Source organism: Cydia strobilella, chromosome 3 (genome assembly GCF_947568885.1).
Source record: "Cydia strobilella chromosome 3, ilCydStro3.1, whole genome shotgun sequence".
Lineage (NCBI taxonomy): Eukaryota > Metazoa > Arthropoda > Insecta > Lepidoptera > Tortricidae > Cydia > Cydia strobilella.
In genome coordinates this window covers 9,172,775-9,402,953 of record NC_086043.1, presented here as the reverse complement: position 1 = coordinate 9,402,953, position 230,179 = coordinate 9,172,775, and the positions used below count along the sequence as shown (strand labels likewise).

Sequence of the window (230,179 nt, the reverse complement as noted above, 5' to 3'; positions counted from 1 at the left end):
ATATACTTATATATTTCGGTGCTCCGGTTCATACTAGTGCTGGCTGCAGGGGAGGATTCTGTCGCGACTGATGTCATACACTTACAGTCATAGTCTCGGCAGAGCTTCCAATGTAGGTAGTGCTGGTGTGTTCTAAGGGTGCCGATCCACTGATAGACACGGAATAGGGCGATTTACTCTATACCACCGGGCTTGCGAGCTTGTATAGGGGGGAATCACATAACACTGGCCGATAAGTTACTATATCTCAGGGTCGCCTCCTGAACTGTACAGAGAGTTAGGGATACACTTGCGTACATGTCAAAGCACTAGGCCTATGGTAAGTACGGATTGTGCTTTGAGTGTACTAGCTAGGGCTCCAGGTAGGTGTAGGGTAGAATCACACACTATTTATCGAAATCTAATCTGGTTGGTATATATTTCTCTATTAAAGACTTTTAATATGGCTTCATTATCCTAAAAAGCGTACGTGTAATAGGCAAGGGGTTTAATTGCCTAGATATTCCTATTTTATAATGTATCTGCGTAAAAAGGTATTGTTGTATATAAAATCTTATACTATTTGTTTTATTTTGCTAAAGTTTCTAGTGTTCTGATGTAAAAACGAGGTACTGAATATTTCATTCTGGTTTCCAAGGTATATACAAAACAAATTCTTAAAATATCAAGCTGGGTTTAGGTATACATACCGTTCTGGAATAGAAGAATGGTTTGTTTTAGGGAACCCTTTGGCAGGCAAGAGCAGTCCAATGGGAGGAGTCAGAGTGGAATAATGCTCGACTTGATATTTCTGTCTCATAAAATATAGTAAATAATCTTAGTACTTCGTTTGTACGTCTAAAGACTAGAAATACAGTCTATTCTTTTAGTTTTGGGGATTGGGAAAAAGGGATCAGTATCCCTAGCTTTTGAACCTAAAAAAAATAAGTAAATTTGATTGATTGATGATACTTGGCGCTTCTTTCATCAAATCATCTAGGAATGCATAGGATTGCGAAGCGTTGGTCATAGCCCGTCTGGCTACAATGTTAGGATAGGTGACCCGAATGATGTTTTGAAACGGGCTAAGAGTTTTCTGACCCGCATCGAGCATGCGAAGCAGTACGTGTGGACTCACACATCGTTTAGAAGGTGATAGTATAATTATAACTTTCCTAAAAAGCTAGGGTGTAAATGGGCTCATCCCAGGAGTACTGCTTTGTATGTTATCCCGAAGACTTAATAGGCGTAGCGGGACTTCACCAAAAACATTTTTAAACTCATTTTTCCAACAACATTTTTAACCTCATATTAACCATATATGCTGCAATTACCTAAATAACATCATATGTAGTAAACCTTCATCCGCATTTACTTTATACGAATAGATTTAATAAAAATGTAAAATTATTTACGTCACTACGCTCGAGATTCCATTTTAGAAATCATCACTACGCTCAGCATTCAATTATGGAATCCTTCGCTTTGTTCAGGATTCTATGTACGCCCTCGCCGTCAATACGTCATCTTGCTTCCTTGTGACAAAGTATACTATTTCTACTCTTGTAACTATTAAAATATTCCTTAGCATCATAATAAAATATATCTTCAATACCATAAATATTTATTCCTTAAAATTTAGGTAATAGTAGTAATAGAATCAGAGTCCAAAACTTAGCTGATACTCATTAAAGAATCTAGGGTACCGCGGTACACTTCGAGGGGTCCTAACTATTACCTAGACGATCACATGGCCAAATTATTTAAGTAAGTAAGTAAGTAAAGGGTTTATATAAGTATATATGTATTTATTTATAGTTTATTTAGAGGGTTAGTAGAGGTGTATGTATGGGGAGGGTTACAACGGTTATCAGCTGGTCGAACAGTCTGCGCGTTGCTAGTGCGTTGTATCCTAGCGTGCCCTGCAAGTAAGCTGTCGGATACATGAAAGGATAGTACCCGTACAGTTTCTTGAAGAGAGTACGCAGAAAACATTTCTGAACCTTCTCTAGCATTAACATGTAGGTTGTCTCGTATGGACTCCACACGCACGAGCTTGCTTCCAGTTTGGATCGCACCAGAGCAGAGTATAGAACTTTAATGACACCTACATGCGTAAAGTCTTTGCAGATACGTGTAACAAACCCCAAGCGTTTAAACCCTTCTTTAACCAGCGACCGTACATGGTCATGAAATGTAAGACCTGGATCAAAGAGCACCCCCAGGTCCTTCATAGAATGAGTGCGGGATAGAGACTCGCAATCAATGAGGTAGTTCGAGAAAATTCCTTGCCTAGCCCGGGTGAAACTCATGACATGGCACTTGGCCACATTAAGGGAAAGGCGGTTTTTAACACTCCAATAATGTCAGCGGTATATTCATTAAAATGTAACCTCATCTTCCATGGCTGATGTCTGGAAGTTTCTGAAGTCTCTAGGTTTGGGCAAACCTGTAAGTCAATTTCATGGTACCTCTTTGTTCCTTTCTGACCTTAACAAGCATTTCTCGTCTGCCCTCTCCGTTGATGACAATGTCAAGATTAACATTCTTTTTGAGGTTTTGGCCCTACCTTCGATTGGCGCTGTCTCTTTCTATTTCTCACTCACTACCCAATCCGAGGTTAAGGCCATTATTGAGTCAATTCAATCCAAGGCAGATAAGACCTTTAATTAACATATATACCAAATTTCATTACTGTCCAAGAGGTTTCGCAGTTTGTCCTATTCCGATTGTGCTATTTATACGTGTACCATTATGTGAGTGGCAATAAATCATTATTCTATTCTATTTTATTTATATTCTATGTAGTCTATAAGTTTGTTCTTTATAATTTTTTTAGGATTCCGTACCTACCTCAAAAGGAAAACCGGAACTCACTTTGTTGTTTAAGTACCTAACTAATTACTTAACTTGAAAAAAATTCGAAAACCTAATCAAGATTGCTCCATTATAATATGTTGTCCCCCAAGCCAATTTTTTACATTTTGTAATAAAATTCACCCGTTAGGACCATGCCTAAATTTGTAGTCAATGTTTTGGATCTAAATGAATATTTTAACTCATTAGTATAAATACAAAAGTATAGGCATTTATTTAGCTTGTTACGGAATTTGATAACAACTCGCCTGAGCTACCGCTATCTAAACTGGGCGGAATAAATTTGCTTGTAGAAATTCGGTTTAACAAATTGTCAGCGTGTGCTTGCCTGAGTTTATCTAGTGACGCCAAATTGTTATAGTTATTTGTTATACAAGGGTGCAAAGTTGTATTTTACCCGCGAGTGTTTAAACACACGAGAAGTAAATTACATTTGCACCCGTGTGTAACACAAAACTTTTCCCCTCACTATAGCGAGGAAAGTGCAACATCCACAGGCGTTAGATCATCTTCATCACTGGAATCACTCATTTTTTTACGATATTATAACAGAAAACTCTGGAAGTTGTTTATTTTTACGCGAGTCGGTGAGAAAAGTTTTTAAGTAAAAAACTCATAAAAAACTTGTTGACAATGTTGACATTTCTGACGTATAAAATGTCAACGATGCGTTTTGAAATTGCATCGACTCAACTTGTCCTTTCAGAATTATATTTAACATAATTATAAAAAAAAACAAACGTTTCTTATGGAATTTTAAGGTTTATGACTTAAAATCATTAAATAAAGCTAAATTTGGTATTTTTTATTAGATTCTCAAACCATTTATTTAATGATATTTAATATCGAACGAACCATTATCATGAGCATTTTACGTTTTGTTATCTGTCAAGCTACTTAAACACGCTCCGTCCAAGGTCAAATTACTTTCCACACTAGTGGATAAAACACGTTTTTCCCCGCTTGTTTTAAAGGATAAAAGACAACTTTCCGAGCTAGTGAGGGGAAAAATAAATTATATCGAGATAAGAACCTTTCTCCTTTATATGGGTCGTCTTATCCTAAAAGTTTTTGCATTTTTAATGCAAACTACTTGTACAGGTATGCAAACTACTGTAACTACCTTATCCCGTGAGGAATTGTTAAGGATAACTCACGTTAGACCGGGCCGCGTCCGGGCCGGTGCTTCCGGCGCTTCGTTTTCTATGGAAGGCATCACGTGATCACCTGTCATGTCATAGAAAAGTAAGCGCCGGAAGCTCCGGCCCGGACACGGCCCGGTCTAACGTGAGTCATCCTTTAGTGTACAAAAAGGTTTGTTTTGTAGGTCCCACGATAGCCAAATATGAATTGTAACTACATAACCCAGTTTCGAAATTCTTATGAATGCAGATCTCTTTTTTTTCGCTAACGAGTAATAGTAAAACATATAAATTGTTATTTTATACAATCAATGTTTTGTACATACGTACTTAAGTTTCGAAAAACTTATTGTAAACAGGGGTTCAATCCCACAATCTGCGGTCAGCTCGGAATCGCTATGGAGCTACTGTGAAAATAAAACTCCCACTGCTTTATATGACTTCATAAAGGAAAGCGATTTTTTTTATCTTTGCGCTAATGCATCTGATATGAAAGGAAGTCGTCAGTCGGCCGGCGCGGAAATTGTGTCGCATTAGGGAGACATTAGCACTATAATAACAGGGACACCTTGCCCGCTCGCCTCAGAGCAAGATCCTTGCTGAGATATTAAAATTGTGGGAAGAGTGTCTCTGTGGCTATTTTTAACATTTAATCCCGTCAGAAACCGGTCTATTAATATGAAATTCTTAGCGACTTTTGTCATAAAGCTTTTCTTTGAAACTATAAAGGCAACAAACCTAACTCGTATTGCATCGAAGTCGATTTATTGTATATTCTATGTAATGTTATATGCTCAAACTAACAGGACCAAACAAAAAAAACCTGATTAAAGTTAAATAAATCATCATCTTCCTCGCGTTATCCCGGCATTTTGCCACGGCTCATGGGAGCCTCGGGTCCGCTTGACAACTAATCCTAAGAATTAAAGTTAAATAAATACTGACTGGTAATTCTGTAAATGTCCTTCTTGGAAAAAATTTCGTTAGCGTTTCGTTTCATCCATCTCGGAACCGCTGGGTAGTAAATATGATCTTACGGCTAACTTACAGAATAAAAATCATATGTGATTTCATTAAATCGAGCAATGTTCATTACTTAGAATAAGGTCATGAAAGCGCTGCACAATCTTTTGTTGGACGTGACAAGATAGATTAACCTTGCCCATTCAGCTGGAACCCTATTCTCGGATGTGCATTTGACGTCTCTAAATGTCTGCGTGCGCGTTTCTAGCCAAAGCACAATTAGATATGTGCGAGAATGAACCGCTGATGCTAATTTAGAACTGGTATTATATTCGGTTTGAATATTCGTTTCTGAATACAGCCCTTTAGGGTATTAAGTTTGGTAGTTTATTATAACCTTCCAACTGTCCACACCTATACAAAACGTTTAAAAGGCGAGTCGGGATAGGAGATGACTTTGTATTTTACTCGTCCGTGACCTAAAACCAAGACAAATTGAGACTATTCGAGACACCGTACAAAAAATGGTTTGTTTGAAGTTCTCATGGTTTTCTTATTTTACTTAACTGTTAAATCTTAAGAAAAACGTTCTTTCATATTTTGGTCCCACTCGCCTGCCCGTAACAGGTGTGGGTGTTTTACTTTGTTTTTCATGTGGTTTACCGGATGGAGCTAGGGAATGTCGTAATCATCATTAGATATCATCGTATGCGTTGCATTGCATGTACTGATATTCTAAAAGTAGCACTGTTATTTGCAATCAGCCATGTCTGCTATATCCCTATTCACATTAATAAACTTGACTATCACTCTCATATCGCCATTCTACGCTAAAATAACCAAAATCCTATGAGAAATACACGGAACCATCATTAACAGATTACAAAAAAGGCATTAAGTTTAATTAAATCGACTCAGTTACTATTTTTTTTACTTTTGTGGTTCTTTGTTTAAATACAGAGCTAACTATGTAAGTTGTTGGTAAAATTAAAATTCCGTATGCCAATAAAAGAGTGCCGTAAGATCACCCAAGTATAAATAGTCCATAATCTCCCAACTATGGCCCAAAACTAACTCGAATATCTTGATTAAAAAGTGTTTTTTTTTTTTATAAAAGTGGCAAAATATTTTCAAAAAGGTACAAAAATCCTGAACATACTAAGTATTGAACTTATTTATGTACCATTTGTTTGTAGTACTGGACTATACTCGTAGTTGGATGGTTTTACGATACCTTTTTTTATTCTAACTATAACTACCTAGCACGTCTAATTCTAATTGAGATAAGTAGAAATAGGTTCTTTTAAAACAATTTTAGCAAAATACCTCAGCTAGCGTGTACCTAATTCAGAACATTCCGTTATCAGCACTCGTAAAGTGGATTGGTTAGGGTTATCGAATTCGCGGATCCTTGCTCAAGTGTATTGGCACATTGACCTAATAAATAAAAATGGGACGCGTCTCGTATAAGTTGATTGGAATGTTTATTCAACACACGTCCCATGTGTTTTACTGAATCTCTCAATAAAATAGAGGGCTCCGAATTTAAAATTATGCTTATTTTCGAAATGCATTTAAATTTAAACGCAAGAACTTGAAAGTGATGTGAAAATTCCGTTATTACATATCCATACCAATACACCAATTTACTAATATTTTAAAGTTGTTGAACTAAATTGATGTTAACAAAACAAACAAAACACAAGCATATGTAAGAGCTAATTGATACCGTCGTTACTCAACATAAATGGATGTGTCGGTAAGTAATCATTTGCGCTTTTTGCCGCATTTTTTCTTCAATTTGCAGCTATTATAGGGGTAAATTTATGACTATTGCATTCCGAGGTAGCAGTGCATATCACGGTGTGATCACATGCGCGCGAAATTTACCTACATGAATACGCGGGCCGTTCCGGCACTGTCGGCAAAAAATTACTGAATTTTCGATATTTTTAGTGATTTAATGGGGTTGGCAACTGTCAAAGGTTTGCATAGATGGCGCCATCATAGCTTGCCCCTTTTTCTATGAGATTTGGTTTAAAGGGCTGGCATCCAGGGCATTAAAAAAACAAAAATTTGACACAATTCTAGGGATTGACAGGGCAAGCTATGCTGGCGCCATCTGCTAAATACTTCGACCGGCCAACCCCATTGTGATGAGTCCATACAGTGTTTTGGTTCTTAAGCTTAATATATTATGACTGAGTGTAAGGCCGAGTGGACGCTCGAAGCGGAGCGTTCGGCGGGGCATGCAGCGTGGCGTCGGGCTCACAGGTGATTTGAGCAGCGTGCACTAAGGCGTCTTCTATACGTTTGCATTTGTTTAACATGCACGCCGGACGCCCCGCCCCGCTGCACGCCCAACTCGAGCGTCCACTCAGGCCTTACGTTGACTGATTTGCATGAAAAAGCATGTATATAAGTAGGTACATTTTTTATTTTGTTTCATACCAAATGTTTAAATGTATGTGTCATTGTCGTTTCACCTGTGGCTTTTTCTTCGAATTAGATTGGTCTTGACGAAGCTTTTCATCCCTAATAGACATGGGATCGATTGGCATAAAAACTGATTTTCGACAAAATTCAAAAGCTCAAAAGCAAGTAGGTAGGTATTATATGTATTAGTACATTGTTATATAAATAAAAATACCTTCCGTGATATGACCTTTCACAAACGCAAACTGGCGTAGGTAATATTAATGATAACACCTCACCAGGAAAATCTTTAAGTAAGTATTCATTTAACTGCATGAAAGCTGTCATTAATAAAATAAATGTGGCTTGTTTCGCGGAACCTCAGCTGCGTAATCATTTTGTCATAAAATGTTGAAGATTTCCGGGCGAAAGCATTTATTTAAACGATTTAATATTTCTTCATCAGTGCACTTCTAATAAAACAAGCTCTTACCTTTGCGTTTCAAGTGAGAGGTTCTCCTCGTTGGTAATTTAATTAAAAAAGAGTCTTTTTAGAGCACTTTTGATTATTCTGACAATTTGTCCACTGCGTTGCGGTGCCATAAATTAGACGCATAATAACATAACATTATACAATTTTTTGTTGTTATTGATCGCATAATTAATTGTTTTATTTAAAATGCAAAAAATATTGGGTAGGTACTATACTATTTATGCATATGAGCGATATAGGTATTGTATTCTTTGATAGGGCATAAGAAAACTAAAGAGAGACGTATATGTATACCTAATGTGACAATAAAAACATTTAAACAAATTTACAAAAAAATATATATAATAATTACATGTGTATTGAATTGTTTACCTCTTGCATTCTTAATTTCTAGTAACATAGATAATAAACAGAGCCTTAACTGTTAATATAAGTTATTATGCTCCAATTAAAAAAAAAGGACTTAACGTCTACGAGTAATATATTCAAACATAATATTTCTATAGGTATTATTATTTATATACTCAAATAAACGAAATAGTATACAATTTGGAATTGCTACGTTAGTCATAAAATTAATCTCTTTTTTTTGGCGGGGCCTATTAATTTGGCGTAAAATGGGGTAACTTCGCACCCCTAAGTAAACGGATCTATATCGGAATCCCTAAAAAATTTTATCCTATTTTTGCATTCCCTAATATTAACAAGTTTGAGAACAAATCAAATTATTTTATTAAATATTTTGATTTGTGTTTTTTAAAGTAGTCACACTACTATATATAAATTAAAAACTGTAATAGATGTCATATATTAAAGAAAAAGTGACGAAGCCCTCCAGTGGTGAAGGCCGGATTCGAACCGGCGTCTTTAGCTATCGCGGCTAACGCCATGAACCCCTAGGCCACCCCGCCACCCTAATATTGTTTGTCGTAATGATCATTTGTCCTAACACTCATATGCCCTAATTTCGGTTTCCCTAATATTGTATGGATGATTTTTTTGCCCTAATATTTAATTTCCTAACGTCACTTGCAATATTGATTATTTATCCTAATATCATGTTCCATAATTGTTAGTTGTCATAATTATTATTAGCTAAAGATCTAAAGATCATATGTCCTAAACATTATTTTACCTACCTCAACGTTCGCAGCTCTAACCTAACCTACTTTTCTGGCAGCGGTTCGTTTTTGCGAGGGTCACAGTTCTTTATGCATACCCACACCCTCGGGGGAGAAAGTGTGGGTTATGTGGGACTCGGCAAAAGGCCCCACTGCCCACTAAAAAACCAACGGTATGCCTGCGCGCCGCCAATGGCCGTGGCCACGGGTTCTCTTAAGTATACGCAACCGTGACCACGCCGGCGCCGCCCGCCACTACCACATGCAACGAGCCCTTCTATGGGCGCAGTTCTAACCTAACCTAACCAAATTTTCTGGCAGCGGTTTGTTTTCGCAAGTTGATTGTTAGGACAAACAACCATTAGGAAAAAAAAGTTAGGGCAAGTGATATGAGGACAAACGTTGTTAGGGATTGCGACGATTATGGAAAAAACATTAGGAATATTGATCTTTATGGTAAAAATGCTTAGGTAAAAAACTCATTTGTGTTTTAGGACAGCCATTACATCATGGAAAACAATTGTTATGACAATTGATCGTTAGGGCTAGTGCCCATTAGGACAAAACAGTTAGGGCAAGTGACTTTAGGGCAAACGTTGTTAGGGATTCCGGAGGAGACCCAAGTAAACTATAGGTAGGAGCAAAAATACCCCACACAATGGGTATCTTGTGCTCCTTATTCATAACTTAGTTTTGTATAAAACAACTTTTCATAAAGTTGATTTACCGATAAAATATGTTACATAAGATGTTCTTCTTAATATTCAATTCGTTTGAATATTTAATAATGAACAGTTTAAAAATATATTCAAAATTTCTTTAAAATGTAGCAAAGTAGAACCATTTTACGGTAAGCTTAAGGTACAATTTACAAGGTAATGAACACTCGTCGAATTCTCGTTTCATCATTTTTGTAATTTGATACATATATTGTGATCCATTACTATACATATATACCTATTGTACAGTTCACTGAAATAAGTAAATAATGTGTGATGGCAATCTTATTCAATTAGGTAAAAACGCATCAAGCGTAGGAGTTCATTTTCATTACATAAAGGGGCACGATCCTCGGCTGAGCACTTTACCTATTAAAATTTGTTTCCTCGTACACGTAGCCCTTGGGGCCCAGCCCTTGCGAAAGGAACCTTTAAGATAAATACAAATATTCCGAACGTAAACTAGGTATAAACGAGTTTAATTAAATCGACATACACTCTTTGCTGTTTACTGGCATGTGTACCCGTATAGAAATGAAGTCTGCACAAATTTTAATAATGTAAAGTTTTTGTTGCGATACCTGGCCTTAAAGTTGTCTGTTAAGGCGGTTCCCTGAGCCAGAAGGCGAAAAATCTCCTTAATTATATGTTCATGTTTTTCTTAGAGGCGTTGATATTCGTAGACGTGGAAAAAATATATGTAGTTCTTGACTATATTATCTTTAACAACATAGCTTCCGATACACGAATTATGACACTTCGCTCGATACAATTAATTCCCAAAGTAACCTCTACCTCGGACTTTTAATCCTACTTTACTCGGTTATTTATTATGTGATACTATAAACAAAAAAAGAAGAAAAAACAATCTTAACATAAATAGTAATTTCATAGCTTTAGAATTTCGATATTGTAAGGTAACGTTTTTAAAATAAATAAAAACCGACAAAATTCGATCAAAATTGACACTTGGCACGTATGTTCTTTCCCGTTCTTTCTTGCGAAATGTGACAAAGACAGTGGCAAACCGATGGAACGGCCTTAATAGACGACACGGGATATTACGGAGATTAAATCACGGATGTTCAAGTATTATCGCTTCACCATATTACTAATAAATAAACCGGCATTTACACTTTCAGTGCCAAGCTTTTCATTTCCTATATAAAATTAGCTCGTCATGCCGATGCCGGTTCTAGGCACCGAAAGTGTTAAATACGTTTGGTTACAAAGTTAGGAGCTTATTTCTAACGGTCCCGATACTCGTACATGCTGACACAAAATACACAATTGAAGACACCTCCAAGACAATAAACTTAAAAAAATAATTGAACTCTTCATCAAAAAATAATGAGGTTTCAGTAGTTAAAATCTAAACGTTATCGTCACTGTAAGACTAACGATTTGTTGGAATACCTACGATTATACATAATTACATATATGTCTATATAATTTAAGCAGAAAAGAATGCTAGCATATGCTGAATATTTATGTAATACTCGTTTGCATACCAGCCTTATAATATCTCGCGTACTTCATCCATTTGATATTTTTTTGGGAGGCCTACCAGATTGTAGACTTTTTAATGCTATTACAATTTTTAGGCTGGACGATATTCAAGATTTAATCTCTTCGTGCTTCATATATTCTACGAGTGTTCTGCCCACAGCTACTTTTAGTAATAGCTGGAAATATATATTTTTATATATTTATTAAGAAAACTTATACTAAATTGCAATTAAGTGTACAAATACATAGCATACAATGGAGCAGGAATCCGTACTGATCGCGGGGGTCGAGAGTTGCGAAACGCTGCCTCTCACCGATGACCTGCTCATAATGTCACCAGCTATTGCCTAACCCGCGCCCTGGAACTATATCGATTACATGTCCGAGGATCTTCTAAAGAGCAACCTTCTTCTTAGCTAATCCGTTCATTCCCACGCGTTTGTGTAAGCATTTACCTAGTTTCAAATGTTTGTTTTGTTAATGAAAATAGGTACATAAATCGCTATATGTATGCCTGTATGATTTAAGGAGTTCTTTCAATTTTTCATAGATTGATGATATCATCAAAACTGGATTTTGACAAAAAAGGGACAAAATCTGGAGTTATATATTTTTAAACAAAAAAAATATGTTCCTACTGGTTCACAAATGTTGAAGTTCTGAGTTACCTAACTTGGTTTAAAAGTTAAGTGTAGTTTGTAAGTAAAGGCACGATACGATATTATCGCTATAGGAAAGAGATATCTTACAGAAAACCTTTAAAACTGAAAATTTGGTCTAAAATAGTACTTTAAATTTAAAATAAGAGGATAATTGAATAAAACATATTTGTAAAGCGAATTCAAAACAAATATCAAATGATATTTCATACACAAGTTTAGTTTTAGTTTTAGTTTATTTATTAACCATAACGTAATATGATCATTACATGGTAAGTCAACATTTCATACAATATTATACTTAAGTCCGGATACGAGTCCTGAGAAACTCATTGTTCACTCAGTTTGGAATCCTTACGCTTTGCTAAATAGCTATTAGGTAGTGTTTAAAAAAATAATTAATTGGTACTTTGAAGTAATTTTAAAGCAACGAAAATAAGTAGATATCTGATAGATAATTAGTTTTGTATAGTGCTCACTCTAAACATGGCTTTCCTTAATTTATAATTCTATTACTTATTAATAGGAGTTATGGTATACTAGCATACCTATGGTACCTAGGTATTCAGCTTAAATCTTTTGATAAATACCTGTTTTATTTACTGAACCATACAGGCACAAATTTTTAGTGCACCCTGTTTTAAAAACCTTCATTAACGACAAACGATAATACTTATTGCAAAATACAAAACCTATAAACGCTTTATAACTGCAATAATTGCTTCAAGTAGTCCATAAGTTGATGACCTTGTAAAATCCTTCCAAGTCTGATTTTATCCAATTGGAATATAAAACGTTAATGATCATCCTTGCACAATCAACCTTTTAACAAAGATACATGTAACTCCGTATAAGATAAGTAAACTCTAAGGAAAAGACGTGCCTCGGAAAATCAAGAAAAACTTATGCTCAAATAGATGGCGCAATACCTTTGGCCTATACTCGTGTAGATAACGTCACCGTTTGACATTTAACAATTTTAACACGTATCAGTGAAAGAACATGGATCAGTCATATGGCGTTCTAAAAAAAAAACATTTATTAATATATATACCTTTTCATTTTTAGTTTTAATCCTGTGTTCATAGATGGCAGTAAATTTACTCTGACTACAAAATTTACTATGACAACAACCCTCATAATTACACTCTATTCTCTTTGCTTTTACATACACAGTTTAATGTTTCATCGGATTATGTTTCATGGGTGTATTGATGTTTAAAGTACAAACGTACTCTAGTTATAAACTCAGTGGTTAATAATAAAAACCGGCCAAGTGCGAGCCCCAAATCAAGTGGGATTCATGGTGCTTGTGGTACATCACCAGTGATCGGAATAGGCAGTGTAAATGTTATACCAAGTGTAGGTATTTATACTCACAGTACATCACATATTTATTACGTTTTAATTTTTTTTAAAGATCGATCATGCTTGACATATTTTTATAAGGAGATAAGGGGTATTTTATAATATGTAATAAAAAAAATTGAAACAAGTCAAACGAGTTGTGGTTAGTATACATCAAATTTTGTAATATTATCTAGCTACTATTACGTACCTAATTTATATTTTTAAGTTTCTAATTCACTCTCTGATATTAAACAATTTTCGATTTAATTACGCTCGTACAAATTAATGTTGTTGAACGTGTCTCCTAATTTCATTGAAGCGAGTCAACGGTGCGTACCACTGACTGCAACTTCCGCTATTTGTCTATGATAGGTACCAAGTTGCAGCAACAGTTAATAAACCATAGTAAAAGCGTTTTGAAGCCAAGGACAAAATTAAAACAAGGGAACCTTTAAGGAAGACTCGCGCGAGAACGGTCCGGGTCCGGACAGAGGCGTCCGACACTTCGTTATCTATATACATATAGTAAGCATCACGTGATATAAATACGTGATTGATTACCCGTCATAGAAAACTAAGTGTCGGACGCTTCGGCCCGGACCCGGACCATTCTAGTGTGAGCCATCCTTTAATCGGTTATTAGAAAAAACCTTTAAGAATGTAAATTAACTAAAACAGAAAAGCTCAAATGCCTACGTCTAACCTCGTCTAACTGCCCGCTGAAGTCACCATAAACAGATGCAGTTTATTTCGAGATGTCCCTTTACTATTTTTATTTAACGACCAAAATGCCCACAGGAAGGTGTAATTAATGGAACAGCAGTAACAGATCGTTTTAGCGTTAAGAACGGAAGCGAAAATATCATAACACGTATTATTTATACCTTTAATTCATTTTTATCATGGTGTCGATATATCTTTCAGATATAGGGCAGATGCTTTATATAAATATTTAGAACGACATAATTTGTAACTATTTGTATATATGAACTTATATAATTATAATACGTTTGTTAGGAGTTAGGAGGCTAACATTTTTATATAAAATATCAAACGTGCAATAAAAATTATATTCCCGAGCGAAAAACTTAAATGCTTAACTGATTTCCGGAGACTTAGTAAGTAATAAATGATTACAGTCCACCGCTCGTTACTAAAATCGTAAAGCTTTAGAGCTAGACTATCAAATTAAAGAAATAGTTTAGTAATTAAAGAAATTCAAATTGTCTAAATAAATACACAGAACATTGCATATGACACAAAAGTATATATTACAGATCGTAAATCCTAAATGTTAATTTAAAAAGCAAAAAGTGAGTTTTTTACGTATTTGAAAATTTAGGATCTGAATTATTTAATCTGACTTACCAACAGGCAGGTGATTATTGAATTAAAGGTGTAAGGTAAATATAAGTAAAAAGGCATTTTGCACTAAGTAACAATAAAAAGATGTTTTTTTTACCGGTTATAACTGAAACTAGGCGAATTCTTAAAAAGTTTATAGGACAATAGTTAGTCTTTAAATATGATCAGGAATATACTCTATCTCTCGGGTTCCTCGTGTGAACGTTGTATACTTAATGTATTATATACAGAGAATACAAAATTATATCGAATATCCACGGACTACATGTGAGTATGATTGCAATAATATTTACTAGATTGATATGTGCAAAATTGTCGTGTAATATTTGTTTAATTTATTATTAAGTGTAGTTATTACATATTTAAATAATAATGTACTCAGTCATCAATAGTATAGTAAATAGTATTCTTATTGTTTCTAAGTCCAATATCCATAAACACTACAATGGGTCACTGGAAGATAGTGAAACAACAATAAACAGCGCAATGCCGGAAAACAAGGGCTACGAATAGATGATAGTACCTACCTATTTAATTAGTTTAATTACACAAGGCCCGGCGCAATTTTAACCGATCTAGGAGGTAGTGCTAAATCAGTAGGCTACAATTTTTGAGCTCGACACGCTTTGGCTATCGAACCAAACTTTGTGACACTGATAACTTAAATACCTTAAATTATTTATTCATAGTCGGATACAGGCAGCCAATATCGGACGTCGAGACATCATGGTAAAGGCAACATTGCTGTTGCAGCTTTATTGCTACAGTGTTGACGTGGGCAAGGTCTATGTCAATTTCCTAAATATCTTTGCCGTATTGGTGTCGCGATTATCACATTATATTCGTCACTTATTTTATTAAGGACATTAACACTGACAGTGACATCGCCCGCGTGTATATACGTTGCAGCAATAACGCTGTAAAATCAACCAATCCAGGGAAACATAACTAATTTTATATAGGTATTACATGTCTCAGTGTCATGTCTAATAATCGAAATCGTATCGTCCAAGTTGAACGGACACTTACTGTTATAACAATTGAAACTAATTGAAGTTACGGTTTATGATTTGATAAACAATTGATCAATATAAAACTGACTAAGACTTGCGCCTTACAATATTTACGGCCACATTCGAGTCATAGTTAAAATAACTCACCAAGAGGTGAGAACTAAGAAATGCTAGTTGCACCAACCTCACTTGACAGACTGATCAACATCAGTCGCCGCGGTTTAGAAACTTTGCATACTTACAATAAAATTTAGAGGACGCTTTAAAGGATGACTCACGTTAGACCGGGCCGTGTCCGGGCCGGAGCTTCCGGCGCTTACTTTTCTATGACATGACAGGTGATCACGTGATGCTTTCCATAGAAAATGAAGCGCCGGAAGCTCCGGCCCGGACACGGCCCGGTCTAACGTGAGTCATCCTTAATACGGCAGGAGGCAGACGGTTTGGTGCAACCCACTTTTAATCATTATTTTGACAGGTTAGTACATTACGAGTATGTATTTTCAAAGCAGTCGGCGATTAGATATATACGTGTTTCTAGTATCACTTAAATCAATATAGGCATAACTGCATAAGAAAAAAAAATAACTTGTAATTGTATAAATTTTTGCGTACAGCCCTTTTACTTACCTATTTAACCACTTACAATGTGAATCACGTTGAAAACATCGCAGAAGATAAATAAAAGTATGCAATCCGTTGCTGTTATTCTATATGTTCCCCTTAACTTTCTGAACACGTTTGGTTCCCTGAGCATATAAAAATGCTAAGTAGAAAATGTAGGCAAGTGCCGAATGCAAATTTTATATATTTTTTTTTTTTTTTTTATCTCTCTTTTGGTAACTACTTTGTATTTCAGTTTCATTTCATTTGCAAACGCCAATGTTTTCCCAGTTTTCTAAACATTCCGACCATCCCGTTTTAAAGAAACGGGAAAATGTAATTTGTTTTTAAACTTGCTAATTAATGATAAGTACTTAATTATATTTGTATGGTTATTTTTTTTTATCATCTAGCTCAATTTCAAGTCATCAAAAAAAGACCTTCAGTAATTATATCAGTTTAGATGCGACTATTTCTTAAATAAGCTCGTCTTATGGAACATATTTTCATAATTAAGAAAATCGCATACAAAATAAAAATTTATATCGATAATTAATGATAAGTTTATGATCTTATAAAAGTGTAAGCTATTAGGCTTACCCAAACTACTTATAGTTTTTATGAACTATTTTTGGGATGTTTCAAGGTATTTTAAGAAAACCCGCTGGTACAGTAGTATCTGGGCAACCTGTCAACGTTTCCCTCTGGTTCGTGTTATTGACAATCTGCCTTCTGCAATTTTGCCTAGTTCGTGCTAATAATAGGTAGATACTTTCATTTCATTTCATTTATTGCAGAACCATGGTTACATTAAGGTGTTAACATGTATTAAGTGCATGCATGGTTACCCTGTTAGGGCATAGCAACACAATTCTAAAAACTAATTAGGTACTAAGATAAATAAATAGTTAAACATAAAATTTCATTCAAGTAAAAGCTAGGAATTAATTACATTTAAAAGCTAGGAATTACTTATTGGTAAACAACAGCGTTTATGAACAAATATAGAGCAATAAAGTTAAGTAAGTAGTTAACAGCATTAAATTACATACAAATAAAAGATGCTACCGTTGATAACCTATGATAACAAATTAATACACAGATTTATAACTTATTATTAACGACGTGTTTAAAAAGACCTCACTATTTTTCTAATCATTTGTTAAAACGTTCGATTCGACACTTTTTACAGACATTCGAGTATGTTAATAGTGCGCTCACTGCTCTATTACGTTGATACCTATATGTACAAAATTCTAGGTAGGTAATTGTGTAGCTTGCTGTGCCTATTCCCTATGGCCCACGTCCATTAGGGCGTGATTAGGGCTGTAGGTAAATTTTTAATTATAACTATGCGTACATTTCCCTCTTAAAACACTCGTAGTAAAAAGTCTACGTCTACCAAAGATATATATAACTCCGTAATATATGGATACAGTCTAAGGAAAAAACGTGCCTCGAAAATCACGAAAATTTGTTTCTCGATCAGAGGGCACTACTAGCTTTGGCCTACTGTCGTATAGATGGCGTTGACGGTTTCGTTTGTTATTTAACAATTTTAACGCATATCAGTGAAAGAACATGGGTCAAAAATTCAAAATCATAAAAATAATTAATGCAAATAAAAATAATAATTTATACATTTTATCTTATTTTTATAAATCTTCATTTTTAGTTTTAAGGTGTGTCGATAGATGGCAGTGAATTTACTGGGGTTACAAAATTTACTATGACAGTACCGCTCTATCTTATTATATCCTCTTTGCGTCTACCTATAGAACATTTGTGTTTAAGTATAACTCAGGACCATTGTCTTTTTTGACATGGAACGCATAGAGATAATTGATAAGTAATTGTTTTTTGCCGCAACCCGATTCCGAGTCCATATCGGAATGTTCGAGATCGTGAAATGCCACCCGACATCGCCCCGACATCGACAGGCTACTTATTTATAAACAGTTTTACACTACAACTGTACTATTGTACTGAGTGGTTTGGTACAAGGACAGTACCATGTATACATTTAAACGTTGTGAACCGCCTTTTTTGGTCGATTTGTAAATAAATAAAGAACCGTTCTCACGCACCGACACACCCAACTTCAGCTTGTCAATTACTTGAACAACAGCACCATAAAAAAACCGACTTCAAAAAGGGTAAAATAAAATATTATTCCATAAGCGCTATAAATTGATTTGTTTGAAGTCGGTGCCAAGTCTTAGGACCTTCATAAATTTAAGAGCCCATATAATATGATAATAAGAATTTTCAATAACCTCCCAAAATAAATACCGGGAGAGCTAAAATACGATAAATTGGCCGCTGGGAAACTTATTTAACAAGTAGTTGACTATTCTATACAAGAATATTTTGATGTTAATAAATACCATAAATTGGCATAACTATGTACTCATATTTTTGTGTATTCTGTTGACATGATCTATCTGTTAAAAATAATCCCACCTAAAACATTTTCATGTAAAATGTTGCCAAGACGAAACTATAAGGCTCGCACTGTCAAAAAGTTATCATAACTTTTAGAGCCTAGCTTTTAACTCTACAAGCCCTAACTTTATAAAAACTACACCTTAGTCAAAATATGTGGCTTGGCCGTTTCGCTACCGTCACATGGACGTAAGGTGAAAAATTGATTCACTATTCATTATTTTGTATTTTACAATAGTCTTGTAGTAACGAAACGGCCAAGCAACATAATTTGACTAAGGTGTAGAGTACGTGAAGTTAGGGCTTGTAGAGTTAAAAGCTTGGCTCTACAAGAGATCTGATAACTTTTTGACAGTGCGAGCCTCGTGGTTTCATCTTGGTAACATTTTACATAAAAATGTTTTTGGTGGGATTTCGCTTCTTTTTGTAAGTTGCTTATGACAAACTTCCATCCCTAATTTAAAGGGTTGGGGGTAATTTACTATTAAAAATCCTGAAATACGTATCCGGAGGCCTCTTTTATACACAATCTGCTTTTTACTGATTCCTCATACAAACTTCAACCCCCTTTTTCCCCTAACGCTCTTTTCCACCCCCTTACGGGGTGATTTTGGGGTTGAAAACTATTCTATATCCTTCCCCATAACAAAAATTATCCACATACCAAATTTCAACTAAATCGGTTCAGCTGTTATTAATTTCCCATACAAAATTCCACCCCACATTTTCACCCCCCTAGGGGCCAAAAATTTCAAGTTTTTGAATTTTTCTGTTATTTGTGTACTAAGACTATCTTACATACCAAATTTCAGCTTCCTAGGATTTCAGGAAATACCCTAAAGGTTTTGATGATCATCAGTGAGTGAGTGAGTGAGTGACGAAATTGAAGTTTTTTAGATATGAATAAAATCTAAAGTATAAGCTATGCAATTGAACATTTTTATGCTTAATAAGTCCACTAATGACATCATATCCCGAGAATTTTGTTTATTGATTGCGCTTCGCTTTGCTCGTCTTGGCGGGGGCACTGCCGTGCCTTCAGATATGGAGGTAAATTATAGAACGACATACAAAGTAGCTTTCTAAGCTGTTATGATTATTCATACTTGGTACTTACTCATAGTGAATGACTGACGTGAAAAGATTATTCACAATCTACCTACCTTCCCTACCTATCCCGAACGCAGGCTTAAGTTAGTATCTGTGGTTAAGTACCTGTGATATGTATTGGCATAAATCGGCTTAGTGTTCTAGCCGCTAAGAATCGGCGCCACGCTACTCCTGCAGCTCCTGTTGGGGTTTTTCGAGGCATATCTGAAATAGCAGTGCGGATGATGAACTCCTGAGTGAGTCGTTTTGCATTCTGCATCTATTTTAGTCGCGCCGGCCGCATGCCCAGTGACGCGTCAAACTATGTGCGTGCAAAATTTAATAAAAAGTGCAAATTATTTTGCATTCTTTATTGACATTAACTTATGGCCGACAAAACTGAGGTAACATTTATAAATTATTAAGATTTACTTCGCTAACATCGCCTGCGGCATTTCTCCGCTTCTGTGTAAACATTGACTTACGCTCGAAACCGGACATTGAGAGCACTATTTATACTATATTACTTCACCGGAAATCTCCAATTAACTATCCCTTTTACGTTCCACTATTCTACTATACGCACGGTCAAAATCAGGTGAAGGGTGGAAAGTTTATTGCTCACATTTTACCGCCGATAGATAGTACTTACGAGTAAATGAACAGCTGCTCCTGATGCTTTATAACTCCTTAGTCAGCGACTACATAATACCCATGAATAAGCAATTGGTAATGCCATGGGGACTTGTGCTACATTTGCATCGGGTTACATGCATTACATACCTACTATATAAATATATGCAGTTTTAATCATTTTTAAATACACTTGTCTTTCCCGTTAAACGAAAATAGAGCTATAAAAGCTGCCTCTGGGTACGAAACCCTAATTACTTTATGCATTATTATTATATCACTTAAGCGACTTTGTTATTATGGCCCGTGTGAGTTTATGTGTAAGTTCATAACGATTTCTTGATATTGCTTTGAAATGTATTATTGGCAATTTTCGGTACTTTAGTCCGAAGCCATTTCAGGCCTTATTAGGAACATCAAAAACTTATACCTATTTGACAGCCGACTGTCAACTATTCGACATAACATGTCGAGCAATAAAGGTTTACCTTAAAACTTCGACGACGTTACAAATTGCCATAACATCTATTGAATTCCTTTTAGATTATTTTAGGCACATGCTACAAACAGCAGAAACTAGATGATAGCCAAACAACATACATAACAGATGCTATATCTGTCTTAATTCTATCTAAGAACGAATAAGTCAACGTATTTTTTAATAGGTACATAAATCATGTCATGTTTTCAGAGACTGTTTGATTTTTTTAGCTGACACACGGCTCGCTTCCTGTCTCCGGCGATGGTTTTTTCCTCTTATTGTAGCTAAATCCAGAAACATAAATTTCCTGGACATTTCCTCAACATCCACTCCGCTATGCAAAATTATGTTAACAATGCCTTTCTCCAAAAAATATAGCCAGTAATTTTTCTTTGCGCTTTGAACTACTTACTTTGTTTTTATAATATTTAACTTCTGAGTCTTTTGTTGAGGTTGATTTTATTATACGAATTCAGATATTTTAGGGATTTGTAATAAAGATGAAAGCGACTGCTTGCTGAGAGGGCTATTATAAAACACTAGTCACTAGCTAATGTTTAATAGGTATTTATACCTGTAAGTTAGAATAGTTAAGCCAAACAAATTAAACGCGTTAAAGTTTATCTACAAGCATCCTGCACGAACACGACCATCGCAGCTACTTACGATCATAGCTCCAATATTTGCGTTACAGCCACGTATTGGCATCTAGTTAATCAGATTATATTAAAGCGACCAGTTAGACAGGATTGGCTCCGTGGCTCCGTGAGGTGTAATTACATCCTCGGACAAACAAATAAATAAACCTCTTGCTAAGCGATGACAGGATAGTGGCCATGATGAGTCCCACTCGAATTATGCCGACTGCTTACTTTGTCATCCTCATATCTTAGGTATATGTTTCAATGCAAAACCAGCCTTATACCGTTTAAAATGTGGATTATATTTTGAACTGATTTTGAATAAGTATAAGAGGTCATGGAAATAAACAGTGGGTTTGCGGGTGCGAGAAACGTGATCAGAAACTATGATCCGTCATGCGAGCTGGTTTTAATTGCCAGACGACGCTCGAATTCGATTCTAGGGACGTTGTATTTTAATGCTAACTATCTAAAGCCTTATCTGTATGTTCCTTAGTTTCATGTTAATAGATATTTATTAGGTTAGTTATGTAGGATGTAAGTATAATATACACTTCGTGAGACATTGTGCATTGTTTTTTTTAACACATATTTACAACAAATTAGTGAAGCCGCTAAACTTAACAGAGCTTATTTGCGCGTGATAATAATATTTATTGCTTTTACTGAATTTAATAAAAAACTAAAAAAAATAAAGTACTTACTAAGTAGTTTACAACATTGCTAGTTAAGTAAATTAGGTACTCCATTTTTAACATACATTTAATGTTTACATGTAAAGGCTTTTTATCTTCTTAATTCTCGATGTCTAATTATAACAATCCTTGCGCTTATAACAATACGTTGGATCTACACACAAATAAAGGCTAATAGTTAAGTTCAACGAACTTAATCAACTAAGCCTATAAATACCTCTAACTTTTTGTTTGCCTTTACCTCCTCTTAATGTTGTTAAGGTAAACAATATGATAAGCTAGGCCAAAGTACAGTCGTGTAGTGTTACTGTAATCAAAGGTAGATATAACTCCGTAATAGATGGATACAGTCTAAGGAAAAAACGTGCCTCGAAAATCACGAAAATTTGATTATCGAACAGATGGCGCCATTACCTTTGGCCTACTCTCGTATAGAGGGCGCTGACGGTTTCGTTTGTTATTTAACAATTTTAACGCATATCAGTGAAAGAACATGGGTCAAAATCATAAAAATTTCAGTGATTTTATCGTATGTTTATAAATCTTAATTTTTAGTTTTAAAGTGTGTCGATAGATGGCAGTGAATTTACTGTGGTTACAAAATTTACTATGACAGTACTGCTCTATCTTATTATATCCTCTTTGCTGTAATCAAAGAGCTTTGCTTAGTTAATTTTAGCCTTAATACCCGCGGCGCTTTTAGTATTTTGATTTTTGACGCTAAAGTTTTCTGTTTGGCTGCAAAGTATCGAATTAAATTACATCCAGGAGATCTATCCAAATCTTATAAATCTGAGTTTAGTCTATTTTTAATACCTACATTACGATCGCACCTATATAGTAGTATAGTAAGTGCGAATGAAATCTAGATAAAACAGATAAAAGGTTTTTAGCGCTAAAAGTAGTTGAGGAATGTGTTGTGTTATGGACAAGGTTATTGACGACTTTAGATAGATAGATAATATCCTTATTCATACATGCCCACAACATACATGGCATTAACAACACACATGGCATTGAAAAGTACAAGATAAGAACATGCAAAACAACTTAATTACTAAAAACTATTAAATGAAATGAACTTTATGAAGCCATGTGCCGTGGCTCAGAAAAGGCGCTGGCTCAGCATTGTGATGCGGCAAGCCACATCGCTGGTATTCTGCCAGTACCTTACATAAAAATATGCAACGCTTTATTTACTAAATCGTACTAACACAAAACAATCGTGATAAAGGGGAGCCATAACTAGAAAACGAAAATAATTGTAACCCATTTCTCCGGGCCTTATTTTAATACAGGTACCATCTTTTTATTGACCGAGCGATCGAAGCGCCTCCGCTTCAGCTTGAGGAGAAATGCTTTTATATGTCAGGCTGGTTCTCCTCTACAGGTCGCATATCTAAATCTTTATACTCGTGAAATCATAATCGTATTCGTATCCGTTTAAGCAGATTCGATAATTATTATGTTTTCTTATTTTTTATAATTGTTTGTTTAATTTTTTTAAATGGTGTCGACAGCTCACAGAGCCACTAAAGTAATATTTTCGATTTTTGGTACATTCTCTTTCAGGGAGAGGACGTGAAGGACGGAGTACACCACACAGCCGCGGCGCGAGCGGCCCGCTGCGTCGCGCCGGATCGATCCCTGCCGCCGCAATATCTGTCTGCTACGTTCACCAAACATTCTGTTTTGACTGTAACCTCGCCCCTAGCGTAGCTGGAACTCAATATCGGATTGGAAATCCTTGTTTTTATTTGTATTGATTTTACTAGGACTTAATTGAAATCGGTGACGCACTGCCAGAAAGGGGCTTTTATTTTTGCTACGGCAGTCTAATCTAGCAATTTAACCTTTGTGCACAAAAAATTATATGTTTATCATGTCCGTTTTGATTAAATCTCACCCAAAAACCCATGATCTGTAATAAACTATTCGCAATCGGATATACCTAACACTGGTCCGCTTAATTCGATACGCCCCGTAAACTTACTGAATAACCCTGCTGCCGCCCGAAGATATGACGCCCTTTACTTTATTGGGGCGACCACACTTGAATATTAAATGCATACTATGACCATAGAATTTCCGTCCCTTCCGGATGCCGGAAGCCGTATTATAAGCGGTAAAATCTGCAGATAATCACCAATCTAGGTACTAAGAACGACACCTGTGCGCATACTCATCCCTACTATACATAATGATGTACACGAAATACGAAATATATACGAAAGTAGATAACTTTGTATGTCTGTCTGTCTGTTACCTTTTCAAGTCTTCAGATTTAGACAAAATTTGGAATGGAGATAGTTTGAGGTCCAGGAAGGACATAGGGTAGTTTTCACTCATCGTTCCACGCAGACGAAGTCGCGGACAGAAGCTAGTTGTAATATATAAGTAAATGTAAACTTCTCTAAAATAAATACTGATAATTTTCCATAAACAAAATGCTTTGGAAAATATTGACAAAATAAAATATGTCATGATAATATTGCTCCCATTGTGTAATATAACACCCATTTACGAGTAGCTATGAAATTGACAGTTGGTTTGACAAATATTAAATTAAAATCAAAATACTGGTCTGTCTAGATTGCTCACCCTTTTAATGCCTATTAGATATTTGTTATCTTCACATGTAAGCACACATAAGCTTTCAAACAATGTAACCTTTTTACAACTTTCCTATCTCGTTTGAATCCAAAAGCTCTCAGTAAAAAAAACTAAATTCAATCGGAAACAATCTCAAGACAGAGAGGATAAACCCCTCTTTTTTACCCTTTACAAGTTTATATCGCAGACTTTCTGCGCTGTAAGTAAACAGGGGACGGGAATGAACGCTAAATGAGGGATCAGGTGGCATCAACTGCTGCGTGGCGTAAAGACGGTCATTGATCTTTATTTTGTTTGCCCCGTTTGCCCCCCACTCGGTCCCGTCGTCGGCTAGACTTAGCTGATAATCAGTATATTGACTGTGAACTTAAGTTCAGCAAATAATTAACTAAGCACATACTATGTACAACATTTATAAAATGCGAATTATAAAAACAACATCCGCAATGACTAGTATTTTTTTAAATTCACATTTCACATAAAAGCAACGAAAGCATTGACATGCTTTTTTTGTACAACTTCTTTATAAAGTTACCCGTTTTCGTTGCTTTTGAATATGACAATATTTTAATAAAATCTATACAATTTTATTACTGCTGTTTTTTTCTTATTTTTTTGTAATTAAACCATCTGTTTTAATTACCTTCACTGCAAACAAATTACTGGCAGGCGGATATGTGTCACAGAAGAAAAAATAATCACGTGTAGACTCTATGTGGAGAGAGAAGAGTATTGGGCCCCATACATTCCACGACTCTTCTCTTTCCGCACAAGCTACATGTAACTATATTTCTCTCGACAAATTCTTACAGTTGCTGTTAATAATACTCTAATCATCAACAATAACAGCTTTTGAACCATTACTGGTAGTGTCGACATGCAATTTCAAATTTCTGGTGTGAAGTTAAGATACTGATTAGTGATTACTTCACTAACTATGCTTCGTCTACTAGACGTCGAGTCTCATTTATTTGCCTTACCTTCCCTGAAGATAACTTAGTAGTGTTTTAAGGTGTTTACACTAACAATTTATAAAGGACTAACACACCTCGTGTAACATAATTCCACATGTTGTTACTCATATTCTTGCTTTTGGTTCTGAATTAATTAGTGATTTTAATGCACCATTACTCGCCAACTACCTGGTTATTTAAGAAAAAGATTTCTTGTCTGCATGTTATATAGCCAATTTTTTTTTTCTTCTCTCGTATTTAAAAACAACTGAATATCGTAGTCATCAATAAAAAAAAATACACTAGTGCGTGTAATAAGGAGTTTGCTTCCATCGGCTTCACTACATCTTAAACTACGTTATTTTACTATATACGTTAAATTGTCCATCTGATAAAAAACAGTCTGACCAGCCACAAGGCGTTTGCCATCTGTGTTCCCCACTACGATCATATGGCTATCTACATACATTCGTACATGTATTATTATGTAGCGGAATGTATTGGAATACATTCCGCTGAAGTGAACCAAGCCAAGGTGACAATCGCTATCGCTTCGCCATCGAATCGCTTTGTGTCTCTATCGCTCTTCCATATTAGTGTGACAGTGACAGTTGCGTTTCGTTCGCTACGGAGCGTTAGCGATTGGCATGTTATCTACGGAGCCATCTGATAGATAGAAATGAGCTTTGTGTGGAGCAGATTGAAACATCAACTACATGGCTCCGTCTGAGTCGATACTCACGGAAACTGGCGGGATCATGTTCGGGTTACACAATTAGGCCAGGAAATAAATGCCCAAAAAAAGGTATAGAGGGAAAAACCCTTTTGCTGGGGGGGAGGGGGGTTTGAAGGTTCCGATTTTCGGTTTTTCGATTATATCTCGGAAACTATGCGTCTGAGCCACTTGGCCACTTATACAAAATGAAAAGAGATTTAATTTGTTACAAGTTTTATTCAGTCAAGTTTTTCGATATCTTGTATAGTTTATAAGATATCCGCTCTTGAAGGTTTATTTAGGGCTCTCATTTTTATCTTGATTATCTACATCAGTAAAGCTGCTAGGCCTGGTTTGATAACGTTTTCGTATAAATCGGGGGCGCTGAGTTCATTTGTGGTATCCATGTGGTAGCCAAGTGGCTCAGACGCATAGTTTCCGAGATATAATCGAAAAACCGAAAAAAATAACCTTCAAACCCCCCTCTCCCCCTTAGTACCTGGGTTACGGTCGGGGAATTTTGCTATGTTCATCTCCTAACTAGTCCAAACAAAGCTACGAAGTTAAAAATTGTTTTCCTAGCATTTCCCTGCATTGCTTGGCCTAAATGTGGTTTGTTTATTTCACATTCTACACTAACTAAATGGTTGTATCTACACCTAGTCTAAGTATATTTTTACAACTCGAACGAACGATTAAATAAGGTTCATTATTTAAAAACCGTATATACAAGATTCCCAGACAAAAATAAAAACTATCAACATTATTCATGCCAAATCAGAACTGGGTCGAGCAAAACGACTATCGGATATTTGGCACATGTTCACACAAGGCGAGTTGAATCGACGCGTCGCAAAAAGGCAAAATGTCTGAGGAAGGAAGTAACCGAACGTGATTTCCGGAGTCGACAGTACGAGACACGTCAAGCTTCGCAACTCGATCGGATATATGTCTCGGCAGGGCTTCTTTATACAGTTGATAGTCATCAATTGGTAGGTGGGAGTAATCAAGAATAGATTAACAATAGAAACTATTGAACACAATGTGAATTAATTAGCTCTGTATTGTTCATTAATATTTCTTCTGCATTTTTAGCTGATTCAGACAAAAGACGTTTTTCAAAAACATTTAGTCGCCTATATTTGCCTGTATTATGCCTGTATTATGTTAAAAACTATATGATACATATTATGTATCTGTCATACAAAATACTACGTACTACCATTATGGGAAAAATATATTGTGGAAATAAAGGCTAGGTTTCAGACAACGTACTTATTCCAATATAAAAATTTAAGTACGTACCATTTTTATGAACATACAACGTATTTGAAGTTTTTATAATTTAGCGTACCTAGTATTTTTAAGTTAACTCAAATATAACTTATAATATATAAATTATAGTTTACCTTTTAACGTCAACAACAACAACAAAAACATTTACAGTATAATAATATTTTCTTGTACTTATGTACCTATTATTAAAGGTTAAGGTCACCTCCTTGTGAATGGCGAGGCTTTTTACAATGCAATGGCCCAAAGCAATATTATAAATTCATAATTTAATTGTATACCTAAAGTCCCTCAAGATTGCTAAAAGAACGAAAAATATTCAAATATTTTATTTTTATCCCAATTGAGTAAAACAAATGAAGGCACTTTTAGCGCCACGTAATTGAGTGGAGGGAAGGCATGCTGGCGTTTCTCGCGGCTGGATGTAATAACTACATGTACTTTATTTTACACATCTCGCGCCAAATTGCAATTACATATTAACTTTTTTTACTTCAAATTTTGAATTAAGATTTTCATGTTTGCTTGTCAGGCTCAGGCATAAAACTAAATAAGCTCAACTTATAACACCAAAGAAAAAAAAGTTAATGCATTGACGTTATAAACAGTAGATATCTAGACCCCATTTGATGGAAGACACAGAGCACCATAAAGGAACCGATGAGGTAAGTAAAGCGGCACTATAGTATACGACCTAGGTAGTTGTCTCTTTCTAACAGTAATCTAATAGCGATTACAACAGCAAACCTACCAACAAGTACTCAATGAAAATATTTAAGACAGCCAATTTTCAATTTTGATTCGTCTCAAGGGACACCGAGACAAAAAACCTTTGAGTATTTCTTTTTAACTACTATAAAAAAAAGTTTTTAGAAATTGCAACATGTAGAGTCGCATTCAGATATATCGCGGCGGCCTAAGATTCTATGATTTCTTTTATATTATGTAATATCTCGTTTGTGTTGTGGTTACGAATAAAATTTTATTCTATTCTATTCTAGGTGTTCACAAATATTTGAACAAAGACTATTATTAAGACGTTTAACTGCAGTGTGTCTAGACTAGATATACCTATTTAAACACTTTGGGCACTCCGATATATCTTGTGGCGATTGTACATAAATAGTTAAATATTCCAGGATGAATTTTTCGATACCTAATATGCAGGAATAAAAATGTTATACTACATACTCGTACGCATATCGCCAGAATAATATGAATCGTAACGTAAATCATAAATGTAATGTTGAATGACGAGTCAAATTGTGAACAAGATATTTTAATTGATCACACGAGTGATTATAATTCTTGCAACTTCCATTCTCGAGCCCTGAGAATGTTGACTCACATTTTTTGCGAGCACATACATTATAATTGGCAATGTTAATTATTTTTATAATGTTTATTAACAACCAGCACTTTTTGAAGACTGGATTCTCAAGCAGTATTAACGGAAAACCAGTAATGCGCGCTCGGTTTTAAATGGTTCAGAATATAAAATGAAATATATTAATGCCTCGATGAGAAGAGTCAAAATGGATAGGTAGTTAGCGTTATTTTATTATTAGAAGTATAATGCGCATAACCAAAAGGTGACAGTGAGTTTTCATAAAAGTTTTCAATGCGCACAGACGGCCTGGCGCCCACGGTTGGGAACGAAGCACTGCGATCATTTATCAAAGTGAACCTCGCATTGGCACAGCTCGCAAACAGAATGGCGCCGACACGGAGGAGGCTCGACAACTTCCTAAACCTCCCACGTAATACAAAACCACTGTGACATAAAGATAACGCATTCCAGCGATCAACGTTCACCATAATGGAATCTCCTTAGCAGTCACGCCAATCAAAATTTAACGAGTATGAATACTTGTATTGACGTTTTATAACTGCCAATCGCGAAACCGGCTAAAAATAATCCTTAATGAACAAAAAGCCTTACATAATGTTGGACGAAAATATCAAATGCAGAATCGGTTTGTCATTCTCGTCATTAGCATGAGTTTGCTTTCACAGAGATGGAATTTCGTTTCGATAATAAAATTAATGAACGCTTGATACTCGAGTGCCATTCCTTTTGGCCGGGTACATTGTAGGTATATGAAATCTAAATGATTTTGTTATTCCACTGGCCTTTGCCCGCGACTACGTCTGCGTGGAATTAGTAATTTGGGTACCTTAATTTTCTACATCCTACATCCTTTTTTCACCCCCAAATTGGTCCACTTTAAATTTCCACCCCATTTTTGACACCCTTAAGGAATGATTTCGGGGATAAAAATTATTCTATATTCTTCCCCACAGCTCAAACTATCCCCATACCAAGTTTCGTCTAAATCGGTTCAGCGGTTAATGACTCCCCTTTTTACCTCCTTGAGGGGTGAGTTCGGGGATAAAAAGTATTACATGTCCTTCCTCGGGACTCAAACTATCTGTTTACCAAATTTCAACTAAATCGGTTCAGCATATTAGTGCGATAATAATTATAGAACATACTGAGTATACCTATATACTCACATACCTATTACGACGTTTGATGCATACGAGTAGTGAGCCGTAGAAAAGTTGATTAACTTCATGATTCAAGTTTCGAGGAAAGCTTTGGACTGTCTTAACAGATACAACTACTATAAAAAGTAAAAGTAACATAATTATTTAGGGTTCCGTACCCAAAGGGTAAAAACGGGACCCTATTACTAAGACTCCTCTGTCCGTCTGTCCGTCTATCCGTCTGTCTGTTACCAGGCTGTATCTCATCAACCGTGAAATTTTCACAAATGATGTATTTACGTTGTCGCTATAACAACAAATACTAAAAAGTACGGAACCCTCGGTGGGTGAGTCCGACTCGCACTTGGCCGATTTATTTTTTCGAAAGCAAACAGAAATAAGTAAGTGAGCAGCAGATGTTTACAAACACACACTAAGAACATTCACTTATTTCCTTAACGGCTCTCACTAAAACATGTCTAACAGAAATATAATTAATACACTTAAGGCTCGGCCAAACACAAGGCGTCCGCGCGGCGTTCGCGCGCGCGATGCGGGCCTCTTGAGAGCGCGAGGCCGGCGCGATCCACGCGCGACTAGTTTGAACAGGCATCACGCGGCGCTGACGCGCCGCTGCGTCACGCCGTGTGTTTGGCCGAGCCTTTAAACTACTCTTAAGCTAAATACAATTATTAATTTACTAACACTTGACTAGACGCTAAGCTCATCAAACAGAATGATGATTACTGAGAGAGAAAAACTAAAAACAGTAATGACTAACAAAACTACTGTACTGTGTGTAAATATTTTTTGATATGTAATTTAAGGAAACTATAGGTCTATTTACTGCTGCTTAATTTACAGATTAATGTTAAAGAATTACTGTTTGTTTCTTAATTAAAGAAAAAAAAATGTAGGTACTATCCCTATGTCAACTTATGCATTTAAAGTATGTAGGTAGATCACTTATCAACTATCCGTTGCCAATTTCAGTACTTTTTTCTTGAATTGCAGTTTACTGTTATTATATACTAAGTAGTAAAAAAAGGTTAAAAAGGTCATAATGTAAAAGCGCAAGCTCACCTCGTCGCCTAGGCCGGTAATGTTGTGCTAAATTCCATTGCCACCGTCTTTCACTAAGACTGAAATTCGACATTTTGCGATTCCACTATACCAATAAAAAAAGCCTAATTTCGTACATTGACAAAAACTGCGTACTCGCCTAGCAATAGGTATCACTTTGTATGACAATGACGACTCGAGGACTGCTGACTATGGAAAAGTTCCGGGAACTTTGCAGAAGCGACTTTGAATATCAAGTAATGTAACGTTGGCCGTCCTTCCGATGTGTCCTTACGTGGCTGCTGTCGAATATAAATATAATTCTAGGTACATCAATGTGTTACACTAAAGGTAAATAAACTAAACGTATTTTAGTTTCTATATAATATGCGTTGCACGCCGAATATAATTATATTAAATATTTTTTAATGAACAATATGTATATTGGAGAAGTTATATACATGATGCACATACCTTATCTTGATCGATTCGCGATATTACTATGGTAGCCAGTGGACTAATAGTGAAGTACACTACCGCTTATAACTATTTAGGCACTCGTAATTTTTTCCATACAATTGTATACAAAATCGACTTTCAGAATTATAATAAGTCCCAGTCGGGTAACAGTTTTTTGTGCAGTTCACTTTATTAAGTTAACAGACATATCGAGCTTCAAAATGATGTGCAGAATATTCGTGTACATTGCCTATTTACCAAATGGCAAGCGTAAAAAAATCCATAAATCGTTTTCCACTACAAAATCGTTTTATTTTGTATGAACCAGTACATAAGGGTTTTTTTAAATCGTTGCATAAGTAAACTCGAAATTTTAAAGGATGTCTTTGGCAACAATTTGAGGCTCAATATATTTACCTAAATAAAAATTAAATCGAACATGTAAGAGAGTAATTTGCCTGCGATCGAACAGTATGATTTTAAAACTATAGTTGGTCAAACCAGTTTGTCAGTCAGTAACAACCAGGAAAATTATACTCATCCCTTTCTTTTGGGCGCTAGTACTAGTGTAAGACAAAGATAGTATGATTCTCTCTGTCTTTGTTTGAAATGAGACAGTCCTTTGACAAACTATATATTGAAATTCGATAACTCTTCTGTGGAGTAGAATTAAATTCGTTTGTAAAATCAAATAAAACTAAAACTTTTAGGTCTTCTCCGTTAGCATCGCTTAGGCCTCAGGCCTCTGCATAAAAAATGAAGCAAACTTTTTGGCTTTAAAGTATATCCTCATATTGTCCTCCAAACGTACTCTTATCCTGTACCGGAACCGGTATTTAGTGCTCCCATATCCTGCACTGTCGGCAACAGGAAAGATAAATTAGAAGCCATATACAGCTTTAACCCTTATAGAAACAACGATGATCTTCAAACTATAGTTGGTCTAGCAAATCTTGTCAGTAAATAGGAACAAAAATACTATACTCATCCTTATCTTTTGGGTGCTAGTACTAGTATAGTATGATTCTCTCTGTCTATGTTTGAAATGAGACAGTCCTTTGACAAACTATTTTCAACAACTAGCAGGTAACAAAGAAAAGTAAACAGACTGTATTTGTTTATGAATGAATGCATTTGTTTTTATTTGTATTTGGGCTGTACCTACTTAAAAACAATCGCGTGCATCTTGTGAAGTATCGTCACGAAGCAAGTTCACGAGCTCGTTTACAATGTTCATCACACACTGCTTTAATTAACGCTTATGACCACTGTATAAGCAATTAGTACGACGTGTATTTTAATCTGTAAACCGCTCTTTGTACAATAGTTAAATAGATTTGTAGGTAATAAGTAAGAGTTAGGCCAAGAAAAGTCGGCAACGATTTTGATAGCCCACGCAGTAGGTACAATTGTGTTATTTATAAATATGTACGTCATAGTTTCATAGAAGTTTGACGTTTAAAATAACGCACTGCGTGAGCTATCAAAATTGTTGCAGGCTTGTCTTGGTGTAACTAGATAAAAAGTGCATCAATTAAAAATCGATTTTCAATTCATAATTCAAATAACATTAATTTTATAAGTTTTTGGTGTACCGATCCAGATTTTAATGACATGAATGAGTTTCTCATATCATATATATATATACTTAATCTACCAATAATTACACCAAGGTCATTGAAAGTCGACTCAAAATAAAGCCTGACGTCCTTAGTCGTAATCGCTAATTGAGTGACAACTAAGATTAATGATTAAATAATTCGGTGATTTATTGTATCATTGAATTTTATACATAGATAGGTACTCGTACATGTCGAAAAAATATAATAAAAACCATTGACATTAAGTAACAGTTATATACATTAGTTAGCCTCTGGTGTTGTGGGTGTCCATGGCCGGCGGTAATCGCTTACCATCAGGTGATCCGTCTGCTCGTTTGCCTCCTATTTCATTAAAAAAAAATGCATGATATAGTTATTCTTTTAAATGAATGAGGATTTTCAAGCAGCACTGTTTTTAGTGATTTAAAGCAAATCAATTCAAAATGAATATTTATAAATATTTGTCATTGTACATCATTATTTAAAAGTCAGTTCTACTAGCTCAAAATTTTCATTTGATTACTTTGCCCCACATGTGGATAAAATGCAACTTTCTCATCGGTTTTTGAACACTCAAGAGAGCCTTTACCAGCTGGGGCAGGTGGTGTGGTGAAAAAATAATTTTAGGCGTCGCCTTTTTTCAGGCTGATTTCCGTTAGATGGGCTACTTACAATTAAATTGAATTATAAAGTATGTATTGCATAATTATACCAAGAAAATAAGTTCGCCGGAATAAATATAAACTAAAACGGAATCCGACAAAACTCCACGGGGTAGACGCTTAGAAAACGTTCTCGGGCTATATTCCATGCTCATGCACGCTAGCGAGTCCGACTAGTCCGAAGTTCTGGGTATCCACTTTAGCGCGCTCTTCGACGACACATAGATGTTATGAATCTTAAGGTTGTAGCTACTGTTTACCCTGTACCAACTACTCTCGGTAAGCTACGGCAACACAGAGCCTGGCCCATTTTCAGTGCCCCGACCCGCGCTATTCGGCCAAATAAATGGCGCACGAAAAATTTACGTCGTCAACGTTTCCTTTATGTAGCCCTGATTTCGCCCGGCATACCAAAGTAGTTCAGCTTGTTTCGATATTTTATTTCACTTCTTATATCTTGTGTCAAGTACAGTCTTCCCAATATTCATTAAGAACAGTTACAACAGTATACTGGGGTAAATACTTGGAACAGTAACATAAATATTTCATTTGTATTTTCATATACAAGAAGAATATGTATGTATGCGATGTTATACTTATTTATCCTAAAAGAAGATTAAATTAAAACTGAGATTTGTTGAGATTGAATACTCGAAACGAGGCTTTGCTTAAACTATAGTTACGGGAGTTACTCAGATAGAAATTCCTATTATTAAAATTGTTACATTTAAGCCATTTTCGAAGACCAAATTACAAATATTATTCAGTACACTTCCTGGATTTATATCAAAGAGATTTGGTAATAAAAATGAGTTCAAATAAGCGTCATGTTATGTATGTCGTTGTCGCTGCTGAGTCAATATTAGAGTAGAAACATAACGCGGCTGTTGTACAAACACGTTGTCCCGGCCTAATTTATATCTCCACGTGCACACGAGCCGAGGTACTTCTTAGAGTACACTCGGAGTAATATGTAGTTATTTGGATGTTTTACCCTAAGGGTGACAATAGATAGTAAAATGTTCGCCCGTCCGTTGAACATTTATCGTTATACAAAAAACCTTTTTTTTGCGATTATGTCGTTTAGTGGGCTCTACTCGTATACATTTTCGATTATGTCGTTTAGTGGGCTCTACTTGTATACATTTTAGGTTATGTCTTTTAGTGGGCTCTAATCGTATGCATTTTAGATTATGTCGTTTAGTGGGCTCTACTCGTATAAATTTTCGATTATGTCGTTCAGTGGGCTCTACTTGTATACATTTTAGATTATGTCGTTCAGTGGGCTCTACTCGTATACATTTTAGATTATGTCGTTTAGTGGGCTCTACTCGTATACATTTTGTATACATTTTGATTTGATATCCGTAATCGACAGTTTTAAATTTTTAATATACGCAGCATAAGTATAAGTATTTCTATTGCATGCGCAACAGTAAATATGTAACACAATGTTTTGTATTTTTTTTTATTCCAAAGGAGTATATGTATAAGAAATTTATCAACAATTATTTTTTGATATAAATATATACATTTTTATAACAAACGGTTGGACACAAATGTCAATATATTCTATATTGTTAAATTATTTTAAACGTTGTTCATTAAATTAACAAACCAACTTCATAATATGAAGAGGAGCGTGGCATCACGTCAAAGGATTTTAAACGGTTTGTTTGTTATCTGTGCTATCATAGGACGAGGTGCGTGCACGCATGTTTACCCGTTGCTTTTAATTATCCATGCATCGTAAATCTCAAGGCGCAACATTACCTTAATGCACGTACACACACGTCATAAATACTCTTACGGGGAACCATATGCTAACAAATGTGTAAACAAAAATACTGCAGCATGGCAGTTCGTTTTACTAAAACAGACCTATATTTTTAGACTGGGACGGACGGCTACACAACTATACCTCATTTAATATTGACGTGCAGCGAACGGTCCAAAATAGTTGTGCGTTTTATCTCGACTGATAACCGGCTAAAGAGGGACATCTGGTACAGACAATCTCGAGTGTTGAAACAGATGGGGCTTAAAAACAAACCATTGAACTAAAAAAAACCTCATTCCATTCCTGCAATAATGTAGGTAGTCTTTTATTTAGTAATTTGAGTGTATTAATAACATTTTTGTTAAGTATATTAACCACTCGCGTAATAAGGGGCTCAGGTAATACAATAAATAAAATTTGTAGGTAGGTATAATACTGAATGCAACGCCGTGGGTGGCACGAGCATAAGTGGCGAAATATGACTCACGATCCGCCGTAACGTAAGTAAATATCGGCCGGTCAACACACACTACTCATCTTGAGCTTTTTGGCTCCTGAAATGCTACCAAATTAGGCGGAGGGGAGTTGTACTTGTAGAGGTCGTCGCTCGCCGCTGGCGTTTCGCCAACTCTGTTCCTAGTGTTCCTACTCTTCTATTATTTGAACAATTTACACTACCTTATTCGGGCTCCACTACATCCCCAAGGAGCCATTACTATAATCAGTGTCAGCACATTTTAATTTTAATTTTGGGGCATTATTGTGAAATTTGTATAACATAGACCCCTGCCTAACTGTTAGCAATTGTTTTTAAAATTCCTAGCGGGTCAGAATACAACAACATACGAAAATATATTAGACTAGCTTTTGCCCGCGACTTCGTCTGCGTGGACTTAGTAACGGCAGCTAGAGTAAGAATAGCGCCTGGATAAAGTCTAATAGCAATCATTCAATTTGAGCATATCCTTAATTGTTTACACATTTTATCAGGCATTTCATTAATTATCTCAATTCCACCCCACTTTTGAACCTCTTAAGGGATGATTTTCAGGACAAAAACTATCCTATGTCCCTCTCCGGGACTCAAGCTATCTCTATACCAGATTTTAACTAAATCGGTTCAGCGGTTTAAGCGTGAATAGGTAACATACAGACAGACAGACTACAGACACTTTCGCATTTATAATATTATATAATTATAAGTATGGATTTTAATTATGTACATATAAATTTTCTTGATTTATGATGTATCCCAGCATAACACCTTAACTGCAATAAGTACCTAATGTAATTTAATGTAAGTATGTATACGAAGTTTCACATGAGGAAAACTGAATGACAGCATCCACATAAAATTGTGGTGTTAGGAGTAAAGGCAACCAGAAAATTGTAAATGCTTTAAAGTTTTAAAGAAGACTTAAATATTTCATGAGCTAACGTGACTTTAAAATAAAATATTAGTACCAACAAGTAATTTTTACTTTAAATTAGGTGGTTACGGTGGAAACGCGAAAATACGAGCACTTAAACCGTACAAAATATAACTCGTCAGCTGTGGAGCATGCGTTCAATAAAATAAGATCATGATGTCGACCGCATTATCCAATCTGCGTTCATTGCGGAGTGCATGCGGCTGCACATTAAACATAATACTTTGCTCATGAGTCGATGAAAGCACAACGACCGCATACTTTCGCAAACTCCTATCTAACTTCCTTTTTAAATAGTAAAACCAAGCTTGCGAGGTGGATATTACAGTTAGTTTTCCAAAGGCATAATAAAAACAAAAAGGTTTTTGAAAAGTCACAAGGTGATAATTGAAACTCGAGATCCTGATTAGCGCGAATGAACGAGCGAGCCCTCCCTGTCGACAGCCCATACTTGTGTCTAATTTTTAATAAAGTTATTTTCCCCTCACTAGCTCGGAAAGCCGTCTTTTACCTTTAAAACAAGCGGGGAAAAACGCATTTTATCCACTAGTAGGGAAAGTAATTTGACCTTGGATGGAGCGTGTTTAAGTAGCTTTTGACAGATAACAAAACGCAAAACGCTCATAATAATGGTTCGTTCGATATTAATTATCATATATAAATGGTTTGAGAATTAAATAAAAAATAAGAAATTTAGATTTGTTGCTTTGCATTTTAATAATAAATTTTGTTAAATAAATTGATGATTCAGAATATCTGCCAAGTTAAACCAGTTTGACAGCACTGGCTTCCCTCGAATGCGGCTGACCCGCATTTAATGATTTTAAGTCATAAACCTTAAATTCCATAAGAAACATTTGTTTTTTTAAATGATGTTTACCTAATTTAATTCTGAACGCACAAGTTGAGTCGATGCAATTTCAAAACGCATCGTCAGAAATGTCAACATTGTCAACAAAATTTTTCTCACCGACTCCGACACGTAAAAATACACAACTTCCAGAGTTTTCTGTTATAATATCGTATTATCGTAAAAAAATTAGAGACTCCAGTGATGAAGATGATCTAACATTTGCACCCGTGTGTAACACAAAACTTTTCGCCTCACTGTAGCGAGGAAAGTGCAATATCCACAGGCGTTAGATCATCTTCATCACTGGGATCACTCATTTTTTTTTACGATATTATTAGAGAAAACCCTGGAAGATTTGTATTTTTACGTGAGTCGGAGTCGGTGAGACCTTTTAAAGTAAATTTTTTGTTGACACTTGACAATGTTGACATTTCTGACGATGCGTTTTGAAATTGCATCGACTCAACTTATGCGTTCATTTATATGCAACATCATTATAAAAAAACAAATATTTCTTATGGAATTTTAAGGTTTATGACTTAAAATCATTAAATAAAACTACATTTGATAGTTTTTATTAAATTCTCAAACCATTTATTTGATCGTTATTAATATCGAACGAACCATTATTATGAACTTTTTATGTTTTGTTATCTGTCAAAAGCTACTTAAACACGCTATCCAAGGTCAAATTACTTTCCCCACTAGTGGATAAAATGCGTTTATCTCCGCTTGTTTCAAAGGATAAATGACGGCTTTCCGAGCTAGTGAGGGGAAAATAACTATTTCACTTTGTCACGATTCCTGAATTAATTTAGTCTTTACCACTTTCTTTCCATAGCGTTCACAAATTAATTAGGTTTTATTTGGATGTGTTTCTTGCTTAAATAGCGGCCTATCATAAAAGACATAATGATTATATACATGTAACCTATACCTACATATAGGTTGTTTTGAAAAAGTTCTGGATTTGTTTTATCTAGTTTTTATATCAACTAAATTTTAGCAAAGTAACATAGACGAATATAATATAACGTGTATGTAAAAACAAGTGAAATCCTGAACTTTCATTACATCCCAAGCGAACTAAAACTTGGCACCCATATAGATATCAAATCTTTTTCTGGCGAACTCAACAACGACGCATATCCTTAATATTGAACTTGGCTCTCATTTCACATTTGTTTTTGATGGGATTTCCTTTTCATTAAAAATAATATATTTAATGTGACTGATATTCATTAGTGCTTGTAGTGTTCAATAGTAGTGGGCAGAACACGAGTAGGATCATGGGCCTTAGCAGCTGCTAGGTAGTAAAATAACGTAATGTCGTTCACTCTTTATATTAGCAGTTTATCCCAGTCAGTGTGTCCAGTAGGTATGTTGTGTCTTTGACTAGTAATCGTTTACATAATGTAGATGGGTAAAATGATATGGCATAAAACCAGGTTAATAGAGTGGTATTGGAGGGCTGTTATCTCGACTGACTGCACTAGGGAGATGAGCGAATGACGACACCGAACATACAATATTTACTTACCACTAGTACAGTTTTTTTGCATTGCGGGAACTTTTCAATAATATGGAATAGAGAGTTCAAATCCTACTAATCTCTATATATTTTCTGGGACTTCAGCAGTGTCCCTGATCAAAAAACATCTTAAGTAACTCCTACTTACTTACATTGTAAAGAATACTATAGACGGACATAGAATTCAGCGTAAATAAATATATTAAAGTCTGAATGCAATGGACAGTTAGAATTGAAAACCTGAGACCCCATAAATGCTTACCGTTAGGTATTTAATAGCAATTTGTTTATAAATAATGTAAATATGGAATATGTAGATATATAGCGCCCAGCCTAGAATATCTTTAGTACCCTAAAGGGGCCCACTGACTATCAGTCCGCTGGACGATATCAGCCTGTCAGTTAGAACAAAAAATTGACAGTTCCTAACAACTGACAGGCCAATATCGTCCGGCGGACTGATAGTAAGTGGGCCCCTTAAGAGCGTTTTCACATTGTCCGATCCGATATCGGATGTCAGAAGGAAGCAAAATATAAGATTTCTCTGTATTTATTTATGGATTTAATAAATCATTATTACTTAAAAATTGGCCAAGTGCGAGTCGGGCTCGCGCACGAAGGGTTCCGTACCATTGCGTAAAAAAACGGCAAAAAAATCCCTTTTTTTGTATGGGAGCCCCACTTAAATATTTATTTTATTCTGTTTTTAGTGTTTTTTGTTATCGGCAACAGAAATACATCATCTGTGAAAATTTCAACTGTCTAGCTATCACGGTTCATGAGATACAGCCTGATGACAGACGGACAGACAGACAGACATCTATTGAGATATTTATCATGGAAGTCTTAATTACCATTAAGGAGATTTTATCGCCCCTCACTGGGAGACTTGAACAAGTGCTCCAAATATGTTGGCCACATAGTATACTGATTTTCACCATATAGGGTTTGAGGATTTCGAAAATCTTGTATTCAAGAATTAAGGAAAAAATATAAGGTAAAGCGTAAGGTTTTTAATGGCCACGCTTGATTAGGCTACTTAATTTTTAGGAATGTGATGTGGTCTCTTATAAAAATAAAGTGGCCAGAATTTTAATGTATCAAATGTAGGTATGTAAATATGAGTTTGCAGATTTAATCTGTCAGAAATAAGATATTTCCACGCTATTGACAAGATGCCTATATAGCCGCAGTATAGACGCCAGAAGGCCTAGCAAAGATGACAATTAATCGTTGATAAGAAACGCCAATTAAATAATAGGTAAAAGTTAAATAATGTAGGGAAATTGTCACGTCACTATTCGTAGCACCTGTCACCCTGATATATTTTTTCTTTTCGTTTGGCGATTGTCGATGTACGGTTGTCATTTTGCTAGGCCCCCAGCAGGCAGCGGGGCGACGAGAGCGGGAGTTCAATACATTTATTTAATCGAGTTCAAACAACGCCCGCTTATCGCCTCGCTGCTCGTTGGCATCCACAACACGGCTACAACGCGATGCTATGTAATAGGACCTGCCTTATTAACGCGGATGACTTGCGCCTATTGACTCATTCCACGACCGTGCCTAGACAAATATCTTCCATACAATATTATGTTTGTAACGTGGTTGAAACAGGACTGTAAATGATATTTTGTGACCATTACGCCATATCTTGTTGAAATTAGAGATGCAAAGTTCCTATTTGTATAAATTAGAAAATATTAATAATCATCTCTTAAAATTATTCAATCAGATGATCTGCGGCTTGAGTTTACAGAGGACTAGGACTACCTATCATCTACATTTACAAAGTATACCTATGTAATAATAAGTATGTAAAGCTACCTATGTAATAATAGGTATGGATGCGTGGCATAAACAGGTGCATTTTTTTATTTTGACAAAAATTCAAATTCTGATCGATCGAGGCCTTGTAAACATTTTTAGTTCTACAGTAAAACAGTGCCCTGCCAAGTGAATCGATAATCGCAAGTTGGCCGATCATTATGATGCTATTTGCCACTCACGTCTCAGTTCAGAGCATACTTACTCTTTCTTTGATTCCTTAAAAGGTTCCCTATTCTCATACATAAACGTTCTTTCGTTAACCTCTAATATTTAGGTTATGGTTTCATCTTTATTTTGATTCGTTAGAATAACAATGTTATGCTGCAACAGGCATAATACATACATCCATACATACATATAATCACGCCTATTTCCCGGAGGGGTAGGCAGAGACCACGGATTTCCACTTGCTACGATCCTGACATACCTCTTTCGCTTCCTTCACTTTCATAACATTCCTCACACACACACGCACACACACACACACACACACACACACGCATTCATACACAATCGCCGGTTTAGGGTGCTTTTGACCTGGCCTTTCTTCAGGATTTCCCCGATCTGATCAGAGAAAGTCCGCCGAGGTCTGCCCCTTCCAACTCCCGTTTCTACCTCTCCCTTATACACTCACAGGCATAATAGTAATGAAAATAATGCTTAAATTATTACATTAACAAGTAAAAGGTTTAAAGAATTAACCCAGCTACGGCTCATTTCTCATGTCAAATTATATTCAGAAACCTTAGGTCCACTTGTACCATTCCACTAACCCGGGGTTAACCGATTAAACCTGGAATTACCATGGTTACCAGTACAATTTGACACTGGATTAACGGTTTAACCGCTTAACACCGGGTTTAGTGGGAGTGGTGCAAGTGGGCCTTAGTTGGATTATTTTATAAATTACCTTTTATATAACATTCAGTTCATTTTGATACCCCACTCGAAATTTTTAGGAGCTATAGGTACCTAATTACGGCACCTTGCGAGTCCACGAGAAATGCATATTTAGTTTTAATCACACAAGCTGCATCAACTCACTCAGTCATACCACAGTGTAAAAAGTAACAGTGGACCGACGCCTTTGATATTTGCGCAAATGCCGACACCGCATAAGAACACAGTAGGGTTGTCACAGACTTTCACACAACTGTCCCGAAAACTGCACATTTCAAATAAGACACGCTAGCCCTGTAAGTAGTACCGAGCTACTAACAATGGTGATGTATGCAGCTCGGGTGCGCGGCTGCGCGCGATTCACTCCTCGCCCCTCGCACCCCGCACGATTGCCCTGTCTAGACGGCTTCGTCGAATGACTGTATTGTTTTATAGACTATGGTCATACCATTACAAACATTACTAACTTACTCGATGTCCCGTCTTTATGATGATGTACATATGTACATACGTCTACAGTACGTCTTAAACGTGAAAGACCCAGACAAAAGAACGTCATCTTTGTAATATGACATAGGTCGTCAAGAAGTTACATGAATATTCAACAAAAGCTGTGCATTTAATTTCAAATGAGCGCTACTTACCTCAAAAGACTGACATATTTAAATAGTAATGCAAACAAATATTGATCGTCGTTAAAGACGAGACGAGCGTTCACCACAAACGTAGAACAAAGGCCTCGCCACGCTCCTGTTAATTCCTCAACACTTTCTCATTGCAGCTGTTAAAAAGGAAGTCACGGCCCAAGGTTCGTTGCTCCACGAACCTTAATAACACCTTAATGCTCAATTTTAAGATATATGAAACCGAAAGTGGATAAAAGAAAGTAACGTATATTAGTTAAGCGGTAAGTCTGTGGAAAGCTGCAAATATCAAAATGTGTTCATTTTTACATTGTTTTACTACGACTCAGATGTAACATATAGATATGCAAATAAAATTTACGTACTTCGTAATTAATGAAGAAACGTTTCTTCCAATTCCTCCATAATTACACCAGTAATAGTACTATATTTCAACGGAAATTCACAGTTATACTGCCAAGTTACAAGAGTTTCTATTGTTATTTATAAGACAATACATTATAGGGCTTAATAAAAACGGTAAATGAGGCAAAGGTCTTAATTTTTATAATTAGCAATTTATGTCACATTAAAGTCGTATTACCAGGGCGTCTGCTGACCGGGAGCAAACTCTTTACTATCGCCAATTTGCGTTATGTGACTATTTAATAGTTAATGTTATTTTAGCTTGGTAAAATTCATTAGAAATCTTTAATTTAGAAAAGATTAGAAATGTTTATTTTAGGAAAGTTCTCTAAGTGTTTTGTTGTTTTGTATACAGGTATTGTTGATATTATATTCCAAGTTTCGTGTTCCTGGTTATGTATTCTACCAACTAACTACATGAATAACTAATTCTATATAATCACTGTGTACCCAACGTATTACTTTTGATAAGTTTACATTTCTGAACAAAAGATCCTCGAATGACAATTATGTAGTTATTAGGGTAGTTTCGTTAGTTTCAGCTATGGCTTCAGTAAGTTTATGTTATTGGCATTCCTACACGCACCATGGGATTATATACACATAAATCAATATAACGTAGAGGCACCAATAATCGACACTTTTTTTTACCTAAGATAATAAGAGTAGGAAACAGATCTTAATTTTGCAACATTGTACACAAGACAGCACACTGTTGACTGGCACCCATTGAAATTTGAGCGAAATCCGTCTTTTTGTTTGAAAATGTCAGCGTGAAAATCCAGTGCAGCTAGAGATCAGGTGAAAATAACAGAATTTCTTATAGAAATTCTTAAGGAAGTATGTGCATTTTTTTGTTAATAATTCCAATGTGATGTGATTTACTCAAATTTGATGTTTTTCACGTGTTAGTATAAGAACTATGGGATTTATTTTTGTTATATCGAAAGTATGAAGTCAAATAGAAATAGAAATTGAAATTGAATTGATTGATAGAAATTGTTGGTGTCGATTACTGGTTTTCACAAACGTGACGGTTCCAATAATCGACACGTCTCGATAATATATTTTTTTTAATTTTCATTTGACAAGCTAATATGATTCTTTTTGCTTTGCCTGATTGTTACATATTTGAAATATATTAATCAAAGTAGAGGTACCAGAGGGCCTACCGAGAACACCGAAGTTCGCAAGTTTGCGGAAAGAGAAGAGTCAGAGAATATTTTGGTTCCCTTTTAATCCACGACTGTTCCCTTTAACGCACAGACCCTATTATACTTATTATGTGTGTATATTTGTACAATTAATACACTTTAGCACGAATGTTTCTATATAATGGGTACTGTAGACAATAAATGAATACTTATTGAATAGTTAATTTTATTTAATTACCGACGACTAAAGTATCATGGTATCATATTGTGGTGATCTGGCAGATGCACATTACGGGTAATTATTAATAGTCGATAACTGGGTGTCGGTAACTGGTAATGTCGATATATAACTGGGTGTTGGTTACTGAAGATTCAGTGTCGATGATTGGAGATTTATACCCTTTTTTCTTTTTCTGTATTTCCTTCTAGCCTGTGTATAGTTAATAAAATAATACACCTTAGATAAGTCTCAAGAATATACCTTAATATACTCAATCGTTACTTTTGGCTTACTGATGTCTAAATAACTCCTAATTTTATAGAGAACCCCACTATCTCCTAAAAGTGTCGATCATTAGTGGCACTACGCTAGAAACTTTGTGTTTGTGAATTAAGTACATCAAAACGGAAATGAATTACATGTACTTACTGATTGGGTAAATAGACATACTTGGTTTACCGATACGAGCAAATACTGACAGACAAGATAATATAATACGTCTTTTACTTTCCCTGTCATAAAATTGACTGTCGATCACAGTAGAGATAAACATTTATGAATAATAAAATCAGCGGGTTGTTACGGATCATTTTGTGAAACTTTTATTGCCCTTGATGTGGTATAAACAAACAGGGGTGTTTTATGGTACCTATTATAACGGCAATAAAAATACATTTGTAAAGTAATTCATTTCAAGGGTCACTTTTTTTTCTTAAATTATTTATTTATTTAAACTTTGTTGCACAAATTTACACACAAAGAGTTCAAATGGCGGACTTAACGCCTTGAGGCATTCTCTACCAGTCAACCATTGGACTAAACAGAGACAGTTAGTTTGGTGTAGGATTGTAAAGATTGGATATGAAAAAGATCCAAGTCGAGACTACTATGATACTATACTTACACAAATATACATTTTAAAATATACCTACATACATATATATACAAATTCAATATATATAAACAAACATACATATATTTGATAATTATGTACCTAATAGTGTGAGATATCACGTAGACATTTAGTCGCGAATGTTTTCAAATAAGTGCTTACGTAACTTGCTTTTGAATGTAAGCTTGCTCTGAGCTTGTTTGATAGGCAGAGAGGGAGAGCATTCCACAGCCGAACTGCTTGGCAGGTGAATGAGTTGGACAAGAATCCAGTCCGATGAGGAAGGACAGCCAGCTTCAACACAACCAGGACGGGCTGTTATAAACTCAAATTTAGATCTGAGATAATTGGGTGCAGCTGGGTCAAACAAAATTGAATACAGAGTACATAAAATTCGCAATCAGCTGCGTTCACGAATTGGGAGCCATTGGAGTTTACGGCGAAAAGCAGAGACATGGTCATATTTGCGGAGGTTAAAAATGACTGATGCAATTGTTAAAGAGACGATCAGGTTTGGAAGCGAGGTTTGTGTAATGTTAGTGCCACAGACATCAGCGTAGTCAATGACTGGTAATATTAGGGTAGTACTGAAGAAGAAAAACTTTAGTGCTTGCCGGTAAAACGTTTTTGTCTTTAAAGTCTTAATTATACGTTACGTCAAATTAAAATACCAGAGTGGTGTTAGATCACGATGGCCCCAAGGCAGATAACATAACCAAAAAAACAGTTTTTTTAAATATTTTGCGCAAAGGAAGGATTTGAAACAAAACAAAACTTCCTGTTTACGTCCAAAACAAGCTGAAACTGTTGCCAAAGATAAGTGGGGCAACGTGCAGTTTATGTTTTATTTTATTCTCGCTTGCAAGAGCAAAAACCTTTTTAATATGACGAACTTTTTTTAAATTAACATACCTATATCGTCCTTTACATTCACACAAACTATTATGAACTATAATAATATAGTTGTGACCAGTTCTAAAGTACTTACCTATCTAACTTATGTGTAGGTATATATATATATACCTATTACAATCGAGTAGGTATCATAAATTGAAAGCAATAATTTAATAATGACTGCAATAAAAGGGCATAACAACTTTAATATTACTGTGTGGAAAGTGACTTTAATGGATATTTTGTTGCGATTATAAAAAGGCAACTTTGCAAAGTTGCCTTTTTATTGAAGTAATATTCTGAATTTTATAGTTTAAGTTTAATATAGATTAATAGTAATATAAACTTACAACTTACACATTCAGAGAAATTTATTATGTAGGTAGGTATTTCTTGTAGTCTGATGAAACTAGTTACCAGAAATTGGATTTTTATACAGTGTTATTGTTTTTATAAATAAAGTAATAAATTTTACTTGAGTAATGCCATCGATACTCAACATTTATATAGCTAAACAGCTTAATGATATCACATAGTTAGACGAAGATAGCTTACGTTAATAGTGGCTATTAATCTACATCCTAGTAACATCAAAAACATGTCAACTCATAAATAAAATATAAAAGCACATCATCAACCCCCTACTTTATCCACCCTCTTATTCCAAGAAGCGGACTCTGAACAGCTACTCGTCTTATTTTGTACACTACAAATACCTAAAGAAATCTTGTAAGGTCTTCATTAATTAACTCCGCTAACATAGCTTCTCCAATCCATTTAAGCATATAAGTAGAGCTACCTTCAAACATGTGAAGAGTAACTGTAAACCGATCAGTCTGGTTCTGATCCTTGGCTCCATGCAGGTCCATGTATTAGTGGCAACTTTTTCAACACCGGTGACAATTAACTGGAAGGGTGTTCTCGTCACTTACCGAGCCCAAGCGGGTCATACAATTAAAAAGCAAACCAGCGTATCTGGGAGCATGAGATCTATAACAGCTAGCTAATCTAGTTATGCAATATTAAGGGAAAAAATAGAATACTACCGCCTCGAGCGACATTCAAACTCGAGATAGCTAGTTAAGCCGTTGCTTAGGCGGTGGAGTGGTTAGGCCTGTGTTCCAAAAGAACTGAAGTTAAACATGCATGCACGAGGCGGTGAATTTTCCGTTTTTCCTTTAAGTTATTTTTTATGATATCGTTAGCACACGATTTTGCTTATTGTTAGTTCCTACTTCCTACAAAATAACTAATTGTAATCTTAGAGCTATGATTGAGCATTCTACTCGCGTCTGCTCTGCAAGCGATTGCAATCATAACCTTTGGTAAAGCACGAGTCGCCACCGGGGGCTCGAGGTTTATATGGCGCGCCGGACAACAACGCTGCGTTTTACGTAAGCGAACACTCGCGAACGCGAAGCGAAGCGGCGCGGCGCGGCGCGGTGGACCAAGGCGTTCGCGTTCGCAACGAGATCGCCCACGTAGGACACTTCTATAGGCATCAATGGATTGATTCACGCCGCGCCGCGCCGCTTCGCGTTCGCATGTTGTTCGCCTACGTAGTACGCTGCGTAACGATTATTGTACGATCATAATTATCTTGTTTATATTAAAAAAGAGAATAAAATTCTATGATTAGTATCCTTGTACCATTTTAATATCCTTACTCATATTATAAATGCGAAAGTAACTGTCTGTAACCTCTTCACGCTTAATCTGCTGAACCGATTTAGAGGAAATGTGGTATGGAGATGGTTTGATACCAGAGGAAGGACATATAATAGTTTTTATCAATCGTCATCATCATCCCATGCAGACGAAGACGCAGGCAGTAGCTAGATAATTTATAAGTAGTAAGTATTTGGCATTTTTACATTTCATATTTGAACTGACATTTGAAGAAGACATGACAAACTTAAAAATTGAAATGATTATACCTAAAGCATCATAATTCATATGTTTAAAAATCTGAGTAAATAAAAAAAAACAATTTTGTATAAATACATCCACAATTCCACACACACAAACTGGTACACAAAACCGTTTCAGTCCGTTTTTTGAAAATAACGACACTCGTCGTTCCTGCATTCACCATAAAATAAGGGGTACCTAGTAAGAGACATCTCGGATATCCCAACGTCCGCAACCGCGCTTCTGCTAAACCAGTACCCATTAGTGCGCCCTAGCCGCAAAAACAACAGGGAACGAATCGGGAATGCGCCCTCGATCGGCTCCTGCCTGGGTTGCTAGACGCAATATTTTATCCTTTATCCGCGGTCATTTTCGCTATCAAAAACAAATTAAATTTTCTTGTTTATAGTATCTAATTATGATGCGATCCTAATTGGAAATATGTCTTGCTTGATAGACTGACTTGCTTTTATATGCTGAACATATGTAGGTAGAATCTATCCACCAAACTGGCGACCGGTTTGTATAATTTGCCTTTTACATACGAATTGTCGTAGCATGGGTAGGACGTATATAATATTTTTCAATTCAATATACATTATGTAATTTTTTTATTACCTACTGTTCAGAATGTTTAGTTTACATGCATGTCAATATTTGCGACCTTTACTTTCAATAATTAATAATGAGGATTGATGTCTAACTATCACATGTCCTTCCTCGGGCCTCAAACTATCTCCATAATCTCCATACCAAATAATATCTAAATATTCTAAATCGGTTCAGCGATTTAAGCGTGAAGAGGTAACAGACAGACAGACAGACAGGCACAGTTACTTTAACATTTATAATATTAGTAGGGATTTCATTTTTTTTTGTTATTAAACCAAACAAAATATTATACATCATATTAATACCCATTTCCCGAATACCAAACAAAAAAAAAACAGTTCTTAATTCTGGCAGTACCAGTATAAATGCTAGGTGTAGTAAAATACCGAGTCTCTTTCCAAGGACCCTATTTACGATGAATAGCCGATGTGGAGCCGGTTCTACGGTTTAATTACGCGATCGTGGCGAGTATTGTCTCTGCGCTATACACAAATTGCTCGAGATACTCCGGGGCCGGCCAGAATGTGGTTCGGAATTTGATTCGCCTAGCTTTCAAACGGGTAATTCGTTAATTGGATGTATCTTAGCTGCCTTCAGTTATGGCTAAAGAATCCCTTGGCGAATATGGTCATGTGTAATATGAAATTATACATCACATCGCCGCTGTTACTTAAAATATACATAAATTTAAAGATTTTTCTTTTTGTTACCTTCCGGATAGGTATAACATTACTTGCTTAAAAAATGATCCTAAAAAATATAGTACGAAAATGTTGAGTACAGAACAAATCTCGTACCAGCTCGTATGAATCTATTTGTACCTGATTACTAGATAAATAAGTTACATCAAAAAGGAGATTTAATAAGCAGCTTCCTGCCGTTCTCTCTATTAATAAAACTGTCATAACTCTCTGTATCAAAGTCTTAAGTTCAGAATCATTTGAATCACTCCTTATATAAAAAATATGTGCCTACAAAATGCAGTCATTCTAAGTTATATTCAACATATTTTAATTTATTAAATATTACATCTTGGTAGCTCAGCTGCACAAGCTTTTAAAGTCGTAGAAAATGAATCGAAAAGATTTGCTTCTACTAAAGTCATCACTACATAGTATAAAACAAAGTCGCTTTCCGCTGTCTGTCCGTCCGTCTGTCCCTATACGGATGTTGATGCGTTTTTTTTATACATAGATAGTGATTCAAGAGGAAGGTTTATATGTACAATTTGTAAAGGTTTTGTGTAAATTAGTTGAACTACGACGAAGCCGGGGCGGTTGGGTTTTCTAAGTGGTAGCAAATAGAAAACACATTGGTGTAAATTACATCCATATTAGTAAATCAAGATAGTCCGGAAACGTTCAGGTTCGCACGTCGCCGCCGGGACTGCCTGGACAATGAAATAGAGGAAATGTAACGCCGCGTCTTGCCTGAGCCCATAAGCCTTACCCTGCTCCTAAAATAACTCGCCGGCCTTTGCCGAGCCTTGGAAGATTATTTCAAACGGCCTTCTTTAGTAGCCACTTGAATGGGGTAAAGTTTTAAGCCTTCAGTCAGATAAAGTAAGCATCGAAGTTGGAAATTGCATAATAATACCCGTTATCTTATAAAATTACTTTAATTTAGGAATCTTAGATACGAAAAGTGTCCTAACTTCGTATTTAAAAGGTACCACGGCCTTTATTAAATTGAAAGTATTTTTGATGGTATCAACTTAAAATGAAAGAATTAATCTAAACTCACTAACACATCCGGTGATACGTGTGACTGTATATCCCATTTCCCATTGATTTGACCACTGTGCTTCTTTATTTGATTCGATATCTAGTTGACGAAAGATTATATACCTAAATAATCGATTAGCCATACGAGTTGCTCGTGATATTAGACGCAAATTGTATCTCGCCTCTATATAAATAATTGACGATCATTGAACACTTAAGGCCATTCCATCGGCTTGCCGCTGTCACTGTCACATTTCGCAAGAAAGAACGGGAAAGATCATGCGCGCTAAGTGTCAATTTTCATCGAATTTTGTCGATTTTTATTTATTATAAAAAACGTTACCTTACAATATCGAAATTCGAAAGCTATGAAATTACTATTTAAGTTAAGATAGTTTTTTCTTCTTTTTTTGTTTATAGTATCACATAATAAATAACCGAGTAAAGTTTGATTAAAAGTCCGAGTTAGAGGTTAATTTGGGAATTAATTCTATCGAGCGAAGTGTCATAATTCGTGTATCGGAAGCTATGTTATTAAAGATAATATAGTCAAGAACTACATTTATTTTTTCCACGTCTACGAATATCAACTCCTCTTAGAAAAACATGATCATATAAGGAGATATTTCGCCTTCTGGCTCAGGGAACCGCCTTAAATAATCTGATATTTTATGTCAATAGTGATGAACTACTACTGACTACGTATAGGATGTACATAATTATAAAACGTACCTACTATTCATATCAAGATAATTCAATATGAGAACGTATTTGTATTTAGATTCCCGGATTAGTGTGAACCAAGCATTAGATCGAATTAAGTCGACGTTTCCCATAGTTCGTGAGACCGCTCAGGGAAGCGGCGACCAATTACGAGTATATCCGAGGGCGGATGCGCCGGCGACTCTGGTAATCTACAAGCGCCATTACCTTTACGTGCCATCACAGATCGGCTCCTACGTAATTCACGTAATACAGTGGGACCTGCTTAAATGGCACCCGGTAAAAAAAACCTGTAATCAGTTGACCAGTATATTTTATTTGCGCAACAAATCACTGTAGGTATCTTTATAGTCGCTAAGGCTACCATTTGAATAGAAATTATACATTCATTTATAATGATTATAATGAATGTAATTGAAACAAATGATTATTATTAACCACTAACACTAAAAATATTATGATAAATAATTTGCACGTCAGTTAGTGAAATTAGACAAGTTCTACAACTGCTTTCAGTTGAGTTTTTTCGTAAAAAACCAAACATGAGTTTAATGTTAGATATTTTGGAAAACATTCCAAGTGAATTAATTCGACTGTCCCTTGGGATAAATACTATTAATTCCATTAATCCAGGTTTCACTGCAGACGCAATCTGTTGACACTAGCGCGCACTGGCTACCTTGATCCCGCCACAAATTGTCTATATCTGACCAATCGAGGCAGCCGCGAGCTGCGAGAAAGTAAAAAACAATCCCCCATTAGGGCCTTATTAAGTGTCGTTTGTATAAATCGTTCTCTTTGTTTAGTGCTGTTAGCGACTATTATAGAAAAACAGCGTTAATTCCGAAGCTGGACATGGACATTATTTCTCGAGTTGTGAAATGCCGTAATAGAGGCATTAGATTTGTAGAGCCCCCGCAGCCTGGCCTTGATTTGCTAGTTTAAAGGATGTGGAAGTCATTGGCACTGACTCAGTAATTGCGTAATTTGTGTTATTCTTTCTCTGTATGTTATTTTTGCGATAAATGCCCTTTTTTAACTGTTTCTCTACTTGTATATGTATAATATAAAATTTTGTGTTTTTTAAAAGTTAGTCGCTTCTAAACTATTATCTATTGTATTTTATTGCTAACTACACAAAATCTTTTGCTCTAATCATTAATTTGCTAATTCGAGGCCTGATTCTAACAATGCTTATAAGAAGTCACAGCGGTACAATATCTGTCAGTGTTAAATTAAAAGTGGCATTTCTTCAACCTAAAAACGGCACTTTAGTATATTCATAAAATTACAGTTACTAATTACACTTATCAGGTGTATTTGTTTGCTAATGAAGAGATTGCTCGGCTATGGTTATAGCGCGGTGGCCGGTGCCCGGTGCAACTAGAACGACCTCGAAGGCCGGCGCGCTTTGTACCCACGCGCTTGCGCGATATCCGCATAGTTCGCGCGTTCGCGCCCGTTTGCCCCCGCGTGGCTTAAACCACCCAAAATGTTGTAGTAACAAAACAACATTGCGTTTATTGAGGATGAACTGCTTTTTCCTAATTGTAGAAAAAAAACGTTTTTCCTTAGAATATACAGGACGGCATTAACGAGTCCCACAGGCGTTTCTTTTGCGCTATAACATGAAGTTCTTCAAGAATCGATTATCCTAGATTCCCTTTATAATATTTGTCTATGAGCGATGATGACCGCTCCCCATCAACCGACCGGATTCTGTCAACGTGTGGCAAACGAGCCGCCCGTTTGCTACACGTTGACAGAATCCTAGACTGAGGACGTAATCGAGTTTGATAACTTACCAACTAGCATTCGTACTTAGTAGTACGAATGCTAGTATACAGTAGTCAAACTCTATGCATAATATGTTATATATATGCACCTACATAAAATCTGAAGATAAGATAGTTAAATATACTTTGTCTAAATAAATATTAATAAGTAAAAGTTAGGTAAGGAATCCATGATAAACTACAAAGGTATGAGCTGATTAAAAAATTTATACTCTTATCGAGTTCGGATGTTTACCACGGATGCTGCACTAAATTCACCTATTTTTAGGGTTCCGTACCCAAAGGGTAAAAACGGGACCCTATTACTAAGACTCCGCTGTCCGTCTGTCCGTCCATCTGTCTGTCTGTCCGTCCATCTGTCTGTCTGTCTCATGAACCGTGATAGCTAGACAGTTGAAATTTTCACAGATGATGTATTTCTGTTGCCGCTATAACAACAAATACTAAAAACAGAATAATATAAATATTTAAATGAGGCTCCCATACAACAAACGTGATTTTTTTTGCTGTTTTTTCCGTAATGGTACGGAACCCTTCGTGCGCGAGTCCGACTCGCACTTGGCCGGTTTTTTTCCTTTACATCCTTGTCCGATCTGATATAAACAAAATATACCTACTTCCGTTAAAAAATATGTATTCGACAGTATAAATTGATAAAATACCATAAACTTTATTCATATTTACGGCATTTTTATATAAGCTTTAAAACGAATCGGTAAGTAATGAATGAAATGCCTAACATTGCATGTGAGTGTGTATATTTAACGCCGGAATATGGACAAACATTATAATAACAAATAAACCTTAGAAAAAGGAAACCTCCAAAAACAGTTTAAAAAATAATGTATATAGGTACGAATAAGAATTACCAATCCCTTATTTTGCTATATCATATCATATGCATACAAATAAGTGAAAGCTCATATCGTATCACAAATGCCACCGCAACAATACACAAACTGAATACGTTTTCTACTAAGTAGAAATGTTAGAAATTTTACTACGCAAAAGTCATAGTCACTGATAGGATTGTGTAACTGGTGGCTTAGATAAATTCGAAAACGGCACGACTGCTATTAATGTTTTTTTCTTAACCTAGCATTAACCTTGTGTTTTTTCAAGGGTCACGGCGCTCAAGGACATTGTCATCGCAAAAAAATATACCTACCTACCTAGTCCGTTTTAGCTATCTGTACTGTACTGTACTGTAGTGTGGAGGTGCCATTGTAATTCTCATAAGACTGAAGTTTATTTATGGTGACATTTCCACGTTTTATCTGCAAAGTCTGTACAAAAATAGCTTGGTCCAGCTCTATGTCTTTGACTCCGATTACCGATTAATTTTATTTAAATAATGAAATCACGCCGAATCATTTCTCGCTGTTTTTTCCCATTTGAAAATGGAAGTGTATGTATGTACCATCAGCCGTAAAAGAGCATCGCGACTTTATGAATGAATTCCTTCATAATTTCACCATGAAATTGCATGTTTTTAAAGAATCAAGACCGTGCAATACAATATGCCTTGGGTAGGACTTACATTTATTAAACCAGTGATGTAGTTAAAAAGCAGTTTCGCTAATGTAGATTATATACTTTGAAACTCATCTCAAACAACTGTTACTATGATTCTGTTTAAAACAAAATTCATAATAGCTACCAAAACATGTGACGAATGTGACGTACTCTACCTAAATCTGATTAAGCCCCGCGCCGTAGTGGCAATTAGCCTGATCTGCGTGATGGAGTTTAGTGAATGGGGAACGAGGGCGGAACCGCGGTTTACGGCAATAAAACTACACAAAATCGCATGATTCGTAACAAGAGTAAGTGTGTCGCGTGCACAGACAAAGATGCTCTCAACCCGCCAATCATTCCGTTAATTGGAGAGAATCATCGTTGTAGAAAGTCCACGGCCGTCGTCGGGGCACGTCAATAATATCGAGTGCAATGCGGTGTCAACGGACAACGCGGCCGGGAGTGCAACAAACTATGCCGGCCGGTCGTTCACGCGAACTTTTAGTACCATACTTACACAATAATGCCACACGTCCAATACCCATGGGGGACAACAATAATCGAATTTGTGAGGGGTCAATTATATACAGTCTTGATGCGGTATCGTGGTTTCAATTTTGCAAACATCAGCCTTGACTCTTCAGTACCAATCGTAAGGCATTGTCGACGAAAGAAATCAAGAAATGTTAATGGTTAGATGGCAATCGTAATCATTCGTAAAGGTGTGTCTGCGCCAATTAGATGCAACTTAAAAAACACGTATAGGTATTATTGCCAGTGAAAAAGGTCGTGCCATGCAAGAAAAAGTCAAAGGATAGAAATGACTGGCGATTGCTTTACCGATTGTGAGACAAGGAGTTAAAGAAATGGTCTTATCATTTCAAAAACAAACCACACAGTCTTTAAAAAACAACAGCCATAGAAGGCAAACTATGAATACAAATCGATAGTCAATTATTACGTCAGTGTTACTCATTATCGTGAAAGGGCAGGTGCTAGTGTGGGTAGTTGGAAGGTACAATAGCGCATAAGGTCGCTGAGTCAGTGGCCTCTTCCTGCGCTCGCGCCATTTTTGGAAGCGTTACGTGAGCGTCAGGACGCGCCGAACACTCCAATGACAGTTTATGTCATTGAATTGAAACTAAATGCTTATGAATTAGTTATGATTAGTACCTTGCACATTGATTTAAAGAAGCTACACCTAATGCCGAATGTTAATTAATTAATGAAGATATTGGCAGTTCTGTATAAAATTCTGCCTCCTTTGAATCGACTTGTTCCTTTTGTATCTAATATTCATTTAGATACTACCCAATTCGTTATATAGGACTAGTACCAATATACCCACATCTCAGATAACTAAAACCACATTATTCTTCCTCCTTATATTGTACCTCCTTGTATTTAAAATAATAATAATAGTTGGAACTATAACTACCTCGAAACAAGACTACATGAAAAAAAATTCCATGAAGATGATCAAAGTAAGAAATAATCATGACATAATTATAATGCTAATCATGTCATCTAGAAGCACAAATATGTAATAAGCAATGTAAACAAAGAATTCCATTCAGTCGCGTTGTATTTGTGTCAATAAAGATATTGATGCGTGATCGTTTCTTACGTGCCCAGTCTGTGTGTAAACAATCCTGTATTATATTATGTGAAGTTGTTGACCCAGTAGTGGCAGAAATATATTGCAGTACAATCAATAATCGACTCTAATCCACCATCACAGAGTTCAATCGATTAAGCGACATAAAAATACCCTGTGATAAAGTTGGAAAATGTCAGCTTTCGTTGACATCACAAACATGACCCTTCATTTGGGGTGACAATTTTGACGACACATTCGGATTGCAAAACTTTTTTGACACAGTTTTCGTCACGCAAACAAAAACTAATTATGAATGGGTGTGAGTTTCGAAACGTCCTATAACAGAACTGCTCTTACAAGTAAGTGAATTCGAACATATAACATCCTGATACTCTTGCATTTTATTTTCATTATTGTTGTTATTGTTTTTGTTCTTGTTTGCACAAATAGCTCTGTTTTACTCTGTAGAAACTTTATTAAACATGATGTTAAAATATTTTCATTAAGGAAACTGTAAGTCTAGCTTTAAGAAAATTTCCAGTGTTATGTATAACTATAGAAGACTGTTTGTTTCTTAAATAAATAAATAAATGACCTGCTTGTTTTCGTTTATAATAAGTCGATCTAAATAATAGTAAATTCACAATGTCATATAGGTTTGCTAAGTCTTCTAGTTTTTATCTCCAAGCAAGCAGTGTTCAGAAAGGTAATGATCTCTTGTAATGATGTTCAATTCCGCGAACCTCGCCTACTCGCATCAGTTATAGCTACTATGATTTTCTAATTCGTGCTGCATAATATAATCGAAGCGTCAAAGGACTGGTTGTCGTAATGCGTTCGCCACTCGATTTGTCAACGTCACGGGACATCAACGCGCCTGCCAACGACATAATAAAGAAAATAGATCGCAATGAAAAGGGAAAGAAATGACGGCACGAGAGCCTGCTGAAATGTAATTTTACAAGAAACCCTAACAAATAATAATTTGTTTTGTATATTTTTTAATTGAGTTAAAGAACCACTGAAAAACTTTAACATATTCAATGTCAGACGAGACCGATTTTACTCAAAATTTCAATGTAGTATTTAGAACACCATAATCATGTTTTCATAGAACGCTTTATTGATTCAGGTGTTCAAAGATCCATTTGATATGCTAAAATGGTTTTATTAGATCTAATTCTGCCAATGTTCTCGTGATCGTCCCTTGTTTCATCTAACAACGACAAATAAATTGCCGGAGCGAGCGGTGTCAGCCGCAACCCATGTGTCAATTTGTACCTAAATGATAAGATATTGAATGGGGCTAGTTTATATGACACGATTTGTAAAGCCAAAGATTGAGACTGCTTTGTCGCGAAATATAGGGGAAGATAGGCACCTTCGTAGTAGCTAGAGGGGACCATTCAGAAAACATCAAAATAGTGATCAAATATCGTTTTGATTGGCCATGAAAATAGTAATGATATAATAAATTACTACCTCCTACTGTCCTCTTTAGTATATTAACTCGTTCTGCCCGCCTTCACTCACTATTATTGCATGACGTAGCGTCAAAGGGCATTTATTATTCATATCAAATTTGGGATTACATTCCTGATGGGGAAAATTGTGGACTGCCGATTATATGTATAAGTGTTAATTTGAAGTTACCGCGAACATCGAAATTTATTAGATGGTCTATCCTATATGCACATCTCTATCGCTCTTCATTTTTTTTTTATTCAGTAATTCGAGTGACAGAGAGGCACACTGCAGATAGATTACTATTCATACACAGGAAACTGATTAGAACGACGTAGTAGTATTTATTGACTTTCCGGCCACGGCTCGGTCTAACGTGAGTCATCCTTTATGCTTCCCTATCATTTTTGGAAATTTTGATAATTAAGGTACATTCGTACAGTTTGTTTGTAATAGGAATGTGATGTGCCCCTATATTATTTACTTTAAGGGTGCAAAAATACATTATTTTCTCTCATGTCGCTTGCGACGGCTGCGTTGGCGGCTAACTTCGTGGACACCTGACTCTTGCCAATGGCTACTTCTACACGCAAAGCTGTAATAAATACGCTGTTCTGATATGCTGTAAGAGTGACTGTATGAAGCTACCCCGTGTATGAATGGTGCCTACCCCTACAGCGATAGGAAAGGAGCGATAAATAAAGGAAGCCTTCGTGCTGTGAGGGTACTTCTATGTAGGTGCTTTATATGTGTGACCGCGAAAAGGTAGTAACGATAGTAAAGTATTAGTATTTAAATCAAAAAAGCTACATTTCTGTTTATAATTTAAGCTGTTTCAAAGCGCAAATAGCATACAAAATATCTTATTGTAAAACGCGTCATCGTAATGTCTGTTAGATATATAAAAAACATACTTGGTGTTGATGTTGATCGGATATGAAGGAATATTTCTATTTCGAGTGTTTCTTTTTATAAGATGTACATTGTAGAATACTTAAAACGGTACATAGTGGTTAGATGGGCATATTTTTTCTTTATACGCCGAGCGACATTTTTCAGCTGGTTTAATTGAGGAGTGGTTCCCATACGTAAACCCTAGTTTTTTGACGGACACCACAGGAATCCCGCTGACATTCGAGCACCTGTCTCGGCTTCCCATACTCTTATTGTAGGCGAACATTCCTTTTGAGCCAATAAAATAACATTCACGTATAAAACTAAGCACAATTACATTTATGCAGTCAGTTCTGAACATTAATTAAGTACTTAATTGTTAGTTTTAATTGCATAACCTTCACATATTGACAATGTTTTAACAGTTGACTGGAAATACGCGGATGTGTTGTAACTATATCTATGGTTGTAACTGTTGATTTGATACGAGTTTGCTGTCCAAAAAGTCAATTTTAACATGCAAATTGCAATATAAAGGATAGCTACGCGTCTACAAATTAACCTAAGTTTTAAGTATGATTCCATTGTGTTAATAAAAAACCGGCCAAGTGCGAGTCGGACTCGCGCACCGAGGGTTCCGTGCTTTTTAGTATTTGTTGTTATAGCGGCAACAGAAATACATCATCTGTCTAGCTATCACGGTTCATGAGATATAGCCTGGTGACAGACAGACAGACGGACGGACAGACGGACAGCGGAGTCTTAGTAATAGGGTCCCGTTTTTACCCTTTGGGTACGGAACCCTAAAAATTGTATTTTATATTGTCAACTATGTTTTGAGTAACTCTTGTTTCAACTATTAGATATAAAAAAATGCGATCTTTATGATTTGTACTACCTACTGAACAATATGTTATCCGTCTGATCATTACGCGTTACTGAATGAATATCATAACATAACAGCAGAATGCAGCAATCATTGGCCACACGCATAAGATTATAAAACATGAAATGTAGTAGTTAATATAATAATAAGCATATGCATAGGTTCTGCATATGCTGATAACGATGGCATATAGCTATTTATTACATTATCTTATTTGTAGCTATAATTTTAAGTACCTAAGAATAAGAAAATATTGTAAATTAACTTTATTGATTATTTAGAACTATTAATGCTAAAAAATTTATGTTTTTATTGCTACTTGAAGGCTAGGTGAAGGAGATTGCTGTTCATATTTTTGGCAACCGTATTATGATTTAAGAAAGCGCTTTTCACAAACTCTGCTGGCTAAACTTTTCTTAATTTCTCTCATCAATACAGGCAATTAATGAAAACTATTTAATAAACATATGTTTAATTCCTTTCACATCTATTGGAACATAGCCATGACTCATTAGAAAACATGGACGGGGAGATTTGTCTTTTAATTATGCTAGTGTACTATGGACCCAAAAAACAAGGAGGTTATTTGTTTTATTTTCATTCTACTGGTACGTACTGTTTTACCTTTGACTAGTCAGTAGTCCGAATATAAAATAATGATTTTTGTATCACCCAAAATATGCGTAACCTACAAGTAGGTAACAATATATCGTCGCTGCGCGTACAAAAGTCGCTATGTGATTTTTAACGATTTTTAGGTTTTAATGCCATTTTGAACCTTATTTCTATACGCATATGCTCCAAAAACAGCGAGACGCTTATTTCAATATTTAAGGATTTATCAAATGTAGGTATGTGATGCCCTTACAATGAATGCTCTTCCTATAATCGCTAACTGGAATAAATCACATAACTACATTAGCTTATTTGAACAGCAATTACAGACGTGTGCTCGCTATGTGATGATTGACACATAGTGATATTTTCTACAAGTTTATTGAAAAATGATTAGATGCGCTTGCTCCCGATATGTAGTTTCTCGCACATAGCCATATTTTTATACTAGTTGCAGTCGATGTTATGTTTCTAGACTGTGCATTTTACGACACATAGCGGGATTTTCTTATAACAATCGAGTCTACCGTGTATTAAACTTTTATCTACCCTCACGATGTATACAGGTACCTACTAAACATGATTATTTCACGTGAAGCGCTGGTGGCCTAGCTGTGAGCGTGCGACTTTCAATCCGGAGGTCGCGAGTTCAAACCCCGGTTCGTACCAATAATGAGTTTTTCGGAACTTATGTACGAAATATCATTTGATATTTACCAGTTGCTTTTCGGTGAAGGAAAACATCTTGAGGAAACCGGACTAATCCCAATAAGGCCTAGTTTCCCCTCTGGGTTGGAAGGTCAGATGTCAGTCGCTTTCGTAAAAACTAGCCTACGTCAATTTCGTTAATTGATAGGTAATTCGGAAATTATTTAAAACTCAACTTTTTGAAATTCCTTAATAATCTTTTTTTTTTGTTGGCAAAGGCAACAATGGCTTGGGGAGCCATTTGGGGGATATGTAGGACTTCCTCCTGCAACCATCCTCTCCTAGTGAGAGGAGAAAAGCAGATATACCCACTAAAAGCCACTCCGGCGCTCACCCTTCTGGCTGTTTTCAAGGAGCTGCGGGATGCCTGAGATTCTACTCCTTCCGGCGGCCCTGGCTTATCTTACTTCGGAGTACCCAGACCGCTGGAAAGAAGAGTCAGAGACGCTTGACCCACCGCCAATTGTGTAGCGCCGTGTAGTGCGGGCCCCCACAGCCCGCTGGCCTTGCTAGGGGTTTAGGCGGACAGCAAATCTTCTTCACCGCCATCTGCGTCGGTTCGGGTGCGCGTCGTCAGATCCTACTCTCACGCTCCCTTTCCCCGGTCTCCTTCTGTGAAATGACGGTTTCGCAGAAGAAGGCAACTGCTTTCCATTTCCTTTTGCTACTCAACATAGTCGTTACGATGTTGCGCAGTGAAACGTTCCCTAATCCAAGAGCCGCCGTCATGGTGCGACACTCTACGACCCAACGATTGCATTCTTGACTGCAGTGTGCTTCTATGGTATGAGATCCATTGCGGCAGTCCTCCAGGTCTTCCTTCTAGCTTTGCTGCATCCGTTTGAGCGCTTGTTGACGCGTCCTCGGCAGTTCTTCGGGTGCAGGGAATTCATTTAGGGCCCTGCACCTGAGCCTCTAACTCCCACAGCAACGCCCCGTCGCATAGCCCCGAATCATTCGGTTCACAAAAATTTGATCCAACCAAATTTAATAATTTAAAAACTCGGGAACAAGATATGCATCGTGATTATCACCCATTTTTTGATAGCTTGAATCATGAAAACAACCTAACTTCACCGTGATTACTTACTTAATAAAGGAATGCAGGGAAAACCAATGACAGTCCATTACACGACTGTCATCTGATATTTGACTATTGAATAATTATATAAGGGGAAGTTTGAAAGTAGCACCGGTAACGGATAAGATAAGGAGTAGTAGGTTAGCGTGGTATGGGCATGTAATGAGGAGGGATGAATGTCACATAGGCAAAACAATGATAGGGATGAATGCTGATGGACGGAGAGCGGATGGTAGACCCAAAAAACAAACTATGAATGGATTGTGTGAAAGAGGATATGAGAAAGAAAGGAGTAAGTGCTGAGGTGACCAAACATAGAGGAGAATGGAATAGAAAAACATGTTGTGCCGACCCCACATACCGTAGGATAAGGGCAGGAAAACGAGAGTACTTAAAGAGAATAAAGAGATGCGACTTTTTACATTGCAAGATTTTAAAGGTAACATTTTGATTACAAAACTAGAAAAAATAGGTATGCTTCGTATGTATGTATATTATTTGATTACTTATTGCTTATTGGGCTGGTAAATAATTATTAAACTAATTTATATGAGTTCTATTAGGTAAACATATTTAGTTCAAAGATATTGACTGAAACAAATTGATCATAAATGGGTTTAAAGTAATAGTTATACTAAAAAAGTACGTAGATTACTAACTCACGATTAAAATTCAATTATATTGACTTAAACAGCATTTAGTTCTGTTTTGTTGAACGTTCACATCATATTATTAAACAGCCAAGTGACAATAAAGAACAAAAAATGTATAAGGTCCTTAACAATTAAATCTAACCATGTAATGGTAAGACACTTAGAGGTTATTTAGGACCCAAACATAACTCGCTATGTAACATATTTTTGAAAAAGTTTTTTTTTTTCATATTATTAAAACCAAAATGTCTTTTCATGTAATGCCTTAATGTATGTTAAAGTGCAAATACTTTTGTCATAAAAATATTGATTTATTTATCTCCAATAATTATCGAAATAAACAGTTTTTTGTGTCTCCTGAAAAGTAGGTTAAAAACACATGGCGACTTTTGTACGCGCAGCGACGATATATCAGTCACACTCTACTGCTCAATTGCCTAATACGAACTTGCAGTTATCTAATTAAGCCATCTGATGTTCGTACATAATTTGAGTTTGTTACTGAAATGCGTGCATAGTAAATTGAATTCAATTAATATTAACAAGCAGGCGAATAGTTAGCAAGTATGAGGAAACCACATTTGATCTGAGCAAACATTTACTGCCGCGCGGTTAATTTGCTTAGTTCTGGTTAACTGTTATAGCTTCCTCTAGAAATACGAGCTTAGATATAATCAATAACAACTTTAAGTTAAAGCGTAGGTCATGTTTACCTATTTTGGAGACCCTGAGGCTGTTAGTAAGTACGTACGTACGTACGTTAGGTAGTTGATCAGACTTGTCTTAAAAATCTATTACCTACCTACACTGTTATCTGAAACTGGATAGAATTAACTGATTATTACGGTTGTGTATTTGATTAATTTACAATTTCATTGTTTGGATTGGATCCACACTAAGTACTGGGTCAAAAAAAACCTATCGATGTATTATTTTTCCAAAAAACGACAGCGGAAACCTAACGCAATCACGTAGCATGCGTGTTTTTATTAAGAACATTTGAGCATGCATCCCATAATAAACTAAGATTAGGATTGTAGGTCGCAGGATATCATAGTGTTGCAAGTACACCGCCCACAGTGCCCCAGTGCGGACACTTGCCTCATAAGAATGGAAGCCTCTACGCAAAATCATGCCTATGAGTCGCGCAGGGCAAGCGATTATATTCTTTACATCAATAAGTTAAGAACTTCGAAAAGATTAAGATTTTAACGTTTAACAACATCAAAAATAATATTGATTTACAAGCTGATATGTTTCTAATTATACCTTTAACAAACTGTTTGATGCGGCGTTTTCGAACCGATTTCGATTTTCATTGCAATGTTTTAGCTAGAAATGAAGTTAGCGCAACTAAATGGTATCTTTACATGTTCCAGTGTATGTTGTAATCTAACAAACACAGAAACTTTCATAAACAAATCAGTTACGAAAATAAGGCTATCAAAGTTAAATGCGGACCGAAAACCCAGTCCTGGTGCCTGGTACTAAAATTCCTTGAAAATGGTTCCCGATCCCGAACTAGGTCAGTAAGAAAAACTAAACAAGAACAAGAATAATTTTATGACCATATCTGTTATTGCGATAAGCAACATTTGCAAACAATCGAATCGTTTAACAATGACTACCTAGTTATACATATTATTCCTATTGGCCTAATTAACTTTAATTTTAAACAAAAATACCTAGGTACTTTGAACTGGAGTTTTCGTTCGAACCGTTATTCACATCATATTGCGCACTCTAATTATTTTCGGCAAACTCAAAATTTTTAGCAATTAAACAAACTAAAATCACAAGTGTAGCACTGAATAATACATGAGCGAGTAACGGTTAGGTAATTCTAGTTAAAAATCATCTTTATGTGCTGATTGCTATCTAATTTGACACCTCACACGTGCTTCCGTACTGTTATGAATACTTTTAAACCACGTAAAAATCATTTTGCATTGATAAATGTTAAATAAGTAGTACATTGCATTACCACTACTTAGTTCAAACAAAAATGATACCGACAAACTGTTGATTTTCAAGGTACATGCACAAATAAAGTACAGTAATAGATGATTCAGAATAGTGATTACCTATTTGTCTGGTAAGGCGTTATGTACCTATTAAAAACTTTTAATACGTATTCCGCGAAAAATTATATGAGTCAGGTGAGATAAATACAGTATGGCCAAAAATTAAGTGCATTCCTGTTGCCAAGGAGGTTTTAGGTTTATACTGAGCAACTTTTCTATGGGACCAATCACGAAATCGCGAAAAAAAATTACCTTCCCATAGAAAATGGACCAGCCAATATGTATGAAACAGCCAAAATTTTTTTCGTGATTTCGTAGTTGGTGCCATAGTAAAAGTTGCTCAGTATAATCCCAAAACCTCCCTGGCAACGAGAATGCACTTATTTTATGGCCACCGTGTAAAATATAACACGGATAAAAATAAGACTAAGTTTATAACACTCAAAAACTTATTATATTTCATTCCTATTCCATTTAAAAAGAAGTACACACAAGACTTCTTTCAGTTTTTGAGTATTAAAAACTTTGTCTTATTTTTACCCGTGTCTTATATTTACCCCACCTGACCCGATATAAATATAAAAATGTACTTGTAATTAAAAATCTATATTTATATCGGCAAAAAAAGCGCTGGTAGCCCAGCGATAAGAGCGTGCGACTTGCAATCCGGAGGTCGTGGGTTCAATTCAAACCCCCTGCTCGTACCAATGAGTTTTTCGGAACTTATGTACGAAATATCATTTGATATTTACCAGTCACTTTTCGCTGAAGGATCTTTGTGAGGAAACCGGACTAATCCCAATAAGGCCTAGTTTACCCTCTGGGTTGGAAGGTCAGATGGCAGTCGCTTTCGTAAAAACTAGTGCTAATTCTTGGGATTTGTTGCCAAGCGGACCCCAAGGCTCCCATGAGCCATGGCAAAATGCCGGGACAACGCGAGGAAGATTAAGATTAAAAAAGATTGTAATTAAAAAATACGTTAAAATATTGACATCATCTAAGGATGATTATAAAATGCCGGTCAGGATCTTATTAACTGAATGCTGACCGGCATTTCAAGTTCCAGAAATGTGAAATAACAACAACCACATGCATTCCTTGTCCAAAACAAGTGTAGGCGACGTTCGTTATCAGCCAGTGTGCTCGCGCACGTGTTCGCGGCGCGAAACGTGCACACGCCGCGACAGTCAACTGCCGCCAATGCCATTATCTAGTAGGTACATATTTGCCTTATCGATACCGAAATTGCCTAATGTAAGTACATTCCAGCTCTCCCGCAAACACTCGTATTATCGTGTGATCAATGTAGGCACTAAGATTGACCTGTAGTTAGTTTTGAAATACTCTTTTACACATTTTCGGTCCAGCTCAGTCCTACGGCTCGCAGCTCGTTCTCTACGCTCCGCCTCCAGGTGTATAAGGGGGGCGTTTGCGGGCTCGCTTTCCGTCCTGAGGCCGCCACTCAAACGAGATACTGGCGTTGTTCGCAGCTCCTCTTCGAAGGGTACGTCCGATCCATCTCCATTTCCGCAGCACTACTTCATGGGCTAAAATATATGGTACCCATATTTTTATTAAGGGTTTCAAAATACAGGTATAATACAGGTAGTGGCCCTACCTACGAAGCAGGATGTCCCGGGTTGGAATCCTGGTAAGGTTTTATTTGTGTGTTTATCAGTTATCATTATCACAAATATTTGTTCCCGAGTTATGGGTGCTTTCTATGTATACAAGTATTGACCACACAAGCCTTATTGAACTTACTATGGGACTACTTATAATTAGGTCGATTTGTATAACAATGTCTCATAATGTTTTTTTATTTATTTACAATGCCAATATAGAAGTCCCCCGCGGGTATCTATTGTTTCCCATAAAGTTTCAAGTCATAATGTATTGTTTGTCCGCATTTGCGTTAGTCATTGGTTTTGTCAGAAACGAGTAACTTTTCAGGATTGCCATAAAACAAACGTAACCTAACCGATCTATAGGATAACCTTAGGGAAATCCTGAAAAGTTAACGGTATCAGAATTATGAGTACTTGTGATAATCTGACAATCATTACATTATGACTTTCAATAAGTCCCCCGCTCGCACTCATTGATTGGTGCATGATGGATGCACTATGATTAGTAATGAGTAATGATATTTCATGGTATCTTCATTTTGAAATTTGATTGTGATTATGCATTGCTAAACACACAATGCAATCCATCTACTTTAAAGCAAAATATTATGTGCAAAAGTTTCTCTTAGTTTTAGTTAGATACTCTAACGGAAGTAGGTACTTGATCTTAAAAAGGATACGTTTTGCTGGCATTCTGTAGTTTTAATCGACAATATTAACTTTGACGACCTAACATGTGAATCTTCGCGACGCTTAAAAAAATCTGTTTTGCCTTAAAACCAGTCTTAATTTCGTAAGGTTTGCCGTAGCGACGTTTGATTTTGAAATGACCCTGATTCCGCCGAGCGGACGCATTGGAAATCATAATTATAAACGATAAGTAGTCATTTGCATTATAATGCAACTGGGTAATTTGGACCGCTCCCGATTAACAAATACCTTTTATTTTGGAGTAATGTAACTGTATGGTATGGTGGGTGCTCATCGTTTCGGAAGACGCTGTACACTTTTATACCATATCGCCACGCCACGGTAGGTTGAATATTGTAATTTCAGTTAGAACATTGGAATTGATGAGATAACATACATAGGTGAACAGTAAGGGAAGATACCTAACAAGAAAACTATTGTGGCCAAGCGAAATAGACGGAGAGCTGGTAGACATTTTGGAGTAGGTCCTTGAGGCAAGTTGAAAATTTGCCCGATAGTTCTCCGCTGCAGGATAGCGGGTGTAAATGAACCCTTACATTTTTAAAGATTTTTTTTGACATACCTACCGTAACTTTCTAGATCGTCTGGCAGGTAGAAAGTCCCGACCAAATTGTCTGGCTTATTTTTTAATGACTATTTCGATACTTAACCTTAACCTTTTTTTTTTTTTTGCCCAGGAAAAATCTTCGAAAGATTCCCCAGCGCCAGGGGGAGGCACTGAGGATATGTGAGATTTCTACTCACTAAAAAACCTGGGGTGTTCGTCTCTCTGCCTTTGGGATGGAGTCACGGGCACGCGGCGTCACTCATCCGCAACTACTTAACCTTAACCTGTAAAAATTACAGATTGTCTCAAGAAACTTTATTTTTTATTTTTTTGAAAAATTATTTTCACGCGTGGCAAGATTAAGGACCCGGCCAAATCGTCTGGCATAGTTTTTATGACTATTCAGATATTCAATTTTCACTTGTAGAAATTACAGATTGCCTCAAGAACATTTTTTGGGCACCAAAAAAAAGACGTATCAGGCAAGGCAAGACGTTTCAGCTTGCCTCAAGGACCTACTCTAAAATGTCTACCAGCTCTAGGACCATATAGCTACCCACCATCCAGCAGACATCCCAACTTGGCCACGCTGTACAGGCTGAATAAAATTAGTTTTAAATAATTATACTAAAAGGTAAGGCCTTACATAATCTAAATTTAACACGAGTTTTTAAACTGTGCCTATTCTGTAAATGTGAAAAGTGCAAATGAATCACTTTGTCTTGTAGTTGTGGTATGAGTAATTATCCAGACAATTAATTTGTAATAGGCTGGCATTAAATACAAGGAACTCAGATTTGTCAGGTTTGAATTCAAGGTTTGTTACCAAACATGCAAGAGCAATTAATTAATTTAATACCATACTCGGGATCCTATTTTCCTGATTAACGTTGTCTTCTTTACATTTTTAAGTTCCTTATCAGTAACAATTTGCTGTTAAGTATATGAGGAGTTTCCGTATCTTTAAAGTAACTATCTATTAGAGATTATAAAAATGACCGAGAATTGATGCGATAAGTTCTGTAATTATAGATTTATTTTATTTGTAAGTGTTCTTTCCGTTGGTTGCTTTGTTTTGGGAATATTAAAATAATCCTATTTAATATATTACCTACCATTCTTTTGACTTCAGGTACAATATTTAATATTACGTAGTACTTACATATCAGATTACACGTTTCGTATCACTCTCCTTCCATGTGTGTAAGTATTTTTAATTTTTAACTATGTATTTAGATAACATCGACAATGAGTTTAATTAAATATGTATGTGAAGACACATCAACTTGATCAACCGCATTAATTGATGCAGCACATCTGTCGCAGCTAGCGCCACTTAACATGTTCTAGTTAATTTAACTCTTAATTAAAAATTTAAGAGCTTAAGTTTCCTTTATGTACACTAGGTAAACTGTTTGGAAACTTTCAAAAACAACATAAAAATTGAGAGCTAAATGCGTTTACAAAAATTTTACTGACCAAAAAAGTATGCGCCTGTTTGGGGCTTAGCAGCTAAGTAAAGCTCAAGATTCTTATCACAACAATATCGGCAATAGGTAGTTACCTAATGAAATGAATGAGATGCGTTTATCTCGGTATGCAGTGTTATCACGGGAGTCGGCAGACTCGCGCGGCGCTGCGGCGGCCGCAGCCCGCAGTCGCGTCGCGCGCACCGTGGCCTCCGCTCCTCTCGCGCCTCCTCCTAAACCTCTTATCAAAACGTTCAGCCGCCGCTCGGGATCGATCCGCGAACGCGCTTGATAACGTGACTGTGACTCTAGTGATACAGTGTTGTTGTGAAACATGTGATTGTCAGTTGGGTGCCTTGGAATACTGGAGAATATTTGACAGCTGACACTTGACTATTTTAAAGCTCGTATGTAAGTTAAGTTTACGCTTTTAACGTGTATCTGCTTAAATGTCGTTTGTAATTGGGAGTTTCCTTGATTAGAATTTACTTTCAAAAATAAAAGCATGTAAATATCAACGTGGAGTAGATTTACCCTGAACCCACAACGATCCTATGTATTTGTAACTGCCTTAACCCTTATCTTGGCAAGGCTCAAAATATTTTAAATTTTAATATTTTTTAGTTTTTTGTCACCTAAAATATAATAGTCTGTTAAAAAATAATGAAAAAATACAGGATTTTCCAGTTTCGGAAAATCATGTGTATCATATTTAATACAATGCCAATCCCTTGACAAACTACTTACTACTTTTAAGAAGAAAAGTAAATAATTATAATAGTAAAAAAAAAACTTTTTTTAACAGGGGGCATTTTTTGCCATAAATAAAATTTGCCGCGCTACGGCCTACGGCGTAGCAATAAGGCTACAGCGTATGAATATACAGTTTAAATAATATCTATTACTTTAAAAAAATCAAAGTTCACTAACTAAATAGTATGATAACCAATGTGGCATAGTTTAAACATGTTTTAGAACTTCCTACGAGTAAAATTTTTTATGAACACCTATTTTAAAGACAACTTGGCAACTTTAATACACATGTACTTTTATGAGTTCTTGGCAATGTATCAAATATGATACATAACAGTTTAATGAGAATATTCTGTGTGTTAAATGTTTTTAAATGCGACCACTATGTGAATCCTAATACACTAACAGATAGCAAGTGCATTAAAATGCTGATTATGCAAAAATATATACTAATCTAAGAAATAAGTGAAAAACTTACAGTAAGAATGTTGTTTCCGCTGCGCCATGTTGATTATTACTAATTAATTTACAATGACACTTGTGTGCACTATTTTTTACTATAACAAAGGAGGGTAGATCGACATATTTATAGCAGTATTTTTTTTTAAGTAATTAAGTGAACCTGCTAGATTTTTTATTGTTCCATGTATCACGGGTGTTACAATGCCAAGATAAGGGTTAAACAAAGCCAAAGAGGATATAATAAGATAGAGCGGTACTGTCATAGTAAATTTTGTAACCACAGTAAATTCACTGCCATCTATCGACACACCTTAAAGCTAAAAATGAAGATTTATAAAAATACGATAAAATTTATTTAAATATGGATAAATGATTTTTTTTTTTTTGCATTAATTATTTTTATGATTTTGACCCATGTTCTTACACTGATATGCGTTAAAATTGTTAAATAACAAACGAAACCGTCAACGCCATCTATACGACAGTAAGCCAAAGCTAGTAGCGCCCTCTGAACGAGAATCAAATTTTCTTGATTTTCGAGGCACGTTTTTTCCTTAGACTGTATCCATCTATTACGGAGTTATATCTATCTTTGACAAAGCATATTGTTTACAGAAACATACTACTTACAGTACTTACGCCTACGTAAAATCATCTAGAGAAAGGATCTAATGTAGGTATTTAACTTTAATTAACGACCTAAGTCATAACAATTTCTAACATTATAATGGTGTTTATGCTAAGTACTCGGAGTTAAACATATTGAATTAAAAACATGTGTCCGGTTTTGTATAAATAACCGTCGCACTTAGCCGTTACGTCTAATAATAGATCACGAGTAAGGCAAAACAGATTTTAACATTGACGGAGTGTAAAACAGACATATTCTAAGTCGATAGAGCGTCAAAAGGCGCGTGTATTTTTACTCTCGCGCCCGTTCGAGCGTCAAAGAGTTGCCGGAACACAAGAATATCTCCGGTCGTTTAATTAAACAAAAATAAGTTGAACTGTACTTTTATTAGTAATCTAACTTCACTAACCTACGTATATTAACAATAAAGTATTCAATAACAAAAGTTACAGTACACGCATAACGCACAAGTGCACAATAGTATTTACCGTACAATAATACAATACAGCTCGTATACTTAAAAGTTGTTAAATACTAGGTATATTGAGCCTTGACTACGAGCCAAGTCGGGAGCTAGCAAATTTTAATATCACTACATAGTATAAAACAAAGGCGCTTTCCGCTCTGTATGTATGTCTGTCCCTATGTATGCTTAGATCTTTAAAACTAGGCAACGGATTCTGATGCGGTATTTTTTTTTAATAGATAGTGATTCAATAGGAAGGTATATGTATAATTTGTAAAGGTTTTGTGTAAATTAGTTGAACTACCCGTGCGAAGTAGTCATACTTGTTATGAACAAAATGCTGCACTTCATGATAAAAGCAAGCCGCTTTGCACAGTGATAGTAGGGACCAAACTGAGCGATTTGACCCGCAGCAGCGGCAGTTTCACCCCTTAAGAACAGAGATGGCGCCACTTCTTTAAAAAATATTTCAAAAAATTCTACAAGCTAAACCAATAAACCGATTTAAATGTTTAATATCTCAAATGAAAGCGCATTATTTACATTACTTTTAAAAAAATACTCAAAAAATATATACTCAATACTTTTGATAAAAACGGGAATTTTAAGTTTGTTTTTTTTCTCATTTGATAGTTTTTACTTGATTTCTCAAAAAAATTGTATGGAATATGAATAGTTTAATGCATGTATATATTACTAAATAAATATCAAGTATTATAAAAAAACCCCGACACCGATATCTCTCATACTTCTCGAAATATGAAGGTTTAAATGTGAGTGTAAATTTCTTCAAGATATATTCCAAATAATTATACAAGCTAAACTATTCGACCGATTTTAATGTTTAATATCTCAAATAAAAGCTCATTATATATACTACTTATAAAAAATATTCAAAAAACATATACTGAATACTTTTGGCAAAAAATGGCATCTTAAGTTTTTTTTCTTACTCGATTGATAGTTTTTACTTGATTTCATAAAAAAAAATTATGGAACATGAATAGTTTAATAAATATATATATATAGTACTGAGTATATAAAAGTATTACAAAAAAACCCGACACCCATACCTTTCATTCTTCACGAAATATTTAAGTTCAATTATGCACGTTCTTACAAATAAATTCTTTAAAAGAAATCTTCAACCGCAGTAAGTGGACTGATTTTAATATGAAATGTGTCATATGAAAATAAATCACCCAATTTATTTTAATAAATAAAAAATTAGTAAATAAAAACTGAATAAAGTTTTTTCCTGGTGCTGAATTACAAAAAAATATAACAAATCTAAAATTAGGAATTATTTTTATTTAAAGTGAGTACATTTGTAAACAAAAAACTTAAATGTCCTCTTCGGGTTCACCGGTAGATGTAGAACTGAAAAAAAAGTCGTTTTGAGAAGTACTCGTACCATTTCAATACTACAAAATCACCGATCATACATGAACTGGTTGCTGTAGATTTACTGTTGAATTATTTTTGTGCCTAGTTGATTACCATTAAACCTATAATTTTGTGCCAGACCTATAATCAGTGGTCAGCATGCAAAATAACTCTGGATTGAAAATTACATTAACTTACTTTTGATTTGTACAGCCACCTTTGCATGATTTACGCTGGGCTGTGCATGGTAAGCTGACGCGACGACACTCACAACGCATAGTTTCGCAGCCAGATTTGCAGCCACAATGGTCCAAGAGGCTTAATTGCGACCAAATCGCTGTAACTGCCGACCATTCCGGAGTCCAACTCTCTTTTTCCTCAGTCCATCCCCAAGAAGATGGACATGGTATGGAAACTTCTGGTTTCATAGCGTTTCCCCATATATGGCCCGCTTGGTAAGCCGCTCGAAGTGCATGTTTATAGAGAGCAGCTGATGTAGGTAGGATGTAGGCAGGCTTGACACAAGCTTGTTTTTTGAAGCAAACAAATATTTGTGAACTTCATTTACGTTTATGTGTTCCGTTTGGCCAAACAATAACACAAATCTAGGGTTACTTTATACTAAAATTAAAATATGTAGTTACACACCTGACAACTGACAAAATCAAAAACTTAAAAGTTGACATACTCCTATTTTCCCGTCTTTTTATAGTGGCCAGAGAAAGGCAGCTTGATCTGAACGAATTCTTCCAGTACGAAAACCAAATTTGTCCACCTTCGTTGTCAGTCAATGGAGGGCGTCGTTCAGGGAACAAATCTGATTTGGCTGAGAAATTAGAACCTGCCAACCCTGCCACCTACATCAGCTGCTCTCTATAAACATGCACTTCGAGCAGCTTACCAAGAGGGCCATATATGGGGAAACGCTCTGAAACCAGAGTTGAGAGAAAAAGAGAGTTGGACTCCGGAATGGTCAGCATTTACAGCGATTTGGTCTCAATTAAGCCTCTTGGACCATTGTGGCTGCAAATCTGGCTGCTAAACTATGCATTGTGGGTGGCGTCGCGTCAGCTAGCCATGCACAGCCCAGTGTAAATCATGCAAATGTGGCTGTACAAATCAAAAGTAAGTTAATGTAATTTTCAATCCAGGGTTATTTTGCATGCTGACCACTAATTATAGGTCTGGCACAAAATTATAGGTTTATCAACTAGGCACAAAAATAATTCAACAGTAATCTACAGCAACCAGTTCATGTAAGATCAGTGATTTTGTAGTATTGGAATGGTATGAGTACTTAACCAAACGACTTTTCTTTTTCAGTTTTACATCTACCGGTGAACCATATAATTTGACATCACCTAGTAATAATTAGTTGCCCGTTTATTTTTGTATTTAATACACTGACAATTATCTGATTCAATTCGGCTTATATGTATAAAAACTACTAAATTGACCTACTTTTATATTATACACATAGATTTAAGATTAGATTCTAAGTATGCATGTAATATTGCTATGCCCCCACGGGGTCCATGTGGAACTACCAAGAATTTGTAATACCTATAAAACCATGGTTGCAATAAATAAATATGAAATATGAACCCGAAGAGGACATTTAAGTTTTTTGTTTACAAATGTAGTCACTTTAAATAAAAATAATTCCTAATTTTAGATTTGTTATATTTTTTTGTAATTCACCACCAGGAAAAAACTTTATTCAGTTTTTATTTATAATTTTTTTATTTATTAAAATAAATTGGGTGATTTCTTTTCATATGACACATTTCATATTAAAACCAGTGCACTTACTGCGGTAGAAGATTTCTTTTAAAGGATTTATTTGTAAGAACGTGCATAATTGAACTTAAATATTTCGTGAAGAATGAAAGGTATGGGTGTCGGGTTTTTTTGTAATACTTTTATATACTCAGTACTATATATATATTTATTAAACTATTCATGTTCCATAATATTTTTTTTAAGAAATCAAGTAAAAACTATCAATCGAGTAAAAAAAAAACTTAAGATGCCGTTTTTTGCCAAAAGGGTTCAGTATATGTTTTATGAGTATTTTTTTGTAAGTAATGTATATAATGAGCTTTTATTTGAGATATTAAACATTGAAATCGGTCAAATAGTTAAGCTTGTAGAATTTTTTGAAATATATTTTGAAGAAATTTACACTCACATTCAAACTTTTATATTTCGTGAAGTATGAGAGGTATCGGAGTCGGTTTTTTTTTATAATACTTGTTATTTATTCAGTAATATATACATGCATTAAGCTATTCATGTTCCATACATTTTTTTTGAGAAACCAAGTAAAAACTATCAATCGAGTAAAAAAAAAACTTAAGATGCCGTTTTTTGTCGAAAGTAATCAGTATATATTTTTTGAGTATTTTTTCAAAGTAATGTATATAATGAGCTTTCATTTGAGATATTAAACATTTAAATCGGTTCATTGGTTTAGCTTGTAGAATTTTTTGAAATATTTTTTAAAGAAGTGGCGCCATCTCTGTTCCTAAGGGGTGAAACTTGCGCTGCTGCGGGTCAAATCACTCAGTTTGGTCCCTACTAGCACTGTGCAAAGCGGCTTGCTTTTATCATGAAGTGCAGCATCCGGGCAAAAAATGGCCATAACAAGTATGACTAAAGTGCGAAGCCGAGGCGGGTCGCTAGTACACTATGTTTTATGCGACATCTCGTAGATAGAGCCACTTCATCGACGAAAGGTTCCAATGAATAATAAAAGGCAAGTATATTTTAAAGTTTTAAGAGCTGGCGAGAAATTGTATTAAAATTAAATTGTTCACAAACTTTTCAGAAGTATTAATTATGTATTGAGACGGAATTATGAAGCATTGTTACATCGACAAAGTTCTGTCCTGTTTCATTTCCCTAAACATTTCGCCCTATTCTTATTTCGCTTTTGCATGTTTAAGCAAATAAATAAGTGTCTTATCTTATCTTATCTAGTTTATTTGTGTAAGTAATGTTTACAACAAAGTTTAATTACCTACCTATAATAATAAATACTAAACAATAAGTGGTAGTGAAATCTACGTGTATGTATATTTAATGAGCCACGAGTAAGTAAACGATATCGTGAGCGCATCAGTGATTGCTGTAATACTCACTAGAGTAGCACTCCACGAGGAGCCCTAAGCTACTGCTTCCATGATAAACACGGTAATGCCAGTGATTATCGTAGAAAGCCGCGAGTGCACTCAATGTGCGGGTTTTTTACATAACCATAGGTGCGTCCGCATGAAGAAGATGCAAATGATGGATGCGCTCCCGTTACGAAATAATGTAGATTTTATTTTCGATAGCAAACTCATCGATGGAAACAACAATTAAGTGTGTATTTATAAAATAACTAGTTTACTTAATATATGTATTATTATAATTTACATACATGCAATCGCTGTCGCTCTAACAAATCATTTACGACCGTAGGAAATCCTGCAGGAAGTGGAAATTTCCTAAACTCATTCAGATTTCGAATTTGTTAGGCTTCCCTTATCTATGCGAGTTTAATTACTGTATCCGACATTTCCATTATTAATACATTTATGGAACGCAATACTTACTATGTTTGAGTTATCCGCACATTACGATGTTGAGATAGGATCTCATTGAGGGGAGCCCGATCAGTTCGCATACGGTTGATATTCTGATCGTTTAACGAGCACTTGCCTCCGAGAAACCATTATAAGTAAAACGTGTGTTATATTTTCAAATTTCGTGATCACTTAAAGTGGATAGCGTAAGACAAATGTTGGGTAAGTTATGGGAATATGTCTGTAGCGCACACGCATATGTGACCTGAATGCGGCGCGATCCTCGGCCCATGAATTAATCTGGACAATTCATCAACGCGGCCTGCTTAATTAAACTGAGTCGGGTCATTCTCCCGCGTTCATCCCGCAGCGCCTTAACGACAAAAACGACGCTACTTTAGTACTTACTTTCATGCCAACAGGACAAATTAAACTTAAAAACCCGTTACGAGTCCATAAACTACCTGTGTTTTGATACCGCACGTAGGTTTTTCAATAATGAGTACAAATAACCCGAAATATAATTATATATAGACCAATTAAAGTTGATAACCTTGTTTGTTTAGAAAATTGCATATTAGTAGTGTTACCGGCAAACTGCCAACGCTGTTTGAAATAAGGTTAGGTAATACTTATACATTATGCAAATTAAAGCAGTCATTATAGTGTGGAAAACAAGTTATATGACAGAAACGAGAATAGCGACTAGGTATAACATAGGTTGCAAGATACCATCTTATAAAATCAATAACATGTCAAAAAACTATGTAAGGCTGTCATCACACCATCAATGTCATAACCGCCCATTTGCGCTTCAAACGTTCAGGTGTATTTACCTATATAAATATTATAGTTTCATTACAGAAACTCACTCTTTCTGACCATTACAGCTACCTACTTATAGATGTTTACTTACATAAAAAAGGAGACATTTCGAAGTTAAATAATTATCGCCCCATAAGCCTACTTTCTCACACGTACAAACTATTTGCAAAAATTCTGTGTAATCGTCTAACTCGTATCCTTGACGAATGCCAACCTCCCGAGCAGGCTGGTTTCCGGAGTGGTTTTTCTACTATCGACCATATCCATGCAGTAAAGCAGCTGATGGAGAAGAGTCACGAGTACAACCGGCCCCTGTGCATGGACTTCATAGATTACGAGAAGGCCTTCGACAGTGTCGAACATTGGGCCGTGTTTGACTCTCTCCATCGCTGTTCAGTTGATACTCGCTATGTGGATGTCCTCCGGGACCTATATAGCTCGGCAACAATGCAAGTTCGGCTTCACAAACTAAGTAACCCAATATCCATCCAAAGGGGAGTGCGTCAAGGGGATACCATTTCACCCAAGCTTTTTACGGCGGTACTTGAAGACGTCATAAAAACGCTTGCATGGGACAAAACTGGTATAAATATCCATGGTGTCTTCTTGTCGCACCTGAGATTTGCCGACGACATTGTTTTATTTGCCGAGACCCTGGAACATCTTCAAAGCATGATTGAAAGCCTATACCATGCTTCTTTGAAGATAGGTCTTAAGATGAATATGTCCAAGACTAAGGTTATGACGAACATCCCCGGTAATTTGATTCCAATCATTAAGGTTGGGAACGAAATGCTAGAGATGGTCGAGCAATACTTGTATCTTGGACATATTCTATCATTTGACAAAGCACAGCAGCAGAAGGAGATCTCCAGGAGAATCCAGCTGGGTTGGGCGGCATTTAATAAATTAGCGGACATCCTGAAACCTGTTAACATTCCACAATGCCTGAAAACTCGCCTCTTCAACCAATGTGTCCTGCCCACCATGACATACGGTACCGAGACATAGACGCTCACTAAGGAGGCTGTGCATAAAATCCGCGTAGCACAGAGAGCCATGGAGCGCGCCATGCTCGGTATCAAGCTTCAAGATCGAGTAAGGAATGTCGAGATCCGTCGACGCACCAAGGTGCAAGACGTTGGTTTCGCCATTACCAAACTAAAATGGAGTTGGGCGGGACATGTTGCTAGGCAGAGTGATGGCAGGTGGACTAAAATGTTAACGGAATGGTGGCCGCTTTCGAATGAAAGAAGCCCCTGGCGTCCATCGGCTCGTTGGGTGGACGACATCCGGAAGGTTGCGGGTCACTTCTGGATGAGGTTAGCTCAGGACCGGGACAAGTGGCGTACTGGCAGAGAGGCCTATGCTCAGCAGTGGGCGATAAAGGGCTGATATGATGATGATGACTTATAGATGTGACTAACGTATCTGGTCAGCTCATTCGTAATTATTTCTTTTGCTATTAACATAACAGTATGGGTACAGATAAGGCTGTATTATTTAATAACTTACCATTAACGCCTACCAGTAGTCCACACGCACAAGCTAATTTGCATTGCTAGGTATACTTTGCACGTATACGTTATTCTTGTAAATATTCTGATGCAAGGCACAAGGGAGAAACGATATTGCTGACCAATCCACAAGTTAGTATAGTTATGTAAAGTAGCATTTTTTTTTAAATGTAGTCATATTTAGTCATATATTTATATAATATTCTAAATATTACATGTCAATTTAATTAGGCATTAGGTATTATGTTGTTATATAATATTCAAATTAATTAAATGATCAGCTTAAATAAAATATCAGGATAGGCACAATAACAATGTCGATTATTAAATTTGTATATACAAATATAGTTGTGACTATAATATATATAACATTCACACAACGATGACAAATCTCACATCTCAAACGAAAAATGAAACCCTACCACAGATTATGATGTAGGACGTATAATTATATTAATGACATTATTTATATAATCGAGCAAACTGATTTGTGATCCACCATAGAACGTTTTCACAGTGTCATAATAATTTTACTTTTTAATCAATGTAATGCCAATGATGTAGACCGGTACCTGGTAAATGTGAAAAGGTTTCATAGTGGGTCAGAAATCCAGTTTTCGATAGTACCTAAATGTTGGTTAGAAATGGTATTGAAAAGTGCTTAGGTTAGGTACCTATGTTTAAAGCGTTTGTGTATTTTCATGTAAAATTAGTATTCCGTGTTTATATTTTATCAAACATGATTTTAACATTTAATAGGTTATTAACATATGCAAAATTATCACTTCCAACAAACGAGTCGTTAGAAAGAACTTCCTGCTACTCGTATCGTAATGTAAGCTAATTTTATAATATTAGGCCCCGAGCCTCGTTTGATGATAATATTTATTGAAATGGATTCAGACTAAGAAGTCAGTCGTTTCCTGAGTCCGCTATTTACGCAATAAGTGACGATTCGTGGAGATATCTTAGGATGAAATCAAAAAAATACAAATTGTGGGTGTCGGACTGGTTTGGCGTAACTCCGGAAGCGGACAGGTTTTACTGAGGCGAGATGCAAGTCTATTTATCGCCTTTTTAATTTTCGTTAAGGCCGGTGATATTACGAGTATAACATTATGGTTGTTTCACAAGAGCGGAGGACGATTGAGCGCCAGGTTAGTCGCTCAATCCTATCCGTTGGTTATTTTTATCTCCATAATTGACAAAATTAAATCAATCATAATCATAATCATTTATTATGGAGATAAAAATAAATAAGTATTATTGTGTTTATCATTTGTGATTTAAATTTCTCCCTACGTATTTTGCCAATCTATTTGTGTCTATCAATCTACTTAGATGAGCCTTCTCTACAAGCAATCGATAACATTCCTGACGTGATACAGCATAAATATATTACAATCACGTTTTCATCGATACAAACGCTCTTATAAATCGATATAGCAGTGCTTCTACATCGTCACTAACGTTTTTAGTTAATACAGTCAGCATGAAAGGAACGGATTAAGCTAGGCGGAAAAAGTATCTACTACATTCTCTAATAACTTAAGAAAAGGAGATTAGATTTTAATACATAGATACTTTTGAACGCATACTGTAGAGATATATATGTTACGGGCAATTTGATAAGTCCGGTCACTATGAATAATGATCGGTATGTATGCATAATGCACGCATCAAGTGGGCAATGTAATTAAAACTGCATGATTAATCACTTTGACCGGTCATTATAAATAATGACCACACTACCTTGGGCAATGTAATGATGAGCTGTAGTGTAGGTTTAGGTTAGGTTAGAACTGCAATCCCATACAGAAAAAAACTGTTTACAGAAAAGTAGGTTTAGGTTAGGTTAGAACTGCAACCCCCCCCCCCCCCCCCCCCACAGAAAAGAATTGTTTATAGAAAAGTAGGTTTGGGTTAGGTTACAATTGAATCCCCCCACAGAAAAGAACTGTTTTTAGGAAAGTAGGTTTAGGTTAGGTTAGAATTGCAACCCCCACAGAAATTAAACTGCTTCTACTACGGCGCGATCGAATTTATCACATTGCCCGGCTAGAAGTAGGGAAGTATTCATACTGCCCGGTCCAAGTGATAAATTCAAGCTTGATTATAAAATGGGCCACGGGCCATCGGGCATTATTAATATCGACCGGCCAAAGTAATAAATTTATCGCTATGCCCGACGCTTTTGGGCATTATTCATAATGACCGGTCATTATTGATACTGCCCGGTTAATCAAGTTGGCCGTAACATATATATGTTTATTTGGAAAAGTATTCCATGGTCGCAAATACTTTTCATCCCCCACTATTGATGCTCACCGTACAAGTGATATGACAGACAATAATACAATATGTCATTTATGTATTAAATAATTTAAGAGTTCCTTGAAAATAAAGGGTAGTACATGGTGTACCTACTTTGTAACGCTATTAGATTGCCGCAGAAAGTCACTGATTGGTCAATTGATCAATTTAGAGCCCTTTAGCGCCGGCTATTAATATATTACATCGATTAAGTAACCTGCTTTCACTAAGTACGTACAAATTATCTTAGCTCTAATATTACAACTACTGAAATATCACGCAACGCTGAGGTAACTAGATTAATTCATCACTAATAGAGTTTCGATTCATTGGGTTTTGTTGAACACCGCTAGTACTTACTGTAACCACAAGTTGCGTTATGTGTCTAAACTCTAATGTAATATTTTAAGTGTACGTTGTAAATGACTTTAGATCATTCTGGGTTGTACAGAGATTTAGGTGCTAGTTTATTTTTCTTAACTTTCAGGAAAAAAAGTCATGTAAGGTAAATACTTGAAGATAATCCATTAATAAAAGGTGCGTTGGAGTAATTCCCAAAAATATCTCACAAACATATTTATGATTCACGCTTTATTTTAAATTGCCTAAGCACCTCAGTAAACTTTGTAACGAAGCACCTTACATCCTTATATATAATAAACGTATGATGCTCAACAATTTAAAACAGGCAAAATGATGGAATTGATGAGTCTAACTATATAAATACAACATGTTATTATTTATAGAATATAGATTCAATTAAAATAAAATGTTGGTATTAGTAGGTATCGCGTAGGTACATTGCCAATGAATAGGTTGTTCGCCCCAGGCTTTAGCCACAGAACATCTATGTTCACAGCATATTAAGTTTTTACAAAAGTTATGTCTATTCCGTGACCATGAAGCATGAGCATGACCAATATTGTGCGTTAAAGACGCTTAATTGATGAATTCTACAAGTCACACGTGAATTGAAATAATCAAAATAACATAAGTCCATGTTTTAAATTTTAAGGCAGGGTAAAATTAAAAATATTACAGTTAGGTAGAGGCACCTACCTCTTTCGTAAAAATCAAGTTTCATTTCCGAGTCTTAATTATAAAACGTGTTTACAAAAATAAAGTAAACACAATAATACAAAACATTTATATTATTGTATTGTGTAACGATACCTACATACAAAAAGTAGGTATCATTTGATAATGGACAGTGTAGTTTTATTAACAAATCACAGAAATTACCTATTGGGTGGGTGTTTATTTCACGACAACACAGACACCTTATTGTACTGCTCCCCTCGCGTCACATTGCTGAGGGTCGTGTTTATTGTACTTACCGAGAGTTAATCAAAGGAAGAAAGGGCTTAATTTTTTTCCTATACTGATCCTGTCAGTCACAGGCCGAAAGCTGATGTGGGATTTACATACCTATGAAATTAATACAGGTTTTAAAGGTTTTTTTGTATTAAATTTTCCGACAGGAAACAATCACAACGACGGTTGGGTTTATTTTATTACGGCCATTACTATATCTTAGCTTGACGCGTGTGATTTGTGGTCGTCTGGTCGAGAAGCAAAGCGTTCACTTCCGACACCATACAGCGGTATAACTCGCCTTATCAGCTAATCAGTCCCTATCACACGGGTGAATTCCTCCGTTCCACCGTTAATTATTATTGCTTTAATTAGCATCGAGAAGGATTCGAAAAATATAAGAGGCATTAATGCGTATTTACTAATTGAACTGACAAATGATAACTTAATTATATAATGTTATATGGTACAATCGCCTACACTAAATTGTCCATCGGTGGACGTTATGCCTTTTGTAGTAAGGTCCACCAAAGAAATCCATAGAAAGTGCACGGAGTAGAGCCGCCGCGGACATTCGTGCCTGAGGAAGGACTCCCGAAGAGTCCTAAACATGTCGTCAAAAGCGACTAAAAATAATAGTTAGTGAAACCGTAGCGATCTAAATATTTTTAAATATGTCTCACGATAGTTTAATTTCTAGTAAATCCATAGAAGGTTGGTGACGGTATAGTACCCTTAAAAGTTCCTATCCAAAGAGAGATTATAATTTATAACCTTCGAAGTTAGAATGTTCACAAGCATGTTATATTATCAGACTTATCTTGCCTGTCTTTTGTTATTTTGTTTAAAACTTAACACCACGAAACCAAACAAAGAAATTAGTTTAATCTTGCTTACAGACAATCAGATCTTTTACAATGAACCATATTGTTTACAAACCGCTTCTACTCCGTATCCGGCGTAGAAATTGTACGTACCATTGTTCGATTTTTTAAAAGCATTATGTTGTAGAGTTGTTAAATTTTTATTAATGTTTAGTGGGGTACCGTAAAACACCCGTGTAGGACGGTACAATCACAAACAATAAAACGAGAGCGGTTAAATTAAGGTAATGATCTAATACCGTCCATCCAGGCCCATCCGAGTGTAGGTATACACTAACACCAGAATGACATCTAAATGATGTCATTAATTCATCGTAGGTAGTACATTGCGCTCATACGTCCGTATATTTATTGGCACAAGCGAGACGCACGATAACTAAACTACATCATTCAGATATCATTCCGATGTCAGTGTGTGTTCGAATCGGCCTGTGAGTTGGTTATTCCTGCCGACTGTACCTGTGCATCTCCATTGAGTGGTGCTCGCCCACGGCGCGCGCGCCGCCCGCCCACATGGATATAAATTGTTGCGCTAACTGTACCCAGAACAAATTGCCCATGTAGAACATAAGTGATAGACCCTAACTTTTAATTTGGACATTCATTTGTGTGAAGGTGTTTTATGAAAGGAACAAATTTATAGGCACTTTAAGAGGAAGTAATTACATTAAATATAAGCACGAATGTACCTTTTGTGTGCCGCACGTAGTATTACTATAATTAGTAGTATTTAAAAAAAAATTACGTAATGTCAATATTTTTTGTAGAAAACTCTTAATTCAACACAACAAGCAACTTCCAATTTTAGTAAAAAATTTTTTTACAAAAACAACTGTTTGGATATATGTACTTAGTACTTCCTGATTGTCACACTTGATAACGAACACTAATATGTGCATTATTAACATAAACGTAAATATCCTTTATTGTTTGTTTGTTTATTATCCATACAACAATTTGAAGGTTCTTTTTACCGGGATCGGAAGTGTTGACGATTTAGAGAGAAAAAAAGGCTATCGTACATCTAAAATAACACTTATTATACAGGCTGATATGGAAATAAAATAGGTACTACACATACCAGTGATAGATGTCATTCGTGAATCAACCGAAATTTGGAGTAGCATACTTACTCGTAGGTATGCTATTCCAAACAAACACCAACACTCAATAGTAGCATTTACGACTTTGCCAAACTTGAATTATCAGAACTACAAAACAACAAAAGCATTGAATATACCGCATATAATATCTTACTTTATTTATTTTTGCTTTCATATCTACCACTAAAAGTGTAGGTAGGGGAGATGCGGATAAGACGGGGACACGAGGTAAGACGGGGCCACCCACACATAGACGAAACTATACGTCACACTAACGCATCGTAATGGCCGACGGGACGCCCCTCCCGCGCGGCCATCAGTCCGATGTCGGCAGCGAGTGAGAGTGCGTGCGTTTGTTCAGTGCAGGTCAAAACGTGTTTACCGATTTCATCGCTCTATTATTTGGGAGCTCAATAACTTGTTATAAAACCGTAAGTAATAGAGCCTGATTAACGTGGATTTTTTAACGCATTTGAGATTGTATTAATTATCGTGTGGCGTAACTCAAAATGCTTGAAGTTTGGTGTGTTTTTTTTTACTAATATTTTTGGTAAACAATGGTGGCGAAGGCAAGACGGGGCAAATTATGCGAGGCATGATGGGGCTTAATAATTCCTACCTAAAATCGTCGGAAAACTGCGTTGGGTGTCAGCAGTGTGGACGATGGGCCCACACAGCTTGTGCTGGAGTCGACGACGAAGATTTGGAAGATGTCTTGATATGTATTTCTGTCAAGAGAATTAAGTCCCCATCTTACCCTTTGTCCCTATATTGTCCCTTTTTTTAGTATCCCGTCTTGTCCCACATGTGGGGTAAGATGGTGTATTTGCCATTTTTGTTAATTGATTTTTTTTTAATTTTGTATGATTAGTTAGCAAGTCCAAAGCTGTGCCAAATAAAACTATAATAAGTAATGAATGTTTGATTAATAAATAACTCAGATATTATTTTTAAATACCCTGATTTTTTACTTCTTTACCTTAGCGTCCCCGTCTTATCCGCATCTCCCCTACACAAATTACAATGAAAGTACGCAGCGCCTTTTTAGGACTGAAACACAATACTAATGAACTTGTCACAGAGAAGCAATAACATAACTTCGTATAATCCTAAAGGATATTCTAATGGGTAACGGGACGCTCTATACAAGATGTTTCTAACCATACTACACACAAACCCAGCGGAATATGTAGATTGTACTAAACAATACAAGGGCATAACTCCTAAATCTGAATATAATTGAAGTTCCACGAAAAACCGAATATAATCAGTCAAAAAACATGAAACATGCATTTTAGCTCAATCTCGAGATTGACCAAAAAATAACTCATACTGTTTGGTCCACCTACATCAGCTGACACCGAATGGCCGTGAAACAACCTATATATTGTGTACCTATTTAATAGTGAGAGATTTTAGTAGTTAATATGTTTGTGTACCTATGTAAATTACACACGATAATACCAATGCCAACAATGTTGCGCGACTTGCGCGAATGTTGCCATAGATTTCACGTATTTTACTCTGTTTAATACCTACTACTTTAGCATATTATTACCATAGACTTAAAGATTTAGAGAGTTTTATCTTTATTTTACTGCAGGACACATGTTATCAAAGTACAAATTCCTTTGGCACTCGTCCAGTAGGAATAAATGCATAATGTAGAATATTGGCAAGAACTTATGTTAGAATATATTTATACGATAACATTATTATTATTATGGTATTATTTTATTTGTGGTTAAACGATTAATAATTAATAAGCCATTTAGTTCTAGAGCTTTTTAAGATAGAGGTTATTAAGATACCTACCTGGTTTTATAATTGTAACTGTGTAGTTCTTATACTGCGTGCTTACTTAATGCATTCGTTATAACCAAGGCATCTATTTCCGCGTCTATTTCTCTTATACGCATCAATTACTTCTGACACATTTCCGCTACACAGTTATCTCATAAACATCAACTAAAGAGCATTTTCCTACTTTCCAATTAAAAATTACGCGACAGAGAAAGAGCACGGCTCTAGCTGAAAACGTTCCGTACCAGTTAGATATAAAACTACAAGCGAGTTAATTAAAACTATAACTACTTTTTACTACTCAAAATATGTATATTAAATACATATAGGTATTTTGATTTATAGAACTTTATGGCATACTTCATAAAACAAATAGATTTAATTTTGTATGAAGCATAAACCATCTTTTGCTTAGAAATAAGGGATCATCCGTTAATTACATCACACGTTTAGGAGGGGGTCTAGAAAATGTGACATGTTGTGACAAGGGGGAGGGGGAGTCACAAACTTTGTGACGTCATTTTAACTTATTTAAATCATTTTATTCGCTGTAACAGTTAAATAACAAGTTTTTGAAACGATAATCGTTTTTATTCGTTTTATTTACTTTCCTAATCAGTTTTGGGTTATAAAATTACTAATATTTCTTTTGTGAGAAATATTTTGATAAAATATTAATAATACTTAATTCGATTTGCCGATTTCGTTGAAAAAATGTGACGTCACACCGGGGGGAGGGGTTTGCCAAATGTGGGTCAAAATACCTAGAAATTCGTGTGACGTAATTAATGGATGAACCCTAAGGGAAAAGCGGACTCGAATGGGGTTGGCAACTGTCAAAGGTTTGCAGAGATGGCGCCATCATAGCTTGCCCCTTTTTCTATGAGATTTGGCTTAAAGGGCTGGCATCCAGGGCATTAAAAAAACAAAAATTTGACACAGTTCTAGGGATTGACAGGGAAAGCTATACTGGCGCCATCTGCTAATTATTTCGACCGGCCAACCCCATTCGCGACTCCGAGATACCAGTCCGCAGGTCTACCGAGAAATAAATAAATCAAAAAGGTTTGGTTTCTGGTGCCTTGCTGCAGGTAATATATTAAACGTAGGCACGTAATATATTTTGGGCTTCTCCTTGGCCTATGTTTAAGGTAGAAATAGCTTCTGTAGATATTGTTATCTGTAGATATTGCTATCAATATCACAGCATAGATGTGAAAATTACGTAACTTCTGCGTCTGGCGTCGTGGCTCGTGCCGTGTCCCGCCTAATGTCAACATCTGCGCTTAATTGCTGGCGGATGCCGGCCTCTGTCGTTTTTACCGTAAACGGTGTTTGTGTTAGAGTTAGCTCGACTCCTGGCCTAACAAACACACACCGATCACCGTGAAATTAGTTTGTTATTATCTGATAACTGGGCAACGCGTTTTGAAAAAGTTAATACCGGCGTTTCCTAATAAAAATAAGGTGTAAAAAATATTTAAAAATTAATTACAACTGAAATGAATTTTGTGGTATACGTCACATGTTAGACTCCACCATCGGGGGCCTATTTCACCACACCTGACACTGACAACTTCCTGCCCATTTCCGGGTCGATGAGTAGGGATAGTAGATAGTACCCAGAGTTCATATTTACTTGTTGGACCCGCAATGTACGACGAATCAATTGTTACTTTCAGGTGACAATTGTCACCGTTGTGAAACATGGGCTTAATGAGAATAATAATTGCAAAGTATTTAGTATTTTTACCACCTCAAACGCTAAAATCTATTTGGCTGTTTGTGCTTCTAACAAATTAATATTCAATTACTTACAAATAAACATTCCTACTTCCACTAGAAAAAAAAAACATTCTTGCTTCTACAGTGGAGTAATAAAGCTTTTTATTCAGACTTGTAAAAAAAAACATTTAAATTTTACTTGTTTGGAAACAAAATTATTTACAACGACAGGCTAATGTTTCGAGCCAGAAATAAACTCGACCTAGGAAAGATTACTCTTTACGATTCGCGAATATCGTTGCGCTTAAGAAGTTGTGTAGTATGTGTAGGTATAGCGAGCTATAAAACGCCATTTGCGGAAAGAAAAACCTAAGCCCTCCTACGTGTACACGTTCAACGCAGCTGGCCAACTTTATTGTCACGCGTGCAATAGAACATTTAAGAACAAGTTCGGCCTGGCCAGCCACATTAGGGCTCACGCTAGACAACGTCCATAATGTTTATGTTTATTTGGGGTCGCCGTCATCGAAAACGATGAGGAGGACTATATATATATAGCGAGCTACAAATTTGCAGATGGGGTACGATGATTTCATAATTTGTCTGTATGATTTATGCAATACTGTTGTTATATGACCTTAAGAGGGTAGTGGATGACAGCTCCCCCATAGAGTCGTAGTTCCTATTTTCCTCTCTGGAACTGACATTATACGAAATATTTTTACATAATTTGATGTATATTAAATTAATCATACCTATGCCATTTCAATTGCCTTTTTTCTATTGTTTAATTATTATAAGTTCAACTAGGGAACAAATCAAATTATTTTTATGAAATATTTTGATTTGTGTTTTTAAGTAGTCACACTACTATATATAAATTATAAACTGAAATAGATATAATACACTAAAGAAAAACGGACCAAGTCCACTGGTGGCCGAGGTGGGAATCGCACCCGCGTCTTCAGCTTACGCGGGTAACGTCCTGACCACTAGACCACCCGGCCACGGCGGTACCCGTCCCAAATTCTCTGGTGTATGTTATCTGGATTAGACGACGCTTTTCAAAATAACTACTAATGATAGCATCTCAGTATTGCATTATTATTATATTATATTATATATGACATATAATTCTTAATATTTATGGCTAGGGGCATCCCGTACAGTCAGAACTATTCAACTAATTAAACAAAAGAATATCTTAGCTTTAGGTTTGCCATACGCTACTAAAGTTATACTTATAACAGAGTAAATAGTCTACTTTCAAACAAATCAAATATAGCGGAGCGCATTCAAACAACACCCCGCTGCACGGCCACAGCTAGTCTGGATTAGCAGAGACATAGAGAAATATACCTAGGTAAGTAAGGAAGGAGTGGTAACTCCATCCATCAGTTTTCTTACCACAATGCGAGTTATTTCGTATTCGACATCTAGCGTCAAGTAGCGGAATTTATCAATACTGCTAGTTGACAATAGATGTCGCGACGAGCGAAAAGTCTAATGCGGAAACCGGAACTCTATTTTCAACTCCTTCTGCTTGTAAAGCCTGACCAGGAATATATGATCACGCGCCATGTTGCGGAATTTCACTAGAACAAATTTTTTCATACTATACTGAACTGTCACCCTATACATGAGAATGAACAGCGCCCTCTTGACAATGGTCATATATTACTGGTCAGGCTTTAATATTAACTTGTTTTAGCAGTACATTTTTCGTCAGTAGCGACACCTGTGACACCTGGTGTCAAGTAGCGTACTGACAACTCGCGTTTTGGTAAGGAAACTGATGTATGGAAGTTACCACACTTTCCTTGCTTATATTAAATTTGTCTATAGCAGAGATGAGCATCCGTGATTTAAACGTCAAACGTGTATTCCTAAATGCTCAAAGTTAATTTACTCATACTGTGTTTGTTTGTAGGTGCTTAAACCGAGTCATATAAAACCAAAGTTATTAAGAAAACACGTCTCGTAAATGTAAAGATCTATACTTATGTAGTTATTTGTTAGGAAACAAAATGCAATGTTTATGAAATTAAGGATGAAGTATACAAATTTATTAAACGCAAGAGAGGCTATAAATGTTTAATAGTAATACCTACGTAGGTGAACATTTATGCTCTATGTGGATGTTGTAAAGCTGGTAGTAACTCGATTCTTACGAATATAAAAAAAACTACAAAATTTTTACGAGACCCAAGGATAAAATAACTTTCAAGTCAATGATTAAGAACTAAAATCAAATCTTAAAATTGAGAACTGGAAAGTAAGCAACATGATACACACGCAATTCTAGTGCAAATACTCATAGTACTGGTTTATGAAACGTACATAGATATTTAATAGGTCCCTCACCATGTTTTCAATAAGTACTTTACTGCTAGGAATAAACATAATATATAAAAAGCAGTTCGTTGGCGTATCATTTCTAGTAGACTACGTATGTTTAGGCTTTATAGAGAGCATAACTACACGTTAGTATAATTTTTCCGTTATTTAGTATCTACACTAAGATCAGAATCAGAAAAATAATATTATTACAAACCCTTATAGGTAAAGTATTTATACACTCCAGAGTAAAAAATGATACTCATTTTCGTAGTTATGTATGTGTAATTACAACTCGATACCTTAAAGGCCATCCTAGTTACGCATATCAGTACTAACAGATTCAGGAAAGTACATCAATATGTAAATAATGTATTTATCTATTTATTGGCCGTAATAGCTCAATATCTCTATTAGGATGTCACGGTGACGGCGAGTACCTATAGGGTGCCTATAGGATGGCATTGCTATTAGGCCACAGATCACTTACTAAATGGGCCATGTTGTACATACAAACGACTTGCGCTAACTACGTATGGTATGGTCCAAGAGCCTGACACTCTTTGATAGAGAAATATAGTCTTATTGCGATTCCTATAAGAGGAAAGAGAAAATAGTGTCATGATTTGTCCTTATCACCGACCGAGTGGCATCATAGGTAGGAGGCGATGGCGAAATACCGAAATTTATAAGAGTGGAAGAGAAAAAATCCTATGCTGCCCAAATTGTATATGAATATATTTCTCTTACCCCCGGTCGCTCGGTGGCGCGTCTATAACTACTTGTATATACTATGTCTATGGTATGGTCGCTTTCATTCTAATTTTGTATATTAACGTGACTAGTTTAGTCCAGTTTAGATCAAGTAAATTAAAAATGGTTAAAAACAAAATCAATGTTACAGGGATAAACTTTGAATGTTATACAGTCAATGTATTAATGTATTGGCAATAAGGTCGTGTATACATATTTTTGGCACTGCCATAGTCCATATTTAATACCTTGATTTTACATACTCGTAGTATATTTAGGTAAGTATGTGAGATGCAACTAAGTGGTGCGGAATGCAACTTCACAAGTAAACAAGCGATATGCGACGAAAGTCCTTGCAGAGTTGCATACTTCGTATTGCGAAGTCTATGGGAGATAGTCTAACCATTAGGCACTCTTTCAACGCCGCCCTATTGTCCTGCGATGGATGGCGATAAACATTCTCTACGTGATGGAATTTTTATATTTCCGATCCATAGACGCTGGCTGAATTATTATAGAAATAATTTATAACTGAGCGGTTATTGAACATGTAAAATAATCACTGTTTCACTGTCAGCGACGTTTTGATTATCAAAGAACTAAAAAAATAATTAATAAGCGAGCCTTTGTTCCCAGCTTTTGTAGTTCGTGTTTGTCAACGTTTGCCTAAATTAAATGTCAACAAAACATTTAATTTTTTGAGCACCAAACAAATGCTCATAACATTTTTCAGAAAATTCCTTTAGAAAATTTATTGAAAAGCCTTTTAGAAAATTGATTTTTTCCCTAAAATGCCTTAGAAACATTGCTATTATAATTTTAGAAGTTATGGGAATATTTGCGTTTTTGAAATATACGTGACCTACTTGTTCAACCGTTTCTAATAAATCAAGCCTTTTAAAATTTAGAATATTATGTCTTCATTCTGAACGATTACCGTATACTCGTGTCTCGTATACATAACAACCAGTACCTTGCTTCGCTTGATTACATTTATATTTGATAACGACGCCTCGATACGCTCAGGATTCTCGCTTTGCTCTGCATTTAACCGCTCTCGCCGTTACTACATAATTTTGTTGTTTTATTGCGTATACTCTACAATTTATTCAAGTTTATTCCTCGCATGTGGATTAAATCAAGATTAGTTTAGGAATTCAATTAGAAATAAACATAAAACCCAGACTTAGTAGTATGATTACAGTAGCGTAATGATATTATTTTATATTGAAGTTATGTTTCCTATAAGAGCTCGTATCTTTTACATCGAACGAAGCTGCGCTTGACGTATAATCTGATAAATTACTTGCAGTTGCGACCATGCCGCATCCCATGTGCAGGAGGTATATTCAGAATAATAAAAATATTATACGCATTTGATTTCAATCTCAATACGTCCTACTAGCACTCATAAGCGTATTGATGGTGGAAGTAATAAAATTGATATCATATTTTCAAAATCTGAATAAGCTTCCAGTCCAGTGCTCTAAGCATGATGTGTTCACGTTTTGTACGACACATCGTATTTATGTCTAGGGTATCATAAAGTTTAAAATACTACCTACAATATAATACATTGTAATCGTTTGTAAGGTGGGGTAAGTAAGACTATCACTTGTATGGAATCCTCATACTGTTGTCTTTCCCGAGCAAAATAAACTATGTTAGTCCAGGCCATATATGTATTATAAATTAAATTCTTTCCACGATGTTTTAACTCTTGGCTCTATTCCAATAAATGTTTTTTAAACAAACCAGGTAAATGTGCACTTTATCATTTTAATCTTATCGTGCATTTATAGCTCGAATTAATTATATCACTTTCTCAATGTTACGTTATATTCAACTCTCTTTAACTCAATGAAAGTTTTAAATGAATCAGATCAAACAAAAAACGATTTCGGGGAAGCCGCTGAACAGGAAATACCGCGAATATTTTGACATGAAATTCAATCATTGGCCGAGCTAACCGGAACTCGATAAGGATCACTCATCCGCGAAAACATTGCTAGCTATTTTTGGTATCCTATATATTTATAATGAACAATATTAGCTTTAGAATTATCCTTCCTTGTTTTACTCAAACAACATGGTATATTTTTAGAAGCAATTTTCATATTTTTTGCTTTTGTGCATACCTAAATTGTTACAAATTTTAAAGTGCGTTTGAGACCTATGTTCGTGATTTTTTCCAAGCGAAGCGAAGTCACTAGGGATAATGCTCAAGATTGCTTCTTACATTTTTGGCAACGGTTTTGTGATCTAAAAAAGCGGTACGATTTTTCAAAAACTCCGCTCTCTGAACCTACGGCACTTTAAGTTCGAATCATGCTTGACGCGATGAGTTCTATAATTTTTCATTAAATTGTTCCTACACCGCGGTTTTTAAACTTAATAAAATACATACATTATTTAACAACGCACTGTAATGCTGTACAATTACCACATTTATGTTACTCTGTGCGGCCATTTAGTATGAGGCGTTTTCATTTCTGGGAAAAGCTGCACATAATTTTATTTGGTCCACAATAGCCCTAACGTAAAACGCAACAGGTAATGTTTGTATACATTAGCTAATTAGTAATACCCATGTAACTAACTTCAAGCCTTCAAATGCCTTTAAAACATGACATATTTTATTATTTACTTAGACCATAATACATATTTATTTGTTTATTTAAACTTTATTGCACAAAATATATACAACAATGTATAAATGGCGGACTGTGATACATCTGACATGCATGAATTGCATGACAGATAACAGTGGCGTACATTTATTTGTATGTTTCCACACGATACACAAGATTCGTGTATAAAAACGTGTATTTGAGATGTTCGCTAAGAGCAACATAGAACATCTTGGCCCTATCATTAGGTACATAAGTACTAGTCGCTATTAGCGGCGCGCACCTGTCTGGGCCGATGTCAATGGCCGTCAAACGTGCCCTAACTATAGCACGGGATATAACTAAACGTCACAGACTTACTCCCTCTGACAAGACCTTCCGACAGTATTTAACAATATAAATTATACCAAAGAATTATAAAAAAGGAACTAAAATATGTTACCTATATAGGTATAACTGACAACATCAGATTTCCCGTGAAATATGTATTAAAATAAACGAATATTATTTTTTATCAGCATTTACATGGTCGTGAACAAACAAGGGCAAAATGTCATGAATATGTTGTTTATTTATTTAAACTTTATTGCACAAATTTACATAAAAAAGAGTACAAATGTATTAACGCCTTGAGGTATTCTCCACCAGTCAACCATTGGGCTAAACAGAGACAGTTAGTTTAGTGTTTAGGTATATGTTTGTAGTTTCCAACCAACACAGAACACAGAACAATATTTTGCCTGTTTAAGTGATTACGGTCAGAGGCGCCTTCAATTATATACTTCTCTTTATTATTGGATCGTGTGATATGTATATTATGTACTGCAATAGCTCACGGAATATCCCCATAATTATTTCTTAATATTTGTAAGTTGTATACACGAGTAAGAAACCATGTGAAACGGGCATTTACTGTCATACATTAGATTAGATTGGAAGAATGATGACCCGTTAATGCTTGTAGTTGTCTTATATGCACCATCTAGTGTTATTGATCTGAGCTACATGTAAGTACAAGACGACGGTCACATCACATGTCTACCACGAACCGCAAGTAACTTAATTGCTTGCATTGCTTATACAACGCGTTACAAAACGGCATTTAGGTACCTACCATCCGTTAACTGCTAATTGTTGATCGTTAACGCAGCGAGGAGATTAGGTGTTAAGTTTTCTATTTCCCATTTGGTATGGTGAAAGATGCCTACCACTGGAAAAGTTTAATTTTCGTTCAATGTTTTATCTCCGCCGTAATTGGTAAATAAATGTAAATTTTGCGAAATGCACTTCTTCTTCGTCTTATTTTCATTTTCATAATTACAATTGCACGCCTACAGTTAACGTGTTAATATAAGCATTAATTATCAGTATAGGCTGAAGTACAATAGGCAAAATAAGCGTATATAAAAAGATACTAGGTAGGTAAGTTATTTTAAAGTAAACCATGTTTCTTTCTCTGTTCTTATTCAGTACATAAATAACATTCATAAAGTGCTTAGATTTATAAAATCGCGTTTTACAGTAAAACTACGCGGCATTTCTTCACTCGGTTACTAGGAATCTTAAGTGGCAAGTAATCTAGGATAATTTAAAACTATTATCCTGCCTTACGCAGTACGATTCGTGGCGTTCGTCAGCGCTGAGCGCGCGCAAAGAATGCGTCGTATTATGCAATTAGCGACCACTAAACTTAGGTACCCTAACGATGCGTTACCGCGACGAAACGATTAAAAAATATCTGCACTTTACCTACAATTTCAAATGTGCACAAAACTTGCTTTTTCATAGAACACTGCGTTGCATCACGACGTGCTAATATGGTTTGGAATGCAGCCTGGCTACATTTAAGTCAACCTACGGCTAGGTACTATGTTCTTTAATAATATTGTCTAAGCTCAGCTCATGTTTGCACCCCAAAGACCTACTCTAAACCCACTTAGGAAAAAATCAGCTTGATCTTGAAGATATCGTGAAATTAAACATAGTCCAATGGGTTAATAATAATTTTTAGGAAATAATTATGAAATAGTATATTTTTACACAAGAGCTTTGTGAAATTCTTGCCTTCATCCATTTAGAAAGACCACAAAGACCACTCATTATATACATATTATCATAGTTTATAACACAGAATTTTCAAAAGTTATTTATTGTTAACTGAAATGTCGGCTTGTTTAATGGCTCCTATACACGATGGCCCAGCGCTGCGCTGGACCAGCGAGATGGCCATGCGATGGTTGGGAGCACGCACTATGGAATGGGCCACGTGTATGCGTACGCACCATCGCTGGCCCAGAGGTGTGGACGAAAAACCGACACCGTGGCCAACCCATCGCCATCCCGCCGCGCCGTTAGCCATCCCACACCACTACCCTCTACACGTTGGCCCATCTTAGTGGGCCATTATGATGGCCCATCATGTAGAGGAACCATAAAATGATCGTGGAACTTGGAAAAAGTTTTCAAAAAAAAAAACTTAGAAAAGGCTAGCCAGGGACTCCCCTAAGTTTTTTTTTTTTGAAAACCAGTAAAGATTTGTCATTTGTATCGTTATGAGTATGATGACAAATCTTTACTGGTTTTGATATTGTTAGGTAGTCCAAGGAAAATATGATGGCAGACAAACTGTACATAAATAAACAGAGTTTCATAAAGTTTTCCTTATAAAAGTACGAATTTTATTAGACACGTTAACAGCCTTGATAAACTTAATAGTGCAATTTTTATATAATACGAAGCTCCCTTGTAGTCTTGTTGTAGAGCGGCCCTTCGCTTAAAAATATATTGTTCTTAAAAACGTTTAATGATTCTATGTAGTAATTAAAAGATACTTCGTTATAGTGCGTCGTTAATGTTCAGATCAGGGCGTACACTACGTAGAGCACTTAACCTCGTAAGTCTAAATGTACATTAAAATGTACATATTCATTGCAATCTAATTTGAACCTTTCATTAAACAAATAAAGTAGCATTTCTTTTGTTGCACTGCGTTGTAAAACAAACGAAATTCGTTCCAATTTACTTATAGCACAAGGTTCAAATAAAAAATTGAAAACCTTTCTATGGTGGGTCTTAGGTTAATTTATTTAATTTTATTGCTTAACATTTTATTTTTGTATCTATTTTTACGGCTTATCCCTTGAATACTTTACAATCTCGCTAAGTTAATTTGTGGGCTATTAAGCCAGTCTGAGAAATTATTACTATTGCAATTAGCATTTTAATACGCACTAACTAAGCACTACAAGTAACTACATGGTCAGGTCAGGTGACAACCAAAACTCACTAATTACTACTACAAGTTCATAGCCATAGTAAACCGTATTAGTACCAATTTAAGGTTGATTTTAGTTTAATTATTTTTTAGTAATTGGACTGCGTTATGGAATTATGAACTAAGCGACAAAATCGAAAAAAAGTTATTGAAGCAGGTCGAATCTGGGTATGAAAATCGATGTGCTCGACTATTTCTGTGATCGAAAATAAAATTTATACCCTTATTTTAAGAGGTAGAATAAAGCGACACATCAAAATATGTTAGGGCCTATGCACTAACTCGGTACGTAAAAAAGAATTAAGCGCCAGTTACTTTTTCAAATTATAATAACCATACATTTAAAATTGCAAAAACGAATTAAACGCCTAAAATCTGTCATTAATTCTTTTAGTTCAAAGTTTCAATGATTTATAAACACAATATCGACTTAACCGCCTCCACATGTGTCATTTAATTCATTATAACATTATCTCAAATCGCACTATCTTTCGCTTCCGCACCTCAAACCAATTGCATTAAAGTATCAAGCGACATAGCGACAATACGAGTATGTCGCATAGTACGTTACTACGAAATAAATTACCCTCATCGTAGATTTAGTGCAAAAAATAATTAAGCGGAAAAACGCAAATAATTTCAAAACTAAAAGGTAGTGTTTTTTTATACTGATATACAATTTATAAACACTTACACACGCAGTAAAAAATGAACTTTTTACTTTAAAAATTAACTTACAACAACTAATTTTAATTTCAAAAATCTTTCCAGGTCACTTTCTCTGTTTCAACTGATTGTCGCTTCATCGCTTATTCCATAACGCTGTCCAATTAGTAAGTTTTTGTTGTCACCTGACGACATGTTCAATGAACAAAATTATTAAAGTAAACTGTTCGTCAAAGGTCATGAATTAAGACATTGTCTGCTGAGGTTGGAAAGCGGAAAAAAATTGAAGATGGAAAACAAAAGTAATAAAATCCAATTTAATGCTTAAAGCCCGGTTCACATTTGTCTGTCGTGTCGTGTTGTGTTGTGTCGTGATGCATATCGGTTTTATACATTTAATATGGTTGCGTTCATATTTGTCTGATGCATGCTGCGTCTCTGCAAAGACGCATGGGACTGTTACAAGCCTAGGCCGTAAATATTGTCTCTATCTCTATATCCATTACTGAGGGCCTACTGCGAACCACGTTCGGCGTGTTACCTTTCTGTCGCACTTGTAAATTCGTACGTAAGTGTGACAGGGAGGCAACACATCGAACATAGTTCGCGGTAGGCCCTCTGGCGTCTGGTTTACGGTACTCCAAAACCCAAAATTTCGCGGTAATAATTACGATCTTAAATAGGATAAAAACATCTTAACAATGCTAATAAGTAGGTCTCGCAAAATTGTTGAACACGGTTTTTGCGACTACAGAATAAGTAAATTACTTTTAGTATGTAATTTTCTAAGCCAAACTATTGTGTTACTTTGCTGGTGCAACGTAAATCCACAACTTCCACAAGAGCCCGCAACGCGCACGAAGACACGTTCACGCTCTGTTACGTCGAGCGGATACCCTACTTACGCCGCTTGCCTACTGACCAGGACCATTCCATTTCGATGAAACCACTCGATTAGAAGCTAATTAATATTTATTCAGCATTTGTACAACAACTCTTTTAGGGTCAATGCTTCGGCTTAACTAAGCAAATGCCTAAACCTTGATATCAGTGACAAGGCTTCTGATTATCAATGGCTGATTATTTGATGGTTTTCTATTAATTAGACAATTAGTTGCTAAGATAATATCCGATTTCTAATTTATTAAAGTTACTTCTTTGTCTCAAGTAAATGTGTAATATATAAAATCAAAACTATTGTATTAATAATATTAGTTACAAGATTTTTAAATGTAATTAGCAGTAGGTATTAAGATAGGTTTGTGAACGTGAAAACTACTGAGCCGATATTGGTGATGGTGAGTGAACTGCCAATCGATTTAGTGGCATTAAAAATTTGTCAAACGTTTTGCGTGTTAAGAGGCCGGTGTCGATTTTGGAGCAAAAATGTAAAATTGATAGATTTAGTCGTTGAAATTATACACGTTTTATTACGTAGTAATATCTAAATAACAAGTATTGGTTTCTATTAGCACATTTCTCATCTTGCCTTTTAATATTGAGGTCGCGAGCGTGCGTCGCCGGTAAGAAGAGAAGGGGCAGTTTTTAAAAATTCATCAAAAAATTATGGTGGTAAATTATACAAATTGATGTATAAGAATAGTTTCAGCAAATGTTGTAGATTGTTTAAGTATCAAAATTAAGTCGAAAATAAGTAGATTTTCGGAGAAATTGTCACTTGTTTTGAGGTCATTTCTGGTTCTACTTTCATTTCCTCGAACTAAGTCATATAACAAAAATATAATCTGATAAAGGTCAAGTACAGAATATGTGTATTACAAATTCACCATTTTTAGCAGTGCAAACTTTACGAAATTTACAAATAAGAGCGACAAATCAGTGCTTTACGCGCATTTACTTAAACGTCCATCAGAAAAAAAATCATTACTAATTTAGTGAGTCTGTTTTCAAAAAATTGATCTGATAAAAGGCAAGATAAGAAGACGTGCTAATAGAAACCAGTACTTGTTATTTCAATTAGGTAACAAAAGGTGTACAATTTCACAAACTTAATCTATCAATTTTACATTTTTGCGACTAAAATCGACACCGGCCTCTTAAATAAATACAATAAAAACGATGTAAATACTTAGATGTAAAATTCCGTTAGTAATAAGACTCAGAGCGAGTTAGTTCCACGCTTATTTTTCTGTACACGCAAGTACTACGCCGTGAGTAATATATGATTATTAATATTCTCATAACGGTATCAATACGTGCGTTCTTTACGTACTTACAATGTGATGCTCCATTGGGACAAATACCGATACACAATTCTGAATGTACTTTATTTATTGAATACTTGTATCGAAACATGTGTTGTAACGACATATAACATTCTTTTAACGCATTCCATTACCTATAAATTCCCCCAAAGCTTTAAACACCTACCATTTTGAAAACATGAAAATGTAGCGTAAGTATTGATTTGTCTAGAACCTATCAAAATGTTTAAGTAGATTTTGACGCACTAAATTATAGCACTTTTTTATTATGTAAAGAATTTTCTTCACGTTAGAATCGTTTTTTTAGGAAGACGGTCAAGGATACCGATATCTCGATACCACTTGTCAAATAGACTCTCCCCTACTCTATATAACCTGCTTTATAAAAATCATAATTTCAGTTCATTAAATACTTTCATGGCTTCGGTGGAACTTACTACACGTAGGATTCATGACAATCATGACACACACATGCGTTTAAAAATAAAATATAATGTCTTTTTTCGTGTTCTATTCCCCTTGTGTCATATAGAATGCTAAAACACTCCCGTAGTTAAAAAATTAGAAGAAAATATTTTGCTAACTATCAAGCACTGTCCGTGATCGCAATCGCGAATCATTATAACCGTTCGCGCTGATAAATCGCACTGCATTAATTTCCGTCTGCACATTTCTTAGCCTAATTTAGTAAGGGAGTTTGGGGTCATTCCAATGAGTTTTAAGTATTTTTGGAGTAGATAATTGGTTTCATTGCCATATTTTCATGGCTTTATTCTGGACAGAAAACGGAGATATATCAGGCCATATAGATTTTTGAAAAATGAATAGATATAATTTAATGTTTCCGATAATGTTAACGTGTAACGTTAATTACGATAATCTACTACTCTTAGTAGCGAATCAAGCCAATATACAGTGCATGTACACCTGTATAGGTAGAATCTTGGTGAAACAAATTCAAAATATTGTACCCAACACCTACTTATGTAACCCAATATTCATATGCAAATAAATCATTCATTCATCCATTCATAAATAAAACCAATTTTGTAAATTTAAATGGTTTCACTTTCGGTTAACTATCGTCGCATTGCAAAATAAACGTTTGAATAATCAAAATCTACATAAAATACAAGTATTATAAACATAATACATTTTGTAGTATAGATGAAATTCGTCACTTCACGAAACGGCCGTAAGATAATAATATTATTATTATCGATATCATCACCATCATGCAAAACGTTTAGTATTATAGTCTACTAGACAAGTTCAAAACGGTGAAAAATAGAGATACTACTTCTAAAAATACGTGTGATACCTCATTGGATTCGGAATGATCTATGAAAAATGTATTCGAAGCGTTTATTAGCACACAAAAAAAATCGAAAAAAATACGCAGTAACTTAATCGCTTCGAATTAAGTTACTGCGTTTACTTCAGATCTTTTTTTAAGTGCTCCGAGACCGAACCCATGAGGTATCATACATATTTTTAGGAGTAATATCTCTATTTTTCACCGTTTTGAACTCGTCGAGTAGCCTATTAAGGCATTTGTGAAATGTATTTTCGAAATTAACCCATTTTCTGAATTACCCCAGATCACTTCACCCTGAGCACCTGTCCAGGACTGAGGCAGGTATTAATCAAATCGCGCTTAATTCATTAATGTTTCCTACGAGTATCCCTACGTAACTGGCGGCCATTAAAATTAGATTGAACGGTTGGAAGGCTACGCTGCAGCTGCGCTAAATACTCCGATCACTATACTTACCTATCTCTAGATGGAGCATAAAGGGTGATTCAGGACTTTCAGGAGACGTGAACAGGATTAACCCTAAGAGGCGCTGAATATAATGAGGCATTTTCATTAATTATTATTAAATATTTATTAACGCCGCGAGACGCATATTATCATCAGCGTTCATTATTACGCGCGTGTATAAAATATTGGTAGCAGAAAATTTCAAGAAAAATCACGACGTGTCGACGGGACCGGCAGGTCAAATTAAAATGCATACCTACTAATATTTATTGGCATGTAGCAGAATTGTTACCCATTAGGATAAGTTTTGTGTCGATATTGGAAGGGATCGAATAATAAGTATTTATACCCGTTTTCGTGTACCTAATATTTAATGATGAAATTCTCAATGAAAATTACTCTATTCAATAAAAAAAAATTGTATGCTTATTCTAAATATTATTTTTTACAAAAAAAAAACAAAGCTCGGTGTCCAGTTATTGTTTTAAAATATAGTATCTATTGGTAGGTAATCTATGTGCTGCGCTAAATAATAAGAATAACTGAGAAACTAATAGGCACTGATCGTATAGCAATCGCCTACGATTACTTCAATAAGCAGACACGCTCCTTGATATACTTGATATTTTTACGAGTATGGAGAATCATCAGTAATCGGCATTTACTAATATTTGTGTAACGATAATAACGATCATGCAATTGAATTTTAAATAGTAATAAATTCAGCTATAAAATATGATTGATATAAACATGTACACAACTCTTAATAAACATTTATTAATAATAATAATAAGGGTCAGATGCAGAAGGCGGTGATCTTGGACACGGTGCGGAAAGTCCACCGGTTCCTCTCTCTGCGGCCCTGACCACCGGCAGCTTGTGGGCCCTGCCCCGCTGCTGGCGGCACCCTAGCTAGGTCTTATCTCTCAGAAAATGTGCATTTTTTACTTTTAAATGTTTTCCGAGCAAAGCTCGGTCTCCCAGATATTAATAAATTAATAGCGATATCAGTCTCATTGTACCTACTTATATTATACAGGGGAGGGGGAGTTAGATTGTGTAATACAATTATGGGATTACCAATTCTGGGTTCTAGATTCTAGATATTTTATATACCAATTAGCAATTTACTCCTCAGATCAAATATGGCTTAGCTACATAAACGCCAACAAAGTTCCCTCTTAACGTTTACGTAATTGATATTTATCCACGCTATATTTATCTCCTAATTATTAGACCTTGGACTGGTCTGAGGAATAGTTGTCAAGAACAGGTCGTGGACGGCTACTGGTATATTATCACAGATTATTTCTAGCCACTGTTCGCCACTCGCAACACTATCTACGTTTACATTTTCCCAAATAAATTTAATTTTCCACATCAATTTTGAATTTAGTCGAAAATATGAAGGTAAATATTAAAAATTGTTGGCGAGGGTGGACAATTTCGACATACGTCATGTCTGATAGTCATCTTTCCGCTGTCCTAAGCGACAAACGTAGCGACAAAGAGCAAAATAGTCAACTAGTATAACTACCAACCGCTGAAGAAGTTGAAAGAACCAGGGGTGAAGAAAGCAATGTCCTTTTTATAACTACTACACTTTCCTGTTATATCTATATACTATCGACCCGCCCCAGCTTCGCACGGTTTACACAAAACCTTTTTTTTTTATGAAATAGGAGGCAAACGAGCAGACGGATCACCTGATGGTAAGCGATTACCGCCGCCCATGGACACCCGCAACACCAGAGGGGTTGTAAGTGCGTTGCCGGCCTTTAAGATGGGAATACGCTCTTTTCTTGAAGGTTTGAAGGTCATATCGGTCCGAAAATACCGCAGGCGACAGTTCATTCCACAGTTTAGCTGTGCGAGGCAGGAAGTTTCTAGAGAAACGCACAGTTGTGGACTGCCAACCATCTAAGTGGTGAGGATGGTAATGTTGTCGCGTAGGACGATGGCGAAAAGAAGCGGCAGGGATTAATCCGAACAATTCCTCGGAGCACTCCCCGTTATACACGCGATAGAAGATGCAGAGCGAGGCCACATCTCTACGCAGCGCCAGGGAGTCAAGCCTTTCCGAAATACGCTGGCAGTCGACAATTTGAGTCGCTCTTCGCTGGATGCGGTCCAGAGGGAGAAGCTGGTATTGGGGTGCCCCTGCCCATAGATGAGAACAGTATTCCATGTGTGGGCGAACCTGCGCTTTATACAGCTATAGGCGGTGGGCCGGAGTGAAATACTGTCTCGAACAAACACCTGAACAAATTATACACCTAAACCTTACTCAAGAATCACTATATTGATAGGTGAAAACTGCATGAAAAGTTGAAAACCCGTTTAGTAGTTTTTGAGTTTATCGCAAACATACAGACATACAGATAGATAGACGCGGCGGAGGACTTTGTTTTATAAGGTGTAGTGAACTAGTGATGCATGTATATGCATCACTAATAATTATGCATCCGTATCGATGGTTTATAACTTTTATAAGTGGCATGTCTGTTGTAACAGGTATGAAATCTAGCATAGTATGAGCGTGGCGGGTCTCATGGATTTCCGGCGCTTACCGACCGCTATATTACTACCGGGCCTCATTAAGATGAGTCACTTGGACCTGTTTAGTGTATAATGAGACCTTAAGGCTAGTTTAAGCCTGGATAACTTTACCAAGTTTCTAGGAACATACTTAATCTGATCTTATAATTTTTATTTTGTTATATTAGTATAAAAAAACAATTAGTAAGGTCTTATTTGAAAGAAGCAATTAAAACGCGAATGCTGATTAAAAATCAACTCGTACCAATTTTAACATGATGTATAAAGTACATGCCGTAAGCTGTTTTAGCTATATACTCGTTAGCTTGCCACAGAACGGCATACATAAAAAACACAAATTCAAATGTATAAAAACAAAAAATATTATATATTTTAAGTAACACAAACATCATTTACCTACTTACCTAAAAACCCTCTTCTTAGTAGAAATCACATTGAAATTAAGTATCTATTTTTAAAAACAAGCACCAAGAGGCTATATCTTTTAAAACAGCCAACTAACAAGGTTTAAAAGGTAACTAGGTACGTCCCTATTAAGTTGTTTCAAGCTATGCATGAGTCAACTACAATTACCTAGTAAATATATAGTAATCAAGTAATGAGTATCAGTTACCGTAGAGAACGGATGCATAAAATCTACGTCCTGCGGTTGAACAACTTACAATTATTTATAAACATTGTAGAGCGAACGCAATCCAAATGCTGTAAATAGTAGATTTAAGATTTGATTTAGAAATGATTTATCCTCATCTTAGCACATTCAACTGTATATTGGATGGCATTATTTATGAATGAGATACTAGTTTTTTGCCGTGTAGTGTAGGGAAACCTGGACTACCTATGAATATAGTTGAGAATTTGTGAAATCAGTAGGCAACTTGACTGTTAGGTAGAATGTTTAAAATATCACTGTTAATAACAACCGAGATTATCAATTTAAGAGTTCTTAAAAAAAACTCATTCACACTTGACAGACTAATCAACGCTACTCAGTAGTAAACTTAGAAATTCCCCATACTAAAAATAGCCTACGTTTTAACGATAACGGTTTAGTTCAAGCGACCGCCTGAATGATTTCAGAGCGCTTCAAAGCATTAGCATTAATTTTTATTAAAGGAAAAGATGGAAAAATTTTACACTTCCGGCAGGACTTGAACCCGCAACATCTGTAATCCGTGCATTGCTCTTAACCAGTTTAGCTACGGCAGCCTACCAGAACCTCGCAAATCTTTTCTTACCTTCCCTTATGTATACACGCCTTTGGGGTGGCGTAAAGCAACATCTACCGATTACATCTTTTAACGGCACCGGAGTCTCAAGTTGTATTGAGAATTAACCAGTAACAATGCGCTAACCAATACTAAATTATTTAACAACAACACATTAACAGACACCGTCTCCTTTCACAGAGCAGTGAGCGCGTGCGGTGCGACGCGATGTACTCGTAAACGGTCGTCATGCGCCTCTTCCGAGGGCCGAAGCGCAGGGAAGTGACCGGGCCGCGAGCCGCAGCGACGCCGGCGCCGTCTCCGTGCCGAGACGCCGCTGGCGCTGGACCCCGCCCGCACGACTTCACCCTAGTCACGGCACTACCGGCTATGGTCATGGAGGACGACGTTAGGGAAATGAAGAAAGGTGCGCTATATAATTTATACTGAAACACAATAGAAAAGCAAAAGCAAATGTCGTGTCTTACAGGGACCTAAAGAACCTGGCCGAGGACCGCGAAAACTGGCGCATACTCCGACGCCAAGAGCAATGCTCTTAAATTATGATGAGTCAGTAGACAAGTCAAAAACAAAAAACCCGAATGCTTAAAATTATAAATCATACTTTTTAGTTTAATTTATGGATATGATACATATATTTTTGAAATGGTATTTTCATTTGATACCCATATTCCAATGTTATGAAAAGAAAAACAACCCCCCCTTTTTTATTTGAGGGTGCAATTCTCAAAATCTATATAGCCCATGTCACTATCACAATTCTGTTCTGACGAATTCAACACCTTACTTATATGGCAAAAACCGTCCAGCCGTTTTTGCCGCCTTTTTCTACTGACAAAGTTGCTGTACTGTGTTACGATAGTTCCTACGTGCCTCTTCCGAGGAACGAAGCACATGCAGCTTAATAATAAAAAATTACGTTATATGATAAGTTTCTAAGTATTTAAAGTACCTACATAATTTATGATTACATAAAAGTGCTGTAACCAAATATGAGATGTCGTCAAATACTAGATGTAGAAACTATGATAGGTAATCTGACAGATCTTTACACAGTCGATTCTCAACGACTGGTGATCCGACTGTGACATCTTGTTACATACCTACCTTATTAAACCAGAATATGTTTTTAATGTCTAATGAATATTCATTTATATTTTCTTTACTTTCCAGTGTTCGCAACGTGGGGTCGTCGTATGGGAAAAAAACTTGACATGCTGAGAAAACCTGACGCAAAAGAAGCTTCACAAGAACAACTTAGTAATGAAAGCTTCAATGAAGAGTCCCCGAGGAGCATATCTGGCCAGTTCAAGAAAAAGCAGCAATGGAAAATGGAACGGAGCAGTTCTGAAACTACTTCCCTAAAAAGGGATAACGACACTGATTCCATTAGAAGCGGATCCCGAGACCGATCGCCTAGCCCATTCAAATATTTCTTCCATAGAATGGGTTCAACGGGAATGTTAAACTCATCTAGGTCCCAAACACTAAATATCCATAAAACATCCGAAAACAGTTATCCGGTGGCAAGTGGACCTACACTTTATCGAAGCTGTTCCACTTCACATCTATCTACGTATGTTAAGGCTGATGATCCATCTGATGATATTGATTTACAGAACGCTGATAGCGAAATTAAAAAATCTCCTTCAAAGAATAATAATATTTTAACTGAAGATGCGTTAGTGAATTCATCAAAGGCCATTAGTTGTGATAATATCCCTAATCTTGAAGGACAAGGTAATGGTATGTGTAAAAAACCAAACTTTCCGTATGCCTTTTTAAGGTCTAAATTATCGGTTTTACCCGAAGAAAACAGTATGGCATCACAACGAACAAGCAGCATAAGGCAAAGTTACTCCGAAAGAATAGATAGAAAATCACCAAAATTTCGCAAAGACAGACTATTTCTTTCCAATTCTCGCTCCGAGGAACGATATCAAAGCAACGATAGCATATCGGTTCATGAAGACATGATGCTTAATGCTGCCTTAAGAAATGAATACTCTGATTTCAATAGAAGTTCTATGAGAAGTATCAATGAAATCGATGGCACGTACCCCGCACGGCGTGTCGAAGACGTTCACCGACGTTCGTCGATGATATCGCATAGACCGCCTTTAGATTACGATCCAATGCTTATACCGAGAAACCGAAACAGTTTACCAGTGTATGACTATGGTCCGTATTTAGGGTCCGTAAGAGACATAAAAACTGAACTTATGACATCGTCTCAAAGTATACATCTCGGGCCAGAAAGTACTGAGATTCTTCAGACTCATCGACTAAGCAACTATGTTAGTTCAAATGAGTCTGGCTATGACAGCGATGGACGTCCTACAGATGAACATAGCAACCACTCACCGCCAGGATACTCGAGTCATATATCACCAGGTACTGTGCGAGCGGAACCAATTGATACTACTGCAGATGTAACGCACGGTAGTTTTTCGAGACAATTGAGCTTAAACCATAAAATCAACGTGAGTAGAGTACATGTTCCTGCTAGACGGAGTTCTACACCATGTGCTTTATTGCCAATAGAAAAAAGCATACCTTATGAATATATTAACAATAACAGGGAACAGTTTCATAAGTATCCCAATAATCCATTACATGTTTTAGATTATAATGATGCTAAACCACCGCCACTGCCAAAAAAGACATTAAACAAAAAAATACCTTTCGTTTATAAAACTATCACACTAGACGAACGTGTGGAAACACGAAAAATTAAATTACTTCATTCCCAAGTATTGCCAGTAGAACATTCCTCTAATCCCAATCTCAGTACTTTAATACCACCAGTGGATAATGAAGGCCCCAGCATTCCTGTACCAGAAACTGATATTTTTGGACGGGGACCATGTACAAAGCGATTCAGAAAGTTAAGATTAATAAAATCAAGGTTAGATGAAAGTCTCGGAGTTTATTTAACGCAACACAGAGTAGACTTCGATAGCAGTGGATCTAATTTTGAGATACGTTATATTGTGGTAAAACTAGATTTTGATGGCATAGCGCATAGGGATGGAAGACTAAGGATCGGTGATGAAATAGTTAATGTCAATGGAAAAGTTTTAAGAGGTTTATCATCACTAAAAGAAGTGCAGCATATTGTTAACTCATGTTCAACGGAAGCAAATTGCCAAGAAGGAGCACAAAAATACCAAGTTGATCTTGTTATGGCCCATGATGAAATTACTCCAGTAACATTGAGTCGGATAATAAACAGAAATACTAGCGATCAAAATGTGATAGCACCTTCGACATCTAACGTTCCGCCTGATATAATTTCGGAAACCGTTCATAAACCCACGGCTTCAAATCAAATAACCATTGAAACTCATTTTCCTAGTGAAAACCAATTTTACAGTAATTATGGAAGTGGTACCAATAGCACTACCAATAATTTCCACCATAGTACTCGACGACGAGAAACAGGAGTTCTAGGAAACAATAGTCCTTCAATTCAACTAAATCAAAAGAGTGATGACGAAAAATTATTAGAGAGAGCTTATCCGGCACCATCAGCCACACTGCAAAATATTACAAATATCGAAATATCAATGAGATCTTCACCAACACCAAGAAACAGACATTCAAATAATTATAGACCTATTTCTCTTCACCATTCAAGGCCGCCTCCTATGGTCGAGCAGTATTCAACAAGTACTGAAAACACAACAAATGAGATAAAGGAAAAATCACCCCATTACATAAAACATGTCCCAAGATTATACCAAAACCGATCATTTGAAAGCATTCCTGAACAACTTCTGAGAAGTAGCAACAGAAGCAGATTTTTCAATAGGATTGGTTCTCAACGGTGCTCTCCAAGCCATGGTCATGTGTCTCGTCAGCAAGAACACGCATTAATGCAGAATGAGGGTCACCAAAGTGGTATTTATTCGAACAATTCTTTGCACATCGCAGAATTCTGGAAAGGACCTGGTCATAAAAGTTTGGGATTTAGTATTGTTGGAGGGACCGATTCCCCGAAAGGACAAATGGGAATTTTCGTGAAAACTGTCTTTCCTAACGGACAAGGTGCTGATAAGGGGACTATCTTTGAAGGTAATTATAATGATAACATTACACTTTTGTTTAGTAATATAATCATACATACAAACATACATAGAAAATGTTTGATAAGATTTCCTTATCAAACTATTTCCTTTTTTAACCTATTAGTTAAAATTATAGATCACCAGGGCTCGAACATTTCATGCGGATGACGTAAAAATGACGTAATTTTGCACAGGTGATGTTTGTATAATTGTTCATCTGAATGACAAATAATGAATGAAATAATGAATGAATATTTTTTATTTCAGACTAGGTCCATACATTTGAATTATAATTGATTTCAAATAGTATTTTCATAAACAATTAACCACATCATTTATAAACCTCTTTAATTAAACTATATCGTTACTTGAAATGAGCAGAGTACATGACGTCTTTGACTGACATTGTTTGATTGTGTGTGTTCAGTGTGACGGTTACGAACCTTCCCGTTTCCTATAACTCATCTGTCTGTCACGAAATTTCTACTCGATACTTTAAAGTGCTCATATTTTTGCATTACAGGTGACGAAATCTTGTCAGTCAATAATGTGCCAACCCGTGGACTGAGCCATGCAGGGGCCATATCGCTTTTCAAACAAGTTAAAGAAGGAAAAATTGAACTGACGCTTTCAAGAAGAAGGTAATGATGAATTTTGATTTTTTTGAAAATATATATTTGTACGTCATATGCTCATATGTTTATCAAACTAACTACTATAGTAACGGCACCAATTATGGAACATTTAAGAGAAAATTTGGAGTATTTTTCTATTTTTCACCGACACCTGCAAAATTTCTACCACTTTATGCGTTAAAAGTTGAATTCGTCCTTTGTTTTTCATGTATTTAATTATAGATACTGTAATTGGTTTCAATATTATACTAACTAACCTACTCTTAAATATGGAGCTATTTCATTTTAAAAGCATTTTCGTTTTAAAGGCCCGTTTACGTACGATACGTAAACGGGCCTTTAAAATTATTAACATATGTACATAAATGGATGTAAAAGTTACGAACAAGAGCTACGTGGTAAAAGTTAAGAGCGCGAACCATAAACATTATCGAATGCGTTTTTTTTTAAATCGACGTTTTAACCAGTCAAGAGTTGGAGAAAGGTTTACAAAAAACTAATGTATGGTTTAAAATTTGTTTCAGAGCACCTAGGTCAAGATCTGTGGAACCTCTGGGTAATTTCCGCTGCGACAATCTAAAGGAGTGAATATTTGGCAGATGAATAAAATTAGAACCGCGATAAAAACAAAGTTTGTAGGAATTTTGATTAATAGTGTGCAATACTTTTTTATACACACAACTAACTGCAGTCATGTAGAAATACTATTTTCTGCAATAACAATCAAATAGTATTTCGAAAAGTGTCTCTTATAATAATTGTGTTTAACGCGTAGTATTGTACACAAGACGCTAAATGTTATAACAATCATTGTACTGTAATATTATCAATGACTTGTTTTGACACAGAGTTGAATCTACTTTTGCGACGTAGTCGCCATACTATATGTACTACATAGTTAATACTTATTATGTTTAGTACCTATAATATTATCTTTTAAGTCTCTCGTTGTTAAACGTTAAATATTTCAGTTTCTACTCTCCAACGAAACACGTATTATAACTGCGATGTGTATGATGTCCGTGTAAGCTTTTATGTAGCTATGCATAGTTTAGTAAATAGATTTTATATCATTTTATTATACATATTACGGAATGTTGATTGTAAATAATATGTTGAATTCATACAGCATTAATGCAAAGTATTGTTATAGGACTAAATATAGTCGAAGGCCTACAATAAGACTGTATTTATGTTTAATGTTTATGAAAAACTACTACCTATAGAATTTCGTAATTTGTACGTGTATTTTTTTCGTTATATTGTTTTGTTAGGCAAGCTAGATCTCGTTGAAACCGATAGGTGTACACCATGCAAGTAAGAATGAATATTGAATGAATATGTAGCTGTTGTGATAATTAATGTTTTTTTTAGTGTATCTATGCAAAGAGCAACCATGATACGTGGATGTTCATTGATTTGCTTTGTATCCATCAGGAGCCTTTTGTATTTTAAATAATGTATACTAACGTTACATGTACACGATATTTCTTATTATAGACTGATCTTTTTTAATTTGAGTAGGCACCTTAAATACTACCAAAGTTAGACATAATATTTCATATAAGCTCTGTTACCGACTTTAACGTGACAAAGTGTGGGCGTGTCGCAATGCACGTCATAGTTTCATAGAAATATGACGTGTATGATGACACTCCAAACTTTTTCATTGCAAAGTTCGTACAGTCAATTTGGTCCGACTCTAGTAAAATGTGTGAATGACTTTAATCTTTTTGCCGCCATTGATTTGATATAAAGTCTGTATATTTCGTGCCCCACATGCCACTACTTTGATATGTTATAGGTACTGGTTGTTTACGTGCAATTAGTGGCTTGGCGTTGATGACACTTTATTACTTCATTGACGTGGCGGCGAGGTTTCATTAATAATAATTAAAAGTTAAATTTTAGTCAAGTGACAACCAAAACTCACTAATTAGTAATTACTAAAAAATAATTTAACAAAAACAAGGTTCACTATGGCTAAAAACTTGTGGTGGTAATTAGTGAGTTTTGGTTGTCACCTGACGAAATACTGGCACATTGAAAACTAAGGACACATAAGAACTTCTGAATTTTGTATACTATATCGTCTTAATTTTAGTCACGTCAGCTGACCAGATAAAACTTGACAGTCCAATTCTAAACTACCTACTCATGTTACCTACTACAATGTTGAAGTTGCAATTTAGATAACTGCACAATAGTTAAACGATACAAGTGCGGAAAAGAGGAAATTCGAAACGAGTGGCGATAAATTAAAACACGACCGCAAGAATTACGTATTCGCACGTGTATCGCACAACGTTTTACAGTACATATGGCCCTTTAAACTTTCGACATATGCACGAAAATTGTTCTTTTACGCACTATTGCGAGAAAGTAGCACCATATGTAGTTTCTTATTTACAAGACCTAGTGAATACACCGATTACTTAGCCTGCTATTTTTTTTTTCGAAACGATATAAAACTACGATACGAGACTAAACTGACGATATATTTTTTTTTAAATAAATAATGTAGGTCAAACTTAGTGTAAAAATCAACCTAATACGACGATGCTTCCATCCATATTACAACGTGCTTCTAAACGTAGGTTTAATAAATATGTAACGATTTGTTTTGTTTACAGTTTTTACACAAAACACCGATTAGCTCCGTCCAATTAAATTGTTAAAATGTCAATTGTTCAAATAAGTATATACCTATCCTCACCCTTTATTGTAATTCAGATACAGTTTGAAGTTTTTAGGAGAGCTCTAGTAAAGCTGGTTGTTCCTATTAATAGTAAAACACCACCACGCTATGCTCTTCAAGCGTAATTGTGCATAAGTACCTGTTGTTGCAAAATTATTATTACATTGCGCAGGCCATTGCAAAATAGCTACCCAAAGTAATACAGCTGAAACTTTATGCCTACCCTGTGGTTTCGGTGAATATTAGTGCTGGTGCATCACATACTTCTAAAGTTTTCTTGACAAAATGTGCCTAGCCTCCTGACGACTAAGTCAAAATTTTCCAGTTTAAAACTTTAAAGTTAACTATTATACTTACGAGTAGGACGCCGGTCGTCAAGAGACTATGCTACTGTGTGATATTTTTGATTTGAATATTCATCGAACGAACTTTATTTAATCGTATAAAATCTATTAAAGTTGTAAATTAACTAGTGACTTTCAATTCAAAGCAATTGTTAGGTTTACCAGTAAACACAGAAATGACCACGTATAGTAAAAAAGTCGTTAGAATCATCTTAAAGGTCCAAAGGATAATCGACTCTATCTCTATTAACAATTCAAATAATAGGTCTTTGGGCCACCCCTGGCGTCTACCCGACCTCAGGTCTCCATTCTCAGGTACCTAGTTTACTACGTGGTCATTTCCATGTTCTGAGGTAAACAAAACAATTGCTTTGTATTCTCAAGTACGCTATGAATTGTATTGTCCAATAAGAAAAACGAAACACTATATTATTTGAATTTCTCTTAATATAAATCCAAATTAAGAATACCAAATCAGCTTGGACAAACCTGGCCCTTAACCCGATTAGACTATCGGAAGGAGGACTGAAGTCTAAACCGAGGTTTAGACTAGCAAGAACTTGCATGCAATTTACATAACATTGCGGCATTTGATCAAACTTTTGAATGCAGTTTACCTTAGTAGTCGGCAATGTAACGTAAATTGCATGCAAGTTCTTGCTAGTCTACGCCTCGCTTAAAGGGCTAATCATGGAATAAATTCAACATTTTTCGACATGAAATAAGTTCGACGAATTTACATTTAATGATATACAATGCACCATTTATGTAAAATCTTCGCCAAACCACGATGTAGTGGCCGTAGAATAAAGTCAAACCAGGTATTTTGCAGAACGTTGCCAATAGATAAATAAGTACCTATCAAACAATCTGACTGATCCAATTGTTATGTAATATTTACTACTTACGTACCGTGTACAGTATTGATTTGTATAATAACTTTTCCAGTAAACAACGTTTGTAAAGAATTTAAATGATTATATACTTATGGCTTCATTCCTATCGAAATAAAACAATTCGAAATAATTCTGACAATATTATTTATGAAAACGCATAAAATATATAAAATGAACAGTTTCCATTACACTTTCAACAACCTTATTAAGAGCCGCATAAATTATTATAAAAATAACATTTTAAAGGGTAAAATTCTCATAATATATCTTTATTTCATTACATGTACCTTTCTTACAGATAGGCTACCTATATTTATGGGGCTCTTAAAAAAAAAGCAATAATGCAGCATTTCTTCCTTAATTTTTACGGTTTCTTTAGTAAGAAGCGAGGCTGACAGGAATACTGTAGGTATTTCAGTAGGACAATGTGTTTTACCAGACGTGTCAGTTTTTTATTTTATATCACACAGTATGGCAACTCCGCGCAGTACCCAGTGGTCGGGGTTTTTGATCGTCGGCAGCCATAGTGGCGTGATAAATGTCAGTCCGGTACGTACTGGTTTCTTGTATACGGGACACTGTAATATGCACGGGAAAATTTAATCCAAAACCTTAGCCGCCTAAGTATTTGCGCGGCGTCATATTTCCTTAATACTCGTTCTTATTGCAAACGTAAACCTAAATAAGTAAATCACCCGGATTAACAAATATAAATTATGTACATAAAGTTTTTAGAAACATACAGTTTTTACCAGACTGTCATTGTTGATGCAAGGTTTCAAGTTTATTTCAACCTAACCTATTAAGTTAATAATATACGTATTGCCTATCCTTTCAGGGACGTAGTAAATTATAATAATGTAATGTGCAGTTGTGCATTAGTAAATACTTGAAAACTCATTAACTATAGAGCTTACCGTATATAATTTGGGGTCCTTTGGGGCAGTAGAATTAATCGCATACACATGTATTACTGGCACGGCTGTGTAGAGAACTTTTAGCGTAGACTCACAAAGACGGAGGTTCCGTCGGTCCCAGCTCGCTCCGTCTAGAAACAGGCCGTGGACATACACGCCTTCCTAAAAGACGAACACCCATATTAAATAAAATTAAAGCACAGATCAGCGCTAAGGTAAAGTTTGGTTAACAGTCAAAAATACCTATACAAAGATTGGAACAGATTTACCTACTACGAGTACGAGTTAAATCGAATCACTGAGTCAGGACAATATAACTAAACAACTGATAAAAGAGATAATTCAAACATTGAGCATCAACCAATTTAAAATATTACTTACAGGTGGAGGAGCTTTCACGTCTTCTAAAATAAACTTGGTGACATCGTTATGTAAAGCGACCATGTCCAAAGCCCAACCTTTGTGGGCTCTAGTTACTTCTTGTCTCATCGCCGTAAGAAAGCCTATTAAACAATAAAAACCTTACATCACACTACTTTACCTAGTAGATGAAATAAATGCCTTCTACTTCCAACAATTTGGCCAAATCATCATTAAATATTACCTTATTTGTAAAATAATATATAAAGATAATAATAATATTCAAAGCTCATTATCATTATAAGAGCCTGTAAACCGTGCGATTTTTTGAAAAGTGTTTTATGCGTCCTGTTGGCATATAACAATTTAGAAATCCACAGAAGTTATATATCTTTGGACTTGGCATATTTATTTACTTAATGACATGTTTACTTAAACGATTGCGGTGCTATCTGCATTAAGCTTCGCGCCTTTATTCTTGTTCAAACCTTGCGGATTGAAGAATCCAGTCATCCAAAAAGAGTTGGGCCTTGCTATGAAGCACCAAGTTGAGAACTGAATGTTGCGCTCCAAAAACTCCGTAAACCAGAAACCGAGAGTGGACGACGACCATGAACTTTTCAGCCAGATCACTGGCACTTTCGCGTCGTAAATGCTGTCTAGGGAATTGCGCAGCGCCTGAGAAAATAGGGTTACTGCGGTGAAGGTGGGTCGCAGACAAAAACAGTCTTTAACTTTCAATGTTAAAGGACACTGTTAACATGAGAAAACAATATCAGCTGCCGTATCATGAATCAAAGTATATATATGTGGAAAGCAGTATGTGTCACATGGTAGCAAAATTATTTCCATCTTGGACGTAACACACTTGAATCCCTCACTACACTCTGGATTCTACTTTAGAATCCTTCGCTTCGTTTAGGATTCAATGTACGCCCTTGCCGTAAATATGTCAATTTAACACAATCTACTATTCCCAAATCGGTAGACAAATGAAAAAAATAATAAATAAAAAAATAACAAAAAACATACATGCGAATTTAGAACCTCCTACTGTTCTACTTTTGAAATTTTGAAGAAAATGGTTCTTGAAGACCCCTTTAAAAAAAATTAAAGCGAAAAATACTTCATCCCCACTATGTGTAGGGGAGGTACCCTCATTGTTTTAAAGTTTTTATTTAACCTCTGTCACCGTGATTAATTTATATTCTTACTCATACCAAATTGCAGCTTTCTAGCACTAACGCTCAGTGAGCTAAGCTGCAGACGGACAGGCAGACATGGTGAAACTTTAAGGGTTCCTTGTTGACTACGGAACCCTAAAACTGGATTTTTTTTAAAGCAAAAGTAAATAAGGATTTCAGTTTATTTTATGAAATAAAAAATACTTAAGTTTGTTCTTGTTTTAAATTGAATTATAGCATGTCACATTTTACCTCATTCATAATAATAGTGCCGTCAATAGCCAGGAGTAAATCTTTTAAAGTAGTTCGCACCAAGCCAATAACTTTTTGCATTCGGTCGATTTCTTGTCGAAGGAAAATGACCATTGAATTATACTGGCCCATTATCCTTAACCTGTAAAACAAAGTTTTTATCACGAAAACAGCATTCAGAATTTTGGATAGGTAGTTATAGTGTTTAATAAAGAATATTTTAACTAACGCACAATGGAAAGTTATTATATGAATTATTTTACCACGCTCTGAAAGGCACTCTTTATTATTTGAAATCGGCAGGCAAAGTTGCGTTAGCTGGTAGGATAGACTTTTAAGTGATTTTTTTTGTATGATATATTTATAGCATTTAAATTAGATAACAACAGCTAGTTCCTAACGTTAGTGTTAAAAAAAAGGTTTATATGGGCAGCAAAGTTCGAACTGTAAAAGATATTTTGTACTAAAATATGAAAAAAGAAAGTAAAGCCCACTCAGATAAAAACGGCACAGATACCTCTCTTTTACTTGGAAAGGATCGAAATTCGGGGGAATCTTTTCCAGCATTTCTTTGGATTGTCTGTACACTGATGCTTCTCGAGATTCCCCGCCACCGCCACCCGATTCTTTGGGTTGGATTGACAAAATTGTATCCAGGAGAGTCTGAGTCTTGCTTCGTTGGTAACTATAATGATTGCATTCAATATAATAATAGTAAGAAATGTGAAGCATAAACTTAAACTAACGTAAAATGCATTAAAGTTACAGGTCTAAAAATTAACTTAAGCGATTAACAAGAAAAACACAGATGTTCGACTAACGGTAAAGAGCGAATAATAGCGACTTTTTTCTCGCACAAGAAATGAACGTAGAAAATAAATCACAGAACAAAATACACGCCAGCAGAAAACTCGCTCTTTTTCGCTCGCTTCTCTCCGCTGGACGGAAGCCTAAGTAATAATTACGTAATATCAGCGTTTGTATGCAGTCCGTATGCTTGGGGCGGATCAACCGTCTTCATCTTTTCAATCTCCTCGAGGTATTCCGGAATATTCTTAAACTTCATGATTCCATAGCCCTTGTAGAACTGGAAATCTTCAGTGAAGAGTTGGTCGGTGAACCAGACGCGGCAGAAGGTAACAAGGAGACGATTGTCGTAATCGTCAGTCACTCGACCGCCGTATTGCACCGCTGATACCATATACCTAAAATAATTATTGAAATTATGGGGCTCAAGTTACCTTACATAAGTAAGGGGTATAATATAAAATCGCATAGACAGTCATCTAGATTAATATTAATAATACCACAAACAAACATTCGCCTTTGTACTTCCATTACTGTAATTTATTTTGTAAACCTGTGTTGTGTACAATAAAGTGATTACTACTACTGCAAAACAAAACATGTAATAAATTTGTAACTCCTTAAACTGAACAATAAATTTAACCTTTAAAAAAATAAGTTATCCTGTGTTGAGATCTCCATGTTTCATAAATCAAAACTGACGAGTAACTTTTTATAATAATCACTCCATTAAAGATCATAGAGCATAATCAAAAAGTTATCGTTTGCTCTACACTCACCGCACTGTTGTCCAACTAATATATTCGCCTTGCTCCAACCCATCTAAGTGATTCTGTACAAACATGCAAGATGCCAACCAATCCGCTGAATTGAATTCATAAGGTATGTTCCAACCGAGGGGACCGAATTTACGTCTCTCTTGCACTACGGTATGTAAGAACGATATGGTGTAGATTAAGGGCAAATAGTAGGGGCTGTCACTGTAGTCGAGGAAATCCTGACTCATTGAGTCATATGTTCTCATAAGACCGGCCTTGATACCTGTTAGGAGAAATTTAAATAAAATCTAGGTCAAGGAAATTAACACATAGTTTCTTGTAATGAATAAGAACGATACAAGTGATTTCGGATTACACAGCAGCGAGAAGCGATTCTGGGCAAAGATATTGTTATTTATGCACTAACTCGTATTTTCTAAACAATGTAACCCACAGACGACCATACGACATATTAGTAACGACTAACGACATCAGAGCCGAGCGTTCACGATTGAAACGTGACTTCCGTGGCCCTCTCTACTTTACGAAACGTACCTGATGGAGGTTCGCAAGTGTATTTAATAGACATTTGTAATAATGTAATTGGAAATTTGGGATGAACTTCAGTGGTGATCCACAATCTGAAAATATACAATTAATAAATAAATATCATAGCATCCTTTTACAGTATTTTCAAACATAAAAAAAGACAATAACAAAAATAAAAGTAATATTTTTACTAAATATCTCATTATTGTCATTAAGTAATTTTTATTTATAAAATAAATACCTGAAAATCTCATTAACCTTCTCCGGTTCCTTTTCTAACTCGGCAAACTGCTCCATAACTTCTACCATGTATTCCAAGCCCAAATGGCAGTTTTGTAATAAAACCCACATTCCCTGAAATGATATGTACGTAAGTGTCATAAAAAAATATTGGTCCAGGGGTTTGGCACTCGTGGATGCTGGCTACCCGGTGCATAATAATTATGATGTTTAAAGATTGGAGCACACCAAAAAGCTGGGCACCAGACCAGCGGCGCACCAACTCATCGCCTCGCCGTCAACTAACCATTACTACTTATACGTAAGCACGTCAAGCAACTCAACGCCTCAGACATGTAGGCACGGCAACAGCTGTTTGACATCACGCTTGCAGCGGGGCGGGGCGACAGCGCGCCGCCTGTGTGTCAGCGATGCCACGGGCGGTAATCGCGCCATTCCTGGGTTATAACCGCGAAAATCGAAGTTCGCAAATTGCGGGCATCTTTATCTGTCACTCCAATTAGCGTTCATTGGAGTAAAAGAGAAAGATCCCCGCAATTTGCGAATTTCGGGGTTCGCGGTAGCCCCCCTACGTCGATGCACGATGGCGAGAAGCAAGCGCACCAACCAGTTGGAAGCGCGGTTACTGCGAGTTGTCAACGCACCGCTTAGCTATGTGTGTGCTACAGTATGAAGTTTTCTACTAAGAATACTGAGCGGGTCGGGTTGCAGCGGCGCTGCGGGCTGGTCTGGTGCAGAGTTCTATGGTGAGCTCCAACCTTTAGAGCATATACTATAAGCTTTGACAAATTTAGTGATAAACAGAATCATATACATTTATTTAATTTAACAGTCAACAGGTGGCACTACTGCACGATATGTTTTGTAGTCACTGTCACTGTTAAACGTCAACATTTAACAAACAGAGCTACCACAAAATTTACGGAGTCGAAGAGCGCCATCTATGTCACCTGTTCAATACGAAGCACGAATTTGTCTTAGACTTTACACATCTTATGCAATCAATGAATCTTTGTTTCAAACTAATGTAGTACAAACTACAAATACATATGTTTAAAAGGGACATTATGCTCAATGTTTGCTACAACCTGAGCATGAAATGGAAAGACGCTCTCTCACACTCTTAACATATGAAATATATTGTAACTGGCAATTACATAAAAACAGGTCAAGTTTACCTCCTTTAAGGCGCGTTCTATCAGCTTCCTAGCATGAACCTCCTGTCCTTGGCCCATGGATATAGCGGAACAAACGCACTCCAGTCGCTTAGCTGTCACCTCAATGTTCGGCGTGGGGTCTGAACCCATGGCCAAAAAGCCTATCAATGGAACCAGGGGTCGTGATTCCAAAACCATATGCTGAAATCGTAGAACTTCATTACATCATCACGTTGTTTTTACAAAACCAAATGACCAAAATTTCTTGCCCAACTTCAGAGACTAACAAATTAACATACTAATCTAGTGTCACGTTTAAAAATGATCTTTGTTACATACCTCGTAATTAACAATTACAGCTTCTGAATATCTTTGACCCATTGCCGATACAACATATTTTCTAAAATAGGAAAAACATACTTGCATTAGTTAGACAAAATATACTTCATTGTAGATTAATAAAATAATATCATGATAATATGTAATTATGACGACCACCACATGACTAAGAGAGCCCTAAATGACATTCCTGAAAGTAGAAGGGGCAGAGGCCGCCCCCTACGACATGGATGAGCACAGTGTCGAAAGATTTAAGGACGATAGGCGCAAGCCCTGACATGACGCAAAACAGAGAAGAATGGCGCAAAATGATACGGAGAGCCGACCCCAAACCCTAGGACATGGGACAAAGGCTAAGATGATGATGATGATGATGATGATAATATGTAATTATGTAAATTAAAAAAATACTTACAAACTTTGCGCGAGAGTCCTGTCTGGGCTCCAGGAGCGAACGACTAACAGCTTTCGGAAAACATCTAGAGTATGATAGCCATCGGGCAAAGTTTCTTCTTCAGGTGCCTCTTTATCGAACCTGAAACACAATATTTAACGCCTTTACTGACCCTTGTTAACTTATTTTCTAAGTTACCAGCAGCTGTTACCAGTAACAGGATTTTTCCCGCAGTAAACATGTCACGGGGACTTGCCGAGAGTGAGTTGGGTACTACATAATCTATATATTGACTTTCAAATAGCATCACACACCAACATAATCTAACCAGTAATAAATAATAAATAAAAATCCATGGCAAGGATTGAAATCCATGACCACATGTTTGAAAGTCGCATGTCATCGGCATCTGGACTGGCCCATTCGACTACCAGAACAGGACCACTTTCTTAAATACCTATCTACCTAAAAAGAACCAAAACTATACTATAGATCATAAAAAAGAAATATTAACCAATTTTTCCATGCTTTTTCGTTGTTCGTGATTTGGTTTAATATATTAGTGAATTGACGTAGGCCAGTGAGATACACTAAATTCAACCATGACATATCCGTTATCCACTTAAATGGCTTCGGAGGACACGCATTGAGATCCAACGCGGCGCCACCTATTAAAGTATTTTAAAAAAGCTATTGTTTATACCGTCAACGGAGAGTGTTAATGGATATAAAGTTACCAAAACAGATATCAATGTCCATGTATCATTTTTCCACTCCGCACGTGCAAAGAAATTATTAGTGGATTTTTTTTTAACAATGTGTATGAAAATAAAAGTAAGTAGTAGGTAATATTTATAATATAATAATGGAGTATTTTCATAATGTTAGTTTGAAGAAAATCCGATATAATAAGTAAATACCTTTTATGAGTGTCTGAAACTCGGTAAATGATACATTTTCTCTTTGCATGTCTATTTTGAGCGTCAACAGCAACGTAAATAAATATTTATGCGTTTCATAAAACCCTCTGGATATATACTTGAAGACGTCAAATGTCTGTAAATAATGTAAAGTAAGTATGAAGTATGGATTTGCGGACTGAACTTAGCTAAAACGAAAGTGGAGGACCCGCGCGAAATCGCCTTATCATACAAACGTAGTCCTCATTTTCCTCTCTGGATACCAACATTATTGAAAATATTTTTATGTTGTATATCAACCACAGCCGTAGCTAACCTACGTTTATTTTTATCGAATTTTTAATTATTATAAAAGTTAGCTTTAAAAATTTGTATGAAATCTGTTTTTCGCTCGTAATTTTTACAATAATCAAAAATCTAAACAAATCAAACGTACAGCAAACGTACTGGGCATAGCTATGGTTAATATACATCAAATTATGACAAAATATTCCATTATGTAAATATCCAGGGAGGAAAATGGGGACTATGTTTGTATGGAGAAGCGGCCGTCCCCTTTCCACTTAAGAGTCCGCAGCAAGCTCGGCTGAATTTCACCTTCCCATACAAACGGAGTTTCGTTCTCATTTCTCATTTTAAAACAACGTGTTGGATTGTAATGAAACTTTGCACATTTAATGATATGAGGTATATTGCTGCGGACTCCTAACAAAACATATTTTTTTTTTACCAGATAATCAATAATAAACCCAATTCTTCTCTGCGTTATAGGACTGGGCTGCGATCTCTCCATGGATATATCAAATCGTTCTAGGAACTGAGCCAGCGAGGTTTGATACATATTGCAAACAAGAGACATGTTGCATATAAGGAAATACAAGACGGAACCTCGGGTTGCCACTGGCCGAAATTCTTCTCGAGCCACGTTTATTTTTATCTCAGTCTCTTTTGCTATATCTAGTTTTTCCTTTACCTAAAACCATATGAAAAAATAATGGCATGTTAATGTACTGTTTACAAGCTATAAATATAATCAGTAATAACAAAGATAGATATAACTCCGTAATAGATGGATACAGTCTAAGGAAAAAACGTGCCTCGAAAATCAAGAAAATTTGATTCTCGTTCAGAGGGCGCTACTAGCTTTGGCCTACTGTCGTATAGATGGCGTTGACGGTTTCGTTTGTTATTTAACAATTTTAACGCATATCAGTGAAAGAACATGGGTCAAAATCATAAGAATAATTAATGCAAATAAAAAAAATCATTTATCCATATTTAAATACATTTTATCGTATTTTTATAAATATTTATTTTTAGTTTTAAAGTGTGTCGACAGATGGCAGTGAATTTACTGTGGTTACAAAATTTACTATGACAGTACCGCTCTAGTATAAGTTACTCACTGTTCTTTATTTAACATATACATAAATACCACTCCTACCTACCACAAATAATACGTCAAGTATTAAATAGGATCACAATGACTATTTTCATTAGGTACAGCAACAAACGCTTTACATCTATGTCAAATGCTATGCAACATGCAACGATGACTACAATCAAGTTGTTATTATTTTAATGCTTACTTTGTAGGTAATTATTGTTTACCTAAATATAATATTTTTTTACTATAAAACCTAAATAATTAATGAAAATTGGTAAGTACCTCAGTAGACAAAAATGTAGTACAAAAGACATAAACGCGCGATTATTTTATGCTCATGAAATACTTGCCCGTTTATGTCTTTTCTATGGGAGCGCGGCGGCACGTGATTGGTCAAAATCTTTACAGTTTACTACAGCGTATCGAAATTGGGAGCCCATACACGAAAAGTACGCAATTATAGTTTGGTATACGAAATCTTAATTCAACCATTACAGTCGACGAGTAGAAAAATATGTATACTAACATTATCAACAGCAGGAACACTTCAATGTGTTCATAAACATCAACAATATGTAATTTACCTCAGTAGCTGTCGTCTTCGTAATATTCAGCACTTGAATTAGCGATACATCTTCAACCAATGATCCCTGAATAGTGGTCAGTTTGTGCAAGAGGTTTGCCTCTAACTCTTGCATTTTCCTCCTATTTGCAGTCACGTCCATAATCAACTGCGTACGTTCTGCTTCCATTTCTGCCTTTTCAGTTAAAATCACGCGACCTAGTAGCTGGTCCTCCAAACCTGCATAAATTATGTTTATTAAAGCTTTACTCAGACTTCATTAACATAGCAAACGAGACTTGGCTAAGAACCATTTGTTGTCTACATTCACCCCATATTTGTAAATTGAGTTTATAAAAATTGTGCGCGCAAGTGCGCCTTTTCTAAATTCACATGGTGACGCGTTTGATATCGCACAGATACATAATTAAACAAGATCAGGCACCTTGCATGGTTACTGTGAAATCTATAATGGAGGTCCTCGCTGACACTTCGGGAGTATAGGCAGGGTTAGGAAGTTTTGTTGTGATGTATATCTTATGTCCGGCTGTCACGTCTATCTCCTTGTCTCCTAGTTTTACCTAAATAAAATAATAATTTATTACAAAGAAGTAAATATAAAACATTAAAAAACCCGACAGTGTACCTATATTATTATTATAACAATTTTACTCGTTATAGAACCTAAAGGGTCACTTAAAATGAAAAATGGTTTTAAAAAACTTTGAGCCCTATAAAATGATACCCCACTAAAACAAATCGATTGACGTAAGATTCATCAAAATCGGTCCATGCATTTTGTATCTAGAGTAACAAACGATCCGACGACGACGAATCAAGAGTAAAAGATAATTGAAGATGGAAATTCAACGATCCAATATATAACCAAATCAACATATCAATCAATATCATACAAATGTATTCGGTAGATTAATCACGCTGACACAAATGCGTTCTCAAGCTATCAATCTATACGTAAAATAAATATGGTATAAATAGGACATTAATATTTTATTCTTTCTTTTTCTCGCACCTTATACGAAGAACCTATTTTGATGTAATTTTTTTCAAGAATGTTATCTAAGGCTGGATCCAGTTCTTCTGCAACATCTTCAATCAACATTGGTCTTCCCAATGATACGCAATCTTCTACGTGGTTCCTAAAATATTGAAATCAAATATTATTTTTTCTATACGGCAAGTTTGTGTAGAGAAAGAAGATTATAAAATCGACAAATTAGAAATTGGACATAAACTGTGAAAATCCATTAGGTATTGACGAAAGTGGAATCTAACGTTAAACGTAACGTAAGTGTTCTGAGGGCCTACCGCCAAAACCGAAATTCGCAAATTGCTGGGATCTTTCTCTTTTACTCCAATAATTCAATTTTACTTCAATAAGGCTTAATTAGAGTGACAGATAAAGATGCCCGCAATGTGTGAACTTCGATTTTCGCGGTTATAGCGTCGAGGAATAACTGTTTTATCGAAGTTGTCACAAAATATCGGACCGCAAATAGCTAATAAAAGCTATCCAGGTAGATTTTATTCAAGTTAAAGTAAGTAACCATAATTCATAATTGAGTACAGCATCTGTTATTTTCTCGATTAATTCTTCTGTTCCGAAACTTCCAGAATTTATTGTTATTGACGCACCTGAAATACTTATGATTAAGCGTCGTGACAATGAGATCGTTAAATTTCTCCATATTTTTGATCCAGATCTTGCCCTGAGTTTGCGGGTCAATTAGTAAAGGAAATCGCGCCGCCTTTGTGACGATTATGCCATTTTGAATCGATAAATCATCCGTTGGTAGACCACATAAGTTCCATTCGCCAATCTGTGAACAAAAGCACATTAAACTTAACTCTTAAAAAGTATAGGTAAAGAAATAACTTCGAAACCGGAGTATCATGCAAGAGCTTTCAATAAATTGTGCAGAAAATGTTACCGTAGCAGTGTCTGTGAGTTGTTCCGTAATGTTTAAATTAATAGAGACGGGTATTTTTCTTCTAATCAACTCATTCAACCAATTCTTTATTAAAAGTTGTCGGAACTCTTGATTGAATGGACCCGAGTACGACAAAAATCTGTAAATCAAATATGAATTACGATTACATAATTTTTTTTTTTTTTTTTACTCGAGTAACAATGTAGCTTCTGACGAAATGTCTGGCCTAGTGTGGGCAGTGACAGTTACCCTGCCTATGAAGCGAAGCCGTTGTTCTGGATGTTCCTATGTATTTATGTATTGTTGATGTTATCTGAATACCCACAAAACAAGCTTTCTTGGGCTTACTGTGGGGCTTAGTCAAGTTGTGTAAGAATGTCCAATATTTATTTATTTATTATGTTTTGAATGATTCACGGTTAGTTTCACTAGACTTATATTGACCGGGATAGATAAAGGTAATCACGGTCTATATCCCGGTCAATATAAGTCTACTATTATTTATTAACTTCTACGTTTTATGCTGTTTCACCGTATGCCTATTCGTTTTTAACATGATAACTCAAATAGAATAGCACAAACCCGCATAAGAGAACTATATCTCCAATGAGCCGCTCAATTTCCGACTTGAACAGAGCGGACTGTTCAGTCCACCGGACTCTCTCTCCGCTCAACCCATTGATGAGGCAGGTAGCCACGTCCATTTTCTCCTGGCATTTGGCAGCGTCGTCCAACACGGCTTGCTTCAAGGTCATAGCTTCATCGAATTGCCGCTGGACACCAGCTAACTCACGCTGTATTTTAAAGGAGTGTCACTTTTTTACATTTACATTCGTACTCTATATTGATATGATAAAATGATGCTTGTATGATTAAATAGAACATAATGGTAAAAGTTTTGTCCAGGAAACATTTCATAAGAGAGTGCAATAGGTAGGAAAATTTAAAAAATATTTTTAATACAGTTGCTCAAAAAGTGCTACTTTTCGTGGCTGTTTAGCGTGCGGAAAGTTGGTTTTCGCGAACTAGTGCTTTTTTCTTTTCCAATTTTTTAAAATTTTTACTTGTTCCAATTCATGACTACTTATTGATGAGTGTTAATATTAGTTTCATTTAAACGTCGTAATCAACATAAAAACCTACTGTTAATGTAAGAATACGAAAAAATGCAATTCATATTTTATAACTTACCTCTTCATCATTATTTTTTTAGGTTTAAGATTCTTTATTCTCACTAAGAATTTGACAATTCACTTACATGAGAACTTAAAACTACACAAATACATTTATTTTGCATGAAATTAGCGAAAGAACTAATAACATAGAGGGTATTTAAACATACAGTAAAATAAAATCGGCCGACTTAACAAAACAAGGTGATTAGTGGTTAACATTTCGTCTACTTGAGATGTACACAAAACGTTTTGTAGTTGACAATAAGCTAAGGTCCAGTTATAAGTATTATAACACGTTTATTTTTTAATGTTGAAAAACCGTTCTTAATAAATTGGCTGAATGGAACGGAACGCCTGCCAAAGAAGAGGCGTATTTTCTTACTGCAAGAATGTTTTAAGTTTCCAAAGGCAACATTCGATATTGTGTTTATAAATATACGATACACAAATAATCATAAATAACAGGTGCAAGTTTGCATTTTTGAATTTTGAAGGCCCGCAAGTCTAGCAAATATAATATAACTATAACAGTGATGATAGTACCTCCTTTGCTGCTAACAGAGCCTCTGCGGTGTCGAGCTCTCTCTTTGCAGCTTGGTATTTCCCCTGCATTACAGCCAAATTGGCTTTTAAAGGTAAGACGTCTTTGTTCACAGAGTAAAACTGAGCCATGGCAATAGTCCACGAAATTAAACCAGCAACGTTACCGCAAGCAACTTTAGCCGCCTCAAAAGTGTACTGACTGAAAATAGAAGATAAATAAAGTAATACACATATACACATAACTAGTTATTGCATAATTGATACCATCACTAAGGACTGGGTCTCTTTTTGATACCGTATGCCGCAAAGTGTCTCATTACTATCACTGTGAGCAGAACAGTGTCCGTCCGGAGTCCGCTTAACTCGCAATGGTACAATTCCACTGAATAAGAGTGGAATTCCATTTTACTCCGGTCCGCTCAGTCCGTTACCTCCGTTTCCGCACTTTATCCTTTTTAGGGTTCCGTACCCGAAGGGTAAAAACGGGACCCTATTACTAAGACTCCGCTGTTCGTCTGTCCGTCTGTCCGTCTGTCTGTCACCAGGCTGTATCTCATGAACCGTGATAGCTATTAGACAGTTGAAATTTTCACAGATTATGTATTTCTGTTGCCGCTAACAACAAATACTAAAAAGTACGGAACCCTCGGTGGGCGAGTCCGACTCGCACTTGGCCGGTTATTTACGCGGTATGTAGCATACGGCGTCAACGGGAAACAAAAGCTTAGGGCTTTAAAGAGACTATACTACTAATTAATAAAAACAACCATTAATGGAACTCGATGGCCCGCTCTCCGATAGCTCATTATAGTCATTATCAAACAAGACGACAGTGATTCGATTTAATTATGATTTTGTTTAAAACAGCAACTCACGGGAATTGGAAATATGGTTGCAACAAGTCCACCATTTCAGCATTGATTTCATCTTTTGGGTAAAATTTCAAGTTATTCAAAAATCTTGAATCAGCCATGACCTACACAAATAAAGAATGAGATAGTGGAACTTATTTCGTTGCGATAAGGTTTAGGAATAGGCAGTTGTATCGATAATGTTACCTTTAATGATTCAGCCCAAGAGGCACTTAAAAAGTTTTTTTCAGGATCTGGCTTTATAGGATCAATTTTCTTTCTGAACAGTATAATTACGGCGTCCATAATAAGTGTGATGAGGAACGGTGGTTTGCCAAGTTTTCTTACAGTAGCAATGTCACCAGCATTAATAGTCTGTAAAACAAGATTCACATTCATCTGCAATACGGCAATATAGCTAACTAACCTGCATATTATTGCTCGCAAAGTAGCAAGCGAAAACAGGATCTCCAGGGACCACCTAGGGCCGTTTATGGCGTCAGCCGCGGAAGCTGAAAATGCTGATTCAATTCCAACGTTAGGCACTGGAGGCCGTGGTATCAATTATTTTTTTCGTGTAATGACATCTAATCTATTTATAACGGCAATATTTTAGGCTGCTAAGAAGTAGGCATTTAAACAGCATACATGGAGATGTGACGCGCATCACACCGATTGATGTTGGAGCAAAGCAAATTACAGTAGTCATGGTCAAAATAGATCACGTCCAAAAGATAGATTTAAGGGTCTCGGAATAACCAGTAATGCAGCCTCGGCAGCTTCGAGCGCGGGTCGTGCGGCTGCAAGTTTTTCTTCCGCGACGGCAGTCTCTGCTGCTATTACGGCCACGAGCTTCACAGCGCGATCTTTTACTTCCAACACCTCTCCTTTCACTACTTCGGCTGCCGCTTGTGAAACTGCTACGGCTTGTAGCACCTACGGCAATCACTTAATTAATTATTTGAAAAAACCCCAACAGATTAGTTCATATGTCACCGGTGTTATTTATAAACTGCAGGACTTATCCATTGTCATTACCCATTTCGGCGCATAAGTCTTTATGGTGAAGACCAAACATACGGCAAATTGTCGGACTCATAAGCCGGGGCCAGAATTTTTTTGGCATTTTTGAATTATCATAGTGAGAAGTCACTAATTTATGAGCGATCTATTCCAGATAACTTTTGAGTAGTTGAAAATGTGAAATGGAAATATGCAATAAAAACAATGGAAACTTAATAGTTACAATTTCACATTTAATACGTCAGTTCAGTGTTCTTTTTTTCCATTTCATGTTCAAAGTGTTTTGTTAACAAGTGTTCCATTATATTTTTTCCACATTATCTGGTTTTAAATTTCTACTATTACAGTGAATTTTTAATAGGACTTGTTCTATGTTGTATCGATATAACTGCATATCGGAAGTCGATAAATGAGAAGTCACTATGACAATTCAAACTTCCACGTAAACTCCGGCCTCTGATCATAAGGTTAATTGAATGGCAGTAACAACTACGAGTACGTCATATTCATATTTACCTCCTCTGCTTTTGCGGTAGCTTCTTCAATCTCTATACCTTTGAGTTCCAATTCTTTCTTCAGTATATCTACGCTTGCAGCTGCTTCTACCAGTTTATCGAGACCTGTCGTCATTCTGTAATCAAAATACAATTTGAACAGCTACCTGTTTAGAAATAAAGGAGAAATGGAATCATTTACTGTCTCGGGCGAGACTCGAACACGCGACTCCAGGACACCAGCCCACCGCTCTACCAATTGAGCTAGCGAGGATCACCCGTTGACAGCGAATATTTCTATCACATCTTTCAAAGCGAAAGTTTTAGAACTAACTAATGTTATAGACTTCGTTTCGAGTTTTAAGGACTTTAGATATTCAATAATGTGAAAATGGTTCAATGAAGAGCTTAAGAAAGAATGAAATGAATAATTCGGAAGATAGCATATATTATACTCTGAAAATATATCAAATTCCAAAAAAATTTCAAACCTTCTGGCCATTTCTGCGATATTTTCGTGCTTCTCTTTATATAGGACCTTGTAGCCTTCCAAAAACGATAAATATGATTTTGGAGTAACGTGTGCCTGTCTTCTAAATCTGTCATAGTACATAACGCACGCATCGGCTACGTCATCTTGAACCATGCCCATAATCTCAATAAGCATAATTTTTGTTTCTGGAGCACAGACGACCTGCATTCAAAAGTAGTTTAAGTTAATGATAATCAATAGCTTCATTCATTTCACAAAACCATTATCACCGAAAAATTGCCCTTTGGCCTCTTTCAAAGTGGTAACTCAACTATTTTACCTACCTATACCTATTAATAAAGATAGTTACATATACACTGCTGGAACAATGCATTTCAAACTGTATATACAATGTATTTTGATAAAGTGGAGCTAGGAATTGCAAATAATGCATTGATTTTATTAGCATTTGATATATAACCTAATATTTTTTGAAATATTGATGTTTTTGGCAAAATCTCATTTATGATACAAGCTTTTATCGCTAACTGTACTTTTCTTTCCACAGGCAAGTAAGCTCATCGAGACAATTCTACCCCAAACACAATTAGGTTGCGTTGTTTTATCACAGAGTTTCTATGGCCACCTCCGTCTCTATCATCAGATCAGCTTGATCGTACCATAATATTGAATTGTCATCCGACTTACATATATGAATGCAAATTTTCAGTTTCATCGGAAACCGGGAAGTAGGTGAAATTTAACTTGCAAGATATGACCCGTACAAACATGGTAAGTATGTTTGTACGAGTCATATCTGCAAGTTAAATTTGTAAAATTTTGCAAATTTATATTGAACTCCAATTTATAGTAGCAACTTCTTCTGTCTGATAAAGTGATTACCTATGATACTTGAAAAACGAATTTTATGACATAACTTACATGGAACTCTCTCAGGAAATGGTCAGCCACTTCAATAAGCGCTTGTTTTGGCCATTTTTGGAACCAATCCATCACTGATCCAGAAATCAATCCAGGGAACTTCATCGCTCTGCTCCTAAATTTCTCACCCACCTATAATTAAAAACATTCATCATTAAAAGCTACAATAATTTATTAACTTAGGTATAAAGAAAGGTTTGGACAAAGATTACAAATTCGAATGCCTACCGGAGAGAAGCACAACACTACGTGTAGATTAGCTCTAGATCTCATAATGAAGTATTCATATAACACGTCAGGCACTGGAATCCTTCTTGGTGCATATTTTTTCATGATGGGAGTCAAGTCGTTTAAAATTTCATCTGCAATGAATATCAATTCGATTAACCAGAACATTTTTGTTCTGTATCTCGATTACTAGTGGTGAACGTAAATACAACACTGTATTTTATCTAGCAAGCCCCCTCACGATAACAGTGGACGTTACCACGTTACACTAGTCAATGTAGGGAATAAGTGGCAGGAAGCTACGTTTTGAAAAAGCCACGCATTATTTCGGTATTTTACCAAACTAATGCAAGTGGTTCTCTCGGAACCTCTTTCCTACTGGTAATCAAAACGATAAATTGATCTTTTTCATTTCATTACTTTTTCATCAAAAGTAATGAAAACAGATTAGTATAAGGTGTCAATAACTGGCCACCCTTCAATAACTAGCCACCTTATACTAAAATAAATTCTGTTTGTAGGTGAACAGAATTCATTTTTAGTATAAGGTGGCCAGTTATTAAAGAGTGGCCAGTAATTGACGATTTACCCTAGTTAACAGCGGCTCACGCTAATTGGTGCTCGCAAATTGCAATCAGAGTAGTCTCTTGTACTAGTCTTGTAATGTACTTTAGAATAAAATATCAATGAGGACAAAACTGCTGTTGACTGCTGTAAGGTAGGAATACCTATGATTTTAATAATTATCATAATAAAGTAGGTTTTACAATTTTTACCCATTTCATCCTTTGCAAACAGGTTAGCAATTTCTCCTGAGCTCAGAATATTATTAAGGAACTCTAAGAACTGTTCGTCCTTTATATCATTATCAGTAAATATGAACGAAATGCCCTTTCCTTGTAAACCAGCGACGCGATATAAATATTTAATGTCGTCCATAAAGTTGCTCACGTTGTATGATCTAAAATGATGGAAGTATAGGTACATAAAAATTAAATTATTCATGGCCACAATATAACGTTCCCAGTCCAGTGAGAAATAAAATTCTTACAAATTACGATGGTATAGACACCATCAGTGTATCTTAACCATATTCCCAATGAAAGTTCCCAGTTGACACACGCTGCACACCACTGCTGCTACCCACCAAAACTTAGCAATGCGAAATTTTAAAAACTCATACGTTACATACTTCAACATTTACTACTACTACTTACTACTTAATGGCGCAGCGACCCAAAATGAATCTTGGCCTCCGACACGAGTATACGCCAGTCGTCTCGATCCTGTGCCATCTCCCGCCAGTTATCGGCATGGAGAGCGCTCAAATCTACTCCAACAGCATCGCCCCAGCGATACCTGGGACGTCCGATCGGCCTCCGCCCACCTGGCGTCCCAAGTACGCCCTTTGGCTCTTGTTAAAATCAGTCAGAGGATCAAGTGTTCCTTGCTTTCTCTACTGTTACTATTCGAAAATTTGGTGAATGGAAAGTTTTACGACCCCGGTCAGTTTAGGTGTCTCCACACTGCAGTTAACTTTCGTGGAGCAACACTGCATAAATTAGCTAACTAACCTAGTTAAGTACTATAGGGAATATTACGCGAAACTGCGTAGGGGGCGCCACTACCACAATCTGAGGGTCTATCGCGAAACAAGAAAATCGAAATTTCGTTCTCTGACATCTTTGTCACTAGCATATTTGAGCGATAAAGAGGCAAATAGCGAAATTTCGGATTCGCGTTTCCCGGTAGATCCTCTGTAAACAAACCGCCTTGATGCATGTCATATTTTATTATCTCTGAAAACTTGTCAAAAACCTGTTAAAGGTACAGTATGTATAAGTTACTCTATGGTTTACTAAAAGCTAGTGCTGCACTCTGGTAGCAGAACATTGCAGTAATATCCCCTATTGTTGCACAGTGTTGCTGTACAAAAGTTAACTACGGAGTGGCTGCTGCACCTTTTATTTTGCCGATATTATAGTTTGGACAGTCGTCTAAGCGCCATTTGCACCATCCCACTATCCCAGGGTGAACCGGTTAAACCTGAAGTTACCATGGTTACCAGTACAATTTGACACTGGGTTAACGGTTTAACGCTTTAACCCCGGGTTAGTGGGAAGGTGAGTGGCGCTAAACTCATTCAAAAAATCGCGAGAACAAATATGTATCCGCCAACCAGAAAGAGGCCTTTATTACAATTCATGTTTTAATTATAATGTAGGTAACATACCTGGTTAAGGTTATCTGATAAAATGAAAAATTTGCAATGAAAGAAGCCAATTTCGTCAAACTTTGCTTGCCAGAACCACCAACTCCCACAAGAAGAGCGTTACCTCTAAAAATTATTATTAAATTAAACTAAAACTGAATTTGTACAAAAATTACAAACTAAGAGCAATAATTAAGCATAAAATTATGAGTATTATGGTTCTTCACTCAACTTGTTATACTTATCTTTCCCGCACAGAGAGTGCCCCGAAACCCCCAAACATTTAGAAAGCGTGCGTGGAGCCGAAGCCAACAAGTATAAGGCCCTTTCGACAATTTATTGAAATGTAAGGGGTACACGGTACACTAAAAGGATATTGTCCCTACGCATATTTACCACATACGAAAACAACAACCACCATGGTATAAAATGTACTAGGTATTATAGGCTATAGGGTAAAATTGTACTGAGCTATTGAATAATAAAACGGACGCCTCTACTTTATAAACGGCTTAAAATTTCATCTTCGGTAGACGGCGACTCGCCCTCTGCATGGGCCCTCATAAAAAGCAACACACCTGATATACAGGGTGACTAAAAAATAAGTGCATTCCCGTTGCCAGGGAGGTTTTTGGGTTATACTGAGCAACTTTTACTATGGGACCAACCCTGAAATCGCGAATAAAAAATTTACCAAAATTTATCAGCCAAAATGTATGAAACAGCCAAAATTTTTTTCGCAATTTCGGGGTTGGTCTCATAGTAAAAGTTGCTCAGTATAATCCCAAAACCTCCCTGGTAACGGGAACGCATTTATTTTTAGCCACCGTGTATACGATACACATTAGGACTTTGTATTACTTATAATAATGACATGATATTGATTATGAAACCAGTGAAGTTGTTTACTGTTATTGATGATAATGAGAAAATACCTCGGTGTATTTATGATCCTCGAAACTATAAATAAGTGAACCATCGCATCAAGGAAAAACACCAGATCCAAAGAAGATCCTCTAACTTGTTCGTTATATAGATCTTGGAAACTTCCCAACTTCATAAGAACAAATTCCCATCTATAACAACATAGGATAGTAATAAACAACAATCACGACTTAGAAAAGTTCTAATTACCTAGGTACATTGATCAATGATCACAAAATAATCTCACTTTATTTTGTGATCAATGTATGCTAATTTTGAGACGTCTGCGACATAGTTCATGTAGTTAATTAGTTAGTTCATGAGTGAGTTCCAAAATGTACAAGCTTGTTTTGTTTACAATTAAAAAAGTTAAAATTTCAGTAACTCATACATCTACAATGGTTCGAAATATGCCGAAAAGTACACTGTGGGAGCCACAACCACCCCACTCCGAATAAAACAATTTACCCGAGGAGAAATATAACGATTTGGTTACCTTCTAGTCAAATATGTATGTTCATTAAACTACATTCAGTGCCATCGTATTTTCAGGAAAACATACGTGTCATGCTATTTCAGTCAGTTTCGGTACAAAAAGTACTGAGGATGACTGAAGTAGTATGACAAATACGAACGTTTCCGGGAAAATATTATGGTAAAGGATTATGCACTACATCTGTATCACGTGCACTGCGAAGCGATATCCATCATTAAAATATAATACAATAAAATAAACTAACGACGGCAATTCTTCGTAAATCTTGGGCGCTTCGAAACTGAACTCTTCTTCTTCATCTCCAGTAGGATCGGCAGGCTCCCGCAGGAAATTAACGAAGTATGTGTTTCCTTCGGGAAAGTCGGTAACATATTCTGGCATTTCCCTAGTTGCAGTTTTCCAAAAGTTTTCTACAAACCAGTCTTTATCGTCGAATGTTGTGAATCTGTAATATCAATGTTCCTCTAACTGTATACGCAATAATTTTTAGGGTTCCGTAGCCAAATGGCAAAAAACGGAACCCTTATAGATTCGTCATGTCTGTCTGTCTGTCTGTCTGTCCGTCCGTATGTCACAGCCACTTTTCTCTGAAACTATAAAAACTATAATACTGTTGAAACTTGTTAAGTAGATGTATTCTGTGAACCGCATTAAGATTTAATAAGACAAAAATAGAAAAGAAAACAATAAATTTTGGGGGTTCCCCATACTTGGAAAACTCAAAAAAAAAATTTTTATCAAACCCATACGTGTGGGGTATCTATGGATAGGTCTTCAAAAATGACATTGATATTTCTAATATAATTTTTTCTAAACTGAATAGTTTGCGCGAGAGACACTTCCAAAGTGGTAAAATATGTGTCCTCCCCCCTGTATCTTCTACAATAAGAGAATGATAAAACTGAAAAAATATATGATGTACATTACCATGCAAACTTCCACCGAAAATTGGTTTGAACGAGATCTAGTAAGTAGTTTTTTTTAATACGTCATAAAACGTTAACCGCAATTTACCTTTCACTCACGTTTCACATAAAAAATACATTGTTAAAATTATGTAATGTACGGAACCCTCGGTGCGCGAGTCCGACTCGCACTTGGCCGGTTTTTTAATAGTTGATGACAAAAAAAATGAATGATAAATGTTCGAATGAATGAATGTGAATGTTGAATGATATTGATGATTCTATAACATTATTGCTCCATTAGCCTTTTCAACCTTTTCAACGCCGTGTCAAACACAAAAGCTGTCAATCGGACGCCACGTCACCGAAGTGTGAAAACTGAAATTGAACTTTATGCACATTCACTTTGGCGTTGGACCTGCGGTGCCGATATATCGGTCATTGGCGTCCAAAAGGTTAAGTATACTTAAATAGCAAAATAAATGGGTTAGTGTAATGTAGGTCTAAAGTAAGAATTCGATTTAAGAATGTTCACAAACACACTGATAATTAGCTTAAGATAATATAATTATATGTAATACCTAACTGTTGCTAGGCCTACATGACTTTATATTTGAGTTTTGAACTTTGAACACGATATTTTGTTTACCTGTCAGAAATTACTCTTAGACACTCGTGGAACCACAGTTTTAAAGCAGTAGCAATATTTTGCAGCTCTTCTCTTTTAATAAAAAGAATGCCTTCCCATATTCGAGACAAATCACGAAGATTGAACACGTAATGGAACTTTGCTGGAGTTGGCAGCATTTTGGCCTAGAATAGTTATGGTTTTAGTAATTTTATGAGCAAAGCTGTTGTTTAACCGCTCGTGCTAATATTGACACCCGAGAAAGCGAATGATTGGTTGAAGATGATGATAATGAACATATGGAAACAACTCAAAATTTGCATCAGATTACTTTGCCGCACAGGTGGATAAAATGCAACTTTCTCATCAGTATTTGAACAATCAAGAGAGCCTTTACCAGTAGGTGTGGTGAAATAGTTATTTGTTATACAAGGGTGCAAAGTTGTATTTTACCCGCAAGTGTGGAATTGAAACACGAGCAAGGGAAAGGATTCTGTAGTAGAACCACGAGCGAAGCGAGTTGTCTAAAATAGAACCCTGAGCGTAGCGAGTGTTTCAACACGAGAAGTAAAATACATTTGCACCCGTGTGTAAGACAAAACTTTTCACCTCACTAGCAAGGAAAGTGCAACATGCAAAAAAAAAAACATTTCATAAAAAATAGTTCTCGTACACATACATTATAATTATCATCAATAAAAGTAAGTTTTGTTGACAATATTGACATTTCTGATGATGCGTTTTAGAATTGCATCGACTCATCTTGTGCGTTCAGAATTACATTCAACATTATAAATAAGATATATCTTATAATTTAAGACAAAATCATTAAATAAAGCTAAATTTTGTATTTTTTATTAAATTCTCAAACCATTTATTTAATAATAATTAATATCGAACGAACCATTATTATGAGCGTTTTACGTTTTGTTATCTAAGCTACTTAAAAACACGCTCCAAGGTCAAATTACTTTCCCCACTAGTGGATAAAATGCGTTTTTATCCGCTTGTTTTAAAGGATAAAAGATGGCTTAACGAGCTAGTGATGCGATTGCCAAATTTCATAGTTCTAGGTCAACGGGAAATACCCTATAAATTTTGATTCTTTTGAGTGTCGAAATTAACGTTTTACTTTAACTTACAACTTTGTTTATTTCACAGCTTCAAGGGTCTATACTCTATAGACCTGAGTATAATTATAGTTTTAATTTCAACACGATACCTCCAAGCGTTCCTGAGACAAAGGGTCTTGACAGACAGACGGACGGACGGACGGACAACAAAGTGATCAAGGGTTCCGTTTTTTTTCCTTTTGAGGTACGGAATCCTAAAAAACATGCATTTAAGGGGTTAAATCAAAATAAAGTATTACCTTTGTCTGCTGCCAAATTACGCGCGTTACAGGCACAAGTTTTGGCATAAATTCCACAAGCTTCTTGTCAAAACGAGTCTTGCAGAAATATCCAGCACTGATGGTTTCTGATCATGCAATAAAGGACATGTTTATGAAGGAACGTGCATAATTATATAATTTAAAGTTTAATATTGTCTTCGGTTACCGCGATAGTTACTCATGAAATAAAACTATGAAAACGGATTATAACGCGTATATTGAATTTATAATGCATCCCGACGTTTCGAACCCTTTACAGCGTTCGTGGTCAACGGGTGACTGAGGAAAAATTACAAAGTGCAAAAATACCCACATACTAAAATGAATGAATGAATGAATGATGTATTATAAAATAAATATACGCGATATAATCCGTTTTCATAGTTTTATTTCACAATTTAAAGTTTAATTAAAACAGTGTCTTAGGGCCACTTTCACCAACACACTAACCCGGGGTTAACCGGTTAAACCTGGAGTTACCATGGTTACCAGTACAATTTGACACTGGATTAACGGTTTAACCGACTAACCCCGGGTTAGTGAGATGGTGCAAGTGGCGCTTACCGAATATTTTATCCATCGATACATCGCTTGGTAATGTACAATTGAATACGTTAAATTGTCTCTTAAGTCGAGGAGGGATGTCATTTCGACCGCCACCTGTAAACAATGGTATTAGGTATACTTAGTGTAGCTTTAATAGACACTAGATAAATAGTTAACCTTTTGATAAATAAGAATACATAGAAACAATGCAACCATGGCAGTATTTGCTTAAACATTCGTGTTCATGGGTGTAGAAAGGTAGGAGCAGGGGGAGGCGCCACACCAACACAAGAAAAATACTAACTGTAAAATATTAAACAAAATCAAAGAAAATAGATTCAAAATGAATCTTATTCAATATTCATCATTCAAAATCATCATTTAAACGTCAATTCTACCAGCAAACATAAGAAAACAATTCAAATTTTGCATTGGATTACTTTGCCTCACATGTGAATAAAACGCAACTTTCTTATCAGTTTTTGAACAATCAAGAGAGCCTTTACCAGCTGATGGTGTGGTGAAAAAACATTAATCGTTTTATCTTTAATAAGCTAAATCTCTTCCTCTTTGGACAACGTGGCACAAAGTACAATTTCGCTCGGAGACCAATAACTTATTTTATGGCTTGCGTTAAGATCCTGTATACGGAATGAGATTTCTCTTAAACTGCCCAACATACAATTTTGTGTGCGGCGGTCAAGAGTGGTGATCAAAACAAGCATTTACATAGTCACTACTTCGTGTCCTGGACCACTATTACCACATTGGGTATACAGGGACCTTTTCTATCTAAAGTATAACCTGGATGAATCATTGCACCGAACATTTGTATATCAGCTATAATTATGAATTCTCCAGGTTTTTCCAATGAATAGAATCCACCGCACTCCATCATTTGACGTACTATTTCATTGGTGACCTGTGAATGCAAGAAAAGTGTGCAAAAAATATTATATGTATCATGTTTTTTTTTATTAGCCTACTTTAGTGTCCCACTGCTGGGACTCGACCCTGTCGTTGGTTATGTTCCCACCATTTCGGGTAGAATGCGTCCGTCGTCCCGCCATTTCCTTTTCGGATATACGAGTATTATTTTATAAATCTATTTTTCTCAAAAATGTCCGTCAAGTTACCTATTATATTTAGACTTGCACACATCGAAGAATAACTAGGAACAAACGCATTGGTGCGAAGACACAGAAAGTAAGTGAATTGATTTTACCTGATCACCCCATTCGTTTACAATGGGCATGTTGATGTCATCTACGAAGACAGTCATTGCTCTGTTACCGGGAGGGCCGTACGTCATGCCAACTCTCTTCTCCACATAAGATTCTATAATCCTCTGTTTTAAAACAAATAGCATTTATTAATTGTTAGTGTTAATAAAACTTGTCTATTCAAACGCCATCGTCAAACAGAAGGCGTCTGTCTATACCTAGCGCGTCGAATGATGATCCCTATTAAGTACAGTTCATTTTTGTATGGAGTAGCTGTCATTAAATTTTTGTACTGTTTTTGGAAGTTTAGCACATTTATTCATTTGGAAATGTAACAATCAAGTAATAAAAATAAGGCAAAAACATATTTCTTCAATTATTTTTTAAATTAAGCCCAACCAAGGGATCATCATTCGACGCGCGAGACATGTTAAAATTTACGTCCTATTCTTTATCTTTTGAAGTGTCAACGAATAATCTAACACAACACGAGTATGAAATTCTAATGGAGACATATTTTTGTTTGAGTTGATGATGCACCCTAGAACGGTCCGGGTCCGATCCGAGGCGTCCGGCACTTCGTTTTCTACTGAAAGCATCACGTGATCACCCGTGATAGAAAACCAACTGTCGGACGTGTCTGTCCGGACCCGGACTGTTCTCTAGCGTGCGTCATAATTAATGGAGGATCCCGTGCCTTCATACGATATGAAAAAGCCATAAAAACTATAGGGCCTATTTACCTTTTTTCCATATTTTTGGACGCCCGGTTAAGTTAGTGGGGGTGGGGGAACATTTTTTGGACTATTGAAGATATTTTAACTTCTGAACTTCCGTTTTTGCCATTTTGGTTACGGAACCCTAATTGATCTAATGGGGTTGGCCGGTCGAAATAATTAGCAGATGGCGCCTGCATAGCTTGCCCTGTCAATCCCTAGAATTGTGCAATTTTTTTGTTTTTTTAATGCCTGGATGCCAGCCCTTTAAGCCAAATCTCATAAAAAAGGGGCAAGCTATGATGGCGCCATCTCTGCAAACCTTTGACAGTTGCCAACCCCATTAACATGAAATACAAGTAATTATGTACCTGAAACATATTTGGTGTAGTCGCAGAAGAAAAGTTTATCATTTTGAAAAGTTTGACCTCATTGTCGTATTTTGCCATATAACTCTTCAACATTACTGTCTTAGCAGTTCCCTGTTCACCAATCAGCAATACAGCCTTATTCTGCTTAGCAATCGTATCGATCAAGAATGAAATACAGACGTTATCCACGTTAGGGACTAAAATTGAAGCATATTCAGGCACGCTGTCAGTCGGGTAAATATAATCTTCAACGCTTTCGGACCTACAAAAGGACATGTATGAATAAAATATAGCAACAACTATGCTTTTACAGCGGATTATAATTTAATATCTTTTGAACGAGTCGTCGTTAATGCATTCATGTAAAAATGTATTGCACCAACTTAGCAAATTGACGCTGTAGAGCAATTAAAATAAGCTAACCAATGTTGCCATTGTCCGGCTGGATTGACCATGAACTCGAATGGCATAACCCATTCCTTCGATTTGCCACCCGGATAGTCCATTTTAACAGGTAGTTTGGTGAAAAACTCGGCCATTTTCGTGCGAGCGTCCAGTTCTAATACGGCTCCCAGAGACCACATCATGGAAAAGATAAAGAGGCGTTCCAAATGTCGATCCGTGTGACTTTCTGAAAGTGGGTTATATTACTGTTAATTTTCCAGTAAACTGGTTAGTCATATTTTTATACATAAGCTCGTTAAAACTCGTTTCCTTTGAGTTGCCGGCCTAACTACAACTAACTTTATTACAAAATGAAATATAGTATGACACAATAACAAAACTTACTTCCACTAGGAATCTCAATGGAAAGCAGTCCAGTAAGTACATCGATGCATTGCCTGTTTAACATATAATCAAACGTTACATATTACTGTAATTGTAATTGACTTAGTTATTTAATTATTTGTATCTAAACCTTTCCTGATTGTTATATTTTAAAGGAAATAATTTGTATACCTAATGCTATTTTTTTTTTGATGTCAATATTTATATCAATAACCGGTTATCTAAAATGAATTCTGTAATACTTTAGGTAGCATAAATGTATTACCGGACATAAATGGCTTCAAGTAATTTCATTTTGGCGGGTAGCTTCTGTTGCACAAATGCATGAACCTCATCGTAAATCTTGTTAAACGCATTACGCAAAGAATCAGCTTCTTTTTGAGTCCTTTTCTTTAGCCAACCCTAAAATAATTACGGATTTTTTATTATGTTATTGTACAGGCTGCTAAATATTTAATCCGGTGTATAATGAAATATTATTAACATTGGGTCACTTCGACTGTGAATTGATTTGCCTCTGCTCTGTTAAATGTGTAAGTTTTAGACAAATATTATAAATTGTAAATTTCATGTCCCTGGGCGGGCGTCAAAAATCATATCATAATCAAATAATGCACATAGAATGTATTAATTAATTTAGTTTGTTTCGGCCAGCTTACTCTGCTTAGTGCTTACTCACTCACCTACACAGTTTTTATAGAGGTAGTAACATATTATTCTAAGAAAATTACACAATAGAAAATGACATGTCAAGGAGTTGTCACTTTAAATTAATGGGTTGAGACTATAAACTAATTAAATATTACCTCTAATATCGGCTGCCATTTTAACACAGATGACGACAAGAATACCATCCCCATTCGGCTAACTGTGGCCGGCGAGGCATTGTCGACATTGTCTGGTTCAAACACCAATTTGCTATTGGACGCCATGGATATACGATCACCATTGGCTAGAGTTAGAGTCTTGTTATCATCCAACACGGAGTTTAAATTTTCGATCCACACAGCGTCAACAGGACCATCTAAATAAAATTCTTTTTTTACAACATAATATTTGGTGCATTCATTCAAAATTCAAACAAGTTTTAGAAGATTTGATATTGATATTACTTACAAGTAGATCCCTAAAGTTCGGTGTATTTTGACTAGATACCTGATTATCTTGGGCTCTTTAAATATATTTTTATTTCATAATAGTAAATTACAAAATCAATTATTTTAAACTAATCTGTACGAATTTATATTATTATCGTTAAATATGACAAATAACTATTGATTACACGTATACAAATGTCAAGCAATACATATTACCTATATATTCCTTGATTAGGCGCTTTGGTCTCATGTGAACTTACCCACCTAAGTAGTGAGATTTGATATGAAATGGCAATAAAATTATGACATAAATTATATCGTAATGCAATACAATCACCTAACACAATCCACGTTGTATCAGACTTCTTTACTTTCAACGCTCGTCTCCATAAGGTAGAGAAGATACCGTCTGTCCAATCATTAGTCGCGACATCTAGTCGTCCGAACATTTGAGGAGCAGTTATAGCCTAAAATTATGAACAATTCTTTAAATACATATTATCAAGAACTAACGTGAAGTCACGATTCTGTTTCTTAAACGAATTTAGGTAGGCCTATCTAAATATTCAAGTTGGTTTTAAGTTTTTTTTTGTACTTCGAAGCGAAATAGTTTAAATGTAACTCATTAATGTACTAATGAGTTACATTTAAGCTATATTACTAATGTACTATTGAGTTGCAATTCCTAGAAATGGTCATGACTCATGAGTTACATCTACTACGTTTATAAAAGATTTTATTTTCTGTGATAAATATCCGTTAACCAAATAATTACAACTTTATTTAATAAAAAAATCTACAAATTCACCTTCGGATTCATCCGATTCTCTTTATGCGGTCTCCCAACCACAGTTAACGCTGCCATTAAACTGTGAATACAAGTAGTCTTGCCAGACCCAGTGGGGCCCATAGTCATCAGACCGTGCCGCACGAGGGAAGTCTCGTACAACTGAATTATCTTCAAGTTCCAGTCGGGATGATTCACGAGGCCTGTGCGTTCGGTCACCACAGTTATAGCACGCTGCATTTCTCTAAAACGTGACAAAAACATCTAGTGACGTGAACGGCATTGTATTATGAACCGGCTTAAATCATTGCATGGTGATAGTCTCTTTCTTAATTTCACAGTCACCTTTGCACTGTTTGAGTGAGCTTCATTCCCGGAAACAAATCCTCAATCAAAGATACGAACAGTGGTTCATCCTCGTCTACTAGTTTTGACACATTCATTTCCCTGTAAACAAAGTTTTGTCAATGTTATATTTCCAATGTTTCAAGAGCCTAATTTTAATATTTATATATAATAATTGCGAGCGAACTCTTCTTTAGTCGAGAAAAATTTAATGACAAGTGTTGTGTGAATATTTTTTCTTACTTTAATACTCTCATCATAATGTTCTCTTCAGTACTGTCAGGGTTAGCACGTTTCTGAGCACCCATAGTCCTCAACACGGATAGAATATTGCGAAGTCCGAAGTCATAATGCACCTGTTTAGACAACTGTTCTTCGCACAGCTTGTATAATGTGAAGAATTTGCGTGCTACAAGTAAACACAAATTTAATCGTAAATGCACTAATTAATTAATAGTACTTTATGCAACCGTTGTATAAGAAGGGTCAAAAAATGCGAGTGGCGTGGGTAACAATCTGAGCCGGAGCCGCACGCGTAGGCGAACATTGTTTGAAAACTGTATTAATATTAATTTTGTTAGGCTGATAGCCATTAATCGCAGTATCGTTTTAGCGATTTTAAAGCACAAGTGCTATTAAGGAATAGACAATATAGACTTTTCTTCAAACCTATCATGTATATGTTCTTATATTAGTATTAATGAATGTATAAATGACAGATAACAGTAGAGGAAGTATGTAGCTCCAAGAGTTGTAAACTAAGTTCCCTATAAGCTTCTGGGTATTTCAGAGGCATTAGGACTTGACAGTCAAGTTGGCCACTCAAACCTTATTATGACAATCACATACAAAGAAAGCTTACTCCACTGTCTTTATGCTCGATGGCATCGCTTAATAGTTCTATTCCTTAAAGTAGTTGTAGCCAGATTGACAAAGCACAACCAAGTAGGTAATCCCAATAATTACACCACTGGGTTGAAAGATCAGATAATGTGACAGTCGTTTATGTGAATGAAACTACTTACACCAATTCTTGGGAAGTTAAGAAAGCAAGCAGCAAGCAAAAACGGCAGACTGAACTCTATAAATCAACCGAGTAGGTAAATGCTCAGATGAGGAGGACTAATGGTGGCTTTTAAAATACCGGCATCCCTAAGATGTAAAACATTCACCATTCACCTAATAAAATGTTTTCTTTGAAACCGCAACTAGCCAATTTGACGCGAATGATAATTTGTCTGTCGGGCACCATCATGGCCACGGAACGGAACTGGATCTTCAAATTTTCAGGGAGTTCCTGTCTTCCGGCGTAACCAGGGTTCATCGTGATGATAAATGCAAATTCTGGGTTTAGGCTCACTGTATCGCCATCACTAAAAATTTACATAGTTACAAGTAAATAATTTATAATTTCCATAATCTTATCGGGACATCTCACAAAAATATAACGGATTAAAAGAAACTTGAAGGATGCAATTGCAATGGAAACTACTGGTCTGACACGAATACCTGAACAAAAAGAACTCCTTCTTTTCTTTCCTTGCAGTAAGGCAAATGTAAATTTGCTGCGCTGCTACAGAGAGTACGGGTAATTCAATACGATTGAATTCATCAAAGCAGCCCCATGTCCCGGACTGTGCCAGGCCTTTATAAATACGTCCTAAACCTGAAAGAGTGTAATTTAATTTAAAATTATTGATTAGTTTGTCTAGATTTCTTTAGTTCTTAAATATTCTGTTCCTTCGTCTCCAAAAAAAATTGGTGCAATCTAAGGCTTTACCGTTCCACGTCGCTAAAGAATTGACAACCTAATTTTGAGTGAAGCAATTCTGAAGTAACCATTTCTTGTCTGATTACAATAAAAATAATACTTTCAACATTCTTCACTCACACTGAGTCGTGTACTTAGTATGTATGTAGCCTACGTTACCTAATATAGACCTACAGTTGGATTAATGTAGGCTTATGCTAACCATGACCAAGAAATTTCGCAAACGTCATTTTAGTATAGGTAATCCAGAAAATCCAGACCGAATTCAGACTCCTTAATTACCTTCGCCCAAAAAGTTACCTCTAAAGTCCATCTGATCCGAGCAGTTAAACACGATGACCAGTTTGCCTAGGGTCCGAGCCATGTCCTTGGTGGTCTCAGTCTTGCCAGTACCAGCAGGCCCGGCCGGAGCTCCACCCATATTCATTCCAATAGCTTGAGAGAGTGTTATGTAGCATCGATCCGTTAGAGGTGTGATTACCAGCCGCTCGGTAATGCCCAAATACTCGTTCTGTGCGTAATAAATAATGTTCAAAATACAGGATTTTATTGCTCACTACTTTTGTGCATGACGCATCAACTCAAGTTGCTTTTGTTTTGTGATTAAATAGTATTTTTCAACACACTTGCTCAAAACGACGTTTTTATTCCACCGATTTTTGACTCATAAATCCTAGATCATAGACGCGTGTTTTTTCAGTATATTATAACACTCGTGCTTTTTCATTATATTATCCGACTGAGTTAAGAAGGTAACTGATTGCTAATAATATGCATGGAAACGGAGCCTTCTTTAATTGGTCGGACTGGCGGGCACCGGCGCGCACCGACCGCCTGCCGCGGCCCGGCCGGCCCGCCCGCAGCCGGGGCGAAGGGCGGCCGGCAGTATGACAGATTTTAGACTTTTACTGTTTTAACAATTAAAATATGATTAATATGAGTTTCTTTTTTTTCTCGCAAGTGTGTTGAAAAAGTCGTATGAAACGCGTGTGCATTGGTTATTACACACATCGGCTTTCTTATTGCGCGCTCGCTTACAGCTCGCGCGCACAATATCGCCTCGTGTGTAATAACCAACTTGACACACTTGTATCACAATGTATTATTATACAATCGTGATATGATGGAGAGCTTTTAAGTCGAGTACCGTATTAAGGCCACACCCTAGGGTGTATAAATGACTTTTACTTTTAAAATACTGACGTTAATTTTTTTATATACTGACGTTTATAACCTAACCTAAGGTAACCGTAAATAATGCCTTATCAATTAAATAAGCTTTTAACTTTTCAACAAACACCTCATAAGAAGCCGCCTCTTTAATCTCACGGCTCAGGCTATTTTTGTTTATGTTTAAAAATATTAAATTTGTTTAATTTAATAGCCGGTTAAAATATTTTTACACAATATTTAATCGTGGCTGAATGGCGGATGGCGGGTCTGTGCCTTAGATGCCAAACCTATCAAAAAATGTCAATATGGAAGACGAATGTTTGAAATGTCACCGTATTTAAGCATTATTTGACTTACAATTTAGTTTTTTCTTTGCAATGATGAAAAACATTGTGTGTAACTCCGGGGGAAAGAATATTGTAAACTCGGGTCTTTAATTCACTCCAGCCTGCAGCTGTCGCGAATTATCACCCTCATTGCACAATGTACTATTATCCAGTGCAACCTAATTAACCCACATACCTACACGGTAAAAACTACTCTACCTTTTCAAAATGTAAATGTAAGAATTAGAATTTGTTGAGATTCAATAAGATATCACCTGGTACAAAAAGATGACATCTGTGATGCACACAAGACAGTCGTCTGTATCTTCATAGTAGTAGAACCGAGCCTGTTTTTGCCATTCAAAGTCTCCTGGTGATTTTATCCTTAGCTTCACAAGATCATCAAATATGTCTCTGCAACGTAAAAGTAAGAATTTAATAAAATAAATTAATAAACTACCCAATAATTAATTAATTTGGTGTGTGAGTGAAACCGCTAAGTTAGTTAAGTTAATATGTCTCACGATAGTTTCAATTCGATTAAATTAATAAACGTTAACCGCAATCAATATTTTGATTACTCTTACCTCTGATGTACATGGATTGTGATCATGGTCTCTATCTGAGTTCTTTCCAAAGGAAGAAGATCTTTAACAGTATAATCGATTAAGCCATTTAGTAAATCGAGGAATTTCTGGTTGGTAAGACGCATTATAAAGCGATCTGCTCTAGCTTTCTTAAGTGCATATTCAGCGTCACTTGTCCATAGGATTTGCATGCCTAAGAGACCCGCCTAAAAAGTCAAAATATTAACATGTCATTTAACCGAGCGATGTTAAAAAAATACTTTTTAATTATTTTACTAATTTATAAGGTCTATAAGATTTATTATGTTTGTACCTGCCCTGGGAATGTCCAAAATCCTACTAAAAATTCAAATTCTGGATCTCCAGCCAAGGTTTGTGAAATACTTGCAATCACATTTCGAACGGTATCTTTCATAGTGTCCAGTAAGACATTTAACCAATTCTGAAAATTTTAATGCATTTCAACTCGGTTAGACTACAATACCTATACGCATTGATCCACATTCCAGCATACAACCAGCTTAATTCATAATATTTTATCGTTACATATTCTTTTTAAGGAATTTCTCTAGGGATTGTCGATTGTAAAAATAATTAGGTAACTTTACCTCAACACCACCCATGCATACAACTGGTCTTTCCAATGGTATTTTTTCTCCGTTATCAGAATTCATATTGATAATCCTTTCCTTGTCATCGAAGTCAACCGTGTTGAGTGCGTCGAAGATACTGGGCAAATGCGGCTAAGAACAATGCGGCAACAAATTCATAGTTACATTTTTTTCGATCACAGTAAAAGCCTGATCATTAATTAATTTATGCGGCCATGACATCACAATCATCAGCTTTCGATGTGGAGAGCGTTAATATGCAGCTAACATACCTGTATCGAATGAGGATCTGAAGCCTGACCAAGAATCTCCAGCAGCACTGGATCCGAGACGAAGAAGAACCGTGGGAAAATAAGTCTCTTTGTTTCAAGATATCCTGTTAGAGACTTCTGACAAGCCTCTAGTTGTTCCAGCAAATGCGGCAATAGTTGTTTGAGACTGTCATCCGATGTGCAAGTCTCAACGCAGTTTATAATGTCTCGAGCACGGTACATTATCTTAACGTACGTCTTGTCGATTGTCTAAAATTAAGGTTAACTTTATCTTTCCTCGTTTTATTATTTTTAAATGTTTAAATGACATTTATTTTTACTGACTAGCTAGTCACACACAACAACACATTTTCGCTATATAATGAGTGAAGAAGCGAAAGTGCAGAAAAGCTAATGAGACCAAAATACAATGATACCAGAACTAGTCCAATGTAAACTTACCGCAAATCGCTTAGCCTCTGCAGGCAATTGCTTAGCTATGTCTCCTCCCACGAACACAGCCTCCAGATACATCCACAAGTTCTGTACTATCAGCCACTTTTCGAGGATTTCGCTGGTGCTTACCAGTTTGTTGATCCATAATACAATATCTCTTTTAAATGGAGCGTTGTATCTATATGATTTATAATATGTTTATGTAGATATTGTAGAAACATTGATTTATTTGAGAATAAGACCCTAATGTGACGCAGCAATACAGCAATGGTAAATGTTTGTATAAAAAATGATATGATATGTAATAATTTGCCAAGTCGTTTTGTTCGATGCGATGCAAGCGTCGCGTTAAAGCAAATCAAATATTTTCAGGAACTGTTCCTTACGATCTACCTTACTCATCTAATGTGTTTAATAAAACACCTTGAATTTGCATTGTATGTGGAAAGTTTCCTGAAAAAAACATCTAATAAACTTGTCTAAATGTCTCGATTAGAGCTTATTTATTAAATTGATTAGTATTTTCTAGAATAGGGGGCTTACAACACTATTTACGACTGGAGAAACGTACCGATTTGACGCCAAGGAATTCAATACCATCAAACTGTCTTCAAGCAGCGTAATAATGTCCAAGGTATCTTGAGCCTTTATTAGTAAATCTCCACGATTCTTGAAAGGTGCAAATGTTAAATCAACAACAGCCCAATCAACTATGACTTGTTTCAGCTTCGATTCAATGTCCTTCTCTTTCACTGAACTTATGCAGATATCCTAAAACAAACCAAAACGCGTACAAACATGTTCATATGGTTTTTTAATATTTTATGAGGTAATTCGTTAAACTAATAAGTTTAAATATTACCTCGACATCTTCTTTGTATTTCAATAACGGTGCTTCCATTACGTTGGCCAATGTAAACGTTTCTGATTCCACATCCAAAACACAACCTAAAAATACGAAGGATAGATGGCTAAATCCATTATACTGTTGTTCTTTAAATATTAAAATCAAACACATTATTAAACAATATGTTTTTGGAAAAAAAAATCATTTTGGTACAAGCTTTTATCGCTGACTTAGCCTACATTACTGTGTATATTTAACCTAATAGCTTTTCCAGTCTCTTCCAATGGCGATCTTTCATGGACTTGTCAGCCATCAATTCTAGTAGTGGACAAGTCTGGTTGAAGTCGTCAATCTTTGTTTTCAATTCAATAAATGCAGGCCAGTCTTTCATCGCTTTTGGCAGCATACGACACCTTAACGGAGACGTTCAACGTTAGAAGTTCACAAATAAATACAATAACTACCTACATAATAGTGTATAAAATTACATGGACTCATTAAGAATTAATTAATTCATAAAGTGGCCATGCAATTTTGCCCAAATAGTATACCCACACTATTTAATTCCAATTCAGTTGTATTTTTCTGTCTAGATTATTTCGTTCTTACCTCTTGTCGAACTCTCCCAATTGATTAATTATGGTCTCGATATCAATTGCTATCCACGGAGTCTCAAAGTATCCATCAATGGAATTCATGACGGCTAAATATAAACTATACCTGTAATTTAATATAAAAAAAATTGTAACGTTGTTTTCAATTTTTTTTTAAGCAAGCAAGCAAGTAAGGACTCGCTTCTTGCATTTTATTTCGTCTCTCATACACGAGGGATAAAAAAAACCGGACAAGTGCGAGTCGGACTCGCCCACTGAGGGTTCCGTACAATTTTTTTTTAGTATTTGTTGTTATAGCGGCAACAGAAATACATCATCTGTGAAAATTTTTACTGTCTAGCTATCACGGTTCATGTCATGAGATACAGCCTGGTGGCAGACAGACGGTGGACAGTGGAGTCTTAGTAATAGGGTCCCGTTTTTACTCTTTGGGTACGGAACCCTAATAAAAATGACGGGTCATGATAAGCAAATGACAAAAAACACGAGAATAAAAATAGTTTAGACAAGCGAATTAGGTTAGGAAGAAGCATTATTATGCAGAACTATTCCAAATGTTTAGAAACGAATGTAATAAATAATAATTAATAACGTTCTTTTTATTATTCGATTTCAATAAACCAATAAGGTTAAATCAATGGATAAGCGATGTAAGTAAGAAACCTTGCGGAAAAAAAACACTTACAGTTTATTAAGTAAGTTAAATTGTTTTTTCTTTTCGTGTAGGATGGGGTAATCCTTAACCTCCATGCCAAACAGTTTTTCACCACTGGAATACATTTCAAATCTTCTCCATAGTTCATCAAATCTCGATTGAAACAATATGACTCTGAAAAATTATTATGATTTGTACTCAAGGGCCTGACACTCTTTGATAGAGAAAGATAGTCTTATTGCGATTCCTATAAGAGGAAAGAGAAAATAGTGCCATGCTTTGTCTTTATCGCCGACCGGGCCTTTTTTCATGGTCGGGTCTCGCTCGCTGGCTCGAAGCAGTTTTTAAAGTTGTTACAATTTTGATTACTACTTTACAGTTTGCACCACGATACGACCACGGATAAGATAACAATTATTCAGTATAGGTATTTAATTATAACCATATTGAATGCGATAGGTAATTGTAAACTTAAGCTGTCAAACATTTCATATAGGCAGTGAAACTTTTATACGTACATATTATCACTTATTCTACGTTCTATGTAGGTTGTTTCTGTAATGCCGCGTTTTCACTCAGTGTTTTGGGCAAACATTTTATGTTGAGCAAATGTTTGCTCTTTCCATTTACTATTTGAGCAATGGTAACCATTAACAGAAGGAACGAATGCTCGCTCAGAACTATTCAGACCACTAAGTGAAAACGCGCCATTAATAATATAAATCAACCTGTCACTAGCTTCCCGCGCTGTCAATCCCGGAGTCATAGGTCCAAAGGCGTCGTAATCAGCGTCAAACTTGAGCACTTCTTGCATGAAGGTCGATACGCCAGAGGTTAACTCCTTCTGCAGTGGACCTTGCATATCGACTATTCTTTGTTGTACTGAAGCAGCCTGTAACAATAAAAATGTGTTGTTGTTATTTTTACCTGCAATAACAATCATATAAAAAAGGTGGTAAGTATATACTTACTAATAACGTTATTCATAAACGCGTTACTGGCCTGAATTAGCTATGAATCGTTTGTCTTTATTTGTCATTTTAACTTATGTATGTGTAAGAAAGGGATAAATCATAATTTAACTAAATCAGGCCCGTAGTTTTATGAATAAGGGGGTAAGTAGATTAGATGACTAATATAAAAAGCCAAGTCAAAGCGTTGAGGTGAGGTTCAATAGATCATGTGTTATGTTAAGTTACATAAGTGATGATTCGCTTTGTATAAATAATTCGACTTTTCCAATTTAAATAGTCATATTTATTCAAGTTTAAAAAAAATACAAGAAATTGTTAAGAATGTTATACATTTCACTGTTTATAATAATAGCATTTCTAATCGGTTCGAGATTTCAACGCCATCATTCTACATTTAGTTTTAAATACTATATCATCATAATAAAATTGTACTTACAGTCTCTAACATATTTGTAAATGCATAGCGGAGCCCGTCAACCATATCCGAATCTTCTTTGGAAATGTCAATGTTAAATTGCAGGAATGTCGCGTAACTTTCTTCAATTAAATCTAGTTCCATGTCCATGCTATAAATAAAACAGAGGTGACAAAAATACTGGTTAGCAGAACATTTCCCGGAAGCTGAAAATTTAATAATGAGCGCAAGAATTCATTTCATTTTCAACAAGATATTAAATTGCAGATTGGATTATGGTTTTAATAATTCCGCCCGGAGTTATCTTTTGCCTTTTATGAGCATCCACAAAATAAATGTACTACGATGTAGTGTAAAAAATATTAAAAAATAATAGAACATATAGATAGGAAGCTATATCTAAATTAAGTCATGATTGGCCTTAAATTAAGTCAAAGGACCAATATATTCATGTTTACTGTTTCAATAAAGGACCAAACGTTTATATTATTAGACCTCTGTCTATCACTAAAAAGGTAAACATCCATCCATCCCTAATGATATTAGTAAAATACTCACTCAATAAATGCTTCTCGAATCATTTCGAGGCACAGCATCGCGACGCGAACGTCATCCAAATCCTTGATCTTTTTGGCCATTGCCTTCATTCGGTCGTTGATGAACTGCATCATTTTAAGTACGCGCTCCTTATAAGCCACACTCAGCAGTTTGCCCAAAATCCTCTTCCATTCAATAGATTCAACATGTAAACCCAACTTGACATTATCTGTACGTACCATAGAAAAAGTAATTTAAATAAAATATGTAAATATTGATTTACCTAATATGCACAAGAGAGCAAAAGTAGTATTTGCTGTAAGTGCGAGTTTTGAGTCACGAGCAAGTAAAAATCCCATAAAACAAGGCACTAAATGCATGAAAAACTTTTATCTCGTTTGACACATAACAATAACTTTCGACATCAGCAAAAGAAAAAATACATAGCAACGTTGAAAGTACATAGCAACTAATATGAATTTGACATATACCCGTGTTTATTTGTATAGATCCAATAATATGCCTCTCCGGCAAGTTGTTCACTTCTTCCGTTTGTCCTTCGTACTTCTTCAACATATCTCTGATGATGACGTTCAAGGGGTTAGAATCAACAAATTCTTGGACTTGCTGCACTCTATCCTCCGCCCACAAGAAAGAATATCTACCGTAACCCTGAAATTGGTACGCACAATAAAATTCGACAGGTTTGTCTTACAGTCATATAAGAAATTAAGCTCATTGCAACTCGGACCTACAATTTTGATTGTTAAGTTTAAGCGGTTTAAAAATACTCCACTTCTGGGTCTACTCAACTACTGGAGCTTAATTTTCTGTTTTTTTTATTCCCTGCATCGCTATACTAACCCGAGGGATATAGGCCAATCAAATTAGATTTTTTCGGAGAATTTATTCCCAGCAAGCTTGAAATCGTTTTAATACCTTCATTTGGTCCTAAATGTGACAATCTGAGTTCGCAATTGTAATTGATGGTGAGTTCCTTGTACATCGAGTGGTTTGGCAATCTAAGGAAAAATTTGTCTCCTAAGGCTCCCAAAATTTATGCACACCTCCTGGGATGAAGCAAACTCGGATTACATGCATTTAGGACCAAATGAAAGCATTAAACCAATTTTCAGCTTGCTGGGAATTAATTCCTCAAAACACTATGTGTGGCGTGGGGCGCTAAGCGACAGCGTCGAACTTGCACGCTCGGAGTGTGCAAGACATTACACACATTGACATCATTTTTATTGTGAAGCAAGCAGTATTACCTTTAGTAACTTTTCAATGTCAGGTTTATACATATACATCATCCCCTGTAAAGCCATAACGGCACGAACAACATCTTTATGCTCGGACACCATACGGAAGTAACTTTTGACTCCACCAATCATTGATCCTGATTTTGATCCACCTATAAAAAATCGGCATTGAAAAAATCTCAGAAGCAAATATGTATTAAGAAATATTCGTACAGAAATAACTGACAAAAAATAAATAAAAAAAGACGCGTCGAAAAGTCAAATGATGGAAAGAAAATAAACAAAATAGCTACTCTTGTCTCAAAAGCCGGGCTCATAAATTTAGAAAATCCTTTACCTTAACGAATGATAGATAAACCTACCACCGATGCTACTTTTTGATAGCATTGACATTGATTTTCCAGAAGTAGAGCCGACTCCACCTTCTTTCAGTATAAGCTCTTGTTGACTCCATTGAAAAACGTTTCTATGAGTGTCCATGATGCAATTTAACACGATCTGAAAATATATACTTTTTGTAAAAAAAAACTTTTCTTTACTAGTCTACTCATTGCGAAGATTTTAAATTACAACAAAACCCAATTCAATAATATTGCTTTATAATTATTATCACGGAGTTCCCATTCACACGGCGACCTTCGGTATCCACTAATCAGATTTATTTTATCATAATATTGCTTAGCAATCGTTATTTCCTAAACTGTTATGCTGTGTACTAAATTTAAAATTAAAATAAAATATAAAAGTATGTCGAATTTGGACTCAAACGGTCAAACAAGTGATCGAAAATTGATTGTAAATTTTGGAAACAACTTGTATATCGTTCGTTACTACATACGAACATTGTAAATAAAATAAATGCTCGTAAGCAACAATTCACTATAATAGTTGGAAAATAGATATGACTTATGTATGTAGAAGCTAATATCGACTGATTTTGTATTTATTTATTTAGAGAGAGAGAGAGAGATTACTTGAGAGAAAGCAGACTGTATCTCATCTAATGTTGGTGTAATTAAAATACGAGGTATTTGTAAATACATCATTGTCTTCATTAGTGGTTTGAGTTTCTTTTGTTCTTCTGGATCAGTTGTCATCGTTAAGAAACTGAAAATAAAAATGTATTGGTTAACTATCCATTGATATTTACCAGTCGCTTTTCGGTGAAGGAAAACGTTGTGAGGAAACCGGACTAATCCTAATAATTCCCCTCTCGGTTGGAAGGTCAGATGGCAGTCGCTTTCGTAAAAACTAGTGCCTACGTCAATTCTTGGGATTAGTTGTAAAGCGGACCCCAGGCTCCCATAAGCCGTGGAAATATGCCGGGATGACGCGAGGAAGATGATGGAAGAAAGGTACTATTTCGAGGAAGGACTCTGTGCCACTTAAATAGCTAACATTGTCATAACTACCCATATTACTACCCATATGAGTAAATTGTAACAATTTCACCTAGAAACGGAAGCTCTGCGTCTCAGCAAATCAAGACTCGTCCGAGTGCATTTAATAAGCGATTCAAAGCACTTTGTAGCAAAATATGCAAATAGTTCGTTACATTCATTTATTGCGTGTTGAGGTTCAAAACGATCCGGATTTTCTATCTCCAAGAAAGCTGCAATAATAATTATGTTGACATTTATTATATCGGGCACATTAAAATGACACGTTGGTATCATAATACATTTGCTCCATAAGACCATACCAACAGTTACCAACCAAGCAACATAAAAACAGACATTCGACATTAATTGTAATCTTAATCTATCTATCAACGTTAGAGGCTCTCTATTAAATCTTACAGTGCAATTAGATGCGCACGTTTAAAACTACATGTTAATCAGGATTATGCCTGTCAGCTTTCTCGCAGCTCGTTATCGCAGGATTTGCCCCAACATTCGTATTGCATCTCTTTCCTTTATATGGCAAAAGAAAGCAACGCAAACCCAAACCACGAAATAAATGTCTATACTAACCAGCGTCTTCTGGAAATACCCTTGTAGCTGAAGTAACTTGTTTCAAGGCTTTATCCGGATCTAGCCTAAAAGACAGAGACTTTATCAATAAATTAATTCATCATAACTATTCTACAGTTAGTTTTGTATCAAGCAGAAACATCTGCGAACAATGCTATATAGATTTAAAAGTGGAAAAATTTACTGTCTTAGGTGAGACTTGAACTCACGACATTGGATCGCTGGCCCATTTCTCTGCCATCTGAGTTACTAAGACCTCAGCAAATATTTCCACCATATGGGCCTTTAGGTAGACACCCTAGCGACATCTACCGTAAGAGCGTTACACTTCTAAACACCACTTTCCACCACTTTTAAATTTATTCTACAGTTTTCTGCACAAGTTAAAAATATTATAATTATGTCATTATGAAATAAGACATCTTCGTCATGAATTCAATTTCGGTCAAATAGCCATGAAAAGGCTACTAATTTGACTACTGATGTGCCGTCGGAAAGTTAAAGAAACTCATGGAAATATTCAGTTTCCAAAATGAATATTTTCGTTTACATTATGTAAAAAAAATTAGAAATTTCCGAGAACTTTTCCAACTTTTCGGAAACTTTCCGCAATTTGCGTATCTGTAAAAGTAATATTGAAGCAGTAGGTACATAGATATATAGCCCTTTTTTTCGTTAGTATTCTAAAAGAACTTACCATTTATCCTTTAGATCTTTTATTGCTTGGCTAGGAACACTGTCCAGAAATTTGTTGATAAGTTCAATCACAGCTGTTTCCGCATTCCATGATTTGTGTTGTAACTCCGTCGCTGTCAGAAAAAATTTTTAATCACTTTTTAAAAGTATATTTCGGTTCATAATGTAAACTGACTATAAAATTTAATTTTTAAAAAATGCTCTACAGTTAACCCCTAACTTCATTTGGCTTGGATCCAAACTATAGATAGAGGTACATTCCGTACATTTTTTTCAAGTAAATACAAATTAAGTGCCAATTGTGTACTAACGACTACAGGGGTGTAATAAAAATTCCAAAACAAAAATGTAGGGTTGTCTGAGAGCATGACGTCTATTCTTACCAATGTCATCACGTCTCGTCAGGTTATCTTCGTAGAACACATTTGGTTCAACCGCTTGTTCAGGCAATAATACCAATAAGGTCTTGGTGATGGATTGCAAAATAGCATCAATTCGAGCTTCTTTGATGTCTATCACCTTTAAAATTTAATAAACATATCATTAACATTTTATGAGATTACTCATTTTCGGGATTAAAAAACAATATTTAATATCAAAGTAACATATGAATGACAAAGTGGAGTTTAACAAATCTGGCCATGGACATCGGACTGAATATGTAAGACTAATTTTGTGCAATTAACTAAAGGCACTAATCAAAGAACAGCATAAATATTTTCGATGCGTAATAGGTAACTGTTAGCTGAAGTATCACTGTCGATTACTGGGTGAATTTAAAGAAAATTGTATCTACTCGTATCGAATACACAAGAAGATTTAATTTGTAGATAGCGCATTTTTTTATCAACATATTTCGTATCTGCCACTTAGACATTATTTTAGTTAAGTTTAGGTATATTACAAGTAACATAGGCATTATGCCTAAGAATATTTAAGAGGATAAATGTATTAAACTTCATTACCTCTTTAACAAACAAATCGACTTCATCAAGCACGACTTCAATGGCACTACAGTACGCTGGTATCTCGAGAGATGTCCAAGTAATTGTAGAGAGGCCGGGCTGGAAAGCTTTCTCCAACTTCACGAGCTGCGCTCGAAGCAGCGGCAGATATAGTTTTGGCATACTCCTGCACATGTTCGGACATTTTTATACTTCGGTTATAATTTTTCACCTCAGCAGCTCGAACAAGGCTACTTTTGTCACTCCCTGGAGTTAGAAAAGTGCGACTTTCCTCACTCCAGGGAGTAAAACAAAGTAGCTTTTTAATTTAGTGAAGGTCATGAACTGCCACTTCATACTTCTATTACAAATTGTTTTTTTTCTCTGTATTATTCTCTGTAACTGTGTCCATTGCAAAAAGGTCACTAATTTGTGCTATATCTTACATATTTTTTTGGTAATGGATGATGAGGTTGCTAAACATTAACCTAAATTAATATTTTATTGTTTATTTTTATACATTATGCAATTGCCTACAATTCTGTTATACTTCAATGCTCAATAAAATAATTAATAGTTATTCAACATATTGTTACAAAAGTTAAACAAAAGTTTACTTTACTTTACTTTACTTTACTTTACTTTACAAAGGATTATATGGGAACAAAAAGCTTACTTTCTAATTTTGTTATTTCGGTCCACTAAATATTTCATTTTCTCGAAATTTCCTAATATTTGATCTTTACAATATGCAACGACCTGCGCGGAATCTGGTACACCTGAATAGATTGTTAATATTAGCAAGTTTGTATAACATAATATCGTGACTACTGTGAAAAAATCTCATATTTCACACTGATACTTAAAGTTAAAAGGCAGTAACTTTGTATGCATCCCATACATAGATACCACATTTTTCATTTGATTGACAGAACAAGCCGAGTTTTTTTTTTTTCAAAGTAGTGCCGATATATACTGTGTAATTGTATTTTTACCACATTAAGTACGTGTATCTAATTAAATTACATATACATACTTAGTCCCAATTGCCACATATATTCGACCTCTCTGATACATTCGGGAATATAAATATTGAAATTAACGATATACATATTTGTCATAGGGTGCCTTATGAGAAGTGGCGCTATCAGGCCCAGTCTGACCTGTAATAAAAGTAATAAAAAAAAGAGTATTAATTAAAGTTTCATAGTAAGAGTATTGTTTAGCAGACAGCGAATTTTGTAATATAGTCGTCGACATTAAAAAGTGGGAACGCCAAACAAAAATGACTTTTCTGAAACTAAAGAATCTTGTTTATAATATAAAATATCAATAAATTCTGCCTAACTAATACTGTGATGTGATTACCTTCTTAATTTCAACCGATAACAGATCTAAATACTTATGTAACATCTACACTGCCGCGGCAACCGCGTTATTACTTATTAGTCTACAACAACTCTACAGAGCAGTAGCATTGTCTGTTAAATTTAGTAATGTTTTGTTTTATAGCTGCCCATTGTCCAATCCAATATCACAGTAGATGTCGCTGCTTTACAGGCTACTTCGCGCTATTAAGATTTTTCAAGAGAATTCGCAACGAGTGGCAATTAATTAATATACGACCGAAGGGAGTGTTTTAAATCGACACGAGTTGCGAATTACCTATTTGCACGTTTATCGTACAACGTTTTACAGTAGGTAGAAATGAAACTCTAAATTTTCGACATTGGCACGTAAAGTGCTAATTACCGCACTAGGGCGATAAAATATTATAGAAACATATGTACTGTAATTAAGTTGTCAAGCGAAATCTTTCAATACAAATAGGTATAAGTGCAATGCAGTACAGTAATATTTTTATCTTTTTTTAACGAGAAATTTAAACATAACAGCAATAACAGTAACATATGGAACTAAATTAAGTACGGACATAATTTATTCTTAACTCACCTGACCGACATTTTCAGCCCAAGCTTTGTGGTAAATTAACTCGAATTCAGTAAACACTATGTACATGACATTAAACAGTTTTATACATCTCTGCGTGTTCTGGAATGAAACATATGTTTGTTATACTTATTATCTGAATAACTAACGAAAACTATAAAAGCGAATAATCAATAATGTACAGCAAGACATTTTTAATCATATATACCTACATACGCAATAGTATATGTATTCAAGTTTGATAGCTACTAATATGACATTCGCTACGGGGCTAATACGGGGAACTAGTTAGTGTGACATCGGTAAAACATGAAACATTTATATTATTCATAAATAACCCTTCACAAATATAAGAATTGAATACCATATGTGTTATAATCTCATCTTGCTTCTTGAACTCTGCCATGGGACCTTGAATATTTTTATCATAGAACCTTATCCACATAATTCTTCCGGACACGGGAGGCATGTTCCAAGGTACGTCCGGATTCTCTCTCTCCTCATTATACCTACCAAAATAATTAAAATGATTTTATTTTAATTAATTTTATTTGCAATATACAATTATACGTGATCATCTTCCTCGCGTTATCCCGGCATTTTGCCATGGCTCGTGGGAACCATTCAGCGTAGGCACTAGTGTTTACGAAAGCGACTGCCATCTGACCTTCCAATCCAGAGGATAAACTAGAGCTTATTGGGATTAGTCCGGTTTCCTCACGATGTTTTTCTTAACCGAAAAGCGACTGGTAAATATCAAATGATATTTCATACATAAGTTCCGAAAACCTCATTGGTTTGAGTTAAACCAGCGACCTCCGGATTGAAAGTCGCACCTCTTACCGCTAGGCCACCAGCGCTTCGCTTTTTTGCAATATACACATTAGACGTAATCACAAAACTAAGTGCACATGGACTAGAAAACTGCAAATAGCACACAATAGGTAGCAGAAATTCATTGATCGAATGTAACGACTCTGGCTGTCAAAAGTTTACGTTTGACAGTTTCCACAAAACAGCACCATCTTCTTCAGCTGTCAAACTCGGGGGCACGATGTTCTCTTAGACTACCTATAGCTACCCATCTTATAAAATCAAAGAATATTTGCTGGCTTGGCTGTCTGTATAGTCTGTAATCTATGGGCCTTTACAGCCCGACAATAAATGATGTTTGATTTGTCAGATTATTAATAAAATAAGAAAATAGTGAAGCTTGCTACAATCACTTATTTTACCTGTCACGTAATGATTCAATCTCGGCAGTAAACTTGCTTATCAAATCATAGTATTGATCTTCAAGATACAAGCAACCCAACTTGAGATTCTCGAATCGTGTCAGCAAATGTAGAGCTATTTCAGTAGTAGGACATTTGTTAACGCTCTAAAACATAAATGTTTTTTATCACAGGTTCAATCAAGCTCGAGAAATATTATCGTTACAATCAACCTCGTTATTATAAACAAGGTAAACATTTTACTGTACTTACATTTATCATGAAGTTTTCTAATAACACTTCTTGATTAGCAACAGCGTCTTTATAGATCTTGTAATCCTTGTCGAAATCAGGTCGTCTGAAATTTATAACATAAATATCTACGTAACAAGTGTTTCATATCAGTTTCATGTCATATTATATTTCAAAAACCGTAACAATAAAGATACCTATGATCCAGTGCGTCATAGGTTTTTGTCGAAATAGCTTTAAAGAATTTATTAAACAATGACGCATGTTCTTCGATGCCCTCTAAAGTGGTCTTATTTAAGATATAGTAGGTAATATAAGTTTGGAACAAATCTATAATCTGTGAACAACAATGTTAAATTAGTATTACCATACCAAAGAGGATATAATATCTGTCTTTGACCATACCAAACGTCACTATGTAAATTATATTTTCTTTTATTTAAAAAACACCTTAATAAGTCTTCTCCTAAAAGTCTCGAATTTTCCGAATATGTACATTTCAGAGCAACCGAAAGGTTTTTCGTCCGCTGCCTCTTGCATTTCTTTTTGTGTCTCATCATAACATTCACGGTAAAAGCTGTATAAACCCAGACAAAACTGAAAACCGACAAAATAATAACAATTAGATCCTGCGCCTGGCCTTTCGGAGCACCACCCGTCCTAGGTCCCACAGGCCTGATCAGGGACGATGGCAAACGGCCGGACGGCATGACCCTCATTCCCTGGAAGCTGGGCCGGCCTCTAGTCTGGGACGCCACGTGCGTCGATACTCTTGCACCGTCCCACCTTCCAGGGACCTCGACCAAGGCTTGGACGGCCGCCGTAGCGGCAGAGCAACTCAAACGGCGCAAATATGCAGCCATTGATTCCGGTTGCATGTTTGAGCCGTTTGAATATTTTCAAACAAAAATTAATTCCAATGATCGACAACAAAAAGAAATATACTGTATTAATCATTGGCAGTGTTTTGACAACTTGTTCGGAAATGTGCGGCAATGATGACATCGGCAAAAGTCAGAATCTTATTAATGTCATAAATAAAAGATAATCTATAATGTCGAAGAAAGTTTCATACTATTTATTACCTCAGGAGCTATTAACACATACAATACAGGCTGCTCCAAAGTAAAAAGTCGTAATTTGTTAATTTCTTCGTAACCGCTACACCGGTTGTTATGATACTTGGTATACTGATTCTAAATACCCTAATGCATATGTACATTTCAGCTCTGTCCAATGGCTAAGGACACCCTGTATAAGTATTTTGTTTAAATCTTACCAATGCCTTACTGATAAAGTTTAGTTTATCTTGATTCCAAATGGTCTTTTTTCCGTTTTTAGTTAAATAATCCATGCACATATTGAGTATTTGATTCGTGACTTTGACCAGCAATGTTGATATTTGTTTAGTGGTGTTGTAATAACGAGAGGTAGCATAAACCATGCGCACGGTGTATAAAAGTCCAGGTATATATTGTTCCATAGTATGTGGATCACACCTGGAAGAAACAATTTTATAGGTAAAGTAAGTAAAGTAAAATCAGTCAGATACATTTACATCAATTTACCCTTACTATTAAGCCTACATACATTTAATAAGATACCTATAAATTCAAAATCAAATCAAATCAAAATCAACATATTTTATTGCATGGTTATGGGTTTACAAAGGTCTTAGGTAATAACGAGGATGAACTTCAAATCCTCAACTAGAATGGGTCAATATTGAACATTGTGGACTAAATAAGTTCAATTATTTTAGTCGTTTAAGGAGAGGCGTGTTCCGCGGTCCAACTGTGTATTAGTATTAATCGGTTTCTATTACGCCTACACCGATAGTATGAAATTGTGTCCGCATATTGTTTTTACTGCATTAAGGGGCCCAGTGACTATCAGTCCGCCGGACGATATCAGCCTGTCAGTTATAACAAAAAGTTGACGGTTCCGAACAACTGACAGGCTGATATCGTCCGGCGGACTGGTAATCAGTGGACCGCTTTAGTGTGCTAATTTAACTTAGTGTTGTTGTAATGTTTTAATATGGGTGCGTAGTCTTTTAGTATGAGGGGAAAAGATGCATTTGTAGTTAGTTTATTTATAAGCTTCTTAGCAATAGCGACGTTACATGGTGACGTCACGATGTATTGCCATTTTGTTAGAACCGTCTCGTCAGTAAAGTGCGGGTGCCAGACATTGACCATCATTTGTGACTTTTCTATTGCGAACAATGATAACTCTTCTTCTTACCTATATAACGGCTCGCAATACTTTTCCAAAGCATATAAATATTTAACGTTATCAAATGCTTCATTATAATAATCGGTAACTTGGTTGTCCAGTAATTTCCATTTCTGTAAATTATGGAATGTTATCAAATTATTTAAATATTAAAACAATTAAAAGGTCCAGGGGCGTATTTACCCTAGGGCCAAGGGGGCCATGGCCCGGGGCGGCAGGCTGCGGGGGGCGGCGCAGGCCGCCGCTGGCTTTCAGTTTCGAGTGCCTCAGTGGCGCCCCAAAAATTTTTTTTTTGTGGTGTTACTGGTACTAGACATAATTTAATTAAAAGTAAGTAACTATTCGTTGTCTATTGCCAGTAGTCACATCAAAATTTTTACAGCGCGTTTGCGACCCTTTGCCTTCTACCTTAATTCTTTCCCACGTCTGATTGTCGACGAGTTCTCATGATGTCGCCCTGTGACGTCGCTTTTCACATCGCCCTAAGGCCGCGGGCTTCCGTTAATGCTTTTTGGCCCTGGTCTGCATCAAACGCCGTAGGTCGCGTCCGGCGTGACGCTGTACGCGACGTACGAATGCTTACTATGGAAATGCACAATAGTGGTCTCTCTCACATGCCAGACGCGGCGCACGGCGGCGTCTAGCGACCTACGGCGTTTGTTGCAGACCAGGGCCTAACTTGACGTCGGCATTAACGCCGTGAACGACGTCTAGACGCCTGCCATTGCGTCAGCAGTCGCTATACTTCCTACGGTAAATAAAGGCATCGAGCGCGCGAGGCGCGTTTTTGTACGTCGTCCGTACTTCCGTGGCGCACGGCGTCCAGATGCTGACGCCGATGTCAACCGAAAACCGTACACTATTAATACTATAACTATTGAGTATAGAATTCAGAGGAGAGACCAGGGAGTTGGCAAACGGGTCAGTCGGAGCCTAGCACAAAAAACTAAGCGCGTTTTTTTGTGGGTTCTAAATTTCGCATCAATCATTTAGTGGTTAATTTCTCAGCAAAACACTGATCAATATACGCAAAAATCATATTGAAAGATAGAACTTATAATACCTAGTGTTATTGAATAAAATTAAAGATCGGACACAACACGACATGGTTAGTTGTTTCAAAGGTGAAGAGCAAGGCAAGGAGGCCGAGATACTGGACAGCAGAGCCCGAAGGGAAACATAAGGTGTATAGTTAAAAAAACAAACAGACGGACCGCAAGCAGGGTATTGAACTAAAGACCCTAGGATGCCAAAGGGAGCGCACCACGTAATGCCGAGATGCTGCAGAGCCGCTATTATAGGTACGACCCAAATATACATTGTTATTACTAGTGGCTCTGTTAGCTGTAGACCTCGCGTTAAGCTTAGAAAATGTAAGTGAAAAATACTTAATTCGTTGAGTCGTTATACGAGTGAACCCACAATGGCCTTAAGCGCCATATAGATAGGCCTTTTAAGTCCTTTATGCCAATTTCCGCATTTTGAAAAATTTCCTAAAACAGGATCGACAAAAAAAAATATTTAATCATAGAATCTCGTCACAAAATTTCACGAGAATCTGTCAAGAATTGCGACCTGGCCTTAAAACGAAGACCTTCATAAAAATTATGGCGGACTAAAAGGTCAGATTGCGAGCCATGAAAAGCTTAAAAGTCGCGCTTTCTAGAAGACCCGAAGTATTCCTGAATTTCCAGCAAGTAGCGCCTTCGTTTTAATTTAAGCGAACGCCAAAGGTCGAGTAGCAGGAGAGCCGAGATCACATTGGTTCCAAGTTCCAAGCCAATTCCTTGCATGGACGCTCTTTATGCGGAGCTCGGCCTTTGGTGTCACTTTAACGTGGTCATTGTTCCAATCCCAAACACAGATTTTTCCCACCTCGACCTTTGGCTTTGCGCGGAAGAGCGCCGCAATTGGACGATCCGGGACTTTAGCACTATGCAGAGCTCGTCTTGGCCATAGGTTTTTGTCCCAGCTCAGCTCCACTGAAGCTCGCCCGAAGTCTCTTAGGTCCGCAGAAAGGTCTAACGTAACTGAGGCGAGTAGTAATTAGTAATTACCTACATACGAAATACGGGGACGGCAAACAACGAACGAGACTAAGGAAAAACATGGTGACAAAAAATAAAAACATTAAGAGAGAACTGAACAAGTTACAGACTTTTACCAAAAAAGATAACGGCAAAATAACGTGTAAAGAACGAAGTGACGAATACAGAATGAAACGAATGAGACGAGAAGAACAATGACGATACCCTAGTTTTAGTCCTATAACTTAGCTACCTTCTACTAGAAAATCATCGCGCATCGTCTTTACCAACCGCCTGAGATAAATGGTTAATCTTTAAATAACAATTTTCTAGATACATATCAGATGCACATTTAGAAGTAAAAAAAAACGAAAGTTGATACCTTTATAAGTTTGGATTTAGCCCGAATAAGTGTATGTATATACATCTGGCATAAGTCACTTTTGATGTGTTCTATGATAGAAGTGAACGTAGTGAGTTGGCGTCTCCAATGATCCAGTTCTGCCAAAGGACCAATGTTGGACGGTTCTCTTCTAAGCTGCTGACTTTGTACTAACACCTTAAAGTTACACCCAAATACATGTTAATTCGATAGGCGATCTCAATACCACCATTTTTAGAGTTCCGTACAAAACTGTTCACAGAACACTTATTGGATCACTTCGGTAATCGGTCTTTTTTTTTCATTTCATTTTTTTTTTAATTCCTTTTCATTTATTTTATTCACAAGCAATATTTACATCGCATTGGAAATTATACATTAAAATGGGCTAATACAAAAAAATACACAATAACATACAAGGAATAAATGTTAATTTGCTCAATTGTAACAAAAAAATTTTTACTAATAAAAAACAATATAATATAATACCTACCTATCTTATGTGTTTAGAGCCGCAATATTTCCCAAATATTGATGGAAAAGGTACTAAGAATTGTACCTAGGTACGTCATATAAGTTAGAAGATTCTAGCAGCTTTGACTTACCATAGTAATCTGTTTCATCCACTGTTTCACGAAAGTACAAATTTCTTCCAAGACGTAAGTTTTCGTAATAGCCACTTTCATTTTCTCTTCATCGGACAGATGTTCCTCATATAATACCTCATTCACCTTAAATCTCGTGCAGCAATCCAAGTCGATTTTTGTCTCTGGTCAAATTGAGTTAGTTTTCAAGTTTATGACAAAAAATAAATGTAAAACAGGTATTAATATCAGTCATTATGCATTAGGTGCAAAAACCACTCAAGTGAGCCAGAGCTTATTTTCACGTATTACTTAATCTAGAATTATTGTATATTTACCTGAAGGTAACTTTAATGTATTTTAATACTTACTTGCTAAATAATCAAAGAACAAGTTCATTTTAGACAAGTACGTTTTTATTATATCGTCGCTCTTAGGATTTGGGGGGTTGATATCACCCCACGCCTTACACGCCTTTAGAGCGGGCACATACGCGCTTGTCAACATCTTGTATACTCCGGACACTACGTTTTCTTTCTCTTGGTCCATGTCAATGAAGACCAAGTAATAATCCTGTAACCCACCACCTTTGCTATTAGAGAACGAATTATTTAAATATACCTCATTCGGCCATGTTCCGGCATATTTCAAGATTATATTGGTAGAGTCTGTGCGGAAAGAGAAAAGTCGCGGAATGTCCCAATACATTCCACGACTCTTCTCTTTCCGAACAGATTCTACTATAGGGACAAGGATGTGTTGCAATGTGTTTGGCAACTTTGGCTGTCGCCATCTATTTAATGAGAACTGTATAGTCAGCAGTAGAGAAATTTGAGTAAACATCTGTCACAAATGCAAATATCCAAAACCTCGGCAACAGACCAGCGTCGCCGCCGCCGCCGCCCCGAGTTGGCTCACCGTCAACTAGGCGCCAACCTAGTTTCCCGTTGTATTGTGTTTCCTATAAAGATTAATAAAGAATACCTACAGAGCGGGACGGGTTGAGACGGTGCCGTGCCGATCTGGTGCAGAATTTTTAGGTGTGCTATGAAGGTTAGGTTAGGTGTACATGAAGACGAGACTATTTACTATCTCTAATCGTCTCCATTCAACAGAGTAGCAGTGGTAAGTAATGGCACAATCACACTCACACTGGGTGTTTCGCCGCTTGCAAACACGCCATTACAAACTATTGACGCAACAATATCATGAAATATGCTTTGAGGCACTTACGTCGGCAACATTTTTAGTGTCAATAACTTTGTTTTTAATCCTATACATAGCGACACATCGTCCGCAAGTGCCAATAGACGAAGCGTCTGAAATATAAGTTCGCTCCATCCTGCCTTTTTGGTTAGGCACAAATCGGCCGGATTCTGAAATAATAAGTACCTATATGATTTTAGTGCAGACGTTCCTAGTCTTTCAGTGATAAAAAAAACCACTCGACAAAATGTTTTTTTTTTCAAGTACCATCAAAAGTTTAGAAGTAGGTATGGCGAAAGAAGTAAAGTTATATTATACGCGTGGTCAGAAAGTGTTTGAGCACATACCTATTAAATATTAAAATATTGACTGCCTAGTTACTATTTACTTAAGTAGTTTTAACTATTTTAAAAATGTTCGGTTTGTTCCTCATAATATTTGTATAAGAAACGTTCAAGATATTATGTCAAAAATTACCCATTTTGACTGGTGGTAACAAGGCATCGCAGAGAACTATACAGTTGCGGCCACCTTCAGCGACTGCACTGTCCAACAAATCAATATGAATATCCGCATCGTAAACACCTTCCTGAAATAAAAACTTTTCACTTGAGCAGCCGCACCGCACAGTACCTTATTAGCTTTTCAGACTTAGATATGTTACGTTTTTTTGTACAATTCGTCGTTTGACCCCTAGTTCCGGAGAAAGAATTTTCTAAAGTACCTACGTTTTTGGTGTTCAATAACATATCGGTATTCGAAGCGGAGCTTATCTCTAAAATCAGACACCCTGAAAAAAGGTACGCGGTCAAGGAATGGGATTAATGTACCATTTTTTAAGGGGTGGGGCAGAAGTAGTAGGGGAGGCTGGGTATATATATATGGTAACAGGGGGGAACACCCAATAATTCCGAAATATGTTTTTCCGAATTTCATAAGCACGATTTTCATAATCCCGATTTTTATAAGTCCGAAATATCAAAATTACGATTATTAAAAACACGATGGAAGAAAATCACGAATGTGCTATTTCCGAAAATTTAAAATCCGATTGTCGTTTTACAGCGCGAAAGCTTAAAGTTCCGATTTAACACTTTTCCGAAAAAATGTTTTTTCGAATTCTTAAATTCCGAAAAACCGTTGTCCGATCGGAAATAAGATAATTCGGAATTAAGAAATTCGGTCTTTTGTAAGGTCGGAAATATGAAATTCGATATATTCAAATGAAGACACGTTTCGTTTGCGTAATTCGGTATTCAGAAATTCGGTCTTTTGTAAAGTCGAAAAAATGAAATTCGTGATATTCAAATGAAGACTCACGTTTTATTCGCAATCACGTTAAATTCGGCATTCTTAAATTCGGCATAAAATATTTTTGGCATAAAAATTCGGCATAAATAAATTCGGATTCGGAGATTCGACCTCCAAGAAAACGAACTGTTGCCAGATAAGTGGGTTAGGTTAGGTTATAACTGCGACCCCCCGCGGGTTGCTCACCTTGTCGTGGTGGAGGGGCTTAGTAACCGTGGCTTGGTCACCCACGGTGAAGCGAAGAGGCAACCAGGGCCGGCCTGTTTGAGGCGCGGGCTGGCCCGAGGAGGACGCTCCAAGTGGGCTGGTTAAGCCCGCTTGTGATGCGCCGAAGGTGGACCGTCGAGGAAGAGGAGTGTCGGTATTGCGGTAAGCCTTTCTCCCTATCCTCGGCGGCCGAGGTGGGATCGCAGGGGAAGAGGAGTGATGGTATTTCGATGCGCCACTCTCCCTATCCCCTGCGAACTTGGCGGGGCCGTTCCGCTGTAGCGGCGTTGGTAGGGCTGCATAGGAAGAGGAGTGTCGGTGTTACGATGTGCCGTTCTCCCTGTCCTCTGCAGCCGAGTTGTGGTTTTGCGGCAGAACCATAGACCTGATCTGTCGCCGGGCGCCGGGGAAATTCCTGGCGCCCGTGGCTTCCTTGTGGCGGGCTCGGGGGGGTCCGCTACAATACAGAATGGAAGCCGAGGAGGAAGGCGCGTCTTACCATCTGGCGCGCCTAGCGTGAAGGGCCTTCGGGTATTCGCGAAGGAGCCGCGCTCGTGGGCGGCTGCCGCCGCCGGTGGGGTCGCGGATGACAAGCGCAAGCGTTCCTGTAACCCCTCCAATAGGGCGGCGAGGCGGCAAATGGGGGGTTTTTAGTGGGTACACCGTGGGCCTCATTAGCCTAGACGGGAGTCCCACATAACCACTCGGGGCACCCCCCGCACCCGGATGGTATGCGTAATGCATTTTTCCCTCCTAACAAAAAAAAATAGGTTATAACTGCGACCCCCAAAAAAACTAACTGTTGCCAGAAAAGTGGATTAGGTTAGCTTAGAACTGCGACCCTCAAGAAAACGAACTTTAACAATATATTCGGAATATCGTTATTCGGAAATTTAAAATTTGGGATATTTAAAATAGGAATAACGTCAATTCGGAATTATAAAATTCAGAATAATGACAATTCGTAATTTGTCATTTCAAAAATCGTAAATGTAAAATTCGGCGTTTATTCATTGTCGGAATTTTTATAATCGGAATTATGTGGTTCGGAATTTAAAATATCGGAATAATGGCAATTCGGAATTCGTGATTCCAAAAACCGTAAGTAATTGTCAAATTCGGTGTTTGTCACCATCGGAATTATGTGGTTCGGAATTGACAAAATTCAGTTTTTGGCTTTTCGGAAATATAAATCTTCGTGATTTTCATCATTCGTAATTACGACAGTCGGAATGTTGATAAGTCGAGCATTTAAAAATCGGAATAATAAAATTCGGTATTCTGAAATTCGGCATAACGTTTTTCGGAATTATGTAGTGTACCCGGTAACAGGGTACGGTTGAAACAGCTCGAATATTTTCGAAACTATCTACAAGAGAGTGAGGGTTAGGGAAAAGAGGAACGGTGCCTAGGTGATATTTGAGCGTTCTAAATTAAACAAATGCCCCCAAACACGAATACTAGCGTCACCAATTGGTATTCTTGCGTATGCACATCATTTTTATCAGTAATATCGGTCATAATCGGTGGCCGAAATCGACGAGCCATATTGGCGTTTGCGTCCGCACTACCTGATTTGATCATACAATTTAATCAGATTGGCGAAAAATTGCTCCCGTCTGGACTGGCCATAACTTCGTTCGGAAATCACAAATAACTAGACACGATCTCTGTGCATGCGCGCTCAATTCGCGGAGTAATTTTTAAATTACCTAAATTAATATTTCACTTTGTTATTACATTAATTGTGCCTAAAAATTCTTAGCTTCTTGTCAGGAATCAGGGTGGGGCAACTGCCCCACTTGCCCCACCGTGGCTACGCCCAATTTCGCACCTTGTCACAGTGACAATAATGTGAGATACCTAGCGGCTTTCATATTGTTATCATAACAATATACTTAATGGTAAGTATACGAGTTAATTTTCGTAACTGTACAGAGCGTGACGTCATCCAAGGTCTAAAATATGACAAGGTCCTAAGAGTTTCACCTGAGCGCAAATTCCATTAGAAGTAGGAACTTTTATAGGTCTCAGATTTCCTGATGATAAGTTCTGTTCGTCTAAAAGAAACTGAGTACCTGTCTGTGAGAAGTATTTGTCCTTGTAGTAAGAAATAATTGTAACAGATACCTATACATACCTAATACCTCTTAAAATTAGATATGGGCGTCCATTTTTACTTCAAGTAATTCTTTACTAATATACATATAATAAAAAAAACTAACCAGTACATATTCTGCCTTTCTATTCAAATTTGCGCCTGCCATCTCGAGTAAAAACCTGTGCTGAGTCTTCAGACCTCCCACGCGATTGTTACGCGCCTCCTTTGCCTTAGCCTACAAAAGTAAAAGTCATTCAGAACTGTATCTAAATTAACTAGACAAATAAAACAAAGTAGTCTAATCAGAAAGTTTATTTACTTGCTTCTCTTTATAAGACTCTTGGCCTAGTGCCAAAGCGCTCATAGAAACTTTACTTTTCTTCTGGATGTCTTTCAGCCGTGACCCGACGTCAAGTATAGCCTCAAGCGCGGTTCGGTCCACCTCTACCCGTTCCTGAGTGGCCTGTGATTGCGGAAACATAGAAGCTTTGCGGTGGGCAATATGTGTTAGACTGTCAATTTTCTCCGCAGTTTTCTCAAGGTCTTCCGCTCTTTGTTTGTCATCACTGGTTTCCGGGCCTTCGGCAGGCGGAGCTTCCGCACCACCAGCCTCGTCTGCCATGGCTTTAAGAAAATCAATTCAATTAAATAATACAAAATGCACAAACAGCCTCTCTGTTATAATTGATTGACGTAAGTGTCAAACATTCACATAAAAACTGTAGTTCGAAATTGAGAACAATTTCAAATTTAAATATCGAATCGTTTTCTACCATAGACATTTTCTTGTTTGTACATGCTGTTCCGTTTCCTATAACGATATCAATAGACGGGCGTACCGGACCGATTTTAGTCTAGTCTGCATATGTTTTTCTTGGTGGTCTGATGTGTTGTAGTAGTTCTTTTTGGTATTTAAGCGTGGTCAGCGAATTCCTTTACCCATAAAGTAGGGTAAATATTAAAAGTTAAGTTAAGGGACTGAGAGAGAAGTAACTTCTTTTCTATTTTTATAATTCATGTCAAAATTATTTTTGTATTTATCTTAAACTGATATATATATTTTATTTATCTTAATCTAATGGCCGTGGCAATTTTTGCTCGACCTTACTTATTTTACTCTTTTTATTATTAAATAACCAAATTATATATCTAAAATGTTCGTGCCACAATGCCACGTACAAGGATATATTCATTATTTTAATGTGTCACTTATTAGACAATTTTAGTCAGTGGTTTTAATACACTAATGTATTGTATTAATTATTTTAGTAATAAAAGAGGAAGTTCAACTAGGGAACAAATCACATTATACTATTTAATATGTATGTTTTTATTTGTGTTTTTAAGTAGTCACACATCCTATATTATATAAATTATATTTTGGTCACTTTTTCTTTGGTACGTGACATCTAGTTCAGTTTATAAAGGGGCCCACTGACTATCAGTCCGCCGGACGATATCGGCCTGTCAGTTGTTCGGAACTGTCAAATTTTTGTTCTAACTCACAGGCCGATATCGTCCGGCGGACTGATAGTCAGTGGGCCCCTTAAAAGAGGAAGTTTTTATATTTCCCGCGGAAGATCTTTTTAATGGATTTTGTGCTGCCATCTGTTTCTTGTGCGTGATTTCTTTACCTCGTTTGACGGTGAATATAAATATAAAATCTTTAAAATCGAACAATTCGCATTAATTATATTACCTCTACTACTAGGTATGTAATATTTTTACGGTATAAAAATTTTCTTATCTAACGACGGTTCATGTAATGTAGAATTAAAAGTCTGTGGCAGTAAATGTGGTACAAGCAGCCACAAGTAGGGCAGATGAGATATTATGAACGTCTTGGTACACGTTTAGTGAACATTCAACATAGCGTCTGGCTAGACAGTGTTAACGAAAGTGGTCAATCTAGTCACAATATTGAATTGCTGTGAAATCATTATTTATATAAGTTAATCATATGTAGTGAAAATGTCTGATAAACATTTATCTGTGATATTTACGATATTCCTTTGTTTTTATGTTAACCAGTGTGAGTCGTTTTTTCACCTTGTTTATCTAACTGTTTGAGGTTGTGTGGAGTTGATGAAAAAGTGCCAAATATGTACAAGTTTCCCTGCGGTTTTGTCTAAAGAGTTTAAACCTTTTTCCAAGGTAACAATTGATAAATTTTCCGCCAAAGCGATGGCAATTGACGTACACCTACTTCCAGTACTTCCATTCAATAAAATTAGGGTGTCCATGACGTTATTAATTACAAGCTTTTTATTAACTTACAATGTACCCATGCATGTATGTATGTACGGGTCAAATCTTGCAAGTTAAATATGACCAACTTCCCGACTTCCAATGAAGCTAAAAATTTGTAAGTCGGGTGACAATGCAATATTATGGTACCATCCATCGAGCTGATCTGATGATGGAGACAGAAGGTGTATATAAGAACTCTGTGATAAAACAAAGCAACCTAATTGTGTTTGGAGTTTTTAGAAATGTCTCTATTAGTATTAGTTACCTGTGGAAAGAAAAGTACAGTCAGCGATAAGAGCTTGTACCAAAAATGATTTTTTTTGCCAAAAACTTATTATTAACTTGCAATGTACCTATATTTGTACGGGTCAAATCTTGCAAGTTATTTGACCCACTTCCCGGTTTCCAATGAAGCTGAAAATTTGCATACATTTATTATGTAAATCGGGTGACAAATCAATATTATGATACCAGCGAGCTGATCTGATGATGGAAAGAGGAAGTGGCCATAAGAACTCTGTGATAAAACAACTGTTGTCTTGATGAGTATATTAGTTGCCTGTGGAAAGAAAAGTACAGTCAGCGATAAAAGCTTGTACCAAAAATTCTTTTTTTGCCATAAACTTATTTTAACAATATCATTTACTGTAATTAATTAGACAGTGAAGTAAATTGCATGAGATATCAGGTATTAAATTATATTTAGGTTGGTATTAATATTTTTCAACCTGATCACCTATTCAATTTCACCGTGTATATTTTAAGCAATAAGGTAATAGTTATTTGTTATACAAGGGTGCAAAGTTGTATTTTACCCGCGAGTGTAGAATTGAAACACGATGAGCAAGCGAAAGGATTCTATAGGTGAACCACGAGCGAAGCGAGTGGTTCTAAAATAGAATCCTGAGCGTAGCGAGTGTTTCAACACACGAGAAGTAAAATACATTTGCGCCCGTGTGTAACACAAAACTTTTCACCTCACTATAGCGAGGAAAGTGCAACATCCACAGGCGTTAGATCATCGTCATCACTGGAATCACTCATTTCCTTACGATATTATAACAGACAACTCTGGAAGTTGTGTATTTTTACGCGAGTCAGTAAGAAAAGGCTTTAAGTAAAAAAATTGTTGACAATGTTGACATTTCTGATGTATGAAATGTCAACGATGCGTTTTGAAATTGCATCGACTCAACTTGTGCGTTCAGAATTATATTTAACATCATTATAAAAAAACAAACGTTTCTTATGGAATTTTAAGGTTTATGACTTAAAATCATTAAATAAAGCTAAATTTGGCATTTTTTATTAGATTCTCAAACCATTTATTTAATGATAATTAATATCGAACGAACCATTATCATGAGCGTTTTACGTTTTGTTATCTGTCAAGCTACTTAAACACGCTCCACCCAAGGTCAAATTACTTTCCCCACTAGTGGATAAAACGCGTTTTTCCCCGCTTGTATTGAAGGATAAACGACAACTTTCCGAGCTAGCGAGGGAAAAAATAGATTGCCTTAACACAGTCAGGGTAGTCAGGGTATAATAATGTCACCTAACACGCTTCTTAGATATTTTTTTTTAATAAGAATCAGATAAAAAAATTACATGTTGATTTATATTTCCAGGTCTGGAGATTGATAAGTCACGTCGATACAATCAAAACTCGGATTTTCTGCTTCATGAAGCTACAGGGTCATTACAGTATCAAGGGCAGACACAGACAAACTCAGGCAAAAGAGATTATGTAGCCCCTTCATTTTCATCACTATCACCATCCAGTACTTCACAGCAAACTACAGCTAAAACTGCAACATCGCCCAAAAGAGACTTTATTAATCCCACTGGAAAGAGAGATTACGTAACGCCATCTACATTTTCAACACAATCACTCGGCACTTCGCAAAAAACCACAGCAAACCCATCAAACACACCCCATAGAAGAGACTTCGTTAACCCAAAATTCACAACTCCAAAGCCTTTAGATAATACTCAACATCATCAAAAACGACCTGGACAAGTGCATGATCTAGTAAACTTTTTTGATAGTAAAAGCAGTAACAGAGTTGTAACACCAAAGCCACCATCTTACAGTTCCATCTTGCAAGGAACAACTAAACAAGGCTCCACTGTATCGGCCTGGGGAAGTACGAAAGTAAATCAGCCTGTCACACAATCTCCGCCGAAACTGCCTCCAGGACAAACGACCAAAAGTTACAGTTCTATTTTGTCAGGGTCTAATACACAAAGTACTGTAAAGCCCTCAACGAAACCTTCATCTTCAACATCAGGAGTGACCTCTCCAACGTCAAGACCGGTGGCTCCACAATTGCCAAGTGCAATTGTAAACAACAATAAAAATAACAACCAAGCCAGTAGTTCCAATGGTCCAAGTGATGCCGAACTTCAATCATTAAGTGAAGAGCTTTTGAGGAAGGATACTAATAATGCGGCAAAGTATGTAACTATTAATTATCAAGAAAAAACAACATCCCAATCAAAAGAAGATAAGGCGTCACTACCGTAAGTATCATTATGTAGTTATTCTATTTTTATGTATTTTCAATTCTATTTATAAATAATTGCTGTTGCATTATTTTTATGTATTTTCAATTCTATTTATAAATAATTGCTGTTGCATTAGTTTTATGATGCTAATGGTAATCGATTTAACTTAAATTCAAACTAAATTTAACTTTTTATAGAAGTCCTCTGTGTCACTACTCTTATCTTTCCATTGCGTAATTAATTTGATATGTACATACCAGGGACCGGCCCGCTATCCCTTATCGGGGTTTTATAAGGGTATTGCATAAGGCTTAACTCACCATAGCCTTTGCCAGACGAAACCCTTTGTTTTGGTTTTAAAAACCCTTATATAAAGCTACCACATTTGAGTAATCGGTAGCCCAAATACCCTTACAAAACCCTTATCATCCGCTCACCAACACCTTGCATATTGCTTATAAGGGTTAGCCTTATAAAGGGCTTCCCTTTTAGCATATAAGCGTGCTAATTTAAGTCATCTACCTTGTTCATAAAGCACACATTACTTCGAATTCGAGCGATCGTCGGCGGCGACGGCGGCGTTCTTTGACTAGGCACGTATTTTCTTTCCTTTTCATACACTACCGTAGATATATACTAATCCTGCCTCTTTCACGCAAAGGGAAACCTTTATAAAAAGCGCTTAAAGATAAGGGTAACCCTTATTAAGAGCTAGCCTTATTTTTGGTTAGCTTTTCGGTAAGGGTTAGTCAAAGGTAAGGGTATAAATGGGCTTGCAGTTCAAAAGGGAAAGTCTTTCAATGTGTTAGCCGTGTTTAAGTGTCGCCCATTGAAAGGGTTTTATCGCGGAAAGGGTTGTCCGGTCCCTGGTACATACTCCATCATCTCATTTGATATGTGTATTTGTAGCTTGTCCGTCATTATTCGAATCATTCGGATGATAAATGACTTGTTTACAATTAGAGTTTTGAATGATTCACGGTTAGTTTCACTAGACTTATATTGACCGGGATATAGACCGTGATTACCTTTTGTATTATTTGTGAGCTCCCGATATTTCGACGCAGTCACCCGTGAACATGATGCATGTAACTGCGTCGAAATATCGGGAGCTCACAAATAATACAAAAGGTAATCACGGTCTATATCCCGGTCAATATAAGTCTTGTTTACAATTTTTCCACAGATTACTAACAGTTTCACAAGCAGCCTGGAATATTCCGACAATTCAAAAATTTGTACCTCTATTAGATAATTACGAAAAGGACACTCTTGTTAATGAATATGTTACTCCGCAGGTTAGTTAAAATGTTGCTTAAATTAAACTGACTTAATTTATAAAGTACCTAATATCCAATATATAAAATATTTTAATTAACAAAAATATGAATTTGTCGCCAGTCACCAAATTACGAATTAACTATTTTAAGCACTAATCGTTGTTCTTGTTGCTGTCGACTTTTCTTTGTAATCTACTGACCGAGAAATGGATTCATGAAAACAAAGAAGTGAAAACAAGATAAATATTTACAGTATTTATATAGCTACTTTTATAAGTACTTATATGTTAATATTAATAATTATTATTATACCAAAGGAATTCATAAAAAAGTAGTTCAAGATGTAAGTAGTTTCCTTTCAGGAAAGAAACGAAGAAAATGCTTTTATGGACGCTATCATGTCTACTACCGTCATACGTCACATGATGAACTTCTTGAAGGAAAAAGGTGAGCTTTTTTTATGGTTATGGTCCTATTTAGATTCTTTACGACCTTTATGATGTCAATTTCATTTAAAGTATTGACACAATAAAGTTGTAGCTAAGTTAATAATGTGAATCTTATTGTTTTTTAATTAAGTATAAGGTACCTACATATAACAGATCCACTTTAACATGCAATCTTCAAACTTGATGTGAAAAATGTCTATAATCATGTTGCTGTTGATGTTGTTGTGTCAACAATCATGTAACGGATGGTACAAAAGTTTACAAAACTCATTACAGTTTTTAAGTGAATCTATATTTTTTAATCGTTTTATTTTTATCCGTATTATGAATTTTTTTTATTCATCTAATATGAAGATTAACAATACTCAATTTGACATTTAAGGATATGTTACACCGGATCCAAGACAGCAGCGTGATTTTCTAAAGCAGTTGTGGTTTGGATTGTATTCAAGAGGTAAAGGAAAAATAAGCAGTTCAGGATTTGAACATATTTTTGTTTCTGAATTAAAGAACGGAGAAGTTTTGGGTAAGTACAATCATAATATGAAAACGCTTATCAAAAGTGATAAAACATATATAAACTTAATTTATTTAAGAAACACGTGTTATACACGAGTAGATACATATTTAGGCTCATTTAGACTTAATACGTACCTATAAAAGACGTTGTACCTACGAGTTTACATGTGCCTACACTATATAGAAAACACAAAGAATTGTGTTCCACAAGATTTCACACGAAAATGATTATGGTAAATAAGTATTTTTCAATTGTTCAATGTTTTCTTTTCCACTACGTCTCACAGAATATAAACAAAAAACAGTTCATACTCAAAGGAAAGCAAAAGCTAACAGTTCTGACAATGATTAACCCAAAAAAAAACTGATATGTAAGAAACAGGAGTCCGAGTTTTATTTGACAATGATCTGGGGCCCATTTCTCGAACGGTATTAGACTAATATTATCAGTACATGGACTGTCAAGTCGTATGGGTTACCATGGCAACGCACTAATAATATTAATTTATTATATATTTGTACAGGACTGCATAACTGGATTTATTTTGCTAAAGAAGAGGCAGCAAACAGGGTTAACTATTTGGGATACCTTAAATACTTGCCCATTGGTGACGTGAGTAAAATAAATATATATAGGTATTTAACCAGTAAATCCAGACATCGGTGAATGGATGGATGTATAATTGCCGGATGCCATATTTTCTTTCCTCGCATGACATTTCTTTCCTCGCTGTTATTTTTTTAACTAAATTATATTCAGAATTTACAATAACATATATAACCCTTTGAATTTATTAAGCAGTAAGCAGCCAACCACCCAAAATAGTAATGGACTATTTTATACACTATGAGTACTACACTATTTATTTATATTTACAGAAAGGAGCTGTAATTAAACTCCACTTTAACCAGAATGGTGCTGACAAACCTGTTGATGCCATGTTCGTTGGAACATCGCCGGAACTGGAAATAGCACTGTATACTATTTGTTTTGTTACCCGTGCTGATAATGACTGCAGGCTGAAGCTGGCCAATAAAGATGTTCAAATAATTTCTCACACATTCCGCTATCGTAGTAAAAATTTAATTGGTAGTGCTTATCCCCAAATCTAAGGGCAAATGTTATAATATAAAGTATTGTTGCTTAGGGATTATTTTGGCTAATTAATATAATCATAGTATACTGGAACCACTTTTATATGAGATTTTTGTTTAACGTCATATTGTAATTTTGTTTTTTATTAAATATTTTAGTGGCTATTAATGTTATCAAATTTTGTACAATTCATTTCATCCCCTTTGTTTAGTTCAGTACGTACCTACTCGTTTCGTAATAACCCTATTAGATTTATCTATGAAAGTATGTCTATATATATCTACCATAAGAAGTACGAGTTCAACACTGTTTTGTTATAAAAACATGAGATTAATTAATTTAAAAATTAAAATCGTAGTTTTATTATCGGTAGGTATGTCACGTGACGGCAAACGCCGCCCGCCATTTTTCCTCATGAGTGACGTCACTATAGCAAATCCAAGTTTTGACGTTTCTTTGTTACTACGTCACAAAGTCACACGAATGGCGGCTCTGCCTGTTTTAACATAATATGGATTATTTGTATCCGAAATGAATGCTTTCATTTCATTTCATTTTCATTTGGCGCGAACATGTATCGATTGAATTTTAAACAATTTTTCTTTGCATATAGGGACGTTATTTTCATGTTATAAAAATACCAGTTGCAGCTATACGAACATTTTATAAATATACTTGAAAAAAAATATGAAATTGCCTGTTGTGTGTGTAGTGTAGGTTGTATGCTTTAAGAATTTGAATTGACTGTCCGTGGCTGTGACTGAGTGCCGCCGGCATAAAGGAAGAATAGCATAAAGAAAGCAATGCAACACACAAACACATATAAATATGAAAACCGAATTTCTTGCATTTTTCTACTCTTTAATTTGTTTGCCTGTTATCAAGTAGACAAGGACTATAATAACGTTAGACCAAGGTAAGTTGGCAGCGATTTTGATAGCACAGATTGTGCAAGTGTTATTTTAATCGTCAAACGTCCATGAAATTATCATATTATAACGTTTAAAATAACACATGCATCATGGAGTATAGAAGTACTCCATGACATGCACACGCACTACTATGATGCGGGCTGTACACACTCGTCGAGAGCCTCTCGCCAAGAGTCTCTTCACCACTCCGATCCAATCGGAGAACGCCGAGACGAGACGAGTTAGAGCGAGACAAGGAGGAGCATGTACACATTCGTTCTCTGCCTGTCTCGGGGTGTATCGACGAGTGTGTACAGCCGGCATGAAATAGTGATAGAGAGACAATAGCGTTCCAAACGATTGTCATTTTAGCAAGGCCCCCAGTTAAGTAGCTTTTGACTTTCAAAACAACAATAAAAACCTGTACAGTTCATATGGTGCTACTTTACCGCACTAGTGCGATAATTAGCACAATACGTAAATATGTTGAATATTTAAAGGGTCATATGTACTGTAAAAACGTTGTAAAATACACGTGCGAAAAGGTAATTCGCAACTCGTGACGATTTACAACACTCCCTTCGGTCGTGTTTTAATTTATCGCCGCTCGTTGCGAGTTTCCTACTTTTCGTACTGGTATCGTAATGTACTATTAAAGTACAGGCAGAATTAAAAAGAAATGGATCGGGTAGAAAATTGGGACTTTTTACTTTGTATATGGTATCCCTAAGGAAAGCTGTAAAATGTCAATGTCAATACTACTCTCAATAGCGTCAATGTCAAAATTACTCTGTCTGTTGTACAAACAAAGTTTTAGGCGCGGGGATCTCGTTTTCGTTTTAACTGTTATTCGAAAATAAAATGCGTCGTAATTGGAGGGGGCGCTACAGAAATAATTGGTACCGTCCTCGCAATCAGGGCAGCTCAAATAATGCTGATAATCGAAGTTTGAACAATTCTTGTAATACAACTCGACCAAGCACTTCGGCCGTGTCTAGAGCACCGGCTAATCAGTTGCCGATTATTGTACCTATATATGCTGGAAATAATGTGTGGAGTCTATACTTCCCTTCACGAGGCAAGTTTTAGCAATTAAATACTCTAATTACGAACTTCTTTCTCCTTGCAAGACATTTTGTGGTTTCAGTATTTTTATATTCATAGTTTGTTTTAGATCAATCTGACCCAGAAATCAATGACCACATCAAATGCTTCAAAGTGTTCATAGAAGAGAATAGGAATATGTTTGATTTGGAGAAAATTGACCAAACTCGGAGCATCCCTCTAGATATTCAAAGTTTACTGAATGATAAACAATTTGTCAGCGGGTGGTCAACATTTAATTCCGATCTATCTGAGAAGCCTGATGTTACTTTGCCTCTACTGGAATACTGTCTACATGAGGTATATAAGTTCACATTTTTTATTTTATTTTTTACTAAGTGAAAACCTGGCGCCTAATTCACAAACTTGACAATTGACACGTGACACTGACACTCTCCTGTACATTTCTGGAGCGGTTTGTAACAACAGTATACACGGTGTTTTTGTAGTCTGTTAATTTCATGGGTGCATTCCTGGGCTTAAGTTAAGTAACTTTGAAAGTCAAATTTTGGAGATAATTGGTGATTTATTTTTATCTGATAAGGCCCCTACGAGCGTGTACACTTACCTTAGGGCCTGTTTACATATTGATTATTGTTTAGTATGAGTTTATACATTTGCTAATAAATGCAAGCATCTATTCGAAATGTGATTGACATGTCATAGTTTTGAATTGTTTGGATGTTTGGTGGATTCAAATAAATTGTCTGTGTTACAACAACGCTATTAATTACTTTTAACGAAAAAAGTAAGCAATTAAAAATTTACAATGCCATTCACTTTCCTTTAATGTACTTGATGCTACTGGGATAAATGCTAAAACAGAGAGTGGAGGAGTAAAAACCTGATTACAATTTCTATTTTATCTATTATAGGGAGATAGGTATAACCAGTGCCGGATTAAGCAAGCGCGGGGTTTGTAGCAAATTTTAACATGCGGCCCATGGGTTGTTTTAATTTTGTCGGACAAAGTGAAGAAAGTAAAACTTAGGTTTATTACGGCCGCAATGCCTAGGTGCGCGGGGCCCCCAAACGCGCGGGGCTCGTGGCATTTGCTACTTTTGCCATGTGACTAATCCGCCACTGGGTAAAAATCCAAAGATAAAATCAATCTACACTTAAGTACATATTATATTTTTTATTGGCTAACAAAAAAACCTGTTTTTATTTTACTATTTTATTCAATTTTCAGGCACTCAAGTGTGAAACAAAGATAAAAGTAAGAATTCTAAACCACCAGCCTGTTGTACCTATTGCCAATTTGAAGGTCAACTACTTTGGTAAATATAACACTCATTTAAATAAAACTGAGACATATAAAAGCTTTATTAAGATACTTCATTGAAAAGTGTATTTGCCAAATAGCTATAATATGGAAATAGTGGCAATTGCATACTATTCCACATTTACGAAAACTATTATTTTCAAACTGTGTTTTAAAGAACTTTGAGACCCTATTTTGGTATATCTGCTAAAGAATTAGTCTAAAGGCAATATTAAGATTTCACACTACAATAGATATCACTCATAGTATGTTCATTCCAAGCTATATAATAAAGATATCAAAATAATTCCACCTCAAAAGAAAAAAAAATCGAGTCAAGCATACACACACACAGCTCAGAAACATACGCACCAAACCACACACACAGAAAACCGCCTAACCCAGCCTAAGCTCTAAGGGCTCTGAGATTTACATCAAACAATTTTATAAAATGCCATAATTATATTTTGTTTAAGGCAAGCTGGTCACCATTAAAGGCACAGTCATAAGGGTTGGCAGCGTTGGATTGACATGTACTAGTATGGCATTTGAATGCTCCAGTTGTCATGCTGTGCATGCCACAGGGAGTATTCACAGGTGAGACATTTAAACAGCACTATTTCCAAAACTTTAAACATCTATTCTCCTTCGAAATTTATTAATTTCAACAGGGATTTATCAATTTAGGTATTCAGGATGCATTCATTAAACATTATTCTTGGTGATTTAGACCACTGATTTATCTCACTATTTTGGAAAGAAAAGTTTTATATTGATGGATTGAAATAACATTAATATTATGAATTTCAGTGCCCAGTTTTTGCCAGAGTTGCAGAAGTGGTACAAAATTTGAACCACTGCAGTCATCACCTTTCACCGTTACTACGGATTGGCAGGTGGCAAAAATTCAGGAAATACAGTCACAGGTAATCTTTGTATTATAATATCCAATGTAATTAATTATATATCTCTATATTAAAATGTGAGTTCAGTGATGAAGTGCAGTAGGTATGCATCTTGCACTGTTTCTATACTGGACATTATTTTTATCCGCCAAGTTTAACAGTTCTGTAATAAATTTATTCGTGTGCTTTGTGCACCAACAATCAGCCCTAAACATGTATAAGTAGTCTACAATGATTTATCAGATTTAGATTCTATATCAAAGCCGCAAGGTACAAAGTATAAACAATCTTTATATTTTCCAGATTGCTTCGGGAACCATTCCAAGAAGTGTGGAAATAGAACTGAAAGGAGACCTTGTTAGTACTGCGTGTCCTGGCGATGTGCTTTCAGTAACTGGGATAGTGCAAGTATATAATTTAATTCTTATTAATTAATGCGCTATAATTTGAAATAATTGAGTTAGTCACTCGCAATGGACTCAGACAGAGCCAAAACCATTCAAAGGGCAATGGAGCGAGCTATGGTCGAAGTTTTTCTGCAAAATCATCTTATGTGTAAATAAAGAGACCTGCAAGCGAACTAAGTTTGTTGACATAGCTATGCGGTGAAGTGAATGGACAGAAATCTTCTTAACTGGCAATCGCGTACCGGATGAAGCGTTAGAAGGCCCCAACATGGTGGACAAACCATCTGATCATGCTTGTGAGAAATCGTTGGTAGTGAGCGGATGTTGTGGATATATTCTTCAGAACCTTTCAAGATAGTGCCTCATATTATGATAAGACTGGATAGATGAAGGATAAATAATATACATTCGAGATATGTACTTAATACTTATACATTTTTCACCCTATTACAAAGGAGTAAGGTGCAAAAGTGTAATTTTTTTTTTTTACTGTATCTACATATTACGAGTATTTAGGCATACTGCAGCAACCTACAATATCATACAAATTTTATCTTTCTCTCTTTACAGGTTCGAGGTGAAAGCAAAGGTGGCGAAGAGAAGAGAGCTGCTCGGCTCCTGCAACTTTACATAGAAGCAGTATCCATACACAGCCAAAGGAACCTTAGCAATCCGACACTCTCTTTTACTTTGAAAGACTATTATGCTATTCAGGTAACTTAGTTAACTGATTGTTCTTCTCTTATGGCTCATTTAGACGGTGCGAAGATTCGCATGTAACTTTCATTAGGTACATGGCGGTATTTGATATCGGGCGGCTAAATTTGATGTAAGTTGTAAGTTAAATACCTCAATAGTCCGTAATGTAATTATAATCGCATGCGAGTTCTCACGCCGCCCAAATAATGAATTAAATGCAGGGGCGTAGCTAGAGGAAATGGCGCCCGGGGCAGGCACCAAATTTTCGCCCCCCCCCCCCCCCCCCCCAAACGTTCGACGCGGCGGGAACAATCAATGTTTTTGAAAATAATTTTATATTTTTCGCCCGTCTTGGCGCCCCCCCTTGGACGGCGCCCGGAGCACGTGCCCCCCCCCAGCCCCGCCCTAGTTACGCCACTGATTAAATGAGCCCTAATTCTGCCCCAATATTATTATTAGTTATACGTGGTGGTGGTGGGGCAGAATTCACAATCACGTTTGTAAGTGTTGATATTTAGGTAGGTGCACTCTATTAGAACAACAGCTTGGTATTGCTCTTAATCGGAAGCTTGAACTAAATTATCCATTTTCATTATTTTTATCTGCTTCAGGAAATCCACGCATCAGAAGACGTATTCCGTCTGCTAGTCCACTCTCTATGCCCTGCCATATTCGGTCACGAGGCGGTGAAGGCGGGCCTCGTCCTCGGGCTCATGGGGGGCACGGAGCTGGAGGACGGGCCGAGGTCCAACCCCCACGTGTTGGTGGTCGGGGACCCTGGCTTGGGGAAGTCGCAATTACTACAAGCAGCTGCTCATGCTGCCCCAAGAGGTGAAATGAAATGAACCTTAAGCGAGGTTTAGACTAGCAAGAACTTGCATGCAATTTAAGTTACATTGCCGACTACTAAAGTAAACTGTATTCAAAAGTTTGATCAGATACCGCAATGTAACGAAAATTGCATGCAAGTTCTTGCTATAAGATTTTTGTTATAAGGCTCTATTCGGTTTATTAGTTTACACGGTGTTACCCTGGCTTGGAGATATTCCAGAAGAGGAGCAAAAACGTAGAATTAATCTTATGGGCTTAGTTGGCTACAGGGACATCTATCTACCGCAAGTAGTATAGGTAATTTCTTGATTTGATGGTTTACGCGAGTTCGCGTTTTCTCTCTGCGCAACTTAGCACAGCAAGGTTGGTCAGTCTGCGTGTCCAGCTTATTAGCTGGCATTAATATGCATATATATATATCCACATTTAAAATGCTTCTATTATCTAGTCAAAGTCAAATATTTTATTGTTTAAAGAACCCTTAGATTTATTGAATTGACTTATAGTTGAATTAGTTTTTTAAACAATAATATATTGTAATATATTGAATCTAATATGTATTGTTCAACTCAGGTGTCTACGTATGTGGTGCTTCTACCTCCGCGAGCGGTTTGACCGTGGCCTTAGGACGGGAAGCGGGAGGCGACTTCGCTTTGGAAGCTGGGGCTTTGGTGCTAGCGGATAAAGGAGTTTGCTGTGTCGATGAACTGGATAAGGTATGTTTTGAAAATTGCATTACTATGGTGTCTACGTGTGCGGTTCTTCGGCCTCTGCGGGCAGTTTGACCGTGGCCTTAGGACACGAAGCGGGAGGCGACTTCCCGTTAGAAGCCGGTGCTTTGATGTTAGCGAATAAAATAATTTGCTGAGAAGAGACACTATACCGACAGGTCGTGCGTAGATACGTACGTAGTGCATGAAGGTTCATTTTTAACTGTGATCGTGCGTGTCGTTGTCACTAGGGTTACGCGTTAAAGGGTTAAAGAAAAGCACAGTAAGCATAATTAGTTACATTATTTCGAAGAGTTATCTCTGAAAAAGATTGCATTTAATTACAGATGACGGCACACCACAGCAGTCTTTTAGAAGCCATGGAGCAAAGACGCGTCAGCGTGGCCAAGGGAGGCGTCGTGTGCAGCCTGGCCGCGCGCGCCACCGTCCTCGCCGCCGCCAACCCCAACGGCGGCAGCTACAACAAGTACGTTGTTTGCAGTTATATGGTTTTTTATTCAAAACTGGACTTTGAAGACGCGCTTCGACCTTACCCAGGGCTGACTCGCAGGAGAGAAAAACGATGTAGCCGGTACTTGAATGTGATAAAAACAAACCTGTGGGCCGCAGGCCTGATGATGAGCTACGAAGGCCTGCAAAGGTTGAAGTCCTGAAGGTCCACAGCACAGCAGTCTTTTAGAAGCCACGGGGCAAAGGCGCATCGACAAGGGCGGCGTCGTGTGCAGCCTGGCCGCGCGCGCCACCGTACTCGCCGCCGCCAACCCCAACTGCAGCAGCTACAAGAAGGACGTTGTTTGCAGCTATATGGTTTTTTGTGCAAAACCCTTTTGAAGACCCGCTTTCACCTTGGTGAGGGCTGAGCTACAGGAGGGCAGAACTCGGACGTAGCATGTAGTTGAGTGTTTTAAAGGCGAACCAGAGGTCCGCAGGACGGACGGTGGGTACGACCTGCGAATACCGAAGCTCTGAATCTGAATCGTCTCCGCGCAACGTGCTTCTGTGAGAAGGCCTATCTATAAGGCACGAGGGTAAGGTTTAAAGTTTCGCAAAAGCCTAATGCCAAGTAGAAGTGAGGTTATAGTATGTCAAAAACAGCGACCCGAAAGCCCAATGGTGAAGTATCCCCCTACGAAGGCCGAACTACCGACTTCGCTAGTGCGCTCCCTAGCGGATACAGGAGGGCCGAGATCGGACACTGAGTTTGAGGCGCACAAGACGTTCGTACATCGACTGCGACCCTTATATATTTTCCATTGCTTTAATCCAAATCGTCCCATGCCTCGGTTTCTTTAGGATATATTAGTATACCCGTGATAACAATGAACACTATGACAGAAACGTAACTTGACCTAAATTTTTTATATAATAATACGAGTAACATGGTTTACAGGGCCAAGACAGTTGCTGAAAATTTGAAGCTGAATTCTGCTCTGTTGTCAAGATTTGATCTCGTGTTTATACTGCTGGATCAGCCTGATGAGGTGAGTTTCACTTATCAATCAACATCAACATCTATTAGATATATGCATAGAGTAACTTATACTAGATCGGTACTGTCATAGTAAATTTTGTAACCCCAGTAAATTCACTGCCATCTGTCGACACACTTTAAAACTGAAAATGAAGATTTATAAAAATACGATAAAATGTATTTAAATATGGATAAATGTTTTTTTTTTATTTGCATTAATTATTTTTATGATTTTGACTGATAACCGTTAAAATTGTTAAATAACAAACGAAACTGTCAACACCATCTATACGACAGTAGGCCAAAGCTAGTAGCGCCCTCTGAACGAGAATCAAATTTTCTTGATTTTCGAGACACGTTTTTTCCTTAGACTTGGTATATGCAATGCAAGTCGTTCTAAAAAAAATACAGTGTAGATGCACTGAACGAATAGGTGGTTCTATCGCGGGAAATGTTTATTTAATTAATGTTTTTCTATGCCTTTCTCAGTATAAAAATGTTTTTTTTATTTTAGAAAATTGACGCCATGCTGTCAGAACACGTATTAGCAATGCATTCTGGGCATAAACGACAAAATTCCGCGAAGACTGTTCTAAACACGACCATCAATACTAGTCAAAGTGACAATGATGCCTCTCTAAGGTACCTAATTATAACTTATTTCATACTTGAATACCTATCTAGACTAGAACACGTTCGATATGCATTACAAATGTCGAGCCCGTGGTATGATTAATATTAAATTCATAAGTTCTAAGAAACTAATTGGTACGAGCCGGGATTCGAACTCATGACCTCCGTTTTGGAAGCCGTACGTAATAGCCTTTCTATAGGTGGGCAAATTTTGACAAGGAAATTAAACAGGAATATGCTTTAATATAGGTAAATCCTCGTTTAATAACCGGCTCTTCTTATCAAAAAATTTAATAAGTTCATTTTCCACATTAACACTTACTTAATGTGACTAATATTCCAATTTTCCGGCTAACAACTGATTCCACATCATTAATTTCAGTTAATTGCTAATTTCTTCAATTTCACACAATAGGTACCTACTTAGTGTTAATTTGAAAACATTATTTTTAATAGTAACTTCCATAAAACCAATTCGATTCACAGCATGAAGCGTGACATGACATAGCGTTAATTTGTTAATTTTTTTCTAATTATAAATTTGTATAACTTACTTTTTAGCAAGCGGTTACGTCTAAGGCCCGGCGAAGTAATAGACACGCTGCCGCCCGTCCTGCTTCGCAAGTACATCGCCTACGCGCGGAGATACGTCCATCCGAAGCTAAGCAATGATGCAGCAAACGTACTGCAGGAGTTCTATTTGGAGTTGCGTCATAATCACCAAGACGACGGCACGCCTATCACTACCCGGCAGCTTGAAGCCTGCATTAGGTTGACACAGGTACACATTTATTTTAAAAATCGGACAAGCGCGAGTCGGACTCTCCTACCGAGGGTTCCGTACTTTTTAGTATTTGTTATAGCGGCAACAGAAATACATCATCTGTGAAAATTTCAACTGTCTAGCTATCACGGTTCATGAGATACAGCCTGGTGACAGACAGACAGACGGACAGTGGAGTCTTAGTAATAGGATCCCATTTTTACCCTTTGGGTACGGAACCCTAATAAATAGAGCTTAGCTCGACTATTTGCATTTTTTTTCGTAACTATGCTAAATGACAAGATGATTTTAGTATCCAGCACAAAAACTGAAAATCAGATACTTCAATGGGATCAACATCTGTGCCAATTAATGTTGTTCAGTCGCCATCAGGTAAGATATATCGGAGTGGCCAAGGTATTTAAAAATATTTCAACATGTAATTTAACGTCCTGACAATAGAGGCTTTGTTCAGATATTTGGGAACACCTTGGACGCTCCCATATATCTGATGGCGACTGTTCCTAATTAGATATATTGCTGGCATTTAATTAGTCAGAAATATCAGAATCATGCACAACTTCAACCACACCATAGTCAACTAAATAACTATAGGTATTTTTTTAGGCGCGAGCTAGGGCAGGCTTAAGAGAAGAAGCTACGGTCCAAGATGCCAATGACGTCATCAGCTTATTGAAACACAGTCTCATAGACACGTTCAGTGACGAGTTCGGAAATATACAACTATCTCGCTCAATAAATGGATCGGGTGTCAGCTCTAGAAATAAAGTAAGTACATGTTTATTTTAATGTTTATTACAAAAAGATAACAATTAGCGTCGGATTAAAAACCGAAGGTACGTATTTATTAGCCATAAGACCACATGCACTTATAAAAAAAAACAACCTATGTAGGAACATGAACACAACATAATGTTCGACAGTTTTGTGATATTTTCTTATATACAATAAAATAAATAAAAAAGATAGTTTGCTAGTTTCTTACTAAAGTCAATAGCCACTTTTTACAGAAGAAGTAACATATCTTGTATATTATATTAGTTACTGCCATCGTCCACACTGTTAACTAAATAATGACTTATTGATACAATAGATTTAAACTTCTTGAGTGCCAGACTCCTTGGTAATTTTAATACGCGTTTATTTTTTATTGCAGTTGAAGAAATTTCTGGATGCGTTGACTAGACGGGCACACCAGTTAGGCAAAAACGTGTTTACTCGGCAGGAAATGATACAAGTGCACCAGGCGGCTGGGGTCGCAGGGGACCCAAACGATCTCATAGAGGCTATGCATACGCACTCCTTTTTATTACTTAAGGGCTCTAACTTATATCAGTTGATATCCTTATTCTAACACTGTAAGTTGTTACAAATAATTTAAACGAAAATAAAATTGTTACTTAAAAAATTTTTTAATTTTTATGAGCCCAGAGAGAATAGGTAAGGCCACACATAGAATTAATAATGGACAAACTAATATGAATTAGTCATACAATACAGGTTTAGTGAAATAGTTGTTGCAAGCAATAATAAGAACATGTTAAAGAATATCCTATTTTACCTGTATAATATATACGTTTGTTACATACAAGTTTAGTATTTAAAGTTAAATTGGTGCTTGGCCTTACCCACAGATTACAAAACAAACCCGAGAACGGCAAGCACAACTGACTGCGTATTCGAACAGTATACATAATTTCAAACGGCAAATACTATAATAAAAGGTGTTGATAACCAGTGTTTTCCCTAAAGGGCCTTATTTCTCTGTAAAAACCATACAATAAAGCATTTTTAAAAAGACACTTCTTATTTGGAAAACTTAGTTAATGCATGGCCTCAGTGACGGGCGTGTTGATTGTTGAGCTTTAAGCAACGTGCACAGAGACCACTCGCATACGTTATCATTTTAACGTTAAAGCACATCTTACGGTTATGAGTATACGGACGGTCAAAAGGGACCATAAATTAGTTTTGATTAGGCATTGAAAATAAATAAAAATGTCTAAGACAAATGGCTTAATCGTAAATGATCTAGTACTCTTGTCATGTGCCCCTCGTGACTCCGCTAGTTATTATGCTACGTTGCACATAACATTAATTTAGTCATTACATTTTTTTGCATAATTTTGCGGGCTTCAAATTCGAGCTTTCGTAATCAATATATGTTCTAGAAGGCACGTTTTGAAGGGCTATAGAAACGTGACAGCAACTGTACATAGCTAAAGTTACTATCACAGAGTTCCACGACGAAGGTTGAAGGAAACATGCAAAAAATATATTGGCTACCTTACTACCCGCAAATAAGTAAAAGTTCGATATCGCCGACATTATCAATAGAGGAGTGCAGGCCATAGCTAAGAATCGTATCTCCATTTCATCTGTTCGTAACACTTCTTTCTTGAACCATTTATATGTTTCAGTGGTTGCAGCAGATTTACCCAGTTGTTCTAATGTGATGCCTATAAAATTAAGTGCCGACCAAACAAATATGTCCCAGACAGTGCCATGCCAGAAAAAGATAAATATAAACGTAAAAAATGATGCAGTCAATTTGAGGATTGTCACTGGTAAATTGATATATCTTGGTATTACGCTGAGGCTGGGTTTGTAGATATATCTGAAATTAATGAGACATAATAAGTGTTTTTCTGATCAAGATAGCTTGGCTAGACTAGCTAAGATTATTTCGGTATTACATTGTATGCTGGTCCCACTAGCTATCTATCGTTACACAATATTTTAACCATTTATAAGACATGAGACACTGTGAAATAAAGTTCAAAATCATGTGGGAAACATATTCCCTCTGCCTTATTAAGCATGCTAATTGTTAATAAGTTTTTGGAAACAGAGTACTATGGGCGCTCCATTACTGCTAGGTTGTCAAGTGATACCATTTAAGACATTTAACAATCCACTTAAAGTGGGAGCAGGTTTTAAGTGGTCTAGAAGAGAATTTTAAATTTAACGCTGCGTCTTACGTAAGCGAACAACTCACGAACGCGAAGCGGCACGGCACCGGCGGGCCCACGTCGTTCGCGTTCGCAACGAGATCGCCCCACGTAGGACACTTCTATAGGTATCGAAGGATTGATTCACCCCGCGTTCGCGTGTTGTTCGCCTACGTAGTACGCTGCGTAATGATTGAGAAGGTAGTTGAATGCTTACTTTATCAAAAATTTGTACAGTCCAACATCAAAATATCTCCACATGTGTGAATACACGTGTACCCTGGCTATACACCTCGGGTTCGGCGGGGCTTCTATATTGTCGAGCCGTGCGAATGCCGATGTAGTGCCGTAGAATATGACGTACTTCATGTGAAACTCCAAACCCATCCATAGCCCTCCGCCGCATAGAGCCATTGTTGGTAGCTCTGTGATTGCCTGAAAATAAAAAATATGTAAGTAACAGGAAAATCAGATGTTCTCTCTTACATTGTTGTTTAATACTTTCAGTTTTAAATAATAATTAATAATTTTTCTATAGCTATTTGTATTCTTTCCCATGGTGGCTTACATTATGAATGACCAAGAGAGAAAAACTCATGTGCCTATTAACATTTTATAATAAGAGAATGCTTAATTACCTTACTAGCCATCCAATTGTAGTATGGCTGTAAATTGAGTTCATAATTTAAATATTTAATTAAGGGTTTGTATATGAGGAAATAGATAAAATACTGGCAAACATTTTTTTTTTTAAATAATGTCTTGAAAAAATCTAGGAACCTAAATAGTTCTAAATTACATAACTTCTCACTAGAGACCTGCCCCGGCTTCGCATGAGTTACACATTGTTACAAATTATACACCTAAATCTTCCTTAAGAATTACCCCATTGATAGGTGAGAACCGCATGAAAATGCATTCAGTAGTTTTTGAGTTTATTGCAAACATAAAGACAGACTAGGCGGGAGACACCGTTTTATAAGGTGTAGTGATATAGAAAAAAGAAAATATTATTTTGGTAAGCAGGCACATAAAAAAAACAATTACCTCAATTTCATTCTGCATAGCATAAAAATAAATATAATGGAAAGCTAGATCCAGTAGAAAAGTATACATTGAAAATAGAATCATGTCCCATATGAATCTCTTCATTCTCTTTGTTATATCATTGCTCTTAACATGTAAGCTTTTTTCAAAATTTTCATATAGCACTATAGGTCCAGTATGCATAAGGGGCAAGTAAAATATGTAACTTAACATGTTGGTCACAACATCAATTTTAGCGACATTCGGTTTATGTTTCATGTCCATGTAGTCAATGCAGAAACTGATGCATCTCAGTTCAATCCATGAAGTACATACTAGTGTCAAATATATCTCTTCATCATAAAAATGTTCAGCATCAAAAATATCCCAGAAGAAGTTTTTATATTTCATAACATTAAAGCAAAATAGTAAACCAATGCTAAGCGTCCATAGAATGGTTTTTCCACCGCCATAGAAGATTACTGCTAGGTATATTATCGGTTGAAAAACAACAAGGGTCATTTGTTTAATGCCCGTATATGCTAGCATGTAAATAATACTTGATAATATATACCAATATTTTAAGTATTTCATGTTAAATGTGCGGACCATTTCAGATATGACAAATTGAAATATCAGGTAGTACCAAGATCTTTGAAAGAAATATTTCCAACAACTCCACTCAAGGTCTGAAACATCTCTGTGCCTGGACAGAAAACTCCAGCCATCAACCAGATCTGGCCATTTAGGTTTTTCATTATTACCAAACAATTCTGAAACAGATAATGAATAATTTGATGAGTCATTTTATTCAGGTATGAAAAAAAAAAAACTAGAAACAATTTGTCAATCCATAGTTCGTGATCAGTAACATCTTAGGCACAAAAGTGAACATAAACACCAAAATTATGACTGAAGATTATAATATTGATATTATAGTAAATATAAATTACCACTCTGAACCTGAAATAACTTAAACAAAGAAAATAAATTAGCAAAAATCCATAAACTGAAGTAAAAGTATAACTCGACCGAATTCAATTTGCTTGTCATTTTTTAAGATATGTAGCATTATTAAATAAATATCACAGTTATATATAAGAGGTACGTAGTGTACATTTTCTATTTATTATTTACTTTCACATTTTTAAATTTATCCGGTTTCGTGTTGTTAGTAATTTTGACAACTTGGCAAGTTAAGTTTGGTTGGTTGACTATGACGTTTCGGATATGAATGAATGGAAATAATAATGAATGATAATGATAACGAATGAGATTTGGTAGTCTCGACTCGACCGAGAAAAGAGCACTATCGATGAATCGATAGGGTAGTGCTATTTTATAGTCGAAATCGAATTTACATATTTCGCGGTTTTTAATTAATTATTGTTTCAAAATGTTCAACGCTTGATATAGTAATGGAACATTAATAAGCAATAGCTACGGTGTTTATTACGTTAGGCTTTATCACATGCAATGTGATTTGTAACTTCCTATAACGGATGTAACAAAATATTCACAAAAAAAATAGGGATATTATTTGATGGGGGTGCCAGACCTAAATACGCACGTATTGAAAATCGCATACAATAAAAAAAAACAATTTAAAAAATGTATTCTGCAAGTAAGCCTCAAGAACTTTTACAAGTTTATACAACATTTACTTAAGTTAATAATATGCGCTATGACGCTGCAATCGTTACAAATAGTTAGTTTTAGGCTTCTACATAAGTTGCCACAAATGGCATGCGATTTTATGTAATTGCTGACAAAGTAGGAGCAAGGCGCCATTCATTAATTACGTAAGACAATTTGAGCGGGGGGATAGGGGGGGGGGGCGACCGTGTCTTATTTTTAAGGTTCCATACCTCAAAAGGAAAAAACGGAACTCTTATAGGATCACTCGTGCGTCTGTCTGTCCGTCTGCCACAGCCTAATTTGGTACACATAATATGTAAGTTTGTGACACAAAGACGGACAGGTAAATAAATAAATTTAAAAGATGGGGGCCACTTTTGGGGGTAAATGAGAAAATTAAAAAAATAAGTTTTTCAATATATCGTGTTACATGTTAAATGAGAGAGCTCAAATCATTAAATGAGAGAGATTTTTATAATTTTTAGGATCAAAAGTTTAGAAGTTATTCAAGAAAATAGGCAACAAATTACCATTTCCCCCCCTTTATCTCCGAAACATTTGTTTTAATTTTAGCTAAAATTAAAAAAAAATACACAATGGTTATTTACCTGTAGATGACAGGAAAACCTAATAGAAATGTGCAGTCAAGTCAAGCGTGAGTCGGACTTAATTACTTGGATTTTGATCTAACCCCTTAGGGTTTTTAAAGATATTTCACTCACGTTTCACATTATAAAAATACATTGTTAAAAATTGTGTAATGTACGGAAGTTAAGATTATACTTCGAAAAAGCGCGTGCATCCGTACGAGTGTCGACAAAGAAAAAGTATGAAATGAAGCCAAGTTGATTATTGCCAAAAAAAAACTTTTTTTGTACAAAATAAAAGTTCCTAAAATTGTTTCTTTGAAAAACGGAATAAAAACAAACCCAATGTTTAATAATTTTTCCTTCAGATTCTTACGCCATAAATATTAAACAGGGGGTGGGGTGGGGGTTGGTCTATATTCTTATTTTTCCTTACATAGGGGCGGGAGAAGGTCAAAATCTGGTAAAAATTGTCTTGAATGGCGCCCAACGAATTCAATCGATCGGCAAAATTCTGCAATGTATTTCAAATCACATGCGATTTTCGGTGACGTTTGGTCAGGCCAATAGTGCGATAGTGTCGAATTAAAGCTTAGAAATAAATTAAAAGTGGAATAAATCACTTTCTCGGGCGAGGCTCGAAGTCATGACTCTGGATCACTAGCCCATCGCTCTGCCAACATCGCTGAGCTACCGAGACTTAATAGGATGATAGCGAATATGCACCTTAGGGAGGAGCCTAGCGATATCTATCGTAAGAGCATATGCTCCAATATTTCCACCATAGTCATATGACTATGGTGGACATATTCGATGGAAGTCTCGGTAGCTCAGATGGCAAGCGATGGGCTATTGATCCAGAGTCGCAAATTCGATTCTTACAGTTTACATTTGTTTGTAAGCTTTGTGGTATCGTTTGCAAATGTTTCTGGTTAATACAAAATTAATTAAGCGGCGAATTAATGCAGTTCGGCGACGCGTTCTTAAATTCGTCATTTACCGAGTGCTGAGACTGCCGACTTGCCGAGTCAGTTGATCGAATACCCACTGACGGCAAATTTTGATAATAAAGACTTGTTCGATCTATCCACTATCCAAAAAGTACGTGTTCGCGTGGGACTTCGCTATTACTTCGAGTACTTCGCTATTATCGAGTTGATTCGAGTTGCACAGAAACTAGAAAGTTGACTCGGCTGTACGGGTACGGTGATTCGAGTTATTCGAATGAGACGACTCGCTCGTCGCTCATCCTGCTCGCCGCTCCTCGCCGCTCCGCCGTTGCCTCCTTCTCACTCGTCCATTCGGACGACCATTACATTACCACCATTCAGCTGATTCAGCCCATTCATTCCATTCCATTGAGCGGGTAGTCGCGTTGCGTCTTGGACACGTTTCTAAATTCGACATAAATTATGCAACGATTTTCATTTATGTTTTTATAGAATAAGAAGTAATACTTCTCTGAGATTATGTGTTAAGTGCAACTAATTATAACTTATTCACATACAGTCGAGTTATTTTAATAGGAACAACTATGAAGTAACATAGTTTTCTGAATGTAGTCAGTGTTTTAGATAAACATTATTAGCAAACATGAGTTGCCTTTCTATATTCGGTGTAATTAAAAGAATAAACTTCAAGTTATCTCACACAGTGGCAAAGAAATGTGACGTTAGGTGTACTCGAGAGTTTTCAACGCGCGAATTGCTGAAGGAAGCATATTGTCGCACGAAATTGAAATGCCGATGTGAGTATCTTATTATAGAATTCCAAAATTAAACTTTTGTTTGTCATAGCATATTGGACACATGTTTATTATATGTTCGTGACAAGAAGTTATATTCAGAACTTTCTTTTGTTTAGATTATATTTTGTAGACTGAAAAAGTAGGTAAGTACAAGTAAATGATTTAATAAACAAATTTCTTTTAGTTTCACTTTTTCTATGTATAAATAAAATAAAAAAAACACGCAAGGAAAAAATAAACAACACAAAACAGGAAACAAACTTAATATATGCTATCTAAACTGAATTTATTTACACGTGATTTGTCTCCATTGCATTAATGATAACAAAAAACTTGATGTTAAAAACCGGTCAAGTGCGAGTCGGACTCGCGCACCGAGGGTTCCGTACTTTTTAGTATTTGTTGTTATAGCGGCAACAGAAATACATCATCTGTGAAAATTTGAACTGTTGAGCTGTCTAGCTATCACGGTTCATGAGATACAGCCTGGTGACAGACAGAGGGACAGCAGAGTCTTAGTAATAGGGTCCCGTTTTTACCCTTTGGGTAAGGAAGCCTAAAAAGCTATTTAGTTAGTTAGTAAGAAATGCTTGATGTTATAGCCAAAAAGCTGCCTCAAGATGTGAATCCACGGGGTGTGTTTGCCTGCAATGAGCTGGATCTGTCGGAAGTGCAGGTGTATGGATTTGACTATGACTACACACTGGCACATTACAAACCTACCCTGGAGCATTTACTCTACAATCTCGGCAGAGATTTATTGCTGGAAAAATATAAGGTTAGAAGATTTTATAAATAAAATAGAAATTCTTTATTTCAGCTAAAGTACAGTCGACTATGTTAGTAACCTATATCTACTTAGACCTACTAATGATTACTTCTGTCCAGTACTTAATGAACGGGCAGTCAAGGTATTCGTCTCCCTCAACACCCTTAGCATGCTGTTAGTGCTGCCATGCACATGTCGTAGAAATTACCTAATAGAGTTTAACTTTATAAGCTAATATATTTTGGATATTGGTGCATACAGGTACAATGTTCTAAAAATTCTCACATAGGTATTATATTGCACACATAAAATTGTGAGGCTGTACATATTTTAAATTTGACTGTGGTCTTTTGTTGAATAACAGAAGGTTCCTAAAATTAAAGGTGCTTTTTGAAACATATGTTTGGGCTAAAACTGCTTGTACACTCACCATTGGATACATCGGAGTGGCCAAGGTGCAGTGCCGGCCCGAGTCCTTGATCAGGGTAGAGCGAAATGGGGTATTGGCGCCCTTCGTTAAAGCTTTTTACCCTTTTTTTATCATTTGCCATTTTGGCGCCCCCCTTGCCATCCGGCGCCTAGAGCGGCCGCTCCACTCGCTCTACCCTAGATCCGGCCCTGCCAAGGTGCATTCAAATATTTGAACAAATTCTTCTATTATAAAGATGTTAAAATGCATGTTTAGATATTTTTGAGCACTTTGCTCCCTCCATATCTGACAAAATATATATTTTTTCAGTATCCAGCAGAAATTTTAAAACTAGAGTATAAACCAAACTTTGCTGTAAGAGGTCTTCATTATGATATTGAAAAAGGCCTGCTACTGAAGTTGGATTCATTCCTCCAAATACAATTTGGAGCTGTTTACCGAGGGCTGACACCTGTGTCTACAGAAGAGGTTCTCAAGATATACAGGAATAGGATTATTCCTATAGCTTATGTGGAAGGTGACATGAGGGCTCACAAAGTAAGTCATTTATTAAAACCTTTATTTTTGAAATAGAAATGCCTGTTAGTAATTTTATTAAATATTAAAAAAAAAATAACATCAGAATGAAGCCATGCTATTAAATATATTGAAATTAGACTTAAAAAAACCGGCCAAGTGCGAGTCGGACTCGCGCACAAAGGGTTCCGTACCATTACGAAAAAAAACGGCAAAAAAATCACGTTTGTTGTATGGGAGCCCTTTATTTTATTCTGTTGTTAGTATTTGTTGTTATAGCGGCAACAGAAGTACATCACTTGTGAAAATAGCTGCATAACTGTCTAGCTATCTATGGTTCATGAGATACAGCCTGGTGACAGACGGACAGTGGAGTCTTAGTAATAGGGTCCCGTTTTTACTCTTCGGGTATGGAACCCTAAAAAATCCCTGCTGCTAAATCTGTAAAGGGCATAAGGGTGTCACAAGATACGCCGAATTGAACCTCATTACTTTGAAATAAAGTTCAAAATAATTGTAAGAACAATATTCCCTTTATTATACATTTGTATAAGGAAAGCAGTCAGTCATTTATTGCTCCACATACATATATATAATCACGCCTATTTCCCGGAGGGGTAGGCAGAGATCACGGATTTCCACTTGCTACGATCCTGGCATACCTCTTATTGCTCTTATAGGTACATAAGGTGGTACATTTGAATATGGAACAGCTATAAAACCTGTAAGGGCACTGCAAATTGCAATTCTTTGGTAGTCTACCATCTACATACTTTGCTTGAAAGGAGTCAATAAAAAAACTTAAAGCCATCTGTTAGGGCTTTAGCCAGGGACCGGCCCGCTATCCCTTATCCGGGTTTTATAAGGCTTAACTCACCATACCCTTTGCTAGACGAAACCCTTCATTTTGCTTTTAAAAACCCTTATATTTGTGTACACACATTTGTGTAATCGGTAGCCCAAATACCCTTACAAAACCCTTATCATCCGCTCACCAACACCTTGCATATTGCTTATAAGGGTTAGCCTTATAGAGGGCTTCCCTTTTAGCATATAAGCGTGCTAATTTAAGTCGTCTACCTTGTTCATAAAGCACACATTACTTTGAATCCGAGCGATCGTCGCGTCGGCGGCGACGGCGGCGTTCTTTGACTAGGCACGTATTTTCTTTCCTTTTCATATACTAGCGTAGATATATACTAATCCTGTCTCTTTCACGCAAAGGGAAACCTTTATAAAAAGCGCTTAAAGATAAGGGTAACCCTTATTAAGGGCTAGCCTTATTTTTGGTTAGCTTTTCGATAAGGGTTAGTCAAAGGTAGGGGTATGAATGGGCTTGCAGATCAAAAGGGAAAGTCTTTCAATGTGTTAGCCGTGTTTAAGGGACGCCCATTGAAAGGGTTTTATCGCGGAAAGGGTTTTCCGGTCCCTGGCTTTAGCCGCTGTTAGGGCGTACCAGACTGCGACCTTGGTACGGTTTGAGGCCTGTTCGAGTTAAAGCTGGTTCGCCGTACGTCCGTTAAGGGCTTAGGTATTAATAAAAACCGGCCAAGTGCGAGCCGGACTCGCGCACGAAGGGTTCCGTTTCATTAGTACCATTACACAAAAAACGGCAAAATATCACGTTTGTTGTATGGGAGCCATACTTAAATATTCATTTTATTCTGTTTTTAGTATTTGTTGTTATAACGGCAACAGGAATACATCGTCTGTGAAAATTTCAACTGTCTAGCTATCACGGTTCATGAGATACAGCCTGGAGACAGACGGACAGACAGACGGACGGACAGCGGAGTCTTAGTAATAGGGTCCCGTTTTTAATCTTTGGATACCGAACCCTAAAAAACGAAAAAGAGATGAGCAGACCAGACCAAGGTCGCATTCTGGTACGCCCGTCTGTTAGGGCTTTAAGTTTTTTTATTGATTCCTAGTGTTAGCATTATTAGTTAATGCTTTTATAAATTACGGTACCCTATCAGGGTAAGCGAGAGTAAATAGTAAATAAATAGCTACATAACAAAAAAATCCTAATCCTAAGAATGATTAGCATAATTAATACCATATTATGATCGAAGCGGACCCCGCCACAGTACGAGACAAACGCTAGGAGGATGATGATACCATATTATAATTATGCATGTGTTTCTATTAATAACTTCATAACAACATGCGTAATACTGAACAAAACATAGATCCCAGTTGAAATGCTTATATATATATATATATATGCTTATTATACACTGGCGACCCGTCAGGGCTTCGCACGTAAACCTTAATAAATTATTATACCTAAACCTTCCTCAAACATCGCTCTATTGAGTCTATTGGTAGGTGAAAACCGCATGAAAATCCGTTTAGAAGAATCAAACATCAACATCAAACATTTATTCAGCAAATAGGCCACAGGGGCACTTTTACATGTCAATTTTTACAAACAATAAAATTAATCCAAAATTACAAAAAACAATTACATAAATATAAATGTTAAATTACACAAGAAAAAAAAAACTAATAAAAACTATACAACTAACAGAAGTACTAAAATTGTTTAGAGATGTAAAAGTCTCTAGGTGTCAGAGATAAAATGTATATAATAATAAAAAAGATCATCAAATTATCCAGAGATGTAAAGGGTCTCCAAGACTTGAATTGTTATATAATTAATAAAAAGACAAGATATTATAGAATTTATCGCGAACATACAGACACACAGACATACAGAAAGACGCGGGCGGGTTACTTTGTTTTCTTATATGTATAGTATAGATAAGAATGTAGCATTCAACATGTGAAGGTTCATAGACACAGTGGAGCAATCAATGGCACTTGTAAGCAATCATTCATTTGTGCACAGTGCACACCCCTTGGGCGCTATTCTGCGTTGTTTTTTGATGGCTTGAAAATAGCCATAATAAGGCTGAGTTGCCTCCAGAGTTGTGCAAGGATGCGTAGCGAAGGATGTGTTTGTTAAGAACCAATATAAATTTGCCTAACCTCGCTCAGCGCAGCTTTAGCTTTAGGTAGGGGACGATATTCTATTGGTTCTTAACAAACACATCCCTCTTTACGCATCATCCTCGCTCGCACATCTCTGATGGAAACGCAGCCTAAGTCGACATTTGCCGTATGAGGTTTAGACTAGCAAGAACTTGCATGCAATTTACTTTACATTGCCGACTACTAAGGTAAACTGCATTCAAAAGTTTGGACAGATACCGCAATGTAATGAAAATTGCATGCAAGTTTTTGCTAGTCTAAACCTCGCTTAAAGTTAGTGTGAATAACGGAAAACAAAATAACAGCTCCCATATTACTGTAAGGTTAACTAGAGGAAATCCCTGACAGGGATGATAAGTTTGTTTTCATACATTGTATGTATTTTGATCTGGTTGTGTAGGTATTTGTTTTAAGTGCAATATTGTCTCACTGCTACTACAGGATAGAAGTTCATTCCTTTATAAAGTCCAAAAATATCATCATTGAATATCTAATTACATAAATCTCAGATTAAATGAAAAATTCCGGGTCGACCAAATTGATGCATTTCAAACAGCAAAATCTTAGACACTGTCATTTTTCACAAAGGTTAACACATGGTCGCCATATCACGTGCTATTATTAAATCAAGTCGAATTGAGCCCCTCGCCATGAGTGACATGACACTGATGTATGATTGTAAATAACTGCTACTGCTTCCATGTTGGACAATAGATAGTCTAATCTATAAATTATAGTAGGAACTGATTACATGATACTGCACAAATACTAAACGATAGAAGATAACATTGTAGACATCTTAATATTTTGCACCATCATTCATTATATTACAGCTATACAGTAATAAACATCAGCTATTGGAAAAGGGTTCGAATTTGCAAAAGAAAGTAGTATATAGCCTATATTTCGATACTATCCTAATTTATCCTACATTATGAAGCAAAATTGGTCACTATATATCAAGGAGAATAACAGTGGGTTATGTCATAGTAAATTTTGTAGTCACCGTAAATTTACTGCCATCTACACAGAATTAAAACTAAAAATAATGAATTCGAAATAACTAATAAAGACTAATGGCGTTATTCATACACGAGCTCCAAGCTTTAAATAGCTATAAATCGTTTGTCTTAAGCCTTGGCCGCCAATGGCAGAGGGAATATATGTCCCACCTAATTTTGAACTTTCTTTCAAAGTGAAGGGTTCAGTTTTGCATAATTTCTGACACCCTTATGACTTATAAAGGGTTAATTTGTCATTTTCTTTGGTTCTCGCCAAGGAGAATCGATATATTCCCAGAATGTTGCGTGCGGCCATAGGTTGACTTGACCACGAACGCTGTAAAGGGCATTATTATTACTATAGATACAACATACCAAACAATGAAACTACCGTAAAATTCATGGCGCTTCCGTACGCGTTTAGGTCGCGAGATTCACGCTCCGCTACTATGGTTTGATGCCAAAACGGCAGCAACTCATGGCGCAAAATACTGGCTCTCTGTGCCGTTTCTATACGTTAGTAATAATAGTTTAATGGTAAAGGGTTCGAAATGCTTATCGTATATGCAGTAGGCTGCCAGTATATAGGTACCTACTTGCTTGAAAAACATGGTTTAAGAGTCCCCGGCAAGCTCGGTTCTCCATACAAACGTAGTTACGCTCTCATTTAAAAACGAGTAGGTAGATTGCCCTGAAAGTTTGTACTTAAAATAGGATAAGATATATCTAAGTATGTAATTAGTTTATGTAGCTTTAGATACCATAGTAAAAAAATACAGCTAATTTAAGTTTCTCATACACAAATTGGTTTTGTTCTATTTCGTTTGTTTTATAAACTGGACCTATATAAACTTTTTACAGACAGAGATATACCGCGTGTCAATGTATATGCAATGATTCATTACAATCCAACACGTAGTTTTAAAATGACAACAAAACTCCGTTTGTATGGGAAGGTGAAATTCGGTCGTTCTTGCCGGGGATTCTTAAATAAAGAACTTATTATTCAAATTAAAGAGAACAAGATAAACAATTGCATGATTTTTCAATTGCGATTACTGCATATGTTGTTAGCACGGCAGAAACGTCGGGATGTATATTAAGTTCATCGATATAATCGCGTTACAGTTTTTTGTTACGTGTCATTCTGGCTTATGTATTTGTAAGAAAGGGATAAAACATAAATTACCCAATAGAGGATTGTAGAGTTTTATGTTTATAAATAAGGAAGTACATATAGTTAATGAGATAAAATAAATGACATCTGTAACTTTGAAAATAAAACACGTGCATTTTGATATAAGCAGCGGCTATAAAGAGATTTGTTTACATTTTCAGGCCAACAGGGCGAAGATGGTGCATCTAGCAGACTTGTTTTCCGTGCCAGAAATGGGACTGCTATGCAATGTGGCAGAATATTTTATTAGGAACCATATTGATTACCATCCTGAAATCCTCTTCTTAGATGTTAAGGTGAGTGGATTATCGAATGTCTTAAGTTTTCAACAGCCAAAGACGTCAGCTGACGCGCACGGTTACCTACAGTGTAATAAGTATTTATAGACCTTCATGCATTCCAATAAGGTTTACGATGGCGCGTTATATTTAATAGACGTGACGTTCAAAGGGTTAAAAGCAAGCATACTTTTATAGTCGTTTCCGCCTTTTTCTACCGACATAATTGGTTTGCCAGACTATATTTGTGACGTTTTCAACCAAAAGGTACCACAGTGTCGCTTGTCGATAAGGTTGATTTCGAATTGAAGCTATATGGAAATAGCGCATTATTGACAACCGACAATAAGTACCCTTTTGGTTGAAAATGACACATTTAATCATTAATTCTGGCAAATGGGTCAACATTATTTTCGTTGTCTTGTTTCTGACCACTCTGTCACGCTTGTATTTCCGTCTCCTATCAAATAATTTAAAAAAATCGAGTCCTATCGCATGTCATTCTAGCTGTAGATTATACTATGCATGAGAAAAATTAAAAACCAAATTTCATTTCATACAAAAAGCTACACTCCGTCACATTTTTTGGGGACAAAAACAAGACAACGAAAAGACCCCAAAGAATTGACCCAAATGATGCACCGTAAGTGCCAGGTATTATTATAAACTAAACATTTTAAGTCTCAACTTCCTCACGGCGACTAGCGGGTCCTTAACAGCGAAGTGTTAAGGATGGCAGCACTATTTCTATCTGTTCCTCGGTCACGTAAAACAGAAACGAATGGGAATAGAGCATTGCAGTATAGCTGTGAATGATATATAAGTGCAACCGTGGATATAAAAGACGTTGTAACAGGACCTTTGACACGATATGGGGCATTTTCTATGAAAAGGGACCTTATTGTCGGTGGCGCTTACGCCGCACAGCGACGCGCGGCATTGTTTTTATATCGGAGCATCGTTTATAATGGCGTAAGCGCCATCGACAATAAGGTCCCTTTTTATAGAAAATACCACATATAGATGTTTTAATCGCATCATAAAACTAGTCGTTAACATCTCTCGTATCGTTGCTATTAGGTCTATACCGTCTATAGTGTAACATAAATCATTACACCTGCAGGTGTCTTAATAGGTCATTGTAGTTTCTTATCAGGGTTTATATACTTTATTGCAGTAATGCTTTTAGGCTATGTAAAACCCTTTTTATGTGCAAATAAATGATTATGATTATATATTGCATAGAACGAAGGTACTTCAACGTTTATATTTTTACAACCATGTGGTTTATGTTCACGAATTCCTAACTAATTGTAATTTTGTTTCTCGATGGGTCTTTCCACTCGACGCGACTCACACGACGCATTCGACGCGTATTTCCAAACTTAGATCGTAACCTTAACTAAACATCCTAAACAAGTAAACACCAAGGGAATACGAGATGGCTCAAGGAGCAGATATCTTTCCACATTTCCACGACAAACAGAAACAGAAAAGTTTTATTGTGAAAGCGTCTTCTAGTCTATCTGCCCTCTGTTTCCAGAACTCTGTACAAAGCTGTCACCCCATAATGCACAAGATCGTGGCACAGAACGTGGAAGAGTATATCAGGCCTAACCCAGACCTCAGAAAGTACTTCCAGATGTTGCAGCAATCGGATAAGAAGTTGTTCCTGGTTACAAACAGTCCGTACCACTTTGTGTGAGTTGATTAATTGATTATATAAATTACCTATCTCTGCTCTGCTCTACAGTTAAATTGTAGATAAATGAATGTTTCATATACTTGTGTACAGAAATCCGGGGTGAAAATACACGATTTAGAACTTCTGGCTTGATTTTAAGAATTAATTCAAATATCTTAATTAATAAAGTTAACTTTTTTGTATTTTTACCATTACTATTTTTAATTTAAATCTTAGAAAAAAATCAAGAAAAACTACCCGATTTCGACATATCCGTAAAACAGGGTCGATAGACACGTCGTATGGGGTGATTAGAAAAAAAGAGTCAGGGCTGTCACAAACTTCAAATAGGTTATATTGAGATAAAAGTAAATAAATAAACTGACTAAATCATTTTTTTTATGAATCAAACTTAGTTAAACTATGACATACTTACTCATAAAACGTATGAGTATTGTATGTAAAATAATCAACTTTGCTTACACTAAAAGCGTATTATTTAAGGAGCAGTGATAAATCATAATACTTACATAAAATCGAAATATATAGGTATGGTAAAATATCATAAAAAAGTGTTCAAACTCAAAACTAATATTATGTACCAAAATATATTATGAAAAAATGCTCAACACGTATATACTCGCAGATATTTTACATACTTACGATACAACATACCTACATATCTACATAGAAATGAAATAAAAAAATTGAGAAAATACGTTTTGACAACCCTAGCATAAATAATTCCATTCACCCCCCATTCGTTATTCTTCACCCCTCAGTCGTGTCTTTTCACCCCGTTGACGTATCTGTTGACCCCATATGGCGTGTCTCCTCCTGTTGTCGTGTCTATTCATCCCGTTGGGAAGTAAAAACGGTTATGATTTGTTGTTTGCACACTTATCTTTAATTAATAAGGTAAATCGGCGTTATCTTTCATTATTTAAATATACTAGAAGAACTGGACTACTCAATACACTTTAAATAACACAATAACTAACCTGCATTTCACTGCTATGTCAAAGTTCAGACAGGCAATACCTATATATCTTACTTTAACAAGGCCTCACTTTAAACTAAAATATTTATTACTTCACGTTAGATTAAATATTCTACTATAATTTTATCTTGAAATAATTGGCCATGGTAGTGTAGATTTTATAATATAACGCTGTAAAGGAAAGTACCGAAATTTTCTCTTTTCACCCCGCGATTTCTGGTGACCCCGTTTTACGGTACCTCTACAATACGATTTATTTGCATTACGGTGTTTGCAGGCGTCCATAGGCTACGGAAACTGCTTACCATCAGGCGGGCCGTATGCTTGATTGCCACCGACGTGGTATAAAAAAAAATTTAATGCTCGTGAAAAATTAGTGTCTATTTGTTGTAGAAATTAAAAGTTGCTTTAAATAGATGTGTACAGCCTTGGCTACTTTTTTAGTTTATGACATCTATTTAAGGTTATAATATCGCAATCTACGCTAAGTATATATTTGCATATAAAAATAACACAACAGGTTTTATTAATACAAATAACAGATTTGTGGTTAATTGGTTCTGGAAAAGAAATAATTGATGCTTTTTGTCCTGTTCTGTCAATGAAGTTACGAACTAGTAGTTCCCTTTTTTATAGTAACGCGGGCATGGAAATGCTGGTGGGCCTGGACTGGCGGGAGTTTTTCGACGTGGTGATCGTAAACGCGAACAAACCCAAGTTCTTCACGGAGGTGTCACGCCCCATCCGCGTGTTCGACAAGAACGCCAACACACACATCTGGGAGAAGGTTACTTCATTAGAGAAAGGCATCATTTATTATGAGGTAACAATTCTATTGGAATATTTTGTGACCTGTCTAAAGCTTTCGATTGAGTGGATTATGGAACAACACTGCGAAAATTTAAAGCATATTGAGCCGTATAACATGCATATATTCTTGTCCTCATTACATAACGATAAAACACAAAAAGTTAATTTATACGAGTCCCAGTCAAATGTAACGTTACTAAAAATGGGAGTGCCACAGGTCCTATATTAGGTCTATCTTAGGTCCCTTTATGAAATGGTATAACTGATGGCTTTATGCCTTTCATCTGTATAGCCCTACGAGGTTGATGTGAGTTTGATATTATGATCGTAAACCTAAACAGGGCAAGATTATCATTTAGGGTATCACAAACCATACGCTGGATTATCAAGAACGCCAATACACACCCGGGAGAAGGACAATTGTATTAAGGTATTTCATCTTTGTCTTTCCCTGGAACATTAGCCCATTCAGCGCTAATCACGACACGTTGTGATTTGCCTCTATTGCGAAGCATTTTAGCTACATACTGGGTCCATGTTATCGGCTACGACATAGCGCTACTTTAGCGTCGATAAAAGAAACGAGTGTTGTTCGACACAGAAGAAAAACATGATTAGCTTGTAGCGAAAGGTTTTAAGTATACAAATGTTTATTTTTGTATTGTAGGGCACAGTGAAGCAGCTACAAGACCTAACGGGCTGGAGCGGTCACCAGGTGCTGTACTTCGGCGACCACCCCTACAGCGACCTCGCCGACGTCACCCTCGAGCACGGCTGGCGGACCGGCGCCATCATCAACGAGCTCACGGTTAGTTCTCAGACCATCAGTTTTGCCAGTTCGCATACATATGTCAAAAAATCATTCTCTTGGTCTTAACGCATTCCCGATTATATCCCAAAGGATCCTAGGGGTTTGGATAGAAAACCTAGTGACAAAAATTGGCGGAGGCATTCATTTTCACGAATTACCTTATTAAACCCACCTGAAGAAACAAGGTCTTGATGGGATGAGTGTGGTTTCCTCATACTGAACCTAGCTAAATTTTAAATGATATTTCTTCAAACTTTTTTGTGTAAGATAAATGACAGGGATCCAAACCACAACTGGTTTGTAACCTTTACCCCTCTGGGGTCATCCATTAATTACATAACACAAATTTTCGCCCCCCCCCATCCCCCTCCCCCCAATGTGTTATCATACTATCTTTCTCTTACACTACTACTAGCACCCAAAAGAAAAGGATGAGTGTTTTTTGTTCATTTTTACTGACAATTTGGTTTGACCAACTATAACTCCTTTCCAGCACGAGATAAACACGCTGAACACGCAGCAGTTCAAGGAGAACGCGAACTGGCTGCAGATGCTCACGCAGCTCATCGAGGACCACCAGGACTACAAGGAGCCCGAGGCTGTTGAGGTCCTTGCGCAGTGGATGGCGGAGAGGGACTTCCTGAGGTATGCTAACTTTTTAAACCGGCCAAGAGCGTGACGGGCCATGCTCAGTGTAAACCCTACCGTAGTTGCCCGCCCATCACATTCGACCATCAAAACGATTCTTTCCGAAAATATTCACTTTTCAAGTTCACTTTTTTTTTTGAAAGACCTAAAACCGACCCCACGAACGAAAAAAAATCCTCCCCACGTTACGTGTACAGGAGGTACCCAAGTTTTCGACGGTTTAGATTACCGTTCCAAATTGCAGCTTTCTAGCACTGAGCTTTGCTACGAACGGACCGAGAGTTCCTAGTTTTCTACGAACCGTAAAAAAAACTCTGTTGAAGTATAGCCGTCACTAATAAAGGCGTAAACATAAAAAAAATGGTCGACATTCCGCGTCTACAAAATTTGATTTAGTATTAGGCCTTTTTCTTACGACGTGACGAAAACAGTTGGTCAGACTATAACTGCCAAATTCAAAGTTAGTCTGATTCGATCACATTTCTGTTTACGAACTGTTTGTTTGGTTGTAATGGTTGAAGTCTCGTCATCTACTCTCAATCTCTCAATAACGGCCATAATTTACAACATTAAACCCATGTGCATGATGCCATAGAAACGCCATGCGGGCTTTTACCTGTGTTCTACCAAAAGTGGCTTTCTCGCCACCTGAATATGTAAATTATATTTTATATTATTTGATATTTAATTGTACACAACAGTAAAAATACTTACTGATATTTACAGTTTGTAACACTTCAAGATATTCGGAAATTCATCGTATAAGCGGTGGTGTTGCTCGTTGGTTAATACTATTTTGCCTATTTCATTGTATAAGGCCAGGATTACACTTGTAAGTTTTACTTACGTAAGTAGACAAAGCTATTTGCTAGAATAAGATAACGATATTCATATCTCATTCTGTAGTATAGCTGTGTCCCTACTTACGTAAGTAAAACTTACAAGTGTAATCCTGGCCTAATAACAGTTCTCGACTCGTTTCGATTCATTGTACAAAAATTAGTTTTGGCATTCTATACGAAAATTATATTAAATCCGAATAAAAATATTGCAAAATCTGTGACCACCCGACGTTCTTGTAAGTTGTATTTATTATGCGAAAATACATAATATATCTATATTATTTATATGCTCGTATGATATGCTATATTGTGCTAAGTATACTTACACTAGTACCAACATTTTTAATGAATTATTATAGACAGTCGACGTCAACTCTTTTGATTTGGGGTTGATTTTGCTACGCAAGTGACTGTAGCATATAACGCTTTATCTACATATATCTCTATTAGTATATCATGGTTATTTATTCAAAATTATTTATATGTTCCCAATTGGCTTAATTATCAATAACGCTTGTGTGTTTGCCTTTCACGCTCTCGCATTGTAGGAAATGTTGTGACGGTTCCAGGAATGAGATCAAAGCAGTGTTCAACGCCCAGTTCGGCAGTGTGTTTCGGACTTACCACAACCCCACGTACTTCTCAAGGAGATTATTCCGTTTCGCGGATATCTACACGTCTAATATAAGGAATCTGCTCAACTACTCATTAACGCATACGTTTTATCCTCGGCGAGGTGTTATGCCACACGAATATGGATCCTATTTCGTTTAGATAGTAGATTAATAAGTATAACTTATAATGTAAAGTCAGGTTTGAAATCAGTTGCACCTTACATTTTACAGTCAACAAAAATTACGCATGTTGAAAGTCAGTTCGAATTATGACTAGATGCAGTACAGTCATCATACTCATCATCAATAGTAGCGGATGAAACAACGCGTCAAAAGTATCTGCCACCCTGAATACTCTTCCAAATAGAGATATATTGCATTCAAAACTATCTGTCACAACTGTTTAATGAGGGCTACCGCGTTTAATTTCGCCGCTAGGGGCGCTAGTGTAGATGGAGGTCTGTCAAAATGTAAAATGCATAGAAGTTTTGGGGGTTTCAAGCTTTTTTATCGGGGATTTTCACTCCTTATTCATAATTGTAGTAAATCTTTGTCCATATTTGATTAATCATAGTAAACAATAGATATAGCTCAATAAATGTTAGTGGTTTAAAAAAAAATGCCAATTAAAATATATGCAAACTTAAACAGGTTGAAAAAATGGCACATATAGACGTTAAAATACCTTTGTGTATATTAGAACGTATTGATTTTATAAAAATAAGCATAGAATAATTTTGAAATCCCTTTTTCTGGACCTACATCTTCAGTGGCGCCAACTGGTGAGCACGAAAACGATAGCCCTCATTATTCTACCTATAGACATTTCTCATTTTGATAAGTTATAAGAGAATGGTAGATAGTTTTGACGCCTAGTCTGATCTATTACGTTTGATGTTGACTGTACCTTTGGACTTTTGGGCTCGACTACTGTATATGTGACGTTCTCAGGTAAAAGGTACCACTTTGTTGTCTGTCAATAATTTACTTCTTTTATATTTTTATCCAGACTTTTTGTCAACATCAAAGTTCACCTTTTACCTGAACACAACACACGTTAAATTATATACTTAATTTAAGAGAAACTAGCATACGATCAGTGCAAATATTATGAATTTGTAAATATTTAGTTAATTCTTATTTGTAATTACACCGAGTCGATTCGTCTTAGATGTTTTTAAAAAAAATTGTATAAACAATACTTTATCTATTTGTTAATGCTAGTTCTAAGTTTTTTATTATTTGTCTTATAGTTTTAAATATTGCATATTACAAGAACTAAATGGTAACAGCATTTTTGCTTATTTTATTTAGAATAAAATACACCAAAAATCGAGTCAAATATGTATTTGTCAATATTGTTACATATCGTCATTTAACATTTCCGGTCTAGTTTAGTTTATTTCACATACATTAGACCTAATTGACTGGTAGAGAATGCCTTTTGGCATTAAGTCCGCCATTTGTACATTTCTCTTTGTTTGTGCAATAAAATTTAAATAAATAAATAAATTAGCTTTGGTAGGTTGATCTTGTCATTCTTGTCATTCTCAACTTTTTAAATGCCAATAACAGTATTTTATTTTACACCTGCTTTTCCATTCTGTAAATGTTGTTAAATCAATGAACATAATGACAGTGTACACTGTACACGATTACTTAGGTACTATTAAGTTATTTTGTAGTACGCACTGTGACGTGGAGAATAGAAGGCATTTAAAAAGTTAATTATAATCTTTTTGATTTTTGTAGCTCCGATAATCTACGTGTTATATTATATTGTACACGCAAGTATGTAACTAATGTATTCTAGTCAGAAGTATTTACTAGTGACTAGTATTAAGTTCATGTAGTTTATATTTATTTCCTTTCGTTTCTTCATCAGTTTAAGTATAAGGATGGAATGGAATTGAAGTATTTTTAGTAATTGTTCACACATTAAGGTTGACTATAGTTCTTGCTACCTACAACTTCACTTTCCAACAAATTATTCGTGTGAGTAGGTATAAAATACTTATTTTCAACATTTATACACAAAAGTACTTTTTTTATCGAAATTAGTGTGACGAACATCTGACGTCAAAATCGAATTAGAGGGTAGATTCATAATAATCATTTTGGACTTACCCGCAAAGGGATGTCAAAATTATACAAGCCTCTGTTTTTCTTGGAAGCCAACCCATTTTATTGAAATCGTTGAAGCCGCTTTCAAGAACTCCTCCACTTAATTATACTTATTGAAACAATGCTCGTTAAAGGTCGGTTTATATTTACAGACACTGAGGGTGCCAGACACGTGCCGTGGCAGACAAAATAATAGTTTTCTATACAATGTGTCTGTCAGCGTCTGCGCGGTCATGTATTAACGACACTGTACAGAAGAACATTATTTTTCACCTCAGCAGCTCGAACAAGCCTTCTTTCGTCACACTTTCCTCACTCCAGGGAGAGAAACAAAGAAGCTTTTTAATTTAGTGAAGGCCATGAACTGACACTTCATACTTTTTTTTGTCTGTATTATTAAATACATTTTAACCTTTAATATGTTCTCACTACTGAGGTGAAAAATTATGTGTGCATCACGAGAGCAAAGTAATTTTACATCTCGTGTTTTTGAGACCCTCGCTACGCTCAAGATTCTAACTTAGAATATTTCGCTTTCTCGGGACTCAAAATAAACACTCGCAAGATTATTTCGTTTACTAGTGAATTAGCTTTTCCCTGAGAAGAGATCTCTTGTAGCCGGCTAACTAGAGCGGTAGAAAATGAAAACTAGGTTCTTATAGTAAAACAATATAATAATAAAATATTTACAATAAATTAAACTAATTTCTGTCAGTACACGAGTCAAAACCAATAAAATATCGTCACTGGCCTTAACGTTTTCGATTTCCAATCTTCGTCGAGCCGAACGATGAATTTCCGCAGCGGTAGTAGCAACTGCGGGCTACGCGGGCTCACCAGGCGCAAGCAGATAAAAACTTGAGGAGCGAATATCCAGAAAATAAGTAGCTTCAATCATGCGTCTTCAGTTTTAAACCAAAAGAAAGGGCTGCAACAATCGTGCGTTCTTAGTTTCCGGGTTGAAACCTAACCCAAGCCTCATTCAGTTACAAAAAACCAGTGACGTACAAATAAGACTTGGATTAGGTTTAATTTAAACATAAACTTAATACTATACAAATTTTACCTGCATTAGACGCAGCCCACGTATTACTATCGTATTAATACTTTTAACACAAATCACATAAGCATGGAGTCACATTAAATAAATATTAGTAATCAGAGTTGTGGGTTATTTGCAACAAAATTCCCAGAGAAAAATTATGAGAAAAAACAAAAGACGGGCGAATGGCTTAATTTTTTTTTACAGCCGGCCAGTGCGCGCGGTGGCTGCACTATGCAGGTTTGCCATGTTACACTCTGTCCTGCCCAGAGGGTATACCGCAAAAATAAAAAAAATCGTAAAATGCCTCTCTGGTTATGTGTTCTGGTGGAGCCTTCGCAAGAAGAACGACCCCGAGCAATATGTAAACATCATTGTCGACATGTACAGGGATGCAAGATCCATGGTGCGGACAGTGGTGGGTGAGACGAAACCAGTAGCGGTCACGGAAGGCTTTTACCAAGGCTCAGTACTGAGTCCCTTCCTGTTTTGCTTGGCTTTAGACTCACTTACCGATAATGCACCACAAGATACAGCAAAGTGGACATTTATATACGCCGACAATGTGGCCATTTGCGCTGAAACCCGTAGTGAGCTACAAAACGCCTTTTTGTCCTGGAAACACCAGTTGCAAGCCGGATGCCTAGTGTTGCATCTTGCATTATTAAATGCATTTCTAGTGCAATATTCATAGTTGTTACTTATGAGAAAACCCTAAAGGGCCTTTAACATCACTGTTAAGTATTTTTGACTATTGTTTTTTAGAATATTATACTCTTCTTGACTGTTATACTTCGTACAAATATTGTTGATGGATTTTGTAAGAGATTTCATTTTTGTAAAGGTATTTGTAATATTTTCAGGCGAAAGGAACGATACTGTTGGTCCCTAGACTTATATTGACCGGGATATAGACCGTGATTACCTTTTGTATTATTTGTGAGCTCCCGATATTTCGACGCAGTTACATGCATCATGTTCACGGGTGACTGAAGATAGCGGGTGGGTGTCAAAGTTGTGTAGACAGCGCTCTGTCTACCCTCATTCTTGCGCGTCGGCTGCGTTCACTTTCAACGTTACCAACGGTCGCATTCACACTTGTTGGTCCGGTCGCGTTCACACTCGTTGGTCTGTCCAAACACACTACACTCACGGTGTCACTACGCGTGTTTGATTCGGATATCACTGGTTTTTTACACAAACAAAACACAGGATTCCACACATTTGACAGCACTATTGCCTGCAGAATTAAAGAACACATTGCTGCGGTCAAGAACAATGACGTTCGCAAGTCAGCTATTGCTCAGCATCTCCTTGAGTCGGGTACAAATCACTGGATCGAGTTGCATAGTCCCAAGGTCATTTCGACAGAACGCCACTATATACCAAGATTGGTAAGAGAAGCCGTTGAAATTCACAAATACAAAAATTTTAATTGTGAAGATGGGTTTAAACTGTCAAATGTGTGGAATCCTGTGATTTGTTTGTGTAAAAAACCAGTGATATCCGAATCAAACACGCGTAGTGACACCGTGAGTGTAGTGTGTTTGGACAGACCAACGAGTGTGAACGCGACCGGACCAACAAGTGTGAATGCGACCGTTGGTAACGTTGAAAGTGAACGCAGCCGACGCGCAAGAATGAGGGTAGACAGAGCGCTGTCTACACAACTTTGACACCCACCCGCTATCTTCAGTCACCCGTGAACATGATGCATGTAACTGCGTCGAAATATCGGGAGCTCACAAATAATACAAAAGGTAATCACGGTCTATATCCCGGTCAATATAAGTCTAGTGAAACTAACCGTGAATCATTCAAAACTCTGATACTGTTGGTTTTCGATAAAATTTTAAACAAAATATGTTGTATGTTTTTGTTTATAAAATATGTTTTATAAATACCGCCAGCCAGTTTACCTTTTGCTTGAAAACGGCGCCATTTGATAATATAACTTTGGAAAATTACTTCACGAATACATGACTATGATGATTGTTATATACATAGAAGCACATTTGTCAGCGCCTGGTGATCCATTAGATTATAATTCTAATTAATATGAAATAAACTTTTAAAATGTGTTTAAAAAAACAGTAACTTACGTAGATTAGTAATTTACGCAGCAACTATAATGGCAGTTTTTATAAATTAACATCTTATCAAATAGTTTTCTATCTTCTTTTACTACCGAATTCACTATGAGGAATATGAAAATAATGTATGACAATGTACGACATGTGATATAAGGCAGTGTTAAATTTTAGAAACATTATATAATGCAATTGGCAATATGGTTTGACTGACTAGTGAAATCAGCTTCTTTTGTCAAAACGATTACCCACTATGGAGTTTATATGAAACACAGAAACGTTACGTCGCGGTCAAGTTACTTATTCTTTGTTGTTCTTTCCTGTTTATTAAATAAAAATTGTGTTAAATAAGCACTGCAGTCCAAGTTTTAATTCTTTTTGCAGCCTTTTGCAGGGTGTGAAACAATTTATTTAACTACCGGCAACATCCCTATTGCTAAGAATGCTAAGTAATTTCTTATTCATTGTGTTGGCTTTTGTTGTTATAATTGTTACCTTTATATTCTTCTTAGGTATATTATTTCAAAAAAGGTAGTAGGAGACAGTACATTTATTATATTAATACCAATATCACAACATGAAATCCATCAAGTTTTCTTGTCAAGTCCTCCTTACATAATATAAGTTACTAGCATAACTTCCAATAGCAATATCGAGTCTGTGTAAAAAACGCCCCGCCCGCTGACGCCCTACTTTTACATCTAAATTAATATAATAAAGAAATAAGCTATTTTCTATGTAAGTCATGCATGCGTGAAGTAATCTGTTTAAGGGGCCTAGCCAGTATGCCAACCGCCTCTCTCTGTCTATCGCACTGTTTAATATGGGTGAGTGATACTGATAGATGTTTGCGCCGAAGCGAACGAAACGCTTTGACCAGACTTAAACCATAGATTCCGATATTTAATGGGTATAACGGCTACTGTCGGGCATAAATCCAGTTATCCAATATAGTTTTAAAATCTTTATTATACCTACAATCCCGCCCTACACAAAATAGGATGTCATATGAATACAAATGTCATTTGTTTGGTATTAACAAGTGAACGAGATTCATTTATGTGTCCCAGTTTATTTTTTAACTTGTAATTCCCAATACCATCAGGAATAAATATGTGGTTAAAGTTGGTCGGGTTGTTTTCGCCTACGCTGTATAAAAGAATATTCACAATTTTTCTATGGCTGTCATCATAAAATTTTCATCCTAGACCTTACATGTATACAACATTTGTAAATGAGACTCTTAAGCTCCATTTAGACGGATCAAGAACTTGCATACGATTTTCGTTACATTGCGGTATTTTGTCGATCGACTGAATTCATTGTACTCTGCAGTTAAGCAATGTATTAACATAATATCAAATATTGCATGCAAGTTCTCGCACCGTGTAAATAGAGCTTTAGTTTCATTAAATTGTGTCATAGGTATAGACAATAATGTACAATCGAGTCTCTGTCGTAAAGTTGAAATGATTATGAAATCGTCACGTTGTTTATCAATAACAGTATCGCAATTAAAAGCATATTATTTATATGAGATTTGTTCGTTTTACTTAATTATATATTTTGAGCGAATCCCACTTGACTGAGTTTATCACATGAGATACCCAACCTGACCTTTAGATAGTAAACTTCATTCAATTGTATACCTTGTTCTTATAGAATGAGACATAACGGAATGAAGCGCGCCAGCGTTTACAGGGTTATTGGGGGTAGATAATGAAATAAATCGCTTTAAAACGTCTATAAATTATATTTGTAAACAGTTCTAGGTAAGTTAAATATTTATTTAAGAGTATTGTCATGTACACATTATCCTATTCGCTTAGCTTAGCTATAGTTCATTTATACCCAACTATAAACCGTATCTTGCTTTTGACCATCTTTACGACTACGGTTTTTGTCATTTCACTTGGGTATATTTCTTCAATTTAGTGTAATGCGACCTTAAGAGTATTGTAATAAAGACTAATCACTTAGAAGACTGGGTACGCGGTGTCTATAAGCTTGACATTCTCAGACTTGAGCGTCTTGGTCTGAATGGTGAACTGCACGTTGTTGTAACGCAGCCTGCACTGTCCGTCAGGGCGAGCCATGAAGCAGAGGGTATACAGGGCCGTCTCGAGCTCGGGGGAGGTTCCCACGAACATGGTCACTTCGGGAGCATCCTTCGTTTCACTGAGGATGGAGTGCTGCTTCAGGATTAGTCCTTTCTGAAAGATTACAGGAGAAAATAAATATTATAGGGACATAAAAAAATATAAGGATAATATTATAAGGATATATTATAAAAATTGTTAAAAAATAGTTTTATACGGCACGGCGGCACGGCACGGTTTCTGAGACCGACATCGGAAAAAGTGGAAGCTTAATAACGACTTAACGAGGCTTCGCTTAGTCGACAATCAGGCAAGTTTTCTAGAGATAAAACAATAGAAATAACACAGCCTATACAATATACCAGATGTTGTTGTCGGCCTTATTGGCAAACGCAGTATTTGATATTGCTATATTAAGACGAGTATTGCTACATATAAACAATAAATAATTGAACAGGTATCTACTTACCCCAGCCAAGTCAAGTTTGGAGACGTAGCCCAGGTAGTTGGCTTTGTGGTCTTGTTCTCTTTTAGCAAAGAACAACCAACTATGCAGACCTGTGAAAAGGAAACGAATAAAATATGAGTACGAAAAATAATGCTTAGGTACCTAAGTTTATATTTACATATTAGTATTAGGTAAATATCATTTAAAGTTTTTCCAGCTGCCTACATTTCTTCTAACTTATAAGGTATATAATAGTCAAGGTATTAAATATCGACACGGACAAAGTGCAAAAATATATACCTATGTACACTAGCACACTACCTACCTTAATGTATGTGAATAAGGTTGTGTACCTATACATATTTTTAACACTGTCCGTGTCGATATTTAATACATTGACTGCTTTGCTCGTTATCTAAATACATAGTTGCAAAAATGACAATTGTGTTTAATCGAGCGTAGACTGTATTTCTGCCTGTTGATATGACGAGCCCGACGACTATAAAAGTTCATATAAGTATGTACCTACATAGGTAGGTAGACAACACACATTTGCAGTAGGTACAATACAAAACCTACACATAGGCATCAGATTATTGTAACAGCGCAAGGGTGGTCCGTGCAGCGCATAGATCATACGTACCTAAAACATCATTGGACTTGAGTTCAGCCATGAAGATGTTCTCGAAGGCACAGCTGCACTTGCACAGGCCGGTCCAGTGGCGCGCGTACTTGGTAAACCAAATCTTCTTCAACAGGTTTACTTGTTCCTGGTATTCATTCAGCTGAGTCAAACCTGTGTTATCATTGAAATTGGTACAGTAAAGTAGCTGAACGTAATTCAGGCTTTCAGCTACACTAAAAATGTTTAAGCACAATTCATAGCAACGCAAAAGCTGAAATTTATGAACGGAATGCGTCGAAATCGAAGAGTTTGTTTGTTCCTCTCAATCTCAAAGATCCATAGTTTAGCATTTATTTTTTGTATTTGTAAAACATAAAAGGGCCCACTGATTATCAGTCCGTCGGACACTATCAGCCTGTCAGTTAGAACAAAAATTTGACAGTTCCGAACAACTGACAGGCCGATATCGTCCGGGAGACGGGACCCGGTCCCGTCTTCCGGTAATCAGTGGGCCCCTTACAACAAGCAAACCTCACTTTCTGACAGTAGTTGACAGAATGAAAGTGCCGGGATGATCTTGTGTTGATCGTTTGACAATCGCAATGTTTGAGACTGTTTCTCCATTTCGTATCGGAATTTTAGGGTGAATTGTTAACGTACTGTTGAAAATATTTTAACTGTACATTAGGCCCGCAAATTATAATCAAACGGAAGTTGCAGTCCAGGCGCTGCGTTTATACTTTATACGGAATGCTACTAACCTTTGCTTACTAGGAAGGACATGAGACTCCTAATAGGTCCGGTGGCTAAAATAGTGTTGATGTAAGTAGTTTGCTCGGACTCTTCCTGCGAAATGACATCACTCGTTAAGTTTCCTCATTTGGCGTGATACTTGAAACTAGTAAACAGACTTATACGGTGAAGACGTATATTACCTACATAGTAATTTGTAAAGTAAATTATACTCACATTAGGGGTGACGAACTCTGGCCTAATGACATTCTTGTGGTAGTTGTCGAAAAGAGCGACGAATGGTTTGATAGTTGGTCCGTTCCAAACGTTATCGCTTACAGCTAGGAGACTGTAAAGACAAAAATACATTGAAAATCAATACCTAAATTATTTACAAAACAGCATGTCTAATGAAAGGCACAAAAGCGTTACGTTGAAGACTTACTTAGCAGGAGCTTTATCGTCCTTAGACATGGGGCTGGTTTGGCCCTGCAGGTTCACTTGGATGAAGTTAAATGCGTTGTTTATATCTGCGTTGAACATCTCTTCGCTGACTCGCAGCAAATCTTCATCCGTCGTCGAGTCCTGCACTGTTTTAAGAAGGTCTTCATAGCTCTTTGTCTTGGCATAATTCACAACACCGCCTACAACAGTACCGATTTGCTGGATAGTGTTTTGGGCGCCGTTTCCGTCACTAGAAGTAGCCTGGTTCTTGATGAGATTAGGAAGGATATTGTTGAAGATTTGACCGGCGGCTGAGGCTAGGTCGTCGGCTTGGCAGGCCGTCATACACACAAGGAAGACTATAGCACACTTCATGTTGGTCCAGTACGTGGTGTCGAATACAGTCACGGCGCACTAGTGATCTCTGAGCTGCGCCCGCTCCGCACCGATGTGCGCGACCTCTGGGGTGACGTCATCCTGGCTTGTTCATCGCAAAGGTTATCGATCACTCGTCACAGGACCAGTGTAAGTCAAACCACTGATAATACGTAGTTGTTACTAATCACGGGGTTAATTTTACACTAGGGAGGTGCTGCTAATGAGAATAAAATGTTTTGTGAATAGATGTTCTGTGGAACATAACATAGCATTAGATACAGTATGTTATTGATAATTATATTCAACCCGCGGACTTCCAGTTTTTACGGTGATTGCCCTGAATAACTAATGCGATGCTACTTCCACGTCCTCTTAAACTCTCTCTGACCTTAGTATAAATATTATGTTGCTATCAATAACAACCCTGATTGCTCATCACATGTCGACATGCTAATGACGTATTGAAGTTGGATGGGAAACGTATTGGTTCGCACGCGCTTTGTTTGCAAAGGTGAGGCGTTATCAAATGTATTAAGAGCGTAACACGCTGAATGATTTGGATTTGATTTTTTGTCGCTAATTCGTTAAATGCATGCTGTTTCTAGAGTAGGTGGGCATTTATGTAGAATATTTTAAAAATATATACACTTATATACCTTCACTTTGTGACTGACATACCTAATACCTGTACATCAATAGTTAGGTATCTAACGATACAAGTGCGGAAAGTAGGAAATTTGCAACGAGTGGCGATAAATTAAAACACGACCGAAGGGAGCAGGGAGGGACGAGTAGTGAATTACCTATTTGCACGTGTATCGTACAACGTTTTACAGTACATTATGGCTCTAAACTTTCGACATAGGCACGGAAAGTGCTCATTCCCGCACTAGTGCGGGAAAGTAGAACTATATGTACTGAAATTTGAATTTTATACAATCGTGATATAATGGAGTGCTTTTCAGTCGAGTACAGTGTTAAATTAAAAGTCAGTAGATAAAAGGGTAGAACAAAATACTGAAAAAGAAACTCGTTGACGTTTTTTAACCGACTTCAAGATTTCAAAGGAGGAGGTTCTCAATTCGGTTGTGTTTTTTTTTTTTTTTTTTTATGTTTGTTACTCCATAACTCCGTCATTTCTGGACCGATTTCGAAATTCTTTTTTTGTCTGTAAGTATATACATACGGTCCCGTTTTTGTCAAAAAGCAGTTCTGATGATGGGATCCATGAGGAATCGAGGGAACTCCTCAAATGTTACAGGCATACATATAGTGATTTTAGTATTTTCATCAACAAACCAAGCACTTACATTTAAAAAAGTGACATTTGATGAAGTGGAACTGCTGATGATGATCAGAACGGAACTCTTCAATGACGCATAGTTCACGTTTGGCGATTTGTCCTCTTCGTTATGTTTGTTAAGCAAGTTAGGTTTTCAAGAAACATTTTTGTCAAGCTCGAGTTCTGATGATGGGATCCATGAGGAATCGAGGGAACTCCTCAAATGTGAAAGGCATACATATAGTGATTTTTGTATTTTTATAAACAAATCCAGCACTTCCATTTTAAAAAGTGACATTTGATGAAGTGGAACTGCTGATGATGATCAGAACGGAACTCTTCAATGACGCATAGTTCACGTTTGGCGATTTGTCCTCTTCGTTATGTTTGTTAAGCAAGTTAGGTTTTCAAGAAACATTTGTCAAGCTCGAGTTCTGATGATGGGATCCATGAGGAATCTAGGGAACTCCTCAAATGTGAAAGGCATACATATTATGATTTTTGTTTTTTTATCAACAAATCCAGCATTTACATTTAAAAAGTGACATTTGATGAAATGGAAACTGCTGATAATGATCAGAATGGAACTCTTCAATGACACATAGTTCACGTTTGGCGATTTGTTCTCTTCCTTATGGACCCAGACCTAAACTTGGACCCGGACTCGGACCCGGACCCGGGTCTGAACATGGACCCCAACTCGGACCCGGACCCGGACCGAACTCTGACCCAAACTTGGACCCGGACAGCCGGACACGGACCTGGACTCTGATCCGGACCCGGAAATGCTAATAGAAAAGTGGCTTAGGTGGGTCACAGAACAGAACTGCTATCAGAAAAGTAGGTTAGGTTAGAGCTGTGACCCTTACAGAAACGAAATGCTATCAGAAAAGTAGGTTAGGTTAGGTTAGAACTGCGACCTTTACAGAAACGAAATGCTACTAGAAAAGTGGATGGTTTTACCTCCTTTTCTACATTATTAGGCAAAAGATGCTGTCTTTTTCATTTCATTGTCTGGAATCAAAGAGTGCACCATCAACAATAAGTGAACTTTCAGCGGCATCCCCCATTGAAGTCTGTTTTTTTTTTCTTAAAAATTATGTTCTATCGTTTGGGTTTGTCCTCTTGAGCGCGGCGTCACTCTGGTCAACTTAATTTTTTTTATGTCATAGCAAACGAGCAGACGAGCCGCCTGATGGGAAGCGGTTATCGTCGCCCATGGATATAAGCAACATCACAGGAGCCACTTAAGCGTTGCCGACCCTTTAGAACCCTAAGTACCCGCTTTTTGAAGAATCCCATGTCGTAGCGCAAAGGAAATATCTCAGGAGGCAACTCATTCCACATTCTGCACGTTCTGGGAAGAAACGAGCGAGCTGCCCGCTTATTCTTGGTGTGCCATGTATCTAAGAAGTGATGATGGGCTTTGCTCCTTTGGCGGGAGGTGCGGTGATAAAAACGAGACGATGGCACCAAATCAAAAAGTTCTTCGGAGCATTCCCCATTGTACAGACGGTAGAACATGCAAAGAGAGCCAACATCTCTCGGAAGGCAGAGGTTCTAAGCCGTCAGTAAGTTCGGGATCGCCGACAATACAAACTGCCCGACGTTGGATGGAGTCAAGAGGAAGGAGCTAGTATTGTGGAGTAACAGACCAGAGATGAGAACAGTACTCCAAATGAGGTTGAACCCGGTATAGTTCACTAAAGCGTTTCGTAATGAAGTCATTATAGTTGAGTCGAGAACCCATAGTGAAAATAGTTTGGTATATGAAGTCTTAATTTAACCATTAAAGCCATAGAATAGAAAAAAATAAATTAGATTTTCTACTTTTTTAGGGTTCCGTACTCAAAGGGTAAAAACGGGACCCTATTACTAAGACTCCGCTGTCTGTCTGTCTGTCCGACTGTCACCAGGCTGTATCTCATGAACCGTGATAGCTAGACAGTTAAAATTTCCACAGATGTATATTTATTGCCGCTATAACAACAAATAACAGAATAAAATAAATATTGAAGTGGGGCTCCAATACAACAAACGTGATTTTTTTGCAGTTTTTCGCGTATTAAGTTAAGGTATTGTAAGGCCAGGATTACACTTGTAATCTTTTAGCTTTTGGTTAATAGCTTTTGGTTTGCCTGATTGCTTTGAATAATTACTTTTCTACATTTTGTATTTCATTAAGTTCCCTTTGAGCTTTTCTGCCTTAATTAATTAGTGGAAACTGTTTTGGCTTGTGTTTTATTAATATTAATTCATATTGTGTAAGATTGTAAGCTGTTTGTTTCCCCATAAAATAAAATAAAATAAAAATAATGTAAGTTTTACTTGCGTAAGTAGGGACAAAGCTATTTGCTAGAATAACGATATTCATATCTCATTCTGTAGTATAGCTGTGTCCCTACTTACGTAAGTAAAACTTACAAGTGTAATCCTGGCCTTACGGTTACCGCTATAGTTATATAGGTAGGTAGGTAGGTAGGTTGTAGTTGTACCTAATAAGGTACAAATACCTACTTTCAACTCATTCATTCAATGCACACGATCGCGCGCGCTATATTTAGTCAGTTTGTGTTTTACTTATTTTATGATATAAAAGTAAATGTAATGATTAATTTAATACAACTTACAGTAGAAATAATAATCATATAATTTATTTGGTTCGTGTTATGGTAGTACATAACATAAGGCAAATTTATTAAAGCATCATGCAGTCACATCATGCTTTATAAATAGGGTTCCAATTGTCCAATTCCTTTTGCGTACGGAACCCGTAAAAGTACACTTTTAAAGCGTTTTAATAAATTAAGTTTTACATTCTAGTCATGATTAGCTGATAATTAGAGAGATTAGTTTAGAAACGACGAATATCTACATCCGTTTAGACACGATTGAAAGTAGGCATCAGCCTGTAAGGTTAATGGCAGTGATTATTTCCTCACACGTGCTAGGGCGTCGCAGGCGACGTAACTAGTTAACAAGTAAATTTAATAAAGGTATTTAAAAAAGTTCTTAGGTTATTGTGGATGTTGGTTAGACGTTAGTCAACAGGGTAAAGAGCTAACTATAGGAATGAAAAAAAAACTTGCAAGTTAACTAATATGATGGCTCATAGCAGCAATAACAGCAAGCAATTGTCGTACACATAGCCATTATACGTAATGTATGTTATGTGATGTTGTAATGCTCAGAGAAGTTTTTATAAGGGAAACGGAACTACAGTTTAGTATAGTATAGAGCACGGATTATTTAAGAGTTTTGAATGATTCACGGTTAGTTTCACTAGACTTATATTGACCGGGATATAGACCCGGGATAGGGGTAGACCGAGCGCGCTCTACACAACTTTGACACCCACCAGCTATCTTCAGTCACCCGTGAACAAGATGCATGTAACTGCGTCGAAATATCGGGAGCTCAAAAATAATACAAAAGGTAATCGCGGTCTATATCCCGGTCAATATAAGTCACGGATTCCTTATTTTAACTACTTGCTTATTTTAATATGTATTTGAGATATAAAGTAAGTAAAAATACCTAAGCTGTAAAGTTATATGTAGCTTACTTTTTTCATCGCATACCTAATTATGTACCACACTATTAAATTTAAATGCACTTAATTACGTATTTAAAGTCACCTATCCCGTTAGTGTAAAACATGAATAAGTAAATATACACATTGTTTTGTATTTATAGCCCATTATAAATATATAAGTAGGTACATCTCTTAATTTACGAGTTAATAATTCCTATCTCCAATTAGTAATGACAGTGGTAGTTGTTGATCTCGCTACAGTTTCTCCCGCCACGTGTGCTCGATTGTTTAGGCAATGTGTAAAAGAAAGCAGAGAAGAGACATCGTCACCATACGGTCGCAGGCTAGCGCACAGCCGCAATGCACACTCCACTCGCGTGCGCTGGCGCGAGGCGGGAAAATCTATCTTACTTTATGTATTATGCATCATCTGCCTGCATCCACTGTTACAACTGTACACTCACCGCTCACAATTCTTTATTAGGACAATAATTACTATAGGCGATATACAATTTCTTAGCAGATTTGTGTACATTCAAGCCATTTGTTATCCCAGTAACCAACTGGTTTTACGGAGATAAGACGGCCATTGTTTCTTAGAGGTAATAGCTGACACGATTTTGCGATAAGTATTGACGCGCGTTTTCTCTCGATTTATTTGATTGGTTTATAGTTTTCGCACTTTTCTATTAGATACTTTAGTTTGTCTGAAGCTATCTTCATAATTTAACGACTGCCTACCATTTACTTTTGCTTATTTTACTATCTAATAAAACTTAGAACTTGTCCATAAAACTAAAGTGGATAAAGACTAGGTATGTTTAGATAGGTAAATCTTGAAAGCCAATTTAGCGACATCCTGTTTTGATCGTAATATTACATTTTCTTATTACTTAAGGAAAATCGCCTTTATATCACAAATACTTATATCTCGGAACTTGAAGCTACTACTTTACTTGAACCAAAACAAACAAATTACAAATCCGTAACGAACAATGTTAGGTGTTAAGAAATTGGCATGAGGAGCAATCATTCGATTAAATTTGCACTTTATTGTCTTACTGTTAAGGGTCTAATTTATTCAGAAAACTGTTATCGTATGAGGTCAGCTATCAAGAAAGGTCGACCGGCAAGCCAGCTTCGCCATCGCTAGTGCGTCGTGAGATCACTCCTTAACCTCGACGAGCGAATCGTGTCCGTCCAAATTTGCTATTCGATAAAATATAGGCTCAGTCTGCATATTAAGTTTGGACATAACACAAGTGCCACGCTACAACAATGAAGGCCGGAGTATTTGCCTTGATGTTGGTCGTCTGTTACGTGGAATGTAAGTGCCTATTTTGTATCATCACTCGTACCCACCTCGTATGAACGTCCCAGATTGTAGTTTGAACATTGAAGTACCTAGTACCTACCTACCTGCCTATCCAAAACGCATAACTAGAAGGCCTCTTTAAAATATCTACCTACTTATTTGAAAAACAACTGTACTTAGAACATTTGCTTAAATTAGGATTTTTGACAGGCTATTGAAGGAAATTTGTAAATAGGCAAATCTAACCTCAATGAATATTGTTAATTTCTTGTTAATATGTAATTAAAAGTATAAGTACATAAGTGCATATTTCTTTTATTTATGTAAGTGCTTTGATTCAAAGGCCGCTTTGAACTTTTAAACCCAACTATGCCAATTTGTCTCATTTTGAGATCAACTCGCTCGTACTCATATGCATATATTAATGCGAGCAAGACGTGCTGCGAATAATCTCAATAACAGATTTTTTAAATAAATCCGCTCCAACTTTTAGTGCGAAACGTTATAAGCAGGAGTAGGCTATTCAGGATGCTTTTGTTATCATTATCACTGACCAAACTCTGAGGGGTGAATATGTAATGTAGGTCATACTCTTAACAACTGTTACTATGTGGCCAACCCCGTAATCGCGAAAAATATTTTTGCCGTCTCATACATTTCGGTGAATCAGAACAAAGAGGATATATAGGATAGAGGAATACTGTCATAGTAAATGTTGTAGCCACAGTAAATTCACTGCCATCTATCGACACACGATTAAAACTAAAAATGAAGATGGTTAAAATACTTACCATAAAATAATGGATATTGGCACCTATGGATAAATGATTGCATTTATTATTATGATTTTGACCCATGTTCTTTCACTGATATGCGTTAAAATTGTTAAATAACAAACGAAACCGTCAACGCCATCTAGTCGAGAATAGGCCAAAAGTGGTAAAACGTGGTGGCGCCATCTGTTCGAGAATTGATTCTCGAACAGATGGCGAGATTTTCTTGATTTCCGAGGCACGTTTTTTCCTAGACTGTGTATCCATCTAATGCGGAGTTAATATAAATCTTTGATCAGAGTCAATGCTGTTTTTTTTGCGAAAAGTTATTCAGTATGACCTACATATTCACCCTTCAGAGTTTGGTCAGTGCTAACAAAAGCATCCTGTGTATATTGTATATGTAATCTACAATAGTAGATATATTATTGTAGATTACATATACTTGGTAGGACAATACAAGTACTGCATAATCACCTACCTAGGCCTTAATCTTTTCAAAAGTTAAACTAAGTTGCCAATCTTTGTTTTAATTACAGGTAAAAAAACGTATGCCCCCCTCGACAAACATGCCAACGTAGACTTTATTAATATGGAGGGAGGTGGAATTAAGCCAGCGCCGCGGCCGGGCGGCGTGGCGACCGCTCCGTCTAAACCTCAACCAGTGGTTCAACCCGCCACAACTGCCCAGCAAGCACCAGTGCCTAAACCAGCCCAAGCTCCCCAACCAGTACTGACTACAGGAAAACCAGCCGTCACCACCAAACCAGCGCAACCAGCCGTCACGCCCGCTCAACCTAAAACACCAAATCAAATGAAACCAGTCGCCGTAAACCCGTCGCCAGTGGCCAACCCCATCACGACCCCTGGACCAGGCAATGTCAAGGATTTAGTCAATTTTTACAACAGCCAAGGCAAAGGCAGCCCCATCCGTCCCTACAGTTACAGCCAGGCTGTTAAACAAGGATAAATTGATGTGCAGAACGGTCTAAATATAGCATTTTTAAGTACTAACTTATTGATTTTTTTACATTTTACAACACCACTTTTCTTTCAGTATTAGATCAGGTCAAACTTACTCTGCAGCAGTTTTGATAGCCTGTGCGGCTGTGCGTTATTCTAAACGTCAAACCGATAAAATTACGACGTATAAAATAACACTTGCACAGTCAGTGCTGTCAAAATGCAGAGTTAGCTTGGTCTGACACTAATTGATTACTAGGCGGTTAAATACCTTTGTATATAGAAAAGTACCTAATTAAACGTTTTGTTGTACACCTTGAAACTTACCACATATGTACGAAAAGCACGGAAATTAAATAAAGGGTCCCCGGCAAGCTCAGTTTTCCATACAAACGTAGTTACGCTCTCATTTTAAAACGAGTAGTACGGTAGTACTATTAGTTATTCTGTGCGAGTAGCTATTTATGTAGCGTCAGATACCATAGTTAAAAAAAAATAAGTTTTTCATACAAAACTTGTTTTTACTTTATTTCGTTTGTTTTATAAACTGGAGCTATATAAACTAATTACAGACATAGATATACCTCATGTCATTGTATGTGCAAATTTTCATTACAATCCAACACGTAGTTTTAAAATGAGAACGAAACTCCGATTGTATGGGAAGGTGAAATTCGGCCGAGCTTGCCGGGGACTAATAAATTTGGGGCGCCCTCTGGTCGCATAATAACTTTTGTCATATTTTTAATTGTCATAACACTATGCATAAAATTGTAAGTCATAAACATTTAGTCAGAATTATTCCTGAGTATAACTGGGTTTTTGTCATAAATGAGTTGTCATAATTTTTTTCCCCTCACTAGCTCGGAAAGTTGTCTTTTATCCTTTAAAACAAGCGGGGAAAAATGCATTTTATCCACTAGTGGGGAAAGTAATTTGACCTTGGATGGAGCGTGTTTAAGTAGCTTGACAGATAACAAAACGTAAAACGCTCATAATAATGGTTTGTTCGATTTCAAATCATTTCATTAAACAAATTGTTTGCGAATCTAATAAAAAATAGCAAATTTAGCTTTATTTAATGATTTTATGTCATAAACCTTAAAGTTCCCTAAGAAACGTTTGTTTTTTAATAATGATGTTAAATATAATTCTGAACGCACAAGTTGAGTCGATGCAATTTCCAAACGCATCATTGACATTTCATACGTCAGAAATGTCAACATTGTCAACAAAATTTTTACTTAGAAACTTCTCACGTAAAAATACAGAATTTCCAGTTTTTTGTTATAATATCGTAATAGTACATTATGATACAAGTGTGCTAAGTTGGTCATTACACACGAGGCGATATTGTGCGCGCGAGCTGTATGCGAGCGCGCAATAAGAAAGCCGATGTGTGTAATGACCAATGCGCACGCGTTTCATACGACGTTTTTCAACACACTTGCAAGAAAAAAAAACTCATACTAATCAAATTTTAATAG

The 230,179-nt window shown here is 36.4% G+C and overlaps 7 protein-coding genes across 7 annotated transcripts; 4 read left to right on the top strand and 3 right to left on the bottom strand.

Moving 5' to 3' along the window:
• The first annotated feature begins 69,284 nt into the window (after positions 1 to 69,284).
• On the top strand, positions 69,285 to 114,099 carry LOC134755751 (uncharacterized). Its single transcript, XM_063692317.1, has 5 exons — positions 69,285 to 69,548; positions 105,507 to 105,732; positions 106,500 to 109,403; positions 109,920 to 110,037; positions 110,556 to 114,099. Exons 2-5 carry the CDS (start codon positions 105,555 to 105,557, stop codon positions 110,617 to 110,619), a joined length of 3,264 nt encoding a protein of 1,087 aa, XP_063548387.1. The 5' UTR covers positions 69,285 to 69,548; positions 105,507 to 105,554; the 3' UTR covers positions 110,620 to 114,099.
• LOC134755741 (dynein axonemal heavy chain 8) lies at positions 114,095 to 189,251 on the bottom strand. Its single transcript, XM_063692289.1, has 92 exons — positions 189,087 to 189,251; positions 171,791 to 172,095; positions 171,596 to 171,706; positions 168,330 to 168,441; positions 167,880 to 168,022; positions 167,018 to 167,219; positions 166,668 to 166,831; positions 166,063 to 166,239; positions 163,663 to 163,766; positions 162,695 to 162,914; positions 161,866 to 162,012; positions 161,613 to 161,752; positions 161,437 to 161,521; positions 161,185 to 161,330; positions 160,314 to 160,458; positions 159,953 to 160,051; positions 159,036 to 159,162; positions 158,676 to 158,778; positions 158,021 to 158,186; positions 157,439 to 157,574; positions 157,057 to 157,168; positions 156,360 to 156,424; positions 155,839 to 155,998; positions 155,361 to 155,493; positions 154,749 to 154,884; positions 154,396 to 154,538; positions 153,616 to 153,796; positions 153,146 to 153,353; positions 152,609 to 152,738; positions 151,927 to 152,090; positions 151,229 to 151,372; positions 150,539 to 150,649; positions 150,188 to 150,342; positions 149,945 to 150,030; positions 149,654 to 149,853; positions 149,089 to 149,260; positions 148,648 to 148,896; positions 148,373 to 148,507; positions 148,078 to 148,206; positions 147,765 to 147,970; positions 147,453 to 147,591; positions 145,979 to 146,189; positions 145,417 to 145,573; positions 145,087 to 145,280; positions 144,151 to 144,316; positions 143,908 to 144,009; positions 143,584 to 143,806; positions 143,113 to 143,242; positions 142,485 to 142,702; positions 141,944 to 142,080; positions 141,679 to 141,731; positions 141,313 to 141,520; positions 140,890 to 141,151; positions 139,805 to 139,927; positions 139,384 to 139,501; positions 138,598 to 138,693; positions 138,013 to 138,119; positions 136,662 to 136,825; positions 135,352 to 135,552; positions 134,623 to 134,763; positions 133,709 to 133,813; positions 132,252 to 132,436; positions 131,476 to 131,609; positions 131,248 to 131,379; positions 130,325 to 130,527; positions 129,856 to 129,970; positions 129,076 to 129,252; positions 128,524 to 128,691; positions 128,341 to 128,441; positions 127,466 to 127,664; positions 126,330 to 126,541; positions 125,748 to 125,886; positions 125,452 to 125,636; positions 124,829 to 124,955; positions 124,241 to 124,376; positions 123,818 to 124,035; positions 122,577 to 122,819; positions 121,847 to 121,982; positions 121,441 to 121,594; positions 120,948 to 121,067; positions 120,533 to 120,593; positions 120,215 to 120,394; positions 119,038 to 119,150; positions 118,803 to 118,888; positions 118,269 to 118,530; positions 117,648 to 117,887; positions 117,200 to 117,367; positions 116,683 to 116,824; positions 115,735 to 115,924; positions 115,268 to 115,389; positions 114,887 to 115,048; positions 114,095 to 114,547 (listed from the first exon to the last, which is right to left on the bottom strand). Exons 1-92 carry the CDS (start codon positions 189,160 to 189,162, stop codon positions 114,422 to 114,424), a joined length of 14,118 nt encoding a protein of 4,705 aa, XP_063548359.1. The 5' UTR covers positions 189,163 to 189,251; the 3' UTR covers positions 114,095 to 114,421.
• On the top strand, positions 173,305 to 179,671 carry LOC134755764 (endoribonuclease CG2145-like). The gene is made up of 7 exons (XM_063692352.1): positions 173,305 to 173,503; positions 175,353 to 176,247; positions 177,419 to 177,530; positions 177,875 to 177,959; positions 178,344 to 178,487; positions 179,005 to 179,093; positions 179,360 to 179,671. The coding sequence occupies exons 1-7, from the start codon at positions 173,443 to 173,445 to the stop codon at positions 179,591 to 179,593; spliced, it is 1,620 nt and encodes a 539-aa protein (XP_063548422.1). The 5' UTR covers positions 173,305 to 173,442; the 3' UTR covers positions 179,594 to 179,671.
• Positions 189,252 to 190,089: 838 nt separating the features above from the next.
• LOC134755769 (protein-cysteine N-palmitoyltransferase Rasp) lies at positions 190,090 to 194,477 on the bottom strand. Its single transcript, XM_063692357.1, has 6 exons — positions 194,431 to 194,477; positions 194,247 to 194,265; positions 193,315 to 194,066; positions 192,906 to 192,932; positions 192,485 to 192,702; positions 190,090 to 191,933 (listed from the first exon to the last, which is right to left on the bottom strand). Exons 3-6 carry the CDS (start codon positions 193,903 to 193,905, stop codon positions 191,423 to 191,425), a joined length of 1,347 nt encoding a protein of 448 aa, XP_063548427.1. The 5' UTR covers positions 193,906 to 194,066; positions 194,247 to 194,265; positions 194,431 to 194,477; the 3' UTR covers positions 190,090 to 191,422.
• Positions 194,478 to 196,886: 2,409 nt separating this feature from the next.
• On the top strand, positions 196,887 to 213,573 carry LOC134755740 (5'-nucleotidase domain-containing protein 3). The gene is made up of 9 exons (XM_063692288.1): positions 196,887 to 197,265; positions 197,868 to 198,043; positions 198,774 to 199,001; positions 204,317 to 204,451; positions 205,977 to 206,134; positions 207,754 to 207,940; positions 208,595 to 208,735; positions 209,232 to 209,383; positions 210,798 to 213,573. The coding sequence occupies exons 1-9, from the start codon at positions 197,112 to 197,114 to the stop codon at positions 211,000 to 211,002; spliced, it is 1,536 nt and encodes a 511-aa protein (XP_063548358.1). The 5' UTR covers positions 196,887 to 197,111; the 3' UTR covers positions 211,003 to 213,573.
• A 4,258-nt stretch (positions 213,574 to 217,831) lies between these two features.
• LOC134755739 (endoribonuclease CG2145-like) lies at positions 217,832 to 220,888 on the bottom strand. The gene is made up of 6 exons (XM_063692287.1): positions 220,448 to 220,888; positions 220,240 to 220,351; positions 220,032 to 220,116; positions 219,289 to 219,441; positions 218,667 to 218,755; positions 217,832 to 218,311 (listed from the first exon to the last, which is right to left on the bottom strand). The coding sequence occupies exons 1-6, from the start codon at positions 220,819 to 220,821 to the stop codon at positions 218,075 to 218,077; spliced, it is 1,050 nt and encodes a 349-aa protein (XP_063548357.1). The 5' UTR covers positions 220,822 to 220,888; the 3' UTR covers positions 217,832 to 218,074.
• Positions 220,889 to 226,784: 5,896 nt separating this feature from the next.
• On the top strand, positions 226,785 to 228,716 carry LOC134756282 (uncharacterized). Its single transcript, XM_063693116.1, has 2 exons — positions 226,785 to 226,968; positions 228,269 to 228,716. The coding sequence occupies exons 1-2, from the start codon at positions 226,920 to 226,922 to the stop codon at positions 228,697 to 228,699; spliced, it is 480 nt and encodes a 159-aa protein (XP_063549186.1). The 5' UTR covers positions 226,785 to 226,919; the 3' UTR covers positions 228,700 to 228,716.
• The last annotated feature ends 1,463 nt before the right edge of the window (positions 228,717 to 230,179 follow it).

Excerpts from the sequence above, each read along its gene's own strand:
- LOC134755751 (XM_063692317.1), top strand. The coding sequence starts at position 105,555 with ATGCGCCTCTTCCGAGGGCCGAAGCGCAGGGAAGTGACCGGGCCGCGA. Across the intron at positions 109,404-109,919 it reads TAAGGGGACTATCTTTGAAG|GTGACGAAATCTTGTCAGTC; the intron begins GTAATTATAATG and ends TTTGCATTACAG. Across the intron at positions 110,038-110,555 it reads CTGACGCTTTCAAGAAGAAG|AGCACCTAGGTCAAGATCTG; the intron begins GTAATGATGAAT and ends AATTTGTTTCAG.
- LOC134755764 (XM_063692352.1), top strand. The coding sequence starts at position 173,443 with ATGTCTGATAAACATTTATCTGTGATATTTACGATATTCCTTTGTTTT. Across the intron at positions 177,531-177,874 it reads ATGAATATGTTACTCCGCAG|GAAAGAAACGAAGAAAATGC; the intron begins GTTAGTTAAAAT and ends GTTTCCTTTCAG. Across the intron at positions 178,488-179,004 it reads AAAGAACGGAGAAGTTTTGG|GACTGCATAACTGGATTTAT; the intron begins GTAAGTACAATC and ends ATATTTGTACAG.
- LOC134755741 (XM_063692289.1), bottom strand. The coding sequence starts at position 189,162 with ATGTACTTGCGAAGCAGGACGGGCGGCAGCGTGTCTATTACTTCGCCG. Across the intron at positions 150,650-151,228 it reads TTTAACTTACTTAATAAACT|GTATAGTTTATATTTAGCCG; the intron begins GTAAGTGTTTTT and ends ATTAAATTACAG. Across the intron at positions 127,665-128,340 it reads CAACCATATTTCCAATTCCC|TCAGTACACTTTTGAGGCGG; the intron begins GTGAGTTGCTGT and ends TTCTATTTTCAG.
- LOC134755769 (XM_063692357.1), bottom strand. The coding sequence starts at position 193,905 with ATGGTCCGCACATTTAACATGAAATACTTAAAATATTGGTATATATTA. Across the intron at positions 192,703-192,905 it reads ACAATTGGATGGCTAGTAAG|GCAATCACAGAGCTACCAAC; the intron begins GTAATTAAGCAT and ends TTTTATTTTCAG. Across the intron at positions 191,934-192,484 it reads CTGTACAAATTTTTGATAAA|ATATATCTACAAACCCAGCC; the intron begins GTAAGCATTCAA and ends CATTAATTTCAG.
- LOC134755740 (XM_063692288.1), top strand. The coding sequence starts at position 197,112 with ATGAGTTGCCTTTCTATATTCGGTGTAATTAAAAGAATAAACTTCAAG. Across the intron at positions 207,941-208,594 it reads AAGGCATCATTTATTATGAG|GGCACAGTGAAGCAGCTACA; the intron begins GTAACAATTCTA and ends TTTGTATTGTAG. Across the intron at positions 209,384-210,797 it reads GCGGAGAGGGACTTCCTGAG|GAATGAGATCAAAGCAGTGT; the intron begins GTATGCTAACTT and ends TGACGGTTCCAG.
- LOC134755739 (XM_063692287.1), bottom strand. The coding sequence starts at position 220,821 with ATGAAGTGTGCTATAGTCTTCCTTGTGTGTATGACGGCCTGCCAAGCC. Across the intron at positions 220,117-220,239 it reads CAGAGTTCGTCACCCCTAAT|GAAGAGTCCGAGCAAACTAC; the intron begins GTGAGTATAATT and ends GTCATTTCGCAG. Across the intron at positions 218,312-218,666 it reads CCAAACTTGACTTGGCTGGG|AAAGGACTAATCCTGAAGCA; the intron begins GTAAGTAGATAC and ends GTAATCTTTCAG.
- LOC134756282 (XM_063693116.1), top strand. The coding sequence starts at position 226,920 with ATGAAGGCCGGAGTATTTGCCTTGATGTTGGTCGTCTGTTACGTGGAA. Across the intron at positions 226,969-228,268 it reads GGTCGTCTGTTACGTGGAAT|GTAAAAAAACGTATGCCCCC; the intron begins GTAAGTGCCTAT and ends TTTTAATTACAG.